At 45.0% G+C, this 243,793-nt stretch overlaps 1 protein-coding gene and 1 non-coding gene across 5 annotated transcripts; one reads left to right on the top strand and one right to left on the bottom strand.

Annotated features, from left to right (window-relative positions):
- Window positions 1-656: 656 nt before the first annotated feature.
- On the bottom strand, window positions 657-227,581 carry SPECC1 (sperm antigen with calponin homology and coiled-coil domains 1). Of its 4 annotated transcripts, XM_047089716.1 has the most exons (15): window positions 227,417-227,581; window positions 202,348-202,518; window positions 190,865-191,000; window positions 105,076-106,658; window positions 91,984-92,191; window positions 88,095-88,168; window positions 87,507-87,685; window positions 73,562-73,707; window positions 72,293-72,393; window positions 69,159-69,240; window positions 65,955-66,111; window positions 61,374-61,476; window positions 19,163-19,279; window positions 12,414-12,473; window positions 657-3,867 (listed from the first exon to the last, which is right to left on the bottom strand). In XM_047089716.1, exons 2-15 carry the CDS (start codon window positions 202,492-202,494, stop codon window positions 3,778-3,780), a joined length of 3,183 nt encoding a protein of 1,060 aa, XP_046945672.1. In that variant the 5' UTR covers window positions 202,495-202,518; window positions 227,417-227,581; the 3' UTR covers window positions 657-3,777. The 4 variants fall into 4 exon arrangements, with proteins under 4 accessions (XP_046945672.1, XP_046945673.1, XP_046945675.1 ...); XM_047089717.1 differs by lacking the exon at window positions 19,163-19,279 and having other exon boundaries at window positions 227,417-227,580; XM_047089719.1 differs by lacking the exons at window positions 105,076-106,658; window positions 190,865-191,000; window positions 202,348-202,518; window positions 227,417-227,581 and adding an exon at window positions 93,850-94,055.
- Window positions 31,305-31,411, top strand: LOC124519748 (U6 spliceosomal RNA). The gene has a single exon (XR_006964190.1). It is a non-coding gene; the product is annotated as a U6 spliceosomal RNA (small nuclear RNA).
- Window positions 227,582-243,793: the final 16,212 nt, after the last annotated feature.

The raw sequence follows: 243,793 nt of genomic DNA, 5'->3' as shown, positions 1-243,793 counted from the left end.
TCGGTGTGTGGTAAGCCCTCATCAGAGACTGTGCGATTCTGACAAGACGGGAGAGTCCCTCAGGAGACAAAGGCCAGTGACAGTGGAACTTCCTTGGAAGGGGAGGGAGAAGAAAAGATTCTCGAGGGCGGGCAGCCTCCCTTTTCCTCTCCTGTGGGAGGGGCTGGTCATCTAAGACACCAGGGAACGGTGGCCTCCGATGATGCCCGAAGAGCCACGTGTCACCTGATGCCTCGGCACGCACAGTGTCTGGACACACAGACGACTCGGGTCTGTTAGAGTTCATACGGGCTCTGCCTGCTCAACCTTGGTACAACTGCCGCGTGTGGTCTCCAGGACCCGTGCGCTGAGTGGGGGCGGCCTGTGCGGGCGCCTGTGCTGTGCTCATCTGCGCGGCCCCAGGGGGGTGACTTTCACAGGAGACTGTGGTCGCAGCCCTCTTGCCGTGAATGGAAGGAGGCGGAAGAGCCATCAGGACCCCAGTCCTTTCTGGCAACTTCCAGTAACACCAGAGAGAGCAGCTCAGTTGGGGCGGAGGGGGGAGGGGCGACCACGGCCCAACACGGAATAGGGACACGAAGCCGCTAGCCTGAACCGAGGCTTGGCATTCCGACAAAGTGCCAACCATCAACGTCACTGGGAAAAATTCACCATCGGACAGAAACAAAATATATTTATTAGAAATGTGACACAGTCGTACATCATACACTTCCAAATGTTAATAGTTAATACGTCTACGTTGGCACGTCACGTCCCGACAGTGCTGGGTGTGCTCTTTCTAGAAACGAGGCCACAGATGTATCCACTGTATTCAACTAATGTAGTTAAAATTAGTGATCGGCCGAGGATGGCGTAGACTTAGCTGCAGTCTAGCCTGGGTCGGAGGAGTGACACACCCAGGGCACTCGGGCAAACGGGATACTTAAAAGTACTTCTTAAAAAGGTAGCTGTGTCCTGTTCTTTACTGCGTGTCACTGGTGGTTCACCTCAAAATGGCACTCGAGCTTTGGGCCAGGAGGAGCCGCGGCCGGATTTGGCATATGGGTTTGTGTACGGGGGCCGAGTCCTCTCCTTCCGCGGGCTTCCACGGGCTTCCGCGGGCCGGTGAAGTGCCTGCCCTCCCCCCGAGAGATTCAGGGAACATCGGTTTCCGCGGGGGAAGAGAACACCGCAGATGAACGTTCGTCACCGCCGCATGGCTCACCGCTTAGGGAAACTCAACCAAAGCTACAACACAACAGCTGAATGAAGAACGAAAACCCAAGACTAACGTCATTTCTGAAGTGAGAAGGGACTAGGGTGGGAAGGGAAGTGGGCGTTCGCCTGGTTCCTCAGAATATGCTCGCCCTGGGGAGCAGGGGCGGGGGCACCACCATCAGGCAGCTAGAGTTCACGTCCACGAAAGATCTCCCAGTGAACAAACCCGTGGACTCGGCTTTAAGTCTTTGAAGAACTCCTCCACTCTGCTGGGGCAATTAAAAATGGGTCTAAAATCCCCATCCGGTGGCCCAGCACTGGGGCGGGGACAGCTTGCCCCAGTCTGAGGCTCTGCGAGTGCTGGAAGGCCCGGTCCCCCTCGAAGGACCCTGCGGGGCCAGACCTGCCCCCCAACCACCACCAGGCTTCCCCTTCTGGAAGCGTGCCCACTGGCAAAGAAAATGGTAGTCAAGGAGCTTCTTTGAGTTACAAAAATAAATGGCACATGGCCTTTCTTTCATAGGACATTTCTTTCTTTTTCAGCTAAAGGGAGCAGGCTCCAGTGTTGGAGGAGAAGAAACGGCAACGTCACCCCTGCATAGACCTTGCTTCGCCCAGAGCTGAATCATCGGACTCATTTACTGTAATCACTAAAAACAGGGCCCAGTAATGCTAAACACCCCCTCCAGGTATCCCTAGACCTCTTCGGCCTCTCCCACACAAAACCCCGAAGTAATCCCAGATTAAACACAACAACCGAGAGCTCACCCCGATGCTCGGGATACTAACCTTTCCCCACTGCAAGGGTGAGCAAGGCAGAGGCTTGGAGGTCATGGAAATGCCTGTTATGTCAACAAAAGACAGATGCGTGGAGCCACACAGGGAATCCCTTCCCTTTGGATACGCTCCTCAGGAAGGAGTAAAGCAAATTTGCTCAGGCTGTGCCTCCACTTCCATTTGAAAACAAAAGAGCCACTGACAACGTCATCCTCCCCAAACTGCTCCGGAGAGACCTCAGATGCCACTCACCGCCCTGCCCTGAGGAGCAAGAGGAAAGGCCTCCTCTCCTCTCCGTGGTTGTCAGGGGAACTCTGGAAACATACAGAAGACGTCCCTGGTTCGACGGCTGGGGCAGGCCAGGAGGGTGCGTTTTGAACACGTTCCGCAGGAGATCCTGATCTAGGGCCACAGAGGAGGACGGGTAAGCAGGCAGGTGTGGCAGCCTGAGAGTGAGGGGCGGACCCCCTGCAGAGATTGACTGCAGAGTGACACCGGGAGGTCCCAGCGACTGACACAGGGACGGCCCTTGGGGGCGGTGGGGAGGAATCACTTGCATCAGCAGGTGGCAGGCACCGAGGTCACCTGACTACCCTGTGAGCCACGCCTTCACGTGCTACATGATGCACATTTGCGGGCCCCACCGACCTCCAGGGAGCTGCCAGGTCGGTCCTCAGCGGGTCTCCCTGCAAGATCTGGGGGGGGGGGAGGGGGGAGTGCCCTCTGCAGCCACTAGGGGTGACGGCAGGACGGTAGACGGTTCACTTCTAAATGGAGCCATCCCTGCCCACCGCTCAGGGCTTGCTGTTGCCATGCAGATGTGAAGGGCCCGAGGAGATACCGAAGACCGAGTCTAGAGTTCAAATACTGTTTTCGCCTGCCGTCCGCCCGGCACCTCTTCAGCCTGTTGGCGCAAACACACGAAGACCCGGGTGGGCGCAGGCCGCTTCGCACGCAGGGGGCTTCCTGTTAGGTTCGGCCCCTGGGGCAAACGGGTGCGGGCGTGCACGGGCGTGTGGACCCGTGGGGCAAACACAGCAGGCGGGCAGGTGCTGATGGGTCCCTTCCAGCACGCGGGGGACTGCCTGGCCCGGGGCTTCGGAGCGTGCCGCGTCCCAGCACACGGACGGACACACGCTTCTCTCCGTGAGCCACCCTACGGGCCACCGCAGCAAAGCGCCTACGGGCTGCTTTGTGTGCTGGCGCGTCTTGTCTTCCCCTCAAAGACTCCAGTAAGTGACAGCGAGATCTAAGCTGCTCAGTCCGGTTCTAGGTGTTCAAACTGTTGTCTGGAACGGAAGCGTTACGGCCCCCAAAAGGCAGGGCTGGAGCGTTTTTCCAAGCCGCTCCAGAGCAAGTGTTTGTCCTTTTTGTGTTTTGATGAGCGTGTGGGTTTCGGAGGCTGTGGGTGGTGGCAGGGGCAAAGTTTTTCTAAAGGCCAAAGGAAGGAGTTTTAGTGAAAAGATGGCTGTTTGTCGTGAGGCTCCGCAGCCCACGGGTGAGGTCGTGGCGTGTGACCGGAGATGTCCTACTGGGTTCTCACGGAGTGAGCCTGGGCGTGGACCCTTAGGTCTAGAAGGAGGGAGGCCCGTGGGAGAGCAAGGCTTTCCAACTTACGCGCCAAATGCATCTAGATTAAAAGTAGGTGTGCCCTGGAACCCAGCTCCGTTCTTATTTGTGTGTGGGCCCCCCCCCCGGATCGAGCGTTGAGGGTGGTGGACGGAGCAGGGCCTGTGCAAAGTGACCAGGTGCCCCCAGGACAGGCTGCGGGCGGTGGGCGGCTGCTCGAGGGCCCTTCCGGGTTTACGTCTCAAAGTACTTGTAGATCTGGGCCACGTACTGCATCACGCTTTGCCAGTCGGGCCGGTCCGTGTACAGCATCTCGCTGAGCTCCTGCAGGAAAGAGGAGGAGGTCACGGGGGGGACACCACAGACCGCCTTCCCACAAAGGGGCTCAGAGCCTGGTCCGGGCTGGTGCTGCCTGGAGACCCCCCCACCTGCATGGACAGGAGGCGTGGGCAAGTTAAAAGAAAAGCGTTTTATTCCTAATCAGGAGATACTGTCCCTTTTAAAAAACACTAGACAGGACTTCCTCCCCCTTTTCATCTTAAGAGCATGACAGCATTTTAAAGAAAACTTTGCAGGGGCGCCTGGGTGGATCAGTTGGTTAAGCATCTGACTCTTGGCTCAGGTCGTGATCTCACAGTTTTGTGAGTTCGAGCCCCGCATCCGGCTCTGTGCTGACAGCACACAGCCTGCTTGGGATTCTCTCTCTCCCTCTCTCTCTTTGCCCTTCCCCTGCTTGTTCTCGCTCTCAAAATAAATAAATGAACTTAAATTAAAAAAAAAAAGCTTTTTTGGGGCGCCCGGGAGGCTCAGTCGGTTAGGCGGCCGACTTTGGCTCAGGTCATGATCTCACAGTCTGAGTTTGAGCCCTGCGTCGGGCTTTGTGCAGACAGCTTGGAGCCTGGAGCCTGCTTTGGAATCTGTGTGTGTGTCTCTCTCTCTCTCTGCCCCTACCTGTTCGTGCTCTGTCTCTCTCTGTCTCAGAAATAAATAAACGTTAAAAAAAAAAATTAAAAAAAAAAAAAAGCTTTGCAAAGAGAAAGTCACCCATAATTCCATTATCATAAAACAATTTCCACTTTCCTAAGTTATATTTGCAGGTACCCCTATGTTCTCCCACGCTTCCATCGAGTGGATACATCGTGTGCTCTGAGTTTTTTTACTTCATGCTTTCCATGCACAATCTCATGGGCTGCTGTGTCGCGACGCTGGCCGTCACGGGAGGGAGTGCACACAGCCCACGAAACTGCTGCCCCACAATCCACACGACATCTAATGCTCGCCGTGGGGCGTGCGCTCACTTCTTCACGTTACAGACTTTGCCGTAAGCACCTCCGTGGGCGGAGTTGTTGAATTCATGCCTTGAGATGAATTCCCATGAATGGGATGGCCACAAAAGCCTTGACCCAATTGAGAATGCAACCAGCGTCTTATCAGAATCAGGTGTCAGATCATTTAATGTTTTTGTCGTTGTTGTTTGTCCCTTTGTTTAGTAGGCTATCAGCAAGAGCAGAGGAGGCCACAAAGTGACAGACAGGATGGCTGGGCCAAATGTTCCTGAAATACATGCCACTAGAAAATTCACTTCGGGACTGAATTTGGATTCTTTTGTGGTCACAAGAGGGTAGTAGGCAAGGACTCTGATGGAAAGCCAGGAGTAGAGGTGCCGTGGAAAATCAAGGTTGAACTTATTGAGCACATCTGTTCTTGAGCAGTGACAGAACTGAGGCCTGTCACCAGCCATTTATTTCCTGTTTCCACAACACCTAAATATACTTGACCATTTCTACTTCCTGGTTATGCTAAAAAATTATCAGCCTCTCTCTGGTCATGGGAAAGGAGTGAAAAGGCAGCAAGTGGAACATTATAGACAGATCTACTGAGAACAACTTAAAAACATAATTTTCACAGAATACAAGGATTAAAAGTCTCCTTCTACATAAACTACTGTGGGCGGGACTGTGCACACAGACCGATGCATGAAGAGCTAAGCTTCTCACAATAGCAGGGTTGTTTATATGGCAATAGTGAAAATAAACCATCAAGAATTGAGTGTGACTTGGGGGTGCCTGGATGGCTCAGTCGGTTAAGCGTCCGACTCTTGATTTTGGCTCAGGTCATATGATCTCACAGTTCGTGGGATCAAGCCCTGTGTTGGGTTCCATGCTGACAGCGCAGAGCCTGCTTGGGATTCTCTCTCTCTCTCTCCCTCTCTCTCTGCTCCTGTCCCACTCGTGTTCTCTCTCTTTCAAAATAAATAAACTCTAAAAGTTAAAAAAAAAAAAAAACTGAGTGTGACATTTAGGAGGTAGGGGAGGTGCTCTGAGAAAGGAAGCCACACCTATGAACCAAGAGAGATGACAAGCCTCCCTCCCTGTGACGGCGAGGATGGGTCTTGTGTCTCAGAGAGGACACAGGAGTCGGACCGACGCTCGCAGCTTTACTCAGACTATCTCACATGCCTGAACCTAACAATAGTAACATTACTATATTTTGGCACATTGTCAACATTGCATCTGAACACATCTGGAGAAATAATTATGGCACATTTCTGGGGATGGGCGAGTAAGCCGCCTGAACAGAAATCTGAGGACGTGTGACATGTATTTGAATCAGTAGCTGAAAACCTTTCCAAATGGAAAACACCAGGCTCGGATGGTTTCACTGGCTAATTCTGCCAGTTCTACACATTCCCTTCCAGGAAATAGAAGAGGAGGGAACACTTCTTCACTCGTTCTCTGGAGCCAGCGTTGCCCTAATACCAAATCAGACGAAGACTTTAACGAGAAAGCTATCGATTTTCTCACATGAACACAAACACAGATGTCCTTAACAAACATTAGCAAACTGAATCATGATCAGGTGGGGTTCATAGCAGGAATGCAAGGGAGGTTCAACATCCAAAAGTCAGCATTGTTATTATTGCCAGACTTAATAAGAAAAGTCATATGGTCACATCAGCAGATGCAGAAAAAACATTCACATATAAACCTTGGAGATATTTGTGGGTTTGGTTCGAGACCACCACAATAAAGCAAACATAGCTTAAACAAGTCAAATGAATTTTTTGAGTTGTCAGTGCAGATAAGTTATAGTTACACTACTGTGGTCTATTCCATGTGCCATAGCATATGTCTAAAAAAACCCACAAGGTACGTTTGACCCTTGCACAATGAAAAAGCTTGAAATACTTTGAGAATTACCAAAATGTGACACAGAGACAGGAAGTGAGCAAAGGCTGTTGGAAAAATGGTGCCAACAGACTTGCTTGACGGAGGGTTGCCACAAACCTTCAATTTGCAAAAAATGCAGTATCTGTGAGGCTCAATAAAGGGAAGCACAAATGAGGTATGCCCGCACACAAAATTCAGCAACTATTCATGATAAAAACACCCAAAAGACTAGAAAAGTAGAAGGGCATTTCTTTTAGCTAATAAAGGACACGCACAAAAACCGAAAGCTGACATCATACTAAATGGAGAAACTGAACACTCTCCCAGTAAGATCAGGAGGAAAGAACAAGGCAAGGATGCCTTCTCTCACTTTTTCTACTGGACACTGTACCAGAAGTTCTAGCTAATGCAATAAGGCAAGAAAAAGAAACAAAAGGCATACAGATTGGAAAGGCAGGACTAAATCTGTCTTTATTTACAGATGAAATGATAGTTGATGTAGAAAACTCCAAAGAGTCTACCAAAAAACCCACTGGAACTAATATGCAAGTTTAGCAAGATCTCCGTCAACAGCTTTCCTACGAAATACCAGCAATGGACAACTGAAACGTGAAACTAAATCAAACCATTTAAATGGCACTAAATTTTTAAAAAGGATTTATAGGCAGAAAACTTGTTTATAAAACACTATATGCAGAAAACTACAAAGAAAGAAATCTACTACAAAGTAGTAGAAAACTACAAACTACAAACTACAAAGTACAGAAAACTACTGATGAAAGAAATCAAGAAGCTCTAAATAAATGGAGAGTATTCTATGTTCATGGATCTATAGATACAACATAATCCCAATCAAAATCCTGGCAAGGTCTTTTTGGGGGTTAGATATTGACAAACTGATTCTAAAATCTATAAAGCAAAGGAACTAGGACAACCAAATAAATTCTAAAAAAGAAAAATAAAGTTTGAAGACTTAACTTCACAGTTTAAATTTTTTTTTTTAACGTTTATTTATTTTTGAGACAGAGAGACAGCATGAACGGGAGAGGGTCAGAGAGAGGGAGACACAGAATCTGAAACAGGCTCTAGGCTCTGAGCTGTCAGCACAGAGCCCAAGGTGGGGCTTGAACTCATGAACCACAAGATCATAACCTGAGCTGTCAGATGCTTAACTGACTGAGCCACCCAGGTGCTGCTACAAAGCTGTATTCATCAGGACAGTGTGGTATTGGCCAAGTGACAAGACACTTAGATCATGTTATACGTATTTTACCACAATAAAAATAATTGAAAAGACAGGGCTTCCTGCCCTTGGGAGCTCATGGTCTTGGGGAGATGGGATGAAGTCCTATAATCAGACACATCATAACATAACACAGCATGTGCTACATAGTACGAGGAGTAAATGCTGCTCTAAGAACCCAAAGGTGGGCACGGCTGTCCTGGATGGAGGGTCATGGGGCAGGTTAAGACGTGGGCTCTGGAGAAGGCCGGCCTGCCTTGACTCTTGCCTCCGCTATTCACTACTGTGTGAGCTTTTACGGAACAGCACCCGCCTCACTGTCCTTCCTGTAAGGAGCATCTGTCGTCACGGGACTTCTGAGAGGGTTCAGTGAGTCAACATATGGAAAATGCCTGGCACGTGGGAAATGCGAAAAAGCAATTTTTCATGCTATGAAACTCAGATGAACTCTTTGAGTATCCTTTATAAAGTTTATACTACGGCGCAGGCTCGCTTACGCCTACAGAATCATTCAGACACCGTCATCAAAGCCTGAGTTGTAATGACCCCCTCCTAACCTCCGTGGGTAGTGACTGTCCGGGTGGCTTACTCATTAAGCAACACTGTCACAGACTGTATGACTCAGCGTGAGAGTGCTCCCCTCACCAGCGTACAAACACATCAGTCCTCAGAGGACACACCTTCTGGCTGTCGTTCCGGTAATGGCAATGTGCTGCCACACATCCTCTCTTATCTATTCGTTCCATGGGGAGTGGCTCACCCTTGTCATGTGTTGGCCTAAATTTCTACCCTACGCTGAGAAAGTGGCTGAGAAAGAATGCATTTTTTTCTTTCTTCCTTTCTCTCTTTTTCTTTCTTCCTTTCTTTCTTTCTCCCCTCCTTCCTCCCTCCCTTCCTCCCTCCCTCCCTCCCTCCCTCCCTCCCTTCCTTCCTTTTTACTGACTAATCTTACAAGCGACCTTTATCAAAGACCTGGGGGTTTTTACTGCTGCCAATTCTGACTGCATGTATTTTAGAAGTGTCATGTGTAATTAAGGATTATTTTTCAATCCACATCAAGACACCAAAGAGCAAGTTTAATAATGTAGGAAGTTTCTGTTTTGTTGATGGCACGAACTAGTTAAATGGCTCGCAAGCATCTCCAAATGCTTCTGAGATTAATTATTATGCTTGTATCTCCTCACAGACATCTGTAAAAATGCAGCCATTGGCTCTGACTGTTAGTTTGACAAGATGATCTCATTCACTTCCTAGCTTTCACTGACTTCTGCAGTATGTCAGATAAAAAAACAGGGAAAAAAAGGTGAAATTAAAAAAGAAGCAACTATTGGCTGGAACACTACAGAGAAAAACATTCTGTGTATGATACCATCTTCTAACAAGTTCGCATTTTTTCTTTGATTCCCCGCATTAATTATCTGTTGTTACTTGTTAGCTGTCCAGTGTTTCAGAAGGGAAGATAAATCAGATTCCCGTTCCTCCACCTTGGCCAGACATGTATGTCCCCTCCTTTCTAAATTCTCTAGCCTTTAATTTATAGGACAGGGACATCTGTTTCTTGTAGAAAGTTTTGTAGAATTTGGGCTCACTGGCATTTTTGTGTGTGCGCGACTACATTTTTTAAACAATGAATTCAATTTCTTTCATGGTTGAAGTTCTACTTTTTGAGTGAGTTTTGGAGAAATAGTTACATTTAGTATTTGAAGAAATACATTTATATTTGTTTAGAAAACTGTCCGTTCTGATTTAAACGCATTGGCGTAACTTTGTTCATAGTACTGAAATTTCTATGATTGCTGTGTTTTCGCTTTTCCATTTCTCAGACTCCCTTCATACTCTGCTGGTTGCAGAACTGTCTCTGTTATTTCCACTTGGGTTTTCCCCATCACTGATGAGACTGAACACCTCTTTAAGTGTTTATTAGCCATGCACGAGTTGCCACGCACCTCTCCTAAGGTGTCTTCTTTATTATTGGCTAGTAGAAATTATTTATAGATTACCTGTCCTCGCTTTACTTTTTACGCAGCTCCTTCCGTTATGATGTGTCTGGATGGGTCTTTTGTATTATTCATCTTGTTAGAGATTCATCTTGTTAGAGAGATTCATCTTGTTAGAGACCAAGAATCTGTGGTCTTTCATCATTCTGGAAAAATTTCAGGCACCATTGCTTCAAATATTTTCTCTCCCACTCTTTCTTTCCTCTTCTGGAATTCCCACTGGCCATGGGACTTGGAAATGATCTGATTTTATCTTCCATTCTCTTAAGGTCAGTGACAGACACTATCAGTTGGTTAATCTAATGGCCGCTACCAACCCCCCTCTCCCTTGTAGATTTCCAGCTGAAGAGAATGGAGAACATTCACTGTTTACTTTCTCAAATTCCCTTGCAGATGGGGTGGCCATGGAACAGAGTACTGCCAGCGAGCTGGAGGGACTCTGGGAAGCCTTTTGATTTCCTTATCAAAGGGGGGAAGACAGGAGGCACTTGCTCTAGTCCATCCCACTCCCCTTCTTGCCCTGCAGATAGGAGTGATGTCTGGAGCTTGACAGCCATGTTCGGCCACAGAGGACATGGGGACAATGAGGTAATAGATTAAAGATGGTAGAGTGTAGACAAAACACACTCTGGGATCCTTGATTACAACACTGAGTAGTGAACCAATCCTGAAACTGCTTTTGGACTTCTCATTAAAAAATAAAATTAACATCTTTATGGTTTAAGCAACTGTTAGTTGGTTTTCCATTTCTTGAATTTGAATACATACTAACTAATAAAACCTATTATATTTTCCATTTTTTAAATGTCTGTTTTATGTTCTGGATAACCTCCTTAGTTCTATTTTCCAGTCCAGTAGTTCTCTCTTCTGCTGTATCTAATCCGTTTTTCAACCCGACCGGGTTTTTTTTTTTTTTTTTTTAATTCCTAATTTTTACTTCTACAAGTTTCACTTGAATCTTTCCCCAAATCTTTTTTTATAGTACTATGCTTCTTCCTTATGAGTTGTAAAAAAATTTATTTGAGAGAGAGAACAAGCAGGGGAGGAGCAGAGAGACAGGGAGAGAGGGAATCCCTAAGCAGACTCTGCATTCTCAGCACAAAGCCCTATGCGGGGCTCAATCTCAGGAACCATTAGATCATGACCTGAGCCGAAAGGATGAGTTGGACGCTTAACTGACTGACCCACCCAGACACCCCCTTGTGATTTTTGTTCTCTTCTTATCTCTTTATTTTTAAGTTTATTTATTTTGAGAATGAGAGAGACAGCATGTGTAAGTTGGGAAGAGGCAGAGAGAGAGAGAGAGACACACACACACACCAAGAGAGTCCCAAGTAGCCTCTGCACTGTCAGCTGGGAGCTTGATGCAGGGCTCGAACTTGCAAACTGTGAGATCATGACTTGAGCTGAAACTAAGAGTTGGATACTTAACTGGCAGACTGAGCCACCCAGGCACCCCCCTCTTTTGTCTCTTTAATATTCACAAACATAGCCTTCTGTAGTCGCTTTCTTATTGTTTTATTATCCCAAAGCTCTGGTAGATGATCCTCTTGTTTGCTATGTCTACTGACTAGCTCAGCTGGTTCACTTTCTTGAGTGTTTTGTAATTTTGGATTGTGAATGTATTCTCAGTGGCCGTTATACTACTAAGCCAGGAGCTTCCTGCCTCAGGCAGTATAAACTATCTTGTAGCACAGATATTATAAATTTGGACTCCAAACCTCATTTGGCCCAGTTTTCTTTTCTTATAGATTTTCCTTTTTCTGGCTACCAAAAAACAAAACAAAACAAAACAAAACAAAACAAAACAAAACAACTCAGGTGGAGACCAAGCTTCCTGCCTAGACTGCCAGGCAGGGTTTTTTATTTTCCCCTTCACTGAGAAGAATGTTACTTTGTGAGCCTTGGTTTTGTGCAAGGGTCTCAGTACTCATGTCCCGTTTATGGGAGCTCAGAGCCTTGTTTCTTGTTCCTGTGTTGGCATTTAAATAAAACCTATATCCATTAGGTACCCGTTTCCTGTGACCCCTCCACCGACACCCCCAGGCCTACTTCTGAGGGTTGTCACAGTCTCGGCTCATGCCTCATGGTTCTGGTTTTCACTTCTCTTTGAATTTATGACATCTGGTGATTTCCCATTCTTTTTTTAGACCTCAACTATGTATTGATATTTTTTTAAATTACATTTTATCAAATTTTATCGGATTTCAAGAGGGCTTTAATGATAATTCAGTCCACTGTGCTTCCAGAAATGAAATTTAGCCACAACGAAATCTTTGAAAACCCTCTAAATCACATGTGGTCAGACCAACTGGATATTTACATGTTAGGGATCGTGAGTAACAAATCTTCAGCAAATGGATTTTAATATTCTGTAAGAAATTGTGTAGTAGATGGCATAAAGTTCTTTCTCCTACAGGTAGAACAAAGTATCACAAGGATACAAAATAGGATACTTACCAGGCTGGGTTTGATGCCCACACTTTCAGCTGCTTCAAATGCCAACAAGAGATTTCTTTTCTAGGTTAAAAAGACAGAAACTGGTATTACCAACTAAAAATAGATAGCTTTTAAAAAATAAAAATAAATAGCTTTTGTTAGGAAAGAACACTAAACGACGCTCCCATACAGATTATCTACTATTACAAAACACTCGAAATTTTAGGTCAAATATTCCAACGATAGTTTCAATCTAAGGAAAAAAAAAAAGACTGACAGGTTGTAATTGGTACGAAAAATGACATTACTGATGATTTCTGACTATCAAAGGTCAATCTGTGTTATTTTTTACTTTGTCACGATTCATGACATACATATTCTGTTGCGTATCAACTGTTGTTTAATTAATGTGCTATGTCATTTTCCCCTAGAATTCCGAAGGTACTGTTCCACAATTTGTAGCTTCTTTTTGAGACGCTTTCTGGCTGCTCCCTGCTGTTTCCTCGCCTGGATGGACTTAAGAATCACTTTAGCATGCCTCCTCCCCTCCATAATTCATTTGAGAATCATTAGGATTATGTTACAATTTAATTAAATTGACGTGTTAAACATGATCGAGAGTGTAATGTTTCTGTGAGGATTCATGTTTTAAATTTTTTTTTTTTTCAACGTTTATTTATTTTTGGGACAGAGAGAGACAGAGCATGAACGGGGGAGGGGCAGAGAGAGAGGGAGACACAGAATCGGAAACAGGCTCCAGGCTCTGAGCCATCAGCCCAGAGCCTGACGCGGGGCTCGAACTCACGGACCGCGAGATCGTGACCTGGCTGAAGTCGGACGCTTAACCGACTGCGCCACCCAGGCGCCCCTCATGTTTTATATTCCCCAGTAGAATTTTGTGACTTTATGCCTTTAGATTAAAAAAAATGTTATATTGGGGCACCTAGGTGGCTCAGTCTGTTAAGCGTCCGACTTCAGCTCAGGTCATGATTTCACGGTTTGTGGGTCCGAGCCCCATGTTGGGCTCTGTGCTGACAGCTCAGAGCCTGGAGCCTGCCTCACATTCTGTGTCTCCTTCTCTCTCTGCCCCTCCCCCGCTCATGCTCTGTCTCTTTCAAAAATAAATAAATTGAAAAAAAATTTTTTAAATAAAAAATTTTATATTTGTTTTCTTTTTTGGTGACTTTTTTTGAGAGAGTGCATGTGTGCACAAGAGGGAGAGAGAGAATCTTTTTTTTTCTTTTTTAAGTTTATCTATTTATATTGAGAGAGAGAGAGAGAGAGAGACAGCACGCTAGTGAGCATGAGTGGGGGAGGGGCAGGAGAGAGACTCCCAAGCAGGCTCCTCGCTGTCAGCTCAGGGCCTAACACGGGGCTCGATCTCACGAACCATGAAATCATGACCTGAGCCGAAATCAAGAAGCAGACGCTTAACTGACTGAGCCACCCAGGCGCCCCACATTTGGATTTTGTACATATTTTTATCTGTTTTTCCATTTCCTCATGGCCTCTGCCCTCTGTCCTTGGGTGCACATCTGCTTCCTGCCCTGACGCTGAAGCAAACTCTCTGCTCTAGGTACCAGGTCACAGAAAAACACTCAGACAAGGCTACACATGTCTCGTACCAGTGTGTGGTCAGGGCCTGGGAAAGCTGTTGATCTGCGGTCAGCTTGCCCAAGCCGCCAGCCCTCTTCCTCCACATTAAGGGAGATTAATGGGCAGGGACTAGAAACCTAACGCTGGTTTCCGTAACACTACTCTCTGTTCTGCTGAGAGGGGAGCCGAAAGCTGGCTCCTGGCTTCCTTTAATTGAGCCCAAACTTGGGGCAGCCATTTCCTATTCTGTGCTAATGAGGCCTTTATCCTTATTTTAAAGTCTTCTTGGTTAGTTTTGAGGAGCAAGGGGGTTTGTAAGCCCTGTCCGCTACCATTATTCCAGAAGTCATGGCTTTTGATATGTAATGCCAAATCGTTTTCTAAAACACGACACCAGGGGGGCCTGGCTGGCTTAGTTGGTAGATCATGCGACTCTTCATCTCAGGGTCACGAGTTCAAGCCCCACGCTGGGCGTGAAGCCTATGAAATGACATGACACGACAAGACACGACATGGCATGAGAAAATAAAAATGATACACCAATTTTCAATTCCAGCAACAGTGTGTAAGCGTCCACTTTCTCACACCCTTACCTGCATAGACTATTACGACCAAGCACTGTTATCTAATTCTCTCTCATTACATCACTGCTACGCCACTGCGAGATGGCCACTTATGGGGAGCAGCAGAGTGTGTCTGGGGCGGAAGCCAGGGAGGGCCTCACTCGGCCTCGCTCTGCCCACACGGGCCAGAGACCTTCCAGACCCAGGACGATAAGCCCTTGGTTAGAGACCTCTGCCGTTGGCCCCGTTGGCAGGGCATCTCACCTGAAACTGACAGCAGAAAGCACCCCAAGTCCAGAATTTTCCCTCTCACGTTAACATTTTGTTTCAGACACTGGCATGAAAACACTCCATTCTGTCAATTCTATCATCCGAATCTGCGTAGCCTCCGTGGAAGTTTCATAGGCTGACACATTGAAAAAAATGTGTAACTCATGTCTCCCCAATGGCTTGGAAGACATCCTTGTTAGTTTTATCAGAAATTCCCTGCTTAGCACTGATGTCAGACTTCCATGGTTGCATCACTTCCGTCTGAATTGGGGCAACAGCTCACGACTTCTGAACTTCCCAGCTCACGACTTCATTAATCTCCCAGACCCACAGTCTCCCGCAATCTGACCTGGGTGCTCCCTGACTGCATTATCCTAGATTAAGGGGGGAGAAATTCAGCCCTACATGGAGAAAATACCAGCCCCTCTACCGCAAGGACAATAGGAAGTACACAGACAGTGGCTTCTGGCTGTCTGCAAATCTGCAGCAGGTCACTGGACAGCCAGCTGGGTGCTATGTGGGAGTCAGGGGCACCCACAGCGAGACGATACGGTTCCACAGGGAACATATGCTCATGGTTCAAGGTGTGAAGGCACACACTTTTAGGTTCATTTTTCTCCAACAGCTGGGTAGCGATTTAGGACAAAGAGCCTAGATAGGTTTTGCACGACAGCAGAGGAACATCGCGCATATACAGGAAGACTCCTGTTTTAGGTGGTGTATTCCTAAGTGCTCAGCCTTCTATCAACTGTGGTTTTAGGGAGGGCCTCTGAATATTCTGAATTGTGTTCTTCCCGCTCTTTACTCCATTATCTTCATAATATGACATGGAAAAGGCAGAGACTGGAAAGTGAAGAGGGAGGGAAGAAAACGGACATCGAGGTCACGGCTGGATGTGAGGGGCACGATCACAGGCGGCGTGGACCCCGCATTGCCCTGCCCTGTGTCCTCCTCTCGGGCTGCTCTATCCTGGTTCCCTTTTTGGGTCACTCTCGACCTAGACAACAGGCATTGGAGTCCTCAAGGTTGTTCCTTAGCCTTTTCTCTACGCCTCTGTGATACTGGGATTTATAGTAAGAAACATATATTTGGTCTTTGTCCCTGGTTCCTGGCAGAGCTCCTAAAACCCTTACAATTTCCTACAGAAGAGCCACAGGGGCATCTTTTGTTACAATTTTTGGTTTTTGTCCTCAGTTCCAGAAATGGCTTCAGGACAATCATGTTGAAATAGATGTCTTTTGTTATTCATAACAAACTCCTTTCAACCACACCTGAGCTTATGTCAAAGAGGTGATGTTCCCCCAACCCCCAGATCACCTAAGGATGCCCTAGCAACCAGCCATGTGATCAAACGGTTGGAACTGTCAGTCCCACATTCCCCTGACCCCAACCTCAGGGACAGGAGACAGACTGGACACTGAGAGTTCAATCACAGATGGTCCGTGATTTAATCCATTGTGGCTGTGTCATGAAGCTTCCATAGAACTTAAAAGGCCGGGGTTCAGAAAGCACCTTGGATTGGTGACTCCATCTATGTGCTGGGAGGGTGGTGCACCCCAAAGTCCAAGGGGACAGAAGCTCCTGTGCTTGGGACCCTTCTGGACCCCACCCTATGGGTCTCCTCATCTGACTGGTCATTAGTGTCCTTCAATATCCTTTGTAATAAACTGGTAGCCTAGTAAGTTCTGTGAGCCAGTCTAGCAAATTAACTAAACCTCAGGAAGGGGTCACAGGAACCTCTGAGTTACAGTTGGTCAATCAGAAGCACAGGCGACAGTCGAGTTGTGACTGGGGTTTGAGGTGAGACTGAGCCCTTAACCTGTGGGACCCGATGCTCCCTCGGTGGACAGTGTCAGAACGGAGATACACTTTAGGACATCCAGCTGGTGCTGCCAGATTGCTTGGTGTGGGAAAACCCCCCATCTGTTTACAGAAGTGTCAGAAGTGAAACACTGGCAGGAGCAGAGATATACAGGAGTGTGTTTCTCCTCAGAACCTCCCTCACGACCTAGGACTGAGGTGATCGTTACTCTCATGGCTTTAAAACACCATCTATACCTGCCCTGTTTCATGCAGCAGTCACGCTTGACATGACGCTGTTTAAATTCTAATTCAAATTCAAAATTCTGTTTTCCAGTCATTTAAAGCCACATTCCATTAACAGCCCATATGGCTGGTGGCTACTGTACTGGATGGGACAAATATAGAACATTTCCATCACTTCTGTTCAATCAGGCGGCACTTATCGACTCATGGAAGACTCTTGGGGCGCCTGGGTGGCTCAGTCGGTTAAGCGGCCGACTTCGGCTCAGGTCATGATCTCACGGTCCATGAGTTCGAGCCCCGCGTCGGGCTCTGTGCTGACGGCTTGGAGCCTGGAGCCTGCTTCAGATTCTCTGTCTCCCTCTCTCTCTGACCCTCCCCCATTCATGCTCTGTCTCTCTCTGTCTCAAAAATAAGTAAAATGTTAAAAAAAAAAATTATTACTCAAGGAAGACTCCTGACTCTTTCCAGCTCTGATCTCCCCTCTAAACTCCACATTTGGTATCCAACTGCCTGCCTGACGTTGCAAACTGCATACTTCGTGAACATTTCTGACTTGACATGATTAAAAACAGAACACTTTTTTTGCTTTCCAAATGTTTAATAGTCCTGTCCGGCCTGCTTCACAGACTATAAACAAAGCACCACGCACACATTTTATGTCTTGAAATTTGTACACACTCTGTGATGGTTAATTTTACGTATCAAGTTGGCTAGGTCGTGGTACCAGATATTTGGCCAACCATTATTCTAGATATTTCTGTGACAGTATTTTAAAAATGAGGTTAACATTTAAATCGGCAGATTATGGGTAAAGCAAATTACCTACCAGAGTGTAGGTGGGCCTCACTCAATCAGTTGAAGGTCTTACTAGGAAAAGACTTCTCTCCCTTCGACAAAGAAGGATTTCTGCTAGGAAACTGCCTTTAGATTCCAACTGTAGCATTCAACTTTCTTGTACACACACACACACATACACACTATTAGTTCTGTTTCTCTGGGGAACTCTAACACTCTAAAAAAAAAATCAAGGTCTAGTCAATTATTATCACCATCAGTGTCATGACCATTCTTTGGGCTTTGTTTAAGCCCAAGTGTGGGATAATCAAAACAGAACTTTCCAGCATTTCTATTTGATCCTCATCTCAAAAATGGTCCGTCAGGCTAGACACATGGGGCCATCTTTCTTTCCTCTTGTCCTCCCCCACAACCAATCAGTTACTAAGTCCAGCTGATTCTATATCTAAGACCTATTTCTATATCTTTCTATTTACGATGCTACTGCCCCAGCCACAGCTAGAGGCTGGAGCCAGGGAAGCTCCCACAGCGCGGGGCTTCCCCTGTAGCTCTTCTGAGGTTTCTTTATAGCATTACGTGCTGTAGGTTTTCCTCACTTGTGGACTGTCTCTCTACTTCAGAGGGCAAAGAACAGGTCCACATTGTTCACTGTTGTCTTTGCTACCGTGCGTGACGCTTGGCAAGAAACACTTGGTGAAAGAATGAGCGCAGGGCCCAGAAGAGCATCTGCCAATGTACGCTCTGTGGAACATGGTTTTGTGGGACGTTCTAGGTTAGGATTTGGCAAGCTACCGCCCATGGACCAAATCTGGCCCGCAGCCCGTTTTTGTAAATAAAGTTTTATTGGAACACAGCATATGCCCATGCATTTCGTCTACAGCCGCTCAGGCACTCCAGTGGTAGATGAGTAGCTGTGACAGAGACCCGTGGACCCTCCAAGTCTACCATTTGGCCCTTAACAGGAAAGTCTGCCAACTCTTGTTATAGGTAATTATGTTGAAGACCATTCTGTGGATCTCATATACGCAGGGCTTAATAGAGTCCCACAGGTGTCTTTAATGAAGGACTTCTTGAAGTCTTCACTGGGCTAATGAGAGCTGTGAATCTCTGAGAATGTGACATAATATACAGTTTCCCAAGCTTATTTGAGGAGGGACATCCTTTCGGTGGTGCTTTCTGGTTCCTTGGAAAAGACTTTGAAAATGCTGGCCAGGGTCTCGAAATTTCATCAGGGCCTTCTCTTAAAAAATGGGCGACAGGGACTTCTCAGCAGCCACAGTAAACTGGTCCTCACGGCATTTTTCTAGCTAGTGAGGGAAACTGAGAAGTATTTACCGAGGGTGGGATCCTACAGCCTCGTCATACACTCAGTAGTTAGCTAAGCCTGGTGTCAATAGCCTAATTTCCTCTTGGGGTCTCATCGGGATGTACCAGTATGACAGGACTCTTCCCCTGGCATGTTCTAGAGGATTAGCAGGGCTGACTGGGCAGGTGACTTACTTTCTCCTGACTGTTCAGCTCCTGATACGGGATGTGGGCAGGCAGGTAGGTATGGAGGAGAGCACAGAAGGCCAAGCCATCACTCCAGCTGCTGCTGAAATTGGTGATATCGATGTTCTGTAGGGGAAAAGCAGCATTAGTCTCCAAACTGTGCAAAGTCAGAGAATATGGATGATACTTTGGGAAGATGGGTATCCGCCTCCGGGTTTGCAGGAAGGCCAGATAAGAAACCACCCAAGACTCCGGAAAGTCTTAATTAATTTGGGGACCGGCAATGGCCTGGTGCCACCCAAATCCATTCACAGAATGGCATGGAAAAAAAAAAAAAGCCTTTAGAGCTCAAAACTCTGGGGAATTCATTTCTGCCTGCCCCGTGGCACATTAAAAGCTCAGAGACGTCTTATTCTCAAATTAGCGCACCCGATTAGCTGTATATGCCCCAGCACTTCCCAGATTTATTTGGTCAAGGGGGAATCATCACCATCACCATCATCATCATCATCATCATGTATGACCCCAATTAACAACAGGTAGAGCGAGACAAAATGAGGTCTTAAAAACCTACATGGCTGGTCCGTGGCTTATTCCTGCTAATACCCTCTTCTCCCCACAACGTGAAGGGCTTGTCAGGGGGAGAAAACCCTTCATGCTCAACAGCATCCTTGTTAGAACATCAAATCCCCAAGGATTATGAGGCTACCTGAAGAAAAACCTTCCCCTCTGGAATAGGCTGGAGCCCCAGTAGCTACTTGGTAAACAGTGATTAGAAAACCAGAATCTGACTTTATATGGCTTGGCTCCTGGGCAGGTCCCCTGGGCCCGATAGCCCCGGGCCACATCCACCTCTTGGAGCCTCACACCTGTCACCCACCTGCCTCTTTCTCTCTGACCATGCTACATAGTAACAGGGTTTTTCTTCCCTGGATTCCCAAAGCTCATCCCAAACGAAATGAAATGCCAGGTTCTCAAGCCCGCTACTTTCCTTAACGCCTTGTTTTATCTAGTGGCTGTTTAAATGTGCTGAAAAGGCCTGGGACAGGGATTCCTGCAAGGAGTGCAGACGTGTATGCTTCCATGGGCTTTGCTGAGTTTTAGGTGTGAGTTCTGAGCACTTCAAGTGCAATAAGAAAGAGGACTTGAGCAAGGGTGGGGCTCCTTCTGCCATCTCCCCACAGCTGCTGGAGCCTGGGGGAGACACGGAAGTCCTCTTTCTCCCCCGGAACCCCCCATCCCGGGATGCGGGAAGCCAGCACGGTCAGCAAAGTGGGCAAAGGTGAACGGATGGCCAAGAGGCGGCTCTCTCTGAAGGCGTGGACGGGGACAGCCGGTCCCTCCCTCTGCCCAGACCAAATGCAAATGGGCAGAGGCTCCACTCTGACTACCCTGGGAGGTTATTCAAAGCGTCTCCACCAGAAGCAACGGCACTTTAATAGGAGAGGAAGGGTGAAGAGGAACGTGGCAGGAAGATAAATTGGAGTAGGGGAGGGAGACTTTATGGAATGCTTCCTGAAGTGTGCGTAAAAGAAGCTTCCAAGAACACACGTGGGCGGACATGTGTAATAAAATATGGTGGAAGAGTTTACCATGTGGTTTCCTGGGGCGGGGGGGGGAGGGGGTTGGAAGCAAATGGCTTTTATCATCTCGTTTGAACATTGTATCTAGATTTTCCCAGTGCCAGTTTGAGCGAGCTCAGCCTTTGGCGACGATGTAGGTCAAATGCCTCATTTTACAGCCAAGACACTGAGGCCCGAGGAGATGGTGTCACACATCACACACAGGATTTACCTGGATGACGGGATGCTTCAGCAGGCCAAGTCACACACGCCCCCCGCCCCTCCCCGCCCCATGGTCCTTTCTATCAAACCTCCTCTGGCTTCTAGCCAGAGTCCGGGATGACCCAGGCGGACCTGAGAGCCTCCCCGAAAAGCACGGGCTTTCAGGGATGTCGGATTCTCCAGTCTGCTTTGCAGTGACATTCACCTGGGGGAAGGACAGCTGACTGAGAGCAACACACGACGATAATATCGCCTCTTCATCCTGGTTTTCATGACCCACGCACAACCAAATGTTAAGAGCTGCTGAGCATCGGTGTTACAGAGAAGTCTGAGAATGCCCCGTCCCAGTTTCCAGGCTGAATGTGCAACAGCCGATCGTTTGGATTTTTGGCTTCAGAAAGCCTCTCTGGAGACTCTGGAGCTACTTGATGGGGCCTGGATGCTGCTTCAGAAATGGGAAGCATTGTAATTGTATGTTTTCTCAAAAGAAGAGGACAGACACAGGCGGGGGTCACGACCCGGCCGGTTTACTCCCAGTCTCAGGAGCTCGAACCAGAAGTCGTGCACATGGGGCCCTGGGAAATGGGAGCAAGGAGCTGGGCCGGGCCAGCCTGGGAAACCAGGTGTCCCAGCTCTACTCAACACGGAGTCAGTCCCCTTCCTTTCTTTGCCTCGCAGAGGTTGTCTGAGGCCCCGTCTGCAAACCCATCTCTCACGTAGTGCTCTCTCCGAAAGGCAATGTTGCCATACAACTTCATTTTCTAGGAAGAGAAACTGAGGTCGTTAAGAAGTGGTGTGTCAGTCAGAAAAAGGCCAACCGTTCCGTGATCAAGATGGGAGTCCCTTCAGCAGGAGCCCCCTTACATACAAAGCTCCCAAAATGGGAGTGGGAAGGGCAGTCACCTCGACTGTGTCTGTTCCTGGGCATCTGCTCATTTAATTCTCAGAACGGCCGTCCAGGGCCAGTAGCAATGTGCCCCACTGCACAGATGAGGAAGCCGAAGCAGGAAGAAGTATCTCCGGGGCCAGAGCCAGGGACGGGCTCCAGCTGTGGGTCGTGCCCTGCTGCACTGCCTTCCTTCCCTTCTTCGCAAATTTACTCGACACCTAAAGCTTTTAAGATTTGATAAGTCTTTCACTTCCTAAAACGTGAGAACATTTTGTACACTTATCTCTTGTGCCATTTTTTTTTTTTCGTGATACAAAACGTCATTTCCCTGCATCTGCATGGCCTTCAGAAGCGTCGTAAGAGGCCGAATAGAGCGGAAGGAGCGACGATGCCGTCCTGTCTCACAAAGCCGACACAGTGCCCGGTAGTTTAGTTAACTGGGTGCCATTTAAAAACAGTTTTTGACCTAGAAGTATAAATGAGCAACAGGCTGAGACTAAAATCTGAAAAAAGATCCATCTAAATGGCTCCCCAACCTCAGGGGAGCTCAGAGAACCTGGATGTTTCGGCCGGATGGCAGCTGGCGGGCCTCTCTGGAAATGGGAGATACACTGTAAAGCAGACCCTGGCATTTCAGCAGCAAGACCACACCAACACTACACAAGAAATAGGAGTAGTGCCCTATCTTTAAAAAGAAACGGAATTATGGAAATTCCAACATCTAGTCAGGTTATCAAATCCAACGTCAAGGTCAGGAAATGCTTCTCTTTCGTGTAACCCACCCTCACCATGTTTGAGACTCTGAGTTGTTCTGACACTGGCAGGGACGGAAGACAACCAGGTATGATCGGTAGCATTATACTCATTCCAAGAACATGATGATCAGTTAAAACCTTGACCCTTCTTAGGGGAAAGGGGAACGACCTCAATTCCAGTGCCCTGCGTGTCATCTGGAATCGTAATTCTATTTGAACGAGAGAATCCAAAATTCCTAAGTCAACTCAGCTGGCAGAACAATTAAGAACACGTGTGTGTTGGGGCGCCTGGGGGGCTCAGTCGGTTAAGCGGCCGACTTCGGCTCAGGTCATGATCTCGCGGTCCGTGAGTTCAAGCCCTGCGTCGGGCTCTGTGCTGACAGCTCAGAGCCTGGAGCCTGCTTCGGATTCTGTGTCTCCCTCTCTCTCTGACCCTCCCCCATTCACGCTTTGTCTCTCTCTGTCTCAAAAATAAATAAACGTTAAAAAAAAAATTAAAAAAAAAAGAACACGTGTGTGTTTATGATGCCTCGTGTAAGATGATGTAAAGCACCATACAAATCTCAAGAGTTGCTGTTGCTGCTATCTTTGCTCACTGAGGTGTATTTTGGGGAGCTATGCGACACATTTCAGTGAATGAGGAGCTAGCGGATGGGGTGTGCCATGCTTTGACAGTGTTCACGGTTTTCACATGGAGGCGAGCTAGGCAGGGTGTGTGGGTCCCAGCGAAATGGGCTGAGACACAGAACTGATGCAGGAACCAGAGACGGAGGACGAGGCAGTCATGGCAGGAAGGTGCTCGTGTGGACAGGACCAAGGCACTGGGTGACAGGCAGGAAGACAACAGCTTCGCTGGCCAATCCCAAGAACCCCAGGAGCTAAGCAAGGACTAATTCTAGGTCCTACCCCTAAACAGGGTGAGGGGGGCGGTGAAAAGCCTTAGTTTTGGCTAGAGATGATCAGGATTGGCTTGGCCTTGGGCCGGTGGGGAGGGGGTGGTGGGAGGTGATTCTTGCTGAGCTGGTGCTCAATGCCCACAGATGAACCTCTGACTTAGGACAAAAACTCAGGATAATAATACATATACCCCAGGCGGTATATTTCCCAATTGGGAATAATTTCCCAACTGGGATAATCTTCCCAATTATCATTCAGCTGAATTCCTAGGGGTTCATCAAAAGAATAACTAAGAGGAAAAGCAGAAAATGATCAACAAGGCATTCTAAAAATAACAAGGTATACCATCCATTACTTTCCTTGTTATCTATTCCTGAATAAAATTGACTATGATAACCGGAAGTTAGTAACGGAAAGAGAACATATAGAGGATTCTGGGGGTGCTGACAATGCTATGTTTCAGGACCTGAATGCTGATTATACGGGTATCTTCATTTCACGAAATTTCATTGCACTGTACTCTTGTACGTTCTATCTCAGTAAGAAAGGGAGGGAAGGAGAAAGACCGACTCTGATCATCTTAAGGGACTGACTTGTGGCTGTTAAAAAGAAGTACGCTTTCTGGGTTTTATCTACTGTAAGATTTACTGAGGGGGGGAAAAAGCAGAGCAAAAACCCAAAGACACATACTGATTATTTCCCCAGGGGAAATGGTTAATTACACATTGCAAATTAACTTTCTCTGGGATATAAATACCTTAGAGATATTTCTGAGAAGAAGAGAATTCTGGGGAAAGGAAATCTCAGATAGAGAGATAGGAAGAGATATAGATAGTCAGATACAGATATAAAAAGTAACAATCCAAGCATCTCCAAAATAAGTTTCTATGAACGCTCAGAAAAAAATTTTGTAAGATATACAATTTTGTCCTCGGCACAGCAAAAGTCATTTGAGAAAAGTGAATACCCTGGAGAGTATTTACATGAGACTATCCAAGAATATTCCGAAGGCTGAGACCATAGACAAAGTTCTATGCGGAGGCAGCACTCTTAAATTACACAGTGGGACAAAATCCAACAATCTATATCATTTGCTTCTAGAAGGTTCTGTCATTTGCCTTTTGTTGCCTGGCAACCCCAACGTTTGGTGAAAACATCCACCACTGGAGGGGGAAGCTGGGAGCACACAATGAAACGGGTCCCACGCTCGACCCCACAGGGGCCACGACAGGACCTCATTCCCACTGCTCCGGCATCTCTTCTGGGGCTTTGTAGATTCCTCCACGAGATTTCTATGAATGGAGTGACTCCGTGTGCACTGAATAGAAAAGTTTAAAAAATTTAAAAAGACAAAAAACCCTGCAAAGCTCCCAGGAAGAAGGCAGAGGCCCGATTAGGAAATGCAGCCTGCTGGAATGTAGGAAGCTGGCAGAGTAGAAGAATCCTGAGTGCGCACCTCCTCATGCGGACACATCAAGGCTGCAACTACACACATAGCGACTCCCTCTGGAAACGGCCTCAAAACCAACAGAACAGCTCTTCCGCAGCTAAAGATGAAAGAAAAAGCCACATCGAGAAGGGTAGGAGGGGCAGAGACACGGTCGGGAACCAACCCCCCCACCCCATGCAGTGACCCACAGTGGAAGGGCTGTCACAGGCATGGAGGTCGGTCCTCTCTGAGGAGTGAGGGGGTCAAGCCCCACGTTGGGTATTCCCCCATAAGATGAACTCCCTTAAGATCCCGGCTTTGAAAATCAGTGGCACTTAAATCTGGGAGAGCCTGAGGGCTGCAGGAAATGGAGACTCTGCTCTTAAGGGGTCAGTGCACTGTTACCACTGGATTGCAGACCCAGCACAGAGGCAGCAGTTTTTGAAAAGCACCTGGCTTATAGTGGAAGGGGGTTTACTGATTTTAAAAATGTCTGCCAGAGGAGCAGAGATGCGTAGGAACTTTCTCTGGTAATGGAGGTGTGCTGGCAGGCGCCATTTTTCTTGCCTTCCTTCAGCCTAGCTGGCCCTAGGCTGGGGACAGCCAGCTCTGATACTCTCCATCTACTTTGCTAGCACTGCTTGCCCAGCCCTGTGTTGCCCTGCAGACCCACACACCCAGCCCACTCGCTCTGGCAGGTACCCCTCCAAAGTGGCTCCCGCCCTGCCAACACCTGGTGGGCAGTCCCAGCTGGGACCCATGCCCCTCCTGACTCATGCCCTGGGGCAGAGGGGCAGCCCGCCCACTAGCAGGCCTGTAACTGTCGTGGTGGGGCCTCTTGGCCAGCTGTGCTGGGGGCAGCCCGGTCCACCAGCAGGTCCCCAGCAGCTGAGACAGGAGGGCTAATGATCTGGACACAGGATAGTGCCAATTGTCCAAACTGAGCATTAAAAAAAAAAAAAAAAAAAGAATAAAACAAAAGGGGATAAGTTAAGAAATCTCTGGGACAACATTAAGCATACTAATATCTGCATTACAGGGGTCCTAGAAGAAGAAAGAGAAAGGGTCAGACGACTTATTCGAAGACAGAACAGCTGCAAGCTTCCCTAACCTTGGGAAGGATATGGACATCCGGGTCCTGGAATCACAGAGAGCCCCCAAAACGGTGAATCCAAGGAAGTTCACACCAAGACACGTAATGATGAAAACAGCTAAACTTAAAGAAAAAGACAATCTTAAGGCAACAAGAAAAAAAGCAGTTACATATGGGAAAAATCCCGTTCAGTAATTTGAATCAGGCTGGAAGGGAGAGGCAGGACATATTCAAAGTGCCGAAAGGAAAAAACCTATGACCAAGGATTCCCTACTTGCAAAGTTATCGTTCAGAAGTTATCGTTCAGACAGACAAACAAAAGCTAAGGAGTTCATCACCACTAAATCAGCCTTACATGAAATGTTACATGGACCTCTTTAAGCAGAAAATAAGGCTATGACTAACTAGAAGTAAGAAAATTATGAAAGTGAAACGTTATCTGTTCAAAACCCACTGTGCCCCGCCCCAAGCCACACTTTTACAGACAAATTCACAGGAGTCTGCACTTGGCCCTAACTCTGTTTTTCTAGGTCACGGCACCCTCCATTCTCAGAAATTAGACCCCAACTACAAAACAGATTCTTTTCCAGCCTGACCACAACCCACATCCCATACGAGCCCCGGACAGAGCCCCTCGAGACACCTGCTGCTCTACCTGGCCAAGAGTCGACCCCCTCAGCATACCCCCCATGGGTGAAGCTACAACCCTCTCACATTCTTAAAAAAAAATCTTGGGGCACCTGGGTGGCTCAGTTGGTTAAGCGTCCGACTCTTGATTTCAGCTCAGGTCATGATCGCACGGTCCCCCTGAGTCAGGCTCTGAGCTGACAGTGTGGAGCCTGCTTGGGATTGTCCCTCTCCCCTCTCTCTCTGTCCCTCCCCTGTTTTCAGTCTCTCTCTCAAAATAAATAAACAAACATTAAAAAAAAAACAAACCTGGGGCACCTGAGTGGCTCAGTCGGTTGAGCGTCTGACTTCAGCTCAGGTCATGATCTCACAGCGGGTTCGAGCCCCGCTTCGGGCTCTGTGCTGACAGCTCAGAGCCTGAAGCCTGCTTTGGATTCTGCCCCTCCCCCGCTCATGCTCTGTCTCTCTCTCTCTCAAAAATAAATAAACATTAAAAAAAAAAAAACCGGGGCGCCTGGGTGGCGCAGTCGGTTAAGCGTCCGACTTCAGCCAGGTCACGATCTCGCGGTCCGTGAGTTCGAGCCCCGCGTCGGGCTCTGGGCTGATGGCTCGGAGCCTGGAGCCTGTTTCCGATTCTGTGTCTCCCTCTCTCTCTGTCCCTCCCCCGTTCATGCTCTGTCTCTCTCTGTCCCAAAAATAAATAAACGTTGAAAAAAAAAATTAAAAAAAAAAAAACCCCAATGGCATTTTCCACAGAACTAGAATAATCTGAAAATTTGTATGGAACCACAAAAGACTCTGGATAGCCAAAGTTATCTTGAGAAGGAAGAACAAAAATGGGGATTATCACAATCCCGGATTTCAAGATATACTATAAACCTGTAGTGATCAAAACAGTATGGTACAGGCACATAAACAGACATGTAGATCAACGGAACAGATTAAAGAGCCCGGGAATAATCCCATGCTTATAGGGTCAGTCTACAACAAAGAAGGCGAGAATATACAACCGGGAAGAGACAGTCTGTTTAATACATGGTGCTGGGAAAACTGCACAGCTACATCCAAAAGAATGAAACTGGACCACTTTCTTACACCATACACAACAATAAACTCAATAAACTCAAGACTTGAAACCATTGAACTCCTAAAAGAAAATAGGCAATAAACTCTTCAGCATCAGACTTGGCATTTTTTTTTTTTTTTGCATCTATCTCCTCAGGGAAGGGCAACAAAAGCAAAAATAAACGATGGGACTGCATCAAACTAAAAAGTTTTTGCACTACAGTTTTGCACTTCACTAAAAAGTGAAGGAATTCATTAACAAAATGAAAAGGCAGCCTACTGACTGGGAGAAGATATTCGCAAATGATGTATCTGATAAGAGGTTAATATGCAAAGTATATAAAGAACTATAATTCAACACCAAAACAAACCAAACAAACAAACAAACACCAAGCAATCCAATTAAAAATGGGCAGAAGACCTGAATGGGTGTTTTTCTAAAGAAGACGTGAAACCATGCAGATGGTCCACAGATACATGAAAAGATGGTCAACATCACTCATCATCAGGGAAATGCAAATCAAAATCACAAGGAGATACCACCTACACCTGTCAGAATGGCAAACATTAACAACTCAGGCAACAACAGATGTTGGCGAGGATGCGGAGAGAGAGGATCTCTTTTGCATTGCTGGTGGGAATGTAAATTGGTACAGCCACTAAAAAAATAAAGTGTGGAGGTTCCTCAAAAAATTAAGAATGGAAATACCACATGATCCAGTGATTCTACTTCTGGGTATATACCCAAAGAGAATAAAAACCCCAATTTCAAAGTATGTATGTGCTGCTATATTTATTGCATTATTTACAATAGCCAAGATATAGAAGCAACCCAATTGCCCACTGATCAGTGAATGGATGAAGAAGATGTCACACACACACACACACACACGCACACACGCACACTGGAATATCATTCAGCCATAAGAAAGAATGAAATCTTGCTGTATGTGACAACAAGAACCTGCAGGGCATGATGCTAAATGAAATAAGTCAGACAAAGTAAGACACACGTCATGTGATTTCACTTACATGTGGGATATAAAAAAAACAAAATGTAGGAACAAACAAATAAAAACCCAGAAACAGACTCATAAACATAGAGAATAAACTGGTGGTTGCCCCTGTGGAAGGGGTGGGGAGATGGGCAAAATAGGTAAAGAGGATTAATAGGTGCAAACTTCCAGTTATAAAATAACAAAGTTAGGGGCGCCTGGGTGGCTCAGTCGGTTAAGCGTCCGACTTCAGCTCAGGTCGTGATCTCGTGGTCCATGAGTTCGAGCCCCGCGTCGGGCTCTGTGCTGACGGCTCAGAGCCTGGAGCCTGTTTCGGATTCTGTGTCTCTCTCTCTCTCTGACCCTCCCCTGCTCATGCTCTGTCTCTCTCTGTCTCAAAAATAAATAAAGGCTAAAAAAATTTTTTTTAATAAAAAAAAATAACAAAGTTACAGGGATGAAAAGTACAGCATTGGGAATACAGTCAATAATATTGTAATAATGCTGTACGGTGACAGATGGTAACACACTTATCGTGGTGAACATTTAGTAGCGTATATACATGTTGAATCACTATGTTGTATGTCCGAAACTAATATAATATTGTATGTCAACTATAATTCCGTTAAACATTAAAAAAGAAAATGCAGTCTGTCCACTGCCACAGGAACTAGATGTCTTGGGCACACAGTGACCTAAATACCCTCATTCCTGGGACTTCTCTGAGACTCTTTTTTGACATGTCTTTATTGTCACAGCTGTAGAATCAGACCAAGTTTTTTTTGCGTGGGGGAGGGGTGTAACAATTTATGGATCGTACAGAACAAAAGTTCATTTCTCACCATGGGTTTTGGGGTTCATTCCTGGCGCTGGGTAGATGTCTACACCCGTCCAGTTCTAGCATCCCTGTTCTGATCTCAGGCTATCTGGTAAACCTCAGCAGGAGGCCCCACACATGGACAGCACAGCCCACAGTCACGGACACATGGTGACTCACACAGAGAGCACTTGGGACCCTCCTCTGCACAGCGTTTTCCTTTCTGATGCCTCGTCCCCTAGAACATTGCTGTTTCAGCTGCCATTAGTGGCTGTCCCCCTCAGCGTGGATCCCACCCTGGCTCCCCATACTGTGACATGGAAACTATTCCCAAGCAGAGGCCTGGTGATCATGGAGGTCACCTCATGAGTTTCCCTTCTCTCGGACATTAGTTGTCTGGCGATAAGCTCCAGACGGCTACATTTCAAAGCTAAAATTAAACATTATTAGAATCTACATAAATAGGTTTATACCCTTGGGGGAAAGAAAGCCATATAAGGCATAAAATGCAAAGAGTATAAAAGAAGGGACTGAGAAAACTGGTTATATAAAATTAAGTTTCTGCATAACAAAAATTATAAGCAATATAAATACATATATAGCAAACCACTAATACCTGGAATATATTCTTTTTCTTTTTTTTTTAATGTTTGTTTATTCTTTGAGAGAGATAGACAGCATGAGCAGGGGAGGGGCCGAGAGAGAGGGAGACACAGAATCTGAAGCAGGTTCCAGGCTCCGAGCTGTCAGCGCAGAGCCCGACGCGGGGCTTAAAGTCACGAACTGCAAGATCATGACCTGAGCAGAAGTTGGACGCTAAACTGACTGAGCCACCCAGATGCCCCTGGAATATATTCTTATAATCAATAAGAGAAAACAAGTCAAGGAAAACTTGGCAGAGGAACGTATCGGTAATGCACTGAAGAGGAAATATAGTCAGAAACATCTGAAAAGGTGTTGCCTCACCAGAAAGTAAAAATAGTGAACTGTGTTCACTCATCAAATTGGCAAAAGTTAAAAAGATTTTTAATTCACAGAGTTAATGAAGATGTGGGGAAATGGGTGTTCCCCCATTGGCTGACGGGAATACGGATTGGCACAGGCTTTTGGGGGGGGCAACTGGAAACATTTTTTTTTATAAAAATATGGGGCACCTGGGGGCGCCTGGGTGGCTCAGTCGGTTAAGCGTCCGACTTCAGCTCAGGTCATGATCTTACAGTTCGTGGGTTTGAGCCCCGCGTCGGGCTCTGTGCTGACAGCCTGGAGCCTGGAGCCTGCTTCCGATTCTGTGTCTCCTTGTCTGTCTCTCTGCCCTTCACCCACTTGCATTCTGTCTCTGTCTCTCTCTAAAATAAATAAACACTAAAAAAAATTTTTCTTTAAAAAAAAATAAGGGGCGCCTGGGTGACTCAGTCAGTTAAGCGTCCGACTCTCGGTTTTGGCTCAGGTCATAATCCCGGGGTTGTGGGATCAAGCCCCATGTTGGGCTCCGTGCTAAGCGTGGAGCCTGCTTGAGATTCTCTCTCTTCCTCTTTCTCTGTCCTCCCCTGCTCACATTCACTCATTCTCTCTCTCTCCAAAAATAAATAAATAAATAAATGATTTGAGCAAGTAATTGCACATGTAGGTATCTATTCTAGAGAAAACAGTCATGCCATCTACCCAAAGACACACCTACAAAAAATGTTTACTCCAGCATTATTGTTCAGAATGGGGAACTGGAAATATCCCAGTTGTCTATCAATTAAGCTAAGCAAACTTTTTTTGCTTTTGAAACATTGTTATGAAAACCCATCTACAGTGCTCGCTTCAGCGGCCCAGATACTAAAACTGGAACAAGACAGACAATGTTAGTGTGGCCCCTGCCCCCGGATGACATATAGATTCATGAAGTGTTCCATATTTACAAACACCCTCCCCCCAAACCAACCTATAACTCAGTTTTCTAATCTGCAGGCATTCCTGTGAAGCTCATGGGAAAACGTCGATGTTCTGAGGGTTTTTTTTTAAATGTTGATTATTGAATGAGAGAGAAAGAGGCAGAGAGAGAGGGAGAGAGAACAAGTGGGGGAGGGACAGAGAGGGAGGGAGACAAAATCTGAAGCAGGCTCCAGGCTCTGAACTGTCCGTGCAGGGCCCGAACTCACGAATGTTGAGATCGTGCCCTGAGTGGAAGTTGAATGCTTAACCAACTGAGCCACCCAGAAGCCCCGATGTTCTGGGTTTTGATGGGTCTGCTATATGTGATTTGTTCTAGATACTCGATGCTTCTCACTAGTTATCAGTGTCAAATGTCAATCTACAGGACTGGTCCTACGCTTTCCTCCACGGTCACTGGCACTGAGGTAATCTGGGAGGACAGGGAGTAACAAATGGAGAGAGTCAAAATCCAAAAAAGATTTCAATAGGCCAAATTAAGTGGGATGACATCTAGCTTAATTCCTCATCTTCTTTTTGTGTTTTCCAGTTTTTCTACAGTGACCGTGTATTACTTTTGCAGTTAAGAAAAATAATACGTTATTAAAAATATTAATGACATCACTTATAGACAAATTACGCCAATGCCAATTCCAAGGTAGTGAGTGAATAATAAGACTGCTAATAACTGTATGTTTCTATGCTGAACGGATCCAGAAGAAATCGTTTTTCCCCCAAAATGTTGGCTGTGTAGATGAAGGAAGGAAGATGCAATTAAGAACTTGCTAGAGGGGTGCCTGGATGACTCAGTCGGTTAAGCATCTGACTTCTGCTCAGGTCATAATCACATAGTTTGTGAGTCCAAGCCCTATGTCGGGCTCTGAGAGGACAGCTCGGAGCCTGGAGCCTGCTTCGGATGCTGTGTCTCCCTCTCTCTCTTTCTGCCCCTCGCCTGCTCGTGCTCTGTCTCTCTCTCTCAAAAATAAATAAACATTAGGGGCGCCTGGTTGGCTCAGTCAGTTGAGTGTCTGACTTAGGCTCAGGTCATGATCTCACGGTCCACGTGTTAGAGCCCCGCGTTGGGCTCTGTGCTGACAGCTCGGAGCCTGGAGCCTGCTTCGGATTCTGTGTCTCCCTCTCTCTCTGCCCTTCCCCTGTGCATGCTCTGTCTCTCTCTGTCTCAAAAATAAACAAAACATTTAAAATAAATAAATAAATAAACATTTTAAAAAAAGAACTTGCTAGAAAGGCAGTGTAGAGACCTTAAGTTTCTTTCTTTAGGTGATAGATGAAAAGCAGCTACAGATTCCCTGAAATCTTCCAACTGAGAGGTGAGGTCTAATTCTTCTCCTCTTGAATCTTAATGATTTGCTTGAATGCAGAGGAAGTGCAAGGTGGGATCTGCAAGGCTAGGACACAAGAAGCCTTGAAGTTTTTCTGAGGACTCTCAGAACACTCTCTCCAGGAGTCCTGAGGCTCCTGTAGTGGGTAGAAGCCCAGGCCAAGGGCAGAGGCCCTAGACATGGTGCAGCAGGGAGGGGTCGGGCCTAAACTGTAGACACAGGAACAAGATGAACACTGCTGTATTTTAATCCACCAAATTTGGGGGGTAGTTACATAGCTGTAGATAACTCAGAACATCTGACGTTCGTTACTTCTTTTAAAACTGTTGCAAAGGGCAGAATGGAAACCAACCTTCCGTTCCTCAAGCAAATAACTTTGGGGGTTCCTTGGAACTCCTTTGCTCTTTTGATCCTGTTCATATTATCGCTTTAATCACTTACTCTCTTTTAGATGGCTAATCATCTCCCAAATCAAGGGTGAAAGCTTTTGCTTGCCTTTAAGATTTAAAAAATGTGACCCCACTCCAGGTAGTCAACTAAATATCTTTTATACTTTTTTTTAAAGTTTATTTATTTTTGACAGACACAGAGAGAGAGAGAGAGAGAGAGAGCGAGAGAGAGAGAGCTAGGGAGGGCAGAGAGAGAGAGGGAGACACAGAATCTGAAGCAGGCTCCAGGCTCTGAGCTGTCAGCACAGAGCCCGACACGGGGCTCGAACTCACGGATCGTGAGATCATGACCTGGGCCGAAGTCGGATGCTTAACTGACTGAGCCACCCAGGCGCCCCTCTTTTATACTCTTAAACATGGGTCTGTTCCACATTCAGGTCTGTTTCCACTGTTTGTGTTATCTGTTCTGGAATACCTATGATGGCTGAAAGTGGGTTATGAAGCAGGGACCACTTCTAATCAGGTTGGGCAACCATGCCTTCATCATTACTTTCTCAAAACTTTCTTGGCTGTTCTTACTCGTTTATTCTTCTGGGTGAGTTTTTAATTATTTTACATTCAAGAATAAAGAAATGCTGTGGGATTTTACTTGGAACTGAATTACATTTAGAGGAACAGTTTACTTTTTTAAATGATTCTTCCCCCTCTTTATTCCTGTGGAAGGAATTGAGGGTTTGAGACTTGGAAAAGAACAGATCAAAACCGCAAATCTAGGAAGGACTGCACTTTGGTTTACGGGGTGAGGATCAAATGAGTAAGTTACAAGGGACAACGTCAGCAGAAACATCCTCTGCCGAGTCCTCAGAGAACGATGCGTAGGTTGATACCACACAACCTCTCTCTGGAGGCAGAATCAAAAGGATGTTGAGATCAGAAGAGTGGCTGGAGCTACATCTTTCTTACTTCCTGCTTTGCTTCCTCCTTCTTCATTTAAGCAAACACCCCATGACGTTTCCTTCTTGAGGTTCTCTGCCCTGGGCCTGGCGACGCTTGGTTGAGTTTCACGGCAAGTGTCCTGCCAGCCATCTCGTTGGGTCCATGCCCATGCCAACACTCCATTCCTGGTCCACCCAGCGGCTCAAGCAGCAGGGCTGGCGTCCCACGACCAACGCGGTCAAAGGAAGATGAAATACACTGGCTCAGCATGGGAACTTGGGTTCTTGCACAACTTCTGTGAGCAGATCTTCTCTCGACCCCTCAGCTTGGTTCCCAAACGATTCTCTGCCATGTTCTATTCCCCAGGCCCAGACCAGGTTCCAGATCTTCGGAGAAACACCTTTCTAGAGTTTTCTTCCCCTCCTTTCCTCTCTTGCCTTTCGGTTGAGTCGGTTACCTCATCTTAATTAACTTCACGTGTCCTTTTAGCTTACTCTTTCTGAAAAAGATGGTAATTGCGGCGCTGCTGGTTCCGTTCATCCTAGAATGGCCCAATGACCCACTTTTCAGGCTCAGTATTCTGTTAGCACTCTAAAGCCCCTCCTTCTCCTACCTGAGAGCTTATCTAGCTTATTTCGCCAAGGAAATGGTAGAAGACCTTCTTATGAACCACCCGCATTCATGGGTCAACTCTTACGGTGCTCTAAAGTGTGGAAGTACAGCCAGCAAATGTTCATCGAGCCCCGCTACGTGTAAGCGCTGAGAGACAGACAAACATAATGAGGCGTGGTCCCTGGTCCCGAATGGTTCACCACAATCAGTGGAGCAGGCAGGGCGAGGCAAGCGGTGAGTCTGGGCTGCGGAGGAGGCCTGATGTGGTCTGGGCTGCAGAGAGTGAACAGGTCACACGCAGGACTCCCACGGAGTTCTGAGAACACAGGAGACACAGGTCTGTTTTGTTTTCTGTTTTTTTGAGCTGATACTCAGACTGAATGAGCCCTGGCAAACCAAAAGGTGCATGACTCAAAAGAACAAATCCAAACTCGGACCGGCTCCTAGGCCTGGCTCTCTCTCTGTCACAAAAGCAGCTATGTGACTGTGACTTTAGACAAATGACTTTTCTGGCTTCTCGTTTCCTCATCTTTCCAGCGAACTGGTTAGATCCTAATGGTGGTTGTGAGATGATCATCAGCTGTGGGACCTGCTGTTCTAGCTAAAGCTTTCTGTGGAAGGTTTTTATAAAGGTAGAGAGTGAACGCTGTAAGACTAAATGATTTCTTACCAGCTCCTTTTGTGTCCTTCTGTGAATATCCTATCTTGCACTGTCCAATACAATAGCCACTAGTCACATGTGGCTAAATTGGTTAAAACTGAATAAAGTTTTTTTTTTAAAAAATGTTTATTTGTGAGAGAGAGAGAAAGGAGAGAGAGAGAGGGAGAGCGAGCACGCCGGAGAGCCAGAGAGAGGCAGACAGAGGATCCACTGTCTCTGCACTGACAGCAGAGAGCCCGACGCGGGGCTCAAACTCACAAACTGCCAGATCATGACCTGAGCCGAGCTTAACTGACTGAGCCACCCAGGCGCCCCAAAATGGAATAAAACTTAAAATTCAGTGTCTCAGTCACATTAGCCACCTTTCAATTGCCTAAGATCCACAAGTGGCTGGTCAGTGACTACTCTATTGGACGGTGCAGGTCTAGAACCTTCTCACTGTCACAGAAAGTTCTATCGGACAGCACTGGGCTGCACATACACAAACGTGTATGTATATTTCCCCCTTTTTATGCAAAGGGTAGCATGTGACGCACACAGTTCTGTACCCACTTACTAAAGCCTGTAGACAGAGGCCCTTTCACGACACGTGTAGAAACAGTTACAGTGCAGAGACGGAGAGATCGGATTCTGAAGCCCGGAGCCCCGTCACTGAGGAGCTGTGTGACCGTGCGCAATTACTTAAGCTCTCTGTGTTTTAGTTTCTGTATCCTTAAAGTGGATGTGGAAAAGGAATACCTTACAGGATTCTAGTCAAGGTTAAATACACAAACAACACGGAAAGCACTTATAAGAATGTCTGCTTCATGGTAACTAGTAAAGAGCTCGCTTTTCATCACTATTAACTATCCGTTATGGGTCTGTCATATGGATGGATACGACAGTCTGTTTTAAGTTGTTTCCGGTCTTTTGTTATTATTCTGCACAGATGTGGAATAAATTATGACGGATTCTGCCCAATCGCTCTGAGAGAGATCCTTCCACTTTAGGCTTCCTGCACCTCACAACGTGTGAGTGACTACGTCCCTACACATTCATCAGAGTCCACAAAGTTTCGGAGAACAACATGATTTTGTCCACACTCTGATGCCCTAGCACTCCAAATAGAGTATTTTTAGTAAGGAAGAAATTTAAAAAAAAAAAAAAAAAAAAAGGGAAACAGCACTTCTGTATTTTTGGATGTGCTTACTAAGAAAATACTACGTAATAAGTAAACGATTTGTTCTAAGGAATTCTGTTCCACGATCAAGTTTAATTTATACTAGCAATCTTCACCCCTTATTCCCAGAAAGACTGAATTCAGCCTCTAACATCATAAGGTTCTGTGGCTAGACTATTTCTTTTTCCCAGCTGAACATTTCATAAATAAGAGAACGGAAAAAATACTCAGTGCAGATTCGCTTGGGACTGTTATTATCTAAATAGACTTCCATGCCGTCCTGGGGGATCGAGAGTTGGAACAGCGGCAAACAGCAAGGCCTCGTCTCTCTTAATGATGGCAAGATAATGGCTTTTGGTGTTGGATGGTGCTGGGCTATAATACCAGCTGCTGGCGTATTTGATCTGCAGAGGCCCTGGGGCAGGACAAACGATCCACAGGGAGGAGAAGGGACAAAGGCACTTTAAATCAACCTCAATCCACAGCAGGAGGAAGCTTTTTTTTTTTTTAATGTTTATTCATTTTTGAGAGAGAGAGAGAGAGAAACAGACAGGGCTGAGTGGAGGAGAGGCAGAGAGCTGGGGAGACACAGAATCCGAAGCAGGCTCCAGGCTCCTAGCTGTCAGCACAGAGCCCAACAAGGGGCTCGAACCCACAAACCACAAGATCATGACCTGAGCCCAAGTCGGACGGATGCTCAACTCACCGAGCCACCCAGGCGCTCCTAGAGGAAACATTCTTACAACATTTTATTTTGAAAATCACGCTTTTACTTTTACTTTCTGAAGCCGGCAGGACATCCAACATTTCTATTCGAATTAAAAAAAATGTGCGAGCTGGCAATGTTTGACTGCAGATGCTTCCTTCAAAGGATCCTATACAACCAGAAGGCTCAGCTAACTCATGTCAAGAGCGCTTCACTGGAGTGTAATGCTGTCTCTGAAAGCCCACCTGTATCTCACAGGAATTCAGCAGGTTGGAGCTGGCAGGATGTGGGTCTCTCAGCCTGCAGGGTGGCCGAGCTGAGCCCTACGCTTGGGTTTTTGGGCTTCCGGGTGCACCTTGCAGCCAGGCCTCTGAGCAGTGGCCACTCCCCTCACGGGCATGTGCGTCTCTGCTCTCCCTCCCGACCCACACCCACCCAGCCTCCACTCCAACCGTCCCCCAACCCCCTACCCTCCATCTCTAGTCCTTCAACACGGACCTTTTTGACTTACAGAGCTCGGCAGCCCAAACCCCTGGTGACCAAAACACTCTTTCCTTTTTCCTCAGTGACACAGAGGATTTAAACTCCCGGTTTCTGGTATGGGGGATGGGGTGGACGACATTCCAGACGTCTGAGAAAAGGGAGGGAAAACAAAACAGCTAAATATTCATGTTGATTCAGGCTGATCCTGGGGCACCTGGGTGTCTCAGTCAGTTAAGCATCCGACCCTTGGTGTCGGCTCAGGTCATGATCTCATGGTTCGTGAGTTCGAGCCCTGCATTGGGCTCTGGGCTGACAATGCGGAGCCTGCTTGGGATATTCTCTCTCTCTCTCTCATTCTCTCTGCCCCTGCTCTCTCTCTCACAAATACACTGTAAAAATAAAAATAAAAATACACATATAAAAAAAAGAAAAGGCCAATCCTCCCACACACATGGGTCTCATTCAGTCAGCTGCAGGGCCATTAAAGGGTGGCAAGGGTCTCCCAGAGCTGTGATTCTGGGAGACTGATGTACCCCTGCTGTGAGTTCACCCACACGGAAGATGGATGGATGCAAACGCAGGATGAATGACCTATGTTACAACACGGATGAACCTCGAGGGCATTATGTAAGGTGAAATATTAATTTCAGACCCAGAAGAACAGAGGCTGGATGACTGCGCGCCTGTGACGTACCGCTCGTGGGCAAACGCACGGAGACAGAAAGTAGAACAGAGCTTACCAGGGGCTGGGGGACGGGGAATTCGTATTTAATTGTGCAGGGATTCAGCTGGGGAAGATGAACAAGTTCTGTGGATGGACGGTGACAATGGCTGCATGACAATGTCCAACGCGCTGCGGCCACTTAAAAATGGTTAAAACGGCAAATTTCCTGTGATGCGTATTTTACCACAAAAAGAGGTCAAGGATGACAGGAATGACAAAAGAACAGAGGGGACAGATCGCTCACTGCCCATCTTCCCACAAACGCCAAGAAAAGCAGCTAAGTGGATTCCATTGGACAACAGTGAATCTTCCCCCTGTAATTAAGAGTACTTTCAGAACTATCCTGTTCTACTTAGTGAATTGCTAGGTAACGAGCCCAGTGTGAGTGAAAAGTTCCCAGGTATTCCTTCAAATCCCTGTTTGGTGGTTCTGCTAGGCTGTGCTGTCGCCATCATTTTGTCCCAGGGAACCCCAGTGCTGTGGGAGAGGGGGCTCTGCCCATCTTGCAGAAGCCGCATGGCCCGAACTGGTGCTTATGTGACAGGAAATCTGACACTGTCAGGTGGGCTCTCTCCTCACCCCAGCTTTCTAAAAAAACATTTTTTTTAATGTTTGTTTATTTTTGACAGAGAGAGACAGACAGAGCATGGGTGGGGGGAGGGGCAGAGAGAGAGGGAGACACAGAATCTGAAGCAGGCTCCAGGCTCCGAGCTGTCAGCACAGAGCCCGACATGGGGCTCGAACTCATGAACTGTGAGATCATGACTTGAGCCAAAGTCAGACGCTCACCCAACTGAGCCACCCAAGCGCCCCTTAGCTTTAATTTTCACATGATTACCAGAATAAGCTACTCAGATTCTCAGGCCTTTTTCCACCTTTTCAACCCGCACACCTTAGGACACACGTAGCTAGGTGACTGGAAATCGGGAAAAAGAAATCCAGTAGGAAAAGTATACTGAAAACGTAAGGTAACAAGAATAAGAATAAATACATACTAGTAAGCCACAAGAAAAGGAAAATGGGCTAAATGTCTCTATTAGAGGAATTTTCAAATTACGTATAAAGCTACACTAAGAAATACACTTAAAGCACGTGGATAAGAAAGATCGACAACAAAGGAATTACAAGACGCCAGGCAAATAAAAGCTGAGCAGAAACAGGAAGAGTATATGATTACCATAAACTGAAAACCTTTAGGTCAGAAGGTTTAACTGAAATAAAAGATAAAAAGATTAAAAGATAAAAAGATAAAAAGAGTAAAAAAAAAAAAAAAAGATACAAGAGTGATGAACCCTTAGTCTGGTATCCAAGTATCTAATGTAAGAACTCTTAGAAGTCAAAGATTTTGACAAAAACTATATTGGAGTAAGAGCACAGCTCATTTAGAATTCAACAAATCAGTGCTGGACAGTGAAGGATACTCTCCAGTGCCCACAGCTCCAGCCCATTTACAAGGTCCCCCTCAGAACAAGTAGGGAGACTCTACATTTATTTGTGTGACGAAAAGGTCCTCGTGGAGGGCTTTTACCAAAGGGAAAGAGCATTCAGTCCCAAGGAAAAACCTAGGCCTCCACTTTTGGGGAACATGAGACTTGCAACTTCTTTTTAAAAATTTTCTTTTAATGTTTATTTGGTTTTTGAGAAAGAATGCAAGTGGGGGAGAAGCAGAGAGAGAGAGGGAGACACACAATCCCACCAGGTCCAGGCTCTCAGATGATGCGGAGCTCAAACCCACGAGCCGAGAGATGATGACCTGAGCTAAAGTCAGACACTCAACCGACTGAGCCACCCAAGCGCCCCTAGACTTGCAACTTCTAAATGAGAGGTTTCCCCGACTGGGACCCAACAAAATTTCAGAACACCCTGGGTTCTCATTTGTCAGAAGGAATGTCAGAGTCTTGTGTGGATCTGTCCTGTACTCCAGAGTATATTCCAGTTCCTTCTGGCTGAAAATTGTCACCAACCCTACTGGAGAAGGCAGAAAAATACCCACTGCATTTTTTGACCATGTACAGGGTTTTAGTGCTCACTGACATCTTAACAAAAAACCAGATCTGATTAACATAAAACTTCATTTATAGTTAAGCCAGGCAACAACAAGCCAAAAGTCCCTTTATCAGTAACAGAGTATAAAAAGTATGAATGACCATAATTAAGCAGCAATTTCCCCCAGGAGTAATATACCATATTATACACCACATTCCACAACAAAGTTGGAATTTTGGCCCCAGGAATACAGGAATGTTTCCGCCACTAGGAAATCTGTTACATAATATAATACATTTATGTTAATTATATAAGTGGATTAAAAGAGAAAACACCTTATGTATTGTTCAACAAATGCCAAAAAGGAATTTGATACAATTCTTACCTATTTCTGAATTAAAAAAAAAAAAATCTCTGGGGCACGTGGGTGGCTCAGTCGGTTAGGCATCCAACTTCAGCTCAGGTCATGATCTCACGATCCATGAGTTCAAGTCCCCAACGGCCCCCATCGGGCTCTGTGCTGACAGCTCAGAGCCTGGAGCCAGCTTCTGATTCTCCCATTCTCTCTGCCCCTCCCCCACTCATGCTCTATCTCCCTCACTCTTAAAAATGAATAAATGTTAAAAAAACTAAGTAAAAAAAAAAAAACAAACTCAGTAAACTCACAACAGAACTAAGCTTCCTTTAGCTGAGAGAGTATTTATTAGGTAACAATGCAAAAATATATTTAAAGGTGCAATACTACTGTGAATGGAAAATAAGACAAGAATATCCAACATCTTAATTTTAAAAAATTTAAAAAAAGTGGGGGGGAGGTGCCTTGGTGGCTTAGTCGGTTAAGCATCCAACTTCGCCTCAGGTCATAATCTCACCTTTCGTGAGTTGGAGCCCTGAGTCGGGCTCTGTGCTGACAGCTCAGAGCCTGGAGCCTGCTTCAGATTCTGTGTCTCCCTCTTTCTCTGCCCTTCCCCTGCTTGCACGCTCTCTCTCTCAACGATAAATAAACATTAAAAAAATTTAAAAAAAATAAAAGAATTTGCAACAATGTGGATGGAACTAGAGGGTATTATGCTAAGCCAAAGAAGTCAGAGAAAGACAGATACCATATAATTTCACTCATATGTGGAATTGGAGAAATTCAACAGATGAACATAAGGGGAGAGAAGGAAAAATAAGATAAAAACAGAGAGGGAGGCAAACTATAAGACACACTTAAATACAGAGAACAAACTGAGGGCTGCTGGAGGGGATGTGGGTGGGGGGAGGGGTTAAATGAGGACACTAAGGAGGGCACTTTTTGGGATGAGCACGGGGTGTCATACGTAAGACATGAATCACAGGGATCTATTCCTGAAGGCAAGACTACACGGTATGTTAACTAACTTGAATTTATTTTTTTTTTTAATTTTTTTTTCAACGTTTATTTATTTTTGGGACAGAGAGAGACAGAGCACGAACGGGGGAGGGGCAGAGAGAGAGGGAGACACAGAATCGGAAACAGGCTCCAGGCTCTGAGCCATCAGCCCAGAGCCCGACGCGGGGCTCGAACTCACGGACCGCGAGATCGTGACCTGGCTGAAGTCGGACGCTTAACCGACTGCGCCACCCAGGCGCCCCTAACTAACTTGAATTTAAATAAAAAAATAAAAAAGATGCTAAGCCAAATGGCCATCCACTTAGAAAAAAAGTTACAGTGCTATCTAGTAAAACAAACACAAGCTTCAAAAGAAAAAAGATTTAAATGTTTAAAAACGATCTGGAGTTCCCTGTGACAGATAAAGGTTAATATTTTAATGTATAAAGAGCTCTGAGGGGCACCTGGGTGGCTCAGTCAGTTAAGCATCCGACTTCAGCTCAGATCATGATCTCGGGGTTCGTGAGTTTGAGCCCGGGGTTCACCTCTGTCAGTGTAGAGCCCGGTTTGGATCCTCGATCCCCCTCTCTCTGCCCCTCCCTCTCTCTCTCTCAAAAATGAATAAACATTTTCTAAAAAATGGTTAAGATGGTAAATCTTATGTTATGTGTATTTTAACAGTTAAAGGTTTTAAAAGTTGAAATGATGCAAAAAAAATATGATGCACAAACGAAACATTTGAGAGATTTTAGAACATTATATTAAGAAGTCCCTCAGTAACCTGTGAAACAAAGAGATGGAAGAAAGGTGAAAAGAGATATGATAACTAGGAGACCAGGCTAGGAGGAATACCAGGAGAAGAAAGCAGAAAAGGAAGAAAATTACCACAAAAAATAATTCAGGAAAATAAGAACATGAATTATCTTACTGAAAGGGTACAAGGAGTACCCAGCATGGTGGAAAAAAAGAAAGACCCACATCGAGGCGTATCACCCTGAAATGTTTGAAAGCTGAGGACAACCAGAAGTTCTACAAGCTTCTGGAGTTCATGGATCACTTTGTTCATAGATCCTGTTTCTGATTTCCTGTAGTTCTTGACCGTGGTCCCCCGTGAGCATTCTGAGCACATTTAAGACCGTTCGTTTCAAGTCTTCATCCGGGAGGTCCAGTGTCTGGGCCTCCTCAGGGACAGTTCCCACTTTTTTTTTTCCCTTATGAGTGGGCCAAAACTTTCTCGGCATACCTGTAACTTCTTTGTTGAAAACTGGCATTTTGGGTATTCTAATGTGACTCTAGAAGCCAGTCTCTCTTCCCTCCACAGGGTTTACTGTTAGTCTGCGCTGGTGTTTTTGTTGGGTGACTCTTCTGAACTAATTTTGTAAAGTCTGGGTTCTTTGTCAAGGGTGGCCACCGAAGTCTCTGCTTTGCTAGTTTAGTGACTGGCTAACGATGCGAAAGATTTCATTCCCGGCCTGGGAGAAAACCTCTCGCAGCCTTTGCAGCCTGGCTCAGTGACGGACACTCTTTCAGAGGCTCACAACTCTGCCTTTGCCTTCCCTTCCTGTTTGCGCGGAGCCTGGGGTCGGAGCTTTGGGACTCGTCGGGTCTTTTCTGGGTCCTTCTAGATTCTGGGGAATGCGTGAGTGCTTTTCACTGCCCTCTTCCCCCCCACATACCTCCCTTCCCCTACTCTCTTCTCAGGCTTTTCCGTCTGTCTTCACTGGTCCCAACCGCTCCCGGTTACTCAGGAGGCAGCAGCTACTCCCTGATCTTTTAAATGCTCTTGGAAAATGCTGCCTGGGAAGCCGCCTCTGCCCAGGGGAAGCTCCTGTGCAGGCAAAACAAAGGCAAACCCTGGAGCTGATCCTTTAGGGAACCATCAGACAGGGCCAAACACACCACTGGCAGTTCCCGGAAGACGGGAAGACGCTGGCCACCATCTGCAAGGCTACTGCGGAGCCGCGAGGCAGAGGGTGGTAACAGGAAGTTAAAAGGGCACAGAGCTCTCTTACAGAGTCTCTGTAGTTTTTCCCCCCCCCTTTCATTAAGCGATCCTTTGGCTGTTACAAGTTTTTGACTACATCCCAGGATTATGAAAAGGCTGGTTCTGACGGGGTTTTTTTGCCACCTGATTTATTGCATTTGTAGAGGGAGGGAGTCTTGGATTTCCTTAACTCCCCGTTTTCACTGATGTCCTCGTGGTACTATTTCTAAGGATGGGTGACAGGACAGACATTATGGACTGCTTTGATTGACAATCTTCTAAACCCTGTGTAGGAGCCAGAAAGCTGAAAAGTGCCTTTCTCTCTCTTTCTTTTTCTTTCTTCCTTTCTTTCAATGTTTTATTTATTTTTCAGACAGAGAGACAGAGCATGAGTGGGGAGGGGCAGAAAGAGAGGGAGACACAGAATCCGAAGCAGGCTCCAGGCTCCGAGCTGTCAGCACAGAGCCAGATGCGGGGCTCGAACTCACGAACTGTGAGATCATGACCTGAGCTGAAGTTGGACACTTAACCGACTGAGCCACCCAGGTGCCCCTGAAAAGTGTACTTCCAAGACACTCCTGCAGCCAGCGTTCCGGATGTGATTTAGGTTCTGACAATCCCAGGCGCTTGCACGAAATGGACCTGTAAGTGAGTCACATGGGGAAGGAGGCGAGGTCGGGGCACCCAGTTCACTTTTCCAGACTATAGGAGAGGTGGCTTGATTCTGGAGTGAATAAGTCAGGGAACAGATTCCTGATTCTACACCTTCCTGATGATGAATGCAGTCTCCTTGGCAGGCCAGATCTGACGTGGAGACTTCGGGAGTTATCCCTAGAATTCCAGCGTAGCGTACGTTTCTTTAAAACTCCTAAGACTTCTGTGAGCTGTCTACCCTTACCGAATACATTTTTCTGTTTAAAATAGCTGGAGTGGGGCACCTGGGTGGCTCAGTCGGTTAAGCATCTGACTTCGGCCCAGGTCATGATCTCACAGTTGGGGAGTTCGAAGCCCCACTTCGGGCTCTGTACTGACAGCTCAGAGCCTGGAGCCTGCTTCGGATTCTGTGTCTCCTTCTCTCTCTGCTCCTTCCTTGCTCATACTGTCTCTCTCTCAAAAATAAATAAACATTAAAAAGTCGAAAAACAAATAAAGCACCTGGAATGGATTCAGATGGAAATTCAGATCGAATGTGGCAAGGAACTTTAAGGTCTATCAACAGGACACTAGATAAAGTATTGCTTATGCATATAAGGAAAATCCATGCAGGTGCTACAAATAATAAAATAGCTGTATATGTGCTAACAGAAGGATGACCACAACATATAAACTGGAAGCACTCATCACATATCAACGTATGATTCTATTTTTTATAAAGTTTCAATACATGTATTTGTATATTCAAGGCAGTGGTTCTCAACCAGAGACGATCTTTCACCTCCCTCCCCTGGTGGGGGACATTTGTCAATATCTGGTGACATTTTTGATTGTCTCAGCCGGGAGAGTACAATGGCATCTAGTGGGTAGAGACCGAGGATACAGCTAAAATCCTACAATGCACAGGATAGCCCCCACAACAAAGAATTATCTGGCCTAAAATATCAAAAGTACCAAGGCTAAGAAACCTCGATTTAAAGAAAAATATCAACCTGTTATTAAAAATGATACTTTTTGGGGCGCCTGGGTGGCTCAGTCGGTTGAGCATCCGACTTCAGCTCAGGTCACGATCTCGCGGTCTGTGAGTTCGAGCTCCGCGTCGGGCTCTGGGCTGATGGCTTAGAGCCTGGAGCCTGCTTCCGATTCTGTGTCTCCCCCTCTCTCTGCCCCTCCCCCGTTCATGCTCTGTCTCTCTCTGTCTCAAAAATAAATAAAACGTTAAAAAAAATTTAAAAAAAAATGATACTTTTAAGAGAGCAGAGTTGACCAACAGGGTAGGAATTATGTCACTATTTATATACAATATAACATTTAATTACCCCCCCCAAGAATTAGCATTCATTTTTTTTAATTGAAAAGATACATATAAGGAATAAACCAAATAACACCATTTATTTCTAATAATAAAAGGAATAAATGCTTAGTGCAAATATTCAGAAAATACCCAAGTAAAAGAGATCAGTTATGATTCTTTTGTACGATCCTTTGTATGATCAGGTATAATCCTTTTGATCCTTAAGCAACAAAGTCCAACCGGAACTAATTTAAGAAAAGCGGAAATCTGTTCTAAGGATTTTAATGTTTCACAGAAACTAAGGATATCTGAAAGGATGCCACTGAGCCTTGACAGGCACCTGGAATCAGGAGCCTGGAAGGTGCCACAGCTCTGTTCTACTACCTGGCATTCTCCCCATGCATTTATTAAATTCTCTGTCTCTACAGAGGCTTCCTCCACTTCTTTCCTGGTCAGTGTGGCTGTGGGCGGGGTCTCCAAGACCACCTCCAGGTCAGGTTCAGTGACTGGCAGGGGGACTCAGAGCAATCAGGATGTAGCCACATTCCCAGGCCATTCACAGATTTACTACGATGCATGGGTTTATTGCCACGGAAGGATACAAAGCGAAATCAGCAAAGGTAAAAGCCACGTGAGGCGAAGTCTGGAGGAAACGAGGTGCAAGCTTTCAAGAGTCCTCTTCCGGTGGAGTCACAGGACATGCTTAACTCCCCCAGCAATGACTTGTGACAACACACAGGAGGTGCTGTCCACCAAGGAGGCTCACTGGGGGCTGGTCACATGGGCGCCCTCTGCCTAGCACACAACAACAACTCCAGACTCCCCGCAGGAAGGCAGGTGCTGGGCAGAAACCACAGTGGTTTCTGAGCCTCTCTTATCAGTTCTGGCAACGGTGAGAAGTCTCCCAAAATCCAAGTTACCAGACGCAAATTAAGGGCCAACCTCGTAAGCAGCCTTTGCAGGCACAGCCATGGCAGGCCTGTTACGTTGGCTCTTCTCTGCACAGAGGTAAAAACATGGCGGCCGACAACATGGAGTTCGTAATCTTCCTCTTAGTTCTATTGCAAACTCCTGGGGAAAGGCTGACTGGCCTAGGTTAGGTTGGGTGCCCTCCCTTGGACCAGTCAGCAGTGATCACGGCTGCTTCTCTGGAAGAGAAGGTGGTACAAGTCCCTCCCCATCTGCTGTGCAAACAATCTCACGGTATCTGTACAACACCCTTTAGGGTTTTGTTCAGAAAACAGTTTTTATTACTTAAGATTTCCTATATCTGGGCAGGCACACACAAATGAGAGTAGAAAGGGGAGCTTCTAGCCATGCTGGCTCATGAGATAAAACCCCGGGAAATATGGATTGCTGGGAGTTGAATGTATGTCCACCACAACCTGGGAAATAAAGCCTTTCATCTTCGTTATTCACACAGATTCTACTGTTGCCTCAGGTTGTAAGACAATGCCTGATGCCCTTTAAAACGTCCTCACAAATCACCATGTCTCATAAACAGCTGCATAAGCAGAGACACTGGGTGAAAAAAGGCCGTCAAAAGAGTAGAGGCCAATAATGACATTCGTCTTCCATGGAGAATCTATCTTTATAATGAAGTCAGGAAAAGAACCACTTTGATGACAATAAATAAATCAAAGCATTGTAACGTTCTTTGAATTGCGCATGTAGCCCTCAAGAGACCTATCTCAAAAAAGAAAACAACAAACAGAGCTCCAAATGGACTGATTATTTCACAGGCTGCTTGCTATTGGATAAGCATATGTTAGCGCTTGTCTGTGGGAACTCAGAGACAGAAAAACAGAAGTTGCCGGCAATGTGGGTGTTCTCTCCAGATGCAAAATGAGATTTGTTTTAGACAACACAGAGATTGCTTTTTTCTCCAACAGAGAAGAACATATAGCTCCTAGCTCATGGGTTAAAAACAGGTTCAAAGATATCTGTGCCTTCACGATCCCACAGCTATATCCCTCACTAGCTGAACTCTCATGATACAAATTTGGAAACTGCACAGATTCAGATTAAGTTCTCAAGTAAGTCTCTCGTTATCTAACACTTGCTTCTTGCCATCTGCAATGCAAGAACCAAACACGCGTTCAATAACAGAAGATACTTGTGTACCTCTGTCGCTAAGGAAGGGGTTAGCCAACTTCTGTAAAGGGCCAGATAGTAAATAATTTTGATTAGTATGTCATACAGCCAAAAGGGCTCTACTGTAACTACTCAACTCTGCAGTTTAGCACAAAAGCAGTTATGGGCAATATGTAAATGAATGGCTGTGACTGTGTTCCAATAAAACTTTACTTATAAAAACATGTGGTGGTGGGGCGCCTGGGTGGCTCAGTCAGTTCAGTGTCCGACTTCGGCTCAGGTCATGATCTCACGGTTCGTGAGTTCAAGCCCCGCGTCGGGCTCTGTGCTGATGGCTCAGAGCCTGGAGCCTGTTTCCGATTCTGTGTCTCCCTCTCTCTCTGACCCTCCCCCGTTCATGCTCTGTCTCTCTCCGTCTCAAAAATAAATAAACGTTAAAAAACAAACAAACAAACATGTGGTGGGCTAGATTTGGCCCCTCGGTTGTTGTTGACATCACACCAATCTGAGTTTGAAGCTTAAATCTGGTATTACAGGATCAGACCTACATTATTACTACCTCAAATGGCAAAAGCTCTGATGATACAAAATGTTCACTTTACTTTTTTAAAATTAATTTATTTGTTTGGTGGGGGGCAGAGAGAGAAGAGAGAGAGAGAGAGAAGCCTAAGCATGGTTCATGGGTTTGAGCCCACGTCAGGCTCTGTGCTGACAGTGCAGACAGAGCCTGCTTGGGATTTTCTCTCTCTCTCTCTCTCTCTCTCTCTCTCTCTCTCTGTCCCTTCCCCTCTCTCTCGCTCTCTCTCAAAATAAAATAAACTTAAAAAAAAAAAAAGATGTGCAGTGTTTTGTTTTTTTCATTGACTTGCTAACTGTCACATGGTTTTGAAATGACACGGGAGAGATGTGAATGGAACCAATCCTACCCTACAGGCCCCTCTCAGCTCAGCTCATTTTTTTATGCTGTAATTCCTCAGGTGTTCTTCCACTTAAAAATGTTTCTCAGAAAGGATCTGGTTTAATTATATAAAAATAATAAATATAATAAATATAATAAAACCATATGGCCTTTTTCCTCAGACTTTCACCCCCAAATTATATACGTTTGATACAAAGAATATATTAGGTTTATGAATCATAACAATAAAGTGAATATCTGAGTCCCACCTCCCATATAAAAACTAGAGTATGAATACCTTGCATCCCTGTGTTTTACTGTATTGTTTTATTTTAATTTTTAATATACAAGGTAGTACTTGGATATTTTTTTTAAATATATTTTTTCAATGTTTATTTATTTTTGAAGGAGAGAGAGACAGAGCATGAGTAGGGGAGGGGCAGAGAGAGGAGACACAGAATTGGAAGCAGGTTCCAGGCTCTGAGCTGTCAGCACAGAGCCCCACGCGGGGCTCAAACTCATGAGCCATGAGATCATGACCTGAGCCGAAGTCGGACGCTTAACCAACTGAGCCACCCAGGCACCCACGGTAGTTTTTTGTTTGTTTGTTTGTTTGAATGTTTATCTTTGAGACAGATGGAGAGACAGCATGAACAGGGGAGGGGCAGAGAGAGAGGGAGACACAGAATCCGAAGTAGGCTCCAGGTTCTGAGCTGTCAGCACAGAGCCCAACATGGGGCTCGAACTCATGAACTGCGAGCTCACGACTTGAGCCAAAGTCGGATGCTCAACCGACCGAGCTACCCAGGCGCCCGCCACAGGTAGGTTTTTTAAAGTTATATTTGATCAGATCTAAAATTTAAATTCCAGTTTCCTATGTACGCTTACCTATTCCTTACCAATCATCTCCCTGATGCCCCACTTAAGCTTTTCTTATTGCCACTTAAAAAATAAATAATAGCTTTATTGAGATATAATTCGCATACCATAAAGTTACCTTTTTGAAAATGTCCAATTCAGTAGCTTTTAGTATATTCACGAGGTTGTGTAAGAACCACTACTATCTAATTCTGAAACATTTTCATCAGTCCCAAAAGGAAGCCTGTGCCTAGTCACTCCCGATTCCCATCCCCGCAACCCTGGCAACCACTAATCTGCTTTCTGACTCTATGAATTTGCCTACTCTGGACATTTCATATACACAGAATCATATAATATGAGGGTTTTTTTTTTTTTTTTGCATCTGGATTCTTTCTTTAAAAAGATACAATCTTAAAAATAAATTTTTGTTAAAAATTTACATGCTCATTGTAGAAAACGAAACACTACGGGAAAGCATGAATAAATTTTACTATTTAGCCAGAGATACTCACTGTTAACATTTATATAACATTTGTATAAATTTCTTTTGATAGAATTGGAATCATACCAGACAGATTTTTAGAATCTGATTTTTTACTTAATGTAGCATGCATATTTTTTCCAGTGCCTTTAAATATATTGCCCAAAGCATGATTTTAAAGGATTTATAATATTCCATTGTACACACATACTATAATCTATTTGATTCATCTCGTCAGAAATTTGTATCACCTCCAGTTGTTTCAAAATGATTTTTTTTTAAAGTTTATTTATATATTATAAGAGAGAGAGAGCACAAGTAGGGGAGGAACAGAGAGAGAGGGAGAGAGAAAGAATCCCAAGCAGGCTCTGCACTGTCAGTGCAGAGCCCAACACGGGGCTCGAACTCACAAACCATGAGATCATGACCTGAGCCGAAATCCAGAGTTGGACGCTTAACTAACTGAGCCACCCAGGCATCCTTTATAATGATTTTAAATAAATAAAACTATAATAAACTTGTTTTAAATTATATTTTCACAGGCACCCACAATTACTTCCTTACAAGAAATACCTAGAAACATAATTTCTGTGTTAAAGGGCATACTGATTTTGAGATTCCTGATACACACTGCTACATTTCCCTCCCAAAAGGCACCATTCACCTACCCTCCCACCAGTGGTAGAGCTTATCACTTAAAAAAAGTCTTCCAAGGTTCCTCAGAAAATTAAAAATAGACCTACCCTATGACCCAGCAATAGCACTGCTAGGAATCTACCCAAGGGATACAGGAGTACTGATGCATAGGGGCACTTGTACCCCAATGTTCATAGCAGCACTCTCAACAATAGCCAAATTATGGAAAGAGCCTAAATGTCCATCAACTGATGAATGGATAAAGAAATTGTGGTTTATATACACAATGGAATACTACGTGGCAATGAGAAAAAATGAAATATGGCCTTTTGTAGCAACGTGGATGGAACTGGAGAGTGTGATGCTAAGTGAAATAAGCCATACAGAGAAAGACAGATACCATATGGTTTCACTCTTATGTGGATCCTGAGAAACTTAACAGGAACCCATGGGGGAGGGGAAGGAAAAAAAAAAACAAAAACAAAAGGACGTTAGAGTGGGAGAGAGCCAAAGCATAAGAGACTGTTAAAAACTGAGAACAAACTGAGGGTTGATGGGGGGTGGGAGGGAGGGGCGGGTGGGTGATGGGTATTGAGGAGGGCACCTTTTGGGATGAGCACTGGGTGTTGTATGGAAACCAATTTGTCAATAAACTTCATATAAAAAAAAAAAAAAAAAAGAAAGAAGGAAAAAAAAAAAAAGTCTTCCAATATGATAAGCCAAGAAATGGCATCTCCTTTAATTTGTATTTCTTTGATTGTAAGTCAGACTGAACAACGCTTAGTTTAAAACATTTTTAAGATAGGGGTGCCTGGGTGGCTCAGTCGGTTGAGCATCTGACTTTGGCTCAGGTCATGAGCTCGTGGTTCATGAGTTCGAGCCCCACATCGGGCTCTGTGCTGACAGCTCAGAGCCTGGAGCCTGCTTCAGATTCTGTGTTTCCCTTTGTCTCTACCCCTCCCCACTTGCACTGTGTGTCTCTCAAAAATAAATTAAAAAAAATTTTTTTTTAATTAAAAAAATTTTAAGATAATTTTTGGCTATTTGTAACTGTTATGCCTGTTAGTGATTTATTTATTTATTTATTCATTCATTTATTTATTTATTTTTTTAACTTACAGGGAGTTCATGATATTGAGCTCAAGGACCTGCAGCATTGAAGGCTGTCAGAGCCTGTGATACAGAGAAGGTATTCAAAACTCTGGGAAGACGAGATCATCACTGTAATTCCCTCGGGGACCAGGGAGGAATGCAAGGGAACACCCAGGGCAAAGGTGTGTATGACTTGAGGTGTAACCACTGTCCCCCGGGGCACGGCAAAGGCCAAGCTACCATCCCCTCTTTTTGGGTCTAAACTCCCGTCCCTGTCCAGAGCCCCACTTCCGTTTGAAATGAACCCGTGACCTGCTCTCCAGTCTGGCTCCGACCCACACTGCACCTTGCCCACCACCATACCCAGCCTCGCACGGGCCTGCCTTCTGCCCCCACCCCTGTGCTAACTGTTCCCCCTGCCTGGGATTCCTTCTACGTCGTCTCCACAGGGCTGGCTCTTCCTGTCATTCTGGCCTGAAGGTACGCTCCCCTCCTCAGACAGGCCTTCCGACTCTGGAGTGCCCCCGGTCACCCCGCACTGTCCCGCTCCACACAACCGTTGTGCCCTCCAGCCCTGGCCCTTCTCTTCGCTGTCGGTCCCGCTTTGCTGTCTGTCTAGACCTGGCTGCTGAACGCAGTAGCCAGCAGGTGCTTGGTATATAGTTGCTGAGAATATGCATACAGGAATCAAAGAGTTTGGTGACCCCCACACCTCCCAACCTTGGACTAAACTAGCCTGATCATCCCTTGATCAATACTGACCTGACTGTCTCAGGTCATAGCTGGAAGTGTCCCCACAATGTTCTCCTAGAAACTGCCTCAAATCAAAACTGCTGGGAGCCCCCTCCCTCCCCCTGAGCTGCTGGCCTCAGCCCGATGCCACATGACTCCTGAGGTGACAGCAGTATCCAGGGCTTAACTACCCCTGCCCCTGCAGCCACAACCAGGTCCCAGGTGGTGCTCTGTGTCTCACCCCTCTGGCCTCAGTGCTTGCGAAGTGACATGAGAAGCCCCTCAAACTTCGCTCATTCTTGGTTAGAATTAAAAGATAGAATGTGAGTCACAATGCTATGTAATGGGATGATTTGGGGAAAAAACACTCTTCCTTTTTCCTTTTTTTTTTTTTAATAAAGTTTATTTATTTTGAGAGAGAGAGCATCTCAAGCAGGATCAGCACTGTCAGCACGGAGGCCACGGTGGGGCTTGAACTCATGAACTGTGAGATCATGACCTGAGCCGAAATCAAAAGTCGAGCACTTAACTGACTGAGCCACCCAGGCGCCCTGGGGAAAAAACAGTCTTGTCGACAACTTAATTTTCTTATTCAATTATGTTACTTAAATGGTCTTAGTAAAGATAAGGAAGAGGTGGTCCAAGGATATTTATACACCAGTGACTACAGATGCATTGTGAAGAAAAACACTAGTCTGGAAAGGGCAAAGGTCTTATTTGAGTTTAAACCCATGGAGTTTCTGTTACTGTCAGAAAAGTTATTTTCTTCAGTTTCCTGAGGAGTGAGGAGCTCCCGGGGCTATTCAACTATTCATCAAAAGTTTCTGGTTAATCTCTCCGGAATCAAGCCTTTAACTATGAAGCATACTCTGGCAACAAAGCTTATGAAAGAGTTTACAGGAAATAGCATTTACTTACCAACCTATAGAATATGTTATCAGAAAATGGATGTTCACTGAAGCAGTAAATGAATTCAAGAGACTTAAGATAAATAACCCACTGTTCTCTCTCTCTCTCTCTCCCTCTTTACCTATTTGTGGGGTAGATTCATCTGGTTTGTCAGAAAGCTCTGGAATCGTTAGGTCTATCCTTGTAGGGTTTGAAACAGCAGGGCCCCTAGCAAGTCCAAATCTAACTATGAAAGCTTGTTGTCCATGGTGTCTGTGGGCCAGCTGGGACTTCCTAAGCACTAAGGCGGTTGGAGCGCTGAGGCCCTACCAATACCCAGAGAACACCTTGAGGGGGGACACCCTGAAGTCAACCAGCTGGGTGCTGGAGTGTCCTTTGTCATTTCTCTCTCTGTCCTGAAGCCCTAAGACCTCAGCTCGGCTAAGGATGGTCACTACCATCCCTTCACTGAGGGACCTGGCCTGTGACGCACTCTTGATACGTGTGTGGAATTCAGCCGTAAATCTCTGCAAAGTCCTCGTCCCTCCCAAGAAGCGTGACTAGGCACAGCCACCCCCATCTCTGCAAGTGGCGCCCTGGCTGTGTTCGCAGGGCCCTGCCATGCCCTGGCCAGTGTGGCCAACACTGGTGATTCAGCCAAGGTCACAGGGCAAATTTAAAAAGATGCGTTCTGCCAACACCCTAGGTCAACTCAGTCGGCTTGGGAAGGCTGGTTCTGTCCCAGGGCCTCCAAGGAGGAGCCCAGCTGCCACTGTGATGTCCAAAGCAGCGAACCCAGCTGGGCTCACCAGGACTTCTAACCCACAACGTGGTGAGCTAATAGCTAAATCTGCAATAATTCACAGAAACAGAAAACTGAGAGCAGAGTGGCTGGAGTCAGGAGGTAACAGAGAATTCCAGAGTTTCTTCCTTAGGGTCAGATTACTTACTGTTCCTAGATGGTAAACCAGTGACATCTTTTCTTCTTCAAGCCATTGGCGTTATGTTCTTGTTGTTCACATCCACCGTGTTCCTGCTTTTTTTTTTTTTAATGTCTATTTATTTATTTTGAGAGAGAGAGAGACAGTGCACACACGCAAAGTGTAAGCGGGAGAGGGCCGGCGGGGAGAAAGAGAATCCCAAGCAGTCTCTGCACTATTAATTAGCACAGAGCCCAACGTGGGGCTCGATCCCACAAACCACAAGAACATGACGTGAGCTGAAATCAAGACTGAATGCTTACCAGACCGAGTCACCCAGGCGCCCCCGTGTTTCTAATTTTTTTTTACAATGCACAGGCTTTTGGTAAGTTGAGATCCAGAACCGTAAAGGGTTTTTTCATAGGCAGAGATGTGACTTTTCGATCCAAGGCTCTCAAGGCAGCCTGTGCCTCAGAACCACCCGAGGCCCGGGGCCCTGCTCGTGAGACTGCCATTCCGGAGATCTAGGGTCAGGCCCCGGCACAGATACTTCATAAAAGCTCCTCCGTGATTTAATGTGCAGTCAGCATTGAAACCAGGACTGGGCAGCAAAATTCTAAGACACTCTTATGATCTCTACTCCCCAGAGTTTCTCCTGTGATCACGCTATGTCATGGAGCAAAAGGATCTGACAGATGTAATTAAGCTTGCTATCGAACTGGCCCTAAAACAGGGAGATTCTCTGAGTGGGCCTAACCTCATCACCTGAGGTTTTACTGAAACTTTTTTTTAACGTTTTATTTATTTTTGAGAGTGTGAGTACGAGCGGAGGAGGGACAGAGAGAGAGGGGAACAGAAGATCTGAAGCGGGCTCTGCACTGGCAGCAGCAAGCCCGACGCGGGGCTCGAACTCAGAACTGTGAGATCATGACCTGAGCCAATGCGGATGTTCAGCCAACTAAGCCACCCGGGCGCCCCACCTGAGGTTTATTTACAGTAGAATTTTCCCCGCTGGAGACAGAAGTCAGAGATACAAAGTGGGAACAGGAGTGGGACGGGATGGCCACTGGGGCCCGAGGATGGAGGCGGCAACGTGGAAAGAATCTGGGCGGCCTCCGCTTGCTGGTGTGACCCTGGGCTGAGAGCCAGCAAGGAAATGGGGCCCTCAATCTTACAAACACAGGGTACCGTCACCAACCTGAAAGACATGAGGGGTGGATTCTTCCCCAGAGCCTCCAAGGAGAACATCGCTCAACTGACACCTAGATTTCAAGTGACGTGGGACTGGACTTCTGACTTACATGAACTATGAGCTCCTAGGCAGGTGTTTTAAGTCCCTGAGTCTGTGGTAATTTGTCACACAGCAAAAGAAAATGACACCGGAGACTTTCAAAGCAATAAAAATAATTGGCCGTTTCCAGCCAAACTATTTTCAAATTATATTTCCCGCAGGAGTGAACTTGAATATCATTTTACATATTTCTTGCTACTGTAACAGTACTCTAATGTTTTAATTTGACACTCGGAATCTGAGGCCTTTAAAACCTTAAAACAGCCTGTTAAAACATGCTACAAGTTATGGATTCTAGCTTTTTTTCTTTTAATGCTTATTTATTTTTGAGAGAGAGAAAAAGAGAGAGAGACAGAACACAAGCAGGGGAGGGGCCGAGAGAGAGGGAGACAAAGAATCCAAAGCAGGCTCCAGGCTCCGAGCTGTCAGCACAGAGCCTGACGCAGGGCTTGAACCCAGGAACTGTGAGATCATGACCTGAGCTGAAGTCAGAAACTTAACTGACTGAGCCACCCAGGCGCCCCTAGCTTTTGAGAGGTAGGGAAGCTATGGGTAATCCCTACCTGTGCCTTCAGCCACATAAATCACCAGTGTTGGCCACACTGGCCGGGTATGGCAGGGCTCTGGGAACACACCCACGGTGCCACCTTCAGAGGTATGGGGTGGCTGTGCCTAGTCACTCTTCTTGGGAGGAACGAGGACTTTGTAGATTTATGGCTGAATTCCATACATTTTTCAGAGTGGCCAGGTCCCTCAACTAAAGGATGGCAGTGACCATCCTTAGCCGAGCTGAGGTCTGAGGGCTTCAGGACAGGGAGAGAAATGACAAAGGACACTCCAGCACCAAACTGATTGATTTCATAACTGCAAGGTGGCCCCCATGGTGTTTTCTGGGTATCGGTAGGACCTCAGCGCTCCAACGCTTTACTGCTAGAAAGTCCCGGTCTCCATACTGCCATCAGTCAGGGACCTCTCTCAGCTCCGGATGTGCCCCCTTCAACTTCAGACCCACTGATGGTGCACTGAGTCCTTGTGATGCTTCAGAAGAAACTCCTGGATTTTAAAGGGTTCATGTGTTAGGTCTACCCAGATAACCCCCCTTTTGCCCTATGTACACAGGAGATTATTTAAGGGTGAGGATCCCTGGGGGTCATTCTTAGAATTCTGCCTATCACACCCACCATCTTGTGTTCTGGCCCCTTCGGAATCCCTTCTGGTAATTACATGAGAGATGAAAATTTCCCTGTCATAACCCAAATGAGAGAATTGAAAGCAGATTTTAAAAAAGAGACGCAGGGTTCTATGTGTCAGGTCTATCCTTGGCTGGGGTTGGAGAGTGATTTGCAGGGGCTTCCTGGAAGCCTGACTTTAAACAAACAATTCCAAGGAAATCTGGGTTGAGTAGATCATCTAGAAAGGTCTCCTCTTTGCTGAGAGCCACTTAAAGCTCGGGGTGGGCCTCACTTTGGACAGAGTGCATGCTTGTGTTTTTCCACTTGACCTCAGTCCTGGGGCTACTCAAGACATCCGAAAGCTGAACCTGGGGGCTTGGCCGCAGGTCTGAGCTGCTGTTCTAACTTTTCACTGCTGTCACGCCATGTTACTTAAGTTCCAATGGACACAGTCGTTACAGCGATGATGTCCTCATTCTGACCTTCCAAGCCTAGTACCTGGGATGAGATAAACCGTGATGAAAACACGCAAGTCCTTGCCTTCCTCAGGTGAGGTGAGCCACTGCTCAAATGTCACCTCCCCGACCTTCATATGTCACTGGTGTCCACACACCCAGTGATCCCAATTCCCCTGCCCCGAATTTTCTCCACAGTACATAACACCTTCCAATATAGCAGGTACTGTACTTTTTTTTAAGGTTTTTTTTTTTTTAACATTTATTCAGTTTTGAGAGAGAGGGAGAGAGAGAGAGAGAGAAAGAGAAGAAGAGCACAAGTGGGGGAGAGGCAGAGAAGAGAGGGAGACACAGAATCTGACGCAGGCTACAGGCTCTGAGCTGTGAGCACAGACCCCGATGCGGGGCTTGAACTCACTGACTGCGAGATCATGACCTGAGCCGAAGTCAGACGCCCAACCGACGGAGCCACCCAGGTGCCCCTCAGGTATTATAGTTCTTAAATTTTAATTGTCACTCCTCATGTGGGTGGAAGCTCCACGAGGGCAGAGATTCTGTTTCATTCCCTGCTGATTTCCCAGCACCTAAAATATTACGGGGCCCCAAACAGGGCCCCTCAATGAAGATTCATTGAATTAATATATGCAGAGTTTGGACATAATCTATCCGTGCTATACTTCGGTGGGCTAAACAGGAAATTCTTTTAAGTTGAAATGCACATGGCTACTGTTTTTTCGTTTTTGTTTTTTTTAAACTGAGCCATCTGAATTTTCTACAGTTTATTTTTGGCTTCCTGAGTCGGAGAAGACAAGCTTTAGAAGGCTTAAGAGGCGTCTCAGACAAACAGGTCTAGACAAAGGATATTTTGTGAGGAGTAAAAAAATCAGACACATATGATTTATGTTTCCCTCTAAACTTACGGAGATTTAACAATGAATGAAAATTACTCTTCAGGCAGAATGACCTTTGGGCTTCATCAAGCGTAAAATGCTTTGAAAACTAGTTCAAGATGTACACAAGACAAAACAAAAAATCACCACAGCAGGAAATACTATTCTCATTCTTATGATGGGAAAGGTCTTATCGTATAATCCCTCCCTGCAACCTAATTATAACGGCATTAGGTGCCCAAGGACCAATTCCTTCTGGAAATCTGAATTGTCGTTTTGTATCCATCTAGCATTTCCCTCCATCCATTTTTATGAGGTGGGGACAGGACAGTGCCATCAAGCGTCAGTGGCCACGTGCGGCTCGGCCACGGCCAGGACTCTGTTCCTGGCTTTTGTCAGCTTCGGTCTTCTGTTACCATTCCTACTCCCCCTACCCTAAAGCCTCCCGGGATCACTTTCTCTCCCCTACTCCTCATGCTCTTCCATTTCCCCGGCAGTGTGGCTGACATGCCGAGGGGTGCTGTCATTGGGGTGGCTTTCCTTTATGGGGTGGTTTCAAGCCCTGGAAGGGGCCGACGCAGAGTGTGCAGAGAGCAGCTGAAAGACGAAACGATGCATGGGAGGCCAGCTTTTCCCCTGGGAGTCTCCATTACTGGTCATTAATTGGACTAATCTTTTGCTCTTGCTTTTTTGGCGGAAAATGGGGGAAAAAAGGTAACGTCAAAGACACAAAACGCTTACGTCCTTGGGTGGAGTCTGATTTGAAGACCCGTGGTTGTTGCTATTAGAAAGACAATCCCAGCCCTGCTGCTGCTTAACCATCTGGGCTGGCTCTTGGCCAAGGCCTTGTTTTCTCGCTTGTTTCTTTCTTTATTTATCCCCGCTACCCTCAAAGCTTAAGATGGGGGAGGGAGTGTTGTGGTGCTAGCAACTTCAAAATTTTTAGCAAAGTGGGGCAAAGGTATACGAAGGTGGCGCCTGAGTGGGGAGAAGGCAGGAGAAGGCTATTTTATTTTTATTTTAAAAAATTATTTACGTCATCTCTGCACCCAACGTGGGGCTCAAACTCATGATCCCATGATCAAGAGTCACAAGCTCTACCGACTGAAGCACCCAGGCACCCTGGAGATGACAATTTTAAAGAGGATGGCTATTTAAATTTTTTTTTCAACGTTTATTTATTTTTGGGACAGAGAGAGACAGAGCATGAACGGGGGAGGGGCAGAGAGAGAGGGAGACACAGAATCGGAAACAGGCTCCAGGCTCCGAGCCATCAGCCCAGAGTCTGACGCGGGGCTCGAACTCCCGGACCGCGAGATCGTGACCTGGCTGAAGTCGGACGCTTAACCGACTGCGCCACCCAGGCGCCCCGAGGATGGCTATTTAATGGGAAAGGTAACACAATCCGATATGTACAAGAAAACACTGGAGAATATTTTCATGTCCTTGGAATAAAGATTTCTGCAACAAGATGCAAAAAGCACTGACCACTGGGAAAAGACTGACACACTAGACTTAATTAAAATTAAAAACTTTGTTCAACAAAAAGGTGAAAATTCAAGCCACCTGGGGAGGAGATATTTGCAATACGTCTATCTGACAAAGGACGGGTATCCAGAACATATAAAGAGCTCCTGAAAGTAACCAGGGAAAGAAAGACCGTCTGATTTAAAAATGGGCACATCCCCAAATGACTACCCAAATGTCCAGTCAGCATACGGAAAAGTTCTCAGCCTCACTGGCCGGCAGGGAAGTGCAAACCCCAACCGCAATCAGACACTAGTACACACTGATCCAAAGACTGGGACAACGCAGAAAAACGGGTCTCTCATCATTTGCTGGCGGGAGGTAAACAGCACAACTGCTTTAGAAATCTGTTTGGCACTCTAGGGGCCTGGGTGGCGCAGTCGGTTAAGCGTCCGACTTCAGCCAGGTCACGATCTCGCGGTCCGGGAGTTCGAGCCCCGCGTCAGGCTCTGGGCTGATGGCTCGGAGCCTGGAGCCTGTTTCCGATTCTGTGTCTCCCTCTCTCTCTGCCCCTCCCCTGTTCATGCTCTGTCTCTTTCTGTCCCAAAAATAAATAAACGTTGAAAAAAAAAAATTTAAAAGAAATCTGTTTGGCACTCTCAACTGTGCTTGGATATATGCATCCCCGATGGCCCAATAATCCCATTTCTGGGCATAGGCCCAGAAAGAACGAGTGCACGTGCGTTCTGAGAGACACACACAAGAACACACCCACACTATTGCAATAGCCCCAAACTGGAAATAACTCATCGGTCCGGCAATGATACAATGGATAAGTAAATAACGGTACGATCACACAAAAGGTTCCAAAGGGTAAAGAGAATGACGAACTACAGCTGGGGTAAGCCTTAGTAACTTAATACTGTATGAGAAAAGCCAGATGCAGGTATCATAGTTTTTGACTGCGTTTATGTACAGTTCAAGTGCAGGCAAAACTACTCTAGCATTTAGGGATGCCTGCTTTTTGTTGAAAGCTATGAGGAATAAAACTGAGGACAAGAGTTATCTTTGGGAGTGGTGAGGGGCTACGATTAGAAAGCCATAAGAAAGATTTTGGGGAACCGGCGATGCTCCATTTCTGGATGTGAGTGGTGACTGCGTGGGTTTTCACCTCATAATCATCCATGAAACTATCACTTATATTCGAGGTATTTTTATCTTTATATACGGTATTTCACAATTAACAAAGCTTACACTTTTAGATCGGGTGTCACTTCCTTGTGTAACCTTCCCAGAAAACAAATACCGTCCTGATAAACTTGAAACTTGAAGTTTGCAACTTGAAACTACATGCAAACAACTCTCCAAGTAACAGAGAAATGCTGAAGACGTTCTAAGCGGGGCGTTTGTATCAATCAGGAAAAGGTGCCTCCTTCAGGAAGATGGTGCAGCAAACGCAGTCTGTCTGGACTGAAGCAGCCTGTTGGGTGCACTGCTTGCAGAGTTTGCATCTCCTCCGAGCAAAGAGAAAGGTGCCCCTTCCCACAGGAGATGCACACCTGGGTTGAGGTACATGGTTCGTTGGGTAGAGCACAGACTGGCTCTCAGTCCCACTCACCTCTTTGGGCACCACAGCAAACCCCACTACCTGGCGGCCCCTCCCCCAGAGAAGAGAAGGACACGAGTTCTACGCACACCGGCCCGTCCAAGCCATATGGGTGCCCAGAACAAACCCTGGCAAAGGCCTGCCGCCCAGAGCCGGGTGGAAGCCGGTCGACACGGTCGCTTACCGCATAGCCTTCTGTCTTCTTCTGACACCATTTCAAGAGAGCGTTGCGCTTGGAGCCGCCATATTCCCGGGCCAAGGCAGCCAGGGGGTCTCTTCTCTCCACACTAGTTAGAAAGAAGAGCACGTGGTAAAGAGAAGAGGCTAATTTTTAGGACCCTCAAGTAGGCAAGAAACAAATAACTAGATTATAGAGCAAAAGTCTAGGTCTCTCCAGTGAGATGCGTCTTTATTATGTCATGCTAGTCATACGAATGATACGTCTTTATTATGTCTCACAATATGAAAGAAGAATTAAATTGTACTGCTTGGCTGTCAGAAGTCTGGAAACAGGTTGATTTTCGTTTTCGGTTGTTTTTAAATCCATCTGTTGTTCCATTCATCTAGCCCTTTAGTTATTAAGTACAGTATCATTTTAATTAAAGGCTCTAGAAAACTATTCTACGTGTTCCAAGGCTACACCTATACCTACGTAACCTATGAAAGGTAGGCTGAAAGGCCATTTAAAACCACTAGATTGGCTGCTTATGGAGAGGTGATAGGAATGGAGATAAAAGGGAAAAATCAGTAAAAACTACTCAAAAGAGGGGCTTTGCACACTCCAAAAGTGATACTCCCCAGTTTGTGAGATACTAACTCATTTCTGAGCACCTGTTTAGCCAAAGGAAGTGATTTTACTAAATAATATAACAGCACTCTGAGAGCAAGACTTCAGGCACCCTCTTCTCAATTTTTATTTTTTTTAACTTTGTAAAGAAAAAAAATTTTTTAACATTTATTTATTTTTGAGAGAGACAGAGCACAAGCAGGGAAGGAACAGAGAGAGAGGGAGACACAGAATCCAAAGCAGGCTCCAGGGTCTGAGCTGTCAGCACAGAGCCCAACGTGGGGCTCAAACTCATGGACCGTGAGATCATGACCTGAGCTGAAGTCAGCCACCTAACCAACTGTGCCACCCAGGCACCCCTCAATTTTTAATAGATGCCTATGTTACTTTAAAAGAAATTTTTTAAGCTTTTTTTTGAGAGAGAGAGAACAAGTGGGGGAGGGGCAGAAAGAGAGGGGAACAGAGGATCCAAAGTAGGCTCTGTGCCAACAGCGAAGAGCTCAGCAGTGGGCTCGAAACTCACGAACTGTGAGATCACAACCTGAGCTGAAGTTGGACACTTAACCCGCTGAGCCACCGAGGCGCCCCGTGGAACTTTTTTATACTAGCAAATAATTGGAAACAATCAGATGCACATCATCAGGAAAATTAGTGAACAGAGGTACAGTCATACAAAGGAATACCATACAGCAATAAAAGCCAACGAACTGAGATGTACGCAATGACTTGAATGCACAGCAGGAACAATTTTGAGTTAAAAAAAAGAAAAGCACTGTATGTTCCCATTTGTAAGGAGAAGTTTAAATAAGAATTTAAATAATGTATTGTTTATATTGTTTGGGGGTGCAAGCGTACGTGGTGAAACTGGAAAGAGAAGCAGAGGGCGACATACAAAACAGGACAGTGGTGATCTTGGGGCGGGGCAGGGAGGCGAGGCCAGCGCAGAGGGGCTGACGGGAGATTTCAATGGTAATAATAATTTTCTCTTCCTTGCACTGGAAGGTTGATATCCAGGTGCACTGTTGTTCTTTATACCTTACACGTATCTTATTATTGTTTTGTATCATTCTGATACTTAATGAAAATACTTTAAAATATTTTTAAGGAGGAATGTGATGATTCCAGACCTCAGCAATCCGAATTAGGGTAGAGATAGTAAGAAAACTTCATAAACTTGCGTTAAAATTTTGCTGGTGCCATCTGATGCCTGGTTTTTCTTGTACCTGGCATCATCTGTAAACTCATATCCGTGAGTTTCTGTGGTCAGAGTCGCGAAGAGCCTATGATGTTACAGTGACGTGGCCTGTGTTTACTAAAGCCACGTCTTACTTTGTCATTTAGAACTGAATTTTTAGGTCTGACAAATGAGGAAAGACTGAAATGAAGGTTGGGAGAAGAGTTTCTGTAAAGGCGGCCAACTAAAACATTTACTGGACAATTTTCTTTGAAAAGATAAAGTTAACTAGATATGGTGCCTGCTCCAAATTAATATCAATGGGATGAAAACTTCCAAAAGAAATTAATTTCTATCCTGTCATTCGTCTCGGTGATGTGAATACAAAAATAAAACAACACAGTGATTTCCACTAATTTAATCTTTCACGATGAAGGGTATCACATCAACAGCACACACACATAGCCTTTTCTTTTTTTTTTCTTTTTTTTTTAATTTTTTTTTTCAACGTTTTTATTTATTTTTGGGACAGAGAGAGACAGAGCATGAATGGGGGAGGGGCAGAGAGAGAGGGAGACACAGAATCGGAAACAGGCTCCAGGCTCCGAGCCATCAGCCCAGAGCCCGACGCGGGGCTCGAACTCACGGACCGCGAGATCGTGACCTGGCTGAAGTCGGACGCTTAACCGACTGCGCCACCCAGGCGCCCCACATAGCCTTTTCTGTACACATTTGTGGCATAAAGAAAAGAGCCATTTCAGAGTAGCACTAATTCTGGTCCTTAAAAACAAGATTTGGGGGGTGGCTGGGTGGCTCAGTCAGTTGAGTGTCCGAGTCTATGAGTTTGAGGCCTGCTTTCGGCTCTGTGCTGGCAGCTCGGAGCCTGGAGCCTGCTTCAGATTGTGTGTCTCCCTCTCTCTCTGCCCCTTCCCTGCTTGCTCTCTCTCTCTCTCAGAAATAAATAAACATTTTAAAAAGCTAAAAAAAAAAAAAAAGTTCTGATCATTTAAATCTCCTGTGCAGAAACAAGACTAATGTGTAATATCTGGGGCTTTAAGTTAAACCTCTGAAAAGATATGACTTCATCTATTTGGGTGCAAATATAGGCCACACCCAAAGGTATGACAAGAGCTGAACTTATTCAGACTTTTATAAAATCCTATTGTAACACACATAATGCTGTAGTTATGATGTTTGCTAAAAAGCCATTACTACTAAAGTGCCCTGTTTTGTGTACTCATCTATCTACGTACTCATAAGCACTGACTGAATGAAATGTTGTGTGCGTAACACAACACAGCGGGCTGGGAGAGACATCAAAGTGTGAGACGAGGTATTCACCATCTACTAAAGTGCAACGTACGAGCACCTGGGTGGCTCAGTCGGTGGGGAGTCCGACTTCGGCTCAGGTCATGATCTCACGGTTCGTGAGTTTGAGCCCCGCATCAGGCTCTGTGCTGACAGCTCAGAGCCTGGAGCCTGCTTCAGATTCTGTCTCTCTCTCTCTGTCCCTCCCCAGCTTATACTCTGTCTCTCTGTCTCTCTCTCTCTCAAAAATAAACATTAAAAAAATAAACATAGTGCAGCCTTCAATGGGGACAAAGGCACACACACCACACCACAGTGGATTAAATACCCAAATGAGGTTAAGACACCAAAGGCAGAGAAAGGGGGCATCGACGCTACCAGGGTAGTTTGCTTGGCTTTGAAGAAGGACTTAGGGGAGTGTGAAAGGGACAGAAGGAAGACAATTCAGGCCAGAGCCTCGCGAGCAGTCAGCAATGCATGTGTTAGCGGCAAAGGCTGAGAATAAAACAGGCTCTGACGGAGCGGAGGGCAGGGACACGCTAGCACGTGAGCAGGGTGAGACTAAGCTGCAGAGAACAAGAATAAGGAGCGAGGGTGGAAAAGTGCATGACGAGTCACGGGAGGTTTCTGACAAGGTCTTCACGGGACGCGCTCGGTGTTCTAGAAGATGACTCTACGTGGGGAAGCAGCGAGCGGCTAGAGGGTGGGGAGGTTTGCCGTGGCCTCGGTGAGCAGGGGCACAGAGCAGGGATGAAGTGGCAGAGGTATGAGCAAAGACAGGTTTTTGGTGACCACCCCCGCAGTCTCTGTCCCCCCTCCACCACCCACCCCCCCCCCCCCATCACCACTAACGGGCTCTTTCGACACTGACTTCAAAATGCCCCTCCGGTCCTTCCGACATGCCACTGTTTACTGAACCACTACTCCCAATCAGAAACAACAGAAACAAGAGGCCACAAACCTAGTGGTTCCCCACTACTTTACCAAAATGAGTACAGACCTCTAGCCTTGGCAATGAAGATCATTCACAATGTGAGTCCAACCTGCCTTTCCGGTGGTGATACCCTAACCACCTATCTGCCTCCTGGACAATCCTGACGTTGATGATGTGTATGCCAGGGCCCCTGCCCTCATGCGGCCCGCAGTCCAGTCTAACCAAACTAAACCACCGCCAGTTCCCTGAACTTCCAGCAGAGCCTCAAGGTGACGCCTGCAGGACCCCTGTGGCAGAAACGCTGCTTCCTCACTCCCGACTTCCTCGTCCAACTAGCAACTCCCCACGTAGTCTGCTTATACTTCTTTTCCTACAGCTCTTATTTCACTCCGCACAGTCCTGCCGTGCAGTGCCCTCCTCTCTTGCTGAAGGCAGGTGCTGAGTCTGGGTCGTTTTCATTCAGGAAATATACGTAAGAAGGAAACTGACCAGAGGGGACAAAACAGAAGGAAGAACACAAGGTCATCAGCCCAGTGCTTTCTCACTGGTTCAAATGCGATACCTGAGTTTGCTTTGTGGTTTCAAGCCCCCCGTGGAAGCACTCAGCAGCCTCGTGTTCCCGAAGCCCAGAGAAGGGGGTCTGCTCAGAGACTCGAGCGAGGGGCTCTTGCGGAGGTAAGGGTCCGGTTTCAGGTCCTCACCCCTTCCCTTTAGAAGATCTGTGTGAACAACAACATAATCACCTATTCCTGAAGAAGAGAAATCGGGTCACCACGCTTTCTTCTCAAGTACCATATAATTCTCATCTTATTCTCAAGTACAAATATATATAACAGATACAGATTTATAGATACAGTTTCCGATTAAGTAATAAAAATGCAAATAGGGACATAGTGTTTTCTAGAAAGGATTCTCCAGGCAGGACTGACTACAAGACTCATAGAGACTATTGACAAATTAGCCTCTTCTTCAAGAATTATGATGAATTTCAAGATGGCACCCGCGGAACACTGAACTGAAGCCCTTCCAAGAGCTCTGCACGTGTCACACGCCCACAAAACCAGCCCTGTCCCCAAGTAAAGCACTTTGTTTTAATCAGTGGGCATCTGAGAGAGAAAGAGAGAGAGAGAGAGAGAGAGAGCGCTGGTAGGTAGGTGCCCAGTGGGATTTTCAAGTCACAGGTGGCAGCAGGCAAAAAGCTGATTACTTTTCCAAGAATTGATAACTATTTTGCAAGAAAACAAGCCATTCCAGTCATAGGGTCTGGCTTGCTTACAAATAAGCAAAAATAATTCTTTAAAGGCTCCTCTCTGCTGTTCTATTAGAAACCAAAACACGTTGATGAAACAGGCTGGATCGTCCCGATGATGTTTCTTAAAGGACCACAAGGGTATAGAATGGGAGGAAAATTTGAGATGGTCTGGTCTGTAGTTAACGGGGGCAACGGCACAGAACTCAGTGATTTGCTCAGTGCCACACGACAGGCCTCTGTGACCAGGCTAAGCCCATGGTCGCCTCCTATGACACCACAGTCACGGAAGAAAACAATACTTGTACAGCTAAGAGCCACCAATTATGGGTAGTAAAGTGGGGAGTGAGGCTAATTAGCCTGGAAGAGCAGAGGGAAAACAGTGCTTACATCACTGAAGAAAACAACAAAAACAACGCATTAATCCCACTTTGGCAGCTTTTGATGACCTCAGTCTTGGCAAGGCTGGGTTGAATGCAAGCAACTTTTACCATGTAATCCTTTTTTAGTATGGTAAATAGAATCATCCGGGTAGACAGGTGCCTGGTGGGCGAAAAGAGCGGCTGCTGACAATGAACTGTTTACTTCAGGGCAAGAGCCAGTATGGCTTTGGAGTCAGTATTTATCTTGTCAATTAAACAAATGGTTTCTTGACACAAAAGGAAAAAAAAAAATTTTTTTTTTTTTTTTAATAGGCCTCACGCCCAGTGCGGAGCCCAACACAGGGCTTGAATTCATGACTCTGAGATTAAGACCTGAGTGGAGATCAAGAGTCAGACGCTTAACTGACTGAGCCACCCCGGCTCCCCACCAAAGGAAATTTTAAAATGGGAGGAACAGAGAAGACAAATGTTATGACCTAAAGCTCACCTAGTACATTTAAAAATGGTTAAGATGGTAACTTTTATGTTATAGGTATTATATAATCAACTTATTCCTTATTTTCCACTATATGGCAAGTGTAGGAACTCAAATCGGGTGGGTTTCCAATACCCTGTTTTGGCCTCCCTCCATTTCTCTAGTTTGCAGAGAAATAATGACCTGTTCTACTGGACTCACTTACCCTTTGTTTTTTCTTATTCTCCTGCCCTTAGACACCATTTTCTTCTTCTTCCTTGAGGTCATTATCAAGTCCTACATAAACCATTATCACTATCTGATCAGAGCAATCACCAGCCTCATTTCCAAAAGGCAACATGGTGAAAAGAATCAGAAAAAAAAATCCTATCTTGGTCCCAGAGTCATTCAGAATCGGTGGGACCAGTTATAAATCAATTAGTCTCTGTAGGGCTTGAATCTCTCGCATGTAAAATGCAGGGGACGGGCTGAGGCGGTCTTCACATTGTCAGTATCGGTATTTACGTACGTTTAAAATCCTCTAATCCCACGAAAAAAAGAAAACAAAATTCAGAAGTGAAAGAAAATAAGGTGGTAAGGTTAAAGACTTTCCAGTGAAAGACCAAAACAATAACAATAGTTATTTCAGAAATAACTATGTTAAGAATGAACCTAATGGTGTTTGACCATGATCTAAAAGAAGAACAGCTAGAATTCCTTTAGATTCATACCGTATTACAGAAGTTTTGTCTGATGCTTAGCAACACGGGACTTCTATCTATGCAATATAGATTTCTGGCTTTCTGGCCTTCCTGTTAGGCACCAGCAAATAATTCATTTAGTGTTCGCGTTCTTTTTTATCTTTGTTGTTTCCTCACAACAGTGACCACAGAGTCATACACATAAATTTCTAGGGTAAATACTCAGGACAAGCTTAACATTCTGCTAATGCCTCTTTGTTCTGACAGGCGAACTGATTCCAAGAGACCAGACGTTAGAGTGGTAACAGCCAACACTTCCACAGCACCCACCCCACGCCCGGCCGCGTTCACTCAGCCCTTGGAGCGATACTATGAGGCAGACAGTGTTCTTCCTTTTTTTTTTTTTCCTATGTTTATTTATTTATCTTGAGAGACAGGGTGCATGCACACAAGGGAGGGGCAGAGAGAGAGGGAGAGAAAGAGAATCCCGAGCAGGCTCTGTGCTGACAGTGCGGAGCCTGTTTGGGATTCTCTCTCTCCCTCTCTGTCCACCCCTCCCCCGCTCGTGCTTTCTCTCTCAAAATAAATAAATAAAATACCCGCGGGAACAACAGGAAGGGGACTACGCTCAGAGACAGAGCCCTAAAGAGGCAATATTTCAGGAATTGTGGAAGCAACAGACCTTTAGAATCAGATAAAATTTTTTTCTTAAAATAGTGACTTCTAAAGATTGTAAATTATTCCCTTGAGATTCGGTAAAAAGCAAGCAACCCCCCCTCCAAATCTGGACATTTCTCCTGAACACATGCATGCTGGGAAGGACAGCTGGCAGGAAACAGGATCCAACACCCGTCACACAAAACATTTGGGGTTTTCAACTGTTTGAGATAAATGCCATGGGTTATTTTTCTAAGCTCGGTTTCGGGCAAAGAAGAAATGTCGACCGCACAAAAAAATAAGTCAAAGGTGTTTGTATTACCTGAGAGTGGAAGTTCTGGAAGATCCAAATGCTGAGTCACACCTTTGCTGGCTGGCCGAACGCTACTGTAAGTGGAGTGTCTCTAAAAAACCAAAAGGCACAGCAGCACAGGTGAGCTCGTGACCCCAAGGACAGCGTAAACAAGGCATGTGTGTCCACACAACGGTTCTTAAACTCATCAGAATCACGAGAGGGAGGTTTTAAAACAACTTATTTAGGGGCACCGGGGTGGCTCAGTGGGTTAAGCATCCGATTTCAGCTCAGGTCGTGATCCCACAGTCTGTGGGTTCAAGTCCCGCACGAGGTCTGGAGCCTGCTGTGGATTCTGTGTCTCCCTTTCTTTCTCTCTCTGCCGCTCCCCTGCTTGTGCTCACCCTCTCTCTCAAAAATAAATATACATTGGAAAAAAACAACACAACTTATTTATTTGAATAGGTAATAAATGCAATTGGCCCGATCCTCAAAAGAACAGAAAGGACATAAAATGGAAAGAGTCTCCCTCTCACTCCCACCACCTGTTTCTTCTATTAATCATAATTAATCAGCTTTGTGAGTACCTTCCTGGAAAATTCTATGTATATTCAAGGAGGTGTGTAAAAATACTGTTTCTGAATGGCCAACAGGCATATGGAAAGATGCTCAACTTCACTACTCATCAGGGAAATGCAAATCAAGACCACAATGAGATATCACTTCACATCTGTCAGAAGGGTCATTATTTTAAAGAGAGAGAGAGAGAGAGAGAGAGAGAGAAAATAACAAGTGTTGATCAAAATGCAGAAAAATTAAAATCTTTGTGCACTGCTGGTGGGCATATAAAATGGTGTACCCGCTATGGAAAATAGTAGGGAGGCTCTTCAAAAAATTAAAAATAGAACTCTTACACAATCCAGCAGTCTCACTTCTGGGTCTATATCCAAAAAAAATGAATCTAGAAGACATTTTTGCACACCCATGTTTTTTGCAGCATTACTCACAATAGTCAAGAGGCAGAAACAACCTAAATGTCCATGGACAGATGAATGGATAAACAAAATGTGGTATTTATATACACTGAAATATTATTCAGCCTTAAAAAAAGAAGGAGGGGAGCCACCTGGGTAGCTCAGTCAGTTAAGTGTCTGACTTCAGCTCAGGTCATGATCTCACAGTTGATGAGTTTGAGCCCCGCATCAGGCTCTGTGCTGACAGCTCAGAGCCTGGAGCCTGCTTCAGATTCTGTGTCTCCCTCTCTCTCTGCCCCTCCCCTGCTCACACTTTGTCTCTCTTTCTCTCTAAAATAAATTAACATTAAAAAAATTAAAAAAAAAAAAAGAATGCAGTATTTTTTCCAAATACTGACATGTAAAGATGTCTCTGATAGCTTCCTTCATTCATTCAACAAATATTTACTGAGCTTGTACTGTGATAGAACTATGTGCCGGCCACTGGTCCAGGCAAAAGATAGAATAGCAAGCAAAACAGATAAAAATCCCTGCCCTCATGGATTCCATTCCAACAACAAAGTGGAATGAGCCAGTGTCTGAATGATGTTTAGTGTAATCTAATTTATAAAACTTTCTCTCCCTCCCCCTTCCCCAACCACACACACTTTTATGCTAAAGAAAAACATGTAGAAGGATACACAACAAGCCATCAACAGTGGTTCTTTCTGGGGCTGGGGAGCAAGGGAGATTTCTAAGTCACTCCCTTTTACAATGGTTAGGTCAGTGTGACACTGATCCAATGGTAACAGAGGTCAGAATAATGGCTACTTTAAGAGATTACTGACTGGGTGGTGGCATGGGGGGGCCTTCTGGGGTGACGAGAATGCTTTACCTTGGTGTTGGCTGCAGGGGTAGTACATACGGAAACATTCAAGCTATATATGTTTTTTTAATGTTTATTTATTTTTGAGAGAGAGAGAGAGGCAGAGTGTGAGCGGGAGTGGGGGTGGGGGGCAGAGAAAGAGGGAGACACAGAATGTGAAGCAGGCTCCAGGCTCTGAGCTGTCAGCACAGAGCCCAACGTGGGGCTTAAAGTCCCAAACGGTAAGATCATGACCTGAGCCAAAGTCAGACACTCAACCGACTAAGCCACCCAGGCGCCCCAAAACGGTACTTATTAATGACAACATTACCCTTGGCTCAGAGAGAGCAGAGTGCTGAATGTTACTAATAACACTGAAAGCCCCAGCCTTAGAAAATGCCAAGTAGCGAGTGGGTTCCATGGTGTAATGGTTAGCACTCTGGACTCTGAAAATGCCAAGTAGCTCTGATCTAGAACCTTCACAAAATGGCAAAGGTGACACAGATTGTACCCAGTGAACTCTAAGAACTTACAAATTATAAATGTTTTCTCTCTCTGGGGGGCTTTTGGGAAAAAAAAGAAAAGACACAATTCTTTGAGAAAAATAACTAGTTCAATATCCACTTCTGGTAAAAATTACAATCTTCGGTTAACTGAAAATTTTAAATATACCTTACAAACAAAATTATATGAGGTTTAGAGTGCTTCTCTTGGATCTTTATCAGGCCTCAGAACTGCAATTGTTAAAATTTTTAAAAAATATCTATTTATTTTGAGAGAGACAGAGAGAGAGAGACAAAGTGCACCTGTGTGAGCAGGGGAGGGGCAGAGAGAGAGGGAGACAGCGAATCCCAAGCAGGCTCTGCACTGTCAGAAATCGAGAGTCGGATGCTTAACTGACTGAGCCACCCAGGTGCCCAGAATTATAATTAAAAAAAAATTTTTTTTAATGTTTATTTTTGAGAGAGAGAGAGAGAGAGAGAGCACGCACACAAGAGCAGGGGAGGGGCAGAGAGAGAGGGAGACACAGAATGTGAAGCGGGCTCCAGTCCCTGAGCTGTCAGCACAGAGCCCGACGCGGGGCTCGAACTCACGTATTGCGAGATCGTGACCCGAGCTGAAGTAGGACGCTTAACTGACCGAGCCACCTAGGCACCCCTAGAATTGTAATTTTTAACGAAAGTTTCATTATTATTATCTTACTCCTATTAAAAACGACGTTCAATGTGCCTCAAAGAATAAAACAATTGGGTTTTCACTTTCCCTTTGCGACTTGCCTGGGCACAAGACACCACGATGATACCACGTGGCACGGGCCACCACCCACGTGGCCAAAGCTCTCTTACCTGCATTGGAGAAACAGCAGCAGCTGGAGTGGTCCTCACGGGGATCCCACTCAGGGGGCTTCTGGGGGTTTTATGGACAGAAATATTCTGTCCGGTTCCACCTGCCAAGCAAAGAGAAGGGGACATTTGTATGCAGTTCCAGTTCAAAACAGCAAGTAACAGCTCCTCATTTGTTACTGTTTTGGTGACTACAAAGGCATCCCAGGATGCTTCTAAGGTACCACTCTGTTCTCTCCTCTGGACTAGTGCTGAACAGGGGAAGGAGCGGGGAGGAGCCAACTACACGGGGGTTGCTCTTAGAGGTGGGACACACAGTGACGGGGGGGGGGGGGGAGAAACATGTGACGAGGCATCTAAGGCAAGAAGGAACAGGAAAATTCTTGCACAAACCATTCATTGTTCATTCACTTCCTATCTTCACAGACTGAACGTAGTCACCGGCTTTCATATCTTTTAATATTTGCAAGCTAATCTTCATCTAACTTAGCTACAAACTATTTTAGCAAAGACAACCAGGTGCATCCTAGGATTAGCTAGGGGTAATAACTCTAGTCTCCCTACACCACAGGCGTTATCTGTTGCGGTCAAGAGAAGAAATATACTGCTATTTTGGACAGATGCACATTTGGTTTCTTCCATCTACTATATTTATGTGCGTAGAGTAGCAACATGCATTTTCCTCACGTACATAGTTAACAGTGAATAACGGTGAACTGTGAGCCAGAGAGACATTTACAGAAAAATCTGGGAATGTGTCAAGATCAGGCATGACAGGTCAGAACAGGCAGTCGCACACAAGACCAGGGAGAGAAAAGTCTAACAGTATGTTGTGAGACGAGCAAGGCCGGCGGCGGGGGGTGTCCAACAAGAGAGCCAAAGGCATAGATTCAACACCTCATTTTCTAGGAAATGAAGCCTCCGGCTGACCCTGCTAACTCTCATGAGACGGTAAGAAGGCCAGCGGTGGTAACCTGAGTTTAATGGACACAGAGGCAGAAGAGGAACGTGGCAAGTCTGGAATTAAAGCTAAGGAAGAGGTGGAGAGAAAGAGGAGGCTGTATTACGTGTGACGCAGACTCTTCAGGGTTGTCTTACGGGAGCTTCAGCAAGGCTGCAGAAGTCTCTTGTACACGGCAGCTACGTGCAGAATGACGTAGACGAGCCCTTGTGGTTGCATTAATTTGGGGCCAGTGTGGAGTAGAGACAGCTTGGTATGTGGGGCCACCGTCTGAATTCGAGTTGGATTCGTGAGACCAAATGATGAAATACCTGGACGTCCCAAGTCAAATGACTTGATGAGGGACTTAACGGTGGTCGCAGATTCCGAAGGCGTCGGAGATGTTCTGTTCACATAGACGCCATGCCACCGGCTGGGAGCATCGACCTCGGGGGGTTCTGACTCTTCATTCACAGGTCTGCATGGTAAAGAGTACGGCAAATTGAAAAGGTGGAGGATGTTCCCAGGGGGGAAGAGACACAGATGGAAACAGAAACAATGCCGAGAAAAACAAATCCGGAAGGAGGATCCCCGATTTAAAATCTCATTTTCTGTATCCGCTTTGCCTCTCTGGGAAATAATATAGGTACTGCCCTCTATTTTTATCAGAGATGTTTTCTTGGGAATGGCCAGGAAAGTATTTAAAAAAATTTTTTTAATGTTTTTAATATTTTTGAAAGAGAGAGAGAGAGAGAGAGAGAGAGAGAGACAGAGATAGGGGGACACAGAATGAGAAGCAGGCTCCAGGCTCTGAGCTGTCAGCACAGAGCCCGATGTGGGGCTCGAGAGATCATGACCGTGAGATCATAACCTGAGCTGAAGTAGGATGCTTAACCACCCACCCAGGTGCCCCATGAAGGGGTCTTTTAAAGACAGATCATCTGATTCAATTCTCTTGTGCCTCATCTGGGACATGTTAGCGTGTCATTTAATCTCCCTGTGAACAAGCCAAGGCAAGACCTCCCAATCTTCTGATTTCTAAGTCACTACTCTTTTTCTTATAGCAAATTGCTACCAGCTGTTTTTGGAAGATGACTCATTTATGAGAATGGCTCAAACAGAATATTTCTGGCAGTGTATTTTAATAAGGTCAGTGGAAGTTTAAAATATTTATTTACTGATCTTTCTGGGATCAATCCAGCTGCTCATAAGCTTCCGTGGTTGAATTTACTTGTCCTTAATTCTTGTCCTTAATTCTCAAAGCTTGCTTCTGTTGCTCTGTGATCGATGTGAACAAAATAAATTTTAGTGAGGCGGAACTTAAAACATTGAAATCATGCTGTCCTACACTTTTGTCTCCCCCTTCTTTTGAGTGAAAAAAAAAAAATCAATAACCTGGTGACTTCCTTGAAAGAAAATACCAGGAACTTCAGAAACTGGTAGGGAGCTGGGTTTTAAAAAAATGTCTTTAATGTTTATTTATTTTTGAGATAGAGAAAGAGAGATCCAGGGAGGGGCAGAGAGAGAGGGAGACAGAGGATCTGAAGTGGGCTCTGCGCTGAGACCAGAGAGCCCAATGTGGGGCTCGAACTCACGAACTGTGAGACCATGACCTGAGCCGAAGTTGGATGCTTAATCGACTGAGCCACCCAGGCGCCCACCGCAACCCCCCCAATGTTTTTTAACTGAATGAGTTTGATTTTTGTATTTTCCCCATTGTGTTATACAGTATACAATCAAGTGGTGAATACGCAGAAATAGAATGAAATCAGGTTAGGAACAAGCAGGAAAAAAAAAATCTCCAATTTCTGTCCCGGCCATTCCGAGGAAGGTCAGAAACAAAGTGAACTACCTTCTCACCAACCCATTTAAAGGACGGGCTCCCAATGGGGCTTTGCAGAAACTCAGGGCACCCTTCAAAGGAAGATCTTTTTTTTTTTTTTTTTTTTTTTTTGAGAGAGAGAGAGAGAGAGAGAGAGAGACCGCATGCACGCACAAGTAGGGGAGGGGCAGAGAGAAAGGGAAAGACAGAGAATCCCAAGCAGGCTCCGCACGGTCAGCGTAGAGCCCGATGCAGGGCTCAAACTCACGGACCGTGAGATCATGACCTGAGCTGAAATCAAGAGTCGGATGTTTAACCGAATGAGCCACTCAGGCGTCCCGAAGGAAGATCTTTTTTAAAAATTCATTTTCATTTGGTTCCTTGATAATTTAATGCAAACAATCCTACCTTCTGCCAAGGTATTTCCTTCAATCACCTACATTTCTCTGTGATTCAACAGATCAAATGATTAATAGGAAGGCTCATTTAGAAAAGAGCAAGGGTCCAAGAGCCGATTCCCAGTCCTCTGGCCTTCAGATACCCCAAGACTATATTTCAAATGATCAGTCGGCTTGCCTAGAACAGTAAGAGTCAGTAGTGGGGAACTCTGCAAGTTGTTTAAGCAGATCGGAGAAGCCGCTGAACCAAATACCACCCCCTGCCCCGCCATGTTATATAACAGGGACGCATGTGTATATGCGCACGCACACGCCTGTCAGGGGTAGAAGGATTCACAAAACAAAGCCTGAATTGAAGAACCATAGAAAACGGCTATTAAGAACACTATTGTTTTTTTATTAGCACAGCACCTTAATCATCAATAGATCTGAAATTCCTTTACGGCAGCCTGTTAGGATTGTCCTAGATCGACCAGTAACACCCCTGGCAATAAATGAAATACTACATTTTCTCTGTTCTAAGGAAGAGTAAGACTCTGTATTCTATAAAGGATGTTAAGAAATATTAAGCATGTAGCAGGTGCATTGTCACAAATTCATTAAATACAGGAAAAGCTTCAAGGTTAGGAATTTGTTCTATGCTAGCTATTACGTCCTGAAGACAGAGGTTAGGTTCGAAGGTCAATCTGTAGAACAAGACCCACACACACATATCATCAAATGAGCTTTGAAAATCTCCTATGTCACCCAGAAGTACAGCTTCCATGGTTTTGAAGGGACAACTGTATACAAAGATACTATCTTTCAATATGCCTAGTATTCGATTTCCCTATAGCATCGAGCAAGCAGTCTCTCTATATTCAGGTGCCTCGCAGATAAAGGAGCTGCCGTGTGCTTAGCGGGCACGATGAAAACAACAAAAATGAGGTGTGTCTCCATCTGATTCCAGAATGTAAGACTATGATAATAATGAACGATTTTTGCCAAAAAAAAAAAAAAAAAAAATTTTGCGTACAGCTCCATAGTAAGTACCATGTATCTTAAAAGTGTTATGTAATTTACTTAACGTGTATTTTTAAAAATGCTATCAGTATTTATTTCATTGCTCTTATTTTCATGCGGTAATCTGCTCTTAGGAAGGGGCAACCCATATCCGAGAATGACCGACCGTTGCAGGCAAGGACCACGTACTCACTGTTGCTGTACCTTCTAGGTCTTTGGTTCTAATTTAAACGTATGTGCCCATGTGTCTGCAGTTCTAATTTAAACGTATGTGCCCATGTGTCTGCAGTCGTCTTTTATTTTCAAAATGTTACCAGTCTCTCTAATTCACTGCTCTCTTTGGTTAAAGATAGAGTCTTCAAGTGGTGCTGACTTTCCACAGCACTTATTTCGTCATCCAGGTCCATGTCGATGCAAGAATGTAACATGTGAGCTCTTGTATGTGCTTAGTTCAAAACTTTTTTTAATGTTTTTATTTTAGTTTTGAGAGAGACAGAGAGAGAGAGAGAGAGCAGGGGAGGGGCAGAGAGAGGAGGAGATGCAGAATCCGAAGCAGGCTCCAGGCTCCGAGCCGTCAGCACTGAGCCCGACGCGGGGCTCGAACCCACGAACAGTGAGATCATGACCTGAGCTGAAGTCAGACGCTTAACCGGCTGAGCCCCCCGGGGGGGCCCTGATGCTTAGTTTTAAAGTATTCAAAAGTTAACTACCTCTGTGTCACACCACCGCTACCTTCATAACCGGCAGGTCAGTATCTGTAAAGAAGACCAGTCATGTTCCTGAAAACCTGAGTGAGCCCAGCTCCAGGCCCTTCCTGGCACCACACAGACTCATAACCTGCCTCCCCTCCACTCACCTCGCTTCTGGGCTACAACCCTAGCTACCCGGGGCTCTGTTCCGTTTAGGTCTTCCGTCTGTGCCTTTGCTCATTCTACGCCCTTGCGTGGAATGCAATTTTCTCCACGTGTTTCTTACTGTCGTGTGTGGGACAAATCTAAAAGCGGTCTGCAGCTCTAGAGTGAAACAGAAATGCATAACTATTCTGGCTCTCAGGTATCCGTGTTTTCCCGAATCTCATTCTGGAATTTCAGTAGAAGCGTAGACACGGCAGTAAAACAAACAGGGTAAGAGAGCACTTTGAACACAGGCATCCTCATCTCCAAATCCCAGCAGTGAGAGTCACTGTGGAAATCCTGCCTCAGCACCGGACGCTACAGAAAGACAGCATCTACCTGGCCTGAGCTTTGAGGACTTTCTGCTACATAGAGAGTAAGTGGGAGGAGTGGGCGGAGGGATGGAAAGTAAATACTACGGCTTTATTCCCGATTCCCTTTCAGAGAAAATGAAGATGTGGGGAAGCTCCTCTGACGGCCCCCGTTAGGGAGCTGGGCCTCAGAGGAGCAGAGGAAGCCCTGAGCACACAGAGCATTCTTCCTGCAAGGGCTGGGCGACATTAACATAGGACTGTCCGAAGAGGCCAGAGATGGTTTATCCCAGGTAAAAGGACAGTAGCAGAAAGGGGCAGATTAGGAAGAGCCACAGCACGTCCCTGAAATGGACAATGGCTAGCAAAAGCAGACCCAGGATGCTGGTTCCCACAATTAGTTTCATCAGAGAAGGAACTGGACACATGAATTTCACCCACTACGAACCTGTTCCTCTGTACTTCATTTGAGCTTCTGTGTCTCCGATATGTGTAACACCAATTTACCTTAAAGAACCTTCCTTCTCGGGTGCCTGGGTGGCACAGTCAGTTAAGCGTCCAACTTCAGCTCAGGTTATGATCTCAAGGTTCATTGGGCTCTGCGCTGACAGTGGAGAGCCTAATTGGGATTCTCTCCCTTTCTCTCTGCCCCTTCCTCTCTTTCTCTCTGTCTCAAAATAAATACATAAACTTGAAAAAAAAAAAAAGAACCTTCCTTTGTATCCTTTAAAAAAAAATTTTTTTTTTAATGTTTATTTTTGGGAGGGAGAGAGACACAGTGCAAACAGGGTAGGGGCAGAAAGAGAGGGAGACACAGAATCCGAAGCAGGTTCCAGGCTCTGAGCTGTCAGCCCAGAGCCCGACGCGGGGCTCGAACTCAAGAACCGCTAGATCATGACCTGAGCTGAAGTTGGCCGCTCAACTGACTGAGCCACCCAGGCGCCCCTCTTCATATCTTTTTAAGACATGAAAAGATTTTAGCAGTAGTCAGGCCAAGTGGGTACAGACGTAAGCAGCACCTATAGACACTGATCTTGCCCTGATACGCTAACCCATTTAAGCAAGAAGAGGAGACAGGCAATTATCTGCCTTGCCCTAAGACATGCCCTGATCTATGCACAGATTCCATAAAATAAAATGAAAGGAATGAGTGCACTCAAAGGAGAGCAGACATTTGTAAATTCATGACAGGAGACAGAATCATATGCTTGATAGAAACTGCCTTGAGAATACAACAGAATTCAAGAAAAGGGGATAATATATGAAAGATGACAGTTTACGATGAAAGGCCAAGTCTAAAACATGATATCAGCAATCTAATAATCCCATTAAAATCTTTTTAAAGCAGTTTTGTTTAAAAGTTCTAGAAAAAAAAGAAATGAAAACACATGAGGAACATCCCTCTAAAAATAGACAAAGTACAACATAAAGGTGGAATTTTGATTTAGTGGGTAGAGGATGGTTTGGATCATAAATGGTGCTGGCACGACTGGCTGTCCACCTGGAAGATAAAGACTCATACCTCACATCGGACTAAACAAAGAAAGGTAGACCAAATATCTGAGACAGAGAGAGAGAGAGAGAGAGAGAGGGAGAGAGAGAGAGAGATAGATGAAGGAAATGTGACAGCCTATTTGTGTAAGATTAGGGTAGGGGAAGCCTTTTTTTTTTTCATTTTTAATGTTTATTTTATTTTTGAGAGACAGAGAGAGACAGAGCATGAGCAGGAGAGGGGCAGAGAGAGGGAGACACAGAATCCGAAGCAGGCTCCAGGCTCCGAGCCATCAGCACAGAGCCCAATGCGGGGCTCAAACTCACAAACCATGAGATCGTGACCTGAGCCGAGGTCGGATGCTTAACCGACTGAGCCACCCAGGTGTCCCTAGGGTAGGGTGAATCTTAAACAAAACAGAACAAAACAAAACCCAGAAACAGTAAAAGAAAATACTAACAGATTACACTGTGTAACAATATAAAATTTTCCCTGATCAAGATGAAGAGCCAAAAGACCCATAATATACTGGAATAAATACGCATCCCTAATAAAATGCTGATTTATAAATGGATAAGAGAAAAACAATCATCTCAATGAAAAAATAAGCAAAAGTGCTAAACAAGCAATTCTCAAAAAGATAAAACGCAAATGGTTAACATAAAAAATATGCTCGGGAAAATGCAAAGTTAAAGTACTAATGAGATAGAAGTTTTTGTTTATCCTACTGTCAAAAATTAAGATTGGTATTATCTGCTTCTGCTAAGGCTGTGTATAAACAGGCACTCTCGTCAAGGATAAAAGGTCATAAGTCTTAGGTAAGTAATCTAACAAATCTATTAAAATCAAAAATGTGCATATCCTCCATTATAGCAATCATATTTTTACGAACCCATCCTATGAAAATAAAACCACATATCTATAAGTGTATGTGGATAAGGACTGCTGTTATCCCATTCTTGGGAAAGTAAAAAACCATGAAATATAACCTTGATGTTCACTGATATGACAATATTCGAATGTTCTAGGGCACATTCATCCTCTGGGACACCAGGCAGCTATGAAAATGAGTTACATTCATATATATTGACCTGGAAGGATGCCCATGGTACACTGTTCAGTGAAATGTGAAAATGCAGAGTACTGTACAGAATATAATGCCATTTTTATAAAAAAATAAAAATGAACCTTATATATTTTTAGGAGTAGAGGAGGAGGTAAAGAAAAACAAACATGCTGTGAACACTGATTACCTTACAGGGTAGTATTAGAGAGAGAGAGAAAAAAAAAAATATATTTTTTTGAGAAAGAGAGAGAAGGCCCAAGTGACCGAGGGGCAGAGAGAGAGAGAGAATCTCAGGAGGGGCAGAGGAAGGTGGGAGGAGGGAGGGAGAGAGAGAAGTGGCACTTGTGTTTACCCGAAGCAGGAGGGCTCGACCTCATGAACTGTGAGATCATAATCTGAGCCAAAGTCAGATGCCTAACAACGGAGCCACCCAGGCACCCCAGGGAAAAGATTATTCTTCATTATCCATTTCCATTGTTACCCGGACACCTAAATATTCGTAATTAAGAAGAAGTCCAATATACCCAATCACCAAGTGACCTATTTATTTTTACATTTCAACAAGACAAATCTAGACTTCAAATTCCATGTACTAGATTTTTTTTTTTTTTGAAACACTGGCGTTTTGCTTTGACGGTTTATGCAAAATCAGTATTTTTGCCCCTTGCCCTCTTGTTACCATAATGAAATCATTTTTAAAAACTGCATTCATATTTAAAATCAGCCTCCTATCAACAAATGTGTACTGAAAGCCCAGCTTGCTTCTAGCTCAAATTCTAGTTATTGGACGTGGCTTTAAAGATCTGAAACTCCGTGCGCTTAGAAAACGGAGGACAAGATGACACGAAGGCCCTGCGAAAACGTGGCCAGTGATTACAAATCAGGCAACAGCGTCTTCTGAATAGTAACATATTTATTTAGCGGTTCATAAATGCTTGCGTATAAAAATATTCAACGGTACCCAGAGTAAAGAGAGATCGAAATACGGGGTGCAAATGTAGCTGTGCATCTGAAGTTGAGGTTATGTTCTTACTGTTCCTGTTGAAAAACACCTGACAAGTGAATTTCACAGCATTCCAAGAAATTCGCAATCTGAGGTAAAGGTCTCCCAGTTTATAAATTGGACAAGGCCAGCGAGAGTCTAAACTATTTTTAGGGAGAAGGCATTGAACTCTCTTCTTTCTATCACCAAGCTAAATGTTTCTAGGGATTCTGGGCTCTCTGGTTGGGACAGGCCAGACCATCCTCCTGAGTTACAGTGTTCCTGTTTCTCACGTCCTTGTACCAGACAGGGACTCTGGTCTCATCCTGGAGACACACAGCTAAGATCCAGAACTGTCTGGGCCACAGGAGGCCGTGCCTGACGGCGGCCGCCGAATTAACGTGGATCTTCACAAACTTGGTACTTCCAGAGTTTAACATCACACTCTGAATTCTGGATCCCACTCAATGACACACTTCTGGATTCAAAGCCTTTCAGTTCCCGAGTTTTATTCCTGAGGCATCTGTTGTAGTTGTTGACTAATTTCCAGTCAGATTCCAACGGGCACTGTCACCACGGAAGATTACTGCTTCAACTACATCCTTTATTATCAGCCAAACGTCTATTTGTGTTGAGCCCAACAGAGATTTGGGAAATCAACCCCAAGCTTAGCGGTGGCTTGTGTCCGATGAGGCCATGAAGTCAGACCCCAGCCTGAAAGGGCTCATTCGAGGCTTGATATGAAGGAAGTGGAACCTGCTGGCTTCTTCAGAATGAGACCTCACACAGACGGCTTCCTATTTTGCCTTCAGTAGTGTTAATTCCAAGATTGTCAGATACCATTTTCAAGAGGAAGCACAGAAATAAACTCCAGAAAGTCGAACACAAACATGGGCTGTGTTCGCCTCTGCTCCCTCGGAACACCCTAGTTGCACATAAAAAAAATGTTTCACAACATGCTTGTGCTTTTTTGTTTTGTTTTGTTTTCCAGAACTTCATCTTAGGCTCCAAATAAAAGACTTCGGGATCTTCTGAGAAAAAAAGGGGGGGGGGGGAAAGGAGGGAAGGATCATTCATCTCTGATCGTGCACAATGAATGAGTGGATTCCAAAACGCGGAAAAAAGGTACAGACTTGATGGCAATGACTCTGTGTGAAACAGTGGGTGTTATAAGGAGACAATCTGGCTCTTTGAAAGGGGTCATTTCTCCTCTACATTATTCCCCCTTTCATATAGAAATGGCTGTAGTTTCCCATCATGGCAAGGGCTGGGCTGTCTTTCTTCCAGCAAATGCTCTGCTAGCTGACAGAGACCACGGAGCTGTGGAAATAGAAATGGAGGGGGAAAGGCTGGTAAAGGAGTTCCTTGAGGCAACATGCTCTCAGGCTACACACAGAGGAAGGAGTGGCTGACACTGACCCACGGGGAAACACGAGCAATCTAGAATAGGACCAGCATGTTTTCATTCCTGTGCCTCTAACAGTTTTGGAAGTCAAAGGTCTTCAGTCAGAGAACATGCCAGAGACTTCAAAACACCACCACCAGCCTCCTCTCACTAGACCTTCACCAACGGGCAGCTGTGCTGGGGAAGTAGAGACCGCCAGGAGGCACAAAATCAGGCCCCTCTGTAATTTACAGAGCGGTTCGGGCATCCCTCTACTGTCCTAGTAGAGGCCAAAAAAGAAAAAAAAAAAAAAGGGGGATTTATTATTAAGGCATAAAAGTCCTAAAGATCTAGGGAAAGCTTACGTCCACACTTTTCAAAGCAACTCTGTAAAGACTGGGGTTTGGGGGGCAGGCACCTGGGTGGCTCAGTTGGTTCAGCATCCGACTTCAACTCAGGTCATGATCTCATGGCTCCTGAGTTCGAGCCCCACATCGGGCTCTGTGCTAACAGCTCGGAGCCTGCAGCCTGCTTCAGATTCTGTCTCCCTCTCCCTCTGCCCCTCCCCTTCTCGTGCTCTGTCTCTCTCTCTCTCTCTCTCTCTCTCAAAAATAAATAAACATTAAAAAAAAAAAAAGATGGGGGTTAGGGGATGCAGACATCGCTCTTTAGGACTCTAGGCTGTGTATCCAATGCCACAGATGCAAATTCCAGCCATGAAAACATGAGGAGTGGAAGGGTTGTGCTGGGATCCCAGAGGGCCAATTTGCATATAGAGGGCCACAGGAAGTACCAGAGGCCCCTGACGGTCCCAGGTGCCCAGAACCCGCTTAGAAACCCCCGTGAGAACAGGTCACCCTTCTGGCGGGGCCAGGGAGGCTGTATTAAAGTCGCTACAACAAGAGAACCGGAGAAGATCTCCGAGAATCTGCACCTCCGACTTCCAGGCTCTGCCTTTCAGTGAGAGTCCCAGAACCACACCCCCCCCCCCCCCCGCCCCCTGGCGAGCGGCTGTGACACGTTACAGCTGTGGGAACACAGAGGGCGGCACAGGCACGTGACGGACGTTAGGGCAGGATACACCGTGCACACAGAGTTAGAGCCGATTCCAGAGAGTCTGGCAGTGATAATATGCCACCACGCTGCCCGCTTCAGAGGGGACAACACAAGAGCCAGTGAGCGGCACAAGCTAGACACGTTCGGAATCTCAGCCATTCTGTTTAGAAATCGCTACGGTTCGTGAGGCACAGATGTTGCGTGTTTTTAATGATCTCTTTTTCAGATGTCACCATGGATGCTTACTGGGGTCATATGATAAACATACAGTGAGAACCGAGTAAGTCACCCTAAAAATAATGGTTTTTACTGTTTCAGAGTAAGAGAAAAAAAAACGTGTAGGTCTTTCCCTGTTACCGTTGGAGAAGCCTGGGTCACTCACTGCTCAACAATGTCCCTTCACTAGAAAGGTTGTGTGTGGCCCATCAAGTCACTATGTGGGGCTGCGTGTGCGTTCTCTGTATCTGAAGGCCAGGCCCCAGGTCTTGACTTTTCCAGAAAAAGGCGTGATGTTTTAATTTCGATGGAAGTTTTAATTTTAACGTCTTGCTCTTAATGACTCAAAGCTAAAAGAAGCCAGAGTTGAACAAGTTATTATCCTTTCATCCATTAATTTACCAATGTCCGGCAGAACAGATCACTTCCCGGCCACTAAGAACTACCCTGGCTTGTACAGAGACGCCTGGGTGGCTCAGTCAGTTAAGCGTCCGGCTCTTGACTTCAGCTCAGGTCATGATCTCACGGTGCGTGGGTTCGAGTCCCACGTCGGGCTCTGCCCTGGCAGCACGGAGCCTGCTTGGGATTCTGTCTCTCCCTCTCTCTCTCTGCCCCTTCCCACTTGTGCTGTCTCTCACAAAATAAATAAATAAATAAAGTTAAAAGAAAAAAGAACTACATTGGCGTGCTCAAATTTCTGTTAGAGAAAAGGGAGGTCCACAGCCCAGCTAAAACGTGGAGATGCCACTGTGTCTGGGAGGTTCATTGGGCAGAGGGCACTCACTGTTGGCACGTGAGTTCCTGACCCTCCCATCAGGGAAGGGCCAGCTGCCCAACTGGTTTCAGAGAACACAAGGGCCTTAAATCACGAGCCACTCTTATCTCCTGCTTGGAGGGACAGAGGAGCTCGGTCCGGGAAGGAAACCGTGCCAAGTTAGTGGCAAAGACAAGACTAGAGCCTCGTACCTACCTATCTTCACATCGGTTTACTCGGACTCCAAAATCAAAATGCCTTCGAAAACGTAACAGGACCAAAGACTGCTAATGAGCTAGTTTTCAGAATGATGGAAAATACTGGGTTAAATAACGTTCTGATTTAATAAGGGCTAACTTGTATTCACACCCAGGCACTTCCTTTGCTCACCTACCAGCGTCATTATATCCCTTCAAATGCCCATTAATGCAAAATGAGAATGTGAGTCAGTTAATCCCATAGTAGGACAGAGGCGCTCTTCTGATGCTCTTACCTTCTCTCAGTTGTACTTGGAGGACCTCATCAGAGAATTTTCTGCAAGTTCGTTGGCTGTGCCTGAACCAAGAATGACTTTCGAGTTCTCGCTAGGTGACTGGCAAAGTCAAATTGGGTTTCAGTCAAGAACCTATTCAGCCAAGACGGAAACACTATGTCGCTTCAGGACCTTTGAGGGTGTGAGTCAGTTTCAAGTCTTGCTCGTGGGGGAGGTTCAGGAAGTGGCTGGGCCATCGGCGAGTACCTTTCAAAGAGTCGACTCTTTGGAAGGGCCAGTCTGCAGAACTGGATCAAGAAAGCGGCACCCGCCACTGTCTGAAGCCCCGCCCGACACGATGACGGGCGAGACACACACTGATGCCTGCAGGGTTTCAGTAATCTGCCACGTTCTGGGATGGTGCCAGCTCTACACTTCTGAAATGTTTTGTGATAGGGGATTAAACTGCTAGATCTGGGTGGGAGGTTTGCAAATCACTAGAAAATCAAAAGAGATACATACGGTGTCTATAAAAAAAAAAAAAGTGACCCGAAGTTTGAAGATGTAGGATATTGTATATGGATCCGAAAGAGTCAAGACGCATGCGAGGATTTCTTACGGTGTCAGAGTTCAAGTTGTACAATCTGGCCTGTGTCTCAGAATCCATGTAAGAAATACAACAGCCCACATAATAACTTATTCAGGGCCACTATATAAACTCGGGACTCGTCTCCTATCCTTTACTTTTAAGATAATGTATGGATGAAGCAACGCAAGTTATGATCAGGTTCCTCTTCCAAAGACACACGTTATGAAAGCGAGACAAAAGGACAAATAAACAGAAGCACAAAAGCAGACTAGGGGACCTCGTGGTCATGTCAACACTATCAAGTCTAGTCTTCCTATCCTTCCTCAATGTAAAATTCACACGCCCTGGCGGCCGCAGGGTATAGGTGTGACTATAAAATAATCACCTCGATTTTCAAGCGTGAATCACGGAACAAGCTACAAATGTTGTACCTGAATCCTTCTCTATGGGCTGTTTTCTGTAAAAGTCATCAACAAAGGAAGGAGGGAGACTAACTAAAGCAAATTTGGGGAGAGAATCGAAACAGAGTTCTCATAAGAAATCTACTTTTTCCCATGTTATGAAATTCATGATAATACATCAGGCCCAAAGGCTCAGAATCTAGCCAGGGAACAAACCCTCGAGATCCCGGAAAACATGTAAGAAAAGCAAACGGTACCAAGCAGCATTCAGGACCCACTAACTCTGATTTTAAAATGCTACATTTCATATTTCAAAGGCATCTCGAAATTCCAAATAATTTCCTAATATCCACGAATCCCAAAGTTAGGGACATTTACTCCTGACTGGGGGAAGGGGACACTGCATTAGTTAAAGCCTAAAGTACTGTTTTGTAATCTCGTTTGTAAACCATTTCAATTTTAAATGATAATTAACTTTGAGCTCACTTTAGGAGTACCTTCCTCTGAAACATCCCGCTTAAGAAGAGCTTTCTGGGGGGCACCTGGGTGGCTGAGTCGGTTGGGCGTCCGGCCTCGGCTCAGGTCATGATCTCAGAGTTTGTGCGTTCGAGCCCCGCATTGGGCTCTGTGCTGACAGCTCGGAGCCTGGAGCCTGCTTCGGATTCTGTCTCCCTCTCTCTCTGCCCCTCCCTGGCTCATGCGCCCACGCATTCTGTCTGTCTACCTCTCTTTCTCTGCCCCTAACCCACTCGCATCCTGTCTCGGTCTCTCAAAAATAAATACAAATTAAAAAAAATTTTTTTAAAAAAGAAGAGCTCTCTGGGGTGTTACACCATGTGATTTCCCTCCCTCGGAACGGAAAAGGAAAGTCACCTATCTGCCAGATGTTGAGTTTGCCGCGCTCATCCTTTCTCATAAAGAGGGTTATTTCAAGGGCTTTTGGAGGCAGGCCACAGGCATTGCCAAGGGAGAAGCATGTCACTGGGCCATGAGAAATGAGTCCCTTATCTGGTGGCAATTCCCCCGGGGAGTGAGTCCAACCTTTCCCACGCAAGGTGTTGCCACGGCTCGCTGCAGTGGGCACTGCCGGGCGCTAACCAGCTCTGGGATTTAAGGAGCATCCCAGACATCTTTCTAGTCTTTCAATGTAGGAGGACACGTGGCTAGAACTTTCGTACGTATGCGAGCCAAGAGTCTTCTCACCGCCTTGGGCCAGAGAATGGGCAGCCACGGGGCCCTGGATGAACCGTTCCTAGGCTGTGTCGTGGTGGCAGCCGCGGGGGAGCGAGCTTAGGAAAGGAATAAAGATTTTGTGCAGAGAGACATCAAAGCGCCACGTCTCCAGACGGTGAAGGCTCATGCATGGCGATTAAGTGAGAAGCCAAGCACTGCGCGGGTGCCCGCCAGACTCACAAACGCGTGGCTCCGTCGTGACCAACCTGCCGTGGCCCTGCATGTCCCCCAGCTCCTTCTGCAGCCTCGCGTTCTTCTCCTCTTCCTCCAGCAACCTCCGCTTCACGGCGCGTAGCTCCTGCTGTGTCTCACACTTGATGTCGTTGGCCACCACCACCGCGGTCTGCAGGTCCGCCTGGAACCGCCTCCACTCCTCGGTCTCCTCCTGAAAATGCCAGGACCCATGCCCGCGTCACCGGCCGGCCAGGCCTGGCACGTGGGCAGGGGCGCCAGGGTCCCCCCCGTGTCAGCCACTGAGGAAGACTGGCCAGGCGGCACCGAGCACCGCTCTCGTGCTGCCTCACTACCGGGCAAGAGGCCCAGCACGGGTGGGAACTTACACCTTCGTGTTATCAGAGTGCCCCAGCCTGCAAATGAAAGCCTGCTTTAATTTTGTTCCCTGCCAACGCTAATCGGTGGTACCAGGGCCCGTGCCATGGGAAGGGACTCCGGGAACGCAGGCCAGGAGAGTCATCGGGAAGCTTTTCAAAGGTTTCCAAACCTAAGGCGGGGACGCTCTCGGTAAAATGATGGGGAAGGCCCCTCCCCCGTCCCCGGCTGTAGCCCCATCTCACCTTTATCTGCTTAGTGAGCGTCTTCAGCTGCCTTTCCAGGTCTGACTTCTGTTCCTCCAGCTTCATCACATTGCCTGGAAAAGAACAAGTCAGAGAGCTGGAAAAGGTGCAAGGCTCTTGGGGGAAAATAAGCTAGGTAGCAAGGGAGCAGCTCCAGATTTAGAATCTGTCCATTCTGCTATAAATTCCATCCTTAGCACCCTGATAACTGGCAGCCAGACACCGGAGGATCTTCCGACATAGAAAACGGGATGGTTTGGGAAATAAGCGGTGTTTCGTTAGGTTATACCATCGGATGACAGGTGGTAAACCCATGCAGCACTCTGGGAAGACGTAAACTGCCACTCACGTTTATTACACTCCCTCTCGGCCTCCCTGACAGTTGCACACGATCGTCCTGAATGTCCTCTAAACCTGTGAGACCGAAGGCTTTTGTATAACAGAGGATGTGACTGGTTATTATTCCGGTGACTTTTAGATCAGCTGCCAGGGTCGTGGTTCTTAATCGTACTTAAGCCTCCGAATCGCCTGGGAAGCCTCTCCAGAGCACACAGGTTTAAAGCCCCAGGCTCTGACCCATAGAAAGGGAACGCCCGGGGTGGGGGGGGGGGGGGGAGACAGGATCTGGGGTGGGTGTATTTTAACAGCTCCAAAGTGACCTGACCGCTCTCCCTAATTAAGAACATCCTCAGTCCTTTCCTCTCTCTATCTCGAATTCTTCCACATGGCTACTGGACTCGTTTCAATTTAAGTCTGATTGTGTCCCAATTAAAATTCTTCAACGGTTCTTCGTGATTCATTCCAGGGCAGTAGATGTCTATTAAGGATATGAGTCAGAATTACCAGAGAGGCTTCAAAAAGAATAAACACATGGTCAGGGCCCACATGGGACAATCTAATGCAGCACTGGGGGCCTCCGAATCTGTGGTTGGGGGTCAATGCTACAGAATAAGAAAACACTCCTTAACTTTGTTTCTATTTTTCTGTCCATTTCTCTCAAGGAACTTATAGAGGGGAGTGACTGGTCTTGGCCTGGATTTGTGTGTCCCTGGGTCTCCCAGTGAAGAGACATCTTAATAATACCTTAATATGCTGGAAGGAGGTTAAAAAGCTTCTCAAGGCGAGCCTGGGTGGCTCAATCAGTTAAGTGTCCAACTTCAGCTCAGGTCATGATCTCACAGTTCGTGAGTTTGAGCCCTGCATCAGGCTCTGTGTTGACAGCTCAGAGACTGGAGCCTGCTTCGGATTCTGTGTCTCCCTCTTTCTCTGCCCTTCCTCCACTCATGTGCCTGCTCTCTCTCTCTCTCTCTCTCTCTCTCAAAAATAGGTAAACATTAAAAAAATTTCTTTTTAAAAAGCTTCTCAAAAGACACACAGTCTGTGTTATTTTCAATCTTGGGTATGTTGTGATCCAACCCCAGGGAGTGGCCTGACATCTGCTCAGAACATTAATTATATGCTGGCTTTCTTGGTGGGTCTGTGCTGACTTTTAAGGATTTGGGGACCACACAACCAAACTCTCAAGGGCAATGTAACAAAAACAAAACAAAACCAAACTTCTCTTCTTTGACTGTATGCTTGTCAAGCATGGTGCTGTGTTTGGAAATATACATGGACGGGGGCAGGGGGGTTTGGTCGTATTCTCAAGCATGACTACTGAGAATGGTCTGAATGCTGTGGACACTGAATGCTAACATTCTGTAGCTGTCCTGCATGGCACATCCAATGAAGGATGGAACTCGGGTGCTAACCAATCAATCACAGTGTAGACTATACAGTCAATCCTCATTTGTGGCAGTTACATAAAATTGTCATGCATGCAGAATTAGTGAATACTAAACTATTGGTCCTATGGGGAATATGGAGTTAGGTTCTTGCGAGCCTCTGGTCACGACATTTTTATCAAAGGAGACATTACTTGTGTTACACAGGTTTGTTTGCCAATGTCCTTAAAAAAAAAAAAAAAAAAAGCCCATCCCAACAATGCTGGAAACCTGCTTATCCACGGGACCTTTTTCCTGTATAACACTCAGCAGGCATTTTGAAAATTCTTCTGGGGCGCCTGGGTGATTCAGGCGGTTCAGCGTCTGACTCTTGATTTCAGCTCAGGTCATGATCTCACGGTTTGTGGGTTCAAACCCCACATCGGGCTCTGTGCCGACAGTGTGGAACCTGCTGGGGATTCTCCCTCTCTTTTTGCCCCTCCTCCTCTCATGCTCCCCAGTCCTCAAAATAAATAAACTTAAAAAAAGATTCTTCTGCACCTCCTAAACCTGCCTCACCTGCAAAGTTTTTAACTTTCTCATGGTGTGTGGCCTTTTGAGCCTTGAGAGCCAACCAGCACCAGCTGAGAAGGGTTTAACACTTTCCTGGCCCTGAGAAACAGGACTGTAAATTTATTTGGTTTTTGGTTTCATTACAATGCAGTCCACTACATTTTCTTTCAACCAGACATCATCTCACAAATCTGCAAATCTAGCTGCTTTTCCATCTTTTCCACAGCTTCATCGTGGACCAAAGATTTTACTTCAGCATCTTCCAGACCAGTCTCATATACGGGTTGGTGACTTTCCTCTTCTCTTCCCTGGAAGTTCCCATTAACATTGAACTCACAGCCAACAGCACTAAAACTTGTGCTTGAACAAAACGTGTCTAGCGCACATATTTTCTCCGTAAAGCACATCACATCTCTCCTGCTATAGGGACCCTAGATAAGGAGGATGGACTATATGCCTCAGGGAACTTTGCAGGCAACCAGCTATGCTATTTTTAGCAATGGCCAGTGTCACTAAAAGCTCTGTGCATTAGTTCTCGTGTTCCAAAAGCAAAACACACTAGGGGGCGCCTGGGTGGCTCAGTGGGTTCAGCATCCAACTTCAGCTCAGGTCATGATCTCGCGGTCCGTGAGTTTGAGCCCCGCGTCGGGCTCTGTGCTGACAGCTCAGAGCCTGGAGCTTCCTTCAGATTCTGTATCTCCCTCTCTCCCTGTCCCTCTCCCACTCACACTCTGTCTTTCTCTCTCTCTCAAAAATAAATAAACATAAAAAAAAAAAAACAAAAAACAAACAAACCACTAGATGGGATCATTTTGATAAAGCTCATTTGGACAAGGCAGGCAATGTTTAACCCCTTTTAAAGTCTTTCCCTAGTCAAAGCAAACAATGAGTCCATAAAGAAGCCATATATTGGAGCCTCTTCAGTAACAAAGTGGCCAACATCTGTAAGTTACTTGATATCCTAACTTCAATGGGAGACACGCTAGAATTGTTTTCTCCCCGAGCCCAAGAGCACACACTGCTCAAACCCATCTGACCATCTGTCACCCATCTTCCCATCCATCAGGCCCAAAAGACAAAGCTCTGTCAAGGCCGGAAGAGTGCGGTCAGCGGTGTGGCTCACGCACAGCACACCTGACACTCCAAAATGCGTTTGCTCCTTTTCACCGTCACCCCACGCTGCTGGCTCGATGTTCAATGATTGTTTCTTTGATGCCACCCGTTTTCCAGTTAAAGGCGTTAAGTATCCTGCCTTTCTCCTCCTAGGAGACCGTAGACTATGCGCAAGGAAGACTTTTCTTTTTTCTTTTTTTTTAATGTTAATTTTTATTTTTGAGACAGAGAGAGACAGAGCGTGAACGGGGGAGGGTCAGAGAGAGTGGGAGACACGGAATCCGAAGCAGGCTCCAGGCTCCGAGCAGTCAGCACAGAGCCCGACGCAGGGCTCGAACCCATGGACAGAGAGATCGTGACCTGAGCCGAAGTCGGACGCTTAACCGACTGCGCCACCCAGGCGCCCCTAGGAAGACTTTTCAAAAAATAATTCTCGCAGGCCCTCCCCAGCACCCTGCTGGCTCCTGGCCTACCTGTGACCAGGGCGTGATTTCACTCACTTTCTAGCTCACTGATGAGCTGGTTGTTATGTAACTTGACAGCCCGATGCTGTTCCACCTGATCTTCCAGTTCAAATATGGTTTCCTTCATGTCTTTAATCTCCGCATCGCTCTCTGACGCTTTCTCCTGCAGCTTGAGGCTGGTTCTGCTCAGCTGTTCTGCCTGACGATCACATATCTCCTTCAAGTAAGAATAATCCTTTTCCACCTAGAACGAAAGGAAGGTTTCCCGGTCAGCGTAACAGGAAAATGTTCCTCGCACATCAGCCCCAGGCTCATCCACGCACAGCAAGGGAAGCTCTGTGCACACGCGGTACCTGACACCTGTATTCTTAGCCTCAGAAACAGCCAAGGCTATAAATATAGAGAAACGTGATGTGTGCAAAAGGCCAAATGGTGGATGCTGTGTCCCTACAGGCATAAGGAAAGCTGCAGGTACCCAAGGGCCCTTCTGTCCTGCAGCTGGGTGCAACAGCGCTCCCCCGGGAGGCCCTGGTATTGCACCGCAAGAGCTGGCCTCCTCACATCTGCTGTGGCACAGCGCCCTCTGCTGGTGAGCCGGGAACAATGCCCCCAGGACCTGACTGATTCCGCGCCCCACCCCCCCCACCGCCCCTGATGCCGGCCACCCTCCCACCCCCCCGCAAACTCCAAATCCCTTCAGCCGTAAAGTACTTGCAGTCATGGTGTTTCTTTAGAGAAATACGACATTAATGTGATGGAGAACACCAGCGGAAGGCACAGAACACAAACATGTACGTGCACGAGACACAGAAAAGAGGCACAGGGCAGGCATTCATTTCACCTTTTCAGTTCTTCATCATTAAACATTTCGAATGCGCAGAAAAGCCCCCAACGTGACGAGATAGCCATGCGCCCAAACGGACTTAACGATGGTTAAATTTTGCCATGTCTGCTAAATATTTTGACTTTAACAAGATTTAGTGAAGCCCCAACCTTCTCTCCCACCCCAGAGAGTAATTTGCATTATCCTAAAATTGGCGTGCACTTGTTCCAAAATGGTTTTCACTTTTACTATTTATGAATGTGCCCATAATACATAGTATTATGGACATAGTTCTGCTTTAGAATTTGTATACAAGTCATAGACTTGTTACGCTTTCGTAAAACTTGTTTTTAATCATGTTTTTGACATGTATCCACACTGATATCTACAATGCTGTCATTACTTTAAATGTTTCACAGTATTTGGTCTATAGTCTATCTATAGTCTGTCTATAGTCCTTTAAATAATGTTGCAAAATAGCTATACACTTACCAATTAATATAAGCTTGGTACCTAATAGATTTCTTCCTAGATTTGGAGGCATCTCCATTTACAGTAACATTTTTTTTTTTTTTACCATTGCATTTAATGGGTAAAACCTTCTGGCTGTAGGGGTGCCTGGGTGGCTCAGCCAGTTAAGTGTCCGACTCTTGATTTTGGCTCAGGTCATGATCTCACAGTTTGTGAGTTCGAGCCCCGCGCTGGGCTCTGTGCTGACAGCGCTGAGCCTGTTGGGATTCTCTCCCTCCCTCTCTCTATCTCTCTCTGCCCCTCCCCAGCTCATGCTCTCTCTCTCAAAATAAATCAATAATCATAAAAAAAAAAAAACCCTTCTGGGTGTAAGTTCTAGGCAGGCAGAGACCCTGTCTGCTTTCTTCACCATCATATCCCTGGCACCTGCACAGCATCAAACACACAGGAGGCACCTAGTGAAAACCTGATGAATGAATACACAGACACTGGACAGCAATATTGCACCTGTTTTTCAATTGGGACGTTGCGATAAGGAATAAAGAAAGAAAGAAGGGAGGGAGGGAGAGAGAGAGAGGGAATACGGAGGGAACCAGTACACTGCCTACCTCAAAGGTGAGCTCTGTTCTGTGAAACCTGTATTTCAATTATAAAGGCGTGTGGCTGGATACTGCAATAGAAAATGCATCATTGTAGCTGCTGTGGTACATCGAGACTGCTGCCGGAGCTGAAATCCCAATTCTGCCCAAGTCAGTCCAGGGTTCTTCTTCTTTCTTTTTTTTTTTTTTAAATATGTATATAATTGTTTAATGTTTATTTCTGAGAGAGACAGGCAGAGCGTGAGCAGGGAATGCACAGGAAGGGAGGGAGACAGAATCCGAAACAGGCTCCAGGCTCTGTGCTGAAAAGAGCTTGACACGGGGCTCGAACTTACAAACCTTGAGATCACGACCCGAGCTGAAGTCGGACGCTTAAACGACTGAGCCACCCAGGTGCCCCCAGCCCTGGGTTCTGTAATCTCCCTGCCTCCGTTGCCTCATCTGAACAATTAAATGAAATACTGCACTTAAAGAGTTTATCGCCCTGCCTGACACATGGGAAGCACTCAATAAAAGTTACTGTATCTCTCCTAACTGCCTCATGTCTCCGTGTGTGCGACGTTAGATGATAATATGACACAGGTCCAGGAAGTCCACAACACACAAAACAGCCAAGTCTTGTATCCGCTGATAGCTCCAGAATAAACACAAGACTTTAGGTAGAAGAGGGGCACGGCGTTTTAGATACGAGAAGGCTGAGCTTCGACAGCATTTGAAAAGCAGCAGAGGAAGGAAGCTCACACTATGAGCCCTGCACCCTGAGTAAGACCGTGGCTTTCTGCACAGCGGGCTGGGCTCCGTGTCCAGGAACTCTCAGGCTGAGGGCTGCTCACCTGGTGTCTAGAAACATGCCTGTTACTTGCGTGGGACCTACTGTGCGTCAGGAGTGAAACTGAAGGATGCACCCTAAGGAGGGTCTCCACACGCGGCCGAGGCTGCTGGCCTCCCACAGGCCCCGACCCACCTTTACTTCCCACACGTTGGCCCCTCGTGATCACAAGCACCGGATGGCAGGCGAGGCGGTGGGGAGGGGGCCGCTGGGATGTGTGCGGTGGCCCGCTGGGGCCAGTAAACCTGCAAGTCAGGATGCCGTTTCAGATCACACACCTCATTCCTCCTTCTTGACTGGGGAGTCGTTGTCTCAAGTTTAGCAATGTACTCCGGAAAGCTCTTTCATTAAGACAAGCAACCACGACAAGGCCCTTAAGTCGCTTCGCAACGTCTTCCTGCAGGGGCTTGCTAAGTAGTAACAGGCAGGTGTTATTATATTCATTTTACAGATTTACAGATGGAGAGAGGGCGAAGCCAAGCTAATTAAAAAGAACAACGCAATTTATCAGGTATCTGGGGCCAACACCTGGTACTTCCATGACCCTTTGAGTTCTAGGCTGCCCTCCTGCCGGCCAGTCCTTTAGAGTCCAGCTTCTCTAGTTCAATAACTGCTCTATCCGACAACCAGTAACGTGATTTTTACTGTCTCCCCTTCTTTTTTTTTTTTTAATGTTTACTCGTTTATTTTGAGAGAGAGACAGAGAGCATGGCAAGAGGGAGGGAGGGAGAGAATCCCAAGCAGGATTCCCCACTGTCAGCACAGAGCCCGATGTGGGGCCTGAACTCACAAACTGTGAGATCATGACCTGAGCCGAAGTCAAGAGGTAGAGGCTGAACCGACTGAGCCACCCAGGCGCCCCTCCAAGGTCTCGAGAAATCACCTCATGCATTCCACAGATGACCTCTCATCTTCAAAAATCAACTTTCTCTAGAAATGGGCGTGAAGAATTGTATTACAAACAGATTCAAATGAGTTTCCCATGGAGGGAGTGGGAGCCTCAGTCCTTCCTGGAGAGGGCTGTTTAGAGCCAGTGCTTCAAGCTCCGACAACCGCCAGAGGGCAGATGGCAGCAAGGACCTCGAGGGATTCACAACCAAGGCGCAGCTTCCCACCCTTCCGGGACCCAGGATGCAGGGTCGGGCAGGGCGGCTCTGGGACAGACGGGCTAGAACCTGCAGTCCCCACCCCACCACCTCCCCGGGTTACCTCCTACTCCCCTCAAGATCCAAGTTCTAAATCAAACAAAAGGATGTGTTCTGATGACTCAGGTTTTCATTGTGAACTTTTCTATTGTGTTCTAATCAAATAAAAATTCTCCTAATTCATTGAGACTTGAAAGCTTGTTCTTTTCAAACCAAGAAAGCTCTGGCCTTAAGACTACAGTGTGTTTGAGTCCTCTCGTCTGCCTCAAATGTTTTTCTAACCCTTCTTTATGGTCATGGAACCAGAAAGCAGTACAAATCAGTGATGAGGAGTAAAGACCCAATATTGAATCCTGGCCTTCGTCAATTCATCAGTAAGCTAGTAACATTAGCCATTCTCTGTCTTGGTTTTTTCAAGTGCAAAACATTAGATAATGACAGTATTTCTAGCATAAAAACATGATTAAATGAGATGAAATGATCTTAAGCCTCCAGGAGCACCTAGCACATATAGAGCACTAAACTATTAACTGTTATTTTTAAAATTTGATAACAAATTTTGTTTTTTTAACATTTACATTTAAAAATTTTTTTAACGTCTATTTATTTCTGACAGGGCGCATGCGCGCGCAAACGTGCAAGCAGGGGAGGGGCAGAGTGAGAGGGGGACAGAGGATCTCAAGTGGGCTCCATGCTGACAGTAGACAGCCTGATGTGGGGCTTGAACTCAGGAATCGCAAGATAATGACCTGAGCCGAAACTGGACACTTAACCAATTGACTGAGCCACCCAGGTGCCCCTAAATTTTGCTTTTATGTGTTTAAAAAATTTTTTTTAACATTTATTTTTGAGAGAGAGCCAGAGTGCGAGCAGGGGAGGGGCAGAAAGAGAGGGAGACACAGACTCGGAAGCAGGCTCCAGGCTCTGAGCTGTCAGCACAGAGCCCAACGTGGGGCTCGAACTCAAGGACTATGAGATCACGACCTGAGCCAAAGTCGGACATTTAACCGAATGAGCCACCCAGGCACCCCCCTCCCTCTAAATTTTGTTTTTTAACATATTGATACGATTATCACAGCCTCTCTCCTATATTCCATTACAAGTTTCTCTAACATTCATTCATTTATTCAGGAAGAATATAACTGGATACCTAATATATGGAAAAAGTCCCAATGTTAAAACTACACAGCTGATCCCCAAAAAACATGGGGGTTAGTGGGCACCGACCTCCCCTACATGGTTGAAAACTTTATTGCTTTACTAAACTATAACTTTTGACTCCACCAAAACTTAACTCCTAATAGCCTACTATGAAGCCTTGCTGATCACATAAATGTCGGCGAACACATATTTTGCATGTTATACGTATTACAAGCCGTATTCTTGAGGAAAAGGAAGTTAGAGACAATGTTATTTAGAAAATCATCAGGAAGAGAAAATACATTTACAGTACTGCACTTGCTGAAAAAAACCTCCACATGTAAAGTGGACCCGCGCTGTTCAAGGGTCAGCTGTGTATGGTATGAAAGTAAATAAACTTGGGAGTGACTGCTTGAGTAACTTCACCATGAGTAAGAGTGTGTTATTTTTGTTGTGTTTGTTTTTACATCTAACTTTGTTCCTCCAAAACTCCGTTCGCTTACTTCTTGGCCCTGTTTCGAATATATACTGCTGATGGAGAGCCATGTTTCATTCACGCTGGCCAAAACTTGAACTTTTCTTCTCTTTATTTTTTTGCAATGCTATTCTGCCAAGGGAGAGCAGAGCATGGTCATTTAGTTTAAGCTTTTGTTATGGAAAAAGGAAAATGGCTAGGAAACCCTCAAAGAAATGGGTAAGCATCTGTATTTCACTCTGGGAACTTTCTAGATTTTCAGATGAGCACTCAGGGAGGTGCTTCCTGAGTGCTCAAAATGCCAGGGCTTCGCAGACAAGCCCTAAGGTCAAGTTGAGGAAAAAAAAGTGCTCAGGCCTAATCTCAGGAAAGGTGTTAACACGTCTACAGAGAAAAATGGGCCCCTCGGAAGGGAAGTGGGGGGGGGGGGCGAGGGGCAGTCAGCCCAGGAAATCCAGAAAGGGAGAGACCACACTGGGTCCAGGGGAGTGTCCCCTCCACCTTTACTCAAACATCACGTGTCTCTTTGCCAAACCCTCAGGTTCAGCCCCCAAACTCCTTCACAAGGTTTTGAGAACAGAGCCCTACGGGGTGGGGGTGGGGGTGGGGGTGGGGGTGGGGGTGGGGCTGGGGAGGGGAGGGGAGGGAGCCAGCAGTCACATGGCAACACGGGACTGCCATCATGTCCTGGGCCACCTGACTGTCAGATCTGACCTAATAAAGGCCGCAAGGGCGTTCTGCTTCACAGAGGGCCCTTCCTAAGCTTCAGCTCCTGGTGCACAGCAGGCTTCAAGCTCTGGACCACAAGGCTGGGGCCCGAGGCGCAGTCCCTGAGCAATGGCCCCCCTTGAAGGCTTGCTTCCCGGTGCAGAGCCTACAGGCCTTCCCCAAGCGGCCTGGACAAGAGTCTCCTCTCGACTTGAAAACAGGCTCTGTTACACAGGTTTCTCACTGCCTTCTTCCCAGCACGAAGTCACAGGACTGCTTTACCCAGAGAACTGATACACTGGCGTCCACCAAAGGCACCGGAGAGCAGGAGGGACACTGAGCCCAAGACCACTGAAACGTCCACGTTTTCAGCCTCAACAACTCAACCTTAACCGACTCTCCCACAAGTACCCAGTTCATGATGCACGCAGGAGACGTGATCCCTAAGCTCCCCCTTGGACTCTACCAAACAGATTCGCCAATACTTCTGACCTCCTCCGAGATGCCAGGGAAGGGCAAGGAGCTAGCTGATCTACCATGGGGACAGTGACCCCACAGAGCTGAGGGCCCCTCTGAAAAAGCGACACCACCAATGAGACCTAACGCTTAAGGCAGGGTGAGGCAAGTCAAGGATGGGGAATGGGGAGGGGGACAAAGACAGGGGCCAGAGCACCTTCGGTGGAGAGAGCCTCCCAAACAACAAAACTCCTGATGCAGACAAAGACTGGGCCAGGCAGGGCCCGTACAGGGGAGCTGGGGGTGCAACAGAAGGTGGCTGCTGGGTGTCCATCAGGGGCTGCATTGGGTGCAAATGGCCGAAGGCTTTACCCTGAATTCAGGAGATCACTGCGAGCACTTCACGGAGAACGGACGGGAATGGGGGAAAGCGAACCCCCTCTCTGGGGGCTGCGGCAAACAGTGCTCTCTCCCTTACCCAAAAGTCATTCTCCATTTCTTTCTAAGAATCCCAATTTGGTTTAAGAATCGGGCTGTGATCTTGTGATATCAAGGGAAGTGGGCTGGGGGAGGGTGCGTGTGGCCCAGTTGTGACCAGACACAGAGGTAAAAGTTGCTGAGGGCCCCCCCCGCCGCCCCGCGCCAAGCCGGGGAAAACTGTTCTCCCGACAGGACTGAGGTATCGGGGAGCTGCCGAGGCTCCTGCCTGTCAGGACTGTGGGGATCACATGCTAAGGATCCTGTGCCCTCTTGGCAGGAAGGCCGTGGAATCACAGAGCCCTGACGTCACACAGCCCCTGGACCACAGCTACCAACTTCCTGCCTCCTGACTTCCGATTACAGGAGGAAAGTGAGCCGCTGGCTTCAGCCGCTGGCACTAAGGGTTTCTGTTTCTTAGGATCCAAAGCATGGCCTGGGCATCCTCACGGACCACCTGCTATTTAAGCAGGCTCCAAGGTCACCTCAGTCCTTCAAAGAGTCCTATTCTGCTGTCATGGCTACAGAATCATCTCCTTGGTGCATCTTTCTCTCAAATTCTGGTTTTGCCATTTGCGGCCAGTGGCTCCCCTAATCAGTTTGGCCTAGTGACCAACACTGGTCACACAATGATTACTGCACCTCTGAGTTTTCTCCGACCACTCACAGCAAGTGTTTCTTTTCTTTTTTTTTTTTTAATTTTTTAATGCCAATTTATTTTTGGGAGAGACAGAGTGTGAGTGGGGGAGGGGCAGAGAGAGAGAGAGGGAGACACAAAATCTGAAGCAGGCTCCAGGCTCTGAGCTGTCACCACAGAGCCCTGTGCAGGGCTCGAACTCGAGCCGTGAGATCATGACCCGAGCCAAAGTCGGATGCTCAACTGACTGAGCCACCCAGGCGCCCCAGCATGTATTTCTTTATAATCTCCTCTCTCCTCTGGAAGAGACACCCGAGTTTCTGCTTTAGAAAGAACTAAATTTCTAAGGATACCACCTATAAGCTTTCAACCTCAGGGGTGGGGCGGGGGGGGGGGGAGGGAACAACGACAATACTTTCTTTTAAAACTTCTAGGTTTCAAGGCTTATAGACACTGTAACTTGAAATCAAGATCTCAACCAACTGCAAATGTGATCGTTAGAAAACCATAAACCTGGATTGCAGTATAGTCTGAAAAACCAATAATCCCATTTAATGACATGCTGCTTGCTGGCTGGGGCAGGCATTCCTCTCTCTCTCTCTCTTCCTCTCTCTCCAAAAGGAAGAGAGACAGAGAGAGGGAGAGCGAATGAGTGTGGCTTATAGGAGGCTGAGGCATCTGTGGAAATGATAGCCATCCTCAAAGTCGTACGGAGGCATGTTTTATAACCATACGGTAATCTGCCAGCAAAATGTATATATAGCATATCAGAGAAGCTGACAAGAATGGAGATACTAGCAAACAGCTGAAGACAAAGAAATGAGAGGAACAGAGAGCCTCTCAAATAATCCCAATGATTGTAAATGTCCTACCAATTTTCCATTTACTGTAGGAAGAACAGATCCACCTTGCACCAAAAAAAAAAAAAAAAAAAAGTACATTTTAAGGCTTTTCAGAGGCTCTTCTAATAGTATCTGAGTCATCTGTGTAACTTACGGAAACTGGAAATTTATACAGATTTACTCAATCAGATCATAGGGTGGTTTGGTATTGCTTTTCCTCTCTTTAGTAAACAGGCAATTTTGTTCTTTTCTCATAACAGTCGCCTTCTGCCATGAATTTGAATGGATGAATGCAGAGCTCAAACGTAGAAGTTGTTCATCACCAAGAAACTGCTTGGTGGTTAACAGGACACTCACTCAGACATCGGCTCCAGGTGGTGAAATGTGAAAGGTCTAGCAAATGTCCTGCAAAGTGACTGAGAACTAAAGAATTAGAATTTGCGCTGGGAATGCAAAGATGACTTAACACTGGACTGCCTTAGAAAATCTGTTATTCTAATTCACCTTGTTAACAAGTTAAAAGAGAAAAACCACCATGATTATATAAAAACTACTCTAAGATCAGATCTGAGAGATGTTTAAGACCTACAACAGATGTAGAAAAATTCAATCCCTATCCTTTTAAAAAAAACAAACAAATCAGTTCCTAGCAAAATACTCATATAACTCAATAAAAGGTACACAGCACGTGCCTACGACAGACATCCTTGATAACAAAATGTTGAAGACACTCCCTTAAATCAGGAACGAGGCCAAGATCCACCCCCTCCGCCTCCACACCAACCACACTTCTGTTCTACACCCTACGATGAAGAGGGGCTGCCCAAGGTCACAGAATTAATCACAATTAACCAAGTCAGGAGGACCCACGCTTTCCACTTATCAATCCATCGCTTCACATCATTCTATGTTTGTACTAAAAGTGCTCCTGTGTCCTTCAGGCATGAGTCCCTTAACATCTTATCACTTGAATTCATGGTTGCTGATAGATCAACTGATATCCTGCCCTGGGGTTACAATAAGCTTTCGGTCAGCCTAGAAAGTCCGGGTTTTACACCTTTTCGAAGGTAACAGAAAAGCACAGGTAACGAGCCCACTGTGATTATAGGTCAATGCCCTTGTGCACTAAGATGGCACAAAATCACAGACCTGGGATCTCAAGTATACAAGCAACTCCAGGTGACCTGGTGCTTCACACAGTCTTACCTCGAAATACCAGCTACAGTCTCTTCCATTCTACTGACAAATTTTTGATGATTCTAATCAGCGTGCAATACAAAGGGAATACAGGAATAATATAATTAACAGCTGACTTAAAATGTATATGCTGTACCTTGCACTCCACAGAAAATGCAAACCTTTTTTCTTTTTCTCCAAATTAGACTTGGTTTGTCCCAGAAAAATTCTCAATTTTACTGTCCTCGTGTAGATAAAGCTAGAAGGAAGGGCAAACTCATACCTTTAAATGCTGTCATTATCAACCAAGCAATGACAGACTTAACCGAACACAGAATTTCACTCAAAAAACTAAGAAGAAACCAAGGAAATACAGACAAGCAGGATAAAAGGATTAATAAAGATAAAAGCAGAAACAAATTAATGAAATAAGTTAACGTAGAACCGGTAAACGAATCCAGCTGGTCTGTGTGTTCAAGGATTCAAGGCATGTGGAGTGACATACTCTATCCTTCTGAATAAGAAGATTAAATATTTTACTTATGCTGACACAGGTTGGTACACGTGCCTAAACGTGCATAAACTGGGGAAACGTCCGAGAAGACATACAGCAAACTGTCGACACTGTTTTTCTCCAAGTGACGGGACTGAAGGTAGTATTAATTTTTCTCTTTATACGTTTCCATATTTCCTAAACCTTCCGTAACGAATACATAATTTTCATGGCCAGAAGAAGTGAAGCTACTGTTTTGAGATACCAAATTATTTCTTGGTGACCCATGTATTTAATGTAAAGTCAATCGAAATAGCGAAGAGATAGGTGAAGGACTGAGGGGGCACTTCAAGAAGGTCATCTGGAAGATGACGCATTTTGCAACAGAGTGATGGAGAGGAAATGATTTCAGACACTAGAAGTTAATGTAAAGCTACAATCACCAACTTAAACTTCAAATGGGCACCTGGCGAGTACCTTCTATGGAATCACTTCCATACTTTCAAATTTTATTGAAATTTTATTTAGCATTTTAGCTATAAATTTAGAACACTGACAATGATAAAAAAAAAAAAAGAAAAAAGTAACACTACCTACCACTCAGATTATCAAACAACCAAGCCAGAACCAAGTTGCAACAAACTAATCTTTTAAAAAAATTTTTTAATGTGTATTTATTTTTGAGAGAGAGAGCACAAGCAGGGGAGGGTCAGAGAGAGAGGGAGACACAGAATCCGAAGCAGGCTCCAGGCTCTGAGCTGTCAGCACAGAGCCCGACGCGGGGCTCGAACCCACGAACCGTGAGATCATGACCTGAGCCACAGGTGTATGCTTAACCAACTTAACCAACCCAGGCACCAGGCAGTAGACTAATCTAAAGGCAGATGAAGCAGTGGAGAAAAATCACCCTGTGAGCTCATGGCACAACTTTTTTCTTTTCTTTTTTTTGTGTGTGTGTGTTTATTTATTTTGAGGGAGAGAGAGAGAGCTTATAGGGGTGAAGAAGCAAAAAGAGTGGGAGAGAGAATCCCAAGCAGGCTCTGCCTTCTCGACTGTGTGAGATCAGGTCTTGAGCTGAAATCAAGAGTCGGACGCTTAACTGACTGAGCCACCCAGGCGCCTACAACTTGTTTCTTAAAACAGTGACGACCCTAAGGTGGGAAGTGATTTCAACCTCTCTCTCTCACCACCAGACCCCTAACATCACAGATCCAGAGCTTGCAGGAAACGGAAACTAGGAAGCCACCTGTCTGTGCCTTTCCAGCACTGCTCTGTGAGCAGGCAGGATCTTATAGAATTACCAGCAACTTTATCATGTGACAAAGTTGCAGACTGATGAAAGGATTATTTTTAAAAATGAAACAGGGATCATTTATTTGATTGTGGGCTGGGTAAGATCTTCCCCAGTGAAGAAGGGGAGGAAAAAAGAGGCAATGAAGACCAGATCTGAAAGACCCAGCAACTGGATACCAAGCATTGGCAAGGGTTCAGGGAAACAGGCACTCCCGTGGATCAGCTGGTGGGAACACTTCTGGGGGGAAAACTGGCTGAATGCACTGAGTGTCCTTAAAATGGTCACATTCGGGGCGCATGGGTGGCTCAGTCGGTTAAGCGTCCGTCGTCGGCTCAGGTCATGATCTCACGGTCCGTGAGTTTGAGCCCCTCCTCGGGCTCTGTGCTGACAGCTCAGAGCCTGGAACCTGCTTCCGATTCTGTGTCTCCCTCTCTCTCTGACCCTCCCCCGTTCATGCTCTGTCTCTGTCTCAAAAATAAATAAACATTAAAAAAAATAATAGAGAAAAAAAAGGTCACATTCTGACACATCAAGTCAGTGTTTAGGAATTTTTCCTAAGGAAATAACCAGACAGATATAAACAAAAAATGTATTTACAATATCAAAAGACCGGAAGAGAACATAACACGCTCAATGAACAGGTGACTGGTACAGAACATATGAAATATTTATATACTAGAATACGGCCTGGCCTTAATATCACGTTTCAAAGAATAATGAGAAGAATATACTCACAAAATATTAAATTACACGGGGCACGTGGGTGGCTCAATCAGTTAAGTGTCCAATTCTTGATTTCGGCTCAGGTCCTAATCTCATGGTTTGTGAGTTCGAGCCCTGCACTGGGCTCTGTGCTGACAGCACGGAGCCTACTTGGGATTCTGTCTCCCTCTCTCTCTGCCCCTCCTCTGATTGCTCTCTATCCCTCTCAAAAAAATAAATAAAAATAAACCTAAAATTTTTAAACTAAAAGAGTATGTAAAGGATGAGTCTATAAAAAAATTTTTTTTTAATTTGTGGGACACACACACACACACATACACACACACACACATCTGAAAGAAAACCCCAAAACAGTGGTTATATTATTACTGGGGAGGGAAATTAGGGATGATTTTAATCTCCTGTTACTAGCAGCCCAGAGCATGTTAACTGATAAACCTGGATAACCCTCTCTCATTCTGAGCCAATAAGATTCAGCTTACTTGCCACCTCTTTCAGGAAGCCCTCCAGCACTACTTTCCTTTCTCCCATATCATTCTAGGTGTTCCTCCTTGGAACTGGACTCTGAGCTGTCCTCTAGGATACTCTTTACCCCTGCATCGCACTCACTGATCTGATTCACCATCTCCCTGCTACACTTTGAACCTACAGTCAGAAATGGGGGTGTTTCATTTTTGTGTCCCCAGTCTGTCCGGAATGGAACACATCTTCAAGCTAGAAAGCTGGATTCATGAATGAAACTGGCTGAACCAAGGAGTCTCTATGCTCTGTGAATCTCAAGGTCGAGGGGAACAACGCTAAGAAGGATGAGCAAATACCGGGAAAGGACTGTGTCCTTACCTTGGCCAGTAGGCTTGAAACATGTTTAATTTCACCATGGGCCTTTAGCAATTCTTGCCTGAGCTCGGTGCAAGACAGTTCCAGCTGATCCTTCTCAGCTCGAGCGACTCTCAGCATCTCTTGAACTTCACGCGCCTCTGCCGTCTGCCCCACGGGACTGGTCTCCGTCGCTTTCTGCTGCTCACTCTCCAAATGCGCCTTCAAAGACCCATTTTCAATCTGCAGCCCTTCCAAGGTCGCCTTGCACTCCTCCAGAGTTTTGGCCATCACACCGTTATTACACCGCTCCCGTTCCAGAACCCCGGTCAGCTTTTCGTTTTCTTCCTTGAGGTGTTTAATCGCTTCCAAAGCTCCTTGGTTCTCCTCCTCCACCTTCCGGAGGCTACAGGTCAGCTGCTGCTGGATGTTAAGCAGCTTCTCTCTTTCAAAGCGGCCCTGGTCAAGAATTTCTGCACACTTCTGCTCCAGCTCCAGGATTTTGCCTTCTTGAACGGCGGCGGGCTCCTCGCTCTTTGCGCGCTCCTGCAGGAGGTTTATCAGCTTCTCGTTCTCCTGACTTAGCTGCGCGGCCCTCTCTCGGTGCTGGTGGAAAGAACTCTCCAGGATCGTCTTCTCGTCCAGCAGTTTCTCGTTTTCGGCCGTCAGCTCCTGAACCATCTGCTGCTGGTCCGACAACTCCTGCAGAGTAGCCTGCAGCTCCTCGGCCGTGCTGTGCTGGTTTTCCTCCATCTTCTGTATCTTCTCCGCGAGGGAGGCCAGAGACAGCTCGCTCACGTTGTTGGGGGAGCTGCCTGTCGTGGAGCACTTGGAGCTCTTAAAGGGGTTGCTGCTGGAGGACAGGGGCCTGGAGGGCGTGTCGGCTGTGATGTGCTCGAAATCCGAGGCATCCGGGGACAAAGAAGCCTTGGTGACGTCGCTGCTTGAAGAGCCTGATGTCCTTAACGCGTTTTCGTGTATGGGGTGCCGGTACGCATCGAGCTCGCCCGACAGCTGATTTCCGGGTGGGCTTCCGAAGCTGGACTCCTGAGTTACGGACGTTGGGCAGCTGCTCTCCCCCGTGTGACTAGCACCCCCCTCTGAATTTGGGGAATGCTCCAGATGAGTCAGTTTCTCCCTTAAGGCCCGGTTTTCCTCCTCCAGATCTGCAAGCTCCTTCTGAAAATTCTTGTTCTTCTCCTCAAGAGCTCTTAGCAAGGGTTCCGAGTCACCTGGGGAGACGGGCGTTCCATCTGCATTTGCGTCGGAAGGCTCGGTTCCTTCAGTGCTCGGAGTCCTTTTCTCCTTACATTTCTTCAGCTCGCTTCGAAGCCTGTTAATTTCACTGTCTTTCGCTTTGGCTTCTGCCAGGAGTTCCCGAACCTGGGACTCGAGCACGGCCTTTTCCCCGCCTTCATTCTCTGGCTTGGGTCTTGCGGACGTGGTCCGCAGGTGCTTCGTAGGGGTGGGTGTGCTGGAAGACGTGGGGCTGGACACCGACTTCCTGGGGTTGGAGGGACCGCGTGGCACGGTTCTCTCTCTGGAGACAGTTACCGAAAGTTCTCGAGGAGCTGGGATGCCTGTCCGTTTGGCTGTTGTCACAGCCCCTAAGGACAGAAGAAGTAGAAACCAATGAAACAACGCAAGCACTTTTATAAATGAAACCTAAGTGACTTCAACTCATGTCGGACACGGAACGGGATGGCTGCTGCCCTTCATTCATTTCCGCCCCACCCACCCCCCCCCCCCCCCCCGCGCCTCTAGAAACCTACCTGGAGCTGACTGGGGTTTCTGTATCTCCTCCCACAGCCCCTAGACTTGGGGGGAAACTGACTCCAAGCCTGAACTCCTCCACCTAATCTCATCCCAGCCACAGTTGCTGGTTCAAGGCCTGGACACACCCCTCAACTGAGGTCAACAGAACACCAGGAGGGGGTCTTCTGGGTGAGTTTCTAAAACATTACTGCACATGAGGAAGGGAGCACAGAAGTCTGGGAATGGCTGCAACCTGTTGTCATCATGAGAGGAAGGTGAGAACAAAGTAGAAAGAAGGAAAGCAAATTCTTAGTAGCTCGGTGGAGTTGCTCAGTCAATCAGCCCTGGAGCTTAGCCTGTAGCTAAGCTGGCCTTCCAGTTACACAAGCCAATAAATGCCCTTCACACAAGTCATCTTGAATTGGGTTTTCTGTAACCTGCAGCCTAATGCATCTGAACTGTAACCCCGGCAACTAAACAACAGCCTTTTGACAAAATGCAAGGTCACAGTGCATTTCTTGATAAACGTTTTTTGATATTTTTAAACCTTTATTTATTTTTTAGAGAGTGCGATCTTTATTTTTGAGAGAGTGCACGAGCAGGGGAGGAACAGAGGGAGAGGGAGATACAGAAGCCGAAGCAGGCTCTGGGATCCGAGCTGTCAGCACAGAGCCCGATGCGGGGCTCGAACTCACGAATCGTGAGTTCGTGACCTGAGCCGAAGTCGGACACTTAACCGACTGGGCCACCCAGGCGCCCCATGACAGAGACAGAGAGAGAATCTCAAGCGGGCTCCACACTCAGCGTGGAGCCTGACGTGGGGCTTGAACTCACAAACCGCAAGTTCATGACCTGAGCCTAACTGGGATGCTTAACCAACTGAGCCACCCCGGGTGCCCCTTGATAAACATTTTTTTTTAAAAAGTTCATCAACATCTTGTGAATGAGTACAAATTTGCTTAAGAAATCACAAGACACGAATAACACCAAGGGAAGACTAATCTAGTCCAATGACCTACTGCTTTTAACAGAAGTGGAAACAGTGTGCTTATTTGTATTCAGAAAAATAAGAACAAATGGGATAAGTTCGCATTACATGTAGCTATGGTACGGTTTTAAATGCTAAAGGGATTTACATAATATGGAAATGATACAAAATTTAGAGTATTTATAACGGGAAATGTAAGGGAAGGAACTATTTTCTGTTTTCATCTATACTACATTGTAGACCATGTTAAAAAAAAATTCTAGGAGTGCGAACCCAGACATCGATCTCCTATATGGCTCTACAAATGAGACCCACCTCAGAGGTTAAAGGGTAAGAGAAAATTCTGGACCTATTTTCCAAACTCAAAGACTGATGAATCAAGGCTGACTGCAGTAACTTCCCCAACTCTGTGCCTCAGGTTGAAGGTCCCCAGTGACAAAGGACCCTAGAAGGTGTCACCAATCCCTAGGCCTCCACAAGGTAGGAAGCAGTGGAGGGTATGCCCCCTGCCCCCCAGAATGGCCCCCCAGCTCCAGTCGACCAAGACAGAAGCAGAACCCGATGTGGCACAGTAGCTCTGAGCCCAGTGCCAAGGGCCGCTTCTAAGGAAGACCTGAAGGTATGAACATGCTGAAATTGGGGGTGATGATGTGAAGGCCAATGGCATTCGGTGCTGTGTCTAACAGTTAAGTGCTTTTTAAAACCTTGACACAATAAAGCTTAAGTTGTCATACTAATATACAGAAAAACTAGATGGTTTTTCTTAAGTTTATTTATTCATTTGGAGAGAGAGAGAGAGAGAGAGAGAAGGAACGCAAGCAGGGGAGGGGCAGAGAGAGAGGGAGAGAGAGAGAATCCCAAGCAGGCTCTGTGCTGACAGTGGGGGGGGGGGGGAGGGGGGCGGGGCCTGAACTCATGAACCATGAGATCATGACCTGGGCCAAAATGAAGAGTCCGATGCTTAATGAACTGAGCCACCCAGGTGCCCCCAAACTATGGGCTTGTTTGTTTTTTAATTAACTTTTTCAAATTAGAAGTTACTGGAAAGCTAAGAGTACTACAATACACAGTTTAATGCCTTCAGGCATCTTCCTTGCATCATACTTAATGAAGAAAATACTCAATGAAGGCAAGATTTATTTAATTGTTCTCGTAAAATGAAGATTGAAATCACTAAGCAATAAACCGTTTTAGTAACGCTGGTTCTCTAGAATGAAGTAATCCTGGAAAGGGCCCTGATGAAAACGGAAGATAACTCAAGTTCAAGGCAGATGGGAGAGCCCAGCTCTTGTTATCACACAGCCACTGGCCATTCCCGACACGGCCACTGAAATGAAGGCTCCTTTTCAACCGTCCGTCCGTCGGGTTTGAGGATGGGCAGGACTCAAACAGAGCAGCAGATCAACCCTGTCATCCTTTCCGGCTGAAGTGAGCTCCTCCCTTCTGCCAAATCTTAGCTTGCCCTCCACATAGGTGTTACTACTTGCACCTTACCTAGACTACTAGGAATTTTTTTACATCAGTGTACGTTTGTGAAATATATCCGCTTGTGTATTATGAAATACACAATCCAGTTGTGTTTGTTACGACATCTGTTTTCGTTTTTGTTTCTGTTGTTTCCATTCTGACACTTGATCGGCACTGCACTATACATCCGGGAACCCTGACATGGAGCACACCACTGGAAACATACACCACGGCAAGGGAGACCGCAGAGGCAGTGAGAAGCCCGGGGTTGACAGAATAAGGACGGCCTAGCCGTCACTCTGGACTTCTCTGGTCTTTTCCCCATCCTCCCATCAGACCGCCACTTATTCCTACTGAGGCTGGCTGTCTAACGGCATGAAGTTGAAATAAAAGCAAGCCCCACCTCATAATTGGGAAGACTAGTATGATTTTCTATGAAACATGCTTGCTGGGCCCCTGGGTGGCTCAGTCGTTAGCCATCTGACTTTGGCTCAGGTCATGATCTCACAGTTTGCGAGTTCGAGTACCACATCTGGTGAGCTCGAGCCTCGCTTCGGGTGAGCCCCACTTCTCTCTCTCTGCCTCTCGTGGGATTCTCTCCCCCCCCCCATCTAACCCTCACTCACTTGTACCCCCTCTCTCAAAAAGAAAAAAATGTTTGGATCCGCCTGGATGGCTCAGCCAGTTAAATGTCCAACTCTTGATTTTGGCTCAGGTCGTGATATCGAGCCCTGTGTGGGGCTCCACGCTGAGTGTTAAGCTTGCTTGGAATTCTCTCTCTCCCTCTCTCTCTGCCTCTCCCTTGCTCACATGCGCACGCTCTCTCTCTCTCTCTCTCTCTCAAAATAAACTTAAAAAAAATGATGTTATACTAAAAAAAAATTTTTTTTTTAATTTTATATATTTGAGAGAGAGAGCATGCACACACAAGCGGGGAAGGGGCAGAGAGGGAGACACAGAATCGGAAACAGGCTCCAGGCTCTGAGCCATCAGCACAGAACCCGATGCGGGGCTCAAACTCATGAACCGCGAGATCATGACCCAAGCCGAGATCAAGAGTTAGATGCTTAAACGACTGTGCCACCCAGGTGCTCCCTGATGCGTTATATTTTTAAAATGCCAAATGAAAAATTATAATGTGACAGATCACAGGTGCATCAAACTCTGTATTCATAGACATACACAGTAGAAGAGTACCCAGAACATTGAGAACAGGTGCATATTAAGCTGCTTGGGCTGTGAGAAAATTTCCTGTTTCTTTTGTATGGTTACATTTATGTAGTAAATTTAAAAAGCAGAAGGGAAAATCCTATCATAACAACATACAGAGAGTTAAGGGGGCAGGAAACATAAATCTTTGCAGAGAATAAAAAGCATGTTTACAACAACAATAGCACAACCATTTAAATCAGATCAGATGCCTGTCTTAAGCAGTGATTCTCATGAGCTGAAAATAAAATATTTTCAGTCCCTTCTTTTTTTTTTAATTTTATTTTTTTAAATTTACTTCAGTCCCTTCTTAATTTCCTTGTCTTACCCTAAGAATGCTACTTGGATTGTTCTTTGGTAGGTAGGTCTTCTCTCTACCATGCACTGATGAAGGAAATGGTGACATTCTGAAATAAATTACTAAACTTTCATTTCTTCAATAAGAATTCACAGACCTGTCCTGTGGGACATACAGGCGGGAGACAGAAATGAAAGTTCACCATTATCACCTACCACATAATTGCTGCCTTGCCTCTGAAACACAAGAGAACTTACCCCTTCGGTCTCAAAGAATCTAAACTAGTAGGATATTTTTTACTCTAACCATTCATAACTTTTTTTCTCAAAAGTTCCAATAATGCATTTATTGTCAAATCTAATCTCCCCCCCTCAATCTCCATCTTTCTCAACCTTTCAGTGATATTTATTCCTCCTTCCCTTTGCTCTCCTTATCCATATCTCCTTATCCTCCAGTCACGGAACCTGAAAAACATTTAAAATGTCCTCTCCCTTTTCTTTTGGTAACCAACCAGTCACTAAAACCAGCTATTTTTGGAAATGTTCCTATATTTTTTCTTTGTTTTCCTTTCGGTAGGGATCCAGTCTAGGTCCTTAAGAATGTTCCATCTAAATTTCTGAAATGTTCCCAAAGGTCTTTCCGATTCAAGCCTCTCCCAGCCCGGAGACATAATGGACCAATATCCCTTAAATATCCTGCTCACTGTTCTGTTCCAGAATCAGTAGGCATTCCCGCCTGCATCATGATGATGTCAAACTTCTTCCCTGGGCTTTCCTGGTCAGGCATAATCTCATCCTAATCAACATATCCAACCTTTTCACTTTTGGGTTTTTGTTCCCACCTCCCCTCCCATTGCAACAAACCTATTTAACCCATTCCACATCTCCACTGTCCCTGTGATTTGTTGAAACAGCCTTTCCTTTCCATCCTTCTGATGGGCATTTAAACATGCTTAACTCTCTTCAATTAAAAAAAAAAAATCTCGGGGCACCTGGTTAGCTCAGTCGGTAGAGCATGCAACTCTGGATCTCAGGTTTGTGAGTTCGAGCCCCATGTTGGGTGTAGAGATTACTTAAAAATAAAATCTTAAAAAGTCTGTAGCCCACATCTTCCTCCAACTAATAGCTGATTTCCTTCTTCCCCCTCACAACAGAATCCTCCCCAGAGTCCTATACCTTTGTTGTCTTCACTTCTTCTCTCTCCTCTGCCATTACTCAACCCAAACCTTGTCCACTGAGGCCATCCACAACCTCCACATGGGCCAACACAACAGAGACCTTCAATCCTCTCAGCAGAACTGAAACAATTCCTTTTTTTTTTTTAACTAATTACTTTATTTATTCATTTATTTATTTATTTATTTTGAGAGAGAGAGAGAGAAAGAGAGAGAGAGAGAGAGAGAGAGAGAGAGAGAGAGAGAGAATCCCAAGCAGGCTCCGCAATGTCAGTGCAGAGCCTGACGTGGGGCTCGAACCCACGAACCATGAGATCATGACCTGAGCCGAAGTCGGACACTTAACCGATTGAGCCCCCCGAGGTGCCCGGGAACAAGCATGCCTCCAATGAACAACTCTCCTGGTTTTTCTCTTAGTTCAGCAACTGTCTTCGGTCTCTCTCATTTGCTGGCCCCTCCTTGTCTCTCTGCTTCTACTTGTCAGAATCTTCAGACCTGGGTCCTGGGCCTTTCCTCCTCTCTTATTACAAATTATTTTCCTGGTGATTCTATTCCATCTCAAAATCATAAAATAACACTTATATACAGATGACCCCCCAATTAACTCTCTTTATATGGACTTCTCACCTGAGCAGCAGATCTGAATATCAAACTACTTACTTGGTAAGTATAATCGAATTACAACAAAAGTACCTCAAACTAGATTAAAGGCATAAAGGTAGGCTAAGAAAAAGTGAACGGAATGTGCAAAAGGCCTGGAGTGCAGGGAGCCCTGACAAGGAGGGGGCTGATGGGGAAGAAGGCACATTTCTAGAGGATGCTCAAGGAAGGCCTCATGGACAGAGCTTGAGATTCAAGGTGATATGCACTCATTAAAACAACGCCAGGGGGGCGCCTGGGTGGCGCAGTCGGTTAAGCGTCCAACTTCAGCCAGGTCATGATCTCGCGGTCCGTGAGTTCGAGCCCCGCGTCGGGCTCTGGGCTGATGGCTCAGAGCCTGGAGCCTGTTTCCGGTTCTGTGTCTCCCTCTCTCTCTGCCCCTCCCCAGTTCATGCTCTGTCTCTCTCTGTCCCAAAAATAAATAAAAAAACGTAGAAAAAAAAATTTTAAAACAACGCCAGGATGCTTGGAAGAAAGAAAAGGATAGCACAAGAAAAAACTCTCAAAAATTTTAAATACATTTGTCAAATTATAAGCTTCGATAGAAGGGATGGAATGCAAAATCAAAAACCTCTCCTGATATGTAACAAGATTTAAACAGAAAAGGTAAACACTCAGGGCCAATCTGGAAGATCAAACAGTCAATTAACAGAAGATCTGGAAATACAGACCAGTGGAAGCACAGTGAAGGAAATGACCAAAAAACTGACACGAGAGAATCCTCCAACGCTGAAGAATGTGAGTCCCAGAACTTGGGTCAGGCAGAATGAATGAAAAAAGACCCACATGAAGATACCCCTTTATAAAGTTTCAGGACACCAAGAATGCCTACAAGTCCAGGGAAGGGGTGTGAGCATGAGACTGGCCATCATTCATTATAGCAGTACTGAATTCTCAAAGGCAATGAAGCAAACACCTTCAAAGTTCTGAGGGAAAATGATTTTCAACCTAGAATTCTATATCTGACCTAACTATAAACTAGTCACAGAGGCAGACAATAAAACATACTGTCAAACATATGGAGACTCAGAAAAAAAATTAAACTGCTAACACCCTTTCTAAGTAAGTTACTTGAGAATGTGCTCCAGGAGAACGAGGGAGTAAACCAAAGAGAAAGAGGGTGAGTGATCGTGGGAGACCAATAGTTCTATTAGAGGAAACCAGTCACGGGGAGTCTCGAGAGGATACCCATGGAGCAAATCTGGAGAACACATCCAAACTGGGCCAAGAGGACAAGATGCCTCCCGAGGGAAGTTTCTTTGAAAGAACAGCTGGTTGGATGAAGAGTATGAAAAAAAAAATGAGGATATAATAAAAATAGTGAAAGGTTCTCAAAAAAAATTAAAAATAGAATGACCCTAAGACCTGGCAATTACACTACTAGGTATTTATCCAAAGGATACAAAAATACTGATTCAAAGGGGCACATGCACCCCAATGTTTATAGCAGCACTATTGACAATAGCCAGATTATGGAAAGAACCCAAATGTCCATGGACTGATGAATGGATAAAAAACCTGTGATAGACACACACAGACATATACATACATACACACTGGAATATTACTTGGCGATCAAAAAGAATGAAATCTTGCCATTTGCAACAATGTGGATGGAACTACAGTGTATTATGCTAAGTGAAATAAGTCAGAGAAAGATAAATATCATGCGATTTCACTCATATGTGGAATTTAAGAAACAAAACAGATGAAAATTGGGGGAGGGAAGGATAAATAAGATAAAAACAGAGAGGGAGGCAAACCATAAGAGACTCTTAAATACAGAGAACAAACAGAAGGTTGCTGGCAGGGTGTTGGGTGGGGGGGGTGGCTAAATGGGCGATGGGCATTAAGGAGAGCACTTGTTGGGATGAGCACTGAGCGTTATATGTAAGTGATGAATCACTAAATCCTACTCCTGAAACCATTATTACACTGTATGTTAACTTGGATTTAAATTTTTAAAAAAGTTCTTATCACAAGAAATAAACAGACTCTTAACTACGGAGAACAAGCTGATCGTTACCAGAGGGAAGGTTGCAGGGAGAGGGATGGGTTAAACAGATGATGGGGATTAAGGAAGGCACTTGTCATGATGAGCACTGGGTGATATATGCAAGTGTTGAATCACTATATTGTACACCTGAAACTAATACAGCACTGCATATTAACTAATCAGAATTAAAATAATAACTTAGAAAACAGTGAAAAAACCAGAAACTTCACAAAAACAGGAAGCTGCATAAGAAAGGTCACAAAATCGTACCACACGACTTTACTCTGTGGGGAATATATACATATATAGTGATAATTACACAGATACTATTTAAACTGACCTATACACCAAGTATGCAAGACTATTTTATAGAACATTTGAATATTATCCCAGCTAGCAAATAAAGTTGAAATACATTAGGGAACAACAAATTAAAACAACTACGAGAGGGGCGCTGGGGGCTCAGTCAGTTGAGCATCCGACTTCGGCTCAGGTCGTGATCTCACAGTCCGTGGATTCGAGCCCCGCGTCGGGCTCTGTGTTGACGGCTCGGAGCCTGGAGCCTGCTTCGTTCGGATTCTGTGTCTCCCCTGCTCTCTGCCCCTCCCCCACTCACTCTGTCTCTCTCAAAAATAAATAAATACATTACAAAAAAAAAAAAACTATGAAATACCATTACACACATACGAAAATGGCTAAAATCCAAAACCTTAACACCACCACGTGCCGACAGGGGTGCGGAGCAACAGGAACTCTTGTTCATTGCTGGCAGAAATGCAAAATGGCGCAGTTAGGCAGTGAAGACAGTTTGGCAATTCCTTACAAAACTAAACACACTCTTGCCGTGATTCAGCTATCGCACCCCTTGGTATTTACCCAAATGAGTTGAAAAGTGATGCCTACACACAAACCTGCACAAAGATGTTCAGAGCAGCTTTATTAACAACTGCCAAAACATGGAAGCAACCAAGGCGTCCTTCCGAAAGTGAACGGATCAACCATGATATATCCAGGCAATGGAGTATCATTCAGTGCTACAAAGAAATGAGCTATAAAGCCATGAAAAGACAGGGAAGGACCCTAAATGCAGATGACTGGGTGAAAGAAGCCATTATGAGAAGGCTACACACTGTAGAATTTCAACCATAGAACATTCCAGAAGAGATAACTTATGGAGAGAGTAGAAAGATCAGGGGTTGGGCAGAGGGAAGAACAAATAGGCAGAGTACAGAGGATGTTTAGGGCAGTGAAACTGTTCCGTGTGATACTATAATGGGTGGATACATTTGTCCGAACCCAAAGAACATGAACCCTAATGTGAACCACGGACTGAGTGACTGTCATGTGTCAGTACAGGTCCATCAGTTGTAACAAATGGACCACTGTAGTGAGGGATATTGATGGTGAGAGGAGCCCTGCACACTTGCGGGGGGTGGGGGGCAGGACAGGGGTTACAGGGGTGGGCACACTGTGCCCTCTCAATTTTGCTGTGCCCAAAACTGCTGTGAAAGTCTACTTTAAAAAAAAAAAAAGGCACCTTAGCAGTTTAATTAAGCAAGTGTATGTAAGTGGTTAACTTCGAGAAGTGGGATAAGAAAGGGGATGGTGTAGAGCAACAGCAGTTTTGCTTTTCATGATAAGGGCCCTATTTCGTTTTTTAACCTGTGTCTATACCATGTCAATAACGAGAATGGAGAAAAAGACACGTGAGTGCTGGTGGATGCAGCTCGGAAGGAGGTAATCAGGCGTCCGTTGGTTTTACAGGCGGTGCTGTTCCTTTGGACTCAGAACAAGTGAGATAAAAAAGTTTGAGGCGACTCAGCAAAGCAGAAGCAGGGCCACAAGGAACTGAAGTCTGTTATCAAATCTCAGGCCCCACCTTGCCTGTGGCGGAAGGTAATTCTTCCCTAGTTCCACTGCCTTTTGGGAAGTTTCCGTGGAGTGTTTTCTAGAGATGCATTCACCTCATATGAAAGTCAATGGAAACTCCTTGGCGGACCAAACAGAGGAAACCACTCAAAAGAATTCTACCCGTACCAATGAACCAAATCACTTGTGCAGTTTGCTTTCTGGGCTAAAAGCAAACAGTCAGGTCCACGTTTAGAGATGTTTTTTTTTTGTAGCAGGATAAAAGTTTTCTGTCTTGTCATTTTTTTTTTTTTTTTTTTTTTTTTTGCAGGGTGCCAAATTAATCTTGCTCACACTCCACTGGCTCAGCATCTTGGGTTAGAGTTGAAAACACTTGTAAATCTGCATCCTTCTCGGGGCGCCTGGGTGGCTCAGTCTGTTAAGCGTCGGACTTCAGCTCAGGCCATGATTTCACAATTTGTGAGTTTGAGCCCCCTATTGGGCTCTGTGCTGACAGCTCAGAGCCTGGAGCCTGCTTCAGATTCTGTGTCTCCTTCTGTCTCTGACCCTCCCTCTCTGTCAAAAATCAACGTTAAAAAATTTTTTTAAAAATTGCATCCTTCTCTTTCCCAAATAGTCACACTGTTCCATGGCCACCATGAACGATGCTCTCGACAGAGAGGGCCTCTGAACAAAAGACTCCGAAGTGGGTCTGGCCTAGGGAGGGCACAGCGACCACTCTGTACTGGGTCTTTAAAGGCAAGACAAAGTGGGGAGACAAAGCGGCAGTGTTACGAGAAGAGATAATAGCATGGTCTGAGCGGCTTCTTGCAGGGGGCCCACACGGCTGGCAGTCCCCTCCAGAAGCCAAAATGCAAAACGGCTCTGGAAGGGCAGCTCCCAACACGCCAGTTGAAAAGCCCAAAGCAGGCGGGACGTCTCATTTCCATTGAAACTGAAGTGGCCAGAGGACCAGTTGGCCCCAGATTTCACTCTGCATGCTGGGTTGGCTTCCTAGCCCACTGTGTGAGCCAAATGAAATCCTCATTACCTAACTCCTCTGCATGGGAGGTGCGCCCCCAGGGTCTCTGGTCAGCAAACTGGAAAGGAGAAGGGGCTGACGGCGGTGGGGCTTTAGTGAATTACAACATCTGCCTCTCCGTGTGTAGCCTTCCCTTCAGTAGAGATGAGAAAAGATCCACTTCCCGATTTGTGAGTCTTTTTTTTAATTGTTTAAATGTTTTGTTTATTTTTGAGAGAGACGGGGGAGAGAGAGAGAGAGAGACAGCACTAGAGGGGGAGGGTCAGAGAGAGAGGGAAACAGAATCGAAACAGGCTCCAGGTTCTGAGCTGTCAGCACGGAACCCAACGTGGGGCTCGAAGTCATGAACCGTGAGATCACGACCTGAGCTTAAGTCGGGCACTTACGTGACTGAGCCACCCAGGCACCCAATATGTGAGTCTTGATGCACCTGAGAAGGACCCATTCTAGATCACGATTTAGCTCTGACTCCCTAACATTATATACACTTTGCCCAGTGACAGCTCCATCTCATAGCAATCACTGAGAAACTTCCAAATTCCACCACTAAAAGGAACCAAATTCATCTGCATGTGCAATTACAGAAATTGGACAATTAGGCAGAGGGGGCGTGCTGAAATAGGTTTATCTGGAATAACATCACTTTGTTCTGTTTTCTTAAACCACGCATTGGTCAAAACATAGAACTTTAAGGAATTGACCACGTTCTTGATTTTTTTTAATGTTTATTCATTTTGAAAGAGAGAGAGGGAGAGTGGGGAGGGGGCAGAGAGAGGGAAAGAGAGTGAATCACAAGCAGGCTCTAAGCACAGAGCGCAGAGCCTGATGCAGGGCTCAAACTCATGAACCATGAGAACCTGACCTGAGCTGAAATCAAGAGTCAGGTGCTTAACCGACTGAGCCACCCAGGTGGCCCTTCCCACATTCTTTAAACTGAGAGTTCGCAATGTAGGCAATGCTAATACCAGTTCACATCTGCACCACTTTGGTCTTTCAAAGCGTTTTCATACACATTAATTTGCGGCTCACAAAAATCATTTGGCAAAGTGCTGTTATCTTTATCTTATGGATAAGGAAACGGACTGTCTGAGACGCTTCACAATTAGCCCAAGGGTCTCACAGTAAGTACGTCTTCTGATACCTAAGGAAGCACAGAATCGTATCATTTCCAAACTGGAAGAAACAGAGAAACCATGTAGCCTGATCTTTCATACAAAGTAGTATCAACAGCATCCAACCTCTGATGCTATTTACCAAACGGTCACGTGCTAGAGACCAAGGATTTGCAGTGAAAGAGAAGCCAGCACCGGACAGCCCCTTCCACTGCTGGAGGCTCCAACAGTTGGACAATCCTTCTTTACACGGGGCTCAGTTTGATCTTCGTTAACATGGCACATGTTGGTTCCAGTTCTGAAACGATCTGGAACCACAAAGAACAGAATTATTGCTTCTTCCACGTGACATCTGAATATGTGAGGGCAGCTTTGTTTCGCTCCTTGGTTTCCCATTCTTGAAGCAAAAGCATTCCTCACCCTTCCCACCAGGCCTCACGGGACCCGGGGTCATTCATCAGGGGGACTGCCTGGAGAGCCTCTGATTTAGCAACATCCCTCGGAAATGTTACCCAGAATCTCAAAAATGCTGCAGTTGTGGTCGCTATGAGTTAGGAATCGTCTAGTCACAAGAGGACACCCAATTCAAGCCTGAAACAATAAAATGAGTTTTTGGCTTCTATAACTGGAACTCTAGGGGCAAGTCTGACTTGAGGTCCAGCACGACTGAAATATGCTTTCAGGGACCGTCGCTCTCCCTTGCACGTGCACGTGGACGGGTTACCTTCATCAGCGATCTGCCTTGCCTCATGGCAGTGTGATGCCTGGGCAGCTCCAGGCCTCAGTCTGCACACCATCAAATCCAGGGAATGGTGCTAAGACTCTTCTGGAGGCCCTAACAAATGTCTCCTCGCATCTCATTCAGCCTGGGTCGCTACTGGCCTCGACTCATGAAGGTCAAGGTGATATGCTGATTCATTGAAGGCCGGGGTGGGGTGGGGTGGGGGGGCGGGGAAGGGGTGAATTATCCAAGGAGAAAGAAATCCTGACAGAAGGGGGAAGCAGACGCCAGAACAAACATCAAAGTAATGCAACACACACAAAATGGCATAGTGCACCCGTTTTTAAAACAAATAAAAAAAGGCTTCAGACCCCAGCAGGGGACATTAGGCAACAATTAAAAATGAAAATTATGGGGGCACCTGGATGGCTCAGTCGGTTAAGCCTCCAACTTCGGCTCAGGTCACGAACTCATGGTTCATGAGTTCGAGCCCTGCGTTGGGCTCCGTGCTGACAGCTCGGACGGAGCCTGGATCCTGCTTCAGATTCTGTGTCTCCCTCTCTCTCTGCCCCTCCCCTGCTCGCGCTCTGTCTCTCTCTCAAAAATAAATAATAAACAAAAAAAATTTTTAATGAAAATTATGCATACTGTTTAGCCAGTTACCACTGTTTCGGGACAAAGTTTCCCCTTAATTTCATAGGTAGAAAAAACCATTTTATTTATTTTTTTAATGTTTATTTATTTTTGAGAAAGAAAGAATGAGCCGGGGAGGGGCAGAGAGAGGGGGACGGAGGATCCAAAGCAGGCTCTGCGCTGACAGCAGTGAGCCCAACGCGGGGCTCGAACTCCCGAATCGTGAGACCGCGACCTGAGCCGAAGTCGGATGCTCGGCCGACTGAGCCACCCAGACTCCCCTGGAAAGAACCATTTTCTTTTGCAGTTGAAGAACCTGGGAAAGGCCTGGCCAGGCACTTGTGACTTCGATGCTCTCAGGTGGCTGCAGTAACCGGAAGACTTGCTGGGCCGGACATGCCACGGGGCTCGCTCACGTGGCGGGCAGGGCAACCAATGCGGTCGCGTGGCAGCTGAGCTGGGCTGTCGGTCGGAGCACTGTTGGGGGGCCTCTCCAGGAGGGGGCGGGGGGTGGGTCTCAGGGTGGCTGGGCATGTTACAGAATGGCTCAGGGCTCCGGGTGTGTTTCTGCATACAAGGGTCACCACATGGCCTCTTCCAGGCCAGCCTTGGCAGTCACACAGGTCACTTCTGTCATACTCCACTAGGAAGCAGTCCTGGGCCTGCCCAAGTTCAAGGTTCGCGTTCCTTGACGGAGCAAGTGGCAAAGTTGCACTGGGGAAGTGCACACGAGGTGGGAGGCAGAGGCAGAGCCGTCTCAGGGGAATACAATCCGTCACACCTCCCTAGGCTGACCACACAGTTTTATCTCATGAAGCCATTAACCGTGTGCCTCTATTTCCCAAACTGATGTTCTCGTTGTTGAAATGTCTAGACATGGAAGCCAATGTTCATTCCACTGACAGGTTGCTAGTTCCAAATTCACACTGAAGACAGTGGTAAGATCCACTCCCTGGTAAATACAAGACTCTCGATGTTTTGCACTTTTTGGGGCAAGCTGGTCCCATTTCTTCCGTACAGTGAGAAGGAGTAAAGGCATGCTTAAGAAATCTGTTGGGCGGGCACCTGGGTGGCTCAGTTGGTTAAGTGTCTGACTCTTGATTCTGGCTCAGGTCAGGATCTCACGTTCATGAGATCGAGCCCCACAACGGGCTCTGCGCTGACAGCACGGAACCTGCTTGAGATTCTCTCCCTCCCTCCCTCTCTCTCTCTGCCCCTTTCTGGCTCTCTCTCTCTCTTAAACAAACTTAAAAAATATATATATGTTGTGGCTTCACCATTTCTTCAAAATCAACCTCTAAGAGCAATGAAAATATGTTTAGTGTTTCACCACAAAAGGAATAAAATGAACCTTCCCTTACTCTTCACTTAACTTTATTAATATTTTTAATTTAAAGAAAACAGAAACAGCCTTCTCTCCTATGCACAACTTATTCTGCACCAAATACTTTACATATATTATATTAGCTCACTTAAACCCTTTGTTGCAGCTACTGATTTTATATGTATTTTACCTCGCAGGAAATGGAGGCATAGGTGTGTTCAGATAACTTGCCCAAGGTTACAACAGCTTAAGTGGAGATTTGAACCCAGGAACGTGGGCTCCAAAGTTCTCACTCTTAGTCACCAAACTCTCCCCTCTGGCATACAGAAATAATAATGCTCTTTCTCAAACTGAAATAATCAAAATCCCTTATTTTCCTGAGATAGCAAAATGAAATATGAGATATGGAAAGAATGTGTTCTTCCACACTGACACAGACAGGCCTATTAGTTTTTTGTTTGGGATCATAACATATGCATATATGACATAAAGCTGTTAGCATTTCTTTGTGAATTCTACTTTTATCACTAGAAGGCATTTACAGCCTTCCAGGACACTGAAAATAGAGCTAACTTGTTCTCTTTAATAATATAGTACTTCATAGGAGTGATGAACTACAATTTATTCAATCAGTTCCTGCTGAGGAACATTCAGATTTGGGCCATTACAAAAAAAAGGGGGGCGGGGGGTGCCTGGGTGGCTCAGTCGGTTAAGTGTCCGACTTCGACTCAGGTCACGATCATGCAGTTCATGAGTTTGAGCCCCGTGTGGGCTCTGTGCTGACAGCTCGGGGCCTGGAGCCTGCTTCACATTCTGCGTCTCCCTCTCTCTGACTCTCCCCACTCGCACTCTGCTCTGTCTCTGTCTCTCAAAAATAAGTAAAAACATTTAAAAAATTTTTTAAAAAATGTACTGCAATTACCAACCTTTTTCTGCATTCACTACATTCTTAAGTGGTGGTGTTTTTATTTCTAGGGGGCAGAATCCCCCAAGATGGGACTGCTTTGTCAAAAGGAACATACAACTTTTCAATCTCAATAGCTGTTACTAGATTCCTTTCCAAAAAGATTACAACCATTCATGCTGCCACCAACAATGCACAGGAATAATTTCTTCTTTAGACCCTGATCAGTGCTGATTATTCTTTTTGAGGGGTGAAAAATGATTTCCTCTGACTTCCATTTCTCTGATTACAAGTGATGTTCAATATCTTTGTTTCCTCTTTTTTCTTTCCTTTCCTTTTTTTTTTTTTTTTTTTGGTTTTGTTTTGCATTGAGTTACTTATCACGCTACTGCCAACTGACCTGTACCACTGCCTCCTTAGATATTTATCTACCCTTATCTGTTTATAGGTATACCTCACAGATTCAGGATATTTTGAACATTCTCCCCAGATTGTTACATATGTCTAAGCAGAGGCTAGATATGCCTCAGTATTTCTTCTCTTTTCCTTTCTCAACAACATGACTTCTTTGGGGGGGCACATGGTTCCAGAATAAGGGCATTCCCCAGCCTCTTTTGCAGCGGGGTGTGGCTGGGTAACTAAGTTCTGGCCAACTGGATACAGTATCTTCTGGAAGCTCCCCTTACCAGGCAGTGCTCACCCCTTTCCTCCATTCTTATCATACTATTATCGCTGCTTGAAATGCAAAGGTCATGTTTGGGACGTGAGGTCAGGATCTCACCTAGTGGAACCAGAGGTCAACAAGAACCAGGCCCAGCACCTTTGAGCCCCATACTGGCCTGGACCATGTACTGAGACTTTAAAAAAAATTTTTTTTAATATTTATTTTTGAGAGAGAGAGACAGAGACAGAGACAGAGCACGAGTAGGGGAGGAACACAGAGAGGAAGACACAGAATCTAAAGCAGGCTCCAGGCTCTGAGCTGTCAACAGAGCCCGATGCGGGGCTCGAACTCACGAACTGCGAGATCCTGAACTGAAGTTGCACACTTAGCCAACTGAGCCACCCAGGTGCCCCACGCCCCATGTACCCAGACTTACATGAGAGATGAATTCAGGTCTTCTTTAAGCCACTACTATCTGGGGGATTTTGTCACTTGCAGCCAAATTTAACATTAACAGAGAGAGTGGACCCTGAATATAAGGGGATAATCATTTCCCAAAAGAGTAAAAAACAAAAACAAAATAGAAACTTCTTGACCAACTTGAGTAAGCTTTTATTACTACAGTCAAATCCCTACTTTAATTTATATATTACTCATTTATATTTAGTATGTAATATGTATTACATATTATATGTAAAATATGTACTTCAATAAATTGTATATTACATGTTAGTAATAATGTCTTATCGTATTACAGAATGCATATTAATATATTAAAATTATATCTATATGTTCATATTTAAAATCGTATTACATAAAATATATTCATTTAGAAATATTGATCCCAGGGGCACCTGGGGGGGGTGCTCAGTGGGTTAAGCGTATGACTCTTGGTTTCAGCTCAGGTCATGATGTCAGGGTTTGTGAGATCGAGCCCCACGTCAAGCTCTGTGCTGACAGTGCATAGCCTGCTTGGGATTCTGCCTCTCCCCCTCTCTCTTTCTCTGTCTCTCAAAATAGATAAATAAACGTAAAAAAAAATTTTTTTAATTAAAAAAAAAAAAAGAATTATTGATCCCATACTTGTATTTCAAGAAAATTTGTATCCAGATTCATCACATGCACGTTCTCCCTCACTGCCTTCATCAATACCACAGCTACTTTCAAGCCATCTGTTCCAGGCGACCAGAGAACCATCTAAGCTGTTTTGAGTTTGGGCGCTTTTTGAATCCACGGACTGCATCATGCTGCCACTGAAATTTTCATACCAAGTCTCAAAAGCATATGTACATGGCATGATGTCAATTTCTTCTAAAAAAAATGCTTCCTGCCGGTATATATTTGTGATCTCTACAACACAATCACTTGCTGTCATAATCTTTCAAAGCCTCAATTTAGCAACACGGAATGCTTGTAACTATGAGGTTATACTTCGTAGAATAAACACGAAATTTGTTTTAAATTTGTCTCCCTTTTGGGGCGTCTGGGTGGCTCAGACGTTAGGCGTCCGACCTCAGCTCAGGTTTTTGAGTTCGAGCCCCATGTCGGGCTCTGTGCTGAAAACTCAGAGCCTGGAGCCCCATTCAGATTCTGTGTCTCCCTCTCTCTCTGACCCCTCCCCTGCTCGCACTCTGTCTGTCTCTCTCTCAAAAATAAATAAACAATAAAAAAAAAAATTGAAAAAAAAAATTTGTCTCCCTTTTTCTAAACCAACTCTGTCAGGTGGCCCCCATAAAACTCTAAAATTAAAACTGAGGTTATTTTAGTCTGTCTTCCCTGAGTCTTACTTTGTTATTCAGAATAAAGTAATTAAGAACATGCCGCCTTGGTTAAAAATGACACTTTTTGAGGCTTGAATTAAGGAGTTTCCCTTTTTTTCCTCAAAGAAAGAATTCTGGGGAGAAATTAGTCTCATTTCCAAGCATACTAATTTGAGACGGATTAATAATTTTATGACATTAAATCTGCCCGTTCTGGAAAACAGTAGCTTCTCCATTATTTCAAGTCTTGTTCTGTGAACCACAGTGAGATTTAACATCTTCTATCTTATGTCCTACAATATTCTAGGTAAAATTATTCCTAAATATTTTATGGCACCTTTGAACTGGATTTTTTTTTTCAATTTCCACTGTGAAGAAGTTATTGCTAGTATAGAAAAAAAGCTTATATTCTTTCTATATTTATCTCATATACAGTCACTTACCAATTCCCTTACTCTTGGGTCTAATTTTTCTTTTCAATATTTAAGCCAAAAGATGTTTTGCCTTATTGCACTAATAACAAAATGATAACTAATAATGATAATACTTCAAGTTTTATATTATTTCCAGGAATTACTGTATACATTTATACTTAGGGGGAAATTCATCCATTTCCTCCAGTTTTTTTAATGTATTAGTATACATTGAATTTTTCACTTTTCATGTCTTTAACAATAGATCCTTACCCATTTTTAATGTTTTTCCTCTCCTTTTCTTTAACCAGAAATAATTTCCATTATTTGCCTTTTCAAAGTACTAGTATTTGGTTTGATTTATCTTCTTTATGGTTTTATGTCTTCTATTTCATTCCTTCCAGCTTTCCTTATTAATTTATTTCTTTTTCTTTTGCTTTCTTCCTGGTTTCATAGGTTGAATATTCTACTCCTACATTTTCAGTCTTTTTTCTCTATGGTAATAAAAGCATCTGTGATTGTACATTTTCCTCTGAGTTCAGCTTCAGTTCCATTCCATCCACTTTGCTACAAAACTCTCCTCCCTTTGTGTGTTTCTAGATTATTTATAATTTGTTTTGGCTTTCTCTTGGCGCAGAGATTATTTAAAAATGGTGTCCCTGAATTCTTAAGTAGTTTTTTTAAATAATTGTCTTTTTGACCATTCATTTCACTGGATTAAGAGGACAGAAGACTGCATATAGAATCAGAATTTTTATATTTTGCCTTTCATTTCCGGTGACAAAGTACGTCATCAACTCCTATAAACAATTCCTAGATCTAGAGAATATGTATTTCCTGTTCTATAAATTTGTTGAATCTTTTATTTATAACCTCTATATTTTTGCTTTGTTTGTTTGTTTCGGAGGTTGGAAACTGGCAGCCTGCAAGCTACAGATATGTTTTATTTGGCCGGCAAAGGGCTTTAAAATGTATGAATGTCAATGCCTTTAGGCAAGGCATGCAATCTCTCCTTCACTGTACAATTCCCATCTTCTCTGCTGTCTTACACCCAATAATTCACATATTAATGTTGCCCACGTGGTCCCTGTGGGCATCCAAGTTGGCAGTCTAGTTTCCCTGGCCTGTCAAATTAGAAAAGACACATAATTAACATCTCCTAGTATCAGTATGTTTTTAAAAATTAAATTCTCCTTTTATTCCCAATTTTTGTTCTATGTGTTTTGTTGCTTAAAGATTAAAGACAGTTGTATGTTTTTGGCTTTTGTCAGTATAAAATATCCCTCTTTGTCCTGTTCAATGCTTCTGTTCTTACCTTCTGCTTTGTCTGACACTAATATGCTTATGTTTGTTTTTTAATGGGTGAATTTAGCTTAAGAATATTTATTTTGGGGCTTTTATTTAGCTTTATTGTTTTGACTTCATTTTGTTTACTGTTTATTAACTCTTATTTCACCTTTTTTCCTTCCCCTCACCTTTGCTCATTTGATATTGCTTCTCTTTATTCCTTTCTGACCTGCTTACCCTTCATTATCAACCTCAATCCCTATGATTTTGGAAATACTATGCATTTCTATTCCGTTTGTGGTTACGGGCCATTCGTAACAGTCTTAACTAAACCTTCATCAATATTAAATAACTATATCCCCCAATTCCTTACCAACAAAGATGAGATTAATTTTAGAGTAATTTTCCATACGAATGCCTTGAATGCCCCCACCTGCAATCGTGGATTTTGCTGACAGTCTCGAATTTTTAGTTCCGGGCTATTTCCTAGATTTTCCGTGAAGTATGATCCTTCTCTTCAAAAGTCCCACTTTACAGTTACATTACAAAATTTCAGCTAGGTTCGCATCCTTGATTTATATACACAATGCTTCATGCTACACGAGTCACTGCTCACCACTGTTTTCTTATATTCTTGGTCTTCCTCTAGCTTGATGTTTCTACTGATCCAATTATCAGTCTCTAATTGGTCATTTGAATGCTTGCTCAAGTAGGGTATATAAATCCTTCATGTCTAAAAATATCCTTTTTCACTGATTCATTAAGTGATATCTTGGCAGGAGAATTTGAATCTGGCACTCTTTCTGAGTACCTAGCTTTCCAACCTTTCTTCCCTGTGCTTAGGTCTTGCCCACTTCATTAGTCTCAGTTGAAGGCAGGGTCCACCTCCCACTGAATAAACTGAAAACATCAGCTGCTTTCTCAGCTCCGCTTTGCAGCTAAGGTGTGCCCTTGACCCTGACAGTATTTATGCCTGCCCCAGATTTTGGCTCAGCAACCAGTGCTGCAAAGCAAGGACTAGGAGAAGAAATGCTCGCTGGCAGCTATGGTGGCTGCAGCAAGATGAAGATCTTGGCAAGCAGTGGCCCAGGTGCTCGCTGTGGGCTCCAGCGCCAGCAGGTCTGGTGCAAACTGCATTTTCTGTGCTCACGCACACAGCAGCAGCGTCCAGCCTGAGCCAATTCTGCGTGAGATTTTAGGCACTGTTCCTTGGCTGCACAATCTCCGCGGCTCATTCTCCAATTCCACAGCAACTCTATATCCACTAAAAAATGTTTTTTCCTTCCTAAATCAACGCAAATCAGCTTCCGTAGCCTGTAGGTAAGGACCCAGGCTAACATGGCTGGGTATAGAAGACTTAAAGCTCTTTGGGGTCAACAGTCCCAACGGACGCTATCCTAGCTTCTAGTGAGCATTCCAACACCATCATAATTCTCTTCAAAACTGACCTATCTTCCTGTCTAAAAATTGGTAGGCTTTTTGTTTGTTTGTTTGTTTTAAGTTTATTTATTTCGAGAGAGAGAGCAAGCAAGCAGGGGAGGGGCGGGGAGAGAGAATCCCAAGCAAGCTCTGTGCCGTCAGCACAAAGCCCCATGCAGGGCTCGAACCCACAAACTGTGAGATCATGACCCAAGCCAAAAGTGGATGTTCAACTGACTGAGCCACCCAGGAGCCCCGGTAGGATTTTCATCTTTATTGCTGTAGTTGGGCAATTAAATTATGCCTTTTTCCAGACTTCTAGGAATCCTTTTTAATTTGAAGCCCAAAATTTCCTTCAGCTTAGGTTCTCTCCTTTTATGTGTCAGGTCTTCTCCATCTGTTCCTTTCTCACCTTCCTACACTGGTCTCTCTCAAACATGTTACCTATTTCACCTCATGATATCGGTATCTTTGTTTCCGACAAGATGCTGCTTCCAGAAAACGAATTCAGTTCTCATGGGGGCCGTTATCCTTTGTATTTCATCTAATAAAAGTTTCAAATCAGGAAAAAAACTCTTTGGGTTACTTACTACTTTTTTGTTGTTGAATGCTTTCTTCTCTTTTTTTTTTTTTTTTTTCATGTTTATTTATTTTTGAGGGAGACAGAGCACAAGCAGGGGAGGGACAGAGAAAGAGGGAGACACAGAATCCGAAGCAGGCTCCAGGCTCCGTGCTGTCAGCACAGAGCCCAACATGGGGCTTGAACCCACAAATCATGACATCATGACCTGAGCCAAAGGCGGACACTTAACCAACCAAGCCATCCAGGAGCCCCCTCTTGTCTCTTTGATTTAGCTTTGCTTGTTCAGAATGTCCAGCTTGAGCTCTCTATCTCAAGTTATTAAATCCCCCTGAAAGTGGACCACACTCTCGCTTTGCCAAATCTGGGTTTGACCTTCGGCACCCAGACACATGAATGCTTCTCCAACAGTGGCAGATCATCACGCAGAGGAATGGGAGTTTTCATTCTAGAACCCAGAAGTGCATGGACTGGCACACTAGGACCTCTTCCACCATGCCATGGGGAACGCTTCTGTCTGATCTCACGCTTCTGAGAGTAAACACAGGAGAAGCAGTCCCTGCCAACCGCTAGCTCCTCAGATGTGCAGGGCCCGCAGTCCCTTCAAAGACTAAATGCAGGAAGGGGAAAAGAGAGCTGTTAACACTTGCACACTGTCGTGTTTACTGTGCTGAAAATCCTTTCTGTTGTAAGCAGTGGCCAAGAGACGGGACCAGGCCTAAGCTACACTATCCATATATACCCAGACTCCTGACCCAAGGAGGGTCAAGATGGGGGGAATTACTGACTGCTCTTGTCTTTTGCCACCCTTTCCATAATCCGCTTCTAAAGCTTCACATAGCCATTCCATGTGAGCCATTCCTAAATATTAATCTCTAGCTATAAGATGTCCAACCATCTGTTTAATCTTTCCATCCCTATGCCCTGGCATGAATGTAGTTCAGAGTACTTGCATTTAACAAACCTTTCCTAGACGTCTTGTAAGTGCCAAGCCCAGCGGTCGAGGTACTGATGTAGAAATGTATGTAACAGCTATGTAAGGAGATGGCTGCAATCCAGTACAGCAAATAGAGTAAAAACAGCAAATGTGGAACCTGGGGAGCATAGGACACCAGGCCCAGCCCAGAGGGTCAGGGAAGGTGGTCAAGGAAGGGATCACAACTAAGCTGTGTCTTGAGGGGAGATCAGCATGAGTGGTGAGAACAGGTGATTTCGACAGAGCTAACGGAACCATGGACAAAGTGGAGCAGACAGACGAAACCACAAACCCAGCAAGTAACATGTAATCAAACAAAAGAGTAAAAGAACATCGCTAAAATCAGGGAGGGGCTAATCTCGCTCGCCCCATCATCTTGAAAAGCGTCACCCTGAGAGAGAAAAGAGGTTAAAACTCAGAAAAGCCAGATAGACTGAGGGCAAGGAGGTAAAAGCAAATGAGTAGAATTGTAAACAACCTATCTTCCTGCTATCCACTCCTTCTATAGGAGCAGAAGTTTCCTGGGATGGGAGGTTAGGTATTTATTTAGTCAAAGGAAAAAATACAGACCATCTCCACTGACCAGCAACCGCTTTCCCCTAATACAAATCAAACAGCAGCTTCACAGAAGTTAACAGAACCATTCAGATGTTCCTGTCGGCTAAAACTCAAAATTTCTTTTCTTTTTTTAAGTTTATTTATTTATTTTGAGAGAGGCAGAGACAGAGTGAGTGAGGGAGGGGCACAGAGAGGGAAAGAGAGAATCCTGAGCAGGCTCCCTGCTGTCAGCACAGAGCCCGATGTGGGGCTCGAACCCATGAAACCGCGAGATCACGACCTGAGTGGAAACCAAGGGTCAGACGCTTAACCAGCCGAGCCACGCAGGTGCCCCTAAAACTCAAAATTTCTAACAGTGAATTCTTTAGGCTGCCACTCTAATTCTCCTCCTGACCTTCCTGGTCTCGGGCTCTCTCGGGGTCTCTCTTGGGGGGGAGTGTGTGTGTGTGTGTGTGTGTGTGTCTCACTTAGTGATACCACCACTTCCCCAGTCATCTAATCTAAATACAATGCCTTTAGTTCATTTCTCCTTTACAGAGAAAAAGTTTAAAATTTTACTAGAGTGGGGCTGCCTGGCTAGCTCAGTCGGAGCACACAACTCCTGATCTCAGGGTTGTGAGTTCAAGCCCCATGGTGGGCATGGAGCCTACTTAAAAAAAAAAAAAATTGTTTTTTAATTTACTAGGCAATATAAAAGATAATGAAGACATCACACTCCTAGAAAGAAAGGCTCAATACTGAAAAATGTGCAGATTTCATCCCCTAAAGTAATGCAATTTCACCAAATTTTACAAGTAGATGTTTTTTCTGAAACCAGATAAAGTGACTTAAATACTCACTTGAAAGAATAAACAGGAAAAAATGCTAAAAAGAAACAAAGAAACAAACAACGAAGAGAACTTGATTTACCAGATACTAAAATATTACATGGCCACAAAAGTTAAAATCATGTAATCAATGAAGTAGGATATAGAGAACAGCAAATATATCCAAGAATATATAAGTATCTAACAGAAAATTAAAAAATAGAAAATTCAAATCAATGAGGAAAAGAAATCTTGCTCAGTAAATGCTACTGGAATAATTGCCAAATGTTTTAAAAACACTGTAAGTCATAGACCAAAGAACATTCCAAATGTATTAAATATATAAATATTATAAATTATAATATGAAACCCAAAAACATCTGACCTTTGGGTGTGATAAATCTTTCTAAGCCTAGAAATAATGTAAGAAATCACAATGGAAAAAATAAATATGTCCCATTACAGTTTTAGACTTTTATATTTCAAAACAAACATAATAATCAATATACTACCAAAAAAAAAAAAAAAAAGAAAACTCTGCAGAAATTATCTGCAACAATATAACAGAAATGGATTGACAGTGTTAACATACCACAGAATAAATAAGAATAACACTAAAACCCCACTGGAACACTGAGAAAAGTTAGAAATAGACAAATCCCAGGAAACAAATGACCAATGTATATATGAAACTCAGTAGACCTGCAAATTAAAACAATGAAGTACTTTTTTTGCCTAACAAATTAGGGAGAATTCTTCAGGATCATAATAATGCTGGTAAGACTGCCATGAGACCAACACTTTCCTACACAGCTCTATGTATTTTATAACAGAGATACATATCAAGAAGTTTACAAATGATCTTATATATTTTGGCCAAGTAAATATCTACTTAAGAATTTAGTCTAGGGACATCTTGCTGGGTGGCTCAGTCGGTTAAGCATCCGACTCTTGATTTCAGCTCAGGTCATGATCTTACGGTTTGTGAGTTCGAGCCCCGCATCAGGCTCTGCACTGATGGCATGGAGCCTACTTGCGATTTTCTCTCTCTCCCTCGCTCTCTCTGCCCCTCCCCTACTCATGCGCTCGCTTGCGCGCGCTCTCTCTCTCTCTCTCTCTCAAAATAAACAAATAAAACTTAAAAGAACTGAGTCTAAAGATACAGTCAGTAAAAACTTAAACACAGACTTACATATTAGAATTATTTAAAATAGGGGAAAATATTGGATCCAACAACAGGAGGATTAAATAAATTATGGTAGTTGAGGCCTTTTAAAATAAAAAAAAAATTAATAAAAAGGGCCTTCCCTTTTAAAATTAAAAAGAAAATGATGGGAGTAGAATACAATACCACATGGAATAATAGAATATTATGGAGATGTTAAAAATATTGGGGAATATTTAATGACACGAAGAATTATTTTTTATTTTTTAAACGTTTATTTATTTTTGACACAGAAAGAGACAGAGCATGAGTGGGGGCAGGGGCTGAGAGAAAGAGAGGGAGACACAAAATCGGAAGCAGGCTCTGGGCTCTGAGCTGTCAGCACAGAGCCCGATGTGGGGGTCGAACTCACCAACTGTGAGATCATGACCTGAGCCAAAGTCGGATGCTTAACCAACTAAGCCAACCAGGCACCCCATGACATGAAGAAAATTTATGATACACTGTTAAAGAAAGAAGTCAAGATATGAATTGGAATATACAACACGATTTAACTATGTGAAAGTGTGTGTGTGTGTAAAAAAAGGCTCAGCAGGGGCTCCTGGTGGCTCAGCCAGTTATGCATCTGATTTAGGCTCAGGTCATGATCTCACAGTTGGTGAATTCGAGCCCCGCATTGTGCTCTCTGCTGTCTGCATAGAGCCCGCTTCAGATGTCTCTCTCCCTCTCTCTCTGCCCCTCCCCCACTCCCTCTCTCAAAAATAAACAAACATTAAAAATTTCTAATAAAAAAAAGGCTCCATAACCACACCGCAAAGAAATGTCAAGTCATTATTATCCTGAGTGGCAGGATTATGAATGATTTTTATTTTCTGGATACATTCTTTAATTTCATTTTCTATAAAGTGAGACGTATTACTTACATAATCAGGTAAAATATTCATATTTAAAAACAAATACCAAAACAGCTCCACTGGTTCCCCTCCCTTCACGGGATACATTCCGGACCCGTAATCATGGCACGCTCTAGATCTACACCACACATTTCTTTGCCTACCACCCCTCCTTAATGTTCTGGCAACATCCAGAGATCTAACCAGCCCCCAAAACTGCTGGGTTCTGTCACAACCCCATTTCTTGGCGTGCGCTATTTCCTCTGCCTAAGAGCCCGCCCAACCCCTAGCAAAGGCTTCTTCAGGCCTTAAGACTCAGCTCAAACGTCCCTCTTCTGTGAAACCTTTCCCAGTGTCCCCAGGAAGAAAGACTGCTTCCTGGCCTGAGTTCCACACCTCTTAAAGCACCACTGTGCGGGGAGTGTTCTCTAGTAAGGTTTCTCGCATAGCCTCCTTCCTGCGGTAAGCTGAATAGTGCCCCCAGTGATGCCCACACCCTAATCCCTGGAACCTGTGAATGCGTTACATGGCAAAGGGACTTTGCAGGTGTGATCAAGTGAAGGCTCTTGACTTGAGGAGATTATCTTGGATTATCTGGTGGGCTCAGCGTAATCACAGGGGTCTTACGAGAGGGAGGCAGGCGGGTCAAAGGCAGAAAAAGGAGATGTGAGGATGGAACCGGACGTTGTAGCAATGAACCGTGAAATACAGCAGAAGGTGCAAGTGGCCTTGACGTTGGAAAAGGGAAAGAAATAAGTTTGCCCTGAAGTCTCCAGAAGGAACATGGCCTTGCCCACACCTTCATTCCAGACTTCTAATCTCCAGAACTCTAAGAAAACAAATGTGTGTTGCCTTAAGCCAGGAAGTTTGTGGTATCTTGTTACAGCAGCAACAGGAAACTAATACAATCCTTGACTATCCCAAAAGCACCCTGGGGCAGGCCAAGAAGAGGGGGACGGTGGGGCCTGGAGCTGGGGAAAGGAAGCACTCTAATCGACATTCGGTAGATAAATGAAACATCATCTACCTCAAGGAAAACCACAGAAAAGAAGCAATAAGATGAGAGGCAGGAGGAGGAAGAAAAAAAGCATGGGCTAACATTTATTGAGACCTTAAGATTTACTGTTAATTTATTTGTTAATATTTTATTAACATTTTTCGAAAATTCATTACTTTCCAGGCACTGTTTAAGAATGTTACACTAGGGGCGCCTGGGTGGCGCAGTCGGTTAAGCGTCCGACTTCAGCCAGGTCACGATCTCGCGGTCCGGGAGTTCGAGCCCCGCGTCAGGCTCTGGGCTGATGGCTCAGAGCCTGGAGCCTGTTTCCGATTCTGTGTCTCCCTCTCTCTCTGCTCCTCCCCCGTTCATGCTCTGTCTCTCTCTGTCCCAAAAATAAATAAACGTTGAAAAAAAAATTAAAAAAAAAAAAAAAAAGAATGTTACACTATCCTGAGCACTCAGCACAGTGTTATTATTCCCATTTTATAGAGGAGGGAAAACAAAGCAATGGATTAAGACACTAGCCCAGGATCCCACAGCTAGTAAATCAGCGAAGCCAGGATAAGAATATGCAGCACTCTGGCTCCAGGGCCCATGCTGTTAAATATTAAGAAGGAAAAGCTTATACACGTTGAGGGATTTGCAGGAATTTGTACATTTACATAAGCCAAGGGGACTAAGTGCAGTTGAAATCAGGCTGAATTTATTAAAGGAATATTCTCTATTTGATGTGCCACGTTCTGTGCGGTTCTGTTTTCTACACTGATTCACACACATCTGGATTCAAACCCAGATATGAGGCAGAAGGGGACGTTCAAAGGCTGTGGGGATGCCGCCCCGAAGCTTATCCTTCATCCAACCCACTCTCCCACCTCTGTCCTGCTGAGGCCCAGAGAAAGCTCCTTCCACAAGGCCGGTGTGGTAAACACGCCTTTAGAAAGTCTCCCATCCATGCTCAGGAAGATCTGAAAGCAAAACGCCTTGATGAGAAGGGAGGACTTGGCATCAGGAAAAGATTGCTTTCCCCGTGCAAAATACTGATGTTCAGTAATACTGAACCACAGAAAATCCAGGCAATGAATTAGAAGACCAACTGAGGAAATTTACCCAGGATTATGAGGAAAAGGATAAAGAGATGAATAGGTTTTTGAAACTTAAGAGACTTGAAGGAAGACCGGAAAGATCTCCAGCACAACAGGAAAGCCAGATGGCAAGAAGAAAGCGATGGGAGAAAACTAAGCTGAGGCAGAGAAGAGTGCAGAGAGACCTGAAGGGGACAGCCAGGCACCAGGCGAGATTAATGAAGAGGGACACCCCCCCCCCCAGCAGGAGACATACTACAAACGTCTGAATCCAAAGCACCCAGGCCAGCTTCGAGCAGGTGTTCCCTGGCCAGTGGCTGGAGGTAAGGAGTTCTGACCGTCTGAAGATGGAGTCAGAGGCAGGAGCTCAGCCACGACTAATCCTGTCTGGGGGGGGGCTCAATCCTGCTCCAGGCTCGAGGGGCTGTGTCCCCAGTGAAGGGGTCACTCCAGACACTTCACTCTGAAGGGACACTCCACTGACAGCTGGCGAAGGGAGCAGAAGAACGCAGGGGTTGGTCAAGGCCGACAGGAGGCCCTAAAAGAACAACCCATTTCCCTCTGTGCTCACACTGACTCCTGAGACCAAATGCATAGGTCCCCTCCCCACCCCCCTACCCCCGCCCCCCCCCCTCCCTGACACACACACCAACCACTTCTCCAAACTCTCTGGACACCAACTGGTGTCCTACAACTCAACTGTGACACTAACTACCTGCACTTAGCACAGACCCCACAGGTTAAGGACTCAGTCCCACAGGACCGGTCCCACTTCAGGTGCCAGTCCCTGGCTGTCACCTGCACTTCTGACCAACCAGCTGCAAAGTGGGGGTTTCCGCTCCCCCTGCCTCAGGTTGGATAACTTGCTGTAACGACTCCTACGACTCAGAAGGCTGTTTACTTACTAGATCACCAGTTTATTGCAAAGGACACAACTCAGGAACGGCCAGATGCAAGATGCAGAGGGAAAGGCGTGGGGTGAGCATGGGGCTTGCCCGCCCTCTTCGGGTGTGCTACCTTCCCATAACCTTGGCGTGCTCAGCAGCCTGGAAGCTCTCCAAAACCCACTGTTTAGAATTTTTACTGCGGTGCCATTAGGTAGGCACGACTGATCAGTTCACTCGCCACTGGTGGTTAAACTCAATCTCCAAACCCCTCTTCCCTCCCCAGTGGTGGGGGGTGGGGCTGAAGGTTCCAGCCCTCTCATCACGTGGTTGGTTCCTCGGGCAACCAGCCCCATCCTCCAAGAGTCACCACAATTAGCATAAACTGGAGTGCGGTTGAAAGGGGCTTATTATGAATAACAAAAGATGCTCCTCTCAAAAATTCCAAGGGTTTTAGGAGCTCTGTGCCTGGAACCAGGGAGCAGATGTATATTTTTTTAATTCTACCACGAGGCCCCACTCACCCTCCACTCTGCAGGGCAAGCAGTGACCTGGCCTCCCCCCTAGCCACAGGCACAAAGCAGGTGCTCGTGGGGCGCTGGCTAGATGTCACGGGGAAACAGGCCCTGACAAGGGCGAGGGCGGCAGGAAGGAGTGGACGGAGTGAGTCAGGCCTATCCGTGTGCAGGCAGAACCTGTGGTCAGCGGTGGAGCCAACTCCCTGAGAGTGAACTTTTTAAGGAAGAAACTAGTGAGTGAATGTTTTTGTTTTTTTGTTTTTTGGGTTGTTTTGTTTTTTTGTTTTTTGGGTTTTTTTTGGCTTTCAGGCTATCACAATGTCCCTGTTGGGGCAGAACTCATAAAGGAAATGAAAGACTACTAGAAAAAGCAAGGAAACAGATTCTCCCCTGAAGCCTTCCCACGGCTGATGGGAAGAAGGCACAAAGGTCTGACCACGTGGTCTCAATTTGGGATGACCCTGGAGGACCATCCTAGCTCCAGGCCCTGGGGACTGAGACAACGGTGATGGTCCTATCACATTTCACCTTCTCTCTCTGCCAGAACCTGTTTCCTTCACCCCCCAACCCTAGATATTATTTCCATGGGTGCCCTCCACAAACTTTCTACACGCAAATCTCTGTCTCAAGGTGGATTTCCCAGTAAGCAACCAAGACTATTTAGTTTTTAGTATTTTAGTAATTAGATGTTATTTTTTTTTAATCAAAGGTCAAAGGTCAACAATTCAACTGCCTGGGGAGCCGGAGAGGTAAGTAAATATCTGTGAAAGGCAGACCCCCTGAAAAATATTCTTACTCAAAGGCCCCATGAAAACATTCTTACTCAAAAAATTTTGAGACGCTGCAGAAGACCAATGAGGTTGGCCAATGTGTGTCCTCTGGACTGTCCATTTTACAAAGACATACGACATACTCAGTGTCACTTCGCACTCAGCTCTGTTCATTCACTGGTCAGACGTTTCTCATCCTTGGGTATAACCCTGACAATTACAGTCTGAATGGCCCGTGTGCTTACTATTTGATGAAATCAAATTACTCTCCTTGCTGAAACATTCCTCCACGTTAGATGGCTAAGCCACCGGGAGGCGACCTCACAATGTTTGTCATGGTATTAGGTAGGGGTGTTTATTGAAGGTCTACTGTGATCATTTGTGAGCCCGGATTAATTTTGCTAAATTTAGCTTTTCAAGCACTGCTCCTGGTACATACACAATTAGGCACGGCATTTTTTTACAGGTAAAAGCGACCTCAGTGTTGTCAAGGATAATACAATCGCCTCAATATTACACAAATATTTTAAAAGTCTGAAGAGACATTTTTTTGGGAATAATGGTCAAAGCTGACCATTTCACCTAAATATGAAATGAAACAGAAACCTTTAGGTCAGTTACCAGTCTGCATTCTTTTCATGCCAGGGCAAAGGCTAGACTTGTATTTTAGTTATTGTTTCCCTTTGTCTCACTGAGTATCTTATGCATCCTTATTTGGAAGTTTTCTTTCTGGCCTGCAATTGGAAAAAAAAAAATAGTACTCTGTAGAACTTCAAAATGCTTTCTAGTCTGGCCGCCATGTATGACGAAATCTTACAGTTCTAAAAGGTGGAAGGGACATCGTAGATGGAGCTCAAGCCCTTTACGCACATGAAAACCCATCAAGGTCAAAAAAGAAGAGACGAGCCTGAACGTGTGCCTCTGAATCCACTGTTTTGTCTAATACTCCCAGAAAAACAATCACCTAGAAAAAAATGGAATTTGTTTATTTCACGTAATCCAGTTATAATCAAGCCTCACCAGACGTCTCTTGCGGTATCAGTCCCTTCAAGCTGACGGCACACGGCCTCAAATCTGAAACCCTCACATCGACTCTTACAGCCTTGAGTGGTAGAGGACATTAAAATTTCTCGAGGGGGCACAATCACATTAGTGAAGCTTCCCATACATCCTGGTTCGCAGCACGCGCCCACGTTCTGTCCTTCCTTGCTCCCCCCTGGACCTCACTCTCCCCTGCATTCCTCCGCTTCACCTCCCCTTCCCCTTGCACATCCCTCCTCTGCACCTCACCTTCTCCTGCACCTAGTGCCTCCTCTCTCACTTCCTCCCAGCCTGGCCCTGCATGGGTCCCGAGGCTGAAAGAAGCCTAAATGTATCTGCTTCTCACAAACCCCTGGCTCAGCCTGACCAAGCCCTGGGGGCCAGTCAGCAAGCAGGGCAAACAAAGGATCCTGTCCAGCTTCGGAAAAAGGAAGCCTACCAGGTGCGGAAGGGTCTACCTGAGGAGGTGACATCAGGGCTGAAGAAGCCTGAAAGGATGAAAAGTAGGATGGAGGTAACATTTATCTTGCAAATGGCATTTTTGAAAATGAAAATAATAGGCGTGCACTGACCCGCAACAGGTGTTAACTGGGACTTAGCCTGGACAAGGGGGACTTCTGGTCGACCTGCAGAGGAGTCCTTGGACCAGTTCTGTGAGAGGAGCATCCGGGCACAGGGCAAGGAGAAGGGGCGCGGGGTGGTTCCCAGGAGGCCCGTGCATCTCAGGGGAGGGCTGAGGCGAGGGGACGGCGTGTGCCCACGCCCGCATGTGCGAAAATACTTTATCTCACTAGGACGGCACTGTACAGCCGGAGATACTCGGCCCCTGAGATGCTGTCCTCCACCAGCGGAACAGAAAGAGGTCTCCGGAGAAGCTAAAACTGTCTGTGCCCAAACTTCACACCTTTTTGTTGATCAGGAGAAGCCCTTCTGGTTTAGACACGGTTCTGGCTGCTTCAGTTACTGGTTTCCAGGCACACGGGGACTGAGGATGAGTGAGGGGAGTCCAGCATGCGGACATGGACGGACCAAAGCCATCAAGAGGCCCCCAGCACCATCCCGACCCCACCCCCGGAGTCCAGGCTGGTAACAGAACCGGTACCGTGACAGTAAAGGAAAAGCAGGATTGTCCATAATGCCTCAAGGACTATCTTGTATCTAAAGTGGTTAGCATAAGGCTCCGGATACGAGAATTTAGGACAAACAAGAGGACATTTTAACGTGCAGCTTCCACGAAAATGTAACCACCGCTCCAATTACTGCTGTCTCCTTGATTTTCATTCCTTCTTCTTTCTTAATCACCTACAACTACTGGTTTTGAAAACCCTCACCAGGGCATAAAGCACAAAAGCAGAATGCCACAGAAAGTTAGGATGTCAGGGAAGGTGTGAGGGGCACGTGGACACACAAACGCACGCCAGCAAACAACACCCACACACAAACGTAACCTGCAAAGAGAGACTGTCTCATCACGTCTCTGGTCCGGCCTGTAACTAACTGCACGTAACACGCGCAATGGAATGTACTCAGATTGAAGGAAGGGCAGAGCGGAAGAGACCAAAACGCAACTATAAACAGATAATTTTCAGAATAGTTCTAGGACCACTTTGAATGGACTCCTTGTTTATCTGTGAATAAATCAGAAGGTTAGACTGCTGATAATTTAACCTTCAAGATTTTTTTTTTTTTTTAATTTGGCTGCTGGTAGAGAGAAAAGCAGGACCAATTAGAGGAAGAAAAATGAATTCTCTGGCAGATAAAACAAAGGGGATTTTTCAAGGGCTTGGGAGGCTGTTGGCACTGGTTCTTCATTGGATAGAGTTTCAGGTCAAAATGTATGACTTTACCTTTCCAGGTTTATCATAACCCCTAATCTGAACACTTATCCATAATTAGGTTCAATTTGGAACACGGAGCTGGAGAGGGGAGGAGCGTGAAGAAGCGAAGGGAAAAAAGACTAATTTTTCCAAAGTAACGGAGCAGAGGTTAAAAACAATGAAGGGGGCAGGTCACTGGAGAGAGGGTATCTACAAATAGGTGGGAATTGTGAAAAGCCACAGGGAGATACTGCCCGTGGCCTGTTGGGCCTCTGACAGGGGTGGCTCCCCGTGCCCGGCCCCAGGGGAGTCGCTGGCCCAGAATATCTGGGTTATCTTTGTAGTGGTGTGGAATGTGGAAAATCTCTTTCTGTGAAACAAGCTTTTCTGAAGTTCATACCAGTAAGTGATTTTTTTTTTTTTAAATCTCGGTTTTAAATATGTGGCCAACCACATCGATTTTAAAATATAAAGCCCACCTTCTCCTGAGAATTAAAAAATTTCCAGGAAATACAAGGGGCGGCTGCCATCAATTCATTAGAGCCGGGCTGTTCGCTAGGGCCTCTGGGGAGTGTTGGGGGCTGTGGAGATGAGATGAGGGGGGCAAGTAAGTGTTCTCGGGTAGTTCTCCCTCAGCTGGAGAACAAACCGTCCTGTGATGTCCACGTGAAGGCCGGGCACCAGAGGGCATCGAAGGCCAAGTCAGAAGTGGGCCGGCCGACTGGGGAAGTGGCATCTCCTGACGCTGAGCAGCAGGGGTGAGGCCAGGCCAATGGGAAAGGTCTGGTAGAAGGACAGTCCCAGGGGACTGCTTTGTCATGGGAGTGCGACATCTTCATGAGGAGACGCAGAAACCTTCAAAATGCTCGGCGCCTTCATGATGCTTCTAGGATACGACCACACAGGCTGGTCTCATCTGACTGGAGCCATATCAAACTTTTTAAAAAAGTAAAACAGAGTTCAACTGGCTAGAAAGCTCATACCTAAAGCACATCTGGGTGACAAGCTCAACAAAGAAAACCCCAGTCTCCCCCACCCACAAAATACCTGACTTAGAAAGTTTAAGTCTAAAAAAATCATAGGGATACCTGGCTGGCCCAGTCAGTGGAGCACAAGACTCCTTATCTCAGGGTCGTGAGTACGAGCCCCGTGGTGGGCATAGAACTTACTGAAAAAAGAGTCTAAAAACATAAAATCATAGGATATTAAAGTTATCAGAAACTTCAGAGCTAACCTTGCACACACACCCTTTTACCCATATAAGGCAACAAGGAACCAATAAAAACTTACAATAATTCGTCTTTCATGTTAAAAAAAAACAAAAGAAAACCAAAAGGGGTATTAAGGAAAATGTGACCTAAAATGGGATTATAAGAGGAAAATTTTTTTTAAGTTTATTTATTTATTTTCAGAGAGAGAGCGAGCTCAAGTGCAAGTGGGAGAGGGGTAAAAGGGTGGGGGGGGGGGGGAGAGTGAGAGAAAGAGAGAGAGCAGGAAAACAGATTCAGGGCTCGAACTCACAAACTGTGAAATCATGACCTGAGCTGAAATCAAGAGTCAGACGCTTAACCAACTGAGCCACCCAGACTCCCCAGGGAAAAAAATTTTAAATCCATGAAATCATTATGTCTAACAAGAAAAATCATAACATCAAGATGAATGGCAAAAAGGTATGTTACAAAATTCAGCAACGATTTCTGATCTTCTGAAGGACAGTATCTCCAATTAACAGAGGACATCTGTGCCATCATCACTAGGATCTAACTCTCTAAGAGTTTACTGTTTACTACAGAGGTCTTATACATTCCTTATTTCTCCCCCAGATTCTATACACATTTCTTATAGTGTGAATGTGACCTTCTAATAAACCACTGTTTCTGGTTATTATTAGCATAAAGCTACTGTTATAAACACACATACCTACATACACACATACTGCATGTATATGCATATTCATACATATATGATATATTGCATATATATAATATAAAATATATACAACAAAATTTTATATATAGAATATAAAATATATATAACAAAATTATATAAATACATATGTTTGCATTTCCTAGCTATTTACTGAATTCTCATTCATTCTAATAGTTTTTCAGTTAATCTTCCTGGCTATTCTAGCAAGAAAATTATAGGACCTACAAATAATGCTACTTTTGTCTCATTTTCAATAAATATTATTTTTAAACATCTTACTGCTTTGGCTAGTCTATCTGAAAACAATGTCCTGTATGGGCACCGCTGTTATTTTCCTGACCTTTACAGGAATGTTTTTAGTTTCCTGTTAAGCATGGTGTGTGCAGCTTTCAGACCATTTTATTTATTATCTTAAGAAAGGATCCATTCATTCCTATTAAATGTTTCTAAGGTATATGTTAAATTTTATTAAATGTATTACTGATATACAGATGAAAATTTTTTTCTTTAAATTCACTGTTGGCATAAATTCATAGAATAATATTATTGCATTCTTGGAATGAACCAGTTTTACAGTGGCATAACAGTTTTTAAATATATGGTTGGATTAAACTTGGCTTATATTTTGATTAGGACTTGTATATCAACATCAGTAAGAAGGTACTCTGGCTTTCTTTGTTAGCGCTATCTTTGAAACGTTTTGGCTTCACAGTATTAGTATTACTTTTGTGAAAATAAATTGGAATGTTTTCCATCTTTTACATACTTCAGAATATTTTCCAAGTTTCTATTATTTGAGTATTACCATCACAATTCTATTTGTACTTACTTGTCTGATTATATAATTTTTTTTGCACGAACTTAACATTGACTTTTTCTTTTAGCCCAACTTCATCCTAAGCAGCATAGATTTGATGTACTAGTTATAATTTTTCTGACACATTTTAAATTAATTATTAAAATAAGAAACAGTCATCTGTATATATTTCAAATCATTACCTGTACCCTCTATAACATGGTAATCTTTGGGAAACAAGGCGCTAGATGACTTTAAGTATCACGGAAATTATATTTTTCTTGTATTTAAAGAACTTTACCTATTAAATCATCTGGGTTCAGGGATATTTTTGGAGCTTTTAAGTTACTTTGTGATGTCTTCCAAAATTACTCTTCTGTCCAACTGTTTCGTTTCTTCAGGAACTGATTTTATAGTTTCATTTTCAAGTTCATCAAAATTTTATATTTTTATTCTATTTTTTTAAACCACGTCTTTGAATACGTGCATTCTTAAATGCAAGTCTGGGATATTTCTGTTCTCTTCTTTTTCTTAGTCTAACTACGGTTAGACATTGTTTTTTGTTTTCTCTACTTCATTGTTTTAACAAAAAACATACTCTTACATTTTTAACTGAAGGTGTTCTTTTTCTTTTTTGTTCATTCATATATCCATTCATTCAACAAATATTTACCATGTGCCAAGCATGTATCAGGCAGTGTACTAGGTGGTAAGAGGGTGGGTAAGAGGAGGGTGAGACATGGGGTACCTGGGTGGCTCAGGCGGTTAAGTGTCCAACTCTTGATTTTGGCTCCGGTCATGATCTCAGAATTCGTGAGTTTAAGCCCTGCATCGGGCTCTGCGCGGACCGTGTAGAGCCTGCTTGGGATTCTGTCTCCTCTCTCTGCCCCTCCCGCACTTGCTCTCTGTATCTTTCTCAAAAATAAATAAAAATTTAAAACTGAAAAGAAAAAAGAAAAAAAAGAGGAGGATGAAACAGCCACAGTTATAATCTGCTTCATTAATTTCTGCCTTTTCAAAAAACACCTTCCTGTTTTCCCAGATTTATTTTCTTGTTTATTTCCTAATTTTCTGAGTATAGTAATTAACTTATTTTCATTGTTTCTTTTCAGACATCAAAAAATTTCAGAGGAACGAACTTGCTTATTTGTAACTTGATGAAGCACTCCATAATCATTTTTTAATAAATTGTTGTTCTCAGTTCTTTCTTGTGTCAAACTTTACCAAATGGATTAAGTTTTTTAAATTTCAACTTTTATTATCTACAGTTTTACTGCATTATGATATAAGAGAGTGACCATAAAATTTCCCTTAAGAGACTGTAATGAGGCTTTCTTTCTGGAACAGGACAGATCAATGTTTTAACCATTCCATGAACAGTTTAGAAAAACTGTGTAAGACATATTGTTGAATTCTCTCATTTTTACTTGTGAGTCTATTTTAATGCATTTCTAATAGGTTCTGCAGGAGTCACTCTTCCAAGGTTTGCTGGTTAATGTGCTGGAGTTTGTGAATGCTACTTTTTCTTCTTCAACATAGAAGGTCCTGTCTGATTTAAGGTACCCTGTGGTGCCTGTGGAGGGTAGGGGAGGAAAGTCTGTCACTGATACTATTGTTTCAGTAGAATGACTCTGTAAGTCAGACAAAGCCATAGAGATAGGCACAATTAAAGCCACAGAGATAGGCACAATTAAATGACATTTTGTATTACTATCAAGAAAGATACTGGCCTTAAGAGACAGAAAGTGTAAGAAAAGCAGGTAGTGTTCTATCAAGTCACAAGTCTTTGGAGTCAGAGGGGAAATATTTATATCTAAATGCCAAAGAAGTACAAACTCTAATTAAGTGATGTGGCCATTTGAACGGAGGTCTAAGGCTCCCAATTAGGAGCTGTTAAGAATTAAGGAAAATATAACTTAAATCTAAGTTTGTTTGTCACAATGGGCATTATGACCACCTCCTTCCTCAAGTTTTGAAATCACTGTGCAGAGAGATTACAAAGATCTTGAACCTAGAATTCTACACCCAGAAAAACTATCAGTAAAGACAAGGTAAAACAACAGATCCTCACATAAAGGTTGAGAAAACCTATCATGCGTAGACTATCTTTGTACATGCTCAAACCAAATATGCTCCCACCACAGCAAAAGGAGCTCCAGTGGGTATTTGGAGTCCAGAGTAACAATCCTGTCCTTGTCCCTGCTAGAGACCTCTGTTGCTTAAAAGCCTCACCTGGGATGAAATTCCTGTATTATTTATAAAAAAATACTTACATTAACTTTTTTTTTAATTTTTTTTTAATGTTTATTTATTTTTGAGACAGAGAGAGACAAAGCATGAATGGGGGAGGGCAGAGAGAGAGGGAGACACAGAATCGGAAGCAGGCTCCAGGCTCTGAGCCACCAGACCAGAGCCCGATGCGGGGCTCGAACTCACGGACCGCGAGATCGTGACCTGAGCCGAAGTCAGATGCTCAACCGAATGAGCCACCCAGGCGCCCCCTAAACTAACTTTTTAATCCTAAAATGATTTAGAATTAAGTAGAGAAGTATTTAAAACAATTAAATGAGGGGCGCCTGGTTGGCTCAGTAGGTGAAGCATGTGGCTCTTGATCTCAGGGGTCGTGAGTTCAAGCCCCTCGTTGGAGATGGAGCCTACTTAAAAAAATAAAATAAAATAAGAATTAAATGAGTAGTAATTATGTAATTACGTATGTGTGTAAGCAGTATTATGTACTAAGAAATACTTGCAGTTTGGGATTCTATTTTTAACATTTAGGGGAATTAGACGTATAAAGAGTTCAATTCAGCCCTTGATTCCAATCTAAAATGTGTAATTGAGCAATTAATTTGTAATTTTAATTTGAAGTGTGCATCTTACATATACACACACACACATAGAGAGAATGTGTGTTCTGAGATATATAAGAGGAGTTAAGAATCTCTGTTTATAAATGTAACTATTAAGTATATAAGACTTTAAAAAACTGGACTGGTTTATCAGACCTAACAGGAACCTAAATATATGCAGCATGTATATTTTGCTTTCTGTCTTAATCTGGAAGGGGGGGTCTTTTTTTTTAACAGAGATTTTAACCCATTCACATTTATTACAGTAATAGACATTTTTTATCTTATCTGTTTTTTCTATGTATTATCACTGCTCTTTGATATATACATCATTTTTAATCCTAAAAGAGCACATTTTCCAAAGTATGTCTCTCAGAACACTAGTTCCACTCTGAAATCCTTCCATGGTACAAAATACATCTGAGAAAAATTCTTATTCTGAGAATATTCTCTTCTTAGTGAATATTGTAAAAACTCTGATGAGTCCTTGAAATTTAATGCCAACAGAAGCCATTAATTCACTTGACTCAAGCCTTCCGACCAACACCACTCCCCTCCCCCAAGCCCCAAACTTCGATGAATAAGATCAAGCAGACAACAAAAAATATTTTGGAAAGAGAGAATGGAATTTTAAAAGTCAACAGGAAAACTGTAAGAAAAAGGTGAATATAGAGAGTGACAGAATATATGGAGGACCACAGGAAATACTCCAGCCAAAGCAAAGGAATGCAAAAACAGAGAAGGATCAGCGAAGTAGTGGGCTAACCCAAGAGTGAGACAGGACCAGGGGGAACCAAGTCCAAACTAAAACATGCTTCTCGGACACTTTCTATGTGTGAGGCTGTTCTAACGCTTCACCGGTTTTAACAACAACCTTATGAGGTACGTTATATTAGTAACTCCTTTTCTAGATGATAAAACTGAGGCTCAGAAAGCCTAAATCACTTGTCTAAAGTCTCAGAGCTGGAAGTGACAAAACTGGGATTTGCACAGTCTGGCTCCAGAGCCCAAAGTCTTAACCACCCTGCTTTTCGTCTTCAAAAAGAAAATAAATTCTCCATAATAATGGAAGTAAAAGTGAGAAGCTCCAAAACAGGATAAAAGCATGTTAAGATCATTTTAAAAGTAAATAATTATAATACCTGCACTACCTCCCTTCCAATCTTACTCCTTGCTTTTCTTTTAAAGTAATGTCTTCTGCCACAGGTCACAAGGTAAGCAATGTAAGATTACATTTCCTTCTAAGTCTAAATGCACTCCCTGGTTGTCCAGTAAATAATACATATGCGATCCTAATATGTTAAATACTGATTAGTTTTCAACTTTCAATCTACAGACAATGCACAGAAGATTTAATTATACTAATTATGGAACAGAACATTCTAGCCACATGGAAGGTTGAGAGGCAGACCAGGATAGGGTGTGAAGGATAAAATGGAAAAGACAGTTGAAATTTGAGGATGTTATATCCTCATTTACCTAGCCAAGGACACTGTTTAAAGTTGGTCAGCGAAGAAATGCAGGTGGAAGGAAGGAAGGAAGGAAGGAAGGAAGGAAGGAAGGAAGGAAGGAAGGAAGGAAGATGGTAAACAATAGAATTCCTTAGAATTCTAATTTTTTTTTTTAGTTTATTTATTTTTTGAGAGAGAGAGGGCAAACAGAAGAGGGGCAGAGAGAAAGGGAGAGAGAGAATCCCAAGCAGGTTCCGTACTGTCAGTGCAGAGGCTGATGCGACCATGACCTAAGCTGAAATCAAGAGTTGGATGTTCAACCGACTGAGCCACCCAGGTGCCCCAATTTCCCTAGAATTCTAAAGTGAAATACAGTAAAAGACTATATACCCACAACTATATTCCCCCATTGGCATTTTACCATACTGACAAGAACATCAGAAAATTTATGTATGACTTGCAGAAATGGGGGGGGGGGGAGGGAGTAGAGACATATACTAGTAAAAATGCACTAATTCCTAAAGTTTCACAGTAAAGGTTAGTATATAGCCTTGAAAGCTACTAAGTCAAGAAATAGTACAGGCATAAGAGGCATAGCGTATTATGTAGAATGATGGAGGTAACCATCATTTCTTTGAAATGCCCCCCAAAATAAGATAGGATGACGGATGGAAGGATGAATAGATGGATATATATATAAAGCAAATGTAGCAAAATGTTAACTGCAGATCTAGACGGTGGATATATGGGTGCTTACAGGTCTTTCATTTTTCTGATTAAATTTTTCTTAATACTGACACAAATGCGGTTGGGAGTGGATACCATGTCTGGAAAGAGATTGCCAGTATTCACCAATATTGCTGCTGTCTGTCCCCTGCCTGGCATCCACAAAGATGTTTTCCAGTCCCTCAGCATCCAGGTGGGGCCGTGTGACTGAAACTGGCCAGTAGAGCCTGGGTGGAAATGATGTGCGTCACTTCCAGGCCCGGCCCGTAGAATCTCCTGCGGTATCCTCCATGAATCTTCCCCTGAATGCTGGTACATCCAGTGCAACCCAGCAGCCAGGCGCTAAGAATGAACGTTCACAGGCTTGAGTCTCTAACAAACGTCTAACTGCCCAGACTGCCCCCGACTCACACCGGACTGTGATGTAAGCGAGAAACCAACTTTTAGAGTCTTCAGTGGCTATTTTGGGATTTGTCTTTAACCAGTTAGCATTCACTGTAACTAATACAAAGTAGGACCTAAGCGGGTAGAAGTTTCGCTTTCGTTTCACAACATTTGCATTTATTTAAATACATAAATGCAGGGGCACCTGGCTGGCTCAGTCGGAAGAGCATGCGACTCTTGATCTCAGGGTTGTGAGTTTGAGCCCCAAATTCGGTGTAGAGATTACTGAAAAAATTAAATAAACTAAAAAAATAAAATAAAATAAAAAATAAGTACATACATGCAAATTTAAGGTAAACAGCAAGCAAAAATCAGCTAGTAGTGAAACCGGGGAAAGCCTACTAAACCCACCTTTGACTAAGGCCTTCTTTAGCATTATCAGGCATCTTTGTGTGAATACAAAAAGGCAAAACTGCAAAATGGCACCCCTATCTCTGGACTGATACAACCCCACCCGGGCCCTCTCATCCCTTTATATCCAGGTGCCTTTGAACAGTGCACAACCAACACAACCATACCCAGTAGCCCTGTCTACAATGCAGGTCTGACAACCTGGTTGGAAACTGAAAGACTGCTAACATCTAGAACTTCTAGTTCTAGGGAACTTCTAGGAAGTAAGAGTAATCAACAGGTTCTCATTCTAGCTGCCCTCATTCATGGATATGTTCATGTCTCTTACTTGATCCATTTCTCCTGCCCATCCTGTAATACAATACCACAATGAAGCCACAATGACCCAACTCAAAGGATCACAGACACCACAAAAGAGGAATCCTGCTGCTACCATGGCCAATTCCAGGGCTAGAAAAGGTGTGCCCCGGAGACGACAAGGTGCTTCCAACTGGAAGAGAGAAGACATGGGGGTTAATTCCAGCCCTTTCAAGCCTAGGGTCTAAGATGGGGATCTAAGATGGAAATTTTACCTCATTTACTCTTTAAATAGACCCTCCCTGCCCAAGCAACTGAGGTTCCTGTGGAAGGCAGCCATGAGATGCGCCACCTGGATCTCTATTCAAGAAAGAACTTGGCGTTCAGCTACAAGAACTGCAGTTAGCTGACACCTCCAGCTGTTAGTGCCACCAGGGTCCCAGGATTCAACCTGGCTTTTGAGCTGAAGGTGCCTTCTTCCCAGGCAGCCTCCAGCAGTGACTGACCACAGCAAGAACACTAGGGATTGGCCATTTCTGCCCAATCGAGCTCCCTCAATCAGTTGGCCAGGGCCTCGCCACAGCTGCAGAGCTATCTGAGGCTCTCCCTGCCCAAACCTGCCACCCCCTCCTTTCCTTTCATACGTGCTGGATCTGCATCATGGCCTAAAACTCTCCCAGCCCAGTTCTGGCTTCCCACGCCTTTTGTGTTTGTCAGGTCTCTCATAAACTTCTTGCATTCCTAATTCTATTTAACGATATTTTTTAAAGTGATCTCTACACCCAACGTGGGGCTTGAACTCATGATCCCAAGATCAAGAGCCTCGTACTCCATGGACTGAGCCAGCCAGGCGCCCACCCCCTCCCCCCCCCCCGCCACCCCCCTTTTTAAAAGTCTGCATCTCAAAGGACAAAAGTGACACAATACAAGAACTATGTAAAAATCACACTTGGGTGTTGCTCTTCCCTTGTCCAGCCTTCCTGTTTCCCCCCCTTACCTCTACCACTCATCTCTGGGCCCCTTGTTGTGACGACCCACTGAAGCACTTGTTCTGGTTCTAGTCCAATATACCACAACTGACACTGGGAGGCCCCCATCGCATCCTTGCCCTCAGGGTAAAGCAGAATGAAGACAGATTAATCTTTGACAAAACTCTGATTTCAAAAGTTTTTTGATGCATTCTACAGCATTTCATCATTGTATTAAGAGACCAGTTAAAATTGGGGCGCCCAGGGGCGCCTGGGTGGCGCAGTCGGTTAAGCGTCCGACTTCAGCCAGGTCACGATCTCGTGGTCCGTGAGTTCGAGCCCCGCGTCGGGCTCTGGGCTGATGGCTCAGAGCCTGGAGCCTGTTTCCGATTCTGTGTCTCCCTCTCTCTCTGCCCCTCCCCCATTCATGCTCTCTCTGTCCCAAAAATAAATAAAAAACGTGGAAAAAAAATTTAAAAAAAAATAAAATAAAATTGGGGCGACTGGGTCGCTCAGTTAGTTGAGCATCTGACTCTTGATTTTGGCTCAGGTCATGATCTCATGGTTCATGAGGTCGAGCCCCGCATGGGGCCCTGCGCTAACCGTGCAGAGCCTACTTGGGATTCTCTCTCTCCCTGTCTCTTTGCCCTTCCCCCACTCAAGTGCATGTGTACATTCTCTCTCTCTCTCTCTCTCAAAAAGAAATAAATAAACTTTAAAAAAAGGGATTAAGAAAAGAGACCAACTAAAATTATATTCATACTTTCAGGTCACCCTAGTCCCTAAGATTTCCTAATTGGTGATCTTTACTTGCAGCAAATCAGATTGAGTTCCCATTCTGAGATTATAGTCATTCTTGCAAAATGCAATAAAGTAAGTCACTGGAATAAAAGCGGTCTTTTCATCTCCTGTCCATTAGAATGCTTTACAAAGCAAAGCCACTTAGAAACTGGAACCCAAATAACTTTTTTTAAAGGTTTTTTAAAGTCTATTTTTATTTATTTCGAGAGAGAGATTAAGAGCAAGCAGGGGAGGGGCAGAGAGAGGGAGATAGAATCCCAAGCAGGCTCCACACTGCCGGCACAGAGCCCCATGTAGGGCTCAAACTCACAAACCATGAGATCATGACCTGAGCCAAAGTCAAGAGTCAGACGCTTAATCAACTGAGCCACCCAGGCACCCCTAAGGTTTTATTTTTTTATTATTAAATTTATTTTTGATGTTTATTTATTTTTGAGAGAGACAGACACAGTGCGAGTAGCGGAAGGCAGAGAGAGGGACACAGAATCCAAAGCAGGCTCCATGCTCCACACTGTCAGCACAGAGCCTGATGCAGGGATCGAACCCACAGACCGTGAGATCATGACCTGAGCTGAAGTCTGACGCTAAACTGACTGAGCTACCCAGGCATCCTGATTTTATTTTTAAGTAATCTCCACACCCAACATGAGGCTCCAACTCACGACTCTAAGGTCAAGAGTCACATGCTTCATCAACTGAGCCAGCCAGGCACCCTGGAACCTAAAGAACTCTAACAAGGTGGGGTGGCAGGGCGGGGGGTGGGGGTGGGGGTGTCTCTTTGCAATTTGACACAAAGGAAATGAGTTTTTACAATACCTGGGCAGCTGTGTACCAGGGAGAGGTGTTTTTAAAGTGTTACATATCTTTGACCTAACAGTTTATCATAGGGCTCTTTACGACAAAGACATTATTTTGCAAATATTGGTTATTCTGCCCAAAGAAGTTTGGATACAGGCCGTGAACTTTAGAGAGTTGCCCCTATGTAATCTACACAGTAACCCCATCTCTGATGTTTTTCTACACACTATTCCCGTGTGGCAAAGTTTTCCATCCTGGTTGTTGTACCAGTCCAGTGAACCACAACTGCCGAGGAGGCACCCCACCTAGAGGCACCCCTCCTGGGCCCAGTCCCAAGGATACGGCCTGAGTCCCCTTGGCCTCCCTGTCAAGACAGACAGCTAAGGCACTGGGCGGTAAGCGAAGAGTGATGAATGGACCGAGGCTACGAAGATCGAGGGTTTAATTACAACCCTGCTCCCGATCCCAGGGCTGTCACTTAACACAAGTCACTGCACCTCTCAAAGCCTCAATTTCCTCATTCAAACCCCAATTAAAAAATTACACCCTTGAGAACATTTTTAAGAGTTCTGACTCTGTCTTGGGAACACATACCCGCCGCCTGCCATTCCAGGATTCCAGCATTAAGTGGACCATCTCTCCCCAATCAGGCAAGATGTAATTTTTGAGGCTAAATTAAATTCCACTTCCTTCATGTGACAGTATGGAAATGTTCTGGCTTTGTTTTTAAATGCAACCCCGTGGTTGCAGCATCTAAATCTGTGCCGGAGGCCAGGATGATGAACCAGAAGATGACAACTAGAGCCCAGCTGACTCTCCAACCAGGCTCGCTTAATTTCTGAGGAAATAAAAATTTGATAAGCCGCTGAAGTTTCTGGTATCCCAGAATAAGCACAGACTATTTTGGGTAAGAAACAGTCACAATCAAGCCCTTGGTCTGAGTATGAGTAACAGATCTGCTGACGGGCTGCCACCTTCCACGGGACTCCAGAAAGTGTGTGATACGCAAATGATGCACCGCAAAATGGACAATGAACCAGAAAACACTGCCAAGTCACACTTTTCGTTGCAAATGCCCAGAAAGTCTGCAGGAACTGCCTCCACCCACCGTATTCGAGACCCTGGCTGGGCGGCAGACAGGAGGGGCAAGTCAGACTCCACTACGAAATCTGGGCAGAACCCTCCCCCATCCCACCCCCAACCCCCCCACCCCCGCCCGGACCCCTCTCTCCACCCGCCTGGCCTGCGTGCGCCGGGCCACGGAGACCGGCTCCCTCCCGCCCCACTCGCCGCGTCCGGGCAGACCCAGAGCTTCCAGGTACGTGTTTATGGTGAGTGGCATTTCCTTGTCGCGGAACAGGCACAGGTAATTTCACAACCCCACTAGCGCATTCCAAAGGCAAGAATCACATCCCGGGAACTTCACCTTTCCACTCGCCCCTTGAGCGCCCGCGGGCAGCGCGGCGGCCGCTGGCCCGAAAGGCGGGTGGGGGAAGGGCGCCGGGCCGGGGAGGGGGCGCGGCGCGACCCCCGCAAACAGCACAGACCTGGTTCGGGATCCTCGGGCCGACCCGAGTGGTTGCCCATGCTCGGCCGACTCGGGCAACGGCCGGCTGGCCGGCCTCGGACACGGTGTCCGCCGTGCTGCAGCTCGCGCCGGCTCCGGCGGGCGAGGCAGCTGCGTCCGGCGGGTCCGCTCCAGTCAAAGAAAGGGCCGGGCGCCTTCCAGTTCCCGGCGGCCGCCGGCGGAGCCGCTCCTTGCCCGCGCGGGCGGGCCCCGCCCACCTTATCTGCATAGTGCCCGCCCGGCGAGGCCCGCCCACCTCATCTGCATAGTGCCCGCCCGTCTCGTCTGCATATCGCTCTAGAGCATCCAAAGGGTCCCTCCCAGGCGTGGGAGGGCCGCACCGGCAGACCGATTCGGGCCTCTAGGGGCCGACGCTGAGAACTGCAGCTGGACCAAGGTAGGCTGGAAAAACCCCACTGCGGGGAGGCTGAAGCCAAGTGCCGCAAGAAAGGCAAAATCCTGCGCGTGAGAAATTCGATCGCGTGTCGGGACAGGAACAACCTAGGGTTGGCACAGTACAGGCGCTTAGTGATTTCCTGGGTAAACGAAAGAATGGACGCACAAGCAACTCTTGCGGAGGGCGTGAAGAAAAATAACCCTTTAACAAGGACTCGCCCGTTATTCAAGATGGTAAATACTACCGCAAATAATAAAAATGCATACTAATCCTTAGTGGTAACCTTTTTTGCTGCTATCAGAAATGACTAACTTCTGGAAATTACCCTGGACAACTTTCATAGTTAATCTGACAGTGAAAAAAACTTAGAAATAACTAAATCTTGCTGTGAAACATATTTAGGACTAATAAAAAGATGAATGGAATGACTGGTTGTTTGCTGCATTACTTGACCGCTATGGCCCAATCCCAGTTCTTATCTTACTTATCAACATGTTAGGTCACCACTGATCACTCTTGACCCCTCAAAACAGGAGGAGGAGTTCAGACACCAGGACCCCATACCCTCCTGGTTTTCTGCCCACCTCTCTGCTCCTCCTCCCAATCCCCTTTGTTGGCTTCTCCCCATCTCCTTGATCTCTAGCACCTGGAGGCTCGTCGCCCCTATCCACTCTAACTTGGCCAGTGTCACCAACTTGTGGCTATTTATTTTTTAATGTTTGTTTATTTTATTTTGAGAGAGAGAGTGGGGGGGGGCATAGAGAGAGGGAGAGAAAGAATCCCAAGCAGGCTCCACCCCATCAGTGCAGAGCCCAAGGTGGGGCTTGATTTCACCAACCTCCAGATAGTGACCTAAACCAAAGTCCAGAGTCTAATGCTTAATGGACACAGTCATCCAGGTGACCCCCCAAACTTGTGGCTTTAAAATACCACCTATATATATCTTCAGCCTGGTACTCTCTTCTGTATTCCAGACTCATTTCACCAACTACCTTCTTGACACCTCCACTTAGGTGTCTTAAGAAGCATCTCCAGTTTAACTGGAAAAAAACCCAAATTCTTGATTTTCTTTCATAGATGTCTCATACAGTCTTCTCCACCTCCATAAATGGAATATGTCAGAATACATGTCATAAATGCCACCACGTCTCAGCACTTCTCACCACTTTCACTGCTACCATCTGGTCCAAGCCATTGCCCATCCTACCAGGATGATTCCAACTGCTTCCTACCCAGGCTCCCATCTTCTGCCCCCAGCCTCTTTATAGTCTACCATGGTGCTCCCAAAACTTAGTTCAGTCTAATCATATCCCACCTCCACTTACAGTGATCCAATAGCTTTCTGTCTCACTTGGAGGAAAAGTCAACACGCTTACCCTGACCTCCACTGAATAATTTTCCCCTCCTTCCATTCGTGGACTCACCTTCCCCCTCTCACACTGCTTTTACTACAGCAAACTCCTCCTCACTGTTGCTCAACTAAGCCAATCATACTCCCACCCCAGGGCCTTTGCACTTGTCGCTCCCTCTGCCCAGATTCCTCTTCCCCCACATTCCTACGTTATTATAGACCACATGGTCCACTCTCTCTCACTCCCTAAGTCTCTGGTCAAATGTCATTCTATTAAGAGGGGCTTCTCTTGTCACATTAAATAGTAAGCCAGGCCCTCAGTGCATACACTTCCCTGCTTTGTTAGCCTCCGTGACGTATATCACCATTCAGTATACTATATATTTTCTTGTCTACTGGCTTATTTTCTCCCCACTGGACTTCATAAAAACAGGTAATAAATGAATGACTTTACAGCCTGTACCATAAACCAATCAGCTCTTACACCTTACTTCCTTTTAATAGTACTGCCATGAGTTGATTTCGCCAACAAAACTGTTTGTCAAAGACAGATGCCATAGTTCTATTTCTGTAACCTACACAACCTAGTACAACACTGAGCACACAGAAACAAAAGTATTAAGGAAAAATAAATCGCATAGCATGATTTTTGAGCAGAAATGTGTACGAAATCAAGTTCAATCTCCGCCACCCCATTTTGTTAAAGCTGAAGAATAATCCCAGAAAAGATGGTTGACTTCCCAAAATATTTATGAAATGAGAGACAAAGGCTGCAATTGTGAACACTGGAACAGTGACATAACTTCAATTTACAGAACAGTTACATCCTTATCCAGAGAGTTTTGAAAACTGATGAGTCATTTTATTAACCCCATAAAATGGTAAGGGCTTAACCTGTGCCTTTTTATGACAACTAAATGAGACACCCACCCAATATACCTTCTGGACTCCTATGGCTCTCTTTTAAAGTCTAAAATATCTAGTCAGCTCCTGTATGTATTTTCTCTCCTTAACTGTTTTCAAATCTTGCCTCTCTCTTGTCTTTGCTGGCATTGGTCGAATCCAGGCCTTTAACATCATACAAGGATGAATTCGCATTAGCTTCCAGCTCACTTCTAGGTCTGCTACTGCTCAAATTCCCTCGTCACAAACCTACCAGAAATCCAAATCTGACCATAGCACACCTCTGGTTTTTTTTTTTAATTTATTGATTCATTTATTTATTTATCTATTTAGAGAGCGCATGGGCAGGGGAGGGGCAGAGAGAGGGAAAGAGAGAGAGAGGATCCCAAGCAGGCCCCGTACCATCAGTGCAGAGCCCGATGCGGGGCTCGATCTCTCATACCGTGAGATCGTGACCTGAGCCGAAACCAATTCAGATGCTTAACCGACTAGGCCACCCAGGTGCCCCAGCACGCCTCTGTTTAAAAGCTCCCCACAGCACCCCTCTACCTTTAACATAAAGGCCCCAGTTCTTCAGCACAGTATACGAAGACCCTTCATAACCTTGCACCCCACCTCCACCCTCGTTATCTTAGCCTCATCTTTCAAAAGTACCTCCTTTTACTTTATATTCCGGCAACGAGATGCCCGTTGTGGTGCCTTGAACACACCCTGTTATTTCAGGCCTCTGTGCTTTGATGTCTACTATATTCCCTCTGATCTGATACTCTTCTATAAGCTGGCTGCCTGGCAAGTGCCTATTCATCTTTTAAATTTTTGCTCAGGCTAAAATCACTTCTTCCGGTGAGCCTGCCCATCTCGGCCAGAGTTAAATACTCTCTCCCTCATGAAACTTCTGCACCTTGTAAATGCTTGTCATTTCCCAAAAACCACCTTATTTCAACCATTCGCCTTTTTTTAAAAAATTTTTTTAACGTTTATTTATTTTTGAGACAGAGAGAGACAGAGCATGAACGGGGGAGGGGCAGAGAGAGAGGGAGACACAGAATCTGAAGCAGGCTCCAGGCTCTGAGCTGTCAGCACAGAGCCCGATGCGGGGTTCGAACTCACGGACCGTGAGATCGTGACCTGAGCCGAAGTCGGCCGCTTAACCGACTGAGCCACCCAGGCGCCCCTCATTCGCCTTTATACAATTATAAACTCTTTGAGTGGCAGTGATGCTGTCTTAATAATTTTTGCATTCCTAGTATCTAATGTATAGTAGGCGAAATAAATCATATATTTATTTACTCTGTAATTCAGTTAAAATGCTAACTTCTCAAACAAACATAATCGCTCTGTGTTGGTTACTTGAACTTCTGAAGGATTCTTGGCTATCCAGAGAAATCCCATGTAACTGAAATGAGAAGACTAAATTACATAAAAGTCAAGTCTGCCCAAATTAATCTATGATTTTAACAAAATGCAAATTAATCATGAACTTAACGTGTTTATTCCAAAGTTCACCTGGAATAATAAGTGCATTGGGCAATCTGAGAAAATTTATAAGGAGAGGGCTCCTACTTGGCTCGGTTGGTAGAGCACACAACTCTTGATCTCAGGGTTGTGAGTTCAAGCCCCATGTTAGGTATGGAGATTACTTAAAAATAAAATCTTAAAACACAAAGAAAGAAAGAAAATTTACAAGAGGAAGAATAAAGAGGAGAGGTTTACCTTATTAGAATTAAAAACATGCCATAAAATTAGGTAAGAAAAACTGTATAGTTATCACAGAATGGAAATGCCCCCCCCACAAAAAAATGATTTAGAAGAATTTAACATAAAGTAGCACTTCAAATTAAGTGAGACCCACATCTCACCCTTTGTGCCAAAAATAGAGTCCAATTCAATATAAATTTAACTGTAAAATATGAAAATATTAAAGTCCCAGAAGTAAATGTGGATAAATATTCTTATAATATTGAAGGGTAAGGAAGCCTTTTTTATTGTCCCACTTTGCATTTTGAACATTTTCAAAGTCATAGAAAAGTGTGAAGAGAACACTACACCCTTATATATTTATCACCTACAATTACCAATTGTGGACATTCGACCGCATTTGCTTCTTATCTCTGCCCCCTTCCATTTTTCTTTTCATTGCATCATTTGAAAGTATATGGTAGATATAATGACACTTCACCCCTAAATACTTCCAGTATGATCTGCTAAGGCATTCTCCTCCAACAGCATTATCACATCTAAGAAAAATAATATTTTCAAAATATCATATAGTATATAGCCTATATCAAAATTTCCCCAAATGTCTCCAAAATCTATGTATTTTTAAACACCAAGATCCAATCAGTGTTGAGTGCTGTGTAAAGAAGACACATCCTCAAACAACCTTGACCAATGGGTTTGAGATGCTGATAGATAGAGGTTGCCCGATAAAACTATCTTAAGAGGAGAGACGCCTGGGTGACTCAGTCCGTTTAGCCTCCAACTTTAGCTCAGGTCATGATCTCTCGCTTCGTGAGTTCAAGCCCTGCGTTGGGCTCTGTGCTAACAGTTCAGAGCCTGGAACCTGCTTTAGATTCTGACTCCCTCTCTCTCTGCCCCTCCCTCCCCCCCCAAAAATGAATAAACATTTAAAAATTTTGTTTAGGGGCGCCTGGGTGGCTCAGTCGGTTAAGCGTCCGACTTCGGCTCAGGTCGTGATCTCGCGGTCCATGAGTTCGAGCCCCGCGTCGGGCTCTGTGCTGACTGCTCAGAGCCTGGAGCCTGTTTCAGATTCTGTGTCTCCCTCTCTCTCTGACCCTCCCCCATTCATGCTCTGTCTCTCTCTGTCTCAAAAATAAATAAACATTAAAAAAAAATTAAAAATTAAAAAAAATAAAATAAAATAAAAATTTTGTTTAAAGGAGATAGAGAAACTGAACACACTCACAGTAATTATTCCTGAGGGCACAATCTCATAATTTTATATATTAGACATCACTGTAAACGATACTTTTAAAGATAACTTTAAAAGCAGCGTGGTGAGGGATGCCTGGGTGGCTCAATTTGTTGGGCCTCTGACTTCCGCTTAGGTCATGATCTCGCGGTTCATGGGTTCCAGCCCCACATCGGGCTCTGTGCTGACAGCTTGGAGCCTGCTTGGGATTCTGTGTCTCCCTCTCTCTTTACTCCTCCCCCTCTCATTCTCTGTCTCTCTCTGTCTCTCAAAAATGAATAAACATTAAAAAAAATTTTTTAAAGCAGCATGGTGAAAGGGCAGGTTGTGGTGATCACACACACGTGGGACAAATAAAATGCCAGAATGTGATGTGAATAGGATAAAACTTCCAGTGGGCTCTAAGAATGCTTATCTCAAGCAACAGGTGAAGGTAGAGCCAAAATGCTCCTAAGCCAGTATTAAATAACCTCAAAAATTACTCTAGTGATGATGAATGATGCTGAGGTCAAAGATGCCTGTGATGCTTGTTTAAAAATAGAGCAAAAAAAAAAAAAATAGAGCAACAGTGCAACTTTAAATTACTATATTTTACACAGTGTGTGCTTTCAAATGTAAAAGTGTGACTCAGTTGATAAATACTGTATTTCCTTTCTCTTTCTTTCTTTCTTTCTTTCTTTCTTTCTTTCTTTCTTTCTTTCTTTCTTTCTTTTGTAGGCTCCATGCCCAACATGGGACTTGAATTCATGACCCCAAGATCAAAACTTGCATGTTCTACTGACTGAGCCAGTCAGGTGCCCCCAAATTCTGCAGTTTCTATTTCATCTATATTTGAAATGTTTATTTAAGGGAGACCAAAAAAGGGTTTTAGACATAGTCATTGAGGGGTGCCTCAGTGACTCAGTCAGTTAAGCATCCGACTTCGGCTCAGGTCATGATCTCGTGGTCTGTGAGTTTGAGCCCCACATCAGGCTCTGTGCTGACAGCTCGGAGCCTGGATCCTGTTTCGGATTCTATGTCTCCCTCTCTCTGCCCCTCCCATACTCATGCTCTCTCTCTCTCCCTCTCTCTCTCAAAAATAAATACACATTTAAAAATTTTTTTTAAAAAAAGAAAGAAATAGTAATTGAATATAAAGATCCCCTGATGGGGGCACCTGGGTGGCTCAGTCGATTGGGAGTGCGGCTCAGGTCATGATCTCACGGTCAGTGAGTTCAAGCCCCGCGTTGGGCTCTGGGCTGACAGCTCAGAGCCTGGAGCCTGCTTTGGATTCTGTCTCCCTCTCTCTCTGCCCCTCCCCAGCTCATGCTCTGTTCTCTCAAAAATGAATAAACGTTAAAAAATTAAAAAAAAAAAAAAAGATTCCCTGATGTTTAGGCATGCATAATATGTGCATGGGTCCATTTTTATTAAAAAAATATTATATGATATTGTCCATATTAGTGCATATAGAAATAAATTTGGACATGTATATAACCAATTACTACCAATAACTACATCTGAAAAAAGAGAGTTATGGAAGACTTTCTTTCTCCATAGCAAGTATCTCTAATGTCTTAACGATAAACATATGTTACTTTTTATGATCAGAGCACACAAAAAGTTAAAAACAAAAAAAAAAGTGTGTATCCTTAAACCCAGCAATTTGTCTTCTAGGAATGTGTCCAAAGAAATAATTGCAAATACTCATAAACATCTAGCTTCCAAGATAATGATTCTTCACGTTTACTGAGAAATAATCACACGCCAGGGACTATTCTAAGTACTTTACATATTTTAACTTATTCAATTCCTTACCAAAATCCAATAAGATAAAGCTATTTTTTTTTTACCCCAATGAAAGATTAGAAAATGACCAAGAAGGTGGGGTGCCTCGGTGGCTCAGTCGGTGGAGCGTCTGACTTCAGCTCAGGTCGTGATCTCACAGTCCATGGGTTCGAGCCCCGCGTCAGGCTCTGTGCTGACAGCTCAGAGCATGGAGCCTGCTTCAGATTCTGTGTCTCCCTCTCTCTCTGCCCCTCCCCCGTTCATGCTCTGTCTCTCTCTGTCTCAAAAATAAATAAACGTTAAAAAAAAATCTTTTTTAATAAAAGAAAGAAAGAAAGAAAGAAAGAAAGAAAGAAAGAAAGAAAAAGAAAATGACCAAGAAGGTAAATACCTTGACCAAGGTTACTTAGCCATAAGGTGGCAGAGCTAGGACTTAAACCTGTGTCGGGGGTACCTCAGGCTGTCCCCAGGTTTGGAGATTCCTAGACTGGCAGGACTCAGCATGTAGTTGGGCTCATGGCCATGATGTGCTCCAGGGAGAGGATACAAAAAAGGGAAAGGACCCACGGGACAGGCCGAAGGAGACCAGATGCAAGCTTCCAAACAGGGGAGTCATAGAGGATGCCTAATTCCTCCAGCAACAAGTTGCGACAACACAAGTATGATGTCATATTAGAGGGCAGTTCACTAGAGACTCCGGACCCAGGTTTTTATCGGGGGCTGGTCACACAGGCACTTTCTGCCTAGCACCTGACAAAACTCCAGACTTTCTGAAGGACTGCAGATGCTCAGCATAAATCTCAGGGTTTCCACAGACAGTTTAGGCCCAGGGAACCAGGCTTGTCAGCCGGGATGCTGGAAACCAGCCTGAAATCCAAGTTCCCAGAAGCCAGCCAAGCGCCAACCTTGCAAGCAGCCTTTCTAAGGACAGCCATCCCAGGCCTGCTCCATTCACTTTTTTCTGCATAGTGCCCCTTCCATTTAACTCCAGAATCTGTGCTCTTAACAAGTGTCCACTGCTTCTCTTCTGTTTGCAATGGCAAAAACCTGGGGAAAAAACCTTCTGGGTTGAGCATAAGCGGCCTAGTTAAATAAATGATGATAACAGCCACACAATGGCATCCTGTGCAGTCTTTAAAACAATGTGCCAGACATATTAAGTTACAGAGCAGAACGATATATATATTTAAAATATAATTCATAAATTTTTGGTACATAAACAAAAAAGATCTGGATACAAACACCCAGATAAGCAGGAAAGGGTTGGGAAAATTATACCTCAAGCCTCTGATTAAAGGTGGCTCTATTTGAGTGGGTCTGATTTTTATGTCTTTTATGTCCTTTTTTTGCTGTCCACATATTTTAAATTTTGTCCTAATGTGCATGTACTGTTTTTTGCTTCAGTAATTTCAGAATTCACTTTGAAAGAAATCACATGTGTTCTTAAAATTATTTTCGGTAAAATTGCTTATGTTACCAAAAGATTCTTCTGTTTCTAGAAGGATTCTTTAAATAATTATTAATTCAGCATAGATACTTGACATATACTCATCTCTTCCCCATAACACTGTTAAGAACTTAGCTTAATCTAAACGTAGTACTATATGACAATTCATATTTTTACTAAGTACCATAGTGTCCATCCACCATTTTTAATAACATGATATCAAACTGTAATTTAAATGTTACAAAAACTTCAAACAATCAAAATTAGAAAGAAATATTATAATGGCCCTCTATTCACCTAACAAACCAGTTTCAACAATTAGCAATTCGTGGTCAATCTTGTTCCGTCGACCATCATCTATTTCTCTCTCTATCCTCAGTTATTTTGAAACGAATCCCAGGTATTCTATTTCATTGGTAAATATTTCAGTCTATTTCTTTTGAGAGAGAGAGAGAGAGAGAGTGAGAATGAACAGGGGAGAGGCAGAGAGAGAGAAAGAGAGAGAATCCCAAGCAGGCTCCACACGGTCAGCACAGAGCTCCAGGTAGGGCTTTAACCCACGAACCGCGAGATCATGACCTGAACCAAAGTCAGAAGCTTAACTGACTGAGCCACGCAAGTGCCCTTTGGATTTTTTAAAATCATGATTCATACCACCACACACCTATCAGAATGGTGAAAATCCAAAACATTGACAATATCAAATGCTGGTGAGGATATGGAGCGACAGCAATGTTCTTGGGCGTCGCTCTTGGGAACGCACCTGGAAATACAGTTCGACAGTTTCTTACAAAACTCAGCATATCCTTATCACAACCTGCTAATCATGCTCCTTGACAGTCACCCAAATGAGCTGGAAAGTTATGTTCGCACAAAGACCTGTCCACAAATGTTTCCAGCAGCTTTACTCGTAATTGCCAACACTTGAAAGCAATCAAGATGTTGAATGAATGAATGGACGAACAAAATGTGGTGCATCCAGACGATGGAATATTATTCAGTGCTAAAAAAGAAATGAGCCGTTGAACTACAAAAAGACATGAAGGGGCCGTAAATGCACCTTGTGAGTTAAGGAGGCCAGTCTGAAAAGGCTATATACTATAGGATTCGAAATATAGGACATTCTAGAAAAGGCAAGACTTTGGAGACAGTAAAAAGCTCAGTGGTTGCCAGATGTTTTGAAGGAAGGACAGATGACTTCCGTGGAGCACAGGGTATTTTTGAGGCAATGAAACTACTCTGCATGATACACTGGTGGTGGATACATATCATTATGCATTTGTCTAAACCCATGGAATATACAACACAAACAGTGAGCCCTAATATAAACTCTGGACTCTAGTTAATAACAATGGATCTACATTGGTTCACCAGTTGTAACAAATGTACCACACTATTGCAAGCTATTAATGATAGGGGATACTGGGAGTGATGGTGAGGGGTATATGGGAACTTTCTGTACTTTCCACTCATTTTTCTATAAACCTAAAACTGCTTTAAAATATATATATTCCTTTAGGGGAGCCTGGGTGACTAGGTCAGTTAAATATCCAACTTTGGCTCAGGTCATGATCTCACGGTTTGTGGATTTGAGCCTCACGTTGGCCGACAGCTGAGGGCCAGGAGCCAGCTTCGGATTCTGGGTCTCCTTCTCTCTCTCTCTGCCCCTCCCTCCCCCCCATGCTCTGTCTCTTTCTCAAAAATAAAATAAAACATTAAAAAAAATTTTTTTAATGTATTCCTTAAAAAAAATCATGACCCAAACAATTACCTCAAATTCAAAGCAGCACCACAACACAAATTTAACAGTCACTGGGCTATCAGCACTATCAGCCATCTCCTACTTCTTTCTTGTTAAAGAACTCTGGACAGGACGCTGATGGAAGGTCACACTATTCTTAGCCCAGGAGAGAATCTTAATGACACAGTCTAAAGCCAATGACGGTGATCCCATTTTCCTTGCTAGCACCTGGGTTAGGAATGCTATGTGACCCAGGTCTGGCCAACATCATGAGGGGAGGTCTGCTGGTGGGGGAAGTTCTCTTGCCTTTAAAGGGACACACTGGAAGAGACGTCTCTTCTCCGCTGACGTAGTCCTCTCAGCTGAAGATCACCAGAACTGCAGCAGCCATCTTGGATGGTGGGGGAGCTAGCCAGAGGGCCACGCCAACACGCTCAGGATGGCAGACCAGGAAGATGGAAAGAACCTGGATCCCTGATAACATCACTGTCCCCTCAAACAACCTTTGAGTCGCCTACCTTTTCTTTTGTTATACAACATAGTATATACTTCCTTAGCGTGGAAGTCCAGCTGAATCAGATATGATCGGACCCGGTAGCTATTCTCTTTCTCCTCTTCTAAGTAAAGGACTCTGATTCAGGGATATTAAGCTATCTTGCCCAAGAACATAGAGATTAAGAGTAAGGAGCTGGAATGCAAGTCAGGCCTCTTGTCTCCAAAGCACTGTTTTTTCTTTTTCTTTTCTTTTCTTTTTTCTTTTTTTTTCTTTTCTTTTTTTTTTTTTTTTTTTTTTTTTTGTCTATATCTCTTTGCCTCCAGTAGAAGCTGGGCACAGAATCTTCAAAGAGGTGAGTATTTCAGGATTCAGAAAAGCAAATAGTTTCATGCAATAAGTAACTGTAACTGTGAAAGAAAATCTTGAAAATCCTCCTTGAATTATAGAAAATGCATTTTTCTCCTCAACAGGGTGTAACTTAAGTATGAATAACACTGCTACAATCTAAATGAAATAAGACTGAGATATGATCATTTGTACCATAAAACCCTATACACAAAAATTCCCACTGTCTGTACTTGCCTCAGCCACTGACTCATGAGTGACCATGTTCAGGCCACCCTCTGAGCTTATGAGAGCTCTATTATCTACCCACCACCTTCTCTGGAGAGCTTGGCATAAATAATAAAAAAGTCATCATTGGCCTTCAAGATTCTGAAGTTCACATTATGTGTGAAAGAAAGGCCTAGGCTGAAGACCTACCTATATATTTGCATAACCTAATGTTTCCCTTGGCTGCACAAGTCTAGGAATAGAAATGGGGCCATGTTAACAGCATCGAATGGGATTGTTCTGGCTCTAGTCACTCACTATAAACTTGACCTTCATCCCCACTGCGCAGTTCCCTCCAGTTATTTCTAGAGTGCGGCAGCTTCCAAGTTCTCAAAGCAAGAACTCAGTGCACTTATAGCATGTACTCTTTATGTTCCCTCTTGTTCAGAACTCCCTCGGGAAATCCAACTGGTGCAGACCACGCCTCCACCCTCCACTCAGCTGCCCAAGGAGGCTGCCCATCGCCAGCGGTCCTCACTCTTGCTGTCGCGGTCATTGGAACTGCTCCACAGCCCAGGCCTGCCATCCCCTCAATGCTGCTGTGGCGCCCATGACCTCTGTGCTGCCTCATGTGGTCACAGGATGTCCCTGCTACAGGCCTCCTCTCTAGGACCCCCATGTCTAGCTTGGGTTTCTACAGCAGCCAAAGCTGCCTCCCTGGCTTGGTGACTATATCAGTAATTGCCTCAATAGCCGTATCAGTGACGAGAGAGATGTTTGGAAAGAGAACCACCACAGCTTAGCCCTGGTGGCTTCCGAGAGTTGGCATTCTGGATCATGATTTTTTAACTTTCTCTGTACTTTTCTAGATGGTGCTTTAAGCTATCAAGCATTCATAATTTCAATAAAAACAATGTCATTTTTGTTACCGAAGACTATTCATGATGAAAAATAATAATGTAAGTGGCGTTATGCACACTATACTGAACGTAACAGGAGATAAGATTGCCCATGCCTTAGAGGAGCTTAGACTGCTTTATTCAATAAATAATATCCAGGATCTATTTTATATATCACACGATTCAAGCTTTCCATATTCTAACGGAGGGGAAAAATCTCAACCTTTTTTTAAGTTTATTTCTTTATCTTTTTAAGTAGTCCCTACACCCAAAGTAGGGCTCAAACTCATGACTTTAAGATCAAGACTTGCATGCTCTTTGGACTGAGCCAGCCAGGTGCCCCCAAACCTCGATTTTCTTGGGGCGCCTGGGTGGCTCAGTCGGTTAAGCCTCTGACTCTTGATTTGGGCTCAGGTCATGATCTTATGGTTCGTGAGTTCGAGCCCCGCATTGGGGCTGTTAGCACAGAGCCTGCTTGGGATTCTGCCTTCTTCTCTCTCTGCCCCTCTCCTGCTTGCTCTCTCTCTCTCAAAATAAATAAAAATAAACTTAAAAAACAAAAACAAAAAAACCCTCGACTTTCTTAATAAGCCAAAGGCCAACTTGCTAAACAGAGGCTAGATTCACACCAAGAAAACCAAGAATAACTTGAACATGGCGAGAGAGTCAAAGAGGGAGTAACAAAATTTAGTAACGGCATCAGCAGAAAAGTTCCTCAGGCAGATAGCAGGTATACTGGTCTAAATCATCATTCCAGTGATGACAGGTGGCGAGAAAAATCAAGGAAGGATCTATGAGGAGAGAAAGCAGATTGCCTGGAGCTGGGAATGAATCAGGGATTGGCTGGGATGGCACAAGAGATCTCTCTGGGGTGACAGAAACGTTGTAAAACTTGGTTGTGGTGGATGGTTGTGACTCAGTAAATTTATTAAAAATCATTGGGCCGCACATTTTAAATGAGCGAGTTTTATGATATGTAAAACATACTTCAGTAAAACTGGGGTTTGGTCTTTAAAAAAAATTTTTTTTTAAGTCGAGGATGATAAATGGATGAGCCTTCAAGATTCCATGTATTATTTCGGAACTAAAAAGAGCCTGGTCCTCACTCTGAATCAATTAGCATGACTGAAGCCTGAGGAGTGCCGCCAGGAATAGAGACTAGAAACACACAGGCTTTGAAGAAGAGGAGATAAAGGGAAAAAAGAGTTCCACTCAAAGCAACTGAGAATTATTAGGCAGGAAAGACAATAGCAGAAGGCGGGGATATGGTGAGCATCTTACAGAAATACAAATACAGGGCTCCAGTCGACGCTTGCAAGAGAAAAGGCACATCCCGTCGTGAGATCAAGAAAGGCTTTATGAAGGAGGTGCTCTTATGAGCTGTTCCTTTCACGATGAACAGCATTTCTGTCCACGTCCAGGGTGGCAGGAGGGGGCAGGGGGCAGGGGAGGGAGGTGCCTGGCATGGACATGCGCATCCTGGACAAGCAGGCCCCAGCAGCAGGGCCGTGTCTTTGTTCATCAGCGTGAACAAAGGCTTGATTGTGAAAAAGTCCTGAATGTGTTCAGAGAATGAGCCACCGTGTGGCCTAGGACTGGAGCTCAGGGCATAAGCAGGGGACCAAGATAAGGCTGCCGCGGGATCGGGCAGAATCAAGGCAAGAGGTTTGCCCTTGGTTTCCTACCCGGTGAGGAGGCCCAAAGGTGTATGAGCAGAGAAGAGGCCTGACGAAAGCTCTGGTTTAGGAAGATTATTCCAGCAAGACAAAGCTTGCTCCCTTGTACACCCTCTACCTAACATTTTACAGATAACAGATTCACCAAAATAACCAATGTGCCCCCTTTTAATAAGACTTCACAACGCCCTGGGCAAGATGAATACAACTGATCGGTAGGCTGTCTCCGGAACAACGTTGCACTTCTGTTCCCGCCGTGTGGGTTGTCTGCGAACTAAGAGTCAGATGTATTTGTTCCAAACCTGTTTATGCCAGTTATACTAGTGATTTTATTTACGTAGCTTAACTATTATGGAAACCAATAAAATATGAGCACAGAGAGAGAGGCATTGTTTCTACAGAAGCCACAATGAATGCTTTGAAAAGACACAATGAAGGTGAGCCCTTAAAAATCGCCTGAAGCAACTGCAACGATGAGGGGAATATTTGTAAACGTGTAAAAGGATTCCACATTCTACGTACAGTTTTCTCCTGAAGTGTCTAAGCTCTTGGTCCTGTTTAAAGAAACTAAAACCGAAGGGCGCCTGGGTGGCTCAGTCGGTTAAGCATCCGACTTTGGCTCAGGTCATGATCTCACGGTTTGTGGGGTTGAGCCCTGCGACGGGCTCTGTGCTGACATCTCGGAGCCTGGAGCCTGCTTCTGATTCTGTGTCTCCCTCTCTCTCTGCCCCTCCCCCGCTCATGCTCTGTCTCTCTCTCTCCCTCCATCAGAAATAAAATAGACATTATGAAGATACTAAAACCGAAAATCATGGAAGATAGATCACAAGTGTGAAAAGATGCAAAAGAGCTCCAACCGACAGGTCTGCTCTAAGAAAATGCCTTGGCCCTGTAACCAGAGACCAGTGAACGGATACCCACTTGTATGTTTGAGGTGAGAACAAAATGTTTAAAGTATGTCAGTTTCATTTTTTAGATCCCCTGACTTAACCCACTTTGTCAATTAACTGACCCAAGCTGGCCTGGTCGCGGGACATGAGGGCACGGAACAGGCATTAATGGCCGTGCGACTCCGGCCAGGAAGCCTCTATGCTTGGGCCGGGCCAGGGGAACCCAGAGGAAATGAAAACACGTGTGCAGATACAGCTGGCAAAGACAACTCCACGCTCAAGGGAAGGAAACTAACAAAGACAACACGAGAATGTATCTGGGTGACAGGCAAACAGCGCTGCACTAGGGCTAAGCCCAGATGCTCGGGGAAGCAGTCAGGCAGCTTGTAGAGAGGGTGGTGAGTTTCATTTAGCCGAATGCAATGAGAACGCCATGCAAAGTCAAGGAGAGTGGAGACTCCCATTGTTCTGTCCATTGGTGCAACCCCAGAGCCTACAAAGATGCCTGGAACACAGCAGGAGCTCAATATTTGTTGAAGGAGTGAATGGATGGACACACATGCAGATGAACATCCATGAGACATTTTCAGCCAACAGTTGGAGGCGTATTTCTGGAATGCAGGGTGCAAGTTGGGGCAGAGATGCAGGCTTGGGAGTCATCAGGGACCTTGTCTATCTTGTAACCCGAGGGCCTGGAATGGTGTCTCCCACGTGGAAGGAGACAGGACGAAATATCTTAGTAAAGGTCTTTGACCCTAATAGTAATCCCTTTGGGGTTGGAAAGGACTTTAATGAAGGTTCTAATCCTATCACCCTACAACATCTCCACTAGAGACTTGCTCCTTGTAGAATGAATGCCTCTCTAGCAATAACAGGGAATTCTTTATTTCCTGGGGCAACACACTTCCCTGCTATTAGGACATTCTTCCAGGGGCACCTGGGTGGCTCAGTCGGTTAAGTGTCTGACTCCTGGTGTTGGCTCAGGTCATGATCTCATGGTTTGTGAGTTCCAGCCCCACTTCCAGTTCTGTGCTGGCAGCACGAAGCCTGCTTGGGATTCTATCTCCCTCTCTCCCTGCCCCTCCCCTGCTTGCTCTCTACCCCTCTCTCTCAAAAGTAAACAAAATAAACATTAAAAGAGGGAGAAGAAGAAGAAGAAGAAGAAGAAGAAGATGATGATTCTTCCATGTATTAAGTCAAAACCTGGCCCTAGTTTTACTCCTTGGAACCAAAAAGGAAAAGTTTAATTTTGACCAAAAAAGGCATTGGATGACAAAGTGCAAGTGACGGTAACTTTAGAAGAAAAAAGCAGTGTCCTCTTAGGAAAGCAAAGCTGAAGGGGTCTGGGAAAGAGGCCCCGGAATCTAAGGCAGGTGGATTTTTTTTTAATTGCCCTAATTCCTAAGTAGGAAATCCTGTTAGTGAAGATGGTTTCAGGGGGGGAAAAATCCCATTTTATAAAAATATCTACATTTCGGGTTCTGCTCTTGGTTCCTTGTGGATGCCAGTTCATTTCATCCTCCTGACTTCCAGAGATGGGTGTTGTGCTACAGATAAGGAGACACTCGGAGAGGCTAAGTGGCTTGTCCATAGTTGCATGTGATGCTTCTTCAAGGCGGGGATCCTGAGCCCCGGTAAACCACGGATTCCAACTGTGAAAGTACAGTTATTCACGGCGTGCCCTGGCAAATGTGACAGCATGTACCAAACTGAAAAATAGGACACATAGCCTTGGACGAATATGAAGTTGGCAGAAACCTGCTTAAAAAAAAAAAAAGTGGTGTGGAAAGCCGATCCTGAAAAGGAGCTGAGGTTGTTGCAAATGGGGAGGACAGAAGCCACTAGGCTGCTCCTGCAGCTCTGCCTCTATTTCTGTCTCCTCTTGTGCACGCACACCCCCACAACGGTCTTTGCCCTGCAAAAGGTAGATCGAACTTTAGTGAGAAGAAACTGAAGTCCAAGGAGACCCCCTCGCGAGCTTACATGTCTTGGCCTGGAGGAATCGCAACCCAAATGCCGAGGTCACTTGTGAGGGAGGTCAGGGACTGCCATTGAGAAGAACAGAATGGCACCCGAGAGATGCCAACCAGACTGAGGAGGCTCTCTGGTCTTCCAAATAAATACACTGCTCAGAGAAGAAGCACAGGTGCCGAATGCTGTGTCTGTGGGTGCCGCCATTTGTGTGCAGACGGGGGAGGGGGCATGCACTTGCTTCTGTATACACCAGGTATTGCCAGAAGGACACCAGAGATCCAGAGGATACCAGACTGTGGTGGGCAGGGTGGCCGGGCAACAGGTGAGGAGCCAAACTTTTCCCTGTGCCCTTCTGCTTTGAACTGCGTGAACTGTATTATCTATTCAGTAAGTGAATGAATGAGTGAATGAATGAATGAATGAATGAATAAATAAATATAGACATTTCACCTGTTGAACAGATTTGGTAGAACAGATTTTTAGAGGGATGGTTTGGAATGGTCTAAAAAGGAGACCCAGCGGGGCGCCTGGGTGGCTCAGTCTGTTAAGCGTCCGACTTTGGCTCAGGTCATGATCTCACGGTTCGTGAGTTCGAGCCCCATGTCGGGCTCTGTGCTGACAGCTCAGAGCCTGGAGCCTGGAGCCTCCTCCGGATTCTGTGTCCCCCTCTCTCTCTGCCTCTCCCCTGCTCGCGCAGTCTCTCTCTCTTTCTCTCAAAAATAAATAAAACATTAAAAAAGAATTTAAAAAGGAGACCCAGAGATCAGCAGGTGTGTGTATGGACTAACTAGGAAAACTCACTGAGAATGGGGCAAACTGCTCTAGGATTCTTTCGACTTGATTCCTTTTCCTTTCCTTTCCTTTCCTTTTTTTTTTTTTTTTAGTTTTAAAAAAAGTTTTTAAGTAATCTCTCCACCCCATGTGGGGCTCGACCTCACGACCCTGAATCAAGAGTTGCATGGTCTTCCAACCGAGCCAGCCAGGCACCCCTGCACTTGCTTTCATTTCAAAATACACAGACTTGGCTACCGCCTATGGTAGGAGTGGTGGACTGCTTTGCCTAAGGTCATACAGGTGGGGTGTGGTGGCAGGAAGGTCCAGTGAGACTTTTCTTACAGTCTTGTCGCTCCGTTGACTGTCTTGTTTTCCACTTCTCTGGCATCAACCTCACGTGTAGTTCCTGATGTAATACCCTGCACGTAGACTATCAAATATAGGTCGATTTAATCGATTATAAATTTCTTGGCTCAATGTTCCGAAACAAATTCCTACAGCATAAAACCAACGGCAACTGGGCTGTCTTTTGGGATGGGTCAAATAAGGATAAATATCCCATCCGCTGGTATTAAGAAAATCGGAGTAAAACATTCAGTTTGGTGGGCGGGGCGGGGATCAGCAGTACACTCTCTACCCTATCTGTACTATAATCGGCTTAGGAAAAATACTTTCCACAGTATGAGACTTATTTTTGATATGGAAATCAATATGTAAACAAAGACAATTCACCAGCAAACTCAGTCATGCAAACAAACTTTCGGGGAGAAAGAACAGAACACTGAAAATGTGCTGTGTGTCGGCAGCCAGGAAAAGCAGCGTAAGAGAGCAGATCTGATCATGTTTTCCATTGAGCGACTTGAACATTTCAGAAGGTCATGGCCAAGTTCAAGGACTGGAACTTTAATATTCCATGAATTCAGTGGAAAGACCTCCAGTTTCCCTTCCATCCAACATGATGATCGCACAGAGCCAGAAGAGCAGAACTTTCTTCTGGGACATAACACTTGTTCTAGAGCGGGACCCTCTATTTCCTTTTCTCCTCTTCCGTAATGAATGCTGGGGAATTAGTACCAGGCCATGTCGTTCTGACCATGAACCAGCTCGCACTTAAGAGAATGACGCCATGATCATTCTCTTAGAAGAATGAATTAACGCATACAACTAGAAGAGACAGCTGACCGTATTCAAGGACTTCAGTCACAGTGTTCTAACAGAAAGGGCAGTCACAGAGGAAAATGTCCTCATCTCCCACCTCTGTACTACAGCCTTATAGTGTCTGAGTTTTGACAATGACCTCTGCTGTATTTATTCAGTGCATCTTCTACCTTTCAGTTAACAGACACCAATTAGTTATTAACATGAACTCACATCATTGACAACATAGTATCCCCATCCTGAGGTTTATTGATGTATTTACTCCAACACGTAATCCAATCTTTGCTGGCACAGGCATCGCTTGGTTTAAGTGCACTGAAACTTAACAGTAATGTGGTATTTTTGATTAAATACTGCAGAGAGAGTGTAAATTTATGAGTTGTTGTAAGAGTAATAAAGGCTATTTCATAAAGGTAAAAGTAATAAAGCCATATTACATTTGCTTTATCTAACGACTTTGTTGATTCTATAATACTGAATCCCTTGTTCTCTTCAGATTCCTAAAAGAGATTTTTTTTTTTTTTAAATGTTTCAGCCGCAGGAAGAATTGTGTGTTTCATTAATAACTGGCGTCGTTTCATTTTGTCACCACGAATCGGGTTTCCCTCTTTCTTCTGGCTTCTAAGAAACTCAACGCCAAACTAGCAGCCGTAGAGCACTTGGGACAATCGTGTCATCGGCACACAGGGAGCTGTGTTTTGTAATCAGTCAGTCCCTTTCCTCTAGGTTGTCAAATTCACGTGTGCAGTTATTCGAAGTATTCCTTTGGATCGCTCTGGAGTCTGCAGGGTTTCTAGTGACATACTGTTTTGTTCCATATTGTTAATCTGTATTTTCTCTTTTTTTTTTTTCTTTGTCAGTCTCGATAGAGGTCTGTCAACTTTATTGATCAGTTTAAGAACCAGCTCTTTGTTTCTTTCATTTTTCTCTATGATTTTTCTGTTTCCAACTGTGTAGATATTTTTCTCTTATCTCCATTATTTACTGTAAAATGAAGCCAATCTTAGCCGTCTCAGAGTTATGAGATTTAAATGAAATGACATGTATAAGGACCTAGAGCAGAACCTGAAATATGGATATTTTTATAAAATGTGATTCTCTCCCCCACCCCGCCCCCCCGTGGCAACACACAAATATCTTCCTTAATAGAATCCCTTACTTAGGAATTATGGCAGTTAAAAAAAGAATCTACCTGTGCCTGTGTCTGGAATACCTTGCTCAGAGTTTTAGGCTTTGCTTTTTTGAGATATGTTTTTTTTCCCTTAGAATTATACTTGACTCATATTATGCCCAGATTTCCATAGATAGCTGACCCTCAGATAACACGGTTATACATTAGGTATGGAGTTAACAGCACCACCCCCTGCACAGTCGAAAATCTGGGCATAACTTTTTTTAAAGGGTCAAATTAGGTGGCTCAGTCAGCTAAGAGTTGACTTCGGTTCAGGTCATGATCTCGTGGCTCATGGGTTTGAGGCCCGTGTTGGGCTCTGTACTGACAGCCTGGAGCCCGGATCCGGCTTTGGATTCTGGGTCTTCCCCTCTCTCTGCCCCTCTGCCATTTGCACTCTGTCACTCTCTCTCCCTCTCTCTCAGATATATATAAATAAATATTTAAAAATTTAAGAAAAGAAAATAATGAGTCAAATTTATTATTATTATTATTATTATTATTATTATTATTATTTTAATGTTTATTTATTTTTGAGAGAGAGAGCACAAGTGGAGGAGGGGCAGAGAGAGAGGGAGACAGAAGACCCAAATGAGCTCCAGGCTGATAGCAGAGAGCCCGATGTGGGGCTCGAACTCACTAACCATGAGATCATGACCTGAGCCAAAGTCGGACACTTAACCAACTGAGCCACACAGGTGCCCCTGGGTATAACTTTTGACACCCCCCCCCCAAAACTTAACTATTGCTGTTGACCAGAAGCCTTACTGATAACAAAATAATTAACACATATTTTGTATTTTATATAGATATATATATATGTATACATATATATATATATATATATATATATATCTCACATGCTGCATTCTTACAGTAAAGTACACTAGAGAAAAGAAAATGGTATGAAGGAAATCATAAGAAAAAATACGGGTATACCACTGTACGGTATTTATGAAAAAAAACTGCAAATAAGCAGATGGGCACAGGTCAAACCCAGGTTGTTCAAGAGTCAACTGTACACAAACTTTAGATTCCCAAGAAATCTAAATAAAAAACCTAGAACTGGTGAGTTCATCAAGTTCACAATATACAAGATAAACATATGAAAATCAATTACACTGCATTATTCCAGCAATGAGCACAAAATCAAAAATACAGAAACATAACATTTGCAACTGCTAAAAAAAAAATAGGGATAAATCTAACAAAATAGGTACAGGATTTATATGCTAAAAAATACAAGATGCTGCTGAAATAAATCAAAAATCTAAAGGGGCACCTGGGGGGCTCAGTCAGTTAAGCATCTGACTTTGGTTCAGGTCATAATCTCACAGTTCACGGGGGGGGGGGGGGCGCCTGGGTGGCTCAGTCAGTTAAGCATCCGACTTCGGCTCAGGTCATGGTCTTGCAGTTCGTGAGTTCGAGCCCCACGTCGGGCTCTGTGCTGACAGCTCAGAGCCTGGAGCCTGCTTCGGATTCTGTGTCTTCCCCTCTCCCTCTCTCTCCCCCTCCCCTGCTCATGCTCTGTCTCTCTCTGTCTCTCAAAAATAAATAAGTGTTAAAAAAATTTTTTTTTAAATCTCACAGTTCGTGAGACTGAGCCCCACATTGGGCGCTGAGAGGGCAGAGCCACTTGGAATTCTCTCTCTATGCCCCTCCCCAGCTTGTGCTTCCTGGTTCTCTGTCTCTCTCCCTCTCTCTCAAAATAAATCAATAAACTGGGGTGCCTGTGTGGCTCGGTCTGTTAAGCATCCAACTTCAGCTCAGGTCAGGATCTCACAGTTTGTGAGTTCGAGCCCCGTGTCGGGCTCTGTGCTGACAGCTCAGAGCCTAGAGCCTGCTTCGGATTCTGTGTCTCCCTCTATCTGCCCATCCCCTGCTCATGCTCTGTCTCTGTCTCTGTCTCTCTCTCAAAAATAAATAAACATTAAATAAACAAACAAATAAATAAATAAATAAATAAACTTAAAAAAAATCTAGGGGCACCTGGGTGGCTCAGTTGGTTGAGCATCCAACTTTGGCTCAGGTCATGATCTCATGGTTTGTGAGTTCGAGCCCCACGTCAGGCTCACTACTGTCACACTGTCAGTGCAGAGCCCTCCTTGGATCCCCTGGCTCCCTCTCCGTGCCTCTCCCCCACTTGTGCTCTCCCTAAAATAATAAATAAATATGTAAAAAAAATCTAACTACATGGAGAGGCATACCATGTTTGTGTATTGAAAGCTTCAATATAGTAAAGATGTCAGTTCCCAGAAGAGTTCTTTGTATATGTAGAGGAGATTATTTTAAAATTTAAATGAAATGTAAAAGGAACTAGGCTAGATAAAACAACCATGGAAAAGAAGAATAATATCAAAGAATCACTATCCAATTTCAAGACTTTTTATACAGCTATAATAATCAAGACTATGAGATATTGGCAGAGGGATACACATAGAGATCAATGGTACAAAATAGAAAGCCCAGAAATAAATCCACACAAATATGCCCAACTGTCTTTTGACAAAGCTGCGAAAGCAATGCAGTGGAAGAAGGATACCCTTACCCTTTTCCACAAATGGTGTTGTAACAATTAGACATATAGCATAGAAGTGAACCTTGGGACGCCTGGGTGGCTCAGGTGGTTAAGCGTCCAACTCTTGGTTTTGGCTCAGGTCGTGATCTCACGGTTTCATAGTTTCGAGCCCGCATTGGGCTCTGTGCGGACAGCTCAGAGCCTGGAGCCTGCCTAGGATTCTGTCTCTTCCTCTCTGCCCCTCCCCTACTTGTGTTGCCTCTCTCTCTCAAAATAAATAAATAAACTTAAAAACAAACAAACAAGGAATGAACCCTGACTTAAGTCTTATAATTTATAAAAAAAAATTTGAGTCACCTGGGTGGTTCATTCCATAAAGCGTCTGACTTCGCTCAGGTCACGGTCTCACGTTTGTGGGTTCAACCCTGCCTTGGGCTGTGTGCTGTCAGTGCTGAGCCTACTTTGGACCCTCTGACCCCCTCTCTCTGTGCCCCTCCCCTGCGAGTGCGTGCTCTCTCTCAAAAATAAATACTAAAAAAATAGTAACTTATAGAAAAATTAACTACAATGGATTCCATGTTTACATGCAAAATGTAAAACGATAACACTTTTAGGAAAAAAAGCACAGAAAATCTTCAAGATCTGGAGCTAGGCAAACGGTTCTTAAGTATAACATCAAAAGCACAATTCATAAAAGAAAAAAAATGGTCAAATGAACTTCATCAAAATTAAAGACTTTTGCTCTGTGAAAGACCCTGTGATGGGGATAGAAAGACAAAGTGGAGACTGGGAGAAAATATCTGCAAACCGCATACAGAACAAAGACCTAGTATCTAGAATATATAAAGAACTCACAGGACTCCACAGGAAAAAAAATCAAGCACTCCAACTGGGAAATGAGTGCACTCACTCATGAACAAAATATCTCACTGAAGAAGACATATGTAACACGACAAGCAGGTGAAAAGATGTTCAACATCACAAGCCATTGGGAAAATGCAAATTAAAACTACAGTGAAATATCACTGCACACCTACCCCAATGGCTAAAATAAAAAAGTGACCACATCTCATGCTGGCAAGGATGTGAAAAAATCAGATCACTCACACCTTGCTGTTGGGGATGTAAAACGGTACAGCCACCCTGGGAAGAACACGTTTTGGCTTTCTTAAAAAGCTAAATGTGCAACTACCATGCAATCCAGAAATTGCACTCCTGGGCATTTTTTTCCCAGAGAGATGCTCCCACAAAATATTTACACAATGTTTACCTGAACGTGCATGTTTCTAACAGCTGCATTCGTGATAGCAAAAAAACTTGAAACAACACAGATTCATGGGTGACTAGTTAAAGTGTGGTACATCCATACCACGAAATACTATGAAAAAATTAAAAAGGAACAACCTTTTGCATCATACAACAACATGGATTAATGTCCAGAGAATGCTGGATGGAAAAAGCCAGTGTGCAAAGCTTACTAGCTGTATGATTCCATTTATATCATATTCTTGAGATAACACAATTGTAGAAATGGAACAGATTTCAGCGGTGGCTGGGGTTAAGAAGGAGTGGGGACAGAGGGAAGTGAGTGGCTATAAAAGGGTCACAGGCAGGTAGGGAGGATCCTGGCAGTGATGAAAACATAACCAGGCTGCCCCGATGACAGTGTCCTGGTTGAGATATTTTACTATTGTCTTGCAAGATGTTACCATTGGAAGAAAGTGGGTAAAGGATACCAGGAAATCTTTCTCTATTATTTCTTACAACTGCACGTGAGTCTATGATTATTGCAAAATTAAAAGTTTATTTTAAAAACATGAAATACAGGGGCGCCTGGGTGACTCAGTCAGTTAAGTGTCCGACTTCGGCTCAGGTGATGATCTCACCATTCCCGAGTTCGAGCCCCAAGTCGGGCTCTGTGCTGACAACACAGAGCCTGGAGCCTGTTTCCGATTCTGTGTCTCCCTCTCTCTCTGCCCCTCCCCCGCTCATGCTCTGCCTCTCTCTAAAAAATACACAAACATTACAAAAAATGTAAAAACGTGAAATACATGTTCAACCTTTATATTGACTTTAATTTACATTTTGATGAAAATTTATATAAAAACTATACACTTTGAACACCATTACTTTGATTTTAATCTTTGAGGATGATTATAAATCCTGAAGTAATAAAAAATTAGAACGTGCTAACATGGAACACAGGGGAAAAAAAGCTGAGAAAAGAAAAAAAAAAGAATAAAACGTGCTACACGAAATTTGACCATTCCTGATAAAAACAATGAAAATGAGCAAGAAAATTATTTTCATCAAGTCCACACTCTAATGGGTCATCTGGAATCCCTGAAACTTCATATTCCTTGCTAGCATATTTAATTACTGATCAGCAAATTGGGAATGAAGAGTGGGGATGAATTTGTATTCTTGCCCCCGGGGGCTTGCAAATGTCAGGGGTGTGCCTGCCTCCTCCAGCCCACTCTCCTTTCTTGGGACAGACCAGCATTCATGGAGGTGAAAAAAATGTTTATAATTATCTGAGCCCAGAAGCTATCTCTATTTTACTTAGAAACTCAATGGTACTGTACACTGAATTTTCTAGAAATACCACTAATCAGCAAATCAAGGGAAGACAGCCCTTGGTGTTATTCAGAAGTTGACCCTGAGTTGTCAGCATTATAGAGTCAGCGTGTCAACAGTGCCTGGGTATTTGAGCCCTGGACTCAGTCCCATTTACATGCACTTAGCCTCCAGCATTTACAGATCGAAACAACAACAACGTGTGATTTTGTTAGAAGTTCTTTTCCTCTTATTTCTCCTCTACATTATAGGTAGGGCATGATGTTGGCTTTTTTCCCCCAGTAATGTATATAGGTAGGTTGTATTACCAGTGAATTTCATTTCAGGGTATTAAAGGGTGCATTCCAAAATACTGGTGATAAAGAAGGGTGAGTGGATGCACCAGGTGGAACCTTGGCAGCGAGGGCCTTCAGAAAGTACTCCCGTGCTCCTTTCTCCTCGACTGAACTTCTCTCAGAAAGCTGTGCAGGCGGAAATAACCGTGGCCAGCTAACAACAACAAAGCCATGACCAGCTAATGGCAAGAGCAACCGTGCGAGCGAGAAGATAGCGCCACCTTTCGGCAAACACCAAACACCAAAACAACACCCGAACAAAAAACAAAAGGCAAAGCTAACTTCAAGCTTTAGTGCCCTCCCCACTCTCACCCTGGTCAACACAAAACGCTTTTCCTTCTTCCTTCAACTGAGCATAAAAAACACGACCTAACACCTCAATTGTATCCTCTATGCTGGAATCCCTCTTCGTTTCCAATTCTGGAACAGCACAGACTTCCCTCTGTAAAAGGATGATCCTAGAAAAATCACTAGATGTATATGGAGGGTTTTGGAAGTTCATAAAAGGGGAACCACCTGAGAAATCCAGGTAAACATGCACCTAGGAAACAAAGTTATTGGAAGAAACAGGAAATTTTAGAAAATCTCAAATTTGCATCCTCAGTGAAATTCAAGGAGCTTTTCTAGCTATGAAGCTAGAGCAAGAAGTCATGAAGAAGAAACAATTTGAGATCATGGAAATTAGGCTAAAGATTAAAAACACAATAGCGGAAGTAAAGAAACGCAAAGAAAAGTGTTCTCGGTTGTAAACTTGAAGAGATCAAAAGTAATCAAAAGAATCAAACAAAATATATGATGTGGAAGATATACCCAGAAGACCAAACATACACATAATGTGAATTTCCTGAAGGAGACTCCAGGTTAAAACGAAAAGCAATAATCAAAATAACAGCAGAACGGAGGACATTAAATAAACCCATCACCAATCCTATTAACAACTGAGATACATGGCCTGTAGGTTACTGGGTTTATAGCTCCTCCCTGTCCAGCCAAAACACACACACACACACACACACACACACACACACACACACACCAAACCAAACCAAACCAAACCAAACCAAACAAAACAAAAAACCCAATTCTGAGCAAAGTAGGAAGGAGAGAATTGATCGTACAAACAGTATCTCAAGCAATCTTTCTGCATCCTATTTGATGGCAAGACACTAAAAGCACTCATAGTAAAATGAGACCAAGGACATCACTAGCATTTAATAGAACTTGGGTCACCCACACAATACAGCAGAAACCGGAAATAAAAGACATAACTACCAGACCATCACTCACCGTCAGGGAAATGCAAATCAAAACTACAATGAGAGATCACCTCACACCTGTCAGAGTGGCTAAAACCAAAACACAGAAAACCAACATGTGCTGGTGAGGATGTGAAGAAAAAGGAACCCTCCTGCACTGTTGGTGGGAATGCAAACTGGTGCAGCCACTGTGGAAAACAGCATGGGGGGGAGGGTTCCTCAAAAAGTTAAAAATAGAACTGCCCTACAACTCAGCAATCCCACTCCTGGGTATTAACCCAAACAACAGAAAAACACAATTCAAAGGGATACGTGCACCCCCATGTTTATAGCAGCATTATTTTTCATAGGCAAATTATGGAAGCAGCCCAAATGTCCATCAATAGAGGAGTGGATAAAGAAGATGTGTTTTATACATATAAAATGGAATATTATTCAGCCATAAAAAAGAAGGAAATCTTGCCATTTGCAGCGACATGGACGGAGCTACACGGTATACTGCTAAGTAAAATAAGTCAGTCAGAAAGGCAAATGCGAGACAATTTCACTCATATGTGGGATCTAAGAAATAAAACAAAGGGAGAAAAAAAAGGAGAGAGAGAGAGGGAAACAGAGAAATAGACTCTTAACTATAGAGAACAAACTGTAGAGAACAAACTCCCCTGTAGAGGGGAGGTGGGGGGGACGGGTGAAGTAGGTGACAGGTAACGGGAGTTAAGAGCACACTTAGCATGATGAGTACTGAGTAATGTACAGAATTGCTGAATCACTATATTGTACACTGGAAACTAACATAACACCGTATGTTAACTACACGGGAATTAAAATAAAACACTTAACAACAACAACAAAGGCACAACTACGTAATAGGAGACAACAAGCATTGTTATCTGCAGCTGATAGAATTGTCTACTTGGAAAGCACTTGCAAATCAACTGGAAACCATTCACACTAGCAGCAGTAAGAGAGGGAGGGCATTACAAATTAAATATCAAGAAAATACCTACTTGAAGACACAATGCATGCTCCCCTGGGCAGCACACATTCTAAAACTGGAATGACACAGAGGTTAGCATGGAAGATGACACACAAATTCACGAAGCATTCCATATTTTTAAAAATGACTAAGGGGGACGCCTGACCATCTCAGTCAGTAGAGCATGCGACTCTTGATCTTGGGGTTGTGAGTCAAGCCCCACATCGGGCCTAGAGCTTACTTAAAAAACAATGACTAAGGATTCCCATCCACAGAGTCATGAAAGTATAAAACCTAGACATAAATTCAACAGAGAGAGGAGGAGGGCACTGAGGAGGAGGAGGAGGAGGAGGGGGGGGGGGGAAGGAAGGCCAGCAAGCCAACCTGTGCCCACGTTTCAGCAAGTCCCAGCCCCAATATTTACTAAGCATGGAATTGCACAGGCTGCTTAATCTCTCTGATCTACAGAATGGCAAGGACAGTGGGGCACCTGGGTGGTTCTGTCGGTTGAGCATCCGACTCTTGATCTCCGCTCAGGTCATGATCTCAGGGTCGTGAGTTCAAGCCCCCCGTTGGGCGCCACCCTGGACGTGGAGCCTACTTCAAAAAAAAAAAAAAAAAGGCAAGGACAGTAATGATCCTATGTCCTAGGGTATTGTAAAGCCTAAAGGAGATGATATGTACCAAGCACATAGAACAATGGTTAGCACACAGTGTGCAAAGAATGTGACCTATTGGCAGTAATTCCACACTGGATGAAGATGATGGGGGAAAAAAACAAGACTCCCCACCCCAGCAGAAGAAACAAGGTGGCGGAGGAAAGAATTCGGGAGTCAGACTGGGTTTGACTCTGGGAACACTGCCAAACCCCACCTGAGCCTGCTCAGTTGGTTAAGCGACTGACTCTTGATTTTGGCTCAGGTCACAATCCCACAGTTCATGGGTTCGAGCACCTTGTAGGGTTCCACCCTGCTTGGAATTCTGTCTTTCTCCCTGTCTGCCACTCCCCTGCTCATTCTCGTGCTCTCTCTCTTTCAAATATAAAAAAACTTTTTTTTTTTTAAAGAACATCTAGGGGCGCCTGGGTGGCTCAGTCAGTTAAGTGTCCGACTTTGGCTCAGGTCATGATCTCGCAGTTTGTGGGTTCGAGTCCCGCATCAAGCTCTGTGCTCATAGCACAGAGCCTGGAGCCTGCTTCAGATTCTGTCTCTGTCTCTGTCTCCCTCTCTCTCTCTGCCCCTCTCCTGCTCGTGCTCTGTCTCTGTCTCTCAAAAATAAATAAATGATTAAAAAAATTTTTTTAAAGAACATCTACCTTCTAGGTTAGAGAGGTCAAAGAGGACAAGCATCTTAGGTTGCAGCCCAAGGTACACTGGTCTGACACGTGATCCTGCTTCCTTAACACAGAGTCTGGCCAAGGTGCAGCTGGCACCGAACATTCAACTTACTTAACTTTTAGAAAACCCTGATACCAGTTTAAAATAAGGACATCCTCTTAAATCCCACATGTGCTATGTACAGAATCACCTAAATGAACACTTTTGTGTGGTGCCAGTTTTTATAATGTTCACCTGTGTGGCTACAGGAACCCCCCCACCCCACCCCCACCCTACTGGCCAAGCGCTGTCTCCAGAAGGGACTGGTGTTCAAGCTCATCCCTGGGGTGCCCGTCAGATCTCCTCTCACTAGCTCCACAGATACCGTGAGCAGAAACCTGACCCTCCATCTACCCCACACCCACTGGGAGAATCAGCAATGTCACTCTGAGGAATAAAACCCAAAGGGTCAGGAGCAGGGACTGGGACGGCTACTTGCATACCCACGTTCATGGTGACATTATTCACCGGATCCAAGAGGTGTGAACGACACCAACATCCACTGATGGATGAATGGACAAACGAAATGTGGTGTGTGCATACAGCGTCATGGAATTCAGCCTTAAAGAAAAAAAAAAAGAAGAAGGGAATTCTGGCACAAGTTCCAGCACGGCTCAACCTTGAGGACATTATGCTAAATGAGATAGGCCAGGCACGAAAGGATAAGGACTGCCCGACTCCACTTGTAGGGAGTCTCTAGAACTGGCAATTCACAGAGGCAGAAAGCAGAATGCTGGTTGCCAGGGGCTGGGGGCGGGGGAGGAAGGAGTGGGGAGCTAGTGTTGAGCGGGGACAGAGTTTCAGTTGTGCAGGAGGAAAAGTGCTCTGTGGGTGGACGGGGGAGGGGGGGATGGCTGCAGGCCACTGTGAACGTGCTTCATGCCACTGAACTGTACCCTTAGAAATGCTTCTGAAGATAATTGTTATGTCATGCGTCTTTTACCACAGTTCAAAAGAACCCATCAGGGGCGTTTAAAGCCATTGACTCTACCCTTCAAACTATACCCAGAACCTGGCTACTGCTCCCAGCTCCACGGCTACAACCCTGCCCAGGCCACCTCTTTCCCAGCCTCTGGTCTGGCCTCCCCACTCCATTCGTCCCCTCTCAACAAGCAGCCAAGGACTCCTTTCAGAATGAAGTCAGGGGGCACCTGCGTGGCTCAGTCGGTTGAGCATCTGACTCTTGGTTTCGGCTCAGGTCACGATCTCACTGTTCGTGAGTTCGAGCCCGGAGCCGGGCTTGGGATTCTCTCTCTCTCTCTCTCTCTCTCTCTCTCTGCTCCCCCACCCTCAACGCACTTGCATGTGTACTCTCTCTCTCTCAAAAATAAAAATTTTTAAAAATAAAAAAAAAAAAGGAATGAAGTCAGATCATGTCACTCTTCTGTTCCTTGGCCTTTCTGCCCTTGCCTCCCACTGCTGTCCTCGCTCACGCAGCTGCAGCCACAGTGGTCTCTCACTGTGGGTCACCCCTTTCTACCTGGCTGACGTCATCACCTCTTGCACGTCGCACTCGTGAACGCAGGCATCTCTTTCCTCTTCACCGATGGTTCTTTTTGCTTAGAGCAGTGCTGGGCACATAGGAGGCACTCAAAAATATCTGTTGAATTAGTGAATAAGTGAAAGGAGGATTGCTTCTCAAGTCTGGTAATGAAACCGTGCCTCAGCACCGGGCTCATAGCAGAAGGGCGCGGCAGTGTCTTGACAAGGTTGCCATCTAGTGGCTGGATTCCTTTGTAGTTTTGTGGGGGCTCTCCCCACCTTTTGTGGGACCCTGAGATGAGCAGTCAATGGCGAAAGCAGGGACGGCAAGTGCCTACGCACGAGGGACCATCGTGTTCTCTAAATCTACCCCAACAGGGTAAGATGAGATATATACAAAGGGCACCTTAGGGACAAAAGGAAGAAGAACGTATCTGGGCTGGAACGCAGATAGGTTAATAATATTGATCTAGAAAGAAAATCAGCAGGAGTGGATGTGGAGTGTGGAAACTGTTGTTCTTGAGATATTCTAGAAAAGGCTTCCAGAAACTCCATGCTCTCCCATTCAAGACCTGGGTCAGATGGTGAGTTAGCACTATGTGCACTATGTGCAACTCACACAGTTGCAAGTGTGAGCAACCATGAAATTATTATTACCAAAGCATGGAGCATTTTCTGCTGGTACTGGGTTTGAGTGGTTCTCCCTAACGACGGATCGATTCCCAGCACAGGGTGCACGCAATACAGGCTGGTCGCAGGTTTAACTATTGTGAGTTTAAAACTATAATACCATATTATAATTTCATGCTAAGATCCTTTTTAAAATTAGTACAGTTGAGGGGCGCCTGGGTGGCTCAGTCGGTTCAGCGTCCAACTCTTGATTTCAGCTCAGGTCCTGATCTCACGGTTTGTTAAGTTCAAGCCCTGCATCGGGCTCTGCGCTGATAATGTGGAACCTGCTTGGGATTCTCTCTCTCTCTCTTTCTCTCTCTCTCTCTCTCTCTCTCCCACCCCTCCACCCTTATTCTTTCTCTCTCAAAATAAATAAATTAACTTAAAAAAATAAAATTAAATTAATGCAGTTGAAAGAAAACAGAAATAACACATACCATGCATTATGGAAAACTTGTCCCAAGGCCAAAAGTTCAGAAACTAAGACTTGAGGGCCATAAAAAGAACTCTGTTCCCTAAGAGTCTATATATATGATTTATAATTGCAACTTTCCTTTAAGAGGAAATCAACTACATATTGTTAGCATTTTGCTTATTTTCTTTGTTTTCATTCTTTTTCTTTTTCTTTTTTTAATGTTTATTTACTTATTTTAAGAGACAGAGAGCTCACAAGTAGGGGAGGGGCAGAGAGAGAGGAAGAGAGAGAATCTCAAACAGGCTTGTAAATCCAACATCCAATGGGGGTGCCATTTCTAACAAACTAAATCACTTCCATCTTTTGTTGCCATGGTATTGAGATTTTAAAACCTGCACTTATTACTACAAAAGTACCAGCACTTTTGTTTCCCTGTTTCTCGTGTGTATAAAAGAGAGAAAGAGAGAGAGAGAAAAAAATGTGATCCAATATTCAAATGGCCACCTAACACCCCTGTACCTACAACAGACAAGCCTGGCTGACGGGAAGCATCACCGTGTGGCTTCACAGCTGGCTCACCGGCTGATGCACAGGTCTGATTCACCATGAACGAGGCAGTTTAGGGATACACGACAATGCACGGACGCGCCAGCTGTCCAAAAAGCTGGTTAGAAAATTGTTGAGGACTGCCCGCGTTTCAAAATAAAAGTTCCAGAGGCAAGCTGTCATTTTCGAATGCAACTCCATTAATTCAAAGGACATAATTTCGTTACAGTAAAGAAGGCGGCAAACTGAATTCGTATGGAAACTTTAGGAATCGTAACTGTGCCTTGCAACCCACTAGCCCATTACAGTTTAGGAAGTCTTCAAGATCTCCGTCTTGAGAGCATCACTATGTAGCAGATATGCAAGTACTTCCTTAATTTGACAATTAAACAGGCTATTGCCCTAGGAGGTGTGGGAGTGAGCCCACTTGAGGAGCCAGGATGAAACCCAAGTCTTTCTCTAGAATCCTGAACCAAGGGAGCACATGCTGTGATCAAACAACTAAATAGTTCATCAACAAAACGGTTAAACAAACATCACAAAAGCAAGTAGAAGTGGAAGATTTGGTTAAGGCAAAACAAACAAACAAACAAACAAACAAAACCTTTGGGTTTTGACCTGTATTTACTCTGTTTTTAATTTTTAAAGCATTGTATGGGTATGTTTAAAAATCTTCAAACAGTATAGAAAGATCCCACATGAGGTCTCTTTCCCCCACCACTTTCAATTCAGGTAACTCCTCAAAGATAACCATTTTTTTTTTATAATTTTTTTTTAACATTTATTTTTGAGACAGAGAGAGACAGAGCATGAACGGGGGAGGGTCACAGAGAGAGGGAGACACAGAATTCGAAACAGGCTCCAGGCTCTGAGCTGTCAGCACAGAGCCCAACGCGGGGCTCGAACCCACGGACTGTGAGATCATGACCTGAGCCGAAGTCGGAGGCTTAACCGACCGAGCCACCCAGGCGCCCCAAAGATAACCATTTTTATATCCCTCCAGAAAAAAAAGTTGTGATTTCAAATATAGTATTAATGTATATTTGAAAAAATTAAAGATCGTACTACAAGCACCATGGGATTTTCCCCACTGAGTAATGTACTTTGATCTTTCCTTGTTGGTTACATACAAATCTACTGTGTCAGTTTTCATAGCTGCATAGTATTCCACAGCATCACCCTCACATTACGCAACCAGCTCTGTACTGATACACGCTTAGGTGTTTCCAGTATTTTACTATTATAAGAATGCCACAACTGTCTATATATATTGTCATCATTTTTCAAGTAAATAAGTCATGTTAAATGCTGAGTAGCAGAAATCCTTGGTGAAAGACTATACATATTTCAAATGCAGACAGATATTACCAAACTATCTTTGTGCATCAAGTGTATGTGGAGTGCCAGCTTTCTTCACCCTTAAGAACATGAGAAGTTATCAACCACTTTCATTTTTGCTAATTTATTAGGGGAAATAGTATATCTACTTATTATTCTGACTTACATTTCTTTACCTATATGTGAGACTTAGCATCTTTCTAGTGGCGTGTGTGTGTGTGTGTGTGTGTGTGTGTGTGTGTGTATGTGAATTAGCCATTTTCCTATTGTACTATTTTTCTTTTTCTTATTGATTTATATAAACTCTTTGGACATAAGCCCTTTGTTACATGTATTGCAAATAGCTTCCTCTTCTTACAAGGCAGTTTTTTATATTTATGTGATTTTTCATCTTTTCTTATATGGCTTCTGTGTTTGCTCCTACTTAGAAAGGCCCTTCCAAGGTCAAGACTACAAATTGACTCTGATGTTTTTCTCTTTGTACGTTCATGGTTTCACTTTTTAATGTCTACATCTTTAATCCACTTGGAATTTATTTTGATGGCAGGAATGAGATAAGAATCCTGTTTTATTTTTTCCCAAAGACTCAGTTGTTATTTTTTTTAATACTTTTTAAGTGTTTATTTATTTATTTTGAGAGAGAGAGAGAGCACAAGCAGGGGAGGGGTGGAGAGAGAGGGAGAGAGAGAATCCCAAGCAGGCTTAGCACTGTCAGTGCAGAGCCCAATGTGGGACTCAATCTCACGCACCGAGATCATGACCTGACCCACCATCAAGAGTCGGCCGCTTATCCGACTGAGCCACCCAGACGCCCCATCAATCAGTCGTTACTTACGAATGAATTATCAGTCTTGATATAAGATGCTACTTTGCCCTATACTATCCTATATATATACTAGTCCAATGCAATCTGGACTTTCTCCATCGTCCATTGAACTGCCTATTGGTTCTCCAGTTCCAAGATGCTTAAACTTAGTCCCTTGGTTACTGTTTTTTTAGAAATTTTCTGATTATTGACAAATATTTAGTCTTCTAGATCAGGACCTATCCACAGAGGTACTATTAACGTTTTGGGCTGGATAATTCTTTATTGTGGGGGGCTGTCTTATGCGTTTAGCAGCCACCCTGACCTCCACCCACTAGGTGTCAGTAGCACACCCCTAATTATGAAAATCAAAAATGTCTGAAGACATTGTCAATTGTTCCTTGGGTTAGGGTGGTGGGCAAGAGGGCCGCCCATTGGGAACTACTGTTTTAGATAAACCCAGTATCATTTTCCCAGTGTTTGCACTCCCAGTCAATTTCCACGGATACCTTCATTGGGATGAAAAGAGATTCATAAAGTAATTTAGACAATGTTATTATATTTAAGGTATTATACTTATTAAATATTTATTATATTTAAACTTCGTATTCAGGAACCATGTATATATATCCTTCTACTTATTTATTTCTCCTTTTATGTCCTTCAAAAGAGTTTTAAGATTATTTTTTTAAAAATACAGTCTCTTGGGCACCTGGGTGGCTCAGTCATTAAGCATCTGACTTCGGCTCAGGCCATGATCTCGCAGTTTGTGAGTTCGAGCCCTGCATCAGGTAAGCTCAAGCCCCACTTCGGGTAAAACATGAGCCCTGGGTGAGCCCCGCTTTCTCTCTCTCTGTCTCTCTCTCTCCGTACCTCTCTCTCTCTCTCTGTCCCTTGCTCACTTGCACCCCCCCTCAAAAAAATATATATGGTCTCATAATATTAAGTTTATTCCTATATATATTTTACCTTTTACATTCCTTTATAAATGGGATCATTTCTTATGTTATTTATCTTTTCCAACCAGTCACTGATAGGAAAGTGACTTATATTTTGTATTCTACAACCACACAATAAACTCTTATTGTATCCAATAGATTGCGGGACATTCTAAGTTTTTTCTAATGATAAAATGTTTGGCAAATTCTTTTTTTTTTAATTTTTTTAATGTTTATTTATTTTTGACAGAGAGAGAGAGAGAGAGAGAGAGACCATGAGCGGGGGAGTGGCAGAGAGAGAGGGAGACACAGAATCCAAAGCAGGCTCCAGGCTCTGAGCTGTCAGCACAGAGCCCGATGCAGGGCTCGAACTCATGAACCATGAGATCATGACCTGAGCCAAAGTTGGACGCTCATCTGACTGAGCCATCCAGGCACCCCAAATGTTCAGGAAATTCTAAGCATTTTTCTATTCTAAGCATTTTTCTAAGCGTTCGATGTTATCCTCTGCATAAAATCATCATTTTGTTTCCTCATTTCTAATATTTATGTAGCTATTGTTCCTCTGTCTCACTGCCCTGGTTAATACTTGCAGAAAAACTTAGTTGACAGGGATAATGATGGGCAATCTTTTTTTGTTGCTGTTGTTTATTTTTATTTATTTTTGAGAGATAGATAGAGAGCAAGCAGGGGAGGGGCAGAGAGAGAGACAGACAGAATCACAATCAGGCTCCGTGCTGTCAGCCCAGAGCCCAACGCGGGGTTTAAACGCACAAACCGTGAGATCATGACCTGAGCCAAAATGAAGAGTTGGACGCTTAACCAACTGAGCCACCCAGATGCCCCCAGTGATGGGCAATCTTGAATCATTCTTGATTTTAATGGGAAGACTTCCAGGATTCCACTATTGAGGACAGTTCTGGCTTTGGTTTGAGATACATATACGTCATACCACTAGACAAGTATCCATACATTTATAGCAAACCGCAAGTTTGTTTTTAAAAACGGAAAGATTGCTAATTTTGCCAAATGTGTCTTCCACCTCTACCGAGATGACCAATGGTTCTCCTTCCTTGGTCTATCAATATTGTACAATAGATTATATTACTAAATTTCCAAACATTAAGGCTTTCTTGGCATAAATCCACTTCGTTGCGATGTATACTATTATTCTCTTAATTTCTTCTTGAATTCTATTTGCTAATATTCCGATCCCACATTTTTTTTAAGTTTATTTACTTTGAGTGGGGGGAGGGGCAGAGAGAGGGGGAGAGAGAGAATCCCAAGCACGCCCCACACTGTCAGCGAGGAGCCCAATGTGGGGCTCGAACTCACGAACCATGAGGTCATGACCTGAGCCGAAATCCAGAGTCACTGACTTACTGGCTTACTACTGACTGAGCCACCCAGGCGTCCCTGGATCTCACACTTTTACATCAATATTTCAGAGTGAGATCTTTTTGTCATTTTTTTTAAAATGGTGCTTTGTCAACTTTTGAAACTCGTGTTTAGGCCGGCGTGATAGAAAGAAGTTGTACTTTCATTTGTTGTATTTTTAAAACCAAATGTGTGTATTTAGTATGAAAGTAGTCTTTAAAATAGTAAAACCATTGTATAGAAACATGAGGCCCTTACATCAAAAAAAAAAAAAAAAGCCACATATACTCTTCATAGATTCAACTTTGTGAAAACCGAGTACATTAAAATACACCTTTGGAGAGCTAATCTGGGTTGTGGTATTTTATGCAGACACAAAAAATCGTAAGTATACTACCATTCAACCTCCATTATAAAGTACTAATGACATAATTCAGCTATTTTCCCATCTCAGACAATTTAGCAATACAGGGAGATCTGCACTAGAACAGTGGGACCATGGAAATCTTAGCTTTCTTACCAAAATAAAATCAAATACATTCCTGGCGTTTTATGCTTTCCAAGCTCTGAACTCACATATAATGGTTAAAAAACCCTTTTCTGATTCTCACAAAACTAGGAAACCTGAGAAAGTTCCCCGGGTCCCAGTGGCCACTGCCACCTACGTGACTCAGAGCAGCCTTTATGGGAGGATTTTCCCAGACTTCCACAGGGTCCAGGAAGGATTCCGTCCACCCAGGCCCGGGAGAGGCCTACAGCGTTCATTCACTCATCGAATATGCGCCTCATACCAAGACGACCCCAGAACCATCGCTAGCTTGCCAGAAATGCCTCGGAGGAATTTCACACACACACGGTGACAGATGGACAGCGAGACGGACAGAGGGAACCACAGCACTCCTCCCTACCTTTTTGTTTCTTCTCAGTCTCCTCACTAGATGTAAACTCCCCGTGGGCAGGGATGTCGTTGCCTAAACCCCTTCCTGGCCCAGAGTAAGGGCCAGCAAAACATCTCTGATGAGGGGAGGGACGCAGGAATCATTGAATGTTTTTCAAAACACCAAGATGAATGGCCTGCTTAGGTCCCTTGTACCCAGGTCCCTCCTGCCTGGGTCCTTCCCACCTGGGTCCTTTTCACCTGAGGCTCTCCTGCGTGGGTCCTTCCCGCCTGGGTTCTTCCTGCCTGGGGCCTCCCTATCGGGATCCCTCTCACCTGAGTCCCTCCAGCCCGGGGCCCTCCCGCCTGAGTCCCTCCTGCCTGGGGTCCTCCTCTCTGAGTCCCTCCTGCCTGGGGCCCTCCTGCCCTGGGCTCTCCGACCTGGGTCCTTCCTACCTGGGTTGCTCCTCAGGCGGCTCTCAGCAAGTTCAGAGATGGCTCCAGCTGTCGAAGTCTTTTTCAGTCGAACCACCCCAGAAGCGGCCGTACTTCCTGGTTTGTTGAGCATGTCCTCACTGCTGGCCCTCTTGAGCTGACAGAGGATGAAAACATGTATCATCAGTAGGGAGTGCTATAGACCAAGAAAACACAGCGCAATAGCACCTGCCCTGTGGTTAAGATGCGGTGATGGCACTTTCAGGAGTATCCCACTGGGAGGTGGAAACCTGCAAAGCTAGACAAACCTGTGTCTATCGTTTACAGGACAGAGTACGACCTTCCATTACTGTTTCAAAGAATAGTATAAGATGATGGGTGAATATGACCCATCGTGTCACACTTCAAATAATGATTTTTTTAAAAACCTGCTTTCCTGGGGGCACCTGGGTGGCTCAGTCGGTTGAGCGCCTGACTTCGGCTCAGGTCATGATCTCACAGTTTAGGAGTTTGAGCCCTGCATCGGGCTCTCTGCTGTAAAGCCTACTTTGGATCCTCTGTTCTCTCTCTGTGTCCCTCCCCTGCTCACTCTCTCTAAAAAACAAAAACAAAAAACCCTGCCTTCCTGGGTTTTAAATTAAAATTAAATTTAAAAAATTAAAATTAAAAAAAATTTAAAAAAATTTTAAAAAAATTAAAAAAAATTAAAAAATTAAATTAAAAAAATAAAAAATTAAACAATTAAAAAATTAAAATTTAAATTTAAAAAAATTAAAAATTTTTAAAAATTTAAAAATTTTAAAAAAAGGGCGGGGAAGGAGATGATAAAAAAAAGAACTGTGAGATGCACAAAAGGCAAGATGGGGCAATGCACAGAAAATTCAAGGACAACAAAAAATAGCTTAAAAATACATATCTCAGTTATAGAGATGTCTGTGTGTATACGTATGTGTGTGTGTATATATGTACGTGTATACATATGTATGTATATGTGCATATACACATATATGGGGGAAGTAGAAGGAGGACATAGAAACAATCTGAACATGTAACATGTGCTCCATACCAGGCACTCCATATATGATCTCACACAGATGTGTTCAAAGGGAATAAAGAAACTTTCCTGGAGGCCAGAAGAACACTGCTTATGGAGACAGAAAGAAAGCAGAAACTCTTTTTCTGCTTTCTTCCCTGTCACGAAACCAGGAAAACAAACATGTGTTAAAAGGAACGGAAATCTAAGAGGGGGAGCCCCTAAATGAGCTCACAGCTCTGGCCCAAGTAAATTACAGTCAGGGTCAGTGAGAGACACTGCAAATAAATTTTCTCAACTGCCGTAAGTCTTCTCGAAAGAACATTCCTGAAGAGGAACAGTGCTAGAAGACTGGAGCCAGGCAGATGCCCGGAGCCATCCCGAATATATCTGACATCTGGAGAGAGCAGTATGGGAAAGCCCTCAAATCAACGGAGGCCTGGAGCCGGCAGTCCCTGCCACCCACCCTGGCTTGAGAGCCCAAAGGGCCAGCTCCATCCCACTCTACTGGCTTTGGGGTCATTTACTGAAGGGTAGGTGTTTAAATATTTGCACAATTAAAAAAAAAAATTTCCATTTTTGCATTGTTTAGATTTCAGGGTATTGGGGCGCCTGGGTGGCTCAGTCGGTTAAGCGTCCGACTTCGGCTCAGGTCACGATCTCGCGGTCCGTGAGTTCGAGCCCCGCGTCAGGCTCTGGGCTGATGGCTCAGAGCCTGGAGCCTGCTTCCAATTCTGTGTCTCCCTCTCTCTCTTCCCCTCCCCCGTTCATGCTCTGTCTCTCTCTGTCCCAAAAATAATAAAATAAACATTAAAAAAAAAAAAAGATTTCAGGGTATTAACAATACATACCCCAGAATGGTGTGAAAGAAAACAAAACAAAACAAAACAAAACAAAACAAAACCAAGTGTTGGTGAGGTTGTGAAGCAACGGGAACTCTCATGCTCTGCTTGCCTGCTTGCGGGAGTGTGTACCGATAAGCCGCTTTGTAAAGCTGGCAGTATCTGTTAGAGGTGAATATCTGCACGCTATGATTCAGCCATCCACTCCTAAATCTGTATCCAAGAGAGAAATGAGGACATGGGCTCATCAAAAGAATGTTCACAGCAGCTTTTATTTATGAGAGCCCCCCAAAATACAATCCACGTGTTCACCAGCAAGAGGAGAAAATTAAAGAATGACTTAGTAGACAACAGAAAGTACACAGTAAAAAAAAAAAAAAAAAGGAATTACTGATACACCAATAGATGAATGGATCCCACAGGGACACCAAGTGAAAGAAACTAGACATACAAGAGTATACCCTTCCTGATTTCACTTTTTACAGAGCTAAGAATTGGTAAAAACCAAATGATGGTGATAGAAGTCAAAACAGTGGTTCCCTCTGGGGGTGTTACTGACTGGGAAGGAACCTTCTGGGGTTGGGGGGGGCGGAATGTTCTATATCTTGACTTGGTGGTGGTTTATATAGATATGGCCACATGTAAAAACTCAACGAGTTGTATGGCTAAGACTAAGATTAATGTGCTCCACATACTTTATTTTATTTATTTATTTATTTATTTATTTATTTATTTATTTATTTATGTGTGTGGTTCTCACACTTTTTAAAAAATTTTTTTAATGTTTATTTTTAGTTTTGTTTTTGTTTTTGTTTTTAAAGACAGGAGTATTTTAATTTTTTTTTTAATGTTTATTTATTTTTGAGACAGAGAGAGACAGAGCATGAAGGGGGGGGTCAGAGAGAGAGGGAGACACAGAATCTGAAGCAGTTTCCAGGCTCCGAGCCGTCAGCACAGAGCCCGACGCGGGCCTCGAACTCACACTGTGAGATCATGACCTGAGCCGAGGTCGGACGCTCAACCGACTGAGCCACCCAGACGCCCCCACATACTTTATTCTAAGTGTGTTTGGCTTCAACAAAAAACAAAAGGAAAATGAGGGGACGGGTTATAATTGGGGTGAAGTCTTGCTTCCACCCTTACAAATCCTAGTCCACTTTTTTCCTTTTCTCCCCATTGTTATTTTAGAGATTTTTTTTTTATTGTGGTAAAATAAACACGAAACAAAATGTGCCCTTTTAAGTGTACACGTCAGTGGCATTATGTACATTCTCCCTGTTCAGCAACCATCACCACCCACCATCTACCTCCGGACCTTTTCCACCATCGCAAAGTGAGACTCTACTCATGAAACAATAATTCCCCGAAAAGAGGGAAGATGCTGGGGCACCTGGGTAGTTCAGTCGGTTAAGCGTCTGACTTCAACTCAGGTCGTGATCTCATGGTTCGTGAGTTCAAGCCCCGCGTCGGGCTCTGTGCTGACAGCTTGGAGCCTGGAGCCTGCTTCGGACTCTGTGTCTCCCTCCCTCTCTGCCCCTCCCCTGCTCGCACTCTGTCTCTCTCTCTGTCTCTGTCTCTGTCTCTCTCAAAAATAAATAAACATTAAAAAAAATGTTTTAAAAAAAGAGGGAAAATGGTAAAAGTCTTAAGATTAGCCCAGAAGTTCTAGTCAATGTCTTTAAACAAATTATTCATTTTAAAAACAAATAGCTAACATGGAAAGGATGATTGACATGTACTTCCAGTCACTAGAAGTGAGCAGAACCATATTTTCTGGCCAGTTGCACAGACCCCTAGTTTAACAAAAGGACTAAATATGGCATCTGGGTTGTGGCAGAATCAGTCTGTTGCCCTTCCTTTTTTTTTTTTTTAATATTTATTTATTTTTGAGAGAGAGACAGAGATAAAGCATTAGTGGGGGGAGGCAGAGAGAGAGGGAGACACAGAATCCGAAAAAGGCTCCAGGCTCCGAGCTGTCAGCCCAGAGCCCGAAGCGGGACTCGAACTCACAGACCGCAAGATCATGACCTGAGCCGAAGTGGGACGCTTAACCGACTGAGCCACCCAGGCGCCCCACTCCATTGCCCTTCTTCCGGGGACTCCATCATTGTTTTTCTTTTCTTAAAAAAAAATTGTTTTTTAACGTTTTATTTATTTTTGAGACAGAGAGAGACAGAGCACGAACGGGGGAGGGGCAGAGAGAGAGGGAGACACAGAATTGGAAACAGGCTCCAGGCTCTGAGCCATCAGCCCAGAGCCTGACACAGGGCTTGAACTCACGGACCGCGAGATCGTGACCTGAGCCGAAGTCGGACGCTCAACCGACTGAGCCACCTAGGCGCCCCTCCATCATTGTTTTTCTACCTCCTGTCTCAGAGTAACAAGGGTTCCTGCACCCCATTTCTCCAGCCTCTCAAATTATCAGTGAAATGCGTGTTTAGCACTAAATGACAATAGTTCATGATGGCAGCAACTTTTTCTCAATAGAAAAAAACCTATTATTCGCTCTGCCTAGAAGCATGCCCAGATGCCTCCCTGGGTCCCCAAAGAAAATCAATTCTGATTTGAGATGTTGAAAATTCCCTAGACAAACACCTCAAATGAAAAAGGGAAATCGTTACAGTTAAGGGGGTTTCTAACGCAATAATGCAAATGATGTGCACTTGGTTCTGTTTTCCTCCACCTGATTCCCCGGACGGTACTAGGATCAGTAAATTGGATGCAAAGTGTCGAATAATCTAAATCCACAGCAAAAGGCCAGGAGAGCAAAGGCTCGGTCTGCCAACCAGAACAGGGAATCCAAAATGGGAGGCTCTTCCCCCCACCCCGATCCGCCCGCCCACCCACTGGGGCCAGAAGTGAAACTGTCTCCTGCAAGCCCCCCAAGGCCTCCACCCACCTCCGCGCCCTGGGTGTGGCGCCCAGGGGGTAGAGCTTGCTCCCCACTCTCCTCGTCCACCTTTTTGTAAGAGCTTCGTCCTTGACGAGATGACAGGTGGAGGCCACAGAGGACAGGACTCAGCAAGCAGTGGGAGACTTCCCCCTTCGTGGTCCACTGTGTGTTGTAAATAGATCTGATCCTGTCCTTTCCAGGCAAAAAGACACAGCCGATGTGCTACAGGCCAGCAGCGTGCTATGGCCTTACCAGGCAGCGTGCGGACTTTGGATGGCAGCAAGGCTGTTCTACAGGGAGCACCTCATTTCCCCTGGGCCCTCCACAAGGAATCCCATTCGAGAAAGATCGATTGCGCAGAAGCTCTCGCCGGAGGTGGGCCGTACAGACTGAAAACTGGTCCTTCTTGTCCTCTGAAGCAAACCTCTTCCTCTGTCACTATTTTTTGGCTGCTGCTACATCAGACACGGAAAGCTACTTGTCTTAGTAATTTTTGTTCCTTCTCTATTCATGGCTGCATCTGGGGCTTTGTTTCCTGGTCACCGAATGCGGCTTCGCCGCTGCTTGAGATTTCTGGGTTTGTTACAGAAGATCACTAGGGCAGGTATGCACTTCTTTGATATGTTTAGTAAGTATTTTCAATAATGCTTCCACTGATATTTGAGCTGCTGAGCACCTGCGCGTGAAAGCTTATAAAGGGAAAAAGTTTAAATAGCTCACAGATTAATGTAACTAAGAAATTCCTCTCAATTCCACAAAGGCGGGGACTGGTAGAATCCAAAGTTCTAAAATCACACATCACCTGATCCCCTCTCCAAAGGAAGAAAACATGTTAGGGTTGGAGCAGGGGCTCTCTCACTTGGGCGTGCGTCAGAATCCTTGGGGGTCTTGTGAAAACGCAGTCTGCTGCCTCCGCCCCAGCCTCCGATCTGCCCACCACCACCACCAAGTGTGGTTCCCAAGGTCTGAAGTGAGGCCTGAGAATCTGCATTTCTAGCAAGTTCCCTCCCAGAGGATGCTGATGACGCTGATCCGGGGACCACACTTGAGAACCAAAGGTTTAGTGCAGCACTGTTGATGGAAATATAACACCAGCCACATTAAAAGAGTAAAATGAGGGGCGCCTGGGTGGCTTGGGTGGTTGAGAGTCCGGCTCTTGATTTTGGTTCAGGTCACGATCTCGTGGTTCTTGGGATCAAGCCCAGCGTTGGCCTCCACGCTGACAGCATGGAGCCTGCTTGGGATTCTCTCTCTCCCTTCTCTCTCTGCCCCTCCCCCACTCGTGTGAGCATGCACACACACACACAGACACTCTCTCTCTCTCCCCCCCCCAAAATAAATAAACATTTTTTTTTAAATAGTAGGATGCCCGGGTAGCTCAGTCGGGTAAGCATCCAACTCTCCATCTCGGCTCAGGTCACAATCTCACAGTGTATGGGTTTGAGCCCTGTGTCTAGCTCTGTGCTGACAGCACGGAACCTGCTTGGGATTCTCGCTCCCTCTCTCTGCCCCTCCCCTACTTGTGCTTGCTCTCTCTCAACATAAATAAACTGAAAAAAAAATGTTCACGAGTAAAACAAAAGGTAAAATAAATGTTAAAAATATATTTTCTTAAAATTAATGTTAAAAATATATTTTCATTAATAAATATATTAATGAAGCATTTTAGGGGAACCTGGGTGGCTCGGTCGGTTACGCGTCCAAGTCTTGGTTTTGGCCCACGTCCTGATCTCAAGGTTTGTGGGTGGACATTTCAAGGGCTCAGCTGCCACACGTGGCTAGTGGCTATTTCATTGGGCAGCACAGGTGCAGAGCAGTCCCTGAGAATGATCACGGAAGAATGACTGGGTCCCCAAGCCTCACGCAGAACATGCCTAAACTACCAAAGACCCTGCTTCCCTCTTGGCCATGGGAGATTGGGCAGCGTCAGTATACGACTCAGGCCTAGCTAAGCAGAGACCTTTCCCAATTTTTTGCTGCTTGTTTGATTTTGTTCTTTGCCGAATCAATCAGAAGTAAGCAAAGCAAGTAACTGGAAGTAAGCGGCCAGGTCTTTCGAGAAGATGCGGGAGGCTTGGCCACGCTGGCAGCCAGGCTTCGTAATACAAGCTGAAGGAGAACAGACGTCAGCAGGAGACGGAGCAGACGGACAGAGGCACGCGGACATGAACAACAGACAGAGAGTCCTGGGGTCTTCCAGTCCCCGTCCGGCCTCCCTGAGCTCCAGTCTTGCACCTCTGTTCCCCTGGTGACATGCGAACCTCAGATGCGTCCAATCCGTTTCTTTTCTGCCGAAGCTCGCTCAAGCCAATGCTCTGTCATCTGCAACAAAGGGAGTCCTGACTGATAGACTCGAGCCTTAGAGACGGCCAGAGTGGGGCGGCCTGTCTGCGTCAGGGCACCCCAGGTGCTTTCCTTTCCTGCGCTGGGCTCCAGCGGTACAAGGAGGACTTGTGGTAACAGCCCCCGGGGCCATCCAGGCTCCCAGGCCCTCATCCTGTTCCCATGCTGCTCCTGTAACTGGGGCCAGTATCTCAATAGGGCATTTCATTCCACTTTGGTGGATTTGTTTCAGTTTTCCTATTTGTGCCAGTTTGAATATATCTGTCCATTCTGTATGTATCCATTGACTATAAAGCAAATATAGTTAAGATGCCAACTGTGCATCCAGGTGGTGGTATATGGGGGGGGGGTTACTGTCATTCACCTTCTCTGTGTGCTTGCCGTTTTCAAAGTTAACTACTGAGGGACACAAATCTTTTACCTGCGACTAGAGGGGGAAAGGAGAGAATGGCCAAGGCAGAGAAACGTGACAAGGGCTAGAAAAGGCACAGGCTTGGTGTAGCCCCTTCTGCTACCCCTTCCCTCAAACTCTGCCATTCTCTTTACAGAGTAAGACCTGGACACCCCAAGAATCAGAAGTGACAACAGAGATATTTGCTTTTGTCCTGACATTTTTTTCCTGTGGGACAAATTTCCAAAAACACTTAGGGGCGCCTGGGTGGGTCAGTCCGTTAAGCAGCCGACTCCTGATCTGGGCTCAGGTCATGATCTCATGGTTCATGAGTTCAAGCTCTGCGTCGAGACGATTCTCTCTCTCTCCCTCTCTCTCTCCGCCCCTCCCCAGCTCTCCCTCTCTCTCTCTCTCTCAAGATAAATACATAAACTTTAAAAAATAAACAAAAAAGCATACCTATCAGTGGCAGAAGCAACCAACATTTCATTGTTCTTAGAAAACCCTCCTGAGTTTTAGACCTTGTTATTAAACACTGTTTTGTTTTGTTTTTAAGTCTATTTTGAGAGAGAGCACACACACACACACACACACACACACACACACACACACACGCATGCACGAGCAGGGGAGAGGCAGAGAGATAGAGGGAGACAGAGGATCCCAAGCAGGCTCCGCGCTGTCAGCATGTAGTCCAACTCAGGGTTTGATCCCAACAGCCGTGAGATCGTGACCTGAGCCAAAATCACGAGCTGGACGCTTAACTGACTGAGCCACCCAGGCGCCCCTAAACACTGCTTTTAAAAACATCTCGATATATTCCAGGAGCTCTAATGGTCTTAAGTATATGCATTAATTTAAAATCTGCATTAAAAATGTGTCCCAAATGTGCTATAGGTCAAGAATAATAAAAATAGGGGCGCCTGGGTGGCGCAGTCGGTTAAGCGTCCGACTTCAGCCAGGTCACGATCTCGCGGTCCGTGAGTTCGAGCCCCGCGTCGGGCTCTGGGCTGAGGGCTCAGAGCCTGGAGCCTATTTCCGATTCTGTGTCTCCCTCTCTCTCTGCCCCTCCCCCGTTCATGCTTTGTCTCTGTCTGTCCCAAAAATAAATAAACGTTGAAAAAAAAAATTAAAAAAAAAAAAAGAATAATAAAAATAAAAGCCACGGAAATAATGAGCAAGTCCAGGGCAACAGAATGATAAACAAAACTGTGTGTAGATCACTCTCTCCACGTGTTACTCCTCAGGACAGCTACCTAGCTTGCCTGAGCTCTCACAGCTAGAAAGGGCTCGAGGCAGGATCCCGACTCAGCCTGGTCTGCCCCGCTCCCAGCCCATGCTACTCTCACTCCAGGCCGCCATCACACTGCCGCTCCCAGCAGACCCAGTGGACTTAGGCATTTGATGACTACTGAGTGTCCAACCAGGGACAGGTGCTTTTCTAAGCGTGAGGGACAGAGCTGTGCAAGAAACCAAAGAGCACACGGTCCCTGCCCTCATGGGGCTTACATTCTAGCTGCTGCGAGACAGATACTCGCCAGGCAGGTAGTAAGAGCGGAAAAGGAAAATGAGGCAGGGTGAGGAGGGTGTATGGGGGGCCACTTTACAGTGAGTAGTCAGGTGACATTTGAGCAGATATGTCTCAGCTGATAAGGTGACATTTGAGCAGAAACTGAAGGGAGACATGGCAGAGGAACAGGGGTGGGGAGGAGGAATATTCTGGGCAGAAAGAGTGCGCCCGGCTCGTGGAGGGACAGTGCCGCTGGGCACCGGGAGGCTGTGTGGCCGGAGCTCGGGGGGCAGGGCAGAGGGGACAGCAATGACGTCTGAGAGGGAATGGGATCTCCAGGCCGTCACCGGCTACATCAAGGACTTTGCTTTTCATTCTGAGTGACACGGGGAGCCCCGAGGGACTTTCCAGCAGAGAGGTGACATGACAAATGCGTTAGAAGGACCACTCTGGCGTTTGCTGAGAACGGAATGTAGGGTGCAAAGACAAAGCACGGAGACTGCCGAGGAAGGCTGTGCAAGGAAGGCGGTGGCATGAGCCGGGTGGTCCCAAGGGCGGCGGTGGGAGTGGGCTGAAGGTGACATCGAGTCTGATGGCAGAAGTGATGGCGTTTTGTTGACGGTCTGTGGCACGTGAGAGAAGCAGGGCCCAAGATGGGGCCACGGGCTCTGGCCTGAGCCACTGAGGGGATGAAGCTGTTCAAGGGGAAGATTTGTGAGGAGCAGGTTTGAGGGCAGGAGAGGGGGAGGGGGAGGAACCCGTCTGGGACATGTTATATTCTAGGTGCCTTTCAGACATCCAAAAGGCGAGGTCACAAAAGCCACTGGAGGGCACCTGGATGGAGATGCAAACTTGGATGTCATCTACTCATACAGCTGATCCCTGAACAGCGCAGGGGTTAAGGGTCCCAATGCCCATGCAGTCAAAAATCCACATACAACTTTTGACTCCCCCCAAACTTACTAATACCCTACTATGGACCAGAAGCCTTACCGATAACATAAACAGTCAATTAACATGCATTTTGTATGTGATACGTATTACATACTGTATTCGCATAGTAAGGTAAGCTAGAGAGGAGAAAATGTTAAGGAAATCACAAAAGAATAGACATTTACGGTACTGTACTGTAAAAAATTGGCATATGAGTGGACTCGTGCAGTTCAAACCCGCATTCAAGCGTCAACTGTAGTATTAAAATTCACGAGAACAGGCGCTAACACCTAGAAAAACTGTTCTCAATAGGGACAGCGCTGACCCTCAGGGAGCATGCTGGAAATGTGGTGGGGGCATTTTTAGTCATCACCCCAACTGGTGGCGCTACTTATATATTTAATGGGTGAGAGAACAGGGAACCCAGACAATCTTGCATGTGACAATCTTGCAAAGACATTCCCAAAGGTGGCATGCCTTTTTATTATTATCTGAGTCTCAAGCATCCTCTTGTTTTACATGTAAAAACAACGTACTTCTGGGGCGCCTGGGTGGCTCAATCAGTTGAGCATCCGACTCTTGATTTCAGCTCAGGTCGTGATCTCACAGTTCGTGGGTTCGAGCCCCACACGGGGCTCTGTGCTGACGGTGCGGAGCCTGCTTGGGATTCTCTGTCTCTGTCTCTCTCTCTCTCTCAGAAATAAATAAACATTAAAAAAAATGTACTTCTGGCACAGCTTTAAGATGGGCACATGGAACGTTTGAGAATAACTAGGGAAGACTGCATTTTGGTTCAGAACTTTACCAAGAGTGTTCACCATTTGAAAACCATCACGTCACTCCCTCAACATCCTTCGTGGTATGTGAGTCATCGACACGACAGGCCTGGGTCAGTCTGTGTCACAGCTACCACATCTGCGGTGCTCTGAGGGGCACCTCAGGCCCCTCGGCAGTCGTTCACAGGCATACGCAGATGGGAATACGGATTATTTAATTATAAACTAACTGCCTGTCAGTTTTCTTTTCTCAGTAGGATGTTATATTGATTTTCCAAGAGTATGTGTGCAGGTAGGTTATAGTATCTCTGACTCTCATCTCCAGATTCTAAGGGAAGCTAGAAGAGAGACAAGGCCCCAGAACTGCACCCTGGGCCCACCTGGCATTGGAAACCCAAGGGAGTAAGGAAGGATTTGCCGCTGGGGAGCGAGGAGGAAACTGAGCCGAGAAGGTATTCCCAGACGGAGGGCGCAATCAACGGTGTTAGCACGGCTGACGGCCAAGTCAGACAAGGATGGGGCACTGATAACTCCACTTATCAGGCCCGTGAAGATCATTGGTGATCTTGACCCCCACCTCGTGCGTTACTGAGGGCAGAACTCTCTCTGGAGAGTCCACGTAATCCAGGACAGGGGATCCCCTGGGACCCTCCTCGGAGCCTCCTTTCTGGCCTTGAGAGGCCACGGGTCTCGCTTACTTCCCTCTTCAATCCTCCCGCCCAGCCCCCCCCCCCCCGGGGGGCGCCCAGCAGCCCTACGCCAGGCGGGCGCTTCGGTCTGTACCTTGCTGAGCCGGGACTCAAACGCCAGCGAGGTGGAAGACTTAGAACTCTTCATGCCGGAAGAGGCTGCAGGGAGGGGCCGCGCACGGTCCGCCCCATGGCTGCCCGCTTTGATGACTGGACTCCAGGCCTTGGCCGCGCTCCTCATGTTTCTCCTAGAGAGGCCGTCCTTCTGCCCAAGACCAAAAAGAAAAACACGTATGTCCACAACTTGAACACGCTGAGTGGCGTCGCAGAGTTTCCCCCCACCCCTCCCCCATCTCCACGTTCCCTCTGTTATCGCAGAGAACAGGGGCTTCTGAGTGGACTTCAAGATGAGGATTCTACGTTGAAGACGACACCTTTGCATGAGGCTACTTTTTACAACCTCGCAGTGGCTTTTACCAAACTATTGAAAACGTACATGCAATATTATTGATGCTCTGACGTTACAGCAAAAGGACGGCTCCTGGTTGGTCAGGGTATTACTATATTAGCATATGGTATAATACATACTATTATCACACTACAGGATTAGACTGTATACCCACACACTATATATATACCTATTCCCTTAAAACAGGTCAGCTTGGGTCAAGACCTACTATGTCCATAGGGCTTGCAGCTTCAGGGTTAATAATGACACAACCTACCTAATTTTCAAATAGATATAAATGAATTACTTCAAAATTGGAGTTCATAGAAGCATAGCCGTTTTTTTCTTTTTGGACAAAAATGGGTATCATTTAAAAACTAATGGGAGTGCCTGGGTGACTCGGTCAGTTAAGCGTCCAACTTCGACTCAGGTCGCAATCTCACGGTTCATGGGTTCGAGCCCCCCACTGCTATCAGCACAGAGTTCATTTTGCATCCCCTGTCCCCCTCTCTCTCTGCCCCTCCCCTGCTCTCTCTCTCTCTTTCTCTCTCTCTCAAATAAATAAACATGAAAACAAATCTTTAGAAAAATAAAGCATTAATGGAGCATATTTTAATTGGTCGGATCTGACATTGTAGAGCAGTTACCCGCCCCTAACAAAAACATTTTATGGAAGAAACATTGTGCGAAGTGGCAGGATGTAGTTAAAGGCCTAAGGGGAAAGCCCACATACAAAGTTGTGGAAAGCAGCCTGAGTCTTGTGATCAGCACTCAGGGCTCTCATTCCTGCATGAGCTGTGGCCCGCCATGTCCTGACCTCCCTGAGCCCGTTTCTTCCATCACTAGCACGATGGCACAGGAGTAAATGCTCTCTAGGGGCTTATTCAGCTCTAACTCTGCCTCTGCAGATTCTCACGACCAAGGGTGTGACACAGAATACCAAAACCACAGGTGATGCCGCATCCTTTCAAAGAAACAAACCAGGAGCACCTGGATGGCTCAGTCTGGTAAGTGTTAGGATCTCACAGTCTGTGAGTTCGAGCCCTGCATCGGGCTCTGTGCTGACAGCTCAGGGCCTGAAGCCTGCTTCAGATTCTGTGTCTCCCTCTCTCTCTGCCCCTCCCCTGCTCGAGCTCTGTCTCTCTCAAAAATAAATAATTAAAAAAAATTTTTTTTAAATAAAATAAACAAACCAGAAAAATGCACTTTAAAAAACACCAGCAGGTGACAGCGAACTCCAGCAGCCACACTCATAGAACCTGGAGGTCTAATTAACGGTCCCTGACAGAGGGGTCATAGTTGGTGCCAAGTAGCCCCGGGAGCCTCGCCACATCCCACGAGACCCCATTAGCCACCTAAAACAAAAACAATAGGCCCCCTCCCCAGCCTAGCTCGGGCTGTGCCCTCTTCCTGTTTCTTGTCTCCTTTTCCTGGCTGGAGGACGCCATTTCAACCGACAGCACCCCTCAGCCAGGGCCAGCCAACTTCTCTTCCTACTTAAAGTGATTAGCTCGGGGTGGCATGTGTCCAAGATTCTACCTGGACTCATTCCACCGCCCTGCTATATACCGGCTACGCGAACATGGCTACAGGTGAAAAAATGTATTGAAAGACTTTGCCATTGTTTTCTACAAGAGTTTCTGAGAAAACTCATCCATGATTTCAGTTGTATGATTAGTTCTGAACCTTAGTAGTCTCAGCTTGGTTTCAGGTATTATGATTACTTTTTTTATTCTGTATTACTTCTTGTGCATTTTATTGACGTTAGCACCAGTTATTTTTCGTTCTTGGCCCACAATTTTTTTTTTTAGGTTCATTGATTTATTTAAGTGATCTCCACACCCAGTGTGGGGCTCGAACCCATGACCTCAAGATGAAGAGTCACATGCTCTTCTGAGCGCGCCAGCCAGGCGCTCCTTGACCCACAATTTTTCATGCTGGTTTCCATGGCAACAATGAGCACGTTCTTGGGTTGACAGCTACACAGTAACTAATTTCATTAGGACTCCCCTCGTTAATGAGCTGACATAGCCTGAGTGGTTCTTGAAGAGAATTACTGAGTACTTTCACCAGTTAGTACAGAACCAACCTGTAACATGTCAGTCTGACTTAGGAAGACGCCTTAAGTAAGATACCTGTTTGATCAAGGCATCCTTTTACGTTATGATTACAACGACTTTGTAATGACTAACACAGGGCTTACTTTGTGAAAACATAAGGTGATTCTGCTCTTAGTCAAAACTCAAGATCTAAACTCTCTTAGGAGTTGCCCTCTGGCAACAAATATGGCCACCTTCTGGGCAGAGCACCTGGAAAATGTTCAACTCTTTTTCAAAGACTGAGAAGTCACTTGCTCGGAGGCAAAATTCTCAGGGTTATTCCACTTGTATCATTACTCCTTTCTTTATTCTCCTAGAACTCTCTGAACCCAATCAAATTATTTCCAAATGGATGTACCCAGACGGCTTGTCTCATCTGGACCGCTCCTGTCTGCCATGATCTTTTCTTGGCTCCCTTCTCTCGTTTTCCCTGTTATTTCCCCCAGACTAAGCCTTCTGTTTCGACCCATTCACCAGCCAGATTCTTCCCCTCAAATTCCACCTTCTTTCCAAATGCAAAATATACGGGAATGAAATAATTAATGTCCCACTCACACGAACCAGGAAGAGAACACTATAGGTAGGGAACGTGCTCGGGATGGGACTCCCAGAGTAGTATCGGGCTCTGTAGGATCAATGCAGCTTTCCAGGGGTGGGTGAGAGGGTGAGAGCTGGTGAGAGCTGGCCCAGCCAGACCCAGTGCTGGCTTTGCGCCCTGCTCCCCTTTCTCATGGTTTAGGACATTATTAAACTTCTCCCCGCCCGACATCCTCAGCCTGAACCAGTGTCTTCCTAGCGTTCTCCGAGTCTTCTGGAGACTGCCTATCTTCCCTTGCTCTGCCCACCCCCAGCTCTGGGCTCTTCTGGAACAGACTGGGAAGGCTTATGCTCAGAGCTATCCACTGGCAGTGCCTGGCCGGCTTTGGCCCTGCTCTCTGTTCACTTCCAGGAAGACTTCCTGCCGGAAGGGGAGCAGGTGCCCATACGCCCCACTCCGAGACTGCTGCAGACTTTCACACGCTCCACTTCTGACACAGGGAACCAGTTAGTTACGGAAACACTGCAGTGACGTGAGAGCAGCTACTCTGTGCCACTCCGAGCCTGGCAAGGCACAGCTAAGTGTTTTTTGTGGGTGTCTCTGTAAATCTTCACCGTAACCCTATGACGTAGGTAGGTATCACCCCCACTTTACAGATGGAGACACTTTCTTTGGATCAAGGAGGTTAAGCGACTTGCCCAAATCACAGAGTTTATGATGGGGCCAGGATTCAAACCCGGCTGTCATTGGCCCTTAAACGTCAGGGATGGTATGGCCTCTGTGAATAATCTTTGCTCACAAGGAGGACTTTTGGATCCAACGCTCCTGGTCCAAACCCAGTATCGCTGCTTGCTGTGTGAACTCAGGTGTGCCTTTCCAACACTGATTCTCAACATGTTCACCTAATAAAATGGAGTCGTTACGTGCAGATGGAAAGAAAACATGGATGCCGAGGGCCAGGCACACAGAAGGCGCTCAACGACTATAAGCTGCCTTCCCCACAAACACTGTGACTGTGTTCAGTGAAGGGTGGCTCTGCTTTATTATCTCAACATTACACAGCAATGGATCGATTAAATCCATGTCAGTGGCAGGATCCAGACACACTAGACTCAAGGAAAGTGCTCCTCCTGTACACAGAACAGCCACTTTTCATGTGGAAACATGAAAGAGGGAAAGCAAAGAGGAAAATAAACACTGAGGGCAGACACCCTCCCATCATGAGAACTGGCCCCAACCTTAATGCAGCCTAGCTTCTGAGAACACAGGTACGAATACCGGGTGATTCAGACTTTCCTTCTGGATGCGAGTGAGTGACAGAAAATAAATAGATGAACTCTCGCCAAATACAAGACTTAAAAAAAAAAAAAAAAAAGGTTTCCATTGTTAATTCCCTGATTTCTGCAAATCCTCCTGAACCATCTCAAAGGATCAAGCTGATGAAGGAATTACAATTAAATCTAGGAACCCACTCCTGCAGGGGTGGGAAGAGCGTCTTCCTGGGGCTCTTTTCTTTAAATTTTCCAACAGTTTTATTTTCTTACCAAGCTTCTTTCCTTTCCAGAACGGAGTTAAGACTTCTATTTAAACCATAACTCATAAATTGTGTGGCATAAAGTAGAAAAGAAAAGAGAGGGGGAGTGGGGCGAGAGGGAGGAGGCAGCAGCTATTTTAGGAATATGATTAGGTGTCTGGGTCCCAGGGAAAGTCAGAGCCCAAGCACAGGTCTCCCAGTCCCTCAAAACACATTACTCTGCTGCTTAATCGCTGCCCGCAGAACTTGTGTTGGAAGGGCTGTTTCGGGGCCTCAGATTTATGACCTTTTTAAGGCAAGAGAACAGAAGGGCGATGGGGAAACCATTCTGGACGATCACAAAATAATGAGTGTCTGCGAGTGGGAGAGGCACTGAGGTCTTGACTACAAGTACAATAAGCAGCAGGAAGCGGGAAGCCGAAGCATTCAAGTCTGAGAACTAACAAAATAAGAATGTTCACATAGCTCAATCACCAGGGGACTCGGCAGGAAACAGAATGTAAGGGAGGACCACGCTGAAAATATCTAGCTTGGGCTTTTCAGAACATGTGTTGAGTTTGCTCTTGACCTCAACAGTAGTGGCTATCAACTGGTGTGTGTGTGTGTGTGTGTGTGTGTGTGTGTGTGTGTGTGTGTGAGTGGCTCTGCCCTCCAGGGGCAGGGGAGACGTGTTTAGTGGTCACAACTTGGGGTGTGCTACTGGGTAGGCCCAGAGATGCTACTCAACATCCAAAGGGCGGCCCCAACAACAAAGAAATGTCTGCCCTGAGATGACAGCAGTCAAGGTTTAGAAACTCAGTACTACAGGAAGAATGAAGAGTCCTCGGATGCTGGTTCAATTTCCCATCTAACACCAAAATGTTAATGCTGAGAATCTGTCTGGGGAGCAGCCGAGGGAATCCCGGATTTCAGCTGGAGCCACGGGAAACTCTTCAAAGTTTATTATTTCCTGTGGTCTCGGGATGAGAAGTCATCTCTTTGGCCTTAGATTCCTTCCCAGTAAAGAAGGAAAAGGACAGATGTCCATGTAGCATTAGAAGAAAAATGGCACACTGAAATTGATCTTGTCAGCAGAAGTCACTTAAAGAAAACAAGAGCCAAGAAGTAATAAACCAAAATCTAAATAGAAAAGAGCATTTATACATCACTAGCCACACCATCTCAAACCTGAAAAAAAAAAAAAACACACACTTCAAAAATGGAGTAAAGAACTTGCAGAAACCATGAAATGCGGCCACAAGGCAGAGATCCATAACAAATAGGGTGTAATCTGAGATAAGACACAGAGGAGGAGTTGAGCCACTGAATATGAAATGCAGGCCCTGGAGAGAGGCTATAATCTGGGAGCTATATTGAGACCAAGAGTTCAGAATCACTGCCTGGGGGCCATCCTTCTGTCTCCAAAGCTGAACCAAGAAGCCAACACCCCAAGGAGTGGATGCCCACTAATCAGTAGTTATTTCCTTACCGATAATGTGGCTTCACATCAAAGAAATAAAGGTGAATGAGGGGCACCTGGGTGGCTCAGTCGGTTGAGCGTCCAACTTCGGCTCAGGTCATGATCTCACAGTTCCTGAGTTCAAGCCCCGCGTGGGGCTCTGTGTTGACAGCTCAGAGCCTGGAGCCACTTTGGATTCTGTGTCTCCCTCTCTCTCTGCCCTTCTCCCCACCCCCAGAAATAAATAAACATTAAAAAAAAAATTTTTTTAAGTGAATGAGCTAAAGCAGGAGAAAAGGAGATGGGAACAAAATACTTCAAGAGCTCTTTCTATAGAAATAGTTTAAAAAGATCTATCAAAGGGTAACTAAGAATAAAAACTAAAATGTAGTGCCAGGACCATTCAATAGGGAAGGGCAGTATTTTCAACAAACGGTGCTGGGGAAAACTGGATATCCACATTCAAAAGAATGAATTTGCACCATAAACAAAAGTTAGCCCAAAATGGATCCAAGACCTAAAGGCAAGAGTTGAAATTGTAAAATGCTTAGAAGAAAACACAGGAAAAAACTTTGTGGCATTGGATTTGGCAACGGATTCTTCAATATGGCACCAAAAGCATAGGCAACAAAAGAAAAAACTATAGAAACTGGACTACATCAAAATTTACAACTTATATGCATCAAAGAACACAATCAACAAAGTAAAAAGGCAACTCGTGGAAGGGGAGAAGATACTTGCAAATCACTTATCTGGTGAGAGGTCTGCTATGGACTGAATGATGTCCCCCACTCTCCCCAAATTCATATGTTGAAACCCTAGTCCCCAGTGTTAGTGTATTTGGAGATAGGGCTTTTAGGAGGTAAATTAAAATTAAATGAGGTCACAAGGGTGGGGTCCTAATCTGATAGGATTGATGGTCTTATAAAGGGAACTGAAGAAAGACCTTGTAAGGGCATAGTAAGAAGGCAGCCGTCTACAAACCAGGAAAGAGCCCTCACAAAGCACTAAACAGCCAGCATCCTGATCTTGGACTGCCCAGCCTCCAGAACTGGGAGAAATAAATGTCTGTTGTTTAAGCCACTCGGTCTGTAGTATTTTGAAGCAGACAAAAATAGGGCTAATATTCAGAACATATAAAGAACTCCTACTACTCAACAACAAAACCAAACATGATTTAAGACGGACAAAGAACTGGGATAGACATTTCTCCAAAGAAGATATGCATGGCCAATAAGTACATGAAAAGCTGTTCAACGTCACTAATCATTAGGGAAATGCACATTAAAATCACGACAAGATACCGTACCCAACCCATCAGCATCGCTCCTATAAACAACAGCAACAAACACAAACTAACAAGTGTTGGAGAAGATGTAGAGAAATCGGAACCCTTGGGTACTATCGTTGGGAAAGTAGAATGGTGCACCCGCTATGGGAAGCGGTATGGCAATTCCTCAAAAATTAAAAACTAGAATTCTCATATGATTTGTTCAATCCACTTCTGGATATATTCCCAAATAACTGAAAGCAGGGTCTCAAAAGGATGCTTTACATCCATGTTCATAGAACAACTACCCACAAAGGCCAAAAGGTGAAAGTAACCCAAGTAGGTATCGATGGATGCGTGGATAAACAAAATGTGGTATATACAACCAGTGGGATAGGATTCAGCCTTATTTTTAAGGCAATTTGATGCATGCCACAACGCGGATGAACCTTGAGGACGTTAGGCTCGGTGAAACAAGTCAGTCAGAAAAAGACAAATACCGTATGGTTCCCCTTACACAGTTAAGTTCATAGAGACAGAACGTAAAATGGTAGCTGCCAAGGTGGGGGGAGGGGGGGAGGAGGCAGGGGAGAATGGGATGGGGGTTACTGTTTAATAGGTATAGAATTCCAGTTTTATGGGGTAAATACAGTTCTGTGGTTGGATGATGCTTAATAACACAAATGTACTTAATAACACGCTGAATTGCACACTTAAAAATGGTTAAGGTGCGGGAGCCAGGGGAGGAAGCTGCTGGCGCCCAGAGACCGAAAGACAGAAGCTTGGCCTTCACTAGAGAAACGCAACCAACCCGTGGAGATTCATTCGGGAGGGGGCTGGGGCAAGAAACGCCTCAAACTCATCCTCCTTCTCCCTCCAATCTGCTGCTCACTGGCTCCCTGGAAGAGGGAGACCGAGAGGAGACGTGGAGGGGCAAACACTGGAAGCTCAGGACACCCGCCCCGCCCCCTCGGCCTGGCCAACTTCAATGCCACCTTCTGAAGTGAAGTCGAGAATCTCCCCTCTAGAAACTTCTCCCAGTTCAGGGGGCCTCACAAGGGTCTCTGGCCTGTGGGACCTGCCCCCGGGGCAGCCTCCTGGCATTTGCCTGTGTGCGGCCGCCCTAGCACAGTGCACACAGCACAGACCCCGAACAGCCAGCTCTCCCCTGCCCCGTGACTTCCCCATTTCTATTCTCAGCCTGGCCTTTCTCTCGCTCTCCCAGACTCAAACCCTCAGTGGCATCGTGGGTTCCTCCCTGGGGCTCCAAGCCCACAGCTGTGCGGGCTGGGAGATGGGATGCCTGCCACGTTTCCCCAGCGTGGACCTGGGCAGCAGCTCTTGCTTTCCTCCTGAAGCCCATCCCTCCCACGGATTCCTGACAGACTTCCAAAAGCTCAGCTGGGGTCATCACTTCCTGCTCAAAACCCTTCATCTTCATTTATTTTTAAGCTACGTGCCGGGCACAACGTTCCGTGATTGCCGGAGATCACTCTCTCGAATGCTCCTGCCTGCCCCATGAGTCAGCTGTTGTCACCCACGCTTTGCAGTCAGCGAGGCCAAGAAATCCGCTAGCTTCCCTGATGCGGAAGCAGGGCTAGATCTCACAAACTGTGAGATCATGACCTGAACTGAAATCAAGAGCCAGATGCTTAACCCACTGAGCCACCCATGCGTCCCAGGAGCACTCCCTCTTAAGAGGTGTTTTCCTCCTGTTCTTTTGAGTAGCTCTCCCACTCCACCCCACAATTTCCTGTTCATTTCTTCAGAGCCTTCATCACCAAACTAAGACTACCACCGTCATTGATTACCTGCCTCCCTCTGCCACCACGGATGCCCTGTGACAGCAGGGCCTTACCGTCTTTGGGCGTCATGGTGTCTGCAGCATCTACACTGGGGCAGCACATTGTAGGTGCTCAAGAAACATTTGCTAAAATGCATATTTAGCTTCCGCCTCTCGCTGAAGAAATGTGCGCAAGTATCTTCCCGCCCCTCCCTCGTGAGGCAGCGCGAGCCTCTACAAATGGGTATCATCACTGAGCACAGGTGGAATTCGTGGGCAGATACAAAACAGATCTATAAAGCCATCCCAGTCTTTCTCCCGTGAGACTTAAAATGTCTTTCAACAACTGGGGGGAAAAAAGCCAATCCCCAAACTGGATTTCAGGATGAAAACCCCGTCGACATGGATAGGGTGCCTTCCGGCATTATTACCTTGAAAATAACATTCGTGTTGACGTTTAAGCGTTCGCATTATAAAAATTCATCTCATTAACTTATAACATGCTTGGGGAAATGGTTCCTAAAATCATGTGGTACCAAACCTCTAAAATCACCTATTGCTTCATTTTGTTTCCTGGGCTTGTTCCTGAAGGGTGGCTGCTTAAATTTTGGGTACGCATCTTAGTTTCACAGTAATAGCAAATGATACTTTTCCACGTTTATGGTTTAAGATTTCAGATGTCTTCATTGAAACATAAAAATAAATGAAACTACGTAGATGCTTAGTGGCAGCTGGTGATAACCACAGACTGAGGGACCCAGTAATTTAAAGGCGCAAGTCTACGTGTCTTTGTCTTTTAGCCAACGTTTTTTTTGTGTCTTTGTTCGTAAATGGGGCCCCTAAGTCGGGTGGGACAAGGGGCAAAGCCCCGTGATGTCAGTGACACAGCTTCCAAGGCAACAGGGAAGCCAGTTCTGACTCATTCTGTTCTACTTCCTCTAGAAACAATGCAAGGACGGCAGGGCTCACTGACCCACCCACCCGGCGGAACCCCTGTGCCCTCCACCAACAAGCTTCAGTGCACCTGCCCTACCAAGACCCAGGAGGGAGGGCACAAATCCTTCCCCCGGCACTGCTGAGCATAGGTGCCAAATAGGGACCTTGTGTGACGGCGGCCCCCCTCCACCTGTGGACAGGTAGGCCCCCTCATCACACCCACCCCCCCCCCACCTTTGCTCACTGTACTTTAGCCACGCTGGCCTCCTGCCCAAGAGAAACGTCAGCCGGCAGGAAGCTGGCATCATCTGCGGGGGCGGCCTCCACGCGCCATGCAGTGCATCGCAAGTGAGACTCCCCAAGAGAAACCACAGAGGGCCATCCTTCAAGTTCCCTTGCTAAGAAAGTGGTTTACCGATTCAAGAGTTGTGGGAGGAGAACCCCACCCGCGCCCCACTTGTGATCAGAGGCCAGAGCGCTGGCTGGGAGCTGTGCCCGCCATGGCAGCCGCGAGCTCCCCAGCCAGCGGGGCCCACGAGTTATGCGGCGGGACTTCCCCAAGTGGCTCATTTCCCCTTAGATGCTTTAATCATGACTACGGCATTTCTCTTCCCCCTGAAGATGTGTGTTCACCTCTGCTGGTTTTTCTTCACTCATCTGCGTCTCGCGTCAGGCACGGGGTGCCCTCGGGAGGCCAAGGGAGGGGTTCACCTGACAAGGGCCCACATTGTCTCGACTAGTTTCTGTCAGTGTGCATTTGTGTTGGGCAGGGTTGGGGGAGATGACCGATTAAAAAAAAAAAAGAAAGAAGTAAATTTTGACCTTGGCCTTGGATCTGGTTTCTCTCTTGCTTCTTGATCAACGATGGTATTCTTCCCGGACGTGGCACCTTCAGAGTCTTGTGGTTGCTGACAGACTCACAAAGGACGCCCGTCAGGTTGATGTGGGTCTTTTATGATGACGACATTATTCTGAAAAGGTGGCCCTAAGTCACGAGAGCTCGAAGAGTTCAGAATAGCAGGGTCTCGACTGGATCCCAACCACGTTGAATGCTGTGGGTCAGCAGGTGTGGTAGGTCAGGAGGCTGGTGAGCGAGGGCCCCTGACTGTCTGAGGAACTGAAGGGCCCGTGGGGATGAGGGAGACAGGCAGGAGTTGGACCATCAAAGTAACACTGAAATCTGAGGAAATTCAAGAAACTCTGAGGTTTCTCTCCCACTGTCTAGGGTCTTTGGAGATGTCTTGAATACCCGGTTCTCTGGCACCTCCCAGCCACAAAAAACAAAAACAAAAACAAAAACAAAAAACATGGTGGGATACAACAGGCATCCCGGAAAGTGCCCTGGCAGGGGCAGGGGAGGGAGAAGGGAGAGCTTCGAAGCACCTGAGGCTATTAGCCGGTTGTGTTCACTCCTGGGACCACCGGAAAGAAATGAGGGAAGGAGCGGTACCTGGGTGGCTCAGTAGGTTAAGCGTCCGACTCTTGGTTTCAGCTCAGGTCATAGGTTCGAGCCCCGCATGGGGCTGTGTGCTGACAGTGCTCGGGATCCTTGGTCCCCCTCTCTCTCTGTCCCTCCCTTGTTTGGACCATCTGTCTCTCAAAAATCAATCAATCAATAAATTGAAAAAAAGAAACGAGGGGGAAAGACAGAACTTTCCTGGAGCTTGTACAGGTTCAGAAGGGTCAGGGAGCTGATTCTTGCCCGCACAGTCACCCTGGTTGCCCCAGGGTCACGGTGGACCCCCCCTCTGAGTAACGGGCAAAGTCTGTCCCTTCGCACAGGCTGTGAGAGTCTGTCATTCCACTGGATTTCCTTATTGTTCCTGGATTAAGTTAAATCATTGAACGCAGCTGATTTCTTGTTTTTTGCATTCCTGAAATATTCTTTTCTACGCCACAGGCTTCAGCTATTTTCCTGTAATGCCAGCTGGCTAATGAAAGCTACTGCTGTGCTTTGTGGGGTTAATTTATTCAGTGCCTGGAATATGCTCTATCTTTCCCCAGCATGAAATGTTTCTGCTATTGCGTTTTAAATATATACAATAGCCGCAAATATGAGGGATAATGTTGCAGGCTGCCCCTGGGATTACCTTGTCATTACGTGTCCCTTGCACGGTCCCCAGGAGAAAATCTACAGGGAACAGCAGTATAGCCTCGGCTCTGTGCTCTGTGCTCCAGGGTGGGAGCTGGAGACAAATGTGGAACAGCCCTGCAGCTGCCCCCTCAGGGTGGGCTTTGTGACACAGTCAAGTCTGACTTTCAGTGAAGAGAGACAGTCCCCTGTCCCTCAAAAATACAGAGCAAGAGCCGTGTTGTAAAGCTGCCCCCACCTTCTCTTTGTTTCAGGGTAAGGCACATTTCCTGCTGGCCCACTCCTTCCAGGTGCCTAGGGCTCAGACCCAGTACAGCCAATGACTGATCATTTAGTCTTCAGGCCTCCCCAAGGCCACTCCACGCCCAGAACAACGGGCTTCCCACCCCTGTCTGATTCCTGATCGCTGCCTAACTCCTACAAGTCCTTGTAAAACTCGGCTTCCTGCCCCTTGTCCAGGAACAGTCCTGCTTCCCCAGTTCAGTGAGCATCCACAACACCCCGTATGAAAGCCTAACACTCTGCTGACTTGTCTCCTGCCCCCCAACTTCCCAGCCTCGATGACGTTTGACCAAAGAACTCATTCTCATTCCTCCATGATCCCACAGCTCTGGGCCCAGCGTCTGGTCCATAAGAAATGGTAGTTGAAGACGAATCATCAACCTAAATGTGAAGCCCAAATAGAACTAGAAAAATACTACAGGCAAACAGGAGAAAATCTTTGTGATCTTGAGTTTGGCAAAGATCTCTCACATGTAACACCAAAAGCATGGTCCATAAGAGAGAACATTAAAAAAAAAACAAACATGATAAGTTAGACTTCACTGCAATTTAAAACTTCTCTTCAAAAGACATTATGAAGAACATAAAAAGACGAGCCACAGATCGGAAGAAAAGCATCTGGAAAACACGAAACTGGTAAAGGGCTTGCTTCCTGAATTTATAAAGAACTCACCCAACTCAACGGCAACTCTGTAACTGAACTCCGTAAAAGATGGTCAAAGATTCAACACTTTACCAACAAGGATATTCTCGGGATGGCAAACGAGCACATGAAAAGATGCTCCACGTCATTAGTCGTGAAGTAAATGCAAATTGAAACCACAAGGAGATACTACTACACGCCTAGGAGAACGGCTAGAAAATAAAATAAAATAAAACAATATCGAGTGCAGGGATTTGGAGCAACGGGAACTCTCACTCATTGCCGGTGGAAATGCAAAACGGAATAGAATCTTTGCACAACAGTGTAGCTGTTTCTTATAAAATTGAACCTGCACTAATACAACCCAGTAATCCCACTCCTCAGGCTTTATCCAAGAGAAATGGACACTCGAGTTCACATAAACGTTTGTAATGGGAATGCTTGTAACAGCGTGATTCATAGGCTTGGTTCATAAAAGCGAAAACTTGAAACCACCGGACTGTCCTTTGAAGGTGAGTGGATATCACTGTGGTATGTCCACGTGCTGAATGATGTGCAAAAACAACGCACGAATTTTAAGTGCATTGTGCTAAGTGAAAGAGGCCAAACTGAAAAGGCTACACATTATAGGATTCCATTTATAGGACATTCTGAAAAAGGCAAGACCATAAGGACAGAAAACAGAGCAGTGGTTACCAGGGCTTGGGACCTCACCCTACATTCCTCTCCAGCTAGTTGCTCATCTGTAGCCTTTATGATATCTTTTATAAGAAACCGGTGGAAGTATTTTTCTGAGTTCTGTGAGTCACTCCAGCAAATTAACTGAACCTGAGGAGGGCGTTGTGGGAACCTCCGATTTATAGCAGGTTGGACTTGTGACTGGCCTGAATTGGGGGTGAAGAGGGAGTGGGAGGAGTCTTGTGGGACTGGGCCTTAACATGTGGGATCTGATACTCTCTCCAGGTAGACGGTGTCAGAACTGAGTGAACTGCTCAATGTGTCGGAAAACACACATCAGAGGGACTGACTATAAAGAGGTACAAGGAAATTTTGGGCATAAGTTGTGAATCCTGATTGTGGCAGTGGTTACACACACATTTGTCAAAGCTCAAGTGGGCTGAATGAATATAATCCAAGGCTCTCCTTGCACTGGCCCAAGCCCACCTTGCCAACCTCATTTCCTCCTCCCCTACTCATGCTTTCCAGGCTCCTGTGAAGCTGGCCTTCCATGGCCCCCAGCAGCATAGGCCTTGCCCACCCCCAGCCTTTTCTCTGGTTTTCTTTGCGTTCCCTTTGCCTGGTCAGCCTTTCCCACCTTTGCCCCCGCTTATACACAAATCTTATCCATCCTTCATGCCCCAGGGCAAATGTTACCTTTTCTTGTAACTGTATTTGATTACCACCACCCCACATGCACAAAAAGCTGGAAGTGATTTGCTATGCCTGTAAATGCCAAGCATCTTATCTGCATCTCTTACATTTCTCACCATTTCTTGTACGATTGTGTACGTATCACGTATCTCCAACTAATTTTAAGTGCCAAGTTTGAGTCACTTTTGCATTTATGCACAGTGTCTAGATCGATGCCTTATATGTGGTAAGTGCTCGGAAATGTTCTGTTTGATGAATTAATGAAAAAAATCAATGGCCAGGGTGACCTGTGGCAGCTAAAGTTGGTGTGGTCAGCACCCGGAAAGAATAGTATCACCCAGGAGTCCAGATTAGATGGCCTCTTAGTGATAAGCAAACAGGACTAGGGAGGTTATGCCTCCACAACTACTACTCGTATGGTAGTCGCCTGGTCCCCCTACCTGGCTGATCAAGGCTGGTTAAAAACACACATGCCTGGGGTCCTGACTCAGTCCATCAAGGGTGAGTGCTGCTTCTGAATTTTTAATAAACTCCCAGTGTGACTCATCAGTCAAGCTTGGGACTTACCTGCCTAAATGGTCAGAAGGTCAAAGACTCACCTACAGGTAGCCAATAAAAAAATGCAGGCTTTGAGTATCTGTTTAGAGGTACCACACACACACACACATGCACGCACACACGCACAGGCATATGGATCATCAAACTGTAATACGTCCATACCCGTCAATAAAAAGGAGTGAACTGCTGACACATAGGACACGGATGAATCTCAGAAGCGTTATGCTGAGTGGAAGAAACCAGACACCAAATACTACAGAGTGTATGGTTCCACTGATCTGAAATTCTAGAAGAAGCAAAAATAAGGTGGAGTGATAGAAAGCTGATCCGTGTTTGCTGGGGGCCAGGGCCAGGGGGCAGACAGGCACTGGGAACCTGACTTCCTGTAAAGGGGCACAAAGGGAGTTTTAGGGGTGATGGGAATGCTCCGTAGCTTGACTGGAGTGGTGGTTCCAGGGATGTATACATTTAGCAAAAGTCATCAGAGTATACATTCAAGGGGCACCTGGGTGGCTCAGTTGGTTAAGCATCCAACTCTTGGTTTCGGCTCAGGTCATGATCCCACAGTTTCGTGGGTTCGAGCCCTGTGTCAGGCTCTGTGCTGGCAGCACAGAGCTTGCTTGGGATTTTCTCTCTCGCCCTTTCTCTCTGCCTCTCCCTCACTCGTGCTGTCTCTCTCAAAATGAATAAACTTAAAAAAAAAAAAAAAGAAACTTAAAATACAGAGTGCCCATTCAAAATGGAAGCATTCATTGGTACTTGGAATCCAGGAACCTAATGATGATCCTATCCCTGTCCTTCGCCCCCTATATATCTGGCCAGTCACCGAGTCCTGTCACTTGGTCTGCTAAAGGTCTCTTCCTCTGCTCCTTATTTCCACACTTCACATCCTCATGGGTATCAGAATTACTGCTGGTTTCCCTACCTAGAGTCAGGATCACGGCCCCTGTGCCGCTAGCAGGCTTTCTAAAACGCAGCCCGCTCAAGTCCCTCCCCTGCTCAAACCCTCCCACCACCACCCCTTTCAGGATAAAGCCCAAATTCCACATGCCAGGCTTCTTGTACCCTCACACTCACCCCAAGCCCCACCTCTTACCATTCTCGCGCAGGCCCACTGCAGGCACCTATTCCCACAACGGGAGCTCCTCGAAGGCGCTGTGACCCCTGGCAAGTCCGGGCCTTCGCACATGCCATCCCTTCTGGGTGCAACACTCTCCCTGCTCCCTCAGCCTGTCCACTCCCATCCACCCTTCAAGGCTCAGCCGAAACATCCCCTGACCTAGCAAGCTTTCTGCTGGCTCTGATCCGGCACTGGGTGGGACACCCCTCCTCCAAATGTTGGCATCTGCCACACTGCATCACAGTTGCTACCCTTGGTTTGTCCGTCTCCCCACTGAGCATTCGGGTGGGTACCATATTTTTCACCTCTGGATAGCCAGCGTCAAGCAGATCTCTGGCACACAGAAGGAGCTCAGTAAGTAAGTAAGTAAGTAAGTATCTCTGGGTATTTCTCTTTTTTTTTCTTTTTTCTTTATTTGGGGAGGCAGAGAGAGAGAGGGAGGGAGACAGAAACCCAAGCAGGTTCCGTGCTATCAGTGCAGAACCCAACATGGGGCTGGAACTCAGGAACCATGAGATCACGACCTGAGCCAAAATCAAGAGTCGGGCACTTAACCGACTGAGCCACCCCGGCGCCCCTGTTTCTGGGTATTTCTAATGACTGCCTGCTTGCCTGCCTGCCTGACTGAATACCAAAGGACAGGGTGTTAGAAGTCTGCTGAAGGGCTATGATGCATGAGAAGGGAAGATGCTTGGGGACAAAGTGGTATTTAAGTTAGACTCTTGTTATGCACTGAACGGTGTCCTCCAATTCATATGTTGAAGTCCTAACCCCCGGAGTACCTCATAATGTGACTACGTTTGGAGACAGGGCCTGAAACTAGGTAAAATGAGGTCACTGGGGTGGGCCCTACACCCAACGGCTGGTGTCCTCACAAGAGCGGGGAGTTGGGACACAGTGGTGCACAGAGGGAAGACCACGTGAGGACACAGGCCGAAGATGGCCGTCCACAAGCCAAGGAGGGGAGGCCTCAGAAGGAACCCACCGGGCCAACACCTGGATCTCAGACTTCTAGCCTCCAGAACGGTGAGGAAATTAACGTCTGCGTTTAAGCCCCCACTCTGCGGTGCTTTATGGCAGAAAGGACCTTCCAGGTGAGAAGCACACCCAGAGGCAGGGGAGGCACGGTTACGGGGTGCGTGCCCTGGAATGGTCTGGTTTGTCAGCAGTGGATGAACGCTGTAGCAAGTAGAGCAAAACGGCCCTGAGACCAATGAGACTGTGGAGGTCCCAAAAGCCAGGTGAAGGCGGCCAGCCTTTCCTCTGCAGGCTGGTGCGTCTCGGCCCGGTGTGACCGGTGTCTGGCTGAAAGCGGCAGCAGGCCGGGCAGGGCTGGAAGCCAAGGCCACTGTGTGTCCCACACTAGTGCGTATGAGCCATGGGGCTGCTGTGGCGGCTTTTGGGGACAGCAAACATTTGTTAATTTAAAAGTTCTAGGGGCGCCCGGGTGGCTCGGTCGGTTAAGCGCCGACTTCGGCTCAGGTCGTGGTCTCATGGTTCGTGGGTTCGAGCCCCGTGTCGGGCTCTGTGCTGAGAGCTCGGAGCCTGGAGCCTGCTTCGGATGCTGTGTCTCCCTCTCTCTCTGCCCCTCCCCCACTTGCACTCTGTGTGTGTGTGTGTGTGTGTGTGTGTGTGTGTGTGTCTGTCTCTCTCTCTCAAAAATAAATAAACATAAAAAATTGGAGAAAAAAAGTTCTATATGTATTTTAACGTGTGACACATAGGACTGAACTGTGTCTCTTTTGTGAAAAGGCAGAGCATTGATCAGGGCAACAAACAATGGGATCCTGCCAACCAGAATGGCCATGTGCCCTTGGCTGTACTTTCACGACATACCCCTGGGTCCTCCTCCGACCTTCACTCATCCCTACCCACAGCTCTCCTTTTAAAACGCAGGTCAGATTCTGTCATTCCCTGCCCTTCACTGCACTGGAATAGCAAAGTCAGGCCCAAAAGGACGAGTGTGAATTCACTTGTTTGCACAAGCAAACAGCTGGGGACTATTCATTCCTTTGTTCCCTCAACAAACCCTTGCGGAGCACCTGCTGTAGGTCTCAGGGAGGCACCAGCACAGGGACGAGCGAACACCAACATAATCTCTGCTCATGGGGGGATCGTGGTCCCGAGTTGGGGGGGGGGGGAGGAGGCTACCATATAGTCTCAATGAGATCACAAAAGATCTCAACTGTGACACTGCTGAAGAGAGCTTACTTGGGGGGGGGGGGGGGGAGGTATGGCCAAGCCAGGGAGGACAGCCTGAGCAGGCTCCATGAGGCAAAGACAATTCCAGGATAGCCAACATTAACTAGGTGCAAAGGGGCAGAGAACATCCACAGGCAGAGGAAGCAGCCAGGCAAGGAGGTGGGAAGGAGTTGACAGGAGGTGGGAAACGAGTGTGAGGGACTCTAAGACCCTGTGGCTGCAGGGATGACCTGAGCAGGAGACAGGGTGGAGAGCAGGGACAGGAGGGGGACCCTCACTTCCCTCACCAGTCAGGTGCCCCCCCCCCACCCTCACCAGCTGCTCAGCAGCCTAAGTCTAGTCACAAAAGCCACTGAGCACTTCCTGGCGTGGGCTCCTGCCGTGAAAGGAGGGCTCCAGGTAGCAGAGGAGAAGCCGGAACTCTGGAAACCCTTAAGCTCATCAGTGAGACCAAGAACGGGTCCCCACAGGCAGTAGGTGCTGGAAAGTTCTCCAGCCCCCAGGCTCAATAAAGATTTTTGTTTACAACCCAGACCATCCTCCCAGGATCCCGTCCTTTATCTCCTGCATAAATCCTCCCCAGCGACTGCCCTGACTCTCCCCAGAGGGTGACTACTTGGGCTCTTGTCATTAGAGAAGACTCCTTACTGCAGCACCAGGTGTGGCTCTCAGGGCTCTCCGGGCTCCCAGGCCTGTCTCAGAGGGACCCTCCGCCTCCCTGGCTGTCACATGTCCCCGGCTTACCTCACTCTTGTCACCGTAAAATAAATAACTGCTCTTCAGTCTCCTCTTTCTCTCTTTCTTTCTCTCTCTCTCTCTCTAACCGCCTCCCCCCCACCTCTCTCTCTCTCTTGCAGTGTCCTTGTCCTGAATTCTACTGGCTAACAAAGTCATCATAGACAAGAGTCACTTTCTACTGGCTAAATATCTAAACCTAATACGGTTCCTTCCAGAAATAGCATCCCTGTGATCAAGGCGACCTCGCAGGCCTTAGAGACCAGGTGACAGAGTTCTGCATTCGTTCCTGGTAAATTTTTTATTGTTGATTTTTGAATTTGGCATTATTTCATTTTCATTGTTTCTCACTCACGGTGAGTCAACAAGTTTCCTTTTAAAATCTGTTAACGATGGCAGTTTTAGGAAATTTAATAAGAAAAGCTGTGGAAAGAGAAAATCTGAGTGACTAAAATCTGGGAAGCGGTGGTCCCAGGGAAAGGAATGAAGAAATGGCAGGAGGAATGGCAAGAAAGGGACGGAATGTGAGAGAAGAACCATTAGGTTCCTAATGGTTGGATGTGGGGGGGGGGGGGCCATGGGGGGGGTTGGGAGGGGTCCCCACCTGTGCTTTTCTTAGACCAGCCTCCCTCTACTCGCCCCCTCCTGGGCACCCATGTAAATGGGCCTCTCATCTATTATTCTCCTTATTTGGTAGCTTCATAGCAAGGCTCATGATCTGTGATGAGTAATTGGCTAGTGGGTTTGCTGCTCCCACGGGGCTGGCACCGTCCCTCTCTGGCTCGCCCTGGTCTCTGCGGGGCCTAGAGCACTGCCTGGCTGGGACCAGGCATGGGGTATCTGCCGGGCAAATATCTGGATGAATGGCCATCATGAAGGTTGGATGAACCTTTTTAAAACAGCGATAAGGAACACAGATGAAAGGAAGGAGAGAGGCATGGTGTGTCGGGGCTGGGGTCTATGAGCCACCCAAGTGGGGACCCCCTGAACACAGCGTGAAAATAGGGATGGGACACAACGGGAGCTGCTTAGAGGTCAGAACTCGTCAATGAAGCACCTTTCCCTCTGTGCCTCTTGGGTTGAGTTTTCTCAACAAGTTCCTTGCTTCTTTTCCTAAAACATAAGTTAAAACCTGTAAAGAATGTGAAAACACTGCCACTCAAATGTTCACTCTTCCTAAAATTTGTCGTGTACTTTCCCAACTGTAGGCCTCTATACCTGGGGTTCTGCTCCCTAAAATTTTGCCTATGGGCCTGGAAAAATGCCTGTCTATCTATCTATTTATCTATCTACCTATCTATCTATTTTGCACAAATAAGAGACAAATACAGGGGCGCCTGGGTGGCTCAGTATGTTAAGCATCTGTCTTCAGCTCAGGTCATGATCTCATGGTTTGTGAGTTTGAACCCCATGTCAGGCTCTGTGCTGACAGCTCAGAGTCTGGAGCCTGCTTTGGATTCTGTGTCTCCCCCTCTCACTCTGCCACTCCCCCACTCACATTCTGTCTCTCTCAAAAATAAACATTAAAAAAAATTTTTTTAATAGGCACAGATTTATAGAAGAGTTCAAACATAGAAATGTATGTAGCAGAAGGTGAGAGAGACCTTGCCCTTAATTCTACTTCCCATAGCAAGCAGCTTGATATTATATATCGACTACTTTTTTAAGATGAATTTTTATATACATGCAAATAAAATTAGGGAGTTTAGATCTCTTACTATAAATAATGAAATTTTACAGGTAGATATGATTATACTGTATATGTTTACTTGAAAACACGTACCGTATTTTTCTGAGATACAGTAAAGGTTATTTTACACTTTGGTAATTTGGTAAAATTGTACAAAAAGCTTTATTAGTTCTTGTTCCTTGTATTTGATTGCCTATGCCCATCTCCATATGTTCTCTTTGATGCTGGATGCTCTGTTTTCAACTTTTGCCAATCTGTCACAGGGGAAATATTGCATAGTATTCGAATTTGTGTTTCCATGATTCTTTTTTTTTTTTAAGGTTTACTTATTTATTTTGAGAGACAGCCTGAGTGGGGGAGGGGCAGAGAGAGAGGGAGACAGAATCCCAAGCAGGTTCTGCACTGTCATCACAGAGCCCGAGGCAGGGCTTGAACTCATGAAACCATGAGATCATGACCTAAGCTGAAACCAAGAGTCGGTCGCTTAACTGACTGAGCCACCCAGGTGCCCCTGTGTTTCCATGATTCTTATTGAGGTTGAACATTATATGTTTACTGGTCAACTGTATTTCTTCTTCTGTGAATTGCTTGTTTATAAAAATAAATATAATTTGCCTATTTACAAATTGTCCTTGCCCATGTTTTCTTTATGTATTTGTCTTTCTCCAGTTGATCTGTAGGAATTCTTTTTTCAACGTTTATTTATTTTTGGGACAGAGAGAGACAGAGCATGAACGGGGGAGGGGCAGAGAGAGAGGGAGACACAGAATCGGAAACGGGCTCCAGGCTCTGAGCCATCAGCCCAGAGCCCGACGCGGGGCTCAAACTCACGGACCGCGAGATCGTGACCTGGCTGAAGTCGGACGCTTAACCGACTGCGCCACCCAGGCGCCCCTAGGAATTCTTTTTTTTTTAATGTTTATTTATTTATTTTTTTTTTATATTTATTTTAAGAGAGTGAGAAAAAGCATATGTGTGCACGTAAGAGCAGGGAAGGGGCAGAGAGAGAGGGAGACAGAGGATCTGAAGGAAGCTCTGCACTGACAGCAGAGAGCCCAATGTGGGGCTCAAACTCATGAACTGCGAAATTACGACCTGAGCCAAAGTTGGACGTTTAACCAACTGAGCCACACAGGCACCCCTGGGAATTCTTTATTTATAATGGGTAGTAATCCTCTGTGGTATGTGTGTTGCATATATCACTCTGTCACTTGCCCGTCTTTCAGTGTAACAGTTCCTTAACGTATAGAGAGTCGAACGTTCTTTCTCTGTCTCCCAAGATTACATGAAAGTTTGTCTTAAGCCATATAGGAAAAGAATGACACATTTGTCTCTATATAAGAAGAAGATATAATATATCTTTGTGTACATAAAATACATATATGTATGCCTCAAATACTTTCTATACGTATCTATACACATCAATTAGTGTTTCCAGTGGTTTTCTTTAATTTACCTTTTATTTCCTCACCCCAACAACCCATGGAGTACACACTACCTATCACTATCCCCATTTTACAAGTAAGACTGAGGGACACATAAGTTAGGACTCAGCGCCTGCCTCCTGAGCCCACACCCTTAATACTTCATTTGGACTCCACACAACTTATCCTCTCTATATATCACAAAAGCAACGGTAATTAATACAATGTGATAATGGCACAGAAACAGCAACTATAAATAAAACAGATAATATAGAAAAATCTTTTTAAAAAGCTTAAGGCATGAAAAGACAAAACTATAAAATACTAGAGAACACAAAGATTTATCATAAATGATAGTGGAAACACTGGCACTATTTTAAGTCAGTCTAAATCCACTTTTCACATCATCCACCAAAGTAAAAACTAGAAGGAAAAAAAAAATCCTTTAAAAGAGGATAACATCTCTAAAGTAAGAAGAATCCGGGGGAAAAACGGACAGTTTGGACTATGTAAAAACGTTAAATGGCTACATTTTTTTAAAATTCATTTTTAAAAAGTAACCAAATAGTCTGGGGAAAAGAACTGCCAAAATTATGGTGAATAAGTCTTATCAAAAACCTATGTAAATCAGCAAAACAAAAAATGAAGCAAAACAGATGAGCAAAACAGAAAGTACAACTTATAAACAAACACGTGAAAAAACCATTCAGCCTAATTATGTTAAAAGAAATGCAACATTACAAAGGGCCTCTGTTTTGCCTATTTTTTAAATGATATTGTCCTTGATGGAATGCGTGAAATCAAACGGGCACTCTCACACAGAGTGCTGATACAAAGTTATGAGTAACATACACCAAGCATCATTAAAATAAATGTTCATGCCCGTTTACCTAATAATCCTATGTCTGGGCATCAATTCTACAGATATGATCCAGAAACCTGGGGAAAATCACATGGCCAAGATAGTTACTGAAGTATTGGGTTTTTTTGTTTTGTTTTTAAGATTTTATTTTTAAGTAATCTGTACCCTCAACCTGGGGCTTGAACTCACAACCTCGGGATCAAGAGTTGCGAGCTCTACTGACCGAGCCATCCAGGCACCCCTAAAGCATTATTCATTACAGCAAGAAAACGGAAAGAAAGAAAGAAAGAGGGGGGGGGAGGGAGGGAGGGAGGGAGGGAGGAAGGAAGGAAGGAAGGAAGGAAGGAAGGAAGGAAGGAAGGAAGAAAGAAAGAAAGAAAGAAAGAAAGAAAGAAAGAAAGAAAAAGAGAAAAGCAACCCAATTTTTAAGAACAGGGAATAGTTAAGTAATTTATGGAACAATCACCTACTAGAACATTATACCCCTTAAAAATAATTTTGAAACGAATAACATTTTAAAAACCCTATGCTATAATATCTAGTGGTACAACTACAAAGAAATATAGAAATTTTAAGTTGTTTCAGGGTGTGGGATTGAGTCATGAGTTTCTCTAATTTCTAAATTTACTATGGATTTAGAAGGACCGAGTCCCAGTCCTGGCTGTACCTCTTCCACCCACCAGTCATTCTGACCTCGCCCCAGTTACAAAACCTTTCTATGCCTCAGTTTCCTTGCCTGTAACAATGAAGATCGTAAATGTAGCCATCTCACGGGAGTGTTTTGAGAATCGGATGAGACGATACTTGGGAAGAACTTGACTGCCGTACCTCGCACACGTAAGCACTCAGAAATGTTATTTTTATCATATAAAAAAAAAGGGTAACATGTTTGCAGGGGAAAATCATTGAAATGAGGAAGCTATTTCACAGGCGGGGTCTATTTTCATTTGGAAGTTTAGTACGGTTAATTTCGTACTCCCTCTGCTTCTGCGGCTTTTTCCTGCTCAGACTGCTGCTCAGACGACACTTACATGTAAACCCACGTGGTGAAGGGAAGATTAAAGGAAATGAAACCTCTACTCACAACCAGAACCATGTAAAAATATATAGTCCGTGGAGCTCAGTTGGAAAGGAACAAAAACCGAGCCATGTTGGGGAGTCCTGTAGTAGAAGCAGAGAACGTGTGTCTTTTTTACTTTTCTGTTCTAATGACAGGGAAAAATCACATTGTTTGAGTAAACTTAAAATGTCAACTTCCTGCATGACTGAGCTCAATATTTTAGCTCAGAAATTGGGCTCAGTGGGAAAAGGAGGGGGGGGAACCCTAAAAACTTCATTTCTAGAAAATACAGTGGTGAAGAGATGTTTCAAAGTAGCCTGTGCTTTGGCCGGGGCTGGGGCGGGGCCAGGAGTGATGGGGGGCGGGGGGGGGGGGGTTAGTGCAAAATACTGTCTAAACAGAAACCATATAATAAGTAACTTCCTAGAAAAGCCTCTGTCTTTGTCATATCTTTGAAGTTCTGCCTTCTAGGCCTGGTAAGCACAATGTCTGGCTCAGATATTAAGCACTGGGACATTATCAGGCCCTCTGCAAGATGGGAGGGCGCCCTCCACAGTGCTCATCTTCATGGGGAGAAGGCTCTAGAACCTTCCGGGGGGCTAAGAACCAGTCAAGTGGGTGCTTCTCTCCACAGGACTTCCCACATTAGTGACAAGAATGCACAGAAGTAGCCCTATTCACCTTGGTTGTGAAAAGAGATCGCCACACTGCTAGTAATTAGTACCCACAGAGAGGGTTTCTTTTCCCAAAAAACTCTACACATTAACTTAAAGTCAGCACTAATCATCCTCACTTTGCAAGATGAAAAACGTGACAGGCAGCGAAAAAAGTCTATTTTTTCAAGATGTCAGAAGATGAGTTTTCAAATTCGTTTTTAGCTCAAAGAAGCAGGTATGTAGCATTAAGTTACCTAGCCCATGAATCACCAAAAAATGTATTAATCACGCCTTCGTTATATCAGGATTCACTGGGTGTGTTAGACATTATACCTAAGGCAGAAGAACCTCTTCCCCCAGATACAGCTATCCTTCTAAGATTTTCCAGCCCCATCTTAAATAATAACCAACTCTGTACTTACTGCAAAGGCTCTCGCTTCTCGCGCCTCCTGGGAGCTGCTGACCTCAATCAGCAAGCCAGCCGCACTATTCTGGGGTCTGGTGCTGGCCAGGGAGGAAAACCACACTCAAGGGGCCCGGGCAGTGAGCATTTGAGCAATGCTTCACTCAGGAAGCAGGCGGTTCTCTGCTCTCCAGGGCTTCTGACGGCCTCTCCCCTCTCCCTCTCCCTCTCCCTCCCTCCCTCTGTCTCTCACAATCTCTCTCCCTTTTCTCTCTCTCTCTCTCTGACTCTCATACACACACAGAGTGCAAAATCATTTCTATCCTACTGGTTCCTGAATACTTACTTTGTACCTCTCAAAAACATAATGATTTAAAGATATAGGCACACACACACACACACACACACACACACACACACACACACAAAGATATAGGCTGACAAATTTCTGGCTGTTTCCCCGAGATAATCAAACAGAAAAAAAAAAAAAAAAAAAAAAAAAAAAACAACCCAGGCTGTCTTCAAAGGTGAGTTTGCCCTGAAGCCTCAGGGCCCCTCACTTGCCATAACCTGAGGGCTGTAGAATGTTCTAAGGGGGATGGGGAAGTCAGGTTATGATCCAGAAGCATTTCAAAGCCGGCAGCTCTAATGAGCAGACTGAAGCTTGCTCAGAGATAAAGCATCTAAACCTCCAAGCCCCCCTGTCACTTGCTGTAATTTCTTTCTTCATTCTAAAGACCTTCATACCTAATTTTGAATTCCGAGGGCTCCAGAATTATCTGAACATTCTCACAAAACCTGAGGTCCACCAATCCTGCTGCTACAGATGGCCCTGTGATGATGAGATTGCCCGTAACAACATGGAAGAAATTCTGTGGAGGTAAACCAGCAAAGTGTGTTATACCTACGCTCACCAAGAACTGCAGTCATCACGGCCGGCCGGGCTGAGCTTAGTCACTGCTGGAGTTAGCTGGAGTTTAATTGCTATTATACCAGATAATAGGTGTGAAAAGCAGCCCCCTAGCTCTTTCTTGGCAGAGGAAGCTTTCAGAGCCTCACTGAGGCTGAATGCCCCGGGGTGCACTGTAATGCCACACCCCCCATATGCAGACGTTGCCTTTCTAATGACAGATCACAGTAAGGAGCTGTGGTCAGGCAGTTTAGAGCTGGCCTTCCCCTGTAAGAGCTGTTATTACAACTGTGGCCCCGTGCCACTCTGGCAAACACTGCTGCCTTTGGTGGCCCTCCCTCTTTGCCCTAAAGAAATCAAGAGACAATGCATGGGACCTGCTCTCACTGAAGAATATCCATCCTCCTGGGGGTTGGGGGAATAAAGGTACCTAACTCATGGGGTTGGGGGCACCATGGCCCAGACACAGGAGGTGGTAGTGAATGGGACTCTACAAGTGACGAAACTCCAACTCAGCCTCGCTCAAGCAAAATGGCAACTTACTGGCTTGACTAACTGGAAAGTCTAGGGATGAATTCAAGCTGGCTTCAAGCCAGGAGACCTGGAGGTTCAAATGTCATCGGGACTTTCTTTTTTCATCACCTTTCAGCTCAGCTTCCCTAGGTTCCATTCCTTCAAACAGCGGTGCTCTCAGGATGGGAAAGACTTTCCTAGAGGCATTCCATAAAGATTCCAAGTCTTTAGCATTCAAGACCTTGGGAGAGAGGCACTCCTCAGAAAGGAAACTTAACGTTGACAACACTGTCCAGAAAGACCTGGGTGACTGACAGCCCCACGAGTTATAAGAAGAGCAATTCCCAAAAGCAAACACACACACACACACACACACACAAAAACAAAACAAAACAAAACAAAATGCTACACAGGCAAAAAGATACAAACTAGTGCCTTGGATTAAGCCATTCATGTGATTGTGTCTTACTTCCCCAATTTGATTGTAAATCTATTTACAGAAGGATGTACACAAAGTGTTAAGTGTGGTTATCTCTGATATTGTGGGTCATTTAGTTTTTAAACTCACACTGTATCTTCTAAACTTTCTAAAAATAGGGGCGCCTGGGTAGTTCAGTCAGTTGGGCATCAGTTCAGCTCAGTCATGGTTTCACTGTTTGTGGGTTGGAGCCCCGCGTCAGACTCTGTGCTGACAGCTCAGAGCCTGGAGCCTGCTTCAGATTCTGTGTCTCCCTCTCTCTCTGCCCCTCCCCTGCTCACACTCTGTCTCTCTCTCTCTCAAAAATAAAAATAAAACCTTTAAAAAATTTTAATTTTCTAAACATAATAAAAATTATTAAATTGTATAATAACACAATACATTTTAAGTTTATTTTTGAGAGAAGAGACAGAGCTTGAGTGGGGGAGGTACAGAGAGAGAAAGGGAGACACAGAATGTGAAACAGGCTCCAGGCTCCAAGCTGTCAGCACAGAGCCGGAGCTTGGGCTCAAACTCATGAACCACAAGATCATGACCTGAGCTGAAGTTGAACGCTTAACTAACTGAGCCATTCAAGTGCCCCAATAACACAATACATTTAAAGAAGTTATTGCATGCTAAACAAATCCTGCTTACAAGCAAAAATATATATAGAATATCTATGAATAAATCTGGTAAGAAAATTACAGTCACGCCCCACCCAAATCTACAACATTTTACTGAACAACAGAAGAGAGGACTGGATGAAAAAATATACCATGATATTCCAATTAAATATTCATTCTCCACAAAATAATTGTATAAATGTATTATAGTTCCAATGAAAATTCTAATAGGTGTGAAAAATGCTCTATATTTCTTTTTTTTAACTTTATTTATTTTGAGAAAGAACGTGTACAAATGGGGGAAGGGCAGAGGGAGGGAGAGAGAGAGAATCCTAAGCAGGGTCCACACTCACCACTAAGCCCATTGCAGAGCTCGATCCCACAACCATGAGATCGTGACTTGAGCCAAAATTGAGTCAGACACATAACCGACTGAGCCACCCACGTGCCCCAAGAATTTTGATTAAAATAAAGATCGCATTACTAATCTAAGGACAAAGAATGGATTGTTTTTAAAAATGGTATTGGGAAATTTGGTTAATCATTTGGGGGAAAAAAAAAAGACTACTACCTCACACCGTATACCCAAATGAATTCTGATAAACATTTAAGTGGAGGAAAAAAATAAAAAGAAGCATTATAAGAAGTAGAAGAGAGGAGACTGTATCTGAACCTGAACAAGGTGAGAAAGGCCTCTGAGCCCACACACAAAGGCAGAATACATAAAAAAGAAACAGATTTGACTTTGAAGATAAAAATCTTTGGGGTCCCTGGGTGGCTCAGTCAGTAAAGCAACCTACTCTTGATTTAGGCTCAGGTCATGATCTCACGGTTCATGGGTTCGAGCCCCATGTCAGGCTCTGTGCTGACACTGGGAGCTTGCGTGAGATTCTTTCTCTCTTCCCCTTTCTCTGTTCCTCCCTAACTTGTGCTCTCTCTCCCTCCCTCTCAAAATAAACAAAAAAAATATTTTAAGGGATGCCTGGGTGGCTCAGTCAGTTGAGTGTCTGACTTCGGCTCAAGTCATGATCTCACAGTTTGTGGGTTCAAGCCCCACGTTGGGCTGTGTGCTGACAGCTCGGGGCCTGGACCCTGTGTCAGATTCTGTGTCTCCCTCTCTCTCTCTCTGCCCCTCCCCTGCTCACATTCTGTCTTTTTTTCTCTCTTTCTCTTTCAAAAATAAATAAACATTAAAAATAATTAATTAGGGGCGCCTGGGTGGCTCAGTCGGTTGAGCGGCCGACTTCAGCTCAGGTCATGATTTTGCGGTCTGTGAGTTCGAGCCCCGCGTCGGGTTCTGTGCTGACAGGCGGAGCCTGGAGCCTGTTTCGGATTCTGTGTCTCCCTCTCTCTGCCCCTCCCCCGTTCATGCTCTGTCTCACTCTGTCTCAAAAATAAATAAACGTTAAAAAAAATTTTTTTAATTAAATAAATAAATAAATAAAAATTTTAAAAACCAACCTCTGTTAGTAACAAAAATCCTGTAAATAAAACATAAATGCCAATGACAAGATGAGACAAACATCTCTGCATAACCTTTGGTTCAGTTATTCTATTTGTAGGAATGTATCCTAAGAAAATAATCATGAATATATACAAAACTGTATGCATGGCAATTATGAGTTTATCCTTGGTTATAACAATGACAACAAAGGAAATAATTAAAAGTCTAATTGATTAGATTATTGTAGGTAGATCCATGTAATTAAACATTATGCAGCCATTAAAAGTGATACTATATCTATGGGGCGCCTGGGTGTCTCAGTTGGTTAAGCATCTGGCTTCAGCTCAGGTCATGATCTTGCAGTTCATGAGTTTGAGCCCCCACGTTGGGCTCTGTGCTGACAGCTCAGAGCCTGGAGCCTGCTTTGGATTCTGTGTCTTCCTCTCTCTGCCCCTCTCCTGCTCATGCTCTGTCTCTCTCTCTAAAATAAATAAGCATTAAAAAAAATTTTTTTAAATATTCCTTATGATGTAAATGTAAAAATCCTTAATAAAATACCAACAAACCAAATCTAGCAACACATAAGGACTATACACCATGATCAAGTGGGATTTATCCCAGGAATTCAAAGTTGGTCCAACATGTGACAACCAACCAATGTAGTACACCATACTGATAAAATAAAGGACAAAACCACAGGATTGTGCACGAATAGGTGCAGAAAAAGCACTTGATAAAATCCAATACACTTTCATAATAAAAATACTTAACAAACTAGGAATAAAAAGGAAACTCCTCAACTTGACAAAGGCCAAACTACAAACATCACACTTAATGGTGTAAACCTAAAAACAAAACAAAACAACAAACAAAAAAAAATTGTGCAAACCTGAAAGACTTCCTCTAAGATCAGAAACAAGATAAAGATGTCTCTGCTCTCACCACTTCTGGTCAACATTATAGCAGCAGAGTCTTTAGCCAGGGAAATTAGGCAATAAAAAGAAAGGCACCAGATCAGTAAGACAATTATAACTATATCTATTATCTCATGATCATATATGCAGGAAAATCTCCAAAAAAATCTACAACAAAACACAGCTAATAAACCTGTTCGGCAAAGTTGTAGGATTCAAGATCATTATACATAAGTCGTTTTCATTTCTATATACTTGCAGTGAACAATCCAAAATATTAAGAAAACAATTCTATTTATAATAGCCCCAAAAGGAATAAAATACTTAGAAATGTATTTAATAAGATATACGCAATAGTTGTACACTAAAAACTATGAAATATTGAAAAAAATTAAAGAAGTCTTAAATGGACAGACATCTCATGTGCATGTATTATAAGATGGCAATACTCCTCGAATGGATCTACAGATTCAACACAATCCCTATCAAAATCCCAGCTGCTCTTTTTGCAGAAATTGATAAGCTAACTCTTTAACTCGTATGGAAATGCAAGGGACTCGGAATAATCAAAACAATCTTGAAAAGAACCAAGTTGGAAGACTCATACTTCCAAATTTTCAAACTTACTACAAACTATAGCAATCAACACTGTGTGGTATTGACACAAGGAGAGACATAAGCAGGTCAATAACACAGAATTGAGAGTCCATAAAGGAACCGATGCATTTATGGAAGTTGATTTTTGACAAGAACGCTGAGACCATTCAATTTGTCTTTTCAACAAATGATGCTGGGGCAACTGGATATCCATATACAGAAGAATGAAAGTAGATTCCTATCTCATACCACATACAAAAATTACCTCTAGGGGCGCCTGGGTGGCGCAGTCGGTTAAGCGTCCGACTTCAGCCAGGTCACGATCTCGCGGTCCGTGAGTTCGAGCCCCGCGTCGGGCTCTGGGCTGATGGCTCAGAGCCTGGAGCCTGTTTCCGATTCTGTGTCTCCCTCTCTCTCTTCCCCTCCCCCGTTCATGCTCTGTCTCTCTCTGTCCCAAAATAAATAAACGTTGAAAAAAAAATTTTAAATAAAAAAAAAAAATTACCTCTAAAATGTAACAGGTAAAAATATAAAAATCTTAGAAGAAAACATTAAGTGTAAAACTTCATGACCCTGGATTGGCAATGTTTTCTCAGATATTAAACACAAGCAACAAACCAAAAAGTCTATAAATTAGACTTGATAAAAAAAAAAAAAACCTTTTGTGCTTCAGAGGGCAGTGAAAATATAACCCACATAGTGGAAGAAAATGTTTGCAAATCATATATCTGATAAGGATCTATTATCCAGAATATATAAAGAACTCTTACAACTCAATAATAAAAGGACAAATAACTAAAAATGGGCAAAGGATTCAGACAGACATTTCTCCAAAGAGAATATAAAATATACAAATGGTGGGGCACCCGGGTGGCTCAGTCAGTTAAGAGTCTGACTTCGGTTCAGGTCATGATCTTGTAGTTCATGGGTTCAAGCCCCATATCGGGCTCTGTGCTGACAGCTCTCTCTCAAAAATAAATAAACATTAAAAAATTTTTTTTTTAAAAACCACACACTTGGGGCACCTGGGTGGCTCAGTCGGTTGAGCATCCGACTTCGGCTCAGGTCATGATCTCATGGTTCATGAGTTCGAGCCCTGTGTCGGACTCTGCTGACAGCTCAGAGCCTGGAGCCTGCTTCGGATTCTGTGTCTCCCTCTCTCTCTGCACCCACCCCACTCATGCTCTCTCTCTCTCAAAAATAAACGTTAAAATAAATAAATAAATAAATAAATAAATAAATAAATAAATAAATATTAAAAAAAAATTTTTTTAATGGGGGTGCCTAGGTGGCTCAGTCAGTTAAGCACCCAACTCTTAATTTTGGTTCACATCATGATCTCACAGTCTGTGGGATCGAGCCCTCTGTCAGGCTCTGCTCTGACAGTGTGCAACCCTCCTGGGGTTCTCTCTCCCCCTCTCTCACTGTCCCTCCCTCACTTATGCACATGCATGCTCTCTGCCTCTCAAAATAAATAAACTTTTTGAAAAATGACTGTTCTTGGCACTCCTGTTGAAGATCAGTAGGCTATATATGCATGAACTTAACGTCTCAGGTCTCTGTTCTATTCTATTGGTTTATACATCTGTCTTTATGTCAGTACCATGCTGTTTTTTTTTTTTTTTCAACGTTTATTTATTTTTGGGACAGAGAGAGACAGAGCATGAACGGGGGAGGGGCAAAGAGAGAGGGAGACACAGAATCGGAAGCAGGCTCCAGGCTCTGGGCCATCATCAGCCCAGAGCCCGACGCGGGGCTCGAACTCACGGACCGCGAGATCGTGACCTGGTTGAAGTCGGACGCTTAACCGACTGCGCCACCCAGGCGCCCCAGTACCATGCTGTTTTGATTACTGTAGCTTTCATATATATATATATATATATATATGTATGTATATATTTAATTTTTTCAATGTTTATTTACTTTTGAGAGGGAGGGGAGGGGCAGAAAGAGGGAGACACAGAATCCAAAGCAGGCTCCAGGCTCTGAGCTGTCAGCACAGAGCCCAACATGGGGCTCAAACTCATGAACCACAGGATCATGACCTGAGCCAAAGTCGGACATCTAACTGATTGAGCCACCCAGGGTCCCTGTTTTTGTATATTTTTAAACCAGGAAGTGTGATGTCCCCAGCTTTGTTCTTCTTTCTCTGGATTGATTTGGCTATTCGTGTTTTCTTTGTGGTTCCATATGAATTTTAGAATTGTTTTTTCTATTTCTACAACAAATACCATTGGGATTCTAATAGGGTTTGAAATGAATCTGTAATGGGGAAAGGACAGTTTCTTCAGTAAATGGTGTTGAGAAAACTAGATAGCCACATGCAAAAGAATGAAACTGAACCCTTGTACCATAGATAAAATCAACTCAAAATGGGTTACAGAATTATACATAAGACCTGAAACTCTAACACGCCTAGAAAAAACAAGGCAAAAAACCTTCATGACATTGGTCTTGGTAATGATTTCATCAATATGACACTAAAGCCACAAGGAACAAACACAAAAATAATCACAACCACATCAAACTAAAAAGGCTTCTGCACAGCAAAGGGAAATAATCAACAAAGTAAAAAGGCAACATATAGAATGGGAGAGAATATTTGCAAACCATAAATCTGATAAGGGGTTAATCTGCAAAATATCCAAGGAACTCCTACAACTCAATAGTGAAGAACAAAAACAGAAAACCTAATAACTGATTAAAAGATGGGCTAAGGACTTGAATAGACGTTTCTTCAAAATCACACAAATAGCCAACAGATATGTAAGAAAATGATCAACATCACTAATCATCAGGGAAACGTAAATCCTAATCTCAATGAGATATCTCACTCCACACCTGCTGTGATGGCTATTATAAAAAACATAAAAGACAAGTGTTGGGGAGGATGTGGAAAAGTTGGAACTCTTGTACATTACTGGTGAGAACACAAAAATGGTTCTGCCGGTATGGAATAGTATATGGAGGGTCCTCAAAAATTAAAACTAGAACTACCATATGATCCAACAATTCCATGTCTGGGTATTTATCCAAAAGAACTGAAATCAGACTCTTTAAGACATATTAGTACTCTCATGTTCATTGTGGCACTATTCACAATAGCGAAGATGTGGAAACAACCTGAATGTCCATTGACAGATGAATGGATGAAGAAGATGTGAGATACACACATAGACACACACACACACACACACACACACACACACACACACTGGAATCTTATTTAGCTTCCAAAAGAAGGAAATTCTGCAATATTTAACAAGCTGGATGAAACGTGAGGACATTCTGCTAAGTGAAATAAAGGAGTCACAGACAAAAACTCCATGATTCTCCTTACCTGAGGTATCTAGAATAGTCAAATTCATAGAATCAAAGAGTGGAATGGTGGTTGCCAGGGGCCGGGGGAAAGGGGAAATGGGAAGTTACCAATCAATGAGCATAAAGTCTTAGCCAAGCAAGATGAATAAACTCTAGATGTCTGCTATACAATACTGTACCTATAGGCAACAACAATACTGTATACACTTAAAAATTTGCTAAGAGGTTAGATCTCATGTTAAATACTCTTATCACAATAAAATAAAATTCAAAAAATAATATAAATTACAAAAAAGGGTTATCTCCAGTTCGTAGTATTAACTTCCATTATGCTTTAAAGATTTTTCTACACTGGTTGCAATGAACACATAACAGGTTTACAATTTAAAAAATACTATTTAGGGGCGGGCGCCTGGGTGGCTCAGTCAGTTAAGCATCCAACTTTGGCTCAGGTCACGATCTCACATTTCGTGGATTCGAGTTCCACATTGGGCTTTCCCTGTCAGCACAGAGCCCCCTTCAGATCCTCTGTTCACCACCCCCCCCCCACTGCTCTCTCAAAAATAAATAAACAAAAAATTAAAAATAAATAAGTAATATTATTTAGGCATAAGAACTATTATCTATCACGAGAGCATTAGACTCTATTTGTGACTGATGGCTTATATTGCAGAAACTAAGCTCATTTGACACAAAGAAGATTTGTGTGTGTGTGTGACCCAAAGACTTCTTTTTTGAGAGAGAGAGAGAGAGAGAGAGAGAGAGACCTCACGTGAGCAGGGGAGGGGTGCAGAGGGAGAGAGAATCCCAAGCAGGCTCCATGCTCTGCGTGAAGCCCAATGCAGGGCTCGATCCCACGACCCTGGGATCACGACCTGAGCTGAAATCAAGAGTTGGACGCTCAACCGACTGGACCACCCAGGTGTTCTAAGACTTCCTTAATTGTAGAAATAATTAAACCCCGGATGAGACATCCTTTGCAAGGACTGAAATCTCTACTCCTGGACTGTCTAGGAAAGAACAGGGTCAGACGATGGGCTACAATGGCATGCTGAGGAGTTCATTTGCACAGAGGCTGGGCAGTGTCAGGGTGGTCTAGCTCCAAGAGCTGGACGGAGGAGTCCAGACCAATGCTGAAGGAAACCTCTGTGCAGGCTGAGCTCCTAAGTGCCTCTGTGGGAAACCCGCCAGCTCTCTACAGAACAGAATTTCCTAAACCTTAGCCAAAAATTGAAGCCTAAAAATGCGCTGTTTTGCTCTTGCAAAATAAATTTATCAACTCTAAAAATAACTAGGACAAAGCCAAAAGATGAAAGCGACTCTGAACGGGTTTCAAACAGATGTGTGACAAATTTTTGCAAAGACTGTCAGGAGTCAGACCCTCAGGACTCTTGCATTAGCCGGGAGGTACCCAAGAGAATCTGTTATTATTATTTTTTAATGTTTATTTATTTCTGAGAAAGAGAGAGAGCATGAATGAGGGAGGGGCAGAGAGAGAGAGGGACAGAGGATCCAAAGCGGGCTCTGTGCTGACAGCAGCAAACCCAACCCTGGGGTTCGGATTCATGAACCATGAGCTCACGACCCGAGCCGAAGTCAGAGGCTCAACCGACTGAGCCACCCAGGTGCCCCCAAGAGAATCTGTTATGATGCAGGGTGAAAGGACACGTTCCCAGGGCAAAGGTGGTGAAGATCTTCATGGGTCTCTAAGCTTCATCCAGCAGCAGCAGGTCAGTGCTTATTACTGGAAAATGAGTATAAATAGCAAGTGTTTATCTGATGAGTCGGTAGATCGTAATGAACATGCTAGTCTATTAAATACAATCTGAAACGTGACATCTGCATGTAGTATAGAAATATATTGCACTTCTTTGTAAATATCTATAAAGCCTGACCATAAACACTCATTCTGACTAAGAGGAGCTTGACTTCTATGTTAACCTAACCATCTCTTTAGAGGACTTTTTAATTTCGTTCTAAAACATAGCATTTCACTGTGAGAAATTACACAGAGAGAAGTAATTACGGAGGGAGACACACTGCCCTGGGAAAGTGGTGGTTAGTGAAGTTGGCCTTCTTACGAGCCACGAGGCAAGGTTCATCACATCCTTCCCAAGAGAACATAAAGGGGAGGCCCTTTCTGTAAACGCACAGTTGGGAACAAGAAGTTTGTTGGCTTACAAGTTACCATATGCTATGTTTTCTTTTTTTCATAGTTGTATGTTTTTTTGTTTATGTTTATTTACTGATTCCTTTTGAGAGAGAGAGAGAGAGATAGAGGGCAAGAAGGAGAGGGGCAGAGAGAGAGAGGGAGAGAGAATCCCAAGCAGGCCCCACACTGTCAGCCTGGAGCCCCATGCAGGGTTCAAACTCCCAAACTGAGAGATGACGACCTAAGCCGAAGTTGGACACTTAACCGACTGAGCCACCAGGTGCCCCTGATACATTTTTGTTTGTTTGTTTGTTTGTTTGTTTTTTAAGAAAAGCCCTGCTGTAGGGGTGCCTATAGTCAGTCGGTTATGCTTTGACTCTCGGTTTCGGCTCAGGTCATGATCTCACGGTTTCATGAGTTCCAGCCCTGAGCCTGCTTGGGATTCTCTCTCTCCTTCCCTCTCTCTCCACCCCTCCCCCGCTCATACTGGCTCTCTCTCTCTCAAAATGAACAAACTTAAATTAAAAAATAAATTAAAGAAAATCCTTAAAAAAAAAACAAAAAACACTGCTGTAGCACCGGGTTGATTCACATGCCTGAATCCTGAGACATCACATAGCCATGAGGTGAGTCTGGCTCCAGAGATGGACCTCCCCCCACATCCCCCATGGTCTTCCCTCCTCAGCACTGACCACCTTCTGCTTCTAGCGATACACCTGCCACCCACACTGCACTTCCCTCCTGGGCTGTGTGAAAATGCTGAGTGAGGCTATGCATATGTTTGAATTTGTTTAATTAGCCAGGAATAGGGAAGCAGCGACTCTTTTGGTTTCCAAGCAGATGTTAAACTAATTTTGGGAAAGAACAAGAGCCCCAGAGAGTCTGAAGAATGACTCAGCTTCAGTCCCTCACAAGTTCCGTGGCACCTGGGGACATGCCTCTCCGCGGACTCTCCTGCCATCAGGATTCCGAATCTGCAAGAGCCCTCCCAGACCTCCGGCTGCTCTTCCCCCAGTCGTCTCGCTACCACACTCCCTCCCAGCCTGGTCTGCTCCCCAGTCTCAGGTTCCCTTCCTCCCCTGCCAGACTCACATCGCCCCCACCCCCACCCATTCTGAACCCCAAGATCCTTCCACCATGCTCCTCACCAGTCCCTGGATGCCTTTACTGCGGCCCTGCTCAGTCAGCCACCAGTCAGGGACTGCTATGTTCCCAGCCTGGGTCTCCCAAGGGAACTATAAAGACAGAACTCGCCCGAGGCCACGTGGCCCTTGGTATCTCCGAGCCACTGATGTGTTTCACTCTAACTGGCTTCTCGCGGAGCCTTCCAAAAAAGCATTTATTTTAAGAACATCTCGGTCAAGTTTAATTCAGAAAGGGAGGGTCATTAGCTTGACTGTGAGCACAGGTCAGGCACTATTCTCCAAGTCAGCCGTATCATCAACAAAGCTGATCTCTGATCTCCATCAGTCTGATTCCTGAATTATATTTGTGATGGCAGGGGTGGGGAAGAATGATGCCGACAATTCTTTTCCACACCCCCAGCGACACCCTTGGACCTCTGGTCCCACCTTCCTCTGTGTGCAGGAAGGGAAAACTAGATAGCCTTCCCTAAATCCACAGAAAGTGGAAGGAAGAAATGAATACAGTTAGAAGCAGCAGTTAATGAAACGAAAACATTTTTTAGAACGGTCTTGAAGATTAAAAAAAACTAAAATTAAAAACAAGAAAGAGGACGTAATTACATACGTGGCTTTGTAAAACTAGGCGAAACAGATAATTTTCCAGGAAAACACAGATTACCGAAATTAACTCAAGAAGAAACAAACAGTCCCATAGAAAAAGGGCAAAGGGTAAGAAAAGGCAATTCACAAAAGGAAAAATACTGTAAACATGAAAAGATGCTTAGCCTACCTAGCATCCAACAAACACAAACTAAAGCAATAACATATTTTTAAAAGTCCATTGCATGGATGAATACATTTGCAAGGGATAAGAGCGTTAGCAAAAATGTAGGAAATACACACTTGCACACAGTTGTGTGTGTGGCTCCCTGGATGCAGCTGGGAGTAGAGATTGTAAAGAGGGACTTCTCATATTTTACTCTATTTCTATATTTGAATTTTCATGAAAATATGTTTTTTTGTATTATACCTGGGGGGAGGTGCAGTGAGAGACCGGGACAGAGGATCCAAAGCGGGCTCTGTGCTGACAGAAAATGGTAATTTGAAATAAGGCCATAGGTTGTAAAATACTTTATGGATCTGAAACATAGTAAGTAAGAAAAGGAGAAAGAGGGGCGCCTGGGTGGCGCAGTCGGTTGAGCATCCGACTTCAGCCAGGTCACGATCTCACGGTCCGTGAGTTCGAGCCCCGCGTCAGGCTCTGGGCTGATGGCTCAGAGCCTGGAGCCTGTTTCCGATTCTGTGTCTCCCTCTCTCTCTGCCCCTCCCCCGTTCATGCTCTGTCTCTCTCTGTCCCAAAAATAAATAAACGTTGAAAAGGAGAAAGAGAAAAATAAGCAGCAAAGTGCAGACTGGATACGATATAGAAAACCACACGGGGCGCCTGGATGGCTCAGTCGGTTGAACCTCCGACTTCGGCTCAGGTCATGATCTCCCAGTTCGTGAGTTCGAGCCCCACGTCGGGCTCTGTGCTATCAGTTCAGAGTCTGGAGCCTGCTCCGGACTCTGTGTCTCCCTCTCTCTCCGCCCCTCCCCAACTCACTCTCTGTGTCTCTCTGTCTCTCAAAAAATGAATAAACGTTAAAAAGAAAAAAAAAAAAAGACGAAAACCACACATGCGAAAATATTAGCTCCCTCAGGGCAAAAACTCTGTTCCATTCACTGCATATCCCTCTGACACAGCATGCCCAGCACAGAACACTTAGTAAATGTTGGTTGAGTGAATAAAGAAAAATGGGACTAAAGAATATCAAAATGTACTCTGGGAATTTCAAGTTTAAAAGAAACAAATGAAACAACTTTGTTCACATATATTTCAACAATGTGAAATATAAAATTATTTTGGGGGTGCCTGGGTGGCTCAGTCGGTTGAGCATCCGACTTCGGCTCAGGTCATGATCTCGCAGTTCATGAGTTCGAGCCCCACATCGGGCTCTGTGCTGACAGCTCAGAGCCTGGAGCCTGCTTTGGATTCTGTGTCCCCCACTCTGTCTCCGCCCCACCCCTGCTTGTGCTCTGTCTCTCTGTGTCTTTCAAAAATGAATAAACATAAAAAAAATTTTAAATTATTTTTGCTGAAATCCTGTTATACTCAATATAACCATTAAGTTGGGATTTATGCTTGTACTGGTCATTTTTCTGCAGCTGACCTTCAATTAAAAGAATGTGGGGCGCCTGGGTGGTGCAGTCGGTTAAGCGTCCGACTTCAGCCAGGTCACGATCTCGCGGTCCGGGAGTTCGAGCCCCGCGTCAGGCTCTGGGCTGATGGCTCAGAGCCTGGAGCCTGTTTCCGATTCTGTGTCTCCCTCTCTCTCTGCCCCTCCCCCGTTCATGCTCTGTCTCTCTCTGTCTTAAAAATAAATAAACGTTGGAAAAAAAAAATTTAAAAAAAAAAAAAAAGAATGTGGGGGCGTCTGGGTGGCTCAGTCAATTAAGCTTCTGACTCTTGATTTCCGTTCAGATCATGATCTCAAGGTTTGTGAATTTGAGCCCTGAGTTGGGCTCTGTGCTGATAGCATGGAGCCTGCTTGGGATTCTCTCACTCTCTGCCTCTTTCCCACACGTATGCATATTCCCTCTCTCTCTCTCTCTCAAAAATAAATAAACTTTAAAAAAAGTAAGGTTAAAAAAAAAGAATGTGCTTCATCTTGATTAGTCTGGTTACTGTATTTTCACGATGTTTTCGTAATATTCATGAACTGGTATTTATATTTGTTAAAATTCACAGTTTTCACCTTTTTCTATTTTGTAGCATTATGTAAGTTCAGGAAAGTTAATAAAGCAAAGTGGCTCACTGAAATGTAAAAGTTGGGTTGAGAGTGATATAAATAGAACTCTTAACAATGATAAGGATCATGATCGAATGGACTCAAATGCAAGATAGAGAGATCTCTGCCCTCTGTGTCAAGTGGAATGCCATATAGGCTGTTAAAAAGGGGAAGCACAGGGGCACCTGAGTGGCTCAGTCGGCTGGGCATCTATCTGCCTCTTGGTTTAGGCTCACGTCATGACCTCATGGTTCCCACCTTGGGCTCTGTGTTGACAGTGCAAAGCCTGCTTGGGATTGTCTGTCTCCCTCTCTCTCTGCCCCTCCTGCTCTCTCTTGCTCTCTCTCTCTCTCAAAATAAATAAATAACCATTTTTAAAAAGGGAAGTGCAAATAAGAGGTATAACGGCAAAGACTGAAAAATTGGAATTTATTGGGCCATTCATCCATTTGCTCCTGAGGCTAGAGCACTTTATTGTTTTCGGGAAGCTGCTGGAATGGTAGCAGTAAACCATGTTGTGCCTTCCACGTCGCCATCAAAGTGCAATGGCCTCTTTGGTAAACCAACCAAGTTCTTCCTCAAGGGCAGAATAATGTATCTCAGTGCCAAACTGAATCAGTCATCACCAAAGGAAAAGACTGAAACTACCAAGGCATCATTTAAAGTTGCACTCCTCAGACATAAAATACACGCAGACACACACTAAGGTTGTTTTTTTTTTAAGAACAGCCCCAAGGTTAATGATACATGTTTTGGTCAGAAAGAAAACAGAACAAGATTTTAGCAAAATTCCTCTATCAAATAACACACTGGACACCAAGGAATACCAATGGCAGGCCATACGGAAGAGGAATTGTGAGCTTGAGTGAGATCATTGTGAGCTGGAGTGAGATCTGAGGCAGATAATTTCAATTTACCATTGACTGAAACCTCTGAGCAGGGTATGAATCAGTACCTTTCATGTCTGAGGCTCATATTCGAGGGCTAAGGTCCTCAGTGGAGAAGGACCCAGGGACCTGCGCTGATGGAGGACCTGGTATGAGTCCAGCCAGGAAGAAAAGGAGCTGTTACACACAGTGTAACTGAACACCAATCTACACCACTGCTCTTTTTCTCGCAGGAGGGCTGCTGATCTGAATAATCTGATCTTCATTTAGTACTGAAAAAAGGGATAAACATTTTGAATCAAACTACAGCCATGGACAATCTGTCTTTTCAATGTGAGGTGGGACGCTGAGTACCAGGGTTTGTTTTCTACTCGAATATACAGGCTGTTAAGGGGAAAGGCACTCACATGGGCATTAGAAATGAGGAACAATATAAAACTGTTTCTTCATGGCATTGAGAGTGCCAGTAAAGACCATTTCTGTGATCTCAAATGACTGGCTGACATCGTACGTGTCAGAAATCAATATTTAGAGCAGCCTGAATCTTCGCCGAAATGTCACGATTTCTTTTGAACGCTCAAATGTTAGGGTAACTTGATAGGATCAAACTGCAGTGCAAGTAC

The sequence above is a fragment of the Lynx rufus genome, unplaced genomic scaffold (genome assembly GCF_022079265.1).
Source record: "Lynx rufus isolate CCGP_SWC_20201006 ecotype Redwood Valley unplaced genomic scaffold, mLynRuf1.p SCAF_28, whole genome shotgun sequence".
Taxonomy (NCBI): domain Eukaryota; kingdom Metazoa; phylum Chordata; class Mammalia; order Carnivora; family Felidae; genus Lynx; species Lynx rufus.
This window is presented reverse-complemented; position numbering and strand designations above follow the sequence as displayed.

What these genes read in the sequence shown, in the direction of transcription:
- SPECC1 (XM_047089716.1), bottom strand. Translation starts at nt 202,494, where the DNA reads ATGAGGAGCGCGGCCAAGGCCTGGAGTCCAGTCATCAAAGCGGGCAGC. An exon ending in TTGAGTCCCGGCTCAGCAAG is followed by an intron (nt 191,001 to 202,347) that starts GTACAGACCGAA and finishes ATCCTCTGTCAG; the next exon opens with CTCAAGAGGGCCAGCAGTGA. An exon ending in TTTCAAGCCTACTGGCCAAG is followed by an intron (nt 92,192 to 105,075) that starts GTAAGGACACAG and finishes CTTTCGTTCTAG; the next exon opens with GTGGAAAAGGATTATTCTTA.